General features: G+C 41.5%; 4 protein-coding genes across 17 annotated transcripts; 3 read left to right on the top strand and 1 right to left on the bottom strand.

Annotated features, from left to right (window-relative positions):
• Positions 1-24598: 24598 nt before the first annotated feature.
• On the top strand, positions 24599-31688 carry CCL20 (C-C motif chemokine ligand 20). 2 transcript variants are annotated; one of them, XM_043492688.1, is made up of 5 exons: positions 24599-25338; positions 29442-29503; positions 29783-29897; positions 30766-30843; positions 31191-31688. In XM_043492688.1, the coding sequence occupies exons 2-5, from the start codon at positions 29464-29466 to the stop codon at positions 31216-31218; spliced, it is 261 nt and encodes an 86-aa protein (XP_043348623.1). In that variant the 5' UTR covers positions 24599-25338; positions 29442-29463; the 3' UTR covers positions 31219-31688. The 2 variants fall into 2 exon arrangements, with proteins under 2 accessions (XP_043348623.1, XP_038272739.1); XM_038416811.2 differs by lacking the exon at positions 24599-25338 and having other exon boundaries at positions 28643-29503.
• Positions 31689-35790: 4102 nt separating this feature from the next.
• LOC119861556 (C-C motif chemokine 20-like) lies at positions 35791-38146 on the top strand. Its single transcript, XM_038416810.2, has 4 exons — positions 35791-36046; positions 36582-36696; positions 37249-37326; positions 37776-38146. Exons 1-4 carry the CDS (start codon positions 35971-35973, stop codon positions 37801-37803), a joined length of 297 nt encoding a protein of 98 aa, XP_038272738.1. The 5' UTR covers positions 35791-35970; the 3' UTR covers positions 37804-38146.
• Positions 38147-48939: 10793 nt separating this feature from the next.
• On the top strand, positions 48940-83567 carry DAW1 (dynein assembly factor with WD repeats 1). Of its 5 annotated transcripts, none has more exons than XM_038417621.2 (14): positions 49008-49218; positions 53333-53405; positions 56046-56190; positions 62477-62535; positions 63501-63623; positions 65788-65887; positions 70287-70394; positions 71590-71696; positions 76920-77022; positions 78725-78839; positions 80321-80397; positions 82340-82502; positions 83151-83196; positions 83296-83567. In XM_038417621.2, exons 1-13 carry the CDS (start codon positions 49179-49181, stop codon positions 83183-83185), a joined length of 1248 nt encoding a protein of 415 aa, XP_038273549.1. In that variant the 5' UTR covers positions 49008-49178; the 3' UTR covers positions 83186-83196; positions 83296-83567. The 5 variants fall into 5 exon arrangements, with proteins under 5 accessions (XP_038273548.2, XP_038273549.1, XP_043348416.1 ...); XM_043492480.1 differs by lacking the exon at positions 49008-49218 and adding an exon at positions 51909-52035; XM_038417620.2 differs by having other exon boundaries at positions 48940-49218; positions 83151-83567.
• A 4510-nt stretch (positions 83568-88077) lies between these two features.
• On the bottom strand, positions 88078-192760 carry LOC119861595 (SPHK1 interactor, AKAP domain containing). 9 transcript variants are annotated; one of them, XM_043492403.1, is made up of 13 exons: positions 192627-192732; positions 174846-175017; positions 162870-162972; positions 148735-148845; positions 115395-115454; positions 111747-111881; positions 106891-107146; positions 102795-106596; positions 96921-97100; positions 94708-94794; positions 92613-92665; positions 92334-92533; positions 88078-89847 (listed from the first exon to the last, which is right to left on the bottom strand). In XM_043492403.1, the coding sequence occupies exons 3-13, from the start codon at positions 162951-162953 to the stop codon at positions 89704-89706; spliced, it is 5112 nt and encodes a 1703-aa protein (XP_043348338.1). In that variant the 5' UTR covers positions 162954-162972; positions 174846-175017; positions 192627-192732; the 3' UTR covers positions 88078-89703. The 9 variants fall into 9 exon arrangements, with proteins under 9 accessions (XP_043348338.1, XP_038272824.1, XP_043348336.1 ...); XM_038416896.1 differs by lacking the exon at positions 174846-175017 and having other exon boundaries at positions 92334-92518; positions 192627-192760; XM_043492401.1 differs by lacking the exon at positions 174846-175017 and having other exon boundaries at positions 192627-192746.
• Between the last annotated feature and the right edge of the window lie 54083 nt (positions 192761-246843).

The following is a 246843-nucleotide window of genomic DNA, read 5'->3' as shown; positions in this document are numbered from 1 at the left end:
AGTTAGGGGACAGAATTCCAAAGCCAAAAGCCACTCCTATAAAGAATGCTCAGCCACCAATCCCTCTCACTTAAATAGGGTTGCCCCACACCACTTCCAGAAGCGGCCTACACCATGTCCCTGCGGCTCCTGTGGGGGGCTGGGGTGGGGGGAAGAGGGCTCGGTGCTCTGCCCTCGCCTGCAGGCACCGCCCCCAGCTCCCATTGGCCAGGAATGGGGAACTGCAGCCAATGGGAGCTTCGGGGGAGGTACCCACAGGTGAGGGCAGTGTGCGGAGCCCTCTGCTCCCCCTCCTCCAGGGGCTGCAGGGACGTGCTGCTGGCCACTTTTGGGAGCGGAGCTAGTGCAGGCAGGGAGCCTGCCCTGGTGCGCACCACTGCCACCCTGGAGCCACTCCAGGTAAGAGGTGCCGGGCTGGAGACTGCACCCCACCTGCCCTGAGCCCCCTGCTGCACCTCGCACCCCTCTTGCACCCCAACCCCCTGCCCTGAGCTGTACACCCCTCTTCTGCCCCAACCCCTTGCCCTGAGCCCCCTCATACACCCTGTACTTCCACCCACACCCCAACCCCTTGCCCCAGCCCTACATTCATGGCCCTGCATGCAATTTCCCCACCTAGATGTGGCCTTTGCGCCAAAAAGTTAGCCCACCACTGGCCTAGCAGCTGGAGAACCATGTCACTGCTTCCGGGAGCTGTGCCGAGCCAGGGCAGGCAAACAGCTTGCCTTAGCCCTGCTGTGCGGCTGACCAGACTTTTAAGGGCCCGGTCAGCGGTGCTGACCAGAGCCACCAGGGTCCCTTTTTGACCAGGTGTTCCGGTTGAAAACCGGATGCCTGGGAACCCTACACTTAAACCAAAGGCCCAATAGCTCTAGTGCCTCAGAAGATTGTATGGGCCCCCACAGAGGCAGTCACCAGGCAACTAGGGTTCAAACTACTGGTTATGGGGATTCAACTGCCTCTTCCCTAGGTTTTCTAGACCCAAACAAATTCACATGCTTTTACTCATGGGAAAGCTACTTTTATGTCTCTGGGTGATATGCTTAAATGGCTCATCTCTTTTCTTTTTCTAATCCAGCTCACAACTGCCTGCTATTTTTGCTTTCCACTCCCTGGGCAGATGTACCCTGATAAGGCTGGTTGTACATAGCACCTTAGGCTATATCTACACCTGGAACTCGAGTGTGTGAAAGAGAGAGAGAGATTCCCAGCTCATGCAGACATGCTATTGCTAGTTCTTCGAATGCTTGCTCATATCCATTCCAGTTAGGGGTGTGTGTGTGTGTGCACAGCTGTCGGAAACTTTTCCCCAGCAGCTACCCATCGGGCCAGCTGTGGAGCCCCTTGGAGTGGTGTTGATATGGCACTCTATATACGACCCTGCTGGCCTGACCCCCCCCCCTTCAGTTCCTTCTTACCTCCAGTTACGGTTGTTGGAACAGTGGTCTCTTGTTCGCAAGTGCTCTACTAATCCCTAGCTCTTCTGCTTATCTTTGTATGTAGTTACCCATTGTTAGTTAATTGTTCTCTTCTAGTTGTGAATTGTAGTCTTTAGTGGTTGGGGAGATTTCCCCTACACAGAGTGCCCCGTGAGGCTCAGGGGCATGCCGTCCCAGGGCTTCAAACCCTGTAGCTCCTGCGCCAAGCCCAGGCCCACGCTCACGGGCGACCTCCACGACTCCTGTCTCCGGTGTCTGGGAGAAGCCCATCAGGCGGACAAGTGCAAGATCTGCAACACCTTCAAGCCTTGCACCGGAAAAGAGACATTTGATTTGAAACAACTCCTCATGGCATCTGCCCTCTGTCCACAGCAGGATCCGGCCCCGAGTACCTTGGTGCAGAGCACTCCTTCGGCTGTGCTGTCTGTGGCACTGAAAAAGGACTTGGCACGCCTACCCAGGGGCCGACGGTCTCCCAGGACCCAGAAGCATTCCCCTCTGCACTGCTGTCACTCGCTGGCTGCCCTCAAAGAGGCTAAGGACAAGCCTCTACAACAGCCTGTCATGGACACCGCAACTCCAGCACAGCACATTGGCGGAACATGGGCCTACAGCCGACAGACCCTCCAATTGGACTCAACCTTCGCGGGCCCTAGTCTCCCCAGTAAGTCCTGTGCTCCTGGACTCCCCAAGGCTGCAGATGGAGGTCATGTTACCCTCCATACTGGACACTTTTGAGGCCACTAGAGGGCTTATCAAAATGACGGCACTCAAGTCTCCAGTCTCAAGACCCCCACTACCTCGAGGCCCAGTACCATCCAGAGGCAAACTGGCTATGTTGGGGCCGCCTGCCCCTCGACCAGGATCTCCGCGCCACTCTGAGTCCTGGCCCTGCACTTATGCCCTGCACAGGTCTGACTTGCAGCACTGGTCTCACAGCCCCGACACTCTGAGCCACTCCCTCTCGAGGTGGTCGTCGGCTGATAGGTTGTGGTCCCACTCGAGGTCCAGGTCCTGCTCTGTGACCTCATGGCACCACTCGCATTGACCTCAGACTGCACTTTCCAGTCATCGCTCGATGGACTGGCACCGCTCTACACAGCGGTACCACTCTGTCATGGCACCACACCCCATCTTGGCACCGCTCCCCAACGTGGCACCGGTCCTGTTCATGCCACTGTTCCAGATCCCGCTCCAGGCACCAGTCCCTACTTCGACACCGGCCTCGATCGTGATGCCGCTCTGCATTCCGGCGCCGATCTACATTGTGGTGCCACTCCCCACCAAGGCGAGGCTCCACTTTACGGTGCCAATTGACCTCCTCACAGTGGCACCGCTGGTCACTGTCTGATCCTTGCTATTCCTCATGGCACCCATCCCGTCGAGGAGGAGGTGGCCTCCAAGGTGCAGTCTTGCACCGCTCCCCCTTGGCCATCCCACTCGAGGTCACCCTCCCTCAGGTCGGGCAGGCATTGAAGGCTTCAGAAGCTCCCAGATCAGGGCCAGAAAGTCTTAGATAGGACGCTTCAGTGCCCCACTGGCAGCCCCAGTGGCAATTCTGAACCCCTTGGGCATACCACCAGGTTCACGGTACTCCTCCTGGCATTCCCCCACCATCCCGTTTGGGGTCTCGCCTCCCAGAGGCAACCCTCAGCCGCCTGCCTCACGACCCACCACAGAACCCAGATCCAACCCCACCCTCAGTGGAGGCTACATCCAGTGTTCTGGAGGAACCGGTCCCGGAGGATCAAGAGGCCGTCACGGAACAGTCCTGCCAGTGGCTTCTTACTTGTCATCTCCTGACAAGGCGGTGGCGGGTACCTCCACATCCGGACTGCCACCCATGAATTACAGGGCCCTGCAGGAGCTCCTCCGACGGGTGGCCCTAAATATGAACCTCCAGGTGGAGGAGGCAGTTGAGGACGAGGACTCCGTGGTGGACATTACCCTCTCGGGTGACCTTACCCATGCTAAAGACCATCCAGTCTAACGCAAAGACTATTTGGCAAATGCTTGCCTCCATTCCCCCTAGGGCCAAAGGGGCTGAATGAAAGTACTTTGTCCCCACTACGAATATCCCCACTATGGGATAGGCAGGGTCAACAGGGGCCCGCACCCAAATCAAGAGATGGTAAACGCCTTGATTTGTTTGGGGGAGAGGTTTATTCAACAGGGGGCCTCTTTCTCTGGCTCGCTAATCAGCTCACAGTCCTGAGCAGGTACAGTTACAACTCATGATCTGCAGTCCAGAAGTTCAGAGAGCTTCTCCCATCCGAGTCACGGGCAGAATTAGGAGCCATCACGAAAGAGGGAAGAGTCGTAGTCTGGACTTCCCTCCAGGGCTCTCTGGACGCTGCGGACTCAGCAGCGTGTACTCTGGCGTCTGTTACCTCCATGAGACACAACACCTGGCTCCAATCCTCGGGTCTCCCTCCGGAAGTTCAGCAAATGATTCAGGACCTTCAGTTCGACAGTCAGGGCCCGTTTGCTGAACAGATTAACTCCAGACTGCGTACCCTAAAGGACTCCTGGAACACCATTAAGTCCCTTGGCATCATATTCTGGTGACCCAAAGGAAGCCTTCAAACCGCAGACCACCCTGCAGTGGTCTTTCCCTGCTAGGCCCAGGCAGGACTTCTCCCGCAGGAGGAACAGATATAGTTGGCGTAGGCCATTGCGCCCTCCTCCTGGGCAGGGACAGGGACAGTCCAAGACCCCTCTGGGCCCTGAGCGCCCCTTTTGAAGGTGTGCATGGGGATGGATTACCAGTCCACACCGAGCCAGTTATCCTCCCTTCCTGAACTGTCTATCCAGCTTCTACCATGCATGTTCCCTTATTACGTCGGACCGGTGGGTGTTCCGCACGGTAGAGGTGGGATATTCTATCCACTTCTGATCCTTCCCACCCTCCCATCCCCCTTGCCTATCACTCTTCAGGGACCCGTCTCACGAGCAACTTCTCATCCAGGAGGTTCAGACCCTCCTTGCTCTAGGAGCGGTGGAGGAGGTTCCCCAGGAGCTCAAAGGCAAGGGTTTCTACTCCCATTACTTCCTTGTCCCCAAAGCAAAGGGAGGCCTAAGGCTCGTTTTGGGTCTGAGGGAACTCAACAAGTTCATCGTCAGCTTGAAGTTTTGCATGGTCTCCCTGAGCACAATCATCCCTTCCCTGAATCCGGGAGACTGGTACCCCGCCCTCGATATGAAGGACACCTATTTCCACATATGTCACCCCGTCTCACACACGGTTCCTCTGCTTTGTGGTGAACAAGGTGCATTATCAGTTCACGGCCCTCCCATTTGGGCTGTGCACAGCTCCTCACGTCTTCACCAAATGCATGGTGGTTGTGACAGCCTTTCTTTGCCACCACCACGAGCATGTCTACCCTTACCTGGACGACTGGCTCCTTCGAGGCTGCTCTTGCCAGCAGGTGAATTGTAGGTGCAAATGGCCAGTGACATTTTCAAACGCTTGGGCCTCATTCTCAATGTCAGCAAATCAGTCCTTATTCTGATTCAAAGAATAGAGTTCATTGGGGCAGTGCTCAGTGTGAATCAAGCAACCGCATTCCTCCCAGAGGCATGGCAACTGGCCCTCTCACAGATAATCAGCAGCCTTTGCAGCTTCCCCACCACCACGGCAAGGAAGTGTCTCAGGCTGCTGGGCCACATGGCATCCTGCACTTACGTGGTGCAGCATGCCATGTTATGACTCAGGCCTCTGCAGGCGTACCGCCTGGGCCGCGACAGTGTGGACATGGTGCTCTTGACTCTTGACTCATACCCTTGACTCCCTACGTTGATGGCGGAACCCCTGCATGGGGGCACTGGGGTTCCTTTCCACCCTCCCCAGCCCAATTTGACTCTGGTAATGGACGCATTTGCGCTGGGCTGGGGAGCACATCTTGGGAGCCTGGCAACTCAGGGCTTATGGGAGATAGAGGAACTGGCCTTGCACATCAACATCAAGGAATTCAGGGCGATCTGCCTTGCATGCCAAGTGTTTCTGTCCCGCTGGCAGAGCCACTGCATAGCGGTACTGATGAACAATACTACAGCCATGTTTTATATAAACAGGCAAGGCAGAGCCCAATCGTCTCCTCTCTCTCAGGAAGCCCTCCTACTGTGGTACTTCTGTCTAGCCCACTCCATCCTTCTCCAAGCTTTATACCTGCTGGGGGTTCAGAATGTACTGGCGGACAGCTTGAGCAGATGGTTCCTCACGCATGAGTGGCTGATTCTTCCGGACATCATTCACTCCATCTTCCGTGGCTGGGGGTTTTCCCGAATCGACCTGTTTGTCATGAGGGCCAACAGAAAGCATCCAACTTTCTGCTCCTTCCAGGGGCACAGCCCAGGCTTGATCGCAGATGCATTCATGATTCCATGGTCTGGGCAACTGTTGTATGCCTTCCCGCCATTTCCACTCATCCACAAGGTGCTTCTCAAGGTCTGCAGGGACAAGATGGATGTCATACTGGTGGCCCCAGCTTGGCCTTGCCAATGCTGGTACCCCACCCTCATTGACCTGTCGGTCCAGTCACTGGTACGTCTACCTCTCACTCCAGACCTCATCTCGCAGAAGCACAGTCGTCTCCTTCACCTGGATCTTCAGTCGCTCCATCTCATGGCCTGGAGTATCTGTGGTTGAACCAGGCAGAGCTCGCCTGCTCAGACCCGGTGAGACAGGTGCTTCTGGAAAGCCGCAAGCCATCTACCAGGGCCACTTACAAAGCAAAATGGAAAAGGTTCTCTATCTGGTGTGCCCAAAGGCAGGTGCTCCTGCTCCAGGCTTCAATCCTGTGTATCCTGGATTATCTCCTGCACTTGAAGGACCAGCACCTGGCATTTGGTTCTCTCAAGGTCCATCTTGAGATCATCTCGGCATTCCACCCGGGTGTTTGCGGGCGCTTGGTGTTTGCGCACCCCATCGTGGGATGCTTCCTAAAAGGTTTGGAGAAGATTCATCCTGCGAGGAAGCCCCATGTTCCAGCCTGGGACCTCAACCTAGTCCTTTCTCGCCTCATGAGTCCTCCCTTCAAGCCATTAGCCTTCTGTTCGCTACTCTACCTTTCTTGGAAGGTTGCTTTTTTGGCAGCCATCACCTCGGCCCGATGCATGTCTGAACTGTGGTCCCTCATGTCTGAGCCTCCGTATGCTATTTTTCATAAGGACAAGGTGCAACTTAGACCTCACCCGGCCTTCCATCCCAAAGTTGTGTCCCGCTTCCATGTTAGCCAGGAGATTTTTCTGCCAGTTTTCTACCCAAAACTGCATGCTAGCCCTCGTGAACTGCCGCTGCATTTGCTGGATGTCAGGAGGGTGCTTGCTTTCTATGTAGACCGCACAAAGTCATTCCTCAAGACAACTCGGTTCATAGATTCATAGATACTAAGGTCAGAAGGGACCATTCTGCACAACGCAGGGCACAGAATCTCACCCACCCACTCCTACGAAAAATCTCACCTATGTCTGAGCTATTGAAGTCCTCAAATCGTGGTTTAAAGACTTCAAGGAGCAGAGAATCCTCCCTCATGTGACCCGTGACCCGTGCTACAGAGGAAGGTGAAAAACCTCCAGGGCCTCTCCAATCTAGATAGATAGAGGTGGTTAGGGACTATTTAGAAAAGCTGGACGTGCACAAGTCCATGGGGCCGGACGAATTGCATCCGAGAGTGCTGAAGGAATTGGCGGCTGTGATTGCAGAGCCCTTGGCCATTATCTTTGAAAACTCGTGGCGAACGGGGGAAGTCCCGGATGACTGGAAAAAGGCTAATGTAGTGCCCATCTTTAAAAAAGGGAAGAAGGAGGATCCTGGGAACTACAGGCCGGTCAGCCTCACCTCAGTCCCTGGAAAAATCATGGAGCAGGTCCTCAAAGAATCAATCCTGAAGCACTTAGAGGAGAGGAAAGTGATCAGGAACAGTCAGCATGGATTCACCAAGGGAAGGTCATGCCTGACTAATCTAATCGCCTTTTATGATGAGATTACTGGTTCTGTGGATGAAGGGAAAGCAGTGGATGTATTGTTTCTTGACTTTAGCAAAGCTTTTGACACGGTCTCCCACAGCATTCTTGTCAGCAAGTTAAGGAAGTATGGGCTGGATGAATGCACTATAAGGTGGGTAGAAAGCTGGCTAGATTGTCGGGCTCAACGGGTAGTGATCAATGGCTCCATGTCTAGTTGGCAGCCGGTGTCAAGTGGAGTGCCCCAGGGGTCGGTCCTGGGGCCCGTTTTGTTCAATATCTTCATAAATGATCTGGAGGATGGTGTGGATTGCACTCTCAGCAAATTTGCGGATGATACTAAACTGGGAGGAGTGGTAGATACGCTGGAGGGGAGGGATAGGATACAGAAGGACCTAGACAAATTGGAGGATTGGGCCAAAAGAAATCTAATGAGGTTCAATAAGGATAAATGCAGGGTCCTGCACTTAGGATGGAAGAATCCAATGCACCGCTACAGACTAGGGACCGAATGGCTCGGCAGCAGTTCTGCGGAAAAGGACCTAGGGGTGACAGTGGACGAGAAGCTGGATATGAGTCAGCAGTGTGCCCTTGTTGCCAAGAAGGCCAATGGCATTTTGGGTTGTATAAGTAGGGGCATAGCGAGCAGATCGAGGGACGTGATCGTTCCCCTCTATTCGACACTGGTGAGGCCTCATCTGGAGTACTGTGTCCAGTTTTGGGCCCCACACTACAGGAAGGATGTGGATAAATTGGAAAGAGTACAACGAAGGGCAACGAAAATGATTAGGGGTCTAGAGCACATGACTTATGAGGAGAGGCTGAGGGAGCTGGGATTGTTTAGTCTGCAGAAGAGAAGAATGAGGGGGGATTTGATAGCTGCTTTCAACTACCTGAAAGGGGGTTTCAAAGAGGATGGCTCTAGACTGTTCTCAATGGTAGTAGATGACAGAACGAGGAGTAATGGTCTCAAGTTGCAATGGGGGAGGTTTAGATTGGATATTAGGAAAAACTTTTTCACTAAGAGGGTGGTGAAACACTGGAATGCGTTACCTAGGGAGGTGGTAGAATCTCCTTCCTTAGAGGTTTTTAAGGTCAGGCTTGACAAAGCCCTAGCTGGGATGATTTAACTGGGACTTGGTCCTGCTTTGAGCAGGGGGTTGGACTAGATGACCTTCTGGGGTCCCTTCCAACCCTGATATTCTATGATTCTATGATTCTATGAATCTGCCCTGGAGAAAAATTCCTTCCCGTCCCCAAATATGGCCATCAGCTAAACCCTGAGCATATGGGAAAGATTCACCAGCCAAATACTACAGAAAATTCTTTCCTGGGGAACTCGGATCCCATCCATCTAATATCCCATCTCAGGGGATTAGGCCAATTTACCCTGAATATTTAAAGATCAATTAATTACCAAAATCCCATTATCCCATCATACCATCTCCTCCATAAACTTATCGAGTTTAACCTTAAAGCCAGATAGATCTTTTGCTCCCACTGCTTCCCTTGGAAGGCTATTCCAAAACTTCACTCCTCTGATGGTTAGAAACCTTTGTCTAATTTCAAGTCTAAACTTCCTGGTGGCCAGTTTATACCCATCTGTTCTTATGTCCACATTGGTGCTGAGTTTAAATAATTTCTCTCCCTCTCCTGTATTTATCCCTCTGATATATTTATAGAGAGCAATCATATCTCCCCTCAACCTTCTTTTAGTTAGGTTAAACAAGCCAAGCTCCTTGACTTTCCTTTCATAAGACAAGTTTTCCATTTCTCGGATCATCCTAGTAGCTCTTCTCTGTATCTGCTCCAGTTTGAATTCATCCTTTTTAAACATGGGAGACCAGAACTGCACACGGTATTCCAGGTGAGGTCTCACCAGTGCCTTGTATAATGGTTCTAAATCCTCCTTATCCCTACTGGAAATACCTCTCCTGATGCATCCCAAAACCGCATTAGCTTTTTTCACAGACATATCACATTGGCAGCTCATAGTCATCCTATGATCAACCAATACTCCAAGGTCCTTCTCCTCTTCCGTTACTTCTAATTGATGCGTCCCCAGCTTATAACTAAAATTCTTGTTGTTAATCCCTAAATGCATAACCTTACATTTCTCACTATTAAATTTCATCCCATTACTATTACTCCAGTTTACAAGGTCATCCAGATCCTCCTGCATAATATCCCGATCCTTGTCTGAATTGGCAATACCTCCCAGCTTTGTATCATCTGCAAACTTTATTAGCACACTCCCACTTTTTGTGCCAAGGTCAGTAATAAAAAGATTAAATAAGATTGGTCTCAAAACTGATACCTGAGGAACTCCACTGGTAACCTCCCTCCAGCCTGACAGTTCGCCTTTCAGTAGGACCCGTTGTAGTCTCCCCTTTAACCAATTCCTTATCCACCTTTTGATGTTCATATTGATCCCCATCTTTTCCAATTTAACTAATAATTCCCCATGTGGCACGGTATCAAACGCCTTACTGAAATCTAGGTAAATTAGATCCACTGCGTTTCCTTTATCTAAAAAATCTGTTACTTTCTCAAAGAAGGAGATCAGGTTGGTTTGGCACGATCTACCTTTTGTAAAACCATGTTGTATTTTGTCCCATTTACCATTGACTTCAATGTCCTTGACTAATTTCTCCTTCAAAATTTTTTCCAGGACCTTGCATACTACAGATGTCAAACTAACTGGCCTGTAGTTACCCGGATCACTTTTTTTTCCTTTCTTAAAAATAGGAACTATATTAGCAATTCTCCAATCATTCGGTACAACTCCTGAGTTTACAGATTCATTACAAATTCTTGCTAATGGGCTTGCAATTTCAGGTGCCAATTCCTTTAATGTTCTTGGATGAAGATTATCTGGGCCGCCCGATTTAGTCCCATTAAGCTGTTTGAGTTTCGCTTCTACCTCAGATATGGTAATATCTACTTCCATATCCTCATTCCCATTTGTCATGCTACCATTATCCCTAAGATCCTCTTTAGCCTTATTAAAGACTGAGGCAAAGTATTTGTTTAGATATTGGGCCATGCCTAGATTATCTTTAACCTCCACTCCATCCTCAGTGTTTAGCGGCCCCACTTTTTCTTTCTTAGTTTTCTTCTTCTTCTTTATATGGCTATAGAACCTTTTACTATTGGTTTTAATTCCCTTTGCAAGGTCCAGCTCTGCTCGACTTTTAGCCTGTCTCACTTTATCCCTACATGTTCTGACCTTAATAAGGTAGCTTTCCTTGCTGATCCCTCCCATCTTCCACTCCCTGTATGCTTTCTGCTTCTTCTTAATCACCTCTCTAAGATGCTTGCTCATCCAGCTTGGTCTACAACTCCTGCCTATGAATTTTTTCCCCCTTTCTTGGGATACAGGCTTCCGATAGCTTCTGCAGCTTTGATTTAAAGTAATCCCAGGCCTCCTCTACCTTTAGATCCATAAATTCTTCAGTCCAAACCACTTCCTTAACTAATTTCCTTAATTTTTGAAAGTCAGCCCTTTGGAAATCAAAAACTCTAGTTGCAGATTTTTGTTAATCCTTCCGTTCAATTTGAACTGAATTAGCTCGTGATCACTTGAACCAAGATTATCCCCTACAACCATTTCTTCTATAAGGTCCTTGCTACTCACCACAATTAAATCTAAAATGGCATCCCCTCTTGTTGGTTCAGCAACTACTTGATGAAGGAATCCATCAGCTATCGCATCTAGGAAAATCTGAGCCCTATTATTATTACTAGCACTGGTCCTCCAGTCTATATATGGGAAGTTAGTCTCCCATGATCACACAGTTTCCATTAGTATTTATTTTATTAAAAACATTAAAAAGGGCTCTATCCATATCTAAATTAGATCCCGGAGGTCTATAGCACACCCCAAGCACTATTGTAGGAGAGGCTCTACTAGTTTTCTTGTAATTTTTGCTCAGACGGACTCTGTCTTATCCATTGCATTGCTTCTTATTTCTTTACATTCTACCTCATCATTGATATACAATGCTACTCCACCACCTTTACCTTTATTTCTGTCTTTCCTAAACAGCTCATACCCTTCAATACCTGTAGTCCAGTCATGACTACTATTCCACCATGTTTCTGTTATCCCTATAATATCTGGTTTCACTTCCTGCACCAGTAGCTCTAGTTCCTCCATTTTGTTACCTAGGCTCCTCGCTTTGGTGTACAAACATCTTAATTTTTGCTGTTTGGCCTCGCTCACATTTTGTACCTTATTAGGCACAGTCATTCTACAGCCAGTATAACCTATTAGATTGGTATCCACACTGCCCTCGCTCCTTATATACATTCTCCTACCCACGGCTGTATCCTTTCTTGCTTCATCTTCTTCCTTCTCAATGCTAAGATCTGGCGTGGAGATTACCTGGACATCTCTCAACCATTTCCCCCAAATTCCTAGTTTAAAGCTCTCTTTATCAGTTGTGCCAGCCTCCATCCTAGAAGTCTATTTCCTTCCCTACTCAGATGAAGTCCATCCCGAGAGAACTGTCCTCTGTCCATGAATGCCTCCCAGTGGCCGTACATCCCAAAGCCCTCCTTATAGCACCGCTGCCTAAGCCATCTGTTGACAGTCATAATCTTGTCACACCTTTGTTGCCCTTCTCTAGGAACAGGCAGGATCCCACTAAAGATCACCTGAGCCTCGATTTCCTTAAGCATCTTCCCCAGCCTAGCATAGTCTCCCTTAATACTTTCCAGTGAGAATTTAGCCATATCATTTGTTCCCACATGAAGGATAATTACAGGATTCTTTCCCGCTCCCTTTAGGATCCTTTTCAACCTCAGGTCTACATCCCATATCTTAGCACCTGGAAGACAGCACACCCTTCTGTTCTCTGGATCAGCTCTAGTTACAGGCTTGTCTATTCTTCTCAATAAAGAGTCCCCGATCACATAGACCTGCCTTTTCCTGGTGACAGTGCTATTCTCCAGTCTCTCCCCTGTTCCCTCTGGCTGCAAGTTCTTTCCATTCCTATTTTCCCTTATAATCCTCTTCAACCTACCCTGTATCCTCCTGGGGCTCATATTTGGTGTAGTCTCCCTTGACTCTTCCCTTTTTCCTACAGGACTAGCCTCTCTTCTCTTCTTCCTTGCCCTTCCATCTTCAGCGACTACCTGCTGAGCCCCTTCTTCATTTTCCAACTCTGCAAACCTGTTCCTAAGCTCTATTTCTCCTTCACTAGCTCGTCTTTTCCTCTGCCTGGTTCTTTTAGTCACATGCTTCCACTGACCACTTTCCTCACCCAGTCTCCCCTCAAAATTCCCCAGCCCTGCTTCCATCTGTAAGTCTGAGCTTTTCCCTTCAGATACTTCATGTCTTTGCTCCATCATCTGCTCAAACCCCTTCCTAAACTCAACCAGACTTTCCACCTGCATCTCCAGACCTCGGATCTTTTCCTCCATCAGCTCTATCAGATGGCATTTCATGCAGAAAAAACTCTTACCAGGTCCCCCCTCCAGGATCATGTACATACCACAGCTTCCACATCCAGTCATCCTCAATGTGTCTTCCACTACAGGAGTCACTCCCACAGCTGCCTCCGTATCTGTCATCGCCTTCCCACCTAAATCCTGTTAATCTGGGAAACACAAGCCAGAGCAAAAACAAACCCTAAACAAGCACCACAATACAAACTCCCCTTATAAACACCCACTCAAATGCCCCTGTTTACAGCTCTGTTTGCTAGCTCCTGTGCCGCTGCCTGACTGGCTGGGTACCTTTATAGGACCCCTAGTCAGAAAAGCCCCGCCCCCTAATCAGGGCTCAGCTTCTCTCCCAGCACAAAGCCCCTACAGTTGTTCGTTGCTTTAGCAGAGTGGATGAAAGGTTTGCCAGTCTCTTCTCAGCGGATCTCCTCCTGGATCGTGGCGTGTATTCTCGCTTGCTATGACTTGGTGAAGGTTCCTCCGCCTGCCATCACAGCTCACTCCACAAGGGTGCAGGCCTTGTTGACAGCCTTCCTGGCCCATGTACCGCTCCAGGAGATCTGCATGGCTGCCACGTGGTCTTCAGCGCACACCTTCATGTCGCACTACACCATAGTCCACCAATCTAGGGACGATGCGGCCTTCGGCAGAGCGGTACTTCAGTCTGCAATACCTTGACTCTGACCCCACCTCCGAGATAAGGCTTGGAAGTCACCTAACTGGAATTGATATGAGCAAGCACTCGGAGAAGAAAAAATGGTTACTCACCCTTTTTGTAACTGTTGTTCTTTGAGATGTGTTGTTCATATCTATTCCGTTCCCCCGCACCTTCCCCTCTGTCAGAGTAGCCAGCAAGAAGGAACTGAAGGGGGGTCAGACTGGCAGGGTCGTATATAGAGCGCCATATCGGAGCCACTCCAGAGGGCTCCACAGCCAGCCTGACGGGTTGCTGCTAGGGAAAAGTTTCTGACAGTCGTGCATGCAGTGTGCACACACACCTAACTGGAATAGATATGAGCAACACACCTCGAAGAACAACAGTTATAAAAAGGGTAACCTTTTTTTCTTGTTGAGCTAACACACTGAAAATAGTAGAGTAGCAGCAGTAGCCAGGGGTAGCAGTGAGCGGTGGCACGGAGCACACTCAGAATGGCAACTGTGCTGCTGCGGCTTGTGCTACTGTGGCTGTACTGTTGTTTGTAGCGTGCTGCCTTGGATGAGAGCTGATGTGACTATGTTTGTGCAAGCTGGGACTCACACCCCAGTTCCAGGTGTACACATATCCTTAAATTCACAAGGTGTTTTGCATAAGATACATATAGAGATGTGGAAATAATCATACGTTGCACTTTAAGAACCTCAGATGAAACTTGTGAAAATGCTTTATACAAAGTAGCTAACTGAGCCTCAAAATATCCAGCCAGCCAGTCTAGGCACATTTGTTTTTGAGAGCTAAAATGGGGAATAAATTGAACTGAAATAATTTTCAGATTTAAGTGCAAATGTAGGTTTTAGCATTTTGAGATACATAAGTAGGTGAATGTTTTCCATTAAGGCCAGATATTGCACCTATCATTCAGTTGTTACTCCGAATTCAATGCATGGTATTTTTTAAAAATAACTTCCATTCTTCTTCCTTAACTGATTGAAACACTGAATTAAGCAATTTTGCTATCCCTGTAACTAGTAAGGGGTGTACTGCAGCTTGCACAGCAGAAGGTGTTCTTTCAGATACCTGTATTGTTATAGACAGTGCGCTTTTAGTTATATTTATTATTATGGGTTTTCTTTGGTTTTTCTTCACTTTCTTTTAGACAGTCCCCAGGTAAAGGGAGCTGGAGACTGGCTTGTTTGCTTGAGTAAGGATTGCAGCATCAAGCCAAGAATTTCTGTGGGGACAAAGTACAGCTGCTAAACAATAGTAAGTAGAACAGTAGGACAGGTCTGTAAATCAGTGCCAAACTGTGCAAACCTGACTGGTTTCTAGGATCTGTCACACAACCAAAATTCAGCCACTGTTGGTTCAATATAAACAAGCCAGGGCTGAGTTTTGAGTAAATTTGGGCCAACGTGGATTTGAAATGAAACCATGTAGGTTTTGCAGCATTTTAAAGAAACTCATAGTTTTGATGGAATTTTTGCTTGTATTTGGTGGGTTTGAATCACGGATTCCAGAGAAAAAGTTCACATGACTTCCTCCCTCCCTCCAGCTGAACTTTCACACATCTCTAAGAGTATGTCTACGCTGCAAGTAGACAACCATGGCTGGCCTTGGCCAGGTGACTCATGTAAGCAGGGGAATAGTCCCGCTACTGTGGGGAACTTTCCTGGTTTCTGCACTACCCCGGTGAAGTGGGCTAGCGAAAGGATCTGAGTCCTCGCTCCCACTTCCTTTACCCAGTGACCTCCCTGCCCTTGAGGACTCCCCTTCCACCCTCCTGTCCGGCAGAGCCCTCATAACCCCAACAAGGCTGGGCCCAGAAATCCTGGGGGCTCAACTCCCAACCCTGCTGTGGTCACCTAGGACAGGGGCTAGGGTGCCCCCACTCCAGGGTACTCTCTCTGCACTGGGCACTTCTCTGACCCACTGACCATTACATACAAGTTAAAGCAAATGCAAATTATATAATCAACAATTAATTTTAAAAGGAATAAGGAAAAATGGGAAAGGTTAAAGAAAACACATCAACCCGCTCTGTGGCAGGGAACATCACAAACAGTGTCTCTGGAATGTCAGGGCAGTTCACAGTCTGTTCCTTGTAAGTCCCAGGCCTTCTTCTCAGGCCCTGGCTGTGCTGTAGGGATGCTGTGGGTTGGACATTTGCTCTGGTGGTGGCCACACGCTCTCAGGCTCTAAGTGGTAGGACGCTTCTTCCCAGTGTCGCCCCCGCCCTGTCAGGGTTATGATCCAAGCCTGGCCTGCAGAACCTCTTGGCTGAGGTGTCTCCCTGTGCTGCCCAGGGTCCCCCTCACACTTCCCAGCTGCTCACCGCACCCAGCTCTGGACTGCTCCAGCCCCAGCTCCACCACTCGGTCTCTGCGCTGCTGCTGCTCTGTCTCCAGCTCCTTGGGCTGCTTTTCTGGCCCCTCTGGCTCTGGTTGCTGCAGCTCTGCTCCCAGGACAGGTCTGCTCTGCAGGCTCCTTCTGTGACTCTGCTTCCAGCACCGACCTGCTTCCTGGGCTGCTTTTCTGGCCCCTCTGGCTCTGGTTGCTGCAGCTTTCTTCCCAAGGCAAGACTGCTCTCTCTGGGCTGTGGGGCTGCAGCTCTGCTCCCAGGACAGGGTCTGCTCTCTCTGGATCTGGCCCAGCTCTGCTCCCCAGCTCAGCCTGGGCCCCTGGTTTCTCCTTAGCTTGGCCCCACTCTGTCTGATCCAGGCAATTCCAGCTCACACGTGGATGGGACCTCTCTGGTCTCCTGACTCCCTGATTAACCTGCTCGCCCTGTCATTCAGGCTGACCTGGACCATTGGCCTCTCCCCATTGCTCCTAGGGACTGTCAGTCTCAGGGTCCTGATTCCCCATTGACCCTTCCCCCTTTTTAGTACTGGGGGCTAGCAACTAAAACACCCCCACTGAATGTTAGTAAGGGGTCAACAGTCTCCTTACATTCAAGTTCACGGGGCTTGGGCTAAGGGGCTGTATAGTTGCGGTGTAGACATTTGGATTTGGGCTTGGGCTGCAGCCTGAGCTCTATGACTCTCCCACCTCACAGAGTCCTAGATCCTGGGCTCCAGCCCAAGCTCTAATGTCCATACCACAATAAACAGCCCATTAGCCTGAGCCCTGCAAATACCAGGCACAGTCCAGCTGCAGGTTTTTAACTGCAGTGGAGACATAAGAGGATCAGAGACTTAAGAGGATCAGTCAATTATTTCTGAAGTTTTGGAAACTGCCCTGATGAGGATGGTGATGGTTGTTTTTAAGTTTAGTATGAGAAAAAAGGAGAATAAAATTTTACGCCCTTTGGGTGCATTATAAGACTTGAGTCAGTCATCTATGAGAGACTATTGGCCTTTCCAGGCTCATTTGGGGAACAGTCTTAGGCCAAAAGCACCTTATCTTGATTTCTGGAGAGAAATCTCATCAGCCCATTAAACAGTGCAGAGATGTGTCTACACCACCAGCAATAAAGCTTAGTAGTGCCCCCAGGGGATCTGTATAGACTGGTGTTGCCATTTTAATCTGATCCCTAGCCAGTCCTATGGGCTTATGGGAGAACTATCACCTCTCCCCCACCCCACCTCCAGTGCCAGGCTGGACTGAGGGAAAGCTGCTGTGCTTCTGACTGACTTTGTTGGCCAAAGCAGGTAGACTTTGGTATCTTGGTAACCTAGCTGGGAATATAAGCAGCTAGTTGGCTGGTCTTCTGTTGGGGTATGTTTTCTCTGCAGAGTTAACTCAGGTGATTGGGACCTGGGTCTGAGCAGCTATCTTGTAAAGCTGTACCCATGTTACTGTGTCCTCACTGGTACTGCACTCATCTGTGTGTCGCCAGGACTCCCAGGGACACATCCATGGTACTTTGTGCTGCAATAAGCGGAGGTGCTCTGATCCTTTCCCATTGAATTGTGGGAGAACTTGTCTGTCCAGGGCACGTGGGCACTGGGGCTGGAAGCCTCCCATCATTTGAATGATTTAACCTGAATCCTCACTGCAAAGTGTGAGTGAAAGCAGAATGAGGGCTCTAACCCACTCATGCCCCTGTTGGGTCAGCTAACCTGGGTTAAAAGCACCACTGTATTTGAGTGAGAGGATCCTGTGTATGGATGTGGGGGAGAGTTACAGCAACACCCAAGTAAGAGTCTGAGTTAAAGCTGCAGTGAGTTAACTCTTCAGAAAGACAGGAGAATGGAGGACCTCGGGCTCCTGAAGATTAGCCCACTCAGGGGGAAGCTGAGAATACAGCTAGGTTAGCTTCTTTGTTTTGCTTGTGTTCAGTAGCTGCAAGTGGGATGAGGACTATAGCTATCATATTTGGTGATAGTGGGTCACTTTATATGCTAATGCAAATAATGTATAATTTCTATATAAGGATAAATATGGCTTTCGTGATGCTGGAAAATGTTTTATTCCGAATTACTAGAGAATCCTATGAATAGCAGCTCTAAGGAATCACCACGAATCTCCCTACTTTGGGTAGAAATACCAAACCATTTCTGTCTTCAACTCAGCCTTCCCACAACATCACAACAAAAAATAGGAAAACAAAATATGTGTTTCTTTGGGTAGGGTAGAGAGGGAATGAGGAATTGCTTGTTTGCTTTTAGAATTTGTCAGGTACTTAAGATATCATGTGGATGAGCATGGTACAAAATTTCTAGCGATAGATGATGTGATACAGCATGGCCAGAGGGCAGCAGGATAGTGTTAGGAGGGAGCCTTATTCCCTGTAGAGGGAAGAAAGTTTCCTGTAGATTAATTAGAGCACCTGAAGTCTGTCACCTGATAAAAACCCCCTGTTTCAATAAGACAAGGGAAGGAGTTGAAGCAGAGTGAATTGGTGTTGGAGTAGAGAGCAGTTTGGAGGAGTTGAAGCAGAGTAGATTGGTGTTGGAGCAGAGAGCAGTTTGGGGGGAAGCAGAGGAGAGTTTGGAGAAGTGCTGCGGTGGACTAAGACCACCAAGATCCTAGGTAAAGGGACACCTAGTTTGTGCAGAGAGAGGGAAGGAAGCCCCACAAGCTGAAGGGCAGGAGAGGGAAGTAGCCCAGGGGAAGGAACCACTAGTTCAAGCGGTTTACCGCTATCCCTAGGGCCCCTGGGCTGGTACCCGGAGTAGAGGGCGGGCCCTGGTCCCTCCCTCTCCACTCCCCTCTTCTAGGACGCTAGTGGGGCAGTTAATACCCCAGTTCAGGGGTGAGAAATGGTGCCCTGAACCCTCCCCAAGAAGAGAGAGCGCGAGACCAATCAAAGTAGTGCTGGCAATTTGCCACAATGGATAGTAGAGGTTTGCTAGTGGTTTTCCCACTATAAACTTGCTATCTTCAGAGGAGGGTAGGGGGCCAGCAATAGCTACTTCTCCTGTGCAGTCCTGCTAGCTCTAGAATAGGGTGTGGATTATGATTTGGGTAAAGGAAACAAAATGCTCCTGCTGGAGATCTCTGCTCTATAGCTGAGCCTGGTGGCATGTGCCACCTTATGAGTATCTATTACAGGAATACTATATCTGTTTGCAGACTAGTTTGCTGTCTTGATCTAATTTTAAACAAGGGCAGTGAAAGGAAATAACTAAATTAAAAGAAAATTGTACCTAAGGTAATTTATTGTGATCAGTCACAAATAATGACTTGTTTCAGAGTAGCAGCCGTGTTAGTCTGTATTTGCAAAAAGAAAAGGAGTACTTGTGGCACCCTAGAGACTAACAAATTTATCTGAGCATAAGCTTTCGTGAGCTACAGCTCACTTCATTGGATGCATTCAGTGGAAAATACAGTGGGGAGATTTATATACACAGAGAACATGAAACAATGGATATTATCATACACACTGTAAGGAGAGTGATCACTTAAGATGAGCTATTACCAGCAGGAGGGTGGGGGAGAAAACCTTTAGTAGTGATAATCAAGGTGGGCCACTTCCAGCAGTTGACAAGAACGTCTGAGGAATGGGGGGGAGGGAGGGGAAGAGGAAATTAAGTTAATTGTATCCAGTTTGCAAATTAATTCCAATTCAGCAGTCTCTCCTTGGAGTCTGTTTTTGAAGCTTTTTTGTTGAAGAATAGCCACTCTTAGGTCTAAAATCGAGTGACCAGAGAGATTGAAGTGTTCTCCGACTGGTTTTTGAATGTTATAATTCTTGACGTCTGATTTGTGTCCATTTATTCTTTTACGTAGAGACTGTCCAGTTTGACCAATGTACATGGTAGAGGGGCATTGCTGGCACATGATGACATGTATCACATTGGTAGATGCACAGGTGAACAAGCCTCTGCTAGTGTGGCTGATGTGATTAGGCCCTATGATGGTGTCCCCTGAATAGATATGTGGACACAGTTGGCAACGGGCTTTGTTGCAAGGATAGGTTCCTGGGTTAGTGGTTCTGTTGTGTGGTGTGTGGTTGCTGGTGAGAATTTGCTTCAGGGTGGGGGGCTGTCTGTAAGTAAGAACTGGCCTGTCTCCCAAGATCTGTGAGAGTGATGGGTCGTCCTTCAGGATAGGTTGTAGATCCTTGATGATGCGTTGTGACTTGTGGACTGTTAAGCCTGCATGCTAAATGGGTGAGGTGGTAGGAAAAATGTGATAAAGTTCCTAAGTAAATCTTCTTGCTGATAGATTGTGGGTGTATTCCTTCATCTGTTCATTATACCCACCAACCCTGGCAAAATGTGCTGTTTTTTAATCCAGGGCACTTAGTATTAGGTGGGGAAACTCTCTGGATTCGCAAAACACCTTTGTAGGTGGAATTTGAGGTTAGCACCTCTTCTTGTATGTCTTTTTTGGCCTTAAGGTGAATCTTCAATATTAAACACATGGAGGGAAATAGCTTCTTTGATTCACCAGGAAGTGAAGAAGGCAGCAGGGTGACCGTTCTTTTGGCTGACTCAGTGCACGTAGTGGGCTAGCCACCAGAGCTGTAATGAGGACATATATCTATTGCTATCACACCTTCTTTCCCAGTGTCCCATATTACAAGGGCTACGAAGGGTGAGACATGAGTAGTATTGTACCATACTATATTCCTCTTCAGGTTGGCTGGGATGTTTGTTTAAAAGTCAGTGTGTGCCCCGCAAGACACTCTCAGTTCTTCTGATGCTAATATTATTTGGCTATGTGGAAGGATCTGATTTAATATGCCCTTCACTACTAGGGCCTGGAGACCAGACCCCAAAGCAGCACCACTTTCAAACAGACAGCACTGTGTGAAGTCCTTTTGTGGATGATGGAATTTTCCCAAATGTTCCAAGAAAATTCTTTGGAACTCCTCCATCCTCCCTCAAATATCCCTTCATTCATGCTTCCAATTATATGGTGTGGTACCCCAGAGAAGTGGTTCTCAACCAGGGGCATGTACACCTGGAGGTATGCTGAGGTCTTCCAGAGGGTACATCAACTCATCTAGATATTTGCCTAGTTTTACAACAGGCTATATAAAAAGCACCAGCAAAGTCAGTAAAAACTAAAATTTCATACAGACAATGACTTGTTTATACCGCTCCATATACTATACACTGAAATGTAAGTACAATATTTATATTCAAATTGATTTATTTTATAATTATATGGTAGCAATGAGAAAATAAGCAATTTTTCAGTAACAGGGTGCTGTGCCTGTCTGATTTTGTAAGCAAGGAACTTTTAAGGGAGGTGAAACTTGGGGGTACTCAAGACAAATCAGACTCCTGAAAGGCATACAGTTGTTTGGAAAGGTTGAGAGCCACTGCCCCAGAGTTTTAAATCCGAATATCTAAGGTTAATCTCCTTCTGAAATCTCAGAAGAAATCATCTCAGGTGGTTTGTTTGAAGAATTGCAGTTCAATGTTTCTGTATCACAAAAAGCAGCCCTGATCATAAGCCACACTTAACTATTGGAAAACCACAGTGATCACTTGTTACAATGACCACTTCTTGTCATTACAGGATGGCAGTCTGGCTATTGGATTTGACACCTGTGGAGCTCTTGCTCTTGCTCCTTTTTGGTGAGTAAAGATTCTTAATTTCTCCTAATTGAAGGCTTCAACCTCAAAATGATTGTTTCACTGAATAATGTAATAGATTTTTTTCTGTAAATTGTTAGATTGAAGTTTGTGTAACATAACCCAAAGATCCAAACTTGTTTCTCCCTTTACTAAGCATTTCATAAAGGAAAGTACACTACATTTCAACATTGTACTCAAAGAGGAACATGGAAATTAATAGTGATCCTGGTAAAAGCCTCTGTTAAAGCAGACTTTGCCACGTTGTCTAGGGACGCCATTGGTCTGGTATCTTTGGCAATCTGCCACTTCTGGCCCGCAGATGCCCCTGAAATGATGGCTCCTGGGTGTTTGCTGACAAAATCCTCAAAATGCAGAAAAGCTATAATTCTTGTGAACTCCTTGCCCTTTCTCTCTGTCTATATATGTGCAGGGTGTGATTAGCATTTTATGGTTTTTATCAGCATTATCTTGCTGGGCTTCCTGGATGGAGACTCCAGTATTTTCAAGTATACAGATTCTCATTTATTAAAAATAGATAGTACCAGTAGTTTCACAGATTGTCTAGGTTTCATGCAGAGTAGTATGAACTCTTTGTCTCTAGAGAATCTTTTTTCCAAGACCATCTCTGGGCTTCATGTTTCTTTCATAATTCTCTGTGCTGGGAATACTGCAGAAGTGTGAACTCAGCCACTGGAATGTGGGAACGCCCCCCTTTTGCCTCACAGGTTTAATGGTTCTTGTTGCCTGGTTGAAGTTGATGTGTCTCCAGAAGAAGTCACACCCAACACTCTTTGGCCACAGAGATAGACCTTTAAAGGTGGGATGGAGCAAACAGGAGATAATTCTTGGGTTGTGAGAAAGACTTTTAGGCCTGGAACTCTGCCTTGAGATGCGGGGAAGGAGAGGAGGGAAGTCAGAGAGAGAAATCTGAGATATCAACTGAGGTGCGTTGTGCAGGGCCTGCAACGTAAACAGATTGTTTATACTCTTCTTTTGAAGGTACAAGGTTATTAATAAGAAACCACATCTTTGGTTCTCCTTTTTCTGATGGCAGTTGCACAGGTTTTCCAAGCAGTAAATGGGAGTTATATGAAACTCCATTCAGAATTATGTTTCCTGTCATTCATCATTAATCAGTAGGTGTTCAATCCTGTATACTCTTCCTTAAGCAAATAGTCATTACTTTGTGAGTGGTTTCATTGACTTCAGAGAAGATACGAAAATTAATTAGGATTACTCCAGTGTGTAACAGATTGCATAATCAACCCCTAAAATTCCTTCATTAATTGTAAATGTAAAACCTTTTATTGTGGCCTGAGAACAGTGCGTTCTCATGTGTCCACTCAGCCTCCTCCGAAAGGAAACCTTTTTCTCTGCTGTTGCATCTATACAAAAAAGGCCGTTACTCAGCATAATCCAAAACTCGTTAAAATCTCTTCTGGACTAAAGTGCAACATCTATACTGTTATATTTTGCAGGCCTGGGTGGGTTTTTCACCAGACTCAGACTGTCAGAGATTCTGAAATCCCCCAGCAGGATATTGCATAATCTGGGGCCAAGCTGCCAGAAGTTTCACACTCAGCACTGAAAGTTTGTGTGCCTGATGTGTGCAGATCATTGTCGGGTGGTACTTCCTGAGAGCTCTGGGATATCTGCTCAGTTCTAGGACGTCCCTGATTTCATAACCTTCTCTTTTGACATAGTGTGAATTCCTCCCAACAAACAGAGTTTATCCCGAAATTGCATCAAACCCATGTTGTCTCACAATATTTCTAATGTAAATCCTATTTTAATCCTCTCTGATGTGATAACACTTTATTCTCCTTTCGAAAGCTAAGTTTAATGATTAGGTGCTCAGGTTCTATTGAAAAGGGGCTATGTAAATACCTAGAGCTTAGTACCTATGGTACTAGTTTACTATAATTATTCTATTGCAGCACCAGAACTAAATTATCCAACACCTGACATAAGAGAGTTCTTGAGAAAAGGGCCGGGGAATTTCAGACCTGAAACCTGCTCCAGATTTCATCGTTGTCATGTTTATAATTAACTCACTTTATTTGGCCTTTGTGCAATAAAGCAATCATAAACAGGCCACTTGGAAATTACAGTAGGGAACTCCCCTTTCTGCTTCCCTTCTTCCTGGTCTACTATACAACTTGCAAAAGAGTTTTATTTGCAGCAGCTCAGGGTGTGGAAGTGTGCAATAGAAACAAGCATACTACAGGAGGTCAGGCAAGCTGCTGCAGCCAAATCAGCTTGTCAGCAGGTTTTTAATCTTTATTTAGCATATAGATCAAGTTATCACAACTGTGTATAATCAAGGGAGGTCATTGATAGATACTACAAGTGTATAGTAACTCCAAAGAGCCTTTGTAGAGGTACATAGCTACACACTGTCAAACAAACTGATAGACATCATTAATACTCTCCTCCATCTCTCTCCTAAGAAGCTAACATAATGCATGAAGCCTCAGATCTGGATGATTTTTGTCTTGGGATCCTATAACAAGGCAAAGCAGTCAAGTATACTGCCCATGTTTTCAGAGGGACTTCAAACTGCTCTCTAAAATCACAAGTTCAGGCCTGTGCACTTACATTTTTGCAAGTGCCATTTTTCATGGGCCCAAATGTGGATTTGCCTACAGAAACTGCATTTGTGTGTGAAATAGAGTAGTTACAGGTCTACCTAATTTGCCTATGTGAGCAAAAATTTGTACATGAAAAATTACAGCCACAATTTCAGAAGCTGCTTTGGGAAGTTGGGTATTTAAAAATATAGTTTGTCTTACAGACATTGGAGGAATCAGTGGTTGTATTTCTGATAGATCACTTTTTACCTGTCTTACACAAAAGCAAGCATACATGTGTGAGAGTTAGAAATTTGGGATGTTGGGTTTTCTTTCATCATGTCATTTTCTGTAGTAAAAACTGAATTCTTGCCCATGATTAAAGAGGGGATGTGGATCACGTGGGAATAGTATGCTGGGAATCAAGGAATATTTCCAGCATTGGGGAGACAGGAGGGGATTGTGAATTGTTCTGGGCAAGAGTCCCAAACGCCACAATCATCCTCTATTGTACCCCACTATTTACTTTAAAGTTGTTTACGCAACTGGAACTGACTATTTTTCTCTAATGCATTTTCCCTTTTCTTAGAGTTCAAACTGAGTTGGTATAGGACATTGGCACTTATCGCCTGCATGTATTGGCTCTTCATTTTGACTCTGCATGGTGGAAAGGTGGTGTTGCAGAGAGTCTGGGGATCTGTCCCATTCACCAACCCTCCTATTAGTCACTGGAACAAAAGAGAGAGGAAAGTTCAAGGGGGGAAGAAGACCCTGCTGAGTTGCAGCCTGTTAATCTGGTATACTTTGGGGCAATAGCAAGGAAAATCAGAGTTCGGTAGGATCTGAGTGGGGAAAAAAGAGAAAATGTGGAGTGAGGAAAGGAGAAAGACTATTAGGGAGGGAAAGTGGGGAGAGACAGACGAAGGAATTAAGGAAAGGGGAGAATGAGATGAGGGAGAGGGAAAGAGAAAAGGAGACCAAAAAGGTAAAGAGAAAAAATTATATAGAGAGAAGACAGACTAACAGGGAAAAAAAGATTGCATAAACGAGAGAACAGAAGAAAATTATTAAGAAAGCAAGGGCGGGGGGCAGAATATAAAGAGTACGAGAACACACATAACTTGAAGGATGTAAAATTGTCTTCTATTAATATTTTCTCATGATTCTGCTAGAAAACAGACAAAAGGAGGAAGGGTGGGTTGAGGTGACAGAATCCAGTGTAAGCCTATGACGGAACCATGATGAAGGTGTTGGCGATAAGGGAGAACTTTGGGTTTGAGGTGAGAATGTGTGTGGGAAGGATGAGAGGCTGAAAAGGGGAGAAGAGGGTCTTTTCGTACAAGTATTTCTTCCACAGTTCAACACCACTTCCTCTTTTTGATAAATTTCTGTTTGCATTGTTGAACTTGCAAACCTCAGATAGTGCCAGATCTGTCACAGAAGAGTACCTTGACATGCTATTTACCTTGGCCTGCAGCTTCAATTCCCTTTTGTGTTGTTTCCAACACCCCCAACATTTTGCAAATAAGTCACTGAAGTCATTATAAATACCCTGCACACAAGTGTACACGTTCAAAGGGACATTTATCCTATTTGTGAGTCGCTGTATTTCATTAATCTAAAGTGTTAGGTTAAACAAGTGCCATATTGAAAAAAAAATACATTACCAGGAAAGAAAATATTCCCCAGAGGTAAATCTGGTGGGTTGCTTAGTAGGCTTTGTTAGGAAATGTTTTAATTGTTGTTTACTATGTACTGTTGATTTGCATGGCACTAATAGATGAGTAAGAAGATAAGGTTCCTGATAAAATAAGGTGCTTAGGAAATGCTTAAAATAACCAAAGGCTTCACTTTCCTATAATGAAAACTAGAATGAAATGGAGTTAGGGGATGAGGATTGCTAGTTCAATACCTAATGTTCAAAGTCTTTTCTAATAGTAGTGAACTTCTTAAACAAAGCAAAGATAGAATGGCTTATTCTTTTTAATCTGATATTTATATAATGCCATCAATCCCAAAGTACTTTAAAAATGATCAAACTGATTTTCAGTACGGCTGAAAATCAGCTGTCATATATATATATATATATATATATATATATATATATATATATATATATATATAGCACTATTGAAACCCAGCTCTGGGCTTCCATGCACCACATTTGGAAGAATGGGGAATTTTGGCCAAGGATGCTGGAGCAAACACTACTGTATGTTCTTATGGAAATTGGGCAGGCCCTTCCATATCTAATAGAAATCTTGAGTTCCATTAAGTTAACTATCTCAAAAGGATATGTTGAATCCACCTTACTAGAATATGAACCTGTTATTCCAGGCAATCTAGATATTTTCAGCCTGAGTTTTAGACCACTAAGCCATCCCGCCAGCATAAATAGTTGCATTTAGGATGCAGATTTTGGATTAAAGGTTGAAACATGATTTGTTTCCACACCCAGTTTGCATACGGCTAACACTTGTTTGGTATAGTTATAGGTGCTTTTTTGTGTGGTCAGTCTAGACTACACAAGTTTTGCTTGTGCTAAAGTAGAATGAAGGTGCAAAGTTCATTAAGAAGCACATGGGTGTTAGTGTTCTAAGTCTTTAGGCTGCATGGAATGCTCCAAATAGAATTTCCTTTCCTTTGATTAATTGGCCCTAGAGAGGTGGCTTGGGAGAGATCTGATTAGTGACTAACAGTAAAACAAACAAAAAACAAATAAAAACCCTAGCAGATTTTTACAGGAAAGTGTGTGCAAATTTCATGGAACCTGTGTGACTACCATTAAAAAAAGAGATCTGCAGAATCCTATGAAACCAGGGTGAAAGTAAGTTAGAGGACTTACTGGTACGCCAGAGTCCTGAGCAGGGGGCGTGGCCTCAACCAGAAGAGGCGTGGCCTCATTCGGAAGAGGCAGGGCCTTAAATCCCCAGGCCCTTTAAATCTTGATTTAAAGGGCTCGGGGCTCCAGCTGCGGTAGTGGTGGCTGGGAGCCCCGAGCCCTTTAAATCACACCCGAGCTACCAGCTGCAGAGGTGGCTGGGAGCCCCCGGGCTCGGGGCAATTTTAAAGGGCCCAGGGCTCCAGCTGCTGCTACCGCAGCGGAGCCCCGGGCCCTTTAAATCACTGAGGAGCCCTGGGGTCTCCCGGCTGCCACCGCTATCCCGGGGCTCTGGGCTCTGGCAGAGCTTTAAAGGGCCTGGGGCTCCACTATGGTAGCAGCTGCCCGAGCCCTGCTGCCCGAGCCCTGGGGTAGCAGTGGCTGGGCTCCATTGGGGATTTAAAGGGCTCCGGGGCTCCAGCCGCTGCTACCGCTCCAGCTGCCGCTACTACCCCAGCCCTTTAAATCCCCTCTGGAGCCCCGCCGCTGCTACCCTAGGGCTTTAAATTGCCATCTGGGAAAGCTGGTTCCGGTACAGCCCGCTGGCTCTTGCCAATACATCATACCGGCTTACTTTCACTTCTGTATGAAACCCAGCAAACTTTGTTGCACATACGTGCTTTTTGTCAATACCTGCCATTATCCTAACCTTGAATACAGGACTGTTTGGTAGTTCACAGATAGGTGGCATATTTAGGTCCCTCTGTGGTTATTAGCCAGATGGTCAGGGATGCAACCTCATGCTCTGGGTGTCCCTAGCCTCTGATTGCCATAAGCTGGGAAAGGATGACAGGGTATGGATTACTCGATTGCCTGTTCTGTTCATTCCCTCCACAGCCACTGTTGGAAGACAGGATACTGGGCTAGTTGGACCATTGGTCTGACCTGGTATGGCTGTTCTTATGTTAAACAATCCAATCTGCTTAAAGATTTGGTCAGTGTTACCAGCTGGATTTATATCCTCTCAAGTGCAGTGCCCAAGTTGCAGTTTTAGTAAAACTGCATCACAGTGTTGATTAGTGCTGATTGTCTGTCACTCTGATATAACATCCCATGGAGGGAGCATTTTCAGCAAGAGCAGTAATATTTTTTTATTTTCATCGCACTTGACTGAGCCCCATAAAGCACTTATGTTTCAGAGATCACCATAGCCATGATCCCTTTGCCTGGCATACCGCTGTGCTGACTGCTACACGCGAAGATCTCCACACATGTTGCAAAGCTACCATAATGCAGTCTAAGATCTGCTCCTGCTATGCATGGTAATAGTATGTTATTGGCCTAATGAAAGAGAAAGCATTCACATTAGCAATGAGCAGGCATTTTAAAAAAAGAAAAATGGAAGATTTAAAAAATATTCTGGAGAGGGTACAGCTTTTCAGATTTAAAAAAATAATGTGAATTTAATGCTCATGGAAGGTGGTGGACTGATGGCCTTGGAGAATGAAAGGACTGTATCGAATGAACAGGATAAGCATGCAAGTTTCCTCAAATGTTACTCTGTGCCTGCCAAAATCCCTTACCTTTAACTTGGAGAGAGCATCTCTTCAGGTAACATTGTAGTCTAGTCTGCATGCCAGTACAGTGTTCTCTGCTACTGAACATTTCAGCTGTGGTGGGATACCACTGAGGTGAACACCTAGTGACTGGGAAATGGACGGAGACCACCAAATTAATGTAACATGTCATTTGGCAACGTAATAACTTTCATAATAACTCACCTGTACTGGATTTATTTTGTACTGTTGACCTAGACACTCTGTAGGACACTCTCCAAATGCTTTTCAGGTTTTATTTGCCCCATGTAGATATTCACGAGCCATTGAAATATATAGTGTGACTAGATATGGAAAGGCATAGGATACAATTATTATTTATTGAGCTCCAGACATAAATGAAGACATAATGCACAAGATGCTTTCAATCTAAATCTGATGCAGGTAGAACAGTTTAGACAGACAATAAACTGGCAGAAGATAAAGGCAGTGCTGTAAGGCAAAACAGAACTCTAAACAGAGCCAGACCCTCTTAGACTTTTAAAAAATTAGGTTTATTAAATTAGAACTTGGCAAACAAAGACACAGCTCCTATCTGTAACAGACTTTCTCATTTTCCTCATCTTGCAACCCAGTCTCACCCCCACAAAGTACTCATGTGGTTCACCCACAGAACTATGTATTTCCTTTATTTTTTTTTTGGCCTGAATTTTCTTTCTAACCTAGTTAGAGAAAACCCCCCCAAAGAGGTCTACTGCCTCTGATTACAGCATGGGTCAGGTTAACTTTTAAAAGTGGCTGCCACAATAGAACTGCTGAGGGGAAAACCCCATGATGAAAAATGGAACATACCCAGTGGTGAATTCCCTGAGGTCTCCAGACAACCTGCTTATAATGCCAGCTGAAGCCAAAGTCAGCAGATCAGAGCAGCCAGTTTTCTGATACTTTTGAAGTGTAAACTATAGTAAAACCTTACTGAACTGAAAATGACCAACTTTATCAGCAGAAGCTTGGTGCTGGCTTCTTTGATGGGGCTGCTGCTGTTGTACCTGTCTGGCACTTCTGAAGGTGAGTGATCTTTGATTTTTTTTCATTCTTCTGATTTAATTTCATTGGCTCAGAATATTGCTCTGGAGCATGTCAAGCAAACTGAGGTGTGCCTGTAAGGTGGTAGGAGGTCTCCCAGAGAATTAAACTATATGGTGGGCAGGACTTTCCTTCCAATTCCAGTGGAGTTCAATGTTCAGGGATTTGTCAATGTTGTATCCTGGGCAGGATTAAATTATTGTTCTAATTTTATTTTCCTCATTCTTAAATAAGTATTCCCTTTTCCCCACTCCATTTCAGCACAAAACAACCAAGATTGCTGCCTCTCTTACTCCACAATACGGCTGCCTCGAGGGGTCATAAAAGGCTACACAGAACAGCTATCCAGTGAAGTCTGTGACATCAATGCTATCATGTAAGTTACCAATCAGAAGAAATTCAGTCACACGATCAGTACTTTTACTGCCAGGCAAGAATTAGCCTTTGGACTTTTGTGTGATGAAAACAGAAATGGTTTGATCACCATAAATAAACTGTCTTTATCTTTTTCAAAAGGAAAACTGTCCTATAAAGTTCACTTAATATACAAACACTGTTAGTACATTATAAAACCTAACTATTAGGAAGGGAGCATTAACTCACATTCTTACAGGATGTCTGTACAAAATAAATATAAACCTGCCTGTTTAGGAATCTAAGAAATGCCACATGGGATCAGGCTAGTGGTCCATTTAATCTAGATTGATTTAGCCTCCAACAATGGCTTCAAAAGAATATTTAACACCTTTCCCCTCCATCCCATTCCATAAGGGACACTTAAGCAATACTCTTCTTGTGGGGAAAGTTTCTTCCCAACTCAAAGTAGTTAGTGGATCTCTTACATCCTGAAACATGAGGGTTGAGATCCCTCATATTTTTATACCATCTAGTTTAATTGTAGCTCTTCCCACAATTCTGAGAAATATCTAATTGTTGTTTGTATTCAGCTAAGTTCTTTGCCTCAATATCTGGTACCAATAAGTTCAACATAATTGTGTGCTATGTTTAAAAATATAGAAATCAATTTTCATCAGTTTTAATCATTTCCTTTTAATTTAATTGGATGTCTCCTTGTGCCCATATGAGCGAGGATGAAAAGGAAAATCTAATTGGCTTCCTCTATGAAACCTGCTGCTGCTTTGTATGGAGCAGCCATAGAATATGTTTCTATTCTGCTCACTGTAGCCCTAAGGGATTTAATAGAAGGAAGTTACTATAATTGTTTATCATACCTTTCCTTCCAGTTTTCATACAAAGAATGGAATGAAAGCTTGTGCAAATCCAGAAGACCGCTGGGTGAAGAGGCATCTTCTTTGGCTGAGGTAGGAATAGTTTAAAACCTATTAACCTGGTCAAAAGAGAATGTGTCTGAGTATCCACTGGCAGTAACAGAGCTATATTCTTGGTGGCATTGAGGGGACCAGCTATGCACATGTAGAATACATTTTTTCACTTCCCTCCCTTCTCCTGCTGGACCTGGTTAAAAAAATTTTAAGCTCTCATAGTGGTAGGCATAGGCATAGAAGTTTCATATACTGGCCTCTCCTACCTGAGAGACCCTGTTACTGACGATAGCAAGAGCTGTACCAGGGGAAGAGAAATCCAAAATTCACATCATGACTGAAGTGGTCCCCAGTGCTTATTCATATGTTCTTGTTGTTTTTCATAGTCATAAACTCAAGAAGATGTCATTGTAATGTGGCTTTTGAAATGGAACTAGACATAGAGGCGGCTGCAGAACCTAAATTAGGTTGGAATCATCTCTTTGTACACGATGTGTGCTTACTGACCATTATTCCTGACTTCTTTGGAACCACTGAACTACTGAAGTTGATTCATATTGCATCATTTGTTTGCTTGACTTAAGCATTTTGTTAAAGTTGCTTTTTTTCTTTGCTAATATACAATATTTGATTACCATGTAAAGAAGAAACTGTTTTAAACTATTATAGAAAATATGTGCCCTATTGGATTTAGAGCATTTGGATGTCATTTGTGCTATTTAGCATAAGTAAAATAGATAATTTATTCTATTTATTGTTACATCATAGGCATTTTTTGTGCCAAAAGCTGTTCTCTTTTAATTCTAAATATTGTGATCAAGAACAAATGGATTATATATTTTGGACTATTGTAAAAACATGTGCTTGAGAGAAAGTGGAGTCTGTGGAAACTTTAAAAATTACATTAAAAATCCAAAATGAGACTTGTTTTATTGGCAATTTATTGTATACCATGGATATCAAAAGCCCTCGTGTTCCAGAACATCCAGACCAGACCATTCTTTATCTGTCCTACATCTGTAAATGACAGTGGATGCCTCTTTTGTTTCACTCTACATTTGCATTAGGAAAGTTGTAGACATCACGGTGTATATGAACCCTCTCCCCCTCCCACCAGCAGAAAAAAAGCAGCTCTCTACCCCATATTAGTTCCATGTGACAAGCTGTTCTTGGTCTGATCTTGCCTTTGTCAAACTGAGAGAGTTCCTCAGCCACTCCCTAAATATATTTAGTAGGGGAAAAAAACACCTCAGGGATGGAGGCTACCATTGATCTTTGCTTCTTGATAATGTAATGGGGATGCTGCCACACCCCCGAGGAGGCTTTGAAAACCAAACCAGCCAAACATCAAAAAGCATATGTAACTAGTCACCTTTTTAGTCCAAGCAGCAGCTCTTCAGAGTTGGCTCTCTGGGAGGTACCAGGCTTCAATCCACCAAAGACATAAGCACATGTGTAACTTTATGCACAGGAGCAGTCCTACTGACCTCTCCCTCCTGCCTGGCTTTCTGCTATAGTTTTAAAAAAAGCAGTGCACATATCTTCACAGGACAGTTTCATGGCTTGTTTGCTGGTTAGGGGTGGGTGGCAAGACCTATCCCTCAGTGGATTGACCAGGAAGCAGTCCCTGTAAAGAGCACTTTGCAGATATTTCCTCTCGTTTAGCTCACTCCCACAGGTTTGCCATGCTCAGTGGGTTATCGGGCACTGTGCTATAAACTGCTTACAGGACGAGACCCATGTACCATTCTAGGGCTTGTGCGAGGGCACCAGTTACTAAATGAGTATTCGCAAAAAGAAAAGGAGTACTTGTGGCACCTTAGAGACTAACAAATTTATTTGAGCATAAGCTTTCGTGAGCTACAGCTCACTTCATCAGATGTATTTGGTGGAAAATACAGAGGGGAGATTGATATACACACACACAGAGAACATGAAACAATGGGTTTTATCGTACACACTGTAAGGAGAGTGATCACTTAAGATGAGCCATCTTCGACTAACACGGCTGCTACTCTAAATGAGTATTAAGCCTGTTATATGTTGACACAAGCCATGTTCAATGATTTATTAATTTATGTTGAGATATAATAATTATAAGCACCTTTCTTGGGCACTGAGCACAGTCAGAATAATTAAAATATAGTTGCCATTAGTTAGAGCCCATCATGCCGCTAACTTGTTAAAAGGCTGAGTAAGAATGGTTATGTAGACAAAGCCTATATGACATAACCGTCCTTGATAGGAGCCTCAGTTGAAACTTCGGTGGTGGTGGGATAATTCTTCCCAAGGTGTGGAAACTTTGCTTTAAGGGGCAAATCCTGTTGATATCAGTAGCAAATTCCCATTGAACTCAGTGGGATCACAAGTTACTGGGGCCAGTTGCAGGAATTGCTGGGTGAATTCTTTGGCCTGCTCTATTCAGAGATCTCCTATATTTCAATCTTCTTAGAAACTAGAAAAGATTATCACAATGGTCCCTTCTGGCTATAAATGAGTCTGTGACCATGATCTGGTCCTAACTTACTACTACTAAGAAACCCATCTTCACTGTTGACTTTGAATTTTTGGTTTACTTAAAGATCCTTTGGTTTTTTCTTCATTATATTTCTAGTTCTTATTTTTAATTAAGTCTTATCTGAACTCTCTCTGTCTAGACTTTTCCCTTTTAACAGTTTCCTTTGGTTAATTTAACCATTATTTCATTTCCACATCTCTATGTCCTCTGCGTCCTCCCCTGAATGCTAATCTTATATCTCAACCCTGCCTCATCTGTTCACTCTTGGCCACCAAAATAGCACCACACCCCGTCTCCCTGAATTTCAGTCTTCTGACTAAATATCACCTCAGAGATTCCTTTATTTCAGGGGTTCTCAAACTGAGGGTCGGGACCCTTCAGGGGGTCGTGAGGTTATTACATGGGGAGTCGTGAGCTGTCAATCTCCATCCCCACCCCGCTTTGCCTCCAGCATTTATAATGGTGTTAAATATATAAGAAAATGTTTTTAATTTATAAGGGGGTGTGGGTCACACTCAGAGGCTTGCCATGTGAAAGGGGTCACCAATAAAAAAGTTTGAGAACCATTGCTTTATTTAAACCACCAGAAGCAGCTGGTGGCAGTTTGACACTTCTCCTCCAAGTCTGTTGTTGATCATTGCCCTTTGTTTAAAGCTCTTTACCCAGATTTCAGTTCCCATTACAATGGCTTTATCCAAGCCTATTTGAATGACATTTTCAGCTATAATTTTATGGGGTTCTATGTTCAAAGTTCTACTAAAATCCAAATACGTCACTGTACGTACTTGTTACTGTTTTCTTTTACTCTGTTTTTAAATGGCTCCCAAGTATAGGCTGGATACAGTTTACCCCCCAAAATTCATTGTCTGTGATTCTAAAGGATATGGGATACAAGAAAGGGAACTGAGATCCTTGGTTTTCCCTTCACAGCAAAGTACCAATGACTGAGACAAGGGCTATTACTGCTTTTAGTGATCATCCTCATGATGATTTTATTATTTATTTTAGTCTATAGAGGTTCTTATAGTGTCATCACTAGAGTAGTGCATTAAACATTGTAACTAACATCTGTCATGGGTAGTTTTGTTCTCTCTCTCATCTCCTCCCCAATGGAGAATTGAGAGGCAGAGAGAGGCTGCATTAAATATCATTTTGGAGGCCATCCCAATGTAGGAGTAATGTAATTTTGGTAACTCTGGTTCAGGAATCATGAGGAGTGAGTTATTTTACATTGGTTTCAGGACAGGGACAGTATCTTCCTGTGTGTGTGTACGGCACCTTTTAGTATAATGGGACCTCACTGTTGACCGGGGTTTTTGAATGCTATGGCAGCTGTACAAATAATAAACAACAGAAGCTGTGGGTGCTCAGTACCTCTAAGAAAACAAGCCATTTAATTGCCTACATATGGAGTTAGGTGCATAACTTTAGGCACCTCAGCTGCAGCCAAATGCTGCTTGGTGGCAGTGAGGAAGGAGCCCAATGGGTGGCCATTGTGGTGGTCATCATCCTGGCCCCATCTCTAGAATAAAGTAAAGTTGGTTGCTTTGATTTATGATGGCTGCCTATGGTCCAAATAGCTGGAGATTGGCAGCTCTATGTGGGGGTAATCCTGAAGGAGTTGCTTAAACTGGTTTTAGGGCTTTTTTTTTTCCATGGAGCTAAAAGCTCCCAGTGGGTTAATCCCACCTCCCTCTGTTTCAGGTTGTACCCTAACTAGCCATATTTACGCTCAGAGGTCCGTTAAGATGGACACTCCCTGCAGAGTTTCAACCTTTGCTAATGTGGGGGTAAGACAAAAAGGAGAACATGCCAACAGTGATACTTGAAGCTTTAGAGGAAGACACTGTTTCTGGCCCAAGCAGCTTAGATACAAGGAAGGGACCCAGAACAAAGTGACACAGATGTGTGTGGGGAGGGCTCATGGGCTATATTTTGAAAGTATTTAAATGAAGAGGGGGATAATATTTGATGCTTGAGAACAGAGTTCCAAATATAAGGAGTGACCTGGATGAAGGCACAGAGGCCAGCATGGAGGTGGGGCAATTGGAAAGAAGGCTTGGGAGAAAGGATGGGGAGCCAGAGGGAGAACAGGAGAAATAAGAGGAGCAATGTTGGTGGGGGAGATTTTCACAGGGCCTTGGTGGGGAGAGCAAATGCGTGAGCTTTCTGAGGAAGAGGAGTCCAGGGAAAGGCATTCAGAGCAGTGGTGACATGAGCTGAGTAGAGGTTTGTGGAAAATTTAGCAAACGGAGCACTAGCTCATTTCGGTGTGGGCTCTCTGTCTCGTCTGCTGTCGCTCGCGGTCCCACACCCACAAGTGTTCAGGTGCTTCACCCAAATAACCATGAGCTCACAGGGTTTTTTTATTTCCTTCTCGCTGAATTTGTTTTCCATCCTGATTGGAGGAAAAAGTCCCCAGAGAGTTGATGCCTATGATGTCATGAAGCAGGTTAACCAGCCTAAAGGAACGGTTGAAGGAAATACCCTCTGAAAGGAGAGTGGAACACATGCTTGTAGGAATTTCCTGAGGTCATGAGCAGATATTATAAGCAGGTTGTCCATGGCCAAAGCCATCAGTTCAGAGCAGCTGATTTTCTGATATACCTTAAGTGAAGCTTTAAGTAAACTCAACTATTGAGCTGAAAATGACAGGCTTTAGCAGCACGAGCTTTATCCTGGCTTCTTTGGTGGGGCTGCTGTGCCTCTTCTGCACTTCTGAGGGTGAGTAATGTTGGCTTTTGGAGCCACGTGTCTAGAGGCAGAAATATTGGTAGGGAGTATGATCATTAGGTTGAGTAATTTGAGCTGTGAGGGTAGTACAAGGGCCTTACACTATTGTGCAAGGCTCTCCCCTCCCTCCTTCTTTCTTTAATTTTATTTTGTAATGAAAAGTGCCAGAGAACAGATATAGTATGAAAGGTGGCTGTGAAAGTATGAAAGCCAAACTCAACCTATTCTGTGTATCGCCTCTTAGTACTGTAGCTCAGTCTCTGTGCATAATTAATCTTTGTCACCACTGCACAGAATGCCAGATGAGGTGTCAGTACTGACTACTGGGGGTTTACTTGCTGCTATTTTTACTTCAAAATCTTTTTTTTTTTTTTTTTATAATGATGAGCTTTCCGATCGCTACCGATCTGACTTAGCCTTCACTAAGGAGATTATGACACATCCTTAATTTGAGGTCTTTGTCCCACCTACAGGATGAAAATGAATTCTATTCCACTCATTCGTAACGCATTTTTCCCCATTCCAGCCCAAAGCAACCAAGACTGCTGCCTCTCCTACATGAGAATTGAGCTGCCTCGTCGGGCCATCAATGGCTACACAGAACAGTTATCAAATGAAGTCTGTGACATCGGTGCTATCATGTAAGTTACCAGCTGAAAGAGATTTAGATTAGTTGCAATGGACCACTATCTGTACTTACGCCACAAGACTTGGTCTTTGAACCTAGACTAAAGGGGAAATGGCTATAATCATAAATAAACTTTATTTCCTTATTTGGATCTATGAAATCTAATTCTATAAAATTAATTTAAAGTAGAAAGAACTTTTATACCTATAGGACATAAATTATTAGGAAAGTGCTTGACTCACATTCTCGCACAGGATCTGTATGCTGTACATTTAAGTCCCAAGTGTTTTGAAATGCTAGACAAAGCTACAGACAGTGGCAAAGGTCCTGCATGTTGGCAATATAAGACATACTTCATATTACTGGAAAATCAGTTTCTGTGAAATAGTGATCATTATTCTAAATTGTCCTTTTACAGTTAAACTGAACTCTTCTGCCTCTACTTTTGAGTGGAGCACTCATATCATGCATTTTGTTCTATTGAATTAGTGTTCTGTTGAATGCAGCTCTTTATGGCTCAGTAGCAGAACCTTATTGTCATTATTCCCTCTACCTTTCCTTCCAGTTTCCACACAAAGAGTGGGTTGAAAGCATGTGCAAATCCAGAAGACAACTGGGTGAAGAAGCGTCTTCTTTGGCTGAGGTAGGAATACTTTCAAATCTATTAGCCTGGCCAAAACTGAGTGTGACTAAATATCCACTGACAGTGGCAGATCTAAGCTCTTACAGGGGACAGGGTGTACAAGCATGGCTGGGCACATTTTGAAAACGTGTCTTTCGCTTCTTGCTTTTCTTGTGCAGAGGAGAAGGGGGTGTTGGGAGCACCTTTGTTTTAGGACTGATAGGGTCAGGATGGAGACAGGTGTTCCATTTGCCCCTAACCCCAGATAGGATAATGCCATAGATTGCAAATACTGGAATGGAGAAGAGAAATGCAAATGCAAATCTTTAGCTAAATTAGTTGCTGATGTAAATTCATGCAACACAAGTGAGTGCTGTGGAACTGCATCTGTTTACACCGGCAATGCATTTGGCCCTCTGACTAAATGAGAACCTGAAGCTTATCCATGCTTTTTCTCTATATTTTTACAGCAAAAAGCTCAAGAAGATGTCAATGTAAGACTGTTTCTGAAATGGAACTAGACAGAGAGGAGGGCTGCAGAACCTAACCTATGTTAGAATCATCTCATTGTACACTGTTGTGTGCTTGCTATCTACTTATTGCTGGCTTCTTTGGAACCATTGAACTACTGAAGTTGATTCATATTGCATCACTTGTTTGCTTGACTTAAGCACTGTGTAAAAGTTTCTCTTTCTTTGCTACCATATATATTACATGTTTGATTACTGTGTAAAATAGAATATGATACACATGTATTGGGTACTGTGTGCCCTATTGTGTTTAGTGTACAGTGTATTCATGCACATTAACATAAATAAAACAGGGTATTCTGTTCATTTCATTTTTTTTGTCTAAAAGAGTTTCCCTTAATTTCTAGTGTTGCTGAAAAATAACATAGGCTAAAGTGAATGTTTAATATAAAGACAATGGATAAAACTTAAGTATTTACTCCTGAGGGAATTCTGTGCCACTGCGCATGCACAGAATTTATGTCCCCCGCAGATTTTCTCTGCTTCCCCACAGAAAAATGACTTTCTGACTGGGAAGCAAAGGGAAGCTACAAAAGCAGTCATGCAACCCTCCCCATCAGTATGTTTTGGGTGCCCAGGGCAGCCAGCAGAGAGATAAATCACTGTGGGGCAAGGGCAGGACTAGGGAAGACCTGGTTGGTGGCTCCTACCTGCACCAGGCTCAGCTGCTAGATCTGGCTGGGGTGGGGAAGATGGGATTTCCTCTTTCCCTGCATGGCATATGGGACTGGGTCAGACCCACCCCCCAGGCTGCAGGAAGCTTTGAAAACTCTCCCGCTCCTGCTTTCTGCACCCATCGCTCCTCAGCTGCAGGGGGAGGGATCACTGTACAGGGAGCTGCTCCCCCATCCACCCAACCCCTGTGCATCCAGACCCCCTCGTACCCAGACCCTCTCGCCAAGCCTCACCCCCTGCACTCAGAACCCCCCACGATGAGCCCCACTCCTTCTGGTCTGCACTTGGACCACCGTGATGATTCACCCACACCCAGATCCCCACTCCACTGAACCCCAACCAGCTGCACCTGGTTCCCCCCCAGCATCTGGACCTGCAACTGAGCCCCCCACATCCAGATCCTCCTGCTGAGCTCTATATCCTTCACACCCAAATCCCCCTCGCCTTCACCTTGACCCCAGATTCCCATTACTGTGCACCCAGAACCCCCCAATAAGCCCCTGTGCATCCAGCTCCCCCACTGAGCTGCCCACACCCAGATTGCCCCACACAGAACCCTCTTGACCCACAGCTGGATCCCCCCATACTAAGCCCTCTGTACTTGGATCCTGCCTTGCTGAGCCTGCCTGCCTGCCCACACCTGGTGCACTTGACACGGAGGGGCAGGGCACCGGGGTGTTTCTGGGGCAGGCCAGGTCCTTGTGCTGTGTCAGGGTTGGGTGCAGCCTCACCACTGAGTCTGTGACTCCGGTGGGAGCTGCACAGTGATCTCCCACTTCTGTGCAGCCAGTGGCCTGTACTCCCCACTGTCATGCTGGAGCCTCCACATTTATTTGACAAATAAAATTTACAGAATTTGTAGAATTTTAAAATATTGTGTGCAGAATTTTTAATTTTTTGGTGCAGAATGCCCTCAGGAGTAGTTATTGTATGATTAAAATGCAAAGGTTTGAGAAGGAAAACATGGTGATCGTGAATGTGATGATAAAACTTTGCATTAGCAACCCCTCCCCAAAAGTTGCTGATATGAATTCATACTCCTGAAATAAAACATTTTTTGTTTATGAATATCCAGATCACTGTTCCCATGCTCCTGGAATTATACTGCTCATTGCTGTGCATCCATAACTGTAAATTAAAAACAATTGCTTCTCCTCCTCTTACCCACACTGTTTGCCTCATGAAGGCGGTGGGCATTATGCGGTGGGGAGGGTGGGGAATCTTCCAGAAGAACTGATGTCTACTGTATATTTGTTCCACATAATAAATTGTTCTGGGCACAATTGTGCCTCAGTTAAACAGAGGGAGTTTATCTGTTACCATATTTGGTTTGTGCCATAAAAGTTCAGGAATGGGAAGCACAGCAGATCTTTACATGCACTATCAGCCGAGAGGCTAAGGTGTGACTAGCCATGGAAATAGTTACCTACCCATCACAAGAGGTGATCCCTGAAGGTGGGTGTTGAAGTACAGCTTGTGTTGTACCTGTTCTGTGGATAGAAGACTTCTATTCCTGGGGCTGTTAATCAAGCTAAAGGCTAACTGTCATATAGAGAAGTGCAAGAGGACTTCCTGTGGTGCTGCCACTAGTTCCCCACTAAGCATGTTCATGCTGCCTCTATAATCTAAGTTACGAGTACAGTAAGGAGCCCAACCTATGATTTTTTGGCAATTCTGCAGTTCCAAGGTAATGTCCCTAAAATGAAGCAATTTGCAATGGACACCACTTGTAGTCATAGGGTATGATGACTTGAGCTATCGGATACAGTAGAACCTCAGAGTTATGAATGCAGAGTTACGAACTGACTGGTTAACTACACAGCTCATTTGGAACTGGAAGTACACAATCAGCTAAAAGCAGAGAGGGGGAAAAAAAGAAAAAGCTAATACAGTAGAATTCTGTGTTAAATGTAAACTATGTAACAGACCCAGACCAATCGGGTACAGGAGTCTGGTCGAAGGCAAATATACTGGCCACTGGATGAATAGTTTTCTGTTCCCTGAGTGACCAGAGCAGAGGCTGCGCTAGCACGATCAGGAACCTGCTAGAATCAATTAAGACAGACAAGATAATTAAGACACCTGGAGCCAATTAAGAATATACTAGAATCAATTATGGCAGGCAGACTAATCAGGACACCTGGTTTAAAAAGGACCTTCCATGAGTTAGTGGAGGGCGTGCAAGGAGCGGGGAGTGAGAAGGCGTGCTGCTGGAGGACTGAGGAGTACAAGCATGATCAGGCTTCAGGAGGAAGATCCTGTGATGAGGATAAAGAAGGTGCTGGGGGGGAGGCCATGGGAAGTAGCCCAGGGAATTGTAGCTGTCATGCAGTTGATACAGGAGGCATTGTAGACAGCTGCTATCCACATGGCCCTGGGTGGGAAAACCGGTGTAGAGGACGGGTCCAGGTTCCCCCCAACTCCTGATCGGACAAAGGAGGAGTTGCCCTGATCTGTGAGCAACACCAGAAGGGAAAGTCTAATTTGGAAAGGGATCTGGCTTGTCCCCAACCCACTAGATGGGACAACAGAGTCTGCGGAGATTGTTCTCTGTTTCCCTCATGCTGACCAGTGATGAGGTAAGCTGAGTGAATGGCAGATTTGAGCCTCTAGCAGAAGCAGCCAAACGGAGGGCTGCCGTGAACCTCTGAGGTGAGCAAATCTGCCAAAAAGTGCAGGACCCACCAAGGTGGAGGAAGAACTTTGTCACAACTACCTAAAAAAATAAAGGGAAAGCAGAATTTTTCTTCTGCATAGTAAAGTTACAAAGCTGTATTAAGTCAATGTTCAGTTGTAAACTTTTAAAAGAACAGCCATAACATTTTGTTCAGTTACATGCATTTCAGAGTTATGAACAAACTTCATTCCTGAGGTGCTCATAACTCTGAGGTTCTACTGTAGTCAAAACATTGCAGTAATAATTCATGAGTAGCTTTGCCTATTTTTCCCTTCTCTATGCCTAGTGGAGATGGATCCAATTGCCAACAAATATTAATGTAGAGTTTGCCTCTTGATGTTGTTGTAACCTGTTCAGATACCACAGTAACAGAGATTGATAGATACATAGATATCCTTAATTACAGAACACTGACTCCTGTCCCTTGTAAGAAGGAAGACATTAGTTAATACAGCACGAACACCACTAGAGACTGTTTAGCTGAAGGATGCACTGACCCGAGTGTAACAAACATTAACACATGTGCCCTCAATACTACCTTGGGCCTTTAGGCACTCATGAAATACAAATAATAATCTCTTCCATAGTGGAGTAATGCCTGCCCTAAAGCCATAGGACAAGAAAGTCCTTGGGTGTTGTGCACAATCTGACCTTATTTCAAAGTCTATCTCCTCATTCCCTTTTGGATGGTAGAGGTAAGTAAAAATGTGGCTAATTCCTATGGTTACCAGGTTTCCTCTAAAACGAGTAGCTGTGAACTGTGCTCAAGTCTGCTGGTGGAAACGGTAGATAAATCCTTCATCAAGTATGCATACAATAACCTTTCAAGTGAAAGTAGATATGTGTCAATGTCTAGCCAGAAACGATATCTTTGCAACAAAGTAGGCTTGGTACAAGTCTAATGAAATCACCTATCAAGTGGGGAAATGAGAGCCTGAAAGATATAGAAAGACACAGCCCTGCATCAGGAGAGCAGAAGACATTAGCTTGGTAAACTTCACTACTCACTCAAACATGGCAGTTACTGGTTGCAGAAGGAATCTTTTTGATAGACCAGGATGTCAGAAATAGATATCAAAATGGTCATGCATAGCTCCAGAAATGCCTGCTTTGGCATGGTATGCTTTGGCTGTAACAGATTTAGCCAAAGTATGCATACACTAGAGGTGGTCAGAAAACAATTTCTGTTCTATAGGAAATTCTGACATTGATTTAATTCCCAAACAGAACCAAAAATCATAATTTCTCACAGGACAGAAATTCTGAATAATTTTGATTGAGACATTACAATATTTTGTGTTTAATAATATTTGAATTGTTTTGCTTTGATAGGGTTGGAATGTTTTGTTTTTATAATGTAAAAACTATAAAATTATACAAAAATAGATTAATATAATCTATTACAATTAATATTTTAATATACTATAAAAGTCTCAATGAAATTTATCAAAATGATAGGAAAAAGTAAAAACAAATAGTTTTGACTATTGAAAATTTAATCGCAATTGACCCATTTTGATTTTAATGAAAATGCATTTTCTGACAGAAAACTATTTTGTTGAAACTTTTTTGTCCTTTCATGAATCCGTTAGCTCTGGTGTCTCCCACAAGGGGTCTGCAATTCTCATACTGCCAATGCATATGGAGGCAAAATACCCAGTGTGCGTAACAACCATCTCTTTTCCTTATTTAGAAAGTGCATCAGGATTGCTTATTGATCATCATCTTCCCTGTTGTGGGCCCGAACAGGCTCCAACCATGGAATGGCTGAGCAGACACTCTGGAGCCGGGGCCTCGTGTGCCAGCCTTGCTATCCTGAGTGTGTAGCACAGAGCTCCCCTTCAGCAGGAGCCTCCATTCCTTTCTGATTTGGACCATAGAAGGAACAAGGAAGGAAGCTATGAATTATCATAGGAGGAGGTAAGTTGTGTATCTTATTGATGGCACAAAGCCTTCTCTGCTCCTTGCCCCTCTGCTTAGCAGCCAGGTGGGATTAAAAGAGGGAGGAAGCTTCCCTATACAAAAGCATCTAGAAAGGGAAGCTGCCTGAGAAACCAAGCAAAGAGGGCGGGAACTAGGAATTTGTTGAACTAGTCTGACTGGGTGGAGAAGGGTGAACAACTGTCCAGGGCTGGAGGAAGTGGGAAGCGCAGAAGGGGATAGCATGACATTCTTTTGAGAGGACTAGCTCTAGCGCATGCTAATTGCACCACACATGCATGCGTTTACATGCATAGAAGAAGTTGGTTATGTTAAGAGCAAACATATTTTTTAGACTGACTTATTTTAGATTAGAAGAAACAACAGCACATAAACAACAGAAGTTGAGTGTCCAGAATGGAGCACTGTTTGTCTCCTGTGTAACATGCTATCTATTCTGATGCACATAATGGCAACTACCTATGCAGACAGCAGATGCCTAGAAATTGTAAGGTGCATTATACAGAAATGCAACTGTTAATTATACAGGTTATAGCCATGATTCCATTCAGCCATATAGCTGAAATGTGAACACACTAAGAATAGGTTTCATAGTAGCAGCCGTGTTAGTCTGTACTCGCAAAAAGAAAAGGAGTATTTGTGGCACCTTAGAGACTAACAAATTTATTAGAGCATAAGCTTTCGTGAGCTACAGCTCACTTCATCGGATGCATCCGATGAAGTGAGCTGTAGCTCACGAAAGCTTATGCTCTAATAAATTTGTTAGTCTCTAAGGTGCCACAAATACACTAAGAATACTTCCTGAATCTCTGATGGGGCACAAGGGAAGTGTTTGTGTGTGTGCGTTTAGAGGGCACTAGAAATGGGGAATTCCATTCCCAAACAAACAGCACTATACAATTCCTTGGACAAAACCCCCTCTGGCCATTTTAGTTAACTGGGCAGAAATACGGAAGTGTCATTATGCAATCTTTCTGAATTCATATGGGAGGGGACAACATACAGATAAAGAAGGAAGGGGATGGCCCATCATGTTCTTCCACTGAGGCTACTAGCGCGCCCCCCCCAGCCCCCGAAAAAGCTCATTATGCCCATGACTAACACAGCAGAAATAGGAAGTGGCTTTTTTAAATCTTCCCCTTGCTCAATTTACCCTAGGGATTTCATGATTTAGTTCAGAATACCACAGAGTGACCTACTTGAGAGCAAGTGGGTCACGATACAAGTTTAAATCAGGAAGCCTAAAAACCACCCTTCTCTACAAGCAAGGTTATGTTTGAGTAAGAAACACTTTCTTCTTTCCCCTTAGAGTGATACCCTGGCTTAAGTACAGAGAGATTTTTTTTTTTTTTTTTTTTTTTTTGTAATGTGAACTGAACTGGCAGAGAGTTAAAGAGGCTCTGGGCCTCAGGGGGATATTGCTCACTGTAGTTGTAGTATTTCCCCCTCATACAGTCAAATTCAGTTGGTTCCCAGGGCTCTAGATGTGTTTATTGCAGCCTTTCAAAAGTTTTTAAATACTGACAGGTGACAAGGCTTATCAAGCTTTTTGCCTTTCCTGAAGCACTGCTAACACAGGCTAAAGTGCAAAAGCTATGCACAAGAAGTTAATTTTGCATGCTGATAATGTCAATACTTTTGATCTCTCTGCATAACAGCTGATCACCTCATCCATAGATTAAAACTAGTTCAAGATAGTCTCAGCAGTGCATACTTCCTTCCAGTGTAGGTATTTTAAATTCCGTGCAATGTAGGTGGGTCTTTTGAAACTGGCTTTATATACCAAGAAGGTCTCTGCAGACACTAAAAACCCCATGGCACTGAGTTTGCCAAGTGTTTCTAGCTAAAATTTCTTCTCCTAATATTGTGCATTAGTTAGCTATTGCCCTCCACCCACGGGTGAAAATAAGCTGGTATGGGCCGGTACGGTGTGCCAGTAAAAAGGGAAGTTGACGTACACAGCTGACATTAAAGCACTGCTGCAGCAGCACTTTAAGGACCCTGCTTAAAGTGCTGCCACAGCAGCGCTTTAACATCGCTGCCCCTTTTGTGCCCCTTGTTGGCGGCCCTACTGGGGACGGGGTGGGGGGTCGCAAAAGGGGCAGTGATATTACAGCGCTGCCACGCCAGTGCTTTAAGCAGGGTCCTTAAAGCACTGCCCCGGCAAAGGACCCTGCTTAAAGTGCTTTAACATCGTTGCCCCTTTCTGCCCCCCCCCCGACTGCTGACGGGGGAGGAGGAAGGAGCAGTTGCCCCAGGACCAGCGATTTAAAAGGGCCAAGGGCTCCAGCCACCGCTGCTGCTATAGTGGCAGCCGGAGCCCCAGGTCCTTTAAATTGCCACTGGAGCCCCAGGTGGCACGATCAGGCAGCACAGATGGGTTGGCTGGGGGATGCAGACCCCCAGCCCCACCCCTTCTGCCCGAGGCCCCACCCCTTCTAGGGGCCCAACTCCGGCCCCTGTACCGGTAAGTGTTGAATGTTACTTTCACCCCTGCCTCCACCTCACAGGTGGCTGCATTTTTGTGATGCTATATGCATACAGTACTGTCCCCAACACAAACTTCAGTTAGCTGAACTGTGTGCTGGGTAGATCCAGCCTGTGGAGTAGCAGTGAAGATGTTCCTGGTTAGTTAGGGTTCTTCTAGTTACTAATGTTTGTTTTGTTTGTTTTCTCAGGCCAATCTAGCCCCTGATGCGACAAATCAACTAACCCATCTAGCTAATCTCCCTCAATTCTGACTAAGATTTAAGATTGTAATACCAATGGCACTGAATCCTCTGCTAACGTTTGCATAGATATATGACTCACAGCATCTTGAAACAAGCGTATTTCTCAAGAATAACGCAGTAATGAGGTGACAACAGAATGAGGATGATTCTCAAAAGGCCCGAGATGTTTGCATTATGTGATTTCAATGGAGTTCCAAGTACTCCTGACTTACACCATTGGAACAGAAGAATCAGATCCTCAGTGTTAACAAATACTGTAGGTATCAATAAGGATATATAAGTGGGTGTGTTGGGGAGAGCAGAACAGGAGGAGTTAATCTGGGAGAAAATGTTGCTTATACTTAATATTGAACCAACATTACTATTGAAAGGGTAGCAAAAACATTTAAATGTAAAAATGCAAACTTGGATAGAATGCAACTGGTAAGTAAATAGAAAGGGATGTTGAGAACCTAGAGAGACATAGAGGCTGTTCAAAGAAAGTTCTCTGTATACAGTTATAGGTTTCAGAGTAGCAGCAGTGTTAGTCTGTATTCACAAAAAGAAAAGGAGTACTTGTGGCACCTTAGAGACTAACAAATTTATTAGAGCATAAGCTTTCGTGAGCTACAGCTCACTTCATCGGATGCATTTGGTGGAAAAAACAGAGGGGAGACAATCTCCCCTCTGTTTTTTCCACCAAATGCATCCGATGAAGTGAGCTGTAGCTCACGAAAGCTTATGCTCAAATAAATTTGTTAGTCTCTAAGGTGCCACAAGTACTCCTTTTCTTTTTGTGTATACAGTTATGAGGCAAGAGTTAATTGGAAGGAGACTCTGCTTCCAATAAATCTAAAATTGTTTTTATTTAAATTATCTTATTCACCCCCAATAAATGGCTTTCTAAATACAAATAAGACAATGGAAAATATTAAAAACAAATCCAAACAAAAAGCAAAGACACCCCAGGCACTCATGTAAACCTGGAATTTGCTATTGTACCATATTTCCTGACTTTCATACACCAAAGGACTGTCTTAAAAGAATAAACTGCAGGGAGCTGTAAGGATGTTTTGAAAAATTCATGGGTTATTGAACTCTGACCTATACTATACTTGCGTTGACATATTAGATTGGCCTTTCATGTGCTATGAGATTTTTTTAAAGCAAAACATGTCCACTGCTTCCCCCTGTTGATGCTCTGAGTTATTTCTACATAATACTTTTACCATATTTACCACAAATCATCATCTTTCATGATTCCTTGCTGATTATCTCTGTTCATACTATGTATTTTAAAGTCTTCCTCTTCTGTCTCTGACCAGGGTTTTGACTTTTGAGCTTTACTTGGTTTCTTAAATTACTGGCATTTTCTTTAGGCATTTAGTATCTTCTTGGTTTGCAAGTAGCTTGATTTGCAAGTAGTAAATATTTATTAGATTGGTGCTCCTGCCTCTTTAGAACCCAGAGCAACTGAAAAGTGATAAAAGTATCTAATTCTTCATCATCACGGCCCAATCCAGCAGTCGCTATCAGAACAGTCCAATTGTCTTTAATCAATGCTTGTGTGAGTGAATGAGCTGTGTGGAACTGGGCCCTAGTTCTGGTGTGAGCCTAAGTTCCTATTTCTCTTTCTTTTAAAATTCATTGTTGTCTTTCCATCCGGGTGATGAAATAGTGTATCGCTCACTCTGTACTCATCATGATTAGGGGTATGGAACAGCTGCCATATGAGGGGAGATTAATAAGACTGGGCTTTTTCAGCTTGAATAAGAGACGACTAAAGGGGGATATGACACAGGTTTATATGATCATGAGCGGTGTGGAGAAAGTAATAAGGCAATGTTATTTACTCCTTCTCATAACACAAGAACTAGGGAGTCGCCAAATGAAATTAATAGGCAGCAGATTTAAAACAAACAAAAGGAAGTATTATTTCACACAACAGTGTCAACCTGAGGAACTCCTTGCCAGAGGATGTTGTGAAGGCCAAGACTATAACAGGGTTAAAAAAAGAACTGGGTAAGTTCATGGAGGATAGGTCCATCAATGGCTAGCCAGGATGGACAGGGATGGTGTCCCTAGACTGTTTGTTTGCCAGAAGCTGGGAATGGGCGATGGGATGGATCACTTGATGATTACCTGCTCTGTTAATTCCCTCTGTGGCAGCTGGCATTGACCACAGTCGGAAGACAGGATACTGGGTTAGATGGACCTTTGTTCTGACCTAGTATAGTCAGTATGTTAGTTCTTATCTAATGTATCTGGTTTAAGCAACTGTAATTTTCTCTTTTCTGTGCAGGTTTACTTTGTTACATTGCCAACTACAAAATAAAACTGGGAAATTAATTAATGCAATGTCCTGCATCCTTTTTAAATGATCAGTTCATCTTTCTTTTTTACACTGTTATCCTCTTCTGTCCTTAAATTAGTTTTAAATATGTTTTCACCCTTGAAGAAATGGTATAAGCATCCGGGGCCCAATCTTATCCTTGGTTACCCAAGTGACATCCCTGAAGTCCGTTAGGTGTGTGTGGGTATGAAAGATGACAAAATCTGGCACACTAATTTCTATTATGCTTTCTTTGGGGTTTTTTTTTTACCCCCCCCTCTTTTTTTTTTTTTTTTTTTTTGCGTTAGGGACAAAGAAGGAGCAGGCTCCTCTACAACCAGGCTTCCCCGTAACTTTCGCACCTGGCCAAGGCACCCTGTCTGAGCTTTTAATTTAGCAATTTAATGTATTGTCCTTAGTATTTTTTGTGCCCGAATGGCGTGGTGCAGAAAGCCAGAGACCAAAAGCTGACCAGAAAATGCCCTTAAAGGTCTAACTAAAAGCCCGCTGGATGAAGGCGCCAGGAGCCACGGCGCTGGGGACGGGGCTGCACGTGGGCACCGTTTGTGCCCTACGAGGAAAAGCCGCAGGGCTGCGGGGAGGCCGGGGGCTGAGCGGCTCCTCTCGCTGGAGGACAACGCCGGGCTCGGCCTGGGGGGGTGAGCCGGTGCGATGGGGAGGCAGGGATCAGCTGCCGCCTGAGGGCGCCTGAGGGCTGGATCCCCGCCCCCGACACTGCGGTGGGGCAGAGGGGCGGAGCCCCCCCAGGCCCCGCCCCCTCCCGGATGGGTGCGTGCCCCGCGCGCAGCTCCCCCCGGTCCCGGGCACAACCGCGTTTTAACGTCCCCCGGCGCGGAGCGGGGGCTGGGAGGCGCCGCCCTCGGCCGGTCCCCCACAGCGCTCTCCGCGCCCCCGCCCCCGCCGCGCCTGCGCACTGCGAGCGATTGTGTTTGGCTGGTTTCTGGGGCAACGAAGCCGGCGCTTGGGCTTCGGCGTGTAGGGAGAAGATGAAGCTGAAGCGACTCCTGCTGCGATATTACCCGCCGGGTGCGGAGCGGGGCGGAGGGTGCTATGGGGAGCGGAGCTTCAGGGTGGGGGGAGGGTAGAGAGGGGTGACTGGGGGGAAGGGCCCCGGGATGGGGGCGGAGGGCAGAGAGGGGTGGTTGGGGGGAAGGGCCCCTGGATGGGGGAGGAGGGTAGAGAGGGGTGACTGGGGGGAAGGGCCCCTGGATGGGGGAGGAGGGTAGAGAGGGGTGGTTGGGGGCAAGGGCCCCTGGATGGGGGCGGAGGGTAGAGGGGGTGACTGGGGGGAAGGGCCCCGGGATGGGGCAGGAGGGTAGAGAGGGGTGGTTGGGGGGAAGGGCCCCTGGATGGGGGAGGAGGGTAGAGAGGGGTGGTTGGGGGGAAGGGCCCCTGGATGGGGGGAGGAGGGTAGAGAGGGGTGGTTGGGGGGAAGGGCCCCTGGATGGGGGCGGAGGGTAGAGGGGGTGACTGGGGGGAAGGGCCCCGGGATGGGGCAGGAGGGTAGAGAGGGGTGGTTGGGGGGAAGGGCCCCTGGATGGGGAGGAGGGTAGACAGGGGTGGTTGGGGGGAAGGGCCCCTGGATGGGGGAGGAGGGTAGAGAGGGGTGGTTGGGGGGAAGGGCCCCTGGATGGGGGAGGAGGGTAGAGAGGGGTGGTTGGGGGGAAGGGCCCCTGGATGGGGGCGGAGGGTAGAGGGGGTGACTGGGGGGAAGGGCCCCGGGATGGGGCAGGAGGGTAGAGAGGGGTGGTTGGGGGGAAGGGCCCCTGGATGGGGGAGGAGGGTAGACAGGGGTGGTTGGGGGGAAGGGCCCCTGGATGGGGGAGGAGGGTAGAGAGGGGTGGTTGGGGGGAAGGGCCCCTGGATGGGGGAGGAGGGTAGAGAGGGGTGGTTGGGGGGAAGGGCCCCTGGATGGGGGCGGAGGGTAGAGGGGGTGACTGGGGGGAAGGGCCCCGGGATGGGGCAGGAGGGTAGAGAGGGGTGGTTGGGGGGAAGGGCCCCTGGATGGGGGAGGAGGGTAGACAGGGGTGGTTGGGGGGAAGGGCCCCTGGATGGGGGAGGAGGGTAGAGAGGGGTGGTTGGGGGGAAGGGCCCCTGGATGGGGGCGGAGGGTAGAGAGGGGTGGTTGGGGGGAAGGGCCCCTGGATGGGGGCGGAGGGTAGAGAGGGGTGGTTGGGGGGAAGGGCCCCTGGATGGGGGAGGAGGGTAGAGGGGGTGACTGGGGGGAAGGGCCCCGGGATGGGGCAGGAGGGTAGAGAGGGGTGACTGGGGGGAAGGGCCCCTGGATGGGGGAGGAGGGTAGAGAGGGGTGGTTGGGGGGAAGGGCCCCTGGATGGGGGAGGAGGGTAGAGAGGGGTGGTTGGGGGGAAGGGCCCCTGGATGGGGGAGGAGGGTAGAGGGGGTGACTGGAGGGAAGGGCCCCGGGATGGGGCAGGAGGGTAGAGAGGGGTGACTGGGGGCAAGGGCCCCTGGATGGGGGCGGAGGGTAGAGAGGGGTGGTTGGGGGGAAGGGCCCCTGGATGGGGGCGGAGGGTAGAGAGGGGTGGTTGGGGGGAAGGGCCCCTGGATGGGGGAGGAGGGTAGAGAGGGGTGGTTGGGGGGAAGGGCCCCTGGATGGGGGAGGAGGGTAGAGAGGGGTGGTTGGGGGGAAGGGCCCCTGGATGGGGGAGGAGGGTAGAGAGGGGTGGTTGGGGGGAAGGGCCCCTGGATGGGGGAGGAGGGTAGAGAGGGGTGACTGGGGGCAAGGGCCCCTGGATGGGGGCGGAGGGTAGAGGGGGTGGTTGGGGGGAAGGGCCCCTGGATGGGGGAGGAGGGTAGAGGGGGTGACTGGGGGGAAGGGCCCCGGGATGGGGCAGGAGGGTAGAGAGGGGTGACTGGGGGCAAGGGCCCCTGGATGGGGGCGGAGGGTAGAGAGGGGTGGTTGGGGGGAAGGGCCCCTGGATGGGGGAGGAGGGTAGAGAGGGGTGGTTGGGGGGAAGGGCCCTGGATGGGGGAGGAGGGTAGAGAGGGGTGGTTGGGGGGAAGGGCCCCTGGATGGGGGAGGAGGGTAGAGAGGGGTGGTTGGGGGGAAGGGCCCCGGGATGGGGCAGGAGGGTAGAGAGGGGTGGTTGTGGGGAAGGGCCCCGGGATGGGCCAGGAGGGTAGAGAGGGGTGGTTGGGGGGAAGGGCCCCGGGATGGGGATGCAGAGGCAGAGAGGGGCTGATGGGGGGGGGGGATGGACGCAAAGAGGGGCTGAAGGGGGGAGGGCAGAGAGGGGTGGTTGGGGAGAAGAGCCCCAGGATGGGGGAGGAGGGAAAGAGGGGTGACTGGGGGGAAGGGCCCCTGGATGGGGGGGAGGAGGGTAGAGAGGGGTGACTGGGAGGAAGGGCCCCTGGATGGGGGGGAGGAGGGTAGAGAGGGGTGACTGGGAGGAAGGGCCCCTGGATGGGGGAGGAGGGTAGAGAGGGGTGACTGGGGGGAAGGGCCCCGGGATGGGGATGCAGAGGCAGAGAGGGGCTGATGGGGGGGGGGATGGACGCAAAGAGGGGCTGAAGGGGGGAGGGCAGAGAGGGGTGGTTGGGGAGAAGAGCCCCAGGATGGGGGAGGAGGGAAAGAGGGGTGACTGGGGGGAAGGGCCCCAGGATGGGGAACGGGAGGGTAGAGAGGGGCTGACTGGGTGGGTAGTTGGGAACAGAGGAAGGGCTCAGTGTTGTCGGGATGGGAGGAGGAGGAGGAAGGAGATGCGAAAAGGAGTCGGGAATGAATGGGTAGCAGAGGAGGAGCACAGAGGGCTGTCCCACTCCAGGCTGCCTTCACAGTACTTCTCAGAAACCTTTGTACTTATCATCTCTCCTGCTATGAAGGTGGTTTAGCTATTCCCTCTGCCTTTTATCCGAATCTCCTGAGCAATCATTTCTGTGCCTGTTCATAGAACTGTTATGTATCATTTGTATTGCTGTAGCAGTGGGACCCTTAGTCATGGACTCGAAACCCACTGTACATACGAAACAAAAGATGGTCCCTGCTCCTAAGAGCTTAGCCTATCCTGCGTACCCTGACTCTTAGCAGCTTTGCTGTGACCATCTATTGCAAAATGTCTGAAGGGGAAAATCTTCTCAGTGCTGTTGGTTTTTTGCTTTTGCAATTAAAAATATTTGCGTTTCTGCAAATTTTCATAATGTGTGGTTTTGGATACGTTTTCCCCCTTCCCTAAATATTTTCAGTGATTGCATAACAATCCTGAAGAGATTTATTATCTTAGCTGCAGGAAGTTTTGAGTCATAACGTAACGAAAGGGATGTTGTGGACTAAATACAAACCCCTTTTAATTCTGGTGTAAATATACCAGTATTAACTGGGGGTTATACCACTGAGCCCAATGGAATTACACCTGTGTCAAACTGATGTGAAAGAAGAACCAGGCCCCAGGGAAACAGCTGCAAAGTAAATGTAAACCTATTGTAGGAAATTCAAGAATTACAATTATCAAATGTAGTCATGACAGAAGCATCGAGTTAATATACGGTTTACCGTAGGAAACAATCTTGCCAGGAATTTGACAATAGTATAAAGTTTGGTCTCCGTCTGTTTAGGAACCTTCTTTCCTTTCTTTTTCTGGGATCAGGTTTTTCTGATAAATAGTTAAAAGTGAAAAATTGAAATGAGAGGACGTTCAGAATGTCAGGAAAGGACAAATGCTTCTGCCAAATTAAACATTTGTTCACAAATCTTGCAAAATGCACAAGTAGATAAAAATTCATCTAGAATAGCCCTTCCTGCTGAATGCCAGACAGCAGCAGAATGCTCTAAATATCTTCTTTAAACAGGAAGTAATGTGGCCAAACATCTTAATTGTAAAGTTCAAAATACATCTTTTAAAAGTGCCAGAACTTACCCAGACCTGAGTATGCAATTTTATATGCAGTTCTGCTTGCAGATTTTTGCAAATAGAGGATTTAACATAGCAGATGCACTCTGCCAATCCCAAAGAAAGAAATGCTGTCATCCTGATTCTGATTTTGATGAGAGGTGTAAATCAGGAGTATCTCTATTGAAGTCAATGTGGTTATACCAATGTAAATGTCAGATAGTGTGCACCCCAAAAAAAGCCAGCTGCCATGATGAACTTCTAATTTACAATTGTTTGTTGTTTCTTCAAAGGCATTATTTTGGAATATGTTCAAGGTGGTGAATTGAAGACCAAATCCATAGATTTACTTGATCTCAGTCCTAGGTAAGTATTATATTATTTTAGACAGCAGAAGTATACCTTATTTTACAGGACAACGTAATAGTAGGTTATGTACAACTCTGTTCAGTTGTTGTAAATGTGATTTGAGACAAACTTTTTCTCTTATGGGTTAACTTTTGTTCTCTCAATATTTCTGATAATTTGAGGGCATTAAGAAATCCTACATTCTGCCTGATCATTCTGCCATTACAATTCTTGGTGCAGTGTCAGGAGGTAGAGGTGGGAATTCTTTTGTTTAAAGACCTGTCACATCAAGGCACATCCACAAATTGCGTTTGCTAACCAGCAAAAACGCAGAATTTTCTGGTGGCATAAATTGTAATGTTGTAATTAATAACATTTAGCACTTCTTTACAGTAGCACCTTTTATCTTCAGAATGTTTCCCATCAATGGGCCTGATTCTGCTCTCAGTTACACTGCTTGAAATCAGCTGTACTGAAGACATTTGAATTACACTGTTATAAATGAGTTCAGATTCAGTCTCACTAATTAACTAATCCTCACAACAATACTGTGAGATAGGTAAGTAAAATACTATTAATAATCCCCATTTATCTAGATGGGTAAACTGAGTGCCTGCTCCTGTTGAAGTTAATAGGAGGTTAGCCAGTGGCAGTGGGTCCTATGGAAGAAAGGCATATGGCCTGATTTTTCAGAAGTGCTGAGCACCTGCAACTCCCACAGAGGTCAGTAGGAGCTGTCAGTGCTCAGCACCTCTGAAAATAGGGTCATTGCTATGACTACAAAGGAAGTCTGTTTCCCGGCCAAGTTTAGAATGAAGGCGGGGGGCTCTTGGGTAACACAGGGAACATGGATATCCTTATCAGAGGCCAAATGGAACCTAACTATGGGTAGATAGATCATCAGGAGCCTGCAGCTCTGGTTCTCAAAGGGTGGAAGACGCCAGCCTGAAGATCTGTCTCTTCTGTGAAGAATGTGACACATTCACCACAGTGATCAATTGAAGGAACGTACTAGTCTGGCAAGGTATCAGTCTGCATTAGACTTCACGCTAACTGAGAGAGTTCTACTGGATGCTACTGTGAGGAGGTAGAAAGGTGCTCCACAAACCCATGCGCAAGGGGCTATTCACTGTTCTGGATGGTAGTTTTGCCCTCTGACCTTCAGTTGATTTGTGCAATCTATGGTTGAGTGCTAGCACCTCTGTGTGCCATTGAGTCCTATAGAGGAGATAATCAGCCTTCATGCAGATTTCAGCCATTTCCTCTCCCATCTGTTTCAGTTGCTTCAGGTGTCTCAGATCATTGTTAAATCTGGTGGCTGCCAGGCACAAGAAATAAGGTATTATGAGAGCCAAGGGCCATATTACACTGCTGATGGTAGCTGCCAGTGAACTAATTGAAATCTGCTGACTCTATCTGGAAGTGGTACAGAGACAGAAGTCAGATATGCCCCAGCACCAGTAAGGAGGACGCCAAAATCTACTAGACTCATTAGATTTAGTCCACACAGAAATAAGACAGGTCTAGTGCTGATATTGGTAGAATAGTGTCTCAATTGAGACACATGAATTGATGGGTAGGATGGCTTGCATATTCATAATTTTCACTCCAAACTCAAAGATAAGGCTGAGCATATGACTGAACCTCTGGGAGCTTTTCTCAATACTCTGGATAAAATCCAACAAGTCACATGGCTTACAGGAAGATAGTTGTCTCATCTGAGCCAACATCAGCATACACATTGAAAGGACAGTAGTCTTAGAAGAATCCAGCTGCAAAATCTCCTTAGAACCTGATGGTTTATACACCAACAAAACGTTAAGCCTACCCAGTAACAGAGCAAAGTCGGGGCCCCTTCCTATCTCTTCTGCCTACAGCCCCCCACCCCTCAGATTCCTCTAATGCTTCTGCTGAGGAAATGGGGTTGGGGCGTGGGGGCTTGCCCCGCTCCGCCCACCTGGCGCTCCAATGGGCCGAGGCTCCTGGGCATGGGCCCCATTGGCTCAGTGGCTAATCTGCCACTGCTCGCTCTTACTCTGAATCTCTCAGTTTCTTGTTGCACCCCAGCTAGTCTCTTCCACACCCACCCACGAACACTAAAACAATACCCAGTGGAACCCTCCACCCACATAGTGCTAGATTCTGGGCAGACTCCATGACTTTATTTTAGGTGTAGCCCTTTAGCTGTCTCTTAAATGAAGGTCACATTCATACCCATCAATTTCAAATAGGGATTTAATTCAGCCCATAACAAGGTTTAATGCTGTTCACAACAATATTGTTGCTTTTAGTTGGGCTTTTTATCTATCAAGAGGTTCTAGCTTCGATTTAAGACTAACTTTGTGTTAAAGGTTGAAAGTGTCATTTGGGTATTAGCTGTATTACACCCTCTGTGGAATCCTTTGAAAAGTGAAGGGTCTCTGCAAAACTACAGTTTTAAAAAGTCAAATATAATTTTTTTTCTGAAAGGTAAAAAAGATATTGGAAACCAGTAAAACATATTTAAAAGTATTTCTATTTTGGCTTTGCTTAAACTTATTCAGAATAAAATAGCAGTGTAGCATCTGACTGCTTATTTTCTCACTCTCTGTAAGTAAATAATGTGTTTACCATAACTGTTTGTCAGTGGATGATGCATGTTTTTTCCATGCACTCTAGTACAGATGTAGGCATCTTAGTAGAAGAAATCCGAAAAGCAGAACCTCTCATCACAGCTTCGCGCAAAGAGCAGGTCATACATTTAATACTAAGGTTACAAGAGAAGCTTGGACAACAAGAGGACCACAAGTTCTATCTTTTTAAGGTACGGGGCATGTTGAAAATAATTTCTGGGTCTTTTCGGATCGCAGTTACACTGTCGTAAATCCAGAATAGCTGTGCGTCAGCATTAGTGTGAGACCATGTCTACTCTGCAGCCTCTACAAGAGCATAGTTAATGCACCGTAACTATGCTGCTGTAACCCGGTGGTGTAGGTATAGACTTTAGTAATGGAAGGGGATTTTCTGTCGCTGTAGTGATGGGTGGCAGCTATCTGACAGAAACATTCTTCTGTTGGTCTAGCTGTATTAATGCCTGGGGTTTGACTGGTGTAGCTATGGTACTTAGAGGTGTGGACTAACCTATGTCATCTTAAGCTTTAAATGTAAACCAAGTGTAATTGGATCAACTGAGAACAGAATTTGGCCCTACAGAATTCTCTGCCCTGCTCCATAACTTTTGCGTTGCTCTGGCAGCGCAAACAGGACTGAATCTGGATCTGGCTTCCCTGCTGTAGGTTCTTAGAAATGATCTCAAAATTGTGATTAGCCTGTTAACTTTCCCATTAATAATTAGTTTTAAATAATACCAGTATCTCCCAGCCCTAGCAAAAATGTTATCTGTGCAGAAATCCTAAGGCTAGACAGTAAACAGTTCTTAAGCTGGTCTTTCAGCCCGGTCTATTGTGAGGTATAAGAATTATGGTTGCTAAGGCATAGGTCTGCTGTAGAAATTTAGTTTCTACATCTCTCATTTTCCTCACCTCCACTTGGTCTTTTTTCTGAGTATTTGGAATTAGTAGTTTATTATTTTGATTTTTTTTGTATTGAATAACTTGTCACCTTTCAAATGCAAAAGGTTAGAACAATGCTTTTGTGCTTTTGCTACATACAGCACCTTGCTAAATTTGCTTTAAATAACCCAATGTTTTCCACAAGTCACAAGAAGAGGATTGATTTAGCTGTACTTTGTTGTAAATGAGTCAGTAATAGAATTTACTTCCCAAATGTTACATTTTTTCATTTGCAATAAGCTATTGTTGTGTCTTCGTATCAGCAGATGGCACTGTGCAACTACAAAAAGAGGTAGGTCAATCATGTACTAGAGAGACAATGTTGGGTCCGAAGAAGAGCTACGTGGAGCTTGAAAGCCTGTCTCTTTCAACAATAGAAGTTGGTTCAATAAAAGATATTACCTTACACGCTTTGTCTTTCTAGTATATGACACAAATATCCACAGAAAGAATGAATTTCATCTTTGCTGGGGACAGATAGTGGTTGATTGCTAAATAAGGGAAATACAAGAGCCAGGCAAATCTAATCAGCATTGGCTCATTTCCCATCCCGTCTTCTTTGCTATTTCCTATAATTGTGATCATGACTTTGTGTTAGACAGCCAGCAGAGCAGCATGCTACTGTAGCAACTGGTTAGGCATTTGAGATTGTTTGATGGCTGCACTGTTCTGGAGATTTATCGCATGGACTGCTGCCGCCTAAATTACAGTACTGAAACACACATTCCCTGATATCACTTTAGGGTCTGGCATTTTGCACAGGCAACTCTCATTGACTTCAGATGGATTCTGCAGACGGAGCAGTTATGTCTCTGGGCCTTTTACAAAAAAGGGTGTTGGTACTGGGAAAAATGTTAGGATCTGAACTTGAACATAAATCTATCTATCATCCTCTCTCTGTTGCTAATTATCAGATACATTTATGCTCTCACAAAGAGTTTATTTCTCACTACCAGTGCTGCCTGCATGGGGCCTTAAAAAAGCTTGAGATCAAATCTCCATATATTTCCATAATTATTTATGCGAATGTACATATATTTATATGCTGGCGGGTGTTTGGAAAAAAAAACAAATTATTGTAATTTCCACATCTTCATGGCCCATTTCCACTGCAGCAACTGTAGGGGCAGCTCCCTCTACTGTCCCTGAAGGGCAAAATCTCTCTAACTGGTAAGTAGCCTCTCTCTCCCCCCTTGAGCTGTTCCACAACTATTTCTCCTCCATTTCTGTCAATTCCTCCTCTAAGATCTCTGAGCCCCCTTTATTTTCCACATCCCTCTGTCTTCTCTGTTCTGTGACAATATTCTGCACCATCTTACACTGCTTCCATTTTTGCCCCTCTTTATCTCTGCCTCTCCATTTTCTCTCCTTAGCTGTTTAGCAGTCAATTCTCTGCCCACAATTTCCTAATCTTTTCTATATTGCTTCTCTTGGGGGCTCTCTCTTCTTCAGGTAGCCCATTCATTCCCTACAAGTGTCTATGCCATGTGTAAGCAGGGGAATAGTCCCGCTATTGTGGGGAATTTTCCTGGTTTCTGCACTACCCCGGTGAAGTGGGCTAGCGAAAGGATCTGAGTCCTCGCTCCCACTTCCTTTACCCTGTGGCCTCCCTGCCCTTGAGGACTCCCCTTCCACTCTCCTGTCTGGCAGAGTCCTCGTAACCCCAACAAGGCTGAGCCTAGGATACCTGGGGGGGCTTGACCCCCAACCCTGCTATGGTCACCTAGGACAGGGGCTAGGGTGTCCCCACTCCGGGGTACTCTCTCTGCACTGGGCACTTCTCTGACCCACTGACCATTACATACAAGTTAAAGCAAATGCAAGTTATTTAATCAACAATTAATATTAAAAGGAATAAGGAAAAATGGGAAAGGTTAAAGAAAACACATCAACCCGCTCTGTGGCAGGGAACATCACAAACAGTGTCTCTGGAATGTCAGGGCAGTTCACAGTCTGTTCCTTGTAAGTCCCAGGCCTTCTTCTCAGGCCCTGGCTTTGCTGCAGGGATGCTGTGGTTGAACACTTGCTCTGGTGGTGGCCACACGCTCTCAGCCTCTAAGTGGTAGGACCCTTCTTCCCAGTGTTGCCCCCGCCCTGTCGGGGTTATGATTCAAGCCTGGCCTGCAGAGCCTCTTGGCTGAGGCGTCTCCCTGTGCTAGGCCTGCTGCCCAGGGTCCCCCTTGGTCTCCCCAGCTGCTCACCGCACCCAGCTCTGGACTGCTCCAGCCCCAGCTGCACCACTCTGTCTCTGTGCTGCTGCTGCTCTGCCTCCAGCTCCCTGGGCTGCTTCTTTGGCCCCTCTGGCTCTGGTTGCTGCAGCTCTGCTCCCAGGACAGGTCTGCTCTGCAGGCTGCTTCTGTGACTCTGCTACCAGCACTGACCTGATTCGTGGGCTGCTTTTCTGGCCCCGGTTGCTGCAGCTCTCCTCTTAAGGCAAGTCTGCTCTCTCTGGGCTGTGCCTCTGGCTTTGGGGCTGCAGCTCTGCTCCCAGGATAGGATCTGCTCTCTCTGGGCTGCTTTTCTGGTCCCTCTGGATCTGGCACAGCTCTGCTCCCCAGCTCAGCTTGAGCCCCTGCTTTCTCCTTAGCTCAGCCCCACTCTGTCTGACCCAGGCAAATCCAGCTCACACACAGGATGGAACCTCCTTGGCCTCCTGACTCCCTGATTAGCCTGCTCGCCCTGTCATTCAGGCATACCTGGAGCATTGGCCTCTCCCCATTGTTCCTGGGGGCTATCAGTCTCAGGGTTCTGATTCCCCGTCGACCCTTCCCACTGAGAGCTAGCAACTAAAACACCCCCACTGAATGTTAGTAAGGGAGCAACAGTCCCCTTACATATGGAAGGGGTGAGAGGGAATCTGATAACCAGCAGAGAGAGAGACTAGAGGCAACTGGGAGGAAAAGCTATTAAAAAACAAAGAAACCTATGGCTGGCTGTTGAGATAGACAGATTCATAGGAAGCCAGAGATAAGAGCAGGAAGCTGGAGGCTCTGCCTATATGCCATAGATTAAGTAGCATTGCTCCTTACCCATTTCTCCTCCTTGGTCCTGCAGTGACGTTCTAATTGCTGCATTCGTGACATCCCTTCATTTCAATGTCAACAAATGGTGTGGTTTTCACAAGTACGGTTATGTGTAGGGCGCTACCCATTTCGCGGTCCATTTTGATCAATTTCATGGTTTTAGGATTTTAAAAATAATAAATTTCATTATTTCAGCTATTTAAATCTGAATTTCACGGTGTTGTAATTTTAGCCCATAAAGGAGTTGGGGTTGCAAGGTTATTGTAGGTGGTGGGGGGGGGAGGATTGCGATACTGCTACCCTTAATTCTGGGCAGCTGGAGAGTGGAGAGTCACCAGCATTGCAGAAGTAAGGGTGGCAATACCATACCTTCCACCCTTACTTCTATGCTTCTGCCTGCAGAGCTGCACCCTCAGTCAACAGCTGTCACTTTCTGGTCGCCCAGCTCTGAAGTAGTGCAGAAGTAAGGGTGGATGGTATAGTATTGCCACCCTTACTTCTGTGCTCCTGCTGGCGGGTGACTGCCTTAAGACCTGGGCACCTAGCTAACAGCCACCGCTCTTCAGCCACCCAGATGTGGTGGCAGCACAGAAGTAGGAGTGGTAATACTGCGACCCCCCTTAAAATAACCTTCTGACCCCCCTGCAACTCCCTTTTGGGTCAGGACCGCCAATATGAGAAACGCTGGTCTCCCCTGTGAAATCTGTATAGTAAAAGCACACAGAAGACCTAATATCATGGGGGGAGGCCAGATTTAATAGTCCGTGATACGTTTTTCATGGCCGTGAATTTGCTAGGGCCCTAGTTATGTTGTCATTATATAATAGGATCTAGCAGAAGCTGGCTTGTAAAGGATAAAAGTTTTATTGAAAAGCAAGTCATGTATAAGAATAGCCAGAGAAATACAGAAAGTTGTTGGCAATGTAACTAATTTATTCTTAAATATAGTGGCAGATTGATTTTAATTTGGTATTATTAATAATTAGGGCTCTACTAAATTCATGGCCATGAAAAACGCATCATGGAATGTGAAATCTGGTCTTTTGTGTGCTTTTACCATATACTATACAGATTTCATGGGGGAGACCAGCCTTTCTCAAATTGGGGGTCCTGAACCAAAAGGGAGTTTTACAGGAGTGGGTCACAAGGTTATTTTAGGGGGATTGCGGGATTGCCACTTTTACTTCTGTGCTGCCTTCAGAGCTGGGCAGCCAGAGAGTGATGACTGCTGACTAAAGGCCCAGCTCTGCAGGCAGCAGCGCAAAAGTAAGGGTGGCAATACCATACCCCATGCCATCCTTACTTCTGTGCTGCTGCTGGCGGTGGCTCTGCCTTCAGAGCTGCGCTACCGGCCAGCAGCTGCCTTTCTCCAGCTGCTCAGGTCTGGAGGCAGCACTGCCACCAGAAGCAGTGAAGAAGTAATGGTAGCAGTTCCGCAACCTCCTCTACAATAACCTTGCGATCCCCCCACAGCTCCTTATTCGGTCAGGACCCCTACAATTACTACACTGTGAAATTTCAGAATTAAAGAGCTAAAATCATGAAATATGATTTTTAAAATCCTATGACCGTGAAATTGATCAAAATGGACCATAAATTTGGTAGGGCCATATTAATAATTATTATTTATTTAATAAATCTTTGCATATAGTGCCATAGGTATGTCTGACAGTGTATATAAAGAATAAGACAAATGGTCTCTGACCAAAAGATCTTACATGTGTTTGAAAAGAGTTGGTTCCTGGATCTAAATGATCCAGGCAGTGGCTATATTTGAAATCTCCTCTCTGAATTTAATCTTGATGAGTTTCTCCATTTTTACATCTGCTTTTTAGAGATGTCACCAATTTCATTGCTGTATTTCAAATCAGCAATGATAAGACTTTTATTGTGGTGAACCCTTGGGTGTAGAACTCTGATATCACCTCTCTCTCTCCCCTTTTTTTAAAACAACATCTTATACTTGTTGAAAATATCTCACAATGTAAAAGTTAAAATAATTTCTTGCAAGTTGATGGAGTGGTTTGTAGTATATGGCTTAACAGTAAACACCTAAGAGCAGTTGTTGGAACACCTTCCAAGGAAGCCCTCACTCATGGTCCATAAGGGCCCATTTATTTCCCCCACCCCTCCTGCAACTCTTAGGGTTCCTTCTCTGTTCTCAGAGAAGGCAGCACAGAATGAAATTCAGAGAGAGGACAGCTCATTCAGGCCTTATAAACACAGAGGATCTGCTTCAATCACAGCCATTTGTGGCCAGGCAATCAGTAGCATAGCTGCACCACTGCAATTCCTAGTGAAGACAGAAATTTTCTGCATGAATTCTACAGTGGTAATTGCTCACACATGCTTTCTTCTGGCTGGGGGTTAATGTATTGGTGTCATAACTGCTCAGCTAGCATGACTAAAATGGGAAGAAAATATTGAGAAGAGTAGATATTAGGCTAGTTCAAAAAGTCCTAGTAATTTGATTTTATTTGAAAATGCACCAAATCTTAATTTTCCTGTATTTCAGGTGCTTAGGGCACATATATTGCCACTGACCAATGTAGCATTTAACAAATCTGGTTCCTGGTAAGTTTTCATTTTTAAATTCAAAATGCATAATTACTAATGGAAAAAAGATTTTTAATGTGGAAATTAAATAGTGAATTTCAGTGCTCCTATCTATCCTGCAAAAAAAATCCCTTTGTGTTATGATTGTATCTAAACAGATTTAAGCATTTCCCATACCTGGATTTCAGACTTCTAAGGAAAAACCAATAGGGCTGCAAAAAATGGTGGATGTGATTCAATTGATGGCACTCTCCCCTCTCACATATGTTGATGATAGCTGCTGTATTCCAGCATGATCAGCAGAAAGAAACAGACATTAGAGTAAAAACAACGAGGAGTCCTTATGGCACCTTAGAGACTAACAAATTTATTTGGGCATAAGCTTTTGTGGGCTAAAACCCACTTCATCAGATGCAAGGAGTGGAAAATAAAGTAGGGAGGTATAAATACACAGCTTACGAAAAGATGTGAGTTGCCTTACCAAGTGGGGAGTCAATGCTAACGAGCCAATTCAATTAAGGTGGAAGTGCGCTATTCTCAACAGTGGGTTGAGGCTTCAATGTAAGTGGAGTGCAAGTCCATTGAAATACATTTAAGCACTTTGGGACTTGCACTGTAAGTGAAGTTGAGCTGTAATTGACTTAATTGTTAGTTTATTAGACTGTAACTATTTTTTCTCTGTAATCTCTTCTAAAGGAGAGCCTAGTTTTTTTTTTTTAGTAGGAGAGAATGCATTGAGCACTGGTAATGTTATCTTTTAAAAAATATAATATTTAGTAAAGTTTTGAAAATTGCTTGATTTAGAATCTTTGCTATGATTGATATTCTCATGGATACCATGGAATGTGGGAAAAACATTTAGGGCCTGATGCAAAGGCCACTGAAATCAATGGAAAGACTCCCCTTGACTTCACTAGGTTGTGGATCCAGGCCCTGAGAAAGTTTCTACAGTTCTGTAACTCATTTATCTTTCTTCATTTTAGCTTTATCACTGGTAGCTACGACAGAACATGCAAAATATGGGACACAGCATCAGGAGAGGAGCTACGTACATTGGAGGGACACAGAAATGTGGTCTATGCAATAGCTTTCAATAATCCTTATGGGTAAATAGGTTTTGAGAGTCTTTGAGACACCTTCTAATTGCCAACATTGCTATGTTGCAAATATAGTTATCCTATAAACTTTAAAGTAAAATAGAGTAATGACTGCTTGTGTTGCTTTAGTTAGAATGATCAGCTTTTCCAGCATAACCGCCTTTTTTAAGTGGGTTAATCCATTTAGTACTACACATACATTATTATCAAGGGTCTGACTTAGAAAATGGTCAAAACTGGTGAGTAATTGATAGGAGATCCTGAGGGTGTTGCTACAGTGTCCAATGTGAATCTACATATCTTCTATTTTCTACAGTAGTTGTCTGGGTTATATCAGAGCTAGCAGTGGTAGTGTAGAGAGACTATGATGTCACGTACACAGGTTTACATTAGTCAAGAGCCGCCTTCTTTATGAGAGAGTTTTGTGCTTCAAAAAGTAAACTGTTCTCTTCTCTATTATGCTTTTGTCCACACTCTACAGAAGAAGGTAGAAAGGAATTCTTATTTCCATCATCCAAATATATTTACAGTTAAAAGTACATATTTAAGATGTGTGTGTACAAAACCAGATAATGAAGAAGTGGTGGATGGCAGGTATTTTTTTCATATTATAAGAGAAAATGAACCTGCTGACAACCTTGAGCTAGAGTTGAGCTAGAAATCTATTTCCAAAGAAAAAGAATTAGTTTAACACCACTCATTAGGTTTCTATACTACGTACATTACTATAGCATGTGAGCACCTAATAGGACTCATTACGAGACTATTTTAATTATTATTTGTGGTCAGTCGCTTCAGCTGGGCAAAATGAATGGTTGTATAATTGCAAGAGAAAAAGAAGATTGAACAGACATTTAAAATCTGATCTCATAAGGTATGTCTACATTGCAGTTAAAAACCTGTAGCTGGCCAGTTCTAAGGGGCTCAAGCTAAGGGCTCTTTAACTGTGGTGTAAATACTAGGGCTGGAGCCAGGGCTCTAGGATCCTGTGCAGTGGGAGGGTCCCAGAGCTCAGGCTGCAACCTGAGCCTAAAAATCTACATTGCAGTAAAACAGCCCCTTAGCTTGAGCCCTGCAAGCCTGAGTCAGCTGGCATGGCCAGCTGCAGGTTTTTAATGGCAGTGTAGACATACCCGTAGAGGTCTATGACAATACTCCCTTTGCCTTCATTGGGAGGATAATTAGATACTTAATGTAACTTTGAGTGGTTTATCAAAGAAAAAGACATATATGGGGAGTTCCATGTTATTGACCTTCCACTCTCTTAGGTTTAAATACAAATTGGGTATGGAATGAGTCCCAAGAAAGCCAGAGGGAGATGCTTCAGAATAGCAGCCGTGTTAGTCTGTATTCGCAAAAAGAAAAGGAGTACTTGTGGCACCTTAGAGACTAACAAATTTATTTGAGCATAATCTTTTGTGAGCTACAGTTCACTTCCTCGGATACATGCATCAGGTAGATGCTGTGTACACACATACCTACTATACCAGTAATCTAAGAGATGTTACTGAGGTGCAGTGCTAATGTATATGAAACAACTTTGTAAGGTTGCAGACATTTTGTGACTTTTAATAAGTCTGTTTGGATGTTCCACAGATGGTCTAGTCTGTGGTGTAAATTAGAGTGGCCAGCTTTGACAACTTTGCATTGGTGGACAGGCACAAACCTGCCCCAATGTACTAGGGAATTTGGCCCTGTCTTTTTAATTTGAAATATAAATTAAATAGGCTGCAAAGAAAGTATGGTGCACCAGCAAATTGTTTGTTTTCCCTTAATAACACTTCAGTTTCTAAAAGGTGTGTTGCAAGATCAAATAATCTGGCAGAATGCATCTGCGTGCACTGAGGGAATTTACGCTAACACAGCAACTACATCATGTCCTCCCTCTCACATTGATTTTGGTCTGACACCTGGTGTGGAAATGGGACAGAATGTCTTTGTAGAGTGTTGTACAACTGACCCAAGGAATGCAAATCTCTACAGTGCCAGCCACAATTTAGTCATAAAATAAATATATCGCTAATCTCTAGGCTTGTTCGTGAGATGATTTGAAAATATACTGCTTTGGCATATCAAGGATCATATATTTTTGTGAATTCTTCAGTTTCTCCTTCTACTGCCTTTAACATTATTTATTTTTTTCTAAATAAAAATGATTTTTTTTCCATTTTAGTGACAAGATTGCCACTGGATCTTTTGATAAAACCTGCAAATTATGGAGTGCAGAAACAGGAAAATGTTATCATACCTTCAAGGGACACACCGCAGAAATAGTGAGTTCCTTCCTTACAATATTAAACCTTTGCATCCAATTGTATTTTCATATGCAGTACAACCTTGATTTTCCAGAACTTAATAAGCCAAACTACTACTACTTCATAAGAGGGTCATTTCCTCTGATGTTTGTTAATTACACTGGGAAAAAACCCCTTGATTATCCAAAAGTTCTCGGTGTCATCTAGGACTTTGGTATGATCAAGATGTCTCATAATGGTGTGTCTTTACTAGGGTGAGGTGGGAGAGCGTCTGCTCTTGTATTCAAACTCCCATGATGCTAAAACTCTACTATTTTAAAAACCTGCATCTAGATCTTTGTAATTAACAATGTTAACTCTCTCCCTAATCAACACAGCATGTAAGTAGTCTTTCTCTCTATGCAAGCTGTGGGTGTCTTAAGGCACTGACTGTATGGGAGAACTGGATCCAAAGAGAATCCACTTACGTATGCTGGGGATTTATGGGACAGCTTGCAGCGTACAGAGCTAAAGCAAAGGAGCACCCATCTCTTAGGAACGAAGGAATTACCATACTGGATCAGGTTTATGATTTATCTAGTTCAGTATCCTATCTCCAGCAGTGACCAGTGCCAGATGCTTAAGAGGAAATGCAGGAAACCCAGCGACATGTAGTGGGATAATCTGGATCCCAGGGGAATCTCTTAATCCGTATTATGTACCGGTTGGCTAAAGCCAACCTGAAACTCTTTTTTTAAAATATATGTAGTGCCCCCTCTCTACCCGGTTACCTTCTTTAATGCCAATCTGCTTACAGATTTTGATGGACAGGTCTGGGTTCTTCTGGATCACGCCACCCATTCAGTGTATCTTCTTTACTTTTTCCTATGAATTTATTTGGTGGTGCCTGCACCTCCCTCGCTCCTTCCTGGCAGGGTCACCAGGGCAGCTTGGGAGGAAAACTCTAACAGGGTAATACCCACTTACTTGCCAGATAGTTGGAGACTTCCAAGAAATAACACAAACACATACAATATATTCAACACAATAATTATATTAAACAGGAGACAAATATACATAACAGGGTAAAACACTATTTTTAAGGTCACTGGTGCCCACGCTGATAATACTTGTGACTTTCCCCAGTCACAGGATCTGATGTAGCAAATGTAAGATTAGTGTCCCGTTGGTACGCCTACTTTGTGGTCATAGGTCATCAAGAGCCCCAACAAACTTCTTCTCTGCAGTGGTTTAGCAGTGTGGCTGATTGGGTTCAATACAGCCCAAAGGACTCACAAGTGGGAGAAGGTGGTAAATTCCTCCACAGGTTTAATATGCAGCAGGTTATAAAATCCCCAAACCCTTATTTCCTGGCTTGAGGACACAGTTCAGGGAATCGGGGGGTCCCCAAAACAGATTCCCTGACTGACTGACTAAAAGATAGTGCCCTCACAAACTCCATATATGATCCTCTAGGTTCAGAGATGACTCTGGACTCCTCAGTCACTACAGAGGGGCTGATCTCTGCTGGCAGGAATCAGGCTGCTTCGGTCCCAGGATTTCCCCTCACCACAAAGGGGTGCAGGGCTCAAGGTGCAAATTACATAGCTGTACTAAAATCCAGTCTGTAGCTTCCTAGCCCAGCATTCAGAGACACACACACACACACACAGCAGGCAGCAGCCCTGGACTAGCAGACAGAGCAGCGCTGACCATGTGGTGACTGGTCTCGTCTAGGGAGCTGGAGGGCTAACTCAGCCTGGCTGGGGAAGTTTCCCAGCAAAACTTTACAAACTCGGAATCATCAGTGGAGAAGGAAAAGCCCAGCTGAGGGATCTTGCTTTCAGGTCCCTAAAGGCCAGTTTTCAGGGGGAACCCTGCATGCAGGTCTGGAACCAACCAGCTCCCCACACATCCAGTCCTGCCCTTGCTGGCTCCAGACTCACTCAAAAATGGCTTCTCCCCTTTCCTGAACTCCCTGGGAGGGGCATCTCACTCCCTATTGGTTGCCGGGCAGACTCTGAGTTTGCCTTGGCTCCCCATCCCTACAAGGAAGAAAAGGAGTACTTGTGGCACCTTAGAGACTAACAAATTTATTTGAGCATAAGCTTTCGTGAGCTACAGCTCACTTCATCGGATGCATTTGGTGGGAAACAAAAAAACAAAAAAAACCCACAAAAAAAGCTTTTTTTGTTTCCCACCAAATGCATCCGATGAAGTGAGCTGTAGCTCACGAAAGCTTATGCTCAAATAAATTTGTTAGTCTCTAAGGTGCCACAAGTACTCCTTTTCTTTTTGCGAATACAGACTAACACGGCTACTACTCTGAAACCTCCCTACCAGGGACAGTGTGCCTTTCCCTGAGCTGCCAGCAGACAGAGCCTCAGGAATCTAGGTAATCTCCTTGGGGGTTACATATAGTTACTTCTATAATTTTGGGGGTATTCTCGATATACATGTAAATGGCCCATTGCTTTTTGAATCTTGCTAAATTCTTGGCTTCAACCACCTGTGGCAATGAGTTTCACAGTCTGATTATGAATTGTGTGAAAGTACTTCTTTATATCAGTTTTGAATTGGCTCTTTTCAGTTTCATTGAATGTCCTCCTCTTTATGAGACAGGGAGAACAGAAGTTTCTGATCCACATTCTCTACTCCTTTCATTTTCTGTACAGTACATTTCTTCCATCTTCTCTTGCACTCTGCTGTTGTCTGTTCTGATCCTGTTGCTCTTCACTCCCTCTCTCCCTCGACTCTAGTTTATATCACTATCCTAGTGGACAGACAGATCAGCTTCTGCCTGGCCTAAGAACCTTTCTCTCTTTGTTCTACATGGCCTTTTAACATCATTCCTGCCTGAATGAATGTTTGCCTCTTTTGTCCCATTATTTCAGTGAACTGAAGTATCACATATCATGAATGCACTGATTGATGTCTGTTATGCCTCCCACTGGAGAGCATTTCTTACGCCTTTGAATTCAGTGCAACCTTCAAGTATAGCTGTGTATTCTGGGAGGTCTGTAAAGCCTCCATGAACTAGCAACAATAGAGGCTACTTTTCTCCTGCACTGACCCATATTGATCAAACTATTTGAGCATATACAAAAAGGCATACCATCAAGGAATAGAACAAAACACTTTATATCCAATTAGCAGAGTATAATTAAAATAATTTATTTTCTGTCTCTAATTGGTTACAGTTTTCCTCTTTTGCCAAATGTTAAGAATTATTTTTGACTATTTAAAATTTGATATTTTTACCTGATTGCATGTTAGAAAATTTCAGTTATGATTTCTCCCATAATTTGTTTACATTTTTGAAACAATACCCTTGTTTTTCTGGAGCATGATTTTTCTTTTCGATTCTTACATTTGGCTTGTAAAATTATATGTACTAGAACACCCCACTGAAACACTCAGATTATATTTTTCTATAGAAATTGCCTTTTGATTTGTCATTCAATAGAGTAAAAAAATTATAGAAACTGTGTGTGCATTGTAGGTGCAGCAGTTTAATTTGTAAGTTGCAAAAGTGAAAACTGGGCCTGAGAAGTTGCTGCTTTGCATCAGTGTACAGTAGCATTGGTATGTCTTGTAGTGATTTGTTTGTTCTCTAAGCATTTTGAAATTATTTCTCTTAACATGAACTACCTGATTTTTAAAAGGGTCTCAACTCTGTCTCTACCAGTTTTGTGCCTACAAATCAGGTAATTAGAGGTCTTAAGGGTTGATCAGTTTCCACTGACTTCAGTGGTAGTTGGATCAGGCCCAAAGTGCTATGAATTGTACCTGCAAATAACTGATGGCGTTTCTCAACATCAGGCCTGTAACCTTCAATAATTTCTAAAAGAGTAGATGTTTATTGCAGGTTAACTGCTGCCACATGTCTATGCTATGTAGATTTGTTCAATAATGAAAAATGGAATATCATGATTGAAAATGCAACTAAGTTCCCAGCAAATGTTTTCCTTTTTCCAAAGACATTTGTGTTCCTCATTAGAAGAACAACCTTATCATATAGTTACTGAGGACTGGAAGCTGGCTACATCAGTCAAGTGTGAGGACTGAGTTGGGGACTTTGTTGCATTTTTGCTCAAATATATACTTGTAATAAAAATGAGGCTGTATGTAAAAAACGCTGTTTGATAATAGGGTTAACACATGTTCCAATAAGCCTTTTTTAACACACACAATCATTTTTAAAGCAACTAGTTAGTTCAGTCCAGTAAGCTGTCCTCCAAAGCTTTGTTGCTTCTCTAACAAAATCTCTAGAAGGCACTGCAGCTGTCACATTATTCAAGTGCCATGACTGTATTTGTAGGTCACAAACTGTTAAATTGTACTATTGCTGTGTTTTCAAATACTGACCCTGACCCCAACCCCAGTTAGTTTTCAAAAAATTCATAGGAAGCTTATTGTTTCCCAATGTTTGTTACAGGTTTGTTTATCATTTAATCTTCAAAGCACTCTGATAGCAACTGGAAGCATGGATACGACAGCCAAACTATGGGATATCGAGAATGGAGAGGAAGTGGTCATGTTAACTGTATGTTTGCATTCTTTATTGTTCTGAAGCTGTTTGGTGCTTTTGTAGTTCCTAATTGAGTTAGATGTGGGTATAAGTAGACTTCTTAATCATCCATTTCAGACAAAGAATTTCTATTACTAGCTGAGTCACTTAGTGACGGAAGTTAAATAATTGAGTAAGAAAACATAAAGGGAGTAAGAAAGCTATGCTACTTTATTAAAATCATAAAAACCACTTTAATCAAATGTCAGACTTTCCCAAATCAATGGCACTACTATCCTAGGCCCAAAAATATTGCTGCTCTCATTAACGTGGTTTATCATTATAAGTACTGACCTGTAATTGCTGTGCAACTCTGAGAGCTAATATAAAGTAATTTCAAAAATGTTAATGCCTAGGATTATAGCTATAAATGTTCCTTTTAGCTGCATCATTTATTTTCTGCATGATGTGTGTGTATAGAGAGAATTCAGTCAAGTCACAAAGTGCATCTAAAGTGTGATTTCTGTTCTCTGTATTTGGCTTGCTAGGAGTCCACTGTTTAAATATTTCTGCCTAAATGTTTAAAGTCACATCCTCATCCCTTTCACAAAGACGAAGTAAGGGGCAGCTCACAGGCTGTCTCCTTCGGTGTTCCTAGCCTATGGAGTAGATAAGGGACATTCTCCTCCTCACCCTTCTCTACCTCCGCATGCCTCAGGCTGGGGGAACACAGGGAGGGAGCAGAAGAGACTGCAATTGTCCTTGGCCTGTGAGCAGGAGTCTCTGTATGCCCTTTCTCTCATGCATGCACACAAGAGGCAGTGACAATTTGGCTCTTAGTTTATTGTAATGAAAGCATCCTCCCATTTAATGGTGAATAACTACTGTTCCGCAGAAATTTGATATGAAAAAGACCTATTGGATCACAATTCTAATTCATTCTCCCTGTTGTTGCAGGATAGTTCCCAGTGTTCTATTTGCTAATACTTAAGTGGCATATGATATTAAATGCTCTTGTAATATGGGCAGTGAGATTATACTGTGGAATAGTCAAAGTTATGCAAGACTAGACAAGAAACAAGAAAATTTACTACTTTGTCAGAGAGGTGGACTATATGGCCTAATGGAAACATTCACTTCTGTGATTTTGTATTCCTACTGTACAAATTAGGTATTGGACCTAAATGTATCATTTATATTCTGAAGTACCATTTTGTTAATATTCTCTTAGGGGCACTCAGCAGAAATTATTGCATTGTCATTTAATACCACAGGAGATAGGATCATCACTGGCTCCTTTGACCACACAGTTGCAGTGTGGGATGTTGGCACTGGCAGGTACTAAAGCATTCATAAGGTTGTTTTTGTATTGTGTGTATTAATGACATCTTAAAGGGGCACTGTCAAAGCCTACAAATTCTAGACTTTCCAATTGAGCTTTGGTTTTGGGCACCTCATCTTTACCTCATCTTTACTTTGTTTCTCCTGTAACCTTTGCTCTTCTGAGTAGCCAGGGTACTGAAATGTGCAAAAAAAACCTGGCTCTCCAAATGCTTTAGTGTAAAAGAGGCTTATATTTTTTAAAACTCTACATGCTCACAAGAACTGAGCCATGCAGGCTGAGTAAAAGGGCCCTATATTTGTGGTTAATGAATCATCCAACCAGAAAGATATAATCTGTGTTGAAGCACTTAGTTTGGGGAATTGCTATATTTTTATAGAAGCAAGAGACCGTTTTAAAAAAGGAAAGGTGTTTTTAGGGCATGTTAAATTATGAGCAGTCAATCTTTCCAGTTTCTCCTTCATAAATATAGAGAGTGATTTTCTTCTCACCCTGGTTTTACATCAGTGTAAATCTATTGACTTTCAAGGTCAGTTAAGTGAGAGGAGAATTTGGCCCTCTAACTACAGAGTTCAAGATTTTAAGATTATTATACCAGTAAGAAGGGTCACGTCTTCATTTAATAATGGCTAAAGTATTTGTGTAGTTTAAATGTGAATGGCTGAATACTGGCTTGTTAATATTGTTCTCCCAGGTTCTCTTGTTTTTTGAGCCGAGGACTCAGTATAAATAATATTATGAACCAGTTGTCCAGATTACTGATAAAGGTGGCTTTTTGTTAAGGTAAACATTCCATTCCATTTTCATGGGAGAGGTCTCTCTCCATGAAGTTAGATGGAATATCTATAAAATTAGCATGCTTTGGAATTATTAAAATGAAGGGCGAATTCATACATCACATGGATATGGTTGAAATAACAAACATGATGATGTAACATCAAGACCACAAAGGCCATTTCGTCTCTTCTGCGAGGAAAAAATAATATGCATATACTAGATCATTTAAGGCCTGATCATGGAAAGTCCTGAGCACCCTCTGCTCCCAATAGTAAGAGTTGAGACTCAGTGCCTCAGGCTCAGAGGCACTTAGCATTCACCAGATTGGGCCCTATGACAGGAATGTTATTGCATTCAGTTTGTTGTTGCAGATATTTGTTTTTGAACAGCTTTTTCTTCCAGCTTCTTCTTCTTTGATCCTGCAGTGAAGTCAGAGTCTTAGTTTTTTAATGTTGCATTCTTTTTCTGTGGAAATGATTGAGATGTTACAGATTCAGCATTGTGACTTCACTTCAGGATCAAATAGCAGGAGATGGACTGTGAAGGAGGAAGCTCTTATTTAAACACCAGTAGTTTTGGTAATTAGTGTGGAAAGAATTAAAAAATGTGAAAGTTAAATGGATATTTTAGTCTGATATGCTTGAAAAATTTCCCCAGGATATAAGTCACTTGTGAGATTATTCTCATGTCTCTGAAACACATGCAGTCCCACTGGATGTATCAGAGTAATTATTAACATTAATTATTGATCTCAGTGGAATAACATCAGCAGAAAGCAGCTACAGAAGTGGAGTTGAACCTGCTCAGTAAAACTGTTAAGAAGTGACTGATGTATAATTTGTCATTAGGCTAGTGGTAACTGGCGAAACATTCACCAGTGTATGTAGTAGATTTGACTTATTTCCTATGAATGCTGCAAGCACCAGAGAGTGGCATGATCACATTGGCCTTAGTCTTTTAGAGGTGTTCGCAGTAGCTGGCAGTGTTCACTAGAGCAAATAGTATTATTATGAGCAGCAGTGGTAATCTAGTTTATTTTGTGTGGGCTGCAGTCACTAGAGGGCAATATAGTCATGCCCTCCTGTCTAGGTCTGGTGTCTTATCTGTTAGAGGATAATGATGCATATGTGTGCTATTAAAGGAGGACAGACGCACACATTTGGAGTACTGTTAGAGCTGAGCTAATAATTGAACTATGAATAATGAACTCAACTAATTTTGCCTTTCTTTGTGCTTGAGGAATATTCATAAATAGATCACATTTTCCTCAAGGCTATTTTATTTGAATATGCTCTGAATTTTTTGTGGGGTTTGGTTTTTATTGTAGGGATCATGATGACGATATGCTGTATTTGATACTTCTAAATTTCAGTTGTTCTGGCTAGTTGTGATTGGTCCCAATATTGCATGGTATTGTTTCTGCTATCTGACTAGATGGACATACTTTATTATCCTGAGGAAAATTTGAAAACGGTACTAAATCCGTAAAGGAGACATAGCAGAGAAACAGGATTAGGGAGTTTTAGAAAATGTTAAACCTTTAACTTTGGTCCCCAGAGACCTTTTTCCATGGGCAGATTCCTAGAAAAAAAAATAAAAATTTTAATTTAATTACATTTTTCTCTCATCACACAATGTACTTGTGTGCATTGTCCTATTAGAGCCAGTTGAAAAATGCCAAATATTTTTTGTGGGAAATTTCAAAACTTCGTGTGTGTGTGTGTGTGTGTGTGTGTGTGTGTGTGTGTGTGTGTGTTTTTAAATTTTCCTGTGAATATTTTCAGTTTTCTGACAAATTTTTTTCTGCCATGAATATTTTTACCAAAACTTAAAGATTTTTACTGAAAAAATTTGGTTTTCATTTTTCTGTGGAAAAAATATAAACCCATTTTTCATAGAGTTTCAATGAAAACATTTCCACCAGCTAGCTGTAGCTGAAAATGGTGCAGTTAGAAACTTGTCTGGCTCATTTAACTGCCTATAATTTGAGTTTGGTGAGGGACTATGAAATCATTGTGCAACTGCTATGTTAATAGTCAGTGTCCCTTCATACAAAAGATACCATTTCTGTTCTGAATACTTGAGCATCCAAGCTTAAAATTAACTGTCCATGAGCATTTGTGCCAGTAAATGTGGCTCTAATGTTCACGGAAGGTGAGCAAAAATTTGGCAAAAATGAAATTTGAATGAAAATTTTTTCATGGTATTTCCCCAACTCTATAGATTTTTTTTCCTAATTGAATTGCTGACAAATTACAGTTTATGTGAAATATGTTCAAATATTCTGCTATTTAAGCATCCAGTATATTGATGTATTACATGTCCATCCCATCTGGCTATGTATACAAAAGTTTGAAGCAACGACCATTCTTCCTCTGTGTTTGTAAAGAAAGACCTTGATCTTGATTGGGGATTTTGGGTGCTGCATAACAAAATGACAATAGTACAAATGGCGAAATAATATGTTCACAAAACCAAAGTACTCCCCACCATTTAGTTATTGTAAAGAGGTCAACATCATCACAACAGAACTGGAAACACATAATTAGGAAATAAATAGAGTAATCTGTTAAAAGGACACCAATATAATAGGTTTCTTTTGTTACAGTAAACAAAATTGGATTCAATTACTCAGAAGATTTACTTTTTTGAACCTTTCATTTAGTGTATACAATAATAGAGGCCTCTCTCTTGTCTAATCATTTTTAAAAAAATGAGTATTCTGAATTACTTAGTTTCATTTTGTTGCTTGTCTGGTCATTAACTTGATTGATTGTTAAACCTGTAGTTGTTTTCTATTAACGATAATGTGATATATCCCCTAATTTACAGTCCCTCTAATATATTTATCAATAAATCTCCTCCAGCACTCAGTGTTTTATAGCCCCCCATTAATCTAGAATGGGCATTGATGACTAATTACTCAGCTCAGTTTATCAAAGCTGTCTGAAGAAGTTTAACAGATAACTCGTGTTGCCAATTTTATACATTGGCTTAAATAATGAATGCTGCACTTAACATGTTCTGGATCACTATAATGGTTGTCCTTTTAGTCAAAACAGGGTCTAATACAGTGAGTCCCTACTAGTATTTGGAGTGTGTTATATAGAACCTGATCTTACACTAACAGCACTGGCAAAACTAAGAATGATTTAAACAGGAGTTTTGTTTACAATTGGGAGCATAGTTGTACACATTTTGGTATTAGAATGGCTTTTGGTTTTTGTAAATTTTTGTTTCCTTCTTTGGGAATGTCATCTGCAGAGATTTATATTTATTTTGTTAATTAAAATATATATTAATAAATCAGCTATTTACTATGGTGAATCTATAACATTATTTTAAAAATGATTTTTGGAGATATGAATGTGATGGCGACCATACTAAATGTATTTACATGATTACATTGTGTTCCTTTCACAATACTGTATATTCTGAACATTACAGCTATTTTTATCAAACATTTTTAAACACAAAACCTACCCCTATTTTTTTTGTCAAGGGGATTCTCAAAGAATCCCTTAACTCTTGATGTGACCTTTCTTCTGAAGCACATTTATTGAACCAGAGCATATTAGAGAATGACATAAACAGTGAAACTTAATGACTCAAGACTGGTGATGGGACATGGAGTCCTTTACCATTAGGTCACCAGCTGGAATCCAGCCCTGCTTACAAATGATCAAAAAGTGTAACTATGATGTGTCCATTGTGAAATGAGCCAGTGGGTTACACTTGAATTTATAACAGACATATCCATTTCACTAAATGTTTCCCTTATTCGTAGGCTCAACAGAGCAGCACAAATTTATTCAGAGTTTGAAATCTATCAATTTGGTCCCAATTCATCAAGTATTTAAACACATTCTTAACTTTTATGCACTCCCTTAAGTTCTGTTGACTTCAATGGTACTTAAACAAGTGTTTAAAGTTAAGCATCTGCTTAAGTTCTTTGCTGATTTGGGGTCTTACAGAGCTACTTCGTTCAAGGTCATTGATGGGACATGTTGGCAGAGCATTGAGTAGAAACTTGCTCTGTTTCTCTCTGGGCTCTATTTGCACTGTGAATGAATGGAAGACTTCATTAGTGTTGCCAGTCTGCTACAATTTACTCTAAATTCATGTCAAATATTTTTTTAAAGGAGAAAGTAGTACAAATGGGACTTCTTTCCACAGTACTCCTAGCCACTTTTGGTATAGGAGAACAGAAATGAGTGCTGATGTGCCACTAGAATGATGAACCAGCCTCACTCTGTTTTAGTCAAAGTCAGCCAAACTCTGCTCACCTAACACCAGGAATTTCGATGACTAGTGGATGAGGCAGCAAGGATTTGGCCCATTAACTATACTATCATTCTAGCGTACTTATAAACAAATACCTTTATACCTATCTCAGTTTTGATGGAAATGCACAAATATGAATTTTAATTTTCTTTTGGTAGGAAGATGCATACTTTAATAGGTCATCGGGCAGAGATTAGTAGTGCACAATTCAACTGGGACTGCTCTCTAATTGTTACTGGATCAATGGACAAAACATGCATGGTAAGATCATTGGATCTCTACAAAAACCACCTGTATAGTATGTCCTTCACACAACAAATAATTCACTGTAAGTTTTCGTTTAGGACACAATGAATTCCTTTACTCTTTGTTATGGCTGCAGAAAATCTTTGTAACTTATTTAGAATCCATTTTGTATAATGAACCTTTTAACTGATGGCTGGTTTGTAGCAATCACCCAGTATAGCTAAACTGGAAGGCAGGACTTGATGCTCCATTACAGCTAATTTCTTCTAATTTGTTAGATAAAAAGAGAAAATACTATCTTGTGGTTGAGGCCCTGGACTGTTACTCAGGAGAGCTGTTCTCTGCTTCTGGCTCCAACTTCATTGGTGACCTTGGGCAAGTCACTAAGGGACAGATTTTCTAGTAATGAGTGTCTGTGATTTTTCGGTACCAAATTTTAAAAATCCGTGGCCTGACTTTTGGAGGGGATGAATAGCCACAACTCTGAACATCATGTTGGTCTTAAACTTTCTGTGCCATAGTTCTCCATCTGTAAAATGGGACTAAGGCTGTATCACTTCTTAAGGGTCAGCTGCTACCAGGAGAAGAGGAAGTCATGCTGATAATTAAGAGGGAGGCATAAGAGGTAGGGTGGAAAGATATGGCCTCTTGATAGATCCTCAAAATTCATGTGATCTGGGTGCCAACCCACCTGCTTCTTTTGTGATAGGGAAACATGCACCCTGGCAGAAGTTGAAGGAAACTCCACAAGAAAATCTCCTGGAGTTTTCTTGTCCCATGTGGATTTTTTTGTGTAGGTTCATGGTTTGTCCCATATTGAACACAGAACTAAAATTAACAGGGATTTTAGTACTGGCTGTATTAAAACAGGAATACAAAAAAATAGCTAGGGCAGTATTATCAAAAGCCTGCCATTTTATCTGACTGTTGAGAGCCTTTTTACTTCCTGACTGAGAGGAGCACATGCGCTGGGTGCAGAAGTGAACTAATTTGGTTAGATTCACTTACCAGATCCTGTACATTGTGTTCAGCAGATTGCACATTAGCTACCTTGATAATAAAATTCTCTTGATTAGCTGTAAATAGCCACATATTTTCTGTCTCTCTTTAAGGTTGCATTTGCAAATTATAGCATTTCAGATGAAAATTGGTTCTTTCCTCGCATATGGATATTCTCTCTCATTTTTTTTTCCCACCAGTTTTTGGAATTCAGTGAACTTTCACTGAAGCTTACTCACAGGTCCTTGGTGAAAGAATGCACTTTTTGTAAATGACACATTATTTAATTAGTACATATCATTCAGTAAAGATTTGACTATGGTAGTGACACTTGTATCAATTTGTAAGCAGGAACCTCCCTATTGATTTCAGTAGAGAATTCTGCTTAAGTGATATCACATTAAACTAGTAGAAATGAAGAACAAAATGTATCAGACATGCAACATTTCCTGTGCATTACACTGGCTAAGCAAATACATTTCCTCTCCACTGGTTTAAATCCAGGGTAGTCATGCAATAATACATTTTATTAAGGTATTACATTCTGTTATGCACTAAATCAGTGCATATCTGATTTGTATGTAGTCAGTCACGATACTGATTGACTGACTATATATACTCACACAGCAACTCAAGTCAAAATAAATAGTAAGATTGCTTATGATTGCCTGTAATTACTTGGATAGGGTTTTATTTATTGCTTTTTATCCACATGCAGCTGTGGAGTGCTGTGACCGGGATACGTGTGGCAACTTTAACAGGTCATGATGATGAAGTATTAGATGTGTGTTTTGATTATACTGGCCAGCGTATTGCAACTTCCTCAGCTGATGGTAGGTGAATTGATCGGGGCTAGCACTGTGTTTTCATATACTGGCAGCTGAGTGAATGTTAGAACAGCCCTTAGACCAAGAGCAGAAGAATACAGTGGTAGCATAGACAGTATTTTCCCTTCCCCTCTGCTTCTGTGCTGGGTGCTGCTTGGCCAAACCCAGAAAATCTGGGCTAGAATATCTGGATCAAGATGAATTTAAGGTATCTAGAGAGAGAGGGGTGGGTGTGTGTGTATGTGTGTGTGTGTAAAAGATATCTCCCAAAGTTAAAATTCTCTCATTTTTCAGACTTTCATCATCTTCAAGATGCCTTGTCCAGTTAACCTCAAGCTTTCTGGGGAAATAAATTCTCTTGTGGTTGAAAGTGCATGAGAGACTGCAGGGAGAAAATAGCTTTTGGATGAAGTTAGGTCTGAGTGGCTCAAATTTGGGCTTAAACGGAAAACTAGTTAGAAAAAAATTAAAAATTAAACTATTACTATGGCTTCCTAATATGTAATGAGAATACATAACAATGAGGGGGTGAAATAAACAATTAAGTTTCATGATTGTGTTCAGCAGATTGCACATTAGCTACCTTGATAATAAAATTGTCTCTTGATTAGCTTTAAATAGCCACAGATTTTTCTCTCTCGTTTAGGCTGCATCTGCCGATTATAGCATTTCAGGTGTTCTGCATAGTTCTTAATTCTCATTAGTCAAAATAAATAGTTTTCTATATTTCAGCCCCTTTGTTTTTTGTTTCAGTATCAGCACATATTAATGATGCTATATGTTATTGCATGTTTATTCATTATGTATGTGTTTTACATCTTCCTTTGAAGCGTTTGGTACCAACCACCATCAGGGCAGGATATCAGACACTGGTCTGATCTAGTTTGGGTAGTTCCTATGTTAGGAAGTAAAATAATGTAATTTATGACAAACACTTTGTGACAGTATAGGCCTACAGAAGCCCAGTCACTTAGGACACTTGCTAGATTGGACAAAACAATAGCAAACATGCAATATTTGATTACTCAAAAGTGCAAAGGTTTTATATAAATTGTGAGTGTATATTCAGAGGTTATACAGCGGAATCCATTAAAAAGTCAATATTTTCCTACCATATCACAGATCTTTCCTGACCTACTTTATGTATAAGGGAAACCTTTGGTGATTTCAAATATCACCATGTACTTAAAGTTGGCAAATCATGACGTTTTACAGGCAACCACTGCATGGACCTAATCCTGAAAACATGCGTGTGAGTCTGTGGGTTTCCTTGTGTGAGAAAAGTTGCTCATGTTTGTATTTGAAGAATCAGGCCTTAACTTAGTTATTCCTAATACAGGACTTTTTTCTGCTTCCGCTGAAGTCAGTGGCAAAACTTCCATTGACTTCAGTGGGTCCAGGCTGAGGTCCTTACTACCAATGAATGTGAACACTTTATATATAGACTTAAGCAAAACAGTCACACATGGCTTTTCTTCCTAATACAGGATCAGCAAGAGTTTACAATGCTGAAACGAAAAAATGCATTGCAAAGCTGGAAGGTCATGAAGGTGAAATTTCTAAGGTGAGTTGTGGGGTGGTTTCTGCCTGCTCTAAGTGACATCATGATTACCAGCAATTATTACGTATCATTGGCATAAGTTTCAAAATTAAATGTAAGCATGGATTTTTATAGCCCATTGGTGAGTGCTTACTTAGGATTCTGTATTCTAAGACTTTCCAGCCTCCTGTTGGGATGGGGAGCATGGCTCAGACAAGCTGCTTCCCTGCTTTTACCAAATTAGGGGCCTTTGAACCCCTTCTTACTCTGTTTTATTCCTCTGTGCAGCTGGGGTGGAGGCCATGTCTCTAAAGTGAAACACACTAAGGGTAAAATTTTCCAAGTGCCCAAGTCCAATTTTCAAAAGATTATATTCACATAGGAGGCTATGCCTCTTTGAAAGTCAGGTGCCCAAGTCAATTTTGAAAATTGAACGAAGGCTCCTAGTTGACTTAAGTGCTTTTGAAATTTTACCCTAAAGGCAAATGTTGTTGTTTAATTATTGCAATTCTTCCTGATTGTCATTCAAGTGGATCATTATTTCATGATTTATGTGAGTACCCAAACTAGTGTGCAGGCCCATGATGCTTCAATTGTTTGGTGATTTTCAAGCTTGAAATATTAACTTTTTAGGAGCTAGGCTAGTTCTTGGCAAAAAAAAAAAAAAAAAAAAAAAAAAAAAAAGTGAAGTCTTGCTGTTTGGTGGGTCTGTCCAGCAGCTTGGGGACAAAACAATCGGCCACACCCAATTCTGTTTTTAGCCTTCAGAACAGGTGCTTTTATTCTTCTCTTACACAAAAACAAAAATATGAACAAGTAATAGTCCTGACCTGGACCAATATTGCAGAGTCCTCTACCATCTACTACTTCAAGGTTCCCTGCTCTCCCTTACTCTCAGGGTGACCACAGGGCTTACCTGCCCTGTTGCTAAGGGAAGTGTTTGTATCTCCTGGCCCCCCTCCTCTTACAGACCTAGATCCTTACTTATGTCTTCCATCTGGGAATCAGAGCCAATCATTAGCTGGATCAGTTGGCTGCTGGGCTTCTCCTTAGGCCAGGGTTTTCTTCTCCCTTTCTCTGTAGAACCTTAAAGGGGCAGACTGCTCTGCTACACTGTTTCCCTACATTCATTTGATTATTAAAATTCTGTAGTGAGAGAAAGTTAGATTCAGAAGAGATAGCCTTACCTTACCTACAATGTTCTATGCAATACTTTGTTCTCTCAGGTTTAAAAGAGAAGGGGCCATTGGCAAGGCATTCTCCATCAAGGGCCCTAATTCTGGAACTAGCTTCCCTACCTGGGAGCCAGAATTTGTCTTTTGGACATACTGAATGCTGCTCTGTCTTTACATATATCAGATGGAATGATGTGATAATTTGGGGAGCCTTTTATTTTGCAAGTTCATTTTTTTTCAGAGTGGGGGAGAAGAGGCAGGATGTGTTGGGCTCTGTTACCAGTCAATAATTCACAAATCTGTGTGGATGACATTTTAAATTGTGTAATAAACCCAATATAGTGAGGTTATGCTCCTTAAACTATATATGAGGAGTTAAAAACATATGCAAACCTGGCAATGTAAAGTAAGTGGCCTTTAATGGGAGTTAAACTATTATAGGGAATTACCTCATTTCACATAAAACAATCTCAAATATACATACAGTGAAAGCTACAGTATGTAAATAACATGCATATAATGTCAGAGCTATTGGGGAGTTACTATCCAGGCTCCTGATCCTGTAATTGTCTCAGTATCGATGGACCTTGCAACTCCACACACAGCCCCAGAGGCAAGGGTCTGCCTGTATGGATCCAGTTGCTGGATTGTGCCTTAATTTTACATTAGGAATTGAACTCTGGAGTTGCTGACTCCTGGTTGTAAGTGCTAACCACTGAATCATGCTTTCTCTTCCAATTATATAGGCTGGAATGCTAACTGGTGTCACTTTTCTTGTCATTGTTTTAAAGATCTGCTTCAATCCTCAAGGTAGTCGTATCCTAACAGCCAGCTCTGACAAAACAGCTCGACTTTGGGATCCTCATACAGGACAATGCATTCAAATATTAGAGGGACACACTGATGAGATATTCTCATGTGCTTTCAACTACAAAGGCGATATAATCATTACAGGTAATTTTCTGGGATTTTTTTATACAGTTTTTTATATTTTGAAACTTAAAAAATGTACTTGGACCATCTCACACATGTTGAGAGCACCAGTGACTTCCAATACATAGCCAAGGTAGAAAGAGAAATGCACTTAAGAACTGTGGCTCAATTTCATACTGCTATGATCAAATTTGAATGTAGGCATGGACAAAGCTTTAGGCTAAACCCTACTACCTTTTTTCCATGGGATGTACTATCTACAAAAGAGCTGACCCAGTCCAGTTCACACACTGCATGCACTGTGAGGAGATGGGCAGGATGCAGAGAACCTCTGCAATGGGATTGAACTGTCTCTGCCTCTGGAGCTGTTTTCTGTGCAAGCTCCATCCACTTTAGAACAGAGGGGGTCTAGTGAAAAGATCAAGCACGAACAGTGGATCCACAACTGCTTGGACCCACTTTCTGAACTCCACACATGGGGGGGCAGGAGGGCAGCAGCCATACAGAGTACTGCAGCTGCAGAATGGCTCCAGTATCTCTTTACAGACACAGGCAAGAGAAGTCTATTTACATAGATATGCCTACAGGCTAGTTATTTAAGTATTAATTAACAAGGAATATATATATGGTAGGGGCAAAAATAATGGCCCATAATGTGTTTATTACTAGGAAGCAAGGATAACACCTGTAGGATATGGCGCTGACTGAAGATGAGGTATGGCTCAATTTGCTAGAAGCTTTGATCAACATCATAAGAGTAGTCAAAAATCAGCAGTCTTTCAGAACTTTGTTTTCCTTTTGTCCTCTTTGCCAGTTTTCAGTCTTGCTGAAGTAGAGCAGTTCCCTGGACTTTGACAGGTTTGACTCTTTGGACTACTGAAGTCAGCTAGTTATCTATATCATTAGCACTAATACAATAAGTTAGCTGCATGTTTTGACAGGCATGTTTGTTTTTACATGTAACATTTGTAATAAAAAATAGCATCATGGTATTATTAAATGTGTAAGGGGCATCATTTGCACATCTCCTGTATGTGTTTCTATACTACATGTACTTTTTTGTATGTAATAAAATGTTTCGCTAAAGTGCTAAGTTGTATTAATTGTAGTGCAATATTCTTACTAGCATATTTTTTGGGGAAAACATGTATCAGTCATTGTTTATAAGTTACATTGCTATTACTAAATATGGAGCATGCTGCATTTAAACCCCCCCCGCTTTCCCTCCCCCATTCATCTCTTCACCTGGGGGTGGGGTGGGTGAAGAACCTCTGGTGGTGGCTGCCTCTTTCTTCCCCCAACTGCCCAGAAGAGCTGCTCTTTCTCTGGAGAGACAGCAGAGACTAGGACCTAGCTGGTCAGTTCAGTCACCAGTAACCGAATCTGTGAAGAGGTAAGGAGGGCAGAATCAAAGTCATGAAAGGGGGAAGGGTATTAGTGTCTGTGTGCAAGGGGGACAGAATCAAATGAGGGTATTTGTGTGTGTCTGTGTGCAGTTTGTATTTTCCAAACAATACAACATCTCACTGAGCCCATGTGTTCCCCTCCAATGCAACTGGGCAGTAATTTAAGGAAACAAGATCCAGCAATACAAGGTTTAAAGCAGCTGCAGAGCCAATGCATTTGTTCCCACCCCGTCCAATAGAAGTAAGTAAGTAAGTGTGTGTGTGTGTGTGTGTGTGTGTGTGTGAGAGAGAGAGAGATTCATAGGGCAGCAGCATCACAGTCCTGCTGCCCCATCCAGCTATAGCAGGACTCTGCCTCCCCTGAACCTCCAGAACCCCAAACCAGTCATAGCACTACAGCTGAACAGTATCAGGGCTATCATTGGCTGCCAGCCTCTATGGATGAGCTCTAACCTCTCAGAGCGGGTGGATGGATTATGCAGCAGGAATTAAAGCTTTAACTCTCCTCCACGTTCACTGGGTAAGGTAAGCAGTTTGTGGGGAACAGAGAGGGGAGAGAGGTCGGGTTTATTATTTAGTGAGAGTCCCCTCTTCAACTCCTTGTGCCACTCCTTGGTTATTGTCACTTTAGGGTCACTCAGACCTTTTGTGGAGGGATAGGAGGAACAGCCACTTAACCATATTTTCTCTCTGTGCTGCTTTCCTGTGGCTTTCTCCACTATCTCACTTTCCTCCACAGCTGGTGTATGTGTATTGGGGGTATGTGTGCAGGAGCCTCACAAATAGCAGACACCATCTTCCTATTAATCATTTTTAATTAGCCTGGTAGACCAGATGGCTCATTTAACTATTGGTCCTGCTAAATGCTAACGTCTTTACAGCTGCAATCAAGTTATTTTCTAAGGGCCTATTCCCAATTATGAAATGGCTGCAGGACTAGATATATGAAACATTAAAACCAGTGGCATGATGAGTTCACTGATAGTTGCCAAAGGCTTAGTATAGCCTCAGAGTAGTGGCTCTGCCTTGAATTAAATCTCTTCCTACACTGGCTGCTTTCCTTCTAAGCTAGAGATGATTTTTATTTATTAAATAACCTTCATGGTCTCTGATCATATCCCTGACCAGTCTCCCTGACATTCTGAAAACTAGAATACATGATTCATGGTAACAGTCATTCTCTGGTTTTAGAGTAGCTGCCGTGTTAGTCTGTATCTGCAAAAAGAAAAGGAGGACTTGTGGCACCTTAGAGACTAACATTTATTTGGGCATAAGCTTTTCATGAGCTACAGCTCTCCATCGGATGCAAGTTATACAACCCTGTACTAAGGCCATTCAAGATAAACAGGCTGTATCTGCAGCAAAACCTAGCTCTCCAGAAACACACACATCCTGAATTTAACAGGCTGACTGTAGGCAGATCATAATCATTCATACCTTGAACCACAGTAAAATGTTTTCAGCCTTGTTTAATTTAGCAAAGAGTTGTGAGAAGACAATCTTTGATGTTAGTACAAGGTATTAGGAAGATTAGCATCATTAGTTTCTGATAACCTCTAAACATAAAAAAACAGACCCTACATAGCAGTGAAAATTAAATTCCCATGCAAATGTTAGGACTACCAGTGCTGCAGCAAGATCTGGCATGTAAGAAATTAAGTGCTTAATTCTGCCACCCTTACTTATGTTGAGGAGTTACTACTATACTTACACAGAGAGTACAATAAACTTCATTGAATCTTAGTGCTGGCCAGATTCTGCCTCCTCTTAATGTGGGTGTGCAGTAGACTGAACAGAAGAGCTAGCTCTAAGGAGACTTCCTTGGCATCTGCCCCCTCAAACCTATGTACGGGTAAGGCAGAATTATTAGGCAGAGCCACATGGTGAGGAGCTGTAGTGATCTCAGTCAAAGTGTAGGCTGCTGGCATTATCTGAAACTGCATAAAACATAGTGGTCTCATTTCTGGTGAATTTCATCATTGATCACTACATTTAAAATTCACTGTAATTTTGTAGCACAGTTTTTGATAATGGACTCCCCACACCCATCATTCTGATTTCCCAACCCAGTTAAGCCTGACCTTGGGTTTCCTTTTCTGTTCAGTAGTGGGAAAGGCTTTTTTTTTTTTTTTTTTTTTTTTTTTAAACATCTGACTATTAGGAGTGTGCAGCATTTGTGACAATTAAATAAGCTCTGGCATTTCTGCACTGTTTAACCAATGACAATAAGGAACCTGCTTTAGCTCTTTTCAGAGTAGCAGCCGTGTTAGTCTGTATTCGCAAAAAGAAAAGGAGGACTTGTGGCACCTTAGAGACTAACAAATTTTTTAGAGCATAAGCTTTGTTTCCTCTGTTTTTTCCACCAAATGCATCCGATGAAGTGAGCTGTAGCTCACGACAGCTTATGCTCTAAAAAATTTGTTAGTCTCTAAGGTGCCACAAGTACTCCTTTTCTTTTTGCTTTAGCTCTTGCATCCTTCCTGCACTGAGCAAAAAGGAGAGAGTGTAGCTGTGGTTATTCTGAGTCTAATCCTGAGACCCAATGAGCACTTGCCTCCCATCTATTTCAATGGAGAAGCAGGTGCTCAGTATTTCAGGATAAGTCAGGATATACCATGTCATCTGAATAAAACTTGGAACCTCAGCAAAACCACAGCTCTCTGAATGGAAATGAAAACGAACCCATTCTTAAATGAGAAGTTAAAGGTATAACATGAATATAACATTTTATTGACACTGTTTCTAACATGCTTAGAGACCCGTGTACAAGTTAGTGACAGTTACTTAAGTTCACCCACTGTTAACTATTTAAACCTTAAATTAAAATTTTAATATTGCTAGCTAGTTTGTTGCCAGCCCATTGCTCCAGAGTTGTGTGGAGCTGGAGGAGTGAGGCTAATTATTCACCAAACTGAAATTTCAGGGCAGAATTTAGACACGCTCTTTGGATCTAACCGTTCCTTTTTCAGACTTATGTGACCTTAGTCTAGACAAGGTGGGTGAGGTAATATCTTTACTGGCCCAACAGAGGAGAGCAGAAGATCTCCTCTGTGTGGCTTGAAAGCTTGTCTCTGTCACCAAGAGAAGTTGGTCCAATAAAAGATATTACTCACCCACCTTGTCTCTCTAATATCCTGGAACCGACATGGCTACAACTACCCTGCATATAACCTTAGTATAGACAGGTTAATGTTTTATCAGTAGGACAGTACCTCCAGCAGAACAGCACCGTCTCACACTGGGCAGGGATATTCGTTTATTACTGATTCATTTCCTATTGCATCTGATCCTCTTACAAAATTATACATCAATATAATGCCAAGTCTGACCCTGTTTGGCTTCTGATATCTGTTAAGATCTAATTACCCACTCCATAGTTTTTTTTTTAAAAAAGAGCTGTAAGTAGCGATATGAGTCGTGGCTTGATTTTCAGAGGTACTGAGCAGCTACAAATTCCACTGAAGTCAGTGGGCATTAGAGAAGAGCAGCCCTTTTGAAAATTAGACCATAAATAAATAAAACTAAGGGCATGAGCCTTTCAGGTGATGAGTGACCTCAACTTCCATCACTGCCTTTGGGGTAAGGACCTGTTCTGAGACATTGCATTCAGCAAAAGCAGGTCTGGGAAGGCTAAATGATTGCCATGAATATTGTTTAGTTGGTCAAATAAAATGTATTACACAGTTTCCATTTCCAATATGCAATAAAAACACAACACCTTTTAGAAAGGCAAAGAGGACACATACTGTAACACAAATTTATTTCTGATTAGATTGCAACATAAAGAACTACTGTACAGAAGTAACTTCATCACACTGTTACAAACCAGTCATGATAGTTGTGCTTTGTAGGGTAAGTAAACATTTATTCTAGCACAGCAAAAGTTTGTATACTGACAACTAACTGGATTTGGTCTAAAAATAAATACCTTTTCCCATTTGTTAGAACAAAGTACCTTCAATCCGTAACACTCAATACTTATGTTATTAACAGTCAGCATCTCAGAGATGCTGAGTACCCACAACTTCCACTGGCATCAATAGGAGCTGTGGAGCTTCAGCACTTCTCAGGAACAGGCCCAATAGCTGTACAGTTAAATTTAAGATCAACCTTTATACTCGCAGTAAAGTGATCTTTACTGTTTTGTGTATACTGTAGAGTAAATGTAGAGTTAGCCATGTACCTTTATCACGTAGATATAGATGTTGATTCACGGACAGATTTTTTCCCTAACAAATGAGTGTGAGAGGGTGGAAATGGATTTAATGGTGGTAACACTGATAGTATGGCTCTTTTTCATACTTTATTTAAAACTATTTCAAAATTTCAAAAATATCTAGTGCAAAAGGAATTATTTCAGGAAAAATTACAGAAGCATATACCGATATAAGGAAAATAAATGATCTTTCAAATAACTTTTATCAGGGAAATATAGGTAGAATTTCAATTACATCATTTAGTGTAGGGGAAAACAAAAAATGAATGTTTATGTTTTCAAAGAAGCAAAATCACAGTATATGTGAAATTCAAACAATAGGAGCTTTGCTGAAATAAACTTTTTTCCCCCTTTAAATTAAAAATCAATCTCTTTGGCAGAGTCAAGAGAATTTATAATTATGTATATAATACTAACTGTTCTCAACAGCAGTCTACTGTAGTTATATCAATGTTACTGTAATAACATGAACTATCATTTGTATTCCAAACATATATATTCAAAATGAGCAAGTAAGCATATGCTTATATGTGCTGAGACTCATTTTGTATTCTTGTAAGTAACAAAAACAAAATTAAAGTTTAGGCATATGTAAGACAATACAATCAGTTTTTCAGGTAGGACTATGTTCAGTTGATTTTTCTTTTTAATAATAAATTTAATTAGACTAAAATCATATAATATATGCTCTTTCTTTATCCATAGATCTTAAAGCATAAGATACTTTCATAAGAAAGTAACTGTCATCACCCCCTTCTCACAGATAGGGAAACTGAGGCACAGAGGTGATGTGACTTGCCCAAGGTGACACAGCAGGTCAGAGCTGGGATTGAACCCATATCTTCTGATTATCCACTGGTCCAAACTGCCTCTGATTAAAATGGAAAGGAATCAGAATGTTTTTAAAGAGTAATATTTGAGAGTCTGGATTTCAGTTCCTCCAGAAAAACACAAGAATGGTGAAAGGCTATGGAGAAGAAATAAATGGCCTCATATGAGGAAATTATAATGCATTTTTAGCAGCTTGCTGTATCGTCTACCTGTAAAGGTCTAATAGCTCAAAGTCTTCTACCCCTTTAGATACTGTGAGGATTTTAAAAAATACTTAGATATCTATATTATTTATCTAAAGATGCACATCTCCTCATAAGCATTCATTTGGATCTCCATCTGGAAAACTAGTGTTCTAATAGTTAACCTGTACAAATTTTCATGTTTTAAAAACTGAATGTTGTTAGTGTATAATTTCATTTCAGTTGATTGAAATAATCAAACAATATTAACAGAATATTTGATTATAGAAATATATCCTATTTTCATCCATCCTTCATATTATCCATTCACTTTAAAGGCAAAAAACCCCATCCTTTCCTAATACAGTACATCCAAAAGTACAATATGTCAAAGTTCCTCCACATGATATAACAGTATATGGTGCACCTTAATTTCACTTTGCTCAGTGTACAGTTGTGTGCACTGTCCGCAGAGTTTCTATATCTCTGCTTGTTTTATGCACTGATGTTTGAAAATTAGAGCATTACACAAACCACTGCCACTTAAGCTGGATTAAAATGAAAATGCCAAACATTTAAGAGGTTTCTTATCCCACTTCGAGAAGCCAGTCAAAGAGGCTAGGTGTCTTCTCCCTGCTTTCCTCACGTAGCTTGCAGTATTGTACCACCGCATGAAAGATATCACCCACTTTCCAGGACTTCTGGTGAACTAACCGCATAACATCTAGAAACTAGATAAAATGGCACATTTAGGGTTTCATTCATTGTGTATTCTTAACCAGCTTTTGTTAAATAAGTACATGCAAATAAATCTTCAGAATATGATGACATTACGGAGCCCTGCCAGGGATCAGAACTCCACTGATTCAGGCACTGCATACACACAATAGCAGTGCAATCTGCGGAGGGTTCTGTCTATAAAATATGGATCTCAAACATCTAAAATATGGATTTGGACATCTGGAAACTTTGCATTTCATTTCTGAAAGTCTATAATCTGTGAGAGCCAGACTCTGTTCTTAATGACACCAGTTAAATCAAGAGCAACTCAGCTGTAAACAGGAATAACTTCACTAATTACAGCAATGTGAGATCTTTAACCCTGATAAATAATTACAGCCTTCCATGATATTGACAGCCCATTATCAAAATAATAGGTACTGTATCTTGTAGAACCCCAGGGATCCAACCTGAAGATCTTAGATTTGAAGGAAAAATACTTTTCTCTTTCATTATCATAGTCAGTATTCTTGTTTGGTTACATTTCATTTATAATCTTAAACAGCAGGAAAAAAATCCTACATTGTATCCACTTTTGTGTTTTCCTATTTTAATAATAGACTTCATAATGTCATGCATCTGGCCTATCTTTTTTCAGGCTTGGAAATGAAAATCAAAGCTTTTCATTTCCTTGAATTTCACAATCAATAACTAATTAGGCTCCTTTTTATACATCTTCCAGTTTTAAACCACACAAGAAAATATTGTGTAGCTGTAGCTCGTGTAGCTGTTTGCTATTTACATACTGAGTCCTAAACTTTAATATGTATATTATATGTAATAAGCACGTGATTTCCAAGAGCAGCTTTGTAGGCAGGATGTACTTCATTATTCTCTAGTGCATTTTAGCAATTGAATTAACTGTTTGCAAAAGCACATGAGTAAAGCTGACAGCTGCTTCTTAAATAAGATGCAATTTGGACAGTTGCTGCTGAATGCATTTTAAATTATGTTTATGATTCCCAAATGCATGTACTCAAGAATTACCAAACAATAGCTCTGCTACATAAAATGATCTTCCCATAGATATTATTTTAAAATGCCAAAATATTGACTAATATTTTTTCTTTCATTGATGTATTTAAATACCCTGACATTTCTGTAAACCTGATGGCTGGATGGAACCTTTAAAGCTGACCCTGGGAAACGGACAGTTTTGGCAGTCAAAAACTGTCTGCAATTGTATACTGTGGTTATCATTAAGGGGATTAAGCAAGCCCTTGGAATATGAAATATCCTCCATGTAACTGAGGGCCCATAGTGCTGGAGGCCATTTTGAGCTTGCATGCTTTGATATTTTGGAAAAACACCATAATGAAACTTGAAAGGGTTTAAAATCTGTTCACTTCACCATCTAAAGATAGTTATGCCTTCACACATGTGGCTGGCAAAATTGATGTTTAATTAGTAGCTAAAGCCCCACTCCTGCAGGACTATCAGTTTTAACTGGGGTAGGTACCCTTGTGGAAAGCTGATTTTTGCAATTAAACACTCATATCCAGAGGAGAGGCTGTTATGGATTTTATTAAACAGTCTCAAAAGACTTGGAAAAAACCTAATCATTGTGCAAAATAAACACTAAATCGAAGTTCTAGTCACTAAAGTACACTTCCTTGTATATTTGAAATTTGGGGGTCCAGGTCTTCACCGTGCTGCAGCTTCACTAGCACAAAGGGTCTACAAAGCCAATGGATCTGCCCACAGGGGAAGTTCTGTGAGCGTGGGTGGCTGTGGAAAAGGAGGTAGGCTCAGCACACAGCAGTGCTCCAACTCTTCCTATTTGCAGGAATTGCTCCTTGGGTCTTTGGGCAACTAGTCACGAGCTCAGTCATGTCTGAGGTAGGTCTCGTGTTGGGGCTGAAGCAGGGTGGCCCTGGAATAGGGAAGGTTCAATGTTGGCGTAGAGCCATTATCAGGGGACCAATGCCAAGTAGAGCACTGTTAAACAAGACCCTCTTTCAGTTTTTGGAAGTGAAATTCACCTCAGTGTATGGGATCCATGCAGAATCTTATGCACTACTCTATGTCCCATGTCAAATTCTGCTCCTATTGCCACTTACATCAGTGGGAACAGGATTTTCCTCAACTGGCGTAAGTGGGACCTAAGTGGAAACTAAGACAGTGCATGGCATTTGTTAAACTCCATGTAACCACTTGGCCCTGTCCAAGAACATCCTCATTAAGGATTTTTTTTGTTAACTCTGTCCTGATTTATGTAGCTGTCACTTTCATGCAATAGAATGGCTGACCTGAATAGGTGAAATCTGCTTCACTGGTGTATACTGTACTCTATTTGAGGAGATCTCATTTTAAGTGATTATTCTTTTGAGCTATATACCTCAGCTGTGAAGAATTTTTGTTGTCATTACAAACTTTGGGTTTACAGTTCAGAGGTTTAAGTACATTGATGTTATGCACTACATTGTATACATACTACCTTTTCAATTCTGTTTTCCTGAGTTTTCTGAAAATAGATGGTTGGTATTCCAAGTTCAGAAGCAGCTATCCATTGAAGAGTGGTTCGTAGCTCTGCATCTGGGCACTCTGGCTCCAGGTCAAAGTTTATCACCAGTAGGTCTTTTTGACAATTGGCTGTTTCCTCTGATAGTCCAGAAGTGCTTTCTGAAAAAGTAGTCACTATGCAATTACATGTATTAACCTTAGAAGCCCTACATCAAGTCAAATTTCTATGTCACAACTGATACATTCAACTTACCCTCTATGTTCTCTGGCTGTTCTTCAAGGAAAGCCTTTTCTTCTGCTAATTCACTTAGAAACAAACAACAACAAAGCCTGTTAGTAATATTAGGGACAGTGTAAAGCATTGTTTCATTAGAGTTGAGGTGATGAATTTGTCTTATGTAAAATTTTAATCAATAATGTTGCAAAAAAGATAAACAGTATGGGGAGAGATGTGAATCAGGGTACGTGCTTCACAATGTTATCACCCCAGTATGACATACTGCTTGCAGAGTGCCTTGTACATTACACTTCATGAAAATCAATGTATCATTACTGTTGCCCATCGTGTAATCAGGATAAGAAACTACAAGTCTTGTGACATGGCCACATACTACAATGTTCCACCCATGCTGCATCTTTTTAAATCCTGCCTTCTTTTTATGCCTGTCATAGCTGTATGTAACCATAATGAACAAGTATCTTCAGAAACTGTCATTTTTTAGCATATCAGCTCTATTTTGATAATTGGGTTATTTCAATATCTTCCAAAAATGTCAAGAGGTCCTCATTTCATATGTACCACTGTGATTTCCTGATAGACAGCAGGGGGGAAAATGCCAGACTCACTGTCACAGAACCTCCATGTCCTCTCTTTTGGAGGAGTAGGTCCCCACCTATCTACATATTGCAGAAGGCTGTACATCTGGTAATAAAGTTACAGCCACGTGATATCTGCAGAAGTATAGCATCCACTGTATAGATTTACATAAGATCCCATTCTGTACTTAATCAAGGGAAATTGTGCATGTGTAGCATTTGGCTGGAAGAACTACTATTATCCTCCTCAAAAAGACTGAAGAATCCCAGGCTTAAATGGAAAGTTACATGGAAGCAAGATCATGTACATTTTTTTTTTGGTAGCTGCTGCCATATATGGGGGAAAGTTTAAAATGGCAGCGTTCACTGCATGGTTTATCATGAATGTGAGGCAATTCTTGGCATATGTACACCATTCATGAATCTACAATTAAAAATCTTCTTAGATCTTCTATTTCAATATCAAACTGTTCTCTGTCTGATCCTTGCTTTCTGTAGTTACAGATTGCCTTACTTTTCTCGCCTTTCCTGACCTGTCTTCACAGAATCTCAAGTTTCTTGGCTGGCATCTGGTAAATTCATCAGTAGCTGGCTAGTGATTGAGAACACTTAGTTCTACAGGCACTGCATATGTAAGTGAAGGGTGTCAGCTTGAAGTGTCTGTGAGCAGCAGCCAGCACTCTATGGTGCTGGCAGCAAGGTGTAAATGTTTTATTATGGCTATCATCCTCAGTCCGCAGTTGAAACAGAATATTTACAATTCTACAGAAAGGTGATTGGCCTATGTGTATATCAAAAAAAGGTCAGAACCTTTGGCTAGCAGGAGAAGCTAGATCCTCAGTGATCTAAAAATGGGTTGTGATCCATTAGTGGATTGTGAGGAGTTTCTGGGGCTCACAGTGACTTTGCAAAGCGCCTGTCTTCTCTGCATGATGTACAGTATACTCATTTCTACAATTATACCACTGCATTCTACTATTTATCAGTAGGTTATACCGTGTTTCAGGGTACCAGAATCTTTAGGCAGGTACTTGCACATCTCTTTATAACTTTACTGCTCTTGAGTAAGTTTGGTAGAATCATGCCCAGAGACAGTTGATACGGAGCGTCTTGGGCCAAATTATACATCTTGTAAAGAACGTTATGATTTCTCTTTCCTTGGCTTAAATTAATTGACTCTGCTATACTGATCTTAACTGCTAGTAGGAGAAGCCTTTGAGAAAGTTATTTTTTGAGTGTTCACATTGTGAGAAGTGGATAACTTAGTTAATTCTCTCTTTAAACAGAGTACATGGTGGAAATATATCCTTCAATGTGCCCACCAGAAACAGCCTAACCATAAGCTAGTACTATCACTCTGCATAAGGATACCTGCATATGCATTTATCTAAGACTAATGACAGCCTAAACAGCATCTTAAAAGCACTGATAAGCAGGCGTTTGTTGGCATGTTTGGGATGATATAAATGATTTTCAGCTGAAATTGGAATAGCACTTCTAAATATATAGACTTCATTTTAGTGGCTACTTACTTAATCATAGGAGAAGAGGGCATGTTTTCCTGATAAATTTCCAGGTCCATAATGCCAAGACTGCTAGTGGTACTGCTGTTGCCATTGCTGACAAAGCAAAAGTTTAAATATTAGTGCCAATCTGCACTACTACAGATCCGTACATTTTCTAATTAATGTGCAAAGAAAAGTGAATGGGATGTCCCCCAGTATACAGAGTTACTGCTCTAAACCCAGGTTACACAAAACCAGGGCATATTACTCCAATCCTTCTCAATAAATGATTCCCAGGAAGAAGGATACTGACATGTTTAAAATAATTCTAGATGAGTCATGCATCCAGTGATGCTCTGAACTGAAAAAAAAAATAACTGACTCAATCTTGTTCATGGCTTATGCAGTACTATGTGAATTTTAGTCCAACATCTAACCTTTGACAGAAAAACAAGCTACATGAGTTTTTATACAGCATGACTATCAAATAGTTAGAGATGTCCTGAGTACACCTGCAGAGATTCAAATACATCTGAACATGGTGGGGTAAGGCAAGGGTCTGCCTGCCTGCCCTCACTACTTACCTTCTGGGTAATGCCCTACCCATAACACAGGCAGCTCTTTTGGTGCAGTAAATCATACCATCTGAACATTGCAAGGAATCTGATGGAACTTACTGATATAATGGCAACCTGTCTTGTCTTGCTGGCCAGTATGAAATATAGACTGAGATTTCAACCAGAGCCAGTGTTTTCAGTGGGATCAATAATATTTGGAAGCATTCTCTTTGGTTACATTGCAAGAATGAATCTTTTCATCTCAGGATGTTTGATAAGATAATGCCTGTTCACTGTATGACATCATCATAAATTAGATTATCAGTCTGTCCACATAACTATACAACCAAGATGCTGTGTATTTACTGACCCCAGTGCATATTAACACCAACAATGGAGAATTTTTTATCCTATGTAGTGGGGTGAAATTGAACCAATCTGTTTCAATTAAAACTCCTATAGATTTTTCTCACACCAAAGTAGTGATTACAGTACCTCTTGCCATCAACTTTTACAAAGTCAGAGTGTTAATAATTGGTGCACTCTAGTTTACTGCATTGATTTCTCAGTGGGGAGAGCCATGAGGCACAGTATATTAGCTTTCTCACATTTAAGAATTTGTTAAAGGCTGGGTCCTGTACATAATGAGATGCACATTCACTCAAACTCGTATACATAGCCCAGCTCAACATTCTTTCAACTAACCCAGCAGTGCTATATGACATTCATAGGCTCTCTGCTTTTCCCCAGCCCAATATAGTACTTTCCTCTTTGTCTTCACAATGCGGAGGAGAGTGGTGTGGTTAACAGGCAAAAATGTTAGTTTTATTTAAGAGTTCACGAGAAAAGCTTTTAGTAAATAGTAAATCTTTAAAGGGATGAGGTCAGTCAGACTAACATCATTGTATATAAGCTCTAAGGACCAGATGACTTCTTTGACAAGTCTGGCCTTGAGAGGGATGCAGAATGTGGGGCACTGTAGGGGCAATCCCAAGAAAAATATATGCCAGGTCAGCCACAATTGTACTTGCTAACTCAGAAAATGGCACACTATAACAGAAACTCTGTCATCCTTTAAGAATTTGTTCCCACTGTACTGGTCAGCTGTGTGGGTATAGAGGCGGCCAGGAACTCTAATGCCACCAGTGGTGCTGATCTAGTCCAGACCCTCTACTCCCTGTAGCTACATCAAAGCTGTCCCTACCTAGGGACTCTAGGGAAGGGAGAAACTTCCTGTGCTTCCATACAGGCCCAGTCACAAAATGGCTCTAATTTTTTACTCTGTGTTCATCCCAATCAACAGAGAGCTCTGTACAACATCCTAAAATGTAAATTACCCAAGAAAATGCCCAAATAAGCATGTTTGCAAGCAGCAGTAGATAAAACAATTCATTATTTACAGTAATTAGTTTGTCAGGTGGTGCTTTCATTGTAGGGGCATGATGCAGTTGCTTGGGGTTGGGTAGTTCTTTCTGTGTAGGATGCCAGCTACTAATGTATACAAAGACCTGGCTAAGAACCAGAACATGCACTTCACAACGAAAGACATATTTTGTAGCTAGTTCTGTTTCTGTACATTCTGATTACACCTTGCGTGTCTCACTTTCCTGACAAACAATCATCAAACCTTTAGCTTGGTGATTAGTCCCTATTGTACATCAAACACAAACAGAATGCAGATACCTCATGGATCTCTCACTGAGTTGCAAGTAGCTACTTGTATCATCAGGATTGTCCTCATCATTAACTAGCTGGGACCAGCTGCCTGTGCTTTCATCGCTGCTGTTGAGAGGATTCGGAAAGTCTTCAGTTGTTTTTGTTTCCACCATGATTTCAGCATCTGGTTTGCTTCTAGTAGCAACACTGCAAGAAAAGGCATTATTGATATGGTAAGTGAAAAATGCAGGAGTTTAAACTAAAGTCTCCGACCTTCTGGCAATGGAGAGCTTGATTTCCTAAGAGCCAAATAGCAGCAGGACACTTTAGTCAGTTTCAATTTTGTATTACAATTTCTGGCTGTGCTATAGTGGGGATACTGGTGAGCACTGATTCCTTTCCCATTCAGTGTAAATCTAGGGCAAATCCACTGAAGTAAACAAAGAATGGCCATACTGGGTCAGACCAAAGGTCCATCTAAACTAGTATCCTGTCTTCTGACAGTGGCCAATGCCAGGTGCCCCAGACGGAATGAACAGAACAGGTATTCATCCAGTGATCCATCGCCTCTTGCTCATTCCCAGCTTCTGGCAAACAGGTTAGGGACACCATCCTGGCTAATAGCCATTGATGGACCTATCATCCTCCATGAATTTAATCACTGTTATGTTCAGCAGTAAAAATGGTGCAAGATCAGAATCTAGACCGTTTCTTGTTACCCAAAATCCAGTTAAAATCTGGTCAAAGATTCTCTTTAAAAATGGCTTTTATTATATAAAAACAAAACAAATGAGACTTTCCATTATTTTGTGAATGCCACATCACATAAATGTTAAAACTGCTAAATTATGGGCCTGTATCATGACTTAATTGCAATTGGATATTTAAACCCACACATGGTAAATATATGTCCTTTGGCTGAGTAGGGATTGGGAAAGAGGTATCAGATAAAGTCCACTCCAGGCATCACCTGAGGAAAGGGACACATCTCTTTATATGCCCTTAGAATACCAATAATTCTTATCAATTATATGGGACAGCACTTTATGTTTGTACAGTAGTTTGAAAATATAAACAAATGAATCCTGTTATCAGTAAGTATTTTAAGGATGCGTATTCTTTTTGTATTTCCAGTTGCATAACAGAGGTGTTAAATTTCTTAAAGTGCAACAGTAAAAAATAAATTGTATTGGACATCAAAAAGTATTAAAAAGTAGATACATATCTGAGTCAAATAAAAATCCCTGAAAAGAAGTGTAGTGCACACATGATAAAAAAAAAAAGCACTTAACATATTTAGAAGTGAAACACCAGATTTATGCTCAAATGTGGGTCCCATTTCATCTTAAATGTCTCTGGAGGACCTCTAATTGGAAAAGGCATATGTTCTTATGTGATACATGCATTCTTTCCCTAGTCCATTCTGCCACTGAAAGTACCCGTGCTTTATGCAAAGCATCTCATATGCATTCCAGCTACTGATTGTGCTACTCCCCAAAGTTCTCTTTCATGTTTAATGAAAAAGTGTCTGAATTATTTACAATGCAAACATCCTGCGTAAAAAACTCAAAATGCAGCCAGCAAATTTTCAATAGCTGTTGACCAAAAGTTGGCTATTTCAAAATGACATGCAAAAATCTACCTTTAAGGCAACATTAAATCTATTCATAGGAAATGAAAAGAGGAAATAAAATAAACAATAGCACCTTTCATCATGAAGGATTACAAAGTGCTTCCCTAACTATTTATTCACGCTACCATTGAAATCCAGCTATCTTTTGGTTGGACAGATGGGGTGACAGCACAACAGAAAGTAAGAGGACATTTTTCCCAAGGATGCTGTGTCAGATCCTTATTCTCAAAGTGCATCTGTACTCTGAAACATGTCTTTGAAATGCTGCACTTTACAGAGCTGCTCCATGTGTGTATCCAGTCATATTTCTCCATTCTTTAAACATGCTTTTACTCCTTGTATTCCTGATAGCACTGCAGAGCCAACAGAATGTAGGAAGGGTGAGATGGGTAGTATTCTGGTTTATGCATCAATAGATTAATTATAAGGCAAAGATTTTGCCCTCACTTGCATAAGCATGCCACTGAAGACTATGTGGTTGCACAAGCCACTGTGAATATGTCCACACTGCAACTGGGATCAAGCCTGCCAGTCTGGGTCCACAGACCTGTGCTAGCAGGGCTCATGCTAGTGCACTAAAAATAGCTGTATAGACATTGCAGCTCGGTTGGAGGTTGGGCTCTTAAGCTTGGGTCTGAGGGGGGTGGACTTGAGAGCCCAAGCTCCAGCATCTGCAAAGTTACAGTAGAACCTCAGAGTTATGAACACCTCGGGAATGGAGGTTGTTCGTAACTCTGAATAAAATATTATGGTGGTTCTTTCAAAAGTTTACAACTGAACATTGACTTAATACAGCTTTGAAACTTTACTGTGCAGAAGAAAAATTGCTTTTAACCCTCTTAATTTAAATGAAGCAAGCAGAGAAAGTTTCTTTACCTTGTCAAATAGTTTTTTAAACTTTCCCTTTTTAAAAAAAATAGTTTACATTTAACACAGCACTGTATACTATTTGCTTTTTTTATTGGTTTCAGCTGCTGCTGATTTTGTACGTCCAGTTCCAAATGAGGTGTCTGGTTGACTGGTCAGTTCTTAACTCTGAGGTTCTACTGTAGTTATTTTTAGCGCTCTAGTGCGAGCCCCACTACGGCGAGTCTGTAGGCCCAGGCCAGGAGGCTTGCTCCCAGAGGCAGTGTAGACATACCCTGGAGGACTAATTAGGCATGCAGGCCTTTTATTTTATTTTATTTTATTTTATTTTATTTTATTTTATTTTTTTTTGTGATTGTACATGAACACAGCTTGACTTTCTGAACCCAAATTGAGCTTGGAGCACCGGTGATTAGAAAAAAAATGTTTTTACTTAAAACTCTGCACACTTGATGTGGAGTTCCTAAGGAACAATAATGTGGATCCCCACAATGACATTTTTAGGGACTCACTTTTCTGAGCAGAACTGAACTTCAGGAGAATTGCCCTGGGTACTGTGGTATCTACTCTGCAGGGAGACTCTGTTTTATAAAGACTGTAAAAAAGACCTCAAATGAATGCATGATAAGAAAGAGCTAATGAAATGGCTCTTGAAATGGCTACAAGAACTGAATTACAATTAACTCAAGGTGAAACAGTAGCTTTCTGAGTTTATAAAGTGTTTCATTTTCTTTTAGAGCCATTAAGCAATTAGATACTGCAAGTGCAATTTCCCAGCCTGATCAGTCTTTCCATGTGGTCCTGATCCTCACACACAGAAAGTCCATTAGAATCACTAGGAGTTTTGTGTGTGGATCAGCATTGGGACCAATGTATTCCCTACATAGGAGCTCCCCACCACCCTAGCTTCTCATATGTTACATTTCTCTTCCAACTATTTTCTCTCTCCATTGCTGTATTAACTAACCAAAAGTGAAACAAGATATTGTTAAAGAGTTATATCAAGTACTAAATGTTAGCGAAACAATGACATTCTTTTAGTTGCTTTTAAACAAAATAGAAGTAGACTTGAAAGAGGAATGCTTCAGTAATATAACCTCAGCTTTTCTATCTTTTCCTTTTGCAGAGGGTCATTCAAGGTCTGTATTGTACAGCTTGTATTTCTTGGCAACGGGAACATGCTACTCAGTGTTCTGGTGGGGTATCTGGGCTGAAATGTGTGTATCAATCGGTTACTGAACCACACTGTTTCATCAGTACCACGACAGTATATTTCACATGGCCACATCAAGAATTGTTCACCAAAGGCACAGATGAACCAGGGCATATTTGTCGACTACAGCAGATAAGTCAACACATTATTCAATTCATCTACCTATATGTAAACTTTCTGCACACAAACAGAATTCACCCCCAAGCATATGTAAAGTGTGCAGATGCATACAGCCTTGCTCTGTCATCTTCCTTTCTCCAGCTCCAGTGGTATCTTCTCCCCACCCACTCTACATACCAAGAAAGAATAATATGGGGCCCACCTGCCTGTGTGGTGAGCTCTGCATGACCGACCCCTGCATCTCTATGCTTTGGAAGCTTACTGATCTCCTCTGCCCACAGTGACAAGGAATGAAATCCTGGCCTCATTGAAGTCAATGGGCATTTTTTCATTGACTTCAATGGAGCCAGGATTTCAGCCAAGGTCTCTCATTCCTTTCTCCATTAACAAGTCCTGTTACAACCATAGATGAGCTACATAAGTCACAAAATTCCCACATCTGTCTTCATGGAGAACCTTGCAAAACTCAGGTTTGGTCCTGAGCAAGAGAAAGAGCAAACAGTATCTTTAACAACATCAGAAGCAGGCACACATTTGCTGAGTGGATTGTCCACCAAGATATTCATAATAGTTCAGTGTCTAGTGCTTTAAATCTCTATACTATACAGAAGGAGCAGTTCAGATAGAGTTGGTCAAAATATAGGATTACCTATTGCAGAAAACTGGGTATTAAAACTATATAACAATAAATATGTAATTACATTCAGCTAGAACCTGAATTTACTCCCTCTGAAGTTAATCTCCAAAACTACAGGCTTCTGGGTATTCTGAATTTCCTGAAATCCAGAGCCAATTCAGTGGATGAAAATCCCCTCTATTCAGTAACTCTTGAGCACCCAATTCATCATTCAATTGTTATGTCAAGTTACATCAAGACAGCCTTGCAACATTCTACTGACTCATATGAGTGACTAGTTCTTTCTTTTGTTTCTGGACAGGCAAGAAAATAATTAGGTCTTCCATTGTAAGACTTTATTTAGGGCCAAGTTTGCAAAAACCAGGTTTCAAGTTGTGCTTTTGCAAACTATGCACTGGTAACTGAGTGAGTGCAACCCACATTTGCACACTGTCTCCACTCCTGCCACAGAATCACCTGTTTGTGTGGGCAGTTACTGGTACAAGTATACAGCTGCTTTCTTGCCAGTGGAAATTGGGATCAACACACACTAAAATTAGGCTCTCTATCTTTGGATTGTGCTGCAAGATAGCAGGACTTGTATTTTTCCTAAACCAAGACAGAAACAGATTTAGCATTCTTCAATAGAGAAAAAAACATGCTTTGAACCAAAGAAGCCAAGCTTTTCATTTCACTACAGAAGAGCTGCAGCTCAATGAGGCCTGTTTCCTGCTCAAGGTTTGTCAAGATTACCCATCCCTACAGATGTAATCACAGAGCTGACTATCAAGTTGTAAGAGGTCTAATTCTTCTTTCCAGGCACACAAGTAACTAGTTTGTGAATGAACAGAACAGACAGTTCAAGGCCAAATTCTGCTGTCTTTGTTTTTACAAAAGCAGCATTAGTTTTAGCCTAGGTGTTAGCCAGCTGTGCATGCCCACATGGTTACCTGTGGAGATGATTTTTGCCAAGACAGGATTAATCAGTACAGGAGAGAAGGCAGAGTGGCATCAGGTAAACCAATAAGGTCCACACTAAAACACACGTTCCTAGATCTGGCCTTGTCTGTGACTAAAAACATAGAGGACATGGACAATGTCAACTCTATGGGTCTGGAGGGCAGTGCAAACCAGGCTGAAATAGTTTAAGCCTTTTACTCCCTCCCACCTTCGGTTTTCAGGCGTAAACCATTTCACAGTCAGAATTCAGTTCTATGTATCCTGTGGTGTTAGAAGCGCACCTCAGTATATAATTACTGTCCTTGTACATACAGGTCTTTTTCAGCAAATAATAGTATTTCAATTTGTTTCCTTCATTAGGTGGCTATAATAGGAAATTAACTCCAATGAAAAAGCTAAGTTCCTCCCACCACACCCCTCCCGGAAACCACTGTATACCGTTAAAGTTTAAAAACAAAGCAGTGTTTTGAATTGTCTTTTTCTGTCACTTACTTGGTATTTATCATGGAGCTTGAAACCATGTGCTTCCCAGAATATGCTGCTAGAGGTTTTTCTTTGTTTAGATGCTCCTTTGTTTCCCCAGCAAGGATGATACTAGAAGTTAAGGGCTCTAAGTCTTTATTCAGCTCTTCTCTTTGATCAGTTTCTATCTGAATCAAAGGCACTTCCCTCAGGAAAGCAGAAGAGCCTATATGGCTTCCCTGGAGGGACTCATGGGTTTTGAGTTGTTCTTTTTTCCCATCTAAATTTATTCTGTCCCTTGTGGGTTTAGACTGACTTTGAGTCACACTTGGGAGAGATCTACCTTCTGCTACCCGGTTTGTATAGTCAAAGGAATCTTGATGGACGACAATTAATGTTTTCCCACTTTCAACAATATTTGCAGCCAGTCTGTTTGCATATTGTTCTACATGCAGTGGGGAATCATTGGGGAATTGATCAGCATCTGTAATCTCTGCCTCATCCCCTATAATCTTGTTCTTACGCATTAGAGATTCAATTGAGCTTGCCCATGTCTCATGAATCAGCATATCTGTCACCTGGTCAGTCCTACATCTTTGGTATAGGCATGAGTCTGACTTGCAAAGACCTGAAGAAGATACAGTGCTGACCTGTTGTACACTTAAGGAATCCTGGTGGCTGTTGTGAGCAAAACCATCTAAAGATTTTGCTTTGACTGGTGCATTCACTGTTAGCCTGGAACTTGATAATCTGCTGTCAGGCATAGAGGATTGTCTAAAACAAAACGGTGATCGTGGAGAAGGTGGTAACAAGCTGCCACTCCACTCCTTTGAACTCCTGATGGAAGAAGCGTCATCTTTATTCTCCTTTTCTATTTCCCTTAGCATATACCTATAAAACTCTTCTGTGATGCTTTCTGTGCTAGACTGTTTGGATGGGCAGCTTGGTCTCACGTTGAGGTGGCCGTTTTTCCTAGATACCTGTTGCAAGGCAGAAGTTAGAATGCTGCTTGCATTTTTTCCTGCATAGTAGTCCAGTAATAAATCAAACCCTCTCCCTTCATTTTCCATCTGGTTCACCATAAATCTTGAAAATTCATCTGTAATACTTTCACAACTAGACTGCTTAGAGACAGAACTAGTCTGGCTTCCCGGCTGACTTAAAATATTCATTGGGCCCAAAGTATTTATAGACCTTTTGGAATCTGAATCCTCTTCTGGTATGCTCTCACAGCTGGACCCCTTGGCACGGCCCCATCTTTCACAGTGCAATCTGTTTCTGGGATGGTTTGGACCCTGCCAGACATTATCAACCATGGATAGCTCAGTTAGGCTCATAATTTTAGCAGCCACTTCATTTGCAAAGATACTGACAGACTCTGGAGTATCTTCAAGGTTGATGGATTCATCCACTACTCTGTTCATCAGTCTTTCCTTTAGTTCGGGATGCTCATCTGTTTTCCTTTTGATCTCACTCAATCTAGGTGGCCTGTGCTTCCTAACAACTGAGCCATTGGGCTGCGATTCCTTCTTCCTTTTTATAGTTCTGCATGATAAACTCTGCGTCACCAGATAGTCATTTCCTCTTTTCCATGCACAGAACCAGGGTTGCTTACCATTTGAGTTTTCAAGACAAATGGCAGCTATTTCTGTTGCCATGGAGACCACGGTTTCTGCTAATTCTTCTGCAAAATCTGTTACACAGTATGTATCCCTTGGATGTTTTACCTGAAGCACAGGCTGAGAAGGAAGCAAGATGTGATTACCTAATAAAGACACACTAACTTGGACTTCATTATTTAGCACAGCATCACACTTATGTTTGCTCTGGTTTTCTGTGTTCACAATGGCATCAGACGATAACTGCTCTTGAACACCATGTCTGCATTCATTGACTGTAAGTGTGTTTTCTCTGTCTGAAAAAGACCTGAGGTCTTTCTTGCTTTGATATGGGGACCTGTAGCAATCTCTTGTGGCTCTTTTCAGATATCTTTTCTTGGGGGATGTTTTTGCAACCAGTGAGTTATGCCCACTGACACTACACAGCAGGTCTGAACGCAGTGTGGCACTTTCCATGGTATTTGGCACGCCTTCCTCCTTATCTTTTTTTGTATTTGTCAAATTTACAAGATCTTTGCCAGCATTAGCACTGTAAAAAGTACTAAGTGGTTCACTGGTGTGATCTGGGGCTTGCTGTGATGGTTGAGTACCTGTGGTCTGTGTTGCGTGGCTTTCTGTTTCTGTTACCCTCCATCTGTCTTTGTCCTCAGAGAAGAGAGGTGAACAGTCACCAACCTGTGCAATCTCTCTCATCTTCTTGCAAGTGAAATATATCACATTAAAAAGCAGTTCATTGGCAGTCTCCATAAACATGCCATGTGTACTGAAGTCTGAGTTATTGTCTGAACCAGGATGTAGCTGTCTTTTCTTCCCAACCTCTTCCATAGAATGCCGCAGAATAACATTTGATACATTTTGTGCGAGTTCATCGCAAATTACTTCATCCAAGGGTGAAATCCGGGGCCTTGTTGCTGTTTCAATAATTCTTCCATTTATGGACTCAATAAAGTCCCCTACATTTCTGTATATATTGGGCTTTGTCAAAATCATGGATGCCTCTTTGAGCAATGCCTCTGCAATGCTCTTGTTCAACTTCTCCATGCTGCTTCCTATGGCTATACTACAATGAAGGGTAATAGCTGCAGAAGTCTCAGCTGCAGATAAGAGTCCACTTGAAGTTGCAGGGTATTTATCTTCCTTTGTTTCACCAAGACTACAGACTGCTACAGCACTTGCTACTTGAGTCATACCACACAAAGCAGATGGAAATGAATATTCTGTATCTGCACAGTTATCAAGTACTTGTGAAGATTTTATCTGTTCCTCTTCATTATCAACTGTTTTGCTTTTAGAGTCGGTGGCTTCTTGTTCTCTTTTGAGTCTTTCTGCAGCGTGGGGGCTTGAAATGGTTCCAATAACTGTGGCTGCACAAGCCAAAGCTACTTCCAGTGCATTCTGGGTGTGTCCTTTGGAATTCTCTTCCTGCAGGTAATCTGAAATTTCAGCAGAACTTTCTGATTCAGACCAATGGCATAGATTTGGGAAACCAGACCCAGGCCATTCTAATGTATTTTCACAGCTGTCTGGACTTTGAACTATGACAATTTTTGGAAGTTCATTCCATGATCGGGAAGTTATGTCTTCTGTTGTACAAGTTGCTGAACTTAAGGAGTTTCCTACAGAGATGCTAATAGCAGCCTCCTTGGTAAAAGTGGGTTGAGATTGGGACAATCTAATAAATGCATCTTGCAGAACAGACTCTGCTAAATTTGTAGCATATTGACCTGCCATTGCTTGCTCATTTTGCAAAGGAAGATGAGGTTTCCTTTCACCCGTATGCTCCTCTGTGTCTAGCTTATTGTTTTGTTTTGCTATTGTGTCACACTGAGAAGCTCGTTCTTCCTTAGCCATTCTGGTCAAAGATACACCTTCTGAAGTGCATACTGGATAGGAATTTTCAGTGTTATCTGTAAGGGATCTTTCCAGGCTCTTAGTGTTAGGGGATGACCTAACTCTTCCAGCTAAATCATTCTTCCACTGTAGTTGCTGGATGGACTTATCCACAGTTTGTAAGATGCTGTCTTCAGCTACAATATTCAGTGAGTCTTCTGAATCAGCAGAGTTTTTAGCAGAAGCTAAGTTTTCTTTATTAAAGCAATTGTCATCAAGGGCAAATGGCAACGTGGTCTTCCTATAATGTAGGTGCTCAAGTCCCTTTCCTTTATGCTTTCTGATATCTGATGCAGGTTCTGTGACATGTACATTTTCATGACCTGTACAAATAAAAATGATACATTAGTCTTTAGATAACCAGCTGTCATTTTCTAAAAGATGACTGTATTAAAGTAATGTGTTGTACTGTACAATTAGCATACAAATACCATGTTCCCTATCTCTTGAGCAAAGATTTTTAAAAAAATGATTTTTATCTCTTCAATTATCCCTCTTCTATACTGCAATTAAATGTATGCATGAATTAATGTCAAGTGCAATTTATATGAGCATTACCCTAAGTATTTTGCAGTACTTAACAATAACAAACTTATGGTCAATTACATTGCTTTTACCATTTTTATATTCATCAGCCTCATTCTCATCTTCAAGGTGCTCAGATGCTGTGAGAAAATCTTCTTCTATTGAGGACACTGAACAGTTTGTATCATCCTCAGGCTTTAAGATATTAGTTTCTATCTGCAGCTGTCTCTCCTGCACAAGCTCCAGTCCAATCAGAAACTTGTTTATTTCAAAGATGATGCAGCCTATGCTGTTTTTTCTGTTCCCCCTTGCACATTGAACCAAACATACATCTGCCAGCCAAGGACACTAGAGGGGAAAATAATATCAAACAGTTATTTAATTGAAAATTATTTTTTTCCCTTTTCCCCCTTATAATTATACAGGAACAGTCTGTTGTAAAGAAGCAATAAAATTTGTGAATTAGATGTTTTCAACATACTGTGCAGTTACATTTATGCCAAATATGAGACTGTTCGACATGAAATTTTCAGTTACAAAAGTGTTTTACATAAATCGGGTGTAAGAAAGCACTCTGCTGTAGTACGACTACTTTTTTTTTTAAAGTTACCAAATTGCTTACCCTTAATTCAGTTTCTTGTCCTTTTATTGACATACTGTTCTACTTGCCTTTGGCTATGTCGAAGTTAGCAACCCTCTCCATTATTAACATATACATGTTTCTGAATGTTATTAAGCTATTTAAGGAATGGTTTGCGTAGGTTCTACATTCTTCTTCAAGACCATTTCTACTGTGATGCTTATAACAAATCAGCCTTGTGGATGACTATTTGCAGGGCGGTTAAGGATGGGGTTATTTACTTATTATAATATTAAAATATAATATTTTAAAATTGTATATACTCTATATTTCTTTCCCTTACCCTTAGCCTTGTGCCTGTGCAAAGCACCATTATTAATTATTTATATTACACTAGCACCTACGGACCCCAAATAAGATTTGTTAAGTGCTACATAGTAAGAGACAAAAAGAAAAGGAGTACTTGTGGCACCTTAAGAGACTAACAAATTTATTTGAGCATAAACTTTCATGAGCTACAGCTCACTTCATCGGATGCATTCAGTGGAAAATACAGTGGGGAGATTTATATACACAGAGAACATGAAACAATGGGTGTTATCATACACACTGTAAGGAGAGTGATCACTTAAGATGAGCTATTACCAGCGGGGGGCGGGGGGGGGGGGGAAGGGAAGAAAACCTTTAGTAGTGATAGTCAAGGTGGGCCATTTCCAGAAGTTGACAAGAACGTCTGAGGAACAGTGGGGGGAGGGGAGGGGGGAAATAGTTTTACTTTGTGTAATGACCCATCCACTCCCAGTCTCTATTCAAACCTAAGTTAATTGTATCCAGTTTGCAAATTAATTCCAATTCATCAGTCTCTCGTTGGAGTCTGTTTTTGTTGAAGAAGAGCCACTCTTTGGTCTTGGTAAGAGACAGTGAAGAGTTTTACCATCGAAGCCAAAGACAAGGGATGGGAGAAAGAAAGTACTATTATCCCCATTTTACAGTGGGAAACTAAGGCCCAGAGAGATTAAGGCCCAGATCCTCATAGATATTTAGATGCCTAATGGGAGCTAAGTGCCAAAATAACGTTGAGGCCTGGGTCTAACTAACTTGCTCCAGGTCATATACAGAGTTTATGGCAGAGCTAAAATGTGAAGCCAGCTCTCAAGTCCCCATCCACATGCCTTAATGACAAGACCCTCCATCCTCTCTTTTGACTTCAGTTGGAGTGAATTACTCATGTGAGTGAAGGAGTCAGCCTGTGTAGCTCTGATTGCAGGAGTGGGGCCTTAGACTGAAAGCTCTTCAGAGCTGTATCTGTGTCTTTCTATGGGTTTGTACAGAATATTACAGCCCTGTCCTGACTTGACTTTGGGTGCCACTGTAAGATAAGTATCTAAGTGTAAAAATCTTGGGATTAGTGTTATACTGTAACAGCACATTTAACTGGTCTGTTTTTCCCTTCAAGCTACACAATATGTTTGAGTGGAAAAACTGCATGAATAAATCTGTTAGCACCTGAGAGGGCACAAGATTGACAGGCTTTGAGATTACTTGTCACTAAGAAGCTACCACTGAATTCCGATTTAGTACAAAGAGTACTATGAAAAAATGCAAAATAATAAAGTAATGTGAAACAGTGAATAAGATTAAATTTGTATTACTTCAAAATATAAAAATATGAATTAAAGACAAATGTATTACTTCATTAGGATGCTGTCAGCTTCGATTGAAAATGTAAGTTTTAGATTGAAAATGTAATATGTTTTCCTGAAATTTACACAACAAAAAAAAAAATCAATAAAACCAGGTGTATGTTTAGATATAAACATTCCTCTGCAAATGTCCCAGTACACAATTTGCAGTGTTACATTAGTGTTTAAAGTTTCAGAGTGGTAGCCATGTTAGTCTGTATCAGCAAAAAGAACGAGGAGTACTTGTGGCACCTTAGAGACTAAAATTTTATTTGGGCATAAGCTTTCATGGGCTAAAACACTTCAGCCTCCCTGGACACTCAATTACAGACCTAAAAGTCGCAATTCTTCAACAAAAAAACTTCAGAAATAGACTCCAACGAGAAACTGCAGAACTGGAATTAGTTTGCAAACTGGACACCATTAAATTAGGCTTGAATAAAGACTGGGAGTGGATGAGTCATTACACAAACTAAAAACTATTTCCTCATGCTAATTTTTCTCCGACTGTTACTCACACCTTCTTGTCAACTGTTTGAAATGGGCCATCCTGATTGTCACTACAAAAGTTTTTTTTTCTCCTGCTGATAATAGCCCACCTTAACTGATTAGACTCATTAGAATTGGTATGGCAACCCCCATTTTTTCATGTTCTCTGTGTGTATATATATATCTTCCTACTGTATTTTCCACTGCATGCATCTGATGAAGTGGGTTTTAGCCCACAAAAGCTTATGCCCAAATAAATTTGTTAGTCTCTAAGGTGCCACAAGTACTTCTCGTTCTTTTTATTAGTGTTTAAGGGTCAGGAAATGAAACAGACTAGAATCAAAGTGAAAATGAGGTAGGGTGTGTGTGTGTGTGTGTGTGTGTGTGAATTTAATGCATGTGAAAAGAATGACATCCCTGAAATTCTTTTTCTAGACAAATATGACAAGGACCGAATTAGCACAATGCTTCCTGATGCTAAAGCTATTTCAACTCATTCTGACATGGAGAGAGCACCTCTCAGGTGATAAGTTTATGTCAGTTTAGATTTCTGTTTCAGTCCTGACCTCCCAGCAAGGGAGCTGTGTTTTTTTGTGATATGAACACTTGTTTACTGGGATCCTGAAGAATGGATTGAGATCACCAAACTCACAGGCCATCAAACAGACATCAGATCTCCTGCGCCTTCTGGAGCAACTATGAAGTGGTGTGGCTGTTCATTGCTCCTTACTGGTGCAATGGAGCTCTTGGGTATTTAAAATGCACCATGCCATTATGACATATTATTTATGTTTTTTTAAATGCAGCCATTAGGTATAAATAGCAAGTAAACTCAATAACCAACCAATTTTGTCTTTAAAAAGGAGCATATTAGTAGGACATAAAATGCAATGATCTTCAGATGATGCAGAGATTATAGGGCACTCTCACAAAGATTTATGTGCACAAATTAATTTCACAGGGGTGCACAGGCCCTGCTGCTCATTGCTAGTGAAGATAACCTGTTCTGATTTTAATTTTACTTAGACAGGTTTTACACCTGCTGTGTAGCTCTATGGATTTAAGGAAGTTGCTCCTGATTTACACATGGATAAATGAGATCAGAATCAGGCCCAATAAACGGAGCTATTTTCATCCTTTCCCCTTGGCACAGGTATGAATATAAAGGCACAAAGTCTTATGAGAATAACACAGAGCTACAAAAAATTTGTCACTCTAATAAGTAGCTATACTTTTAAAATCTATGTTTAAAAATTGTTTTCATTTACCATTTAACATTTGCTTCCTATCTATATGTGGTGCTGGAAGTTGAGAATTCTTGGCATGCAACTCATTGCTGCCATTGGAGCATTCCAGAGCTATCAGAGTGAAGGGGTTGGATGCTAATCTTTACTCTTGTATCTTAGTTGGAGAAAGTAACCAATTAGTTTTACTGTTGCAGAGTAAAGCAGGGACAAGCATTGATGGGGTTAATAGCTCTCAGGCTCTTCTGTTCTGCAATTAAATGTATCCACAGGTAAATGAATTCCCGAGAGAATTTAGCCCAAGGGATATTAAAGCACCATCATGAATTCCTTTCAAAGGTGCCTAATGAGGCCATTATGGCTGGGGATGAAGACAGGGAGGATTGCTACAGCAGGCTGGCCAGTGGGAAGAAGGAGCAGGACCTTACTTAAAAGGGAATCTGCAGCAGCTCTGCCCTAACGCCCCGCCCTCTCCCCTGCCCCCATGAATCCAAAGCATTAAATCCTCTCCCCTGCCTGTCTATGCTGCCCTTCTGCCCCGATTGTCTCTGGAAGCAGGATCCTGAATGAGCTATGCCACCATTAGCTGCCTTCTCAGGATGCTGCACAGAAGTAGCTATGAGGGGTCCTGAATGAGAGTTTGAGTTAATACGCTTACGGCAGAATTAACTCTCATCTAGATATCCATAGGATCTGAAGGGGAACAGGCTGATCGCTGGCTCCACCCCTTCCTATCTCAGTTCAGCCCCCCAATTCCCCCTGATTTGGGCTTTTAACTATGTAGCTGCATAAATGGTGTTTAAACAGCTAAGCTTATTCTTTTTATGTGTACATACCTGTGTGGTTCTCAAGCCAGCACTTGGCTCTGTGCTTGCAGCTTCTTTTCTTTCAGATTGTGTACACTGTCCTTGACGGCTGTGATGTGTTCCTAAAGATAAATGTATAGTGCCTACCTGAGAAACTTCAAAATCAGCCTGAAGGTTTCCTGAAGTTAATCCATTCAGCAGGACTATTTCGTTTTCTTTTGGTGGTTGTACATTCATAGAGCTGATAAGTTTTGGGAGATTTGGAGAGACACTCATCAATCTCTGCAATAAGAAAATTATGGTTGAAAACACCACTCTACTTCAGCCTGGTCAGAGTTACACTGTTGCATCCATAAACATTTAAAGGACACTTGGTAGGCATTCCTTTTAAATGCATTTTAAAAATGAACTCAGTTCTCAAAACATACCAGAACTAGAATTGGCAGCACTGAAAATGCAGGTCCTCTGTTTATGTACCAAACAATTACAGCAGTGGCAGTGCAAATGTTCCCACACTGCCCTAGAAATATGACAGCATTAGGGATCAGAGGTCAGTTCAGTCCCTATGCCCATCAAAAGTCTTGGCCTTTATACTATGAATAGCTCCTGAGTGAATGGGAATATTATGGACACAGTGTTAATATGTAAAATACAAAAGGATTACATAATTATTAGTATGGGCCAAATCTTGTAGTTCCTACTCAGGGTTATGATTAACAAGAAATCAAAAGGAGTTTTTCTGGAAAAAGATCTCCTGGATTTTGCCCTATGAAATTAATTCAGTTTTAAATCTATATTGACAATGATGTATTCAATACACTGTTCGAATTAAACATCCATTTCTTAGATTTAATATACTCTGTAGATACTTTGGTTTCATAACTTATCATTTGTGATGTGAAAACAGAGTAACTTTCTATATGGCATGTGTTTTACATATATACACAGTACATTTGAACAAAGATAAACTACTAATGATGATGATGATATGTTGCTCTGTTGTTATAATATTTGTATAGCAGTGGCACCTGGGAGCCCCTGCCATGGATCAGGACCCTGCTGGGCTAGGTGCTGTACAAATGCAGAACAAAATAAGACTCCAAGCCCCAAAGAGCTTACCTAAAGCTCTTAACGTGCTGTATGAACAATAAGTAATTAAACATCACAGTGTCTCTGAAACACGTAACCATTATTATCTCCACTTTATACATGACAAAGTACAGCACATCAGTGGCATAGCCATTAAAAGAATCCAGAACCTTGACACCCAGTCCTGTGCTTTAACTACAATACAATTCAAAGATACTTCATTTCCCCCCTCTTTATCTTCAAAATGATAAGCTTATAGTACTGACATTTCTCCTTACACTGATTTAAATTATACATAATACAAATGGCTGGCTTGGCAAACCTAATTCAGTTACGGGGAACAATCTACTTTTCAATACATTGATCTGCAGATATAACTAAGTATTAATATTTGACATAAAACTTAAATTCAGTGCTTCAATTCATTTTTGACATTTTTAGTCTAGTACAAAAAAAGTACTTGTCTTTTTTTAACTATAATTTTTCTGTTATTGTAGTGTTTTCTCTGTATTTTCTCTTGCTTAAATTACCATATTTATCAGATTACTTAGGCTGGAAAACCATAACATTTGAAATACCTGTTTTTTTCCTGCTTGGAATCAAAGGGAAAGGTCTGGGAAGAAATGTCTTAAATTTGTAACCAAGAACCCTTGTAACATATTCTATAGCACAGTATAAACTCTATTTTATAGGTGACAAAAGGATGATTTGAAATCCTAACAGACAGCACCAATATGTAACATACGGCACTGAACAACTTATATAAACATTTTTGTGCCTCACAGTTATGCCAAGATCTTTTATATACTTCTCTTAAATATTTTCACTGCACTAGCATGTTGTTTAAATCCATAGTGTCAAAAGTAGATTTTGACAGTCATTGTAAATTATACATAGAAATGCATAAAGACCGATCTTCCTTTTAGAGGCTGTTATATAATACGCAAACTTTCATCTTGGTGGCACATATTTTAAAATGTTCATTAACCACAGAGGAAAAAACACTAGTTTCCACTTATACCTAAGAAACATTCAGACTACGTACTGGTAACTCTATTTCTAGAAGGCCAAATCCTGTGACCTGTCGAAAGGCGACATATGTAAGGCCACATATGTAGGGCCTCTGAGGTAACAGACCTGACATTTTTCAGGGCATGGGGTATCCCAGATGTGGAGGGGCCATGCAAGGAGGGAGGGAATGTTGCAAAGTAGGGTTCCACCCTCTCTGTACCACTGTACTGGAGGGGCCTGTGGACAGCTTAGGGACATGGCCAGCGAAGGCACCATTATGTGGATCTATGGGTCAAACCCCATGTTGCTGTGAGGAGTCTCCAATGGTGATTTGTGCTTGTGGGAGAGGATTCTAACTCTAGCCCTTTGCAAAGATGTGCTGCGTAAAACTCATTTACTTGGGTTTTGTGCAGGTGTCAGGCTCTGGCCTTTATCAAGGCTCTCTTACTCATTAATCAATCCCCATGACCTGACATAGCATCAGTTCTTTAAAAAAATACTGAAGTTGTAAATAAATAAAAAAATAATCTAGTACTTCTGTGGATTCAGTGAAGTTAAACTTCTCAATCTGGTATCCACACTTAACCAACTGATTCATCAGAAAAATCCATTTGCCTATGGAAGCTGTATATATTTTTGATGTTTAAGTTTTCACAGCTTGAGGCTACCGACAGCTGCTTGTAGAAAGACTTCCTTCTAGCGAATCGCTGGCAGATGGCAATTAGGAAAATAACGTGGCAGTCCTCAACTGAACTGAGAATGGCCCCAGCAAACAAATCTCAGTATTTCACTGAGGAACACTTTGAGTATGGCCAATAGACCCCCCCCTCCTTCGATGTGTGCACTTGTCATGTATTTCTGATGCCAGCATGGGATGATGGAGGCAGTAAGGGAAGGTTTAAGCTTCCATTCTGTGGCCCTATATAAAAGCTCATTTTGTGCCACACTTTCAAAATGTCCTTTCTTCCCATAACCACATGACTTGAGCATTTCAGGAGGATGCACATTTTCAGTTGTATGTCCAGCTGGTTTTATGAATTACTAAAGAGTGTCCTGGTTTTCTGCTCAGTAAATAAGCAGATATCCAATGAGTCAAATCCTTAGGTCCTTAAACATTTTTTTTAACCAGTCTCTAAAGTCTCCAAAGTCTGGAGTTTGCCCAAATAAGACTGAGCAGCTGAGTAAAATGTAAATAACTAAGTAAAAGGGCCTCAAGATTTGCTTGATGATAGGAGGAAAAGCTGCCATGAGACTATTTTATGTACTGCAGTGTCAAGACAAAATACTACAACTACAACACATGTACAAACACTTCTTTTATAAAACCAAGACTTAGCAGGAACTCCACTTACAAAATAGGCACTGTGAACTTAGACCACAAAATTCTAGTAGCTGGCATCTGAGTTGGGCATAAAGCCACACGTGTAGAACTGGACCCAAATCTGAATTTCAAACACTGTTGTTTGAGTGGTTCAAATCCAGAGTTTTGATTCAGCCCATATTAAAATGAGTGTCCATTTGTAAAATTTAGATCCATGTTTAGGTTTCAAAGTCCTGGCAAAGTTTCAGAGGGGACAAGAGAGAATAATGCCGAGGAATATGGTTTGGGCCTCTCTCTCGTTCTCATCACACCGTCCTGTGAATAACATGAACATATGTATTGTGCACATTATTAGGCCTGTCCTAATTTGATACCTGTTTTAAGTGCTCATCACTGCAATCATCTTTGTTTGCATCTACATTCACAAAGCAAACCTGTGAAAAGAGAGAAAAAAAGAGAGAAAAAAGGTAGTCTAAGGTTTCTTAAGAAATGTAGCAAACAATTTAAAGGTAATTAATATAAATACAGTTCCTACACTTGTAGCTGGATATGGCACCTTTTCATCACACAAGAAGAGCTATCATAAGGTCAAATGGGAGTAATGTACTGGCATTAAAATGGAAGAAGAAAAGGCAAGAGAATTAAGAGCAATCATTGTATCTTTCCAACACAAATTCTCTTTGTCAAATTGCCAAATGTAGCCATTACATTACATTACACTAGAATGTAATGGATATGGGAAAAGAGAGAGGAAATCTGGCAATGGCTAGCGCAATGATGCTCCTCCACATTGCCTGCTGCATGACTCCCACTGCCACAACAAAGGACACCCTGCACTACATAGCAACTACTATTAGGTAAGATATGATTCTTCCTATTACAGCATGTAGCTTCAGTCCATTTACTAGAAAGCTGGAAGGTTGGAAAAGGGAAACTAATGGAAATTAAACATTTGTAATCAACCAGCTGGGAACAGGTTAAGTTTGTGGTGTATGGGTTTAAGATCACATGGCTCAAAAGGATTCTAGCATGTCCAGATGAACCTAATAACTTTATGGAAACTGAATATTTTTATCTTGGGAAGAGGGTTCATAAACCAATGGTACTCAAGAGCCCTCTGTAGCCCTAATCAGGCACTGCAGCTGCCAGAATTAGTCAAACATCTGGTAATTTTAGATGTGGATCTGTGGAAAGTGCCAGTTTCACGCTGAAAAGAGGGGTATTTTTTTCCATTGTCTGACCAGCTCTGATCATCATTTATTTAAGCAACAACAGTGTATTTGACACTGTAGAATAATAGAGATCGGCCAAAACAGGAACCTCAAATCCAACCCTTTTTTAATTTGGGGTCTTTTTGTGGGGGAGAAGAGAGCCAATTCTGAATCCTATGCTTTTAAGCTGCATTCAAGGCAAAAGTCCCAAAACTGGACTTGCTCCTATTTTTGGATGTGACTGAAATCTCAGAAGAACAGTCTGAGATTTAGATGCTGATACATCATGACCTAAACTCCAGTCCAGATTCAGGGTAGAATCCAAATCCTACATTAATTTTTAAGCAGGTTTAGCGCCAAACTTCATTTGCTCAGCCAATTGCTCTGTAATAATCAGAGGAGGAACAAATTCCCTGTCTGACTGTTGCAGTCAATGGGAGTAGCACCCCGCAGGAAGACTGCTCAAACCTCATACAGCACTGGCTTCTTAGACAAAAAAAAATACAGTAACTGGTTGAATATCAGCATCTTTGAATGCTAACATGGCTGGATGTATTACAACAGACAAAACATTTTCTTTTTTCCAACAGAAGTCAAAAGGACTTGATTATCCTAGTTCATGAAGGACTCTTTGGGAAATGCTTTCTCAGCAGCTGCTCATATTATCATTAGGCTTAAACAATATTACCTCACTTCCATCAGCTGTAAAAGTTTTAAAAAAATGAAACTGGTACATTTCACCAATATATTGAAGTTAGACATTCTGCTGCATATTATAGGTCAGTTCCACCCTAACGTAGCACTCATTTCAGCTTATATATGTACATACCATATGTACAGAATCTGACCATCTGTAGTAACAGCAAGCATAGCAGATGGAAAGACTCAGCCCTCCCAGTGTGAACCAAAAGAAGTGCAAAGAAGAATGCTTTTTGCTCTTTAAAATAATTTTATTTTAATAATGTAACTTCTTTATACCAATACAAAAACATATTTTCCACCATTACAATTTAAAGAAAAATATTTCTGTGCTTGAGGATGTCAGCCAGAAGAATGTGTCACTGTCACTAGGGTTTTATGCATGGCTAATTTTTAAGATGTACTTATTAGGAAATGGAAATGTCAAAGCCATAAAGTAATAAAAATACCCTTTAGCAATACAGTACTATAGTTACATAATGTCCTGAGCCCGTTATAGTTAATTGTATAGAGGAACAAAATCTCCCTTTCTTTCAGTTGATTCTTAGGAGTTGTATATTACTGAGGCAGATGGTGTATACAACAAACCATTAGAAAATACTGGTGCCAGATTTTGTTAAGCAAATACAACTTTGAATTTTGCAAGTGTCCACAATGATAATATGTTCCTAACCATATAAATGTGTGTGTGTATGGGTATGTTTATATATATATATATATATATATATATATACACACACACACACACAAATATGTAGGTGAATGGCCATAATGAATTCAGCGTAGATATCAGGAGACATTTTGAAAACCTGGTGAAAATGTATGCCTCCATTTTTTTATCTTATCAAGCATGCTTCAGCTCCTGTTCTGAGAGATAAGATGTGATTTGGGCTTTTAAGTGCCTGCATTTTCAGTGCTTTTGAAAATTTTACTCTAGGACTTAAGGAAAAGGTGCTTTATTTCTTAACTCCATTTTGTCTCTATCCCAAAACTGGATTCAATGGGAGTTTTTGTGTGCCACAAAAAAAAAAAGAAGTCTGGCTCTGCTCTCTATGTATGTATACACATACATACATACAGTGTTACTCAAACACATTATTTTCCAATAATTCCTGTTTTTGTAATTTACTGCATGCCTGAATACTGATGTGGTGCTGCACGTGATTGACCTGAAATATCTATTGTCTCTTGTAACAGTGACATCAGCTGCCAACTTAAAATATGCCTCTACCAAGCATGTGGTGAAATTGTCAGTTCCATTTCATGTGGAGCGGATGGTATATATTTAGCTCTTTTATGCCTCAGTAGAAGAAGGAGAATCATGTGCAGGTATATGCATTATTTAAAGTGTCAGCTTGTTTCCTTCATATTTTTTTAATTTGATAACCAAATGTATTTATTATATATATGCCTAAAGCAGTACTGTATCCTATATATCTGAATACACTGAAAGGTGCAAATTTCATAGAAACTGATTTATTACATTGCCTTATTACTGAAATCTCCTGGAATTCTGCACTTGACTGGACTTTTCAGATGTGAAGCTATAGGCAACTACTGCACAGATAAATATTGTGCCACAGTGGTTACTGAAATGTATTGAAGAATTTGCTTGATTTTTTGCTATTTTAACCCCAAGTACTGCCAGATTCTAGGAGACCCATTAAGAGTATATCTGTCCAGTTTAATAGATACGAAAGGAGAAAACTGAATCTAAAATCACTCATAGTTTTCGGCTTGCCTGATATTAATGAAATATATTAGGTGCATTGACTTGTATTGGTTGATAAGCATATGAGTGTTATCACTAAGAGACCTCTGTCATAATATAGTAAACGGACCCTGAGGTATAATTCATAATTTGAAAAAAGATGTTTTAACTGTACAGATTAGGAAAAGAGATTGAGATTAGGTTGGTGTTAGCTAACCCCAATTTAACCATGAACTTTTCTCTAATGTAGATGCAGGTTAATACCTTTAACTATAATTTAGCTAGACCTTATAGCCTAACTTCATCTTCAGCTCAATGTGGGAGCACCCCAATACTTCTAGATACCAAACTGCTCGTGTGCGCACCTTCCTGACACACCATCCTTATTTCTGCCTCATTGCCAATTATTCCCATAGGCCCTACCTCATGGTACCCTTTTATGATGTTTGTTGGGGCAGGTTCTTCACACTGGCCCCTGTGTGCATCATCAAACAGAATTGGCCCACTAGCATGCTAAACTTGACATTGAAGGATTTTTAGTCTCCATGGGTTGCAGAAGAAATGAGGTAGACTTCATATCCTCTCTAATGCTTATGACTGGAACTGCTTGGGGGAAAGAAAGGGGGGAACTTATGACTGGAACTGCTTGGGGGAAAGAAAGGAAAACACTATAAAGGAAATTTTCAAGGAAAACAGTGTCAAGGAGCCAGAAACTCCTGAATCTAATCCTGGCTCTCATACTGTAGCCCTTTCACAAATGCCTTTATTTCCGCATGCTCTCCCTCCCGCCCGCCATCTGTAAAACAGGAATAACGATATTTAGTAAACTTACATGTTATGACAATAATTTGTTTATGCTTATAAGTTCTTTGAAGAGATAATGCATTATATACATATTTCTATTTATTGTATTTATTAACAGATGGAATGCTAAACTCATGGAATTGCTATAAGCATAACACTTTTTATTTTCACACCTTGGAACATTCAAACAATTTCAGAGTGCTTTATGGTGCTGACACTAGCAAACAGCTTAGTAAATAAGAATCATATTAGTACCTACATTTGCTTCATTGTTCTGTTACAGGGTACATAAACCAAAACTGATGTAGACTGTACTTAATGCCCCCTAAAGAGAAAAGCTTAATGATTGATATTAACAAAGATATTGTACCAGACACTCTTCATCCTTCTACCTTGTACATTAATTCTTTTCTCCCCTTGTTCAAATTATGTAACCTTTTTCTAATTATATACGATAGGGTGACCTAGAAGCCATCCCTATATTTAACTTTCCATTACATTACTTTACTTTACATTATAAGGTATTCTTGTGACCTTTTCTTTGAGAAGCTCCATTGTTTTCAGCAGACCTTTGATATTTGGCAAGAGAAATCCCTTGGGCTAAGGAATTGCCTTTTCTTTGTCCCATGAAATTCTGTTCAGCTTTTGCTGAGATAAAAATTGTTAAAACTCACCATTTCCTTTCTGTTGCTTGTGTTCCTAAGGACAATTCTGGCAGCCTTCCAAAATAATAACCAAACACAATCATTCTAAGCTTAGGCTGACCAACATTGCAGCTGCTCTGGCTGCTGCTGATACCGTTTTGGGAAAACCTGGGAGCTGCCCTAGTAGTTACGGGGGAAAAGGGAAGAGAGAGAGGTTGGGTTCTCCATCCCCATTAAATGGCCTTTTCAAGGTGACACATGGGGCTGGAGCTCTCCCAACCTCTAGTGGAAGAGCAAGAGTTGCACTGAGACAGGCTGAACTCCTCACCCCACCCACCAACCATCTTCAGCACACTGCACCCACCAGCCCAACCATTCTCTGGGATTACAGCCTTCTCTTGCGGCTAGCAAGAGTACTTAGTCCTGTAGCTTAAGTGGTAGCAGGCTGTGCTGCCATCCTGAAAATTCAGGATTCAAAACCTGCTGAAGATTCATAATGGAAATAGTTACAGTTGCACACAAAGAGTATGTTTTGTCTTTTCCTTCTAAAACACTAGAAAAATACATAACTAAAACCTTTAATATAAGAATGTTATTTTGGTTGTAATGACAAGCACCTGAAAATTAGGAAATGCTTGATATACAATTGCTTGTGCAACCTTAAGTCAGCCCCCTTGTGGATATGCATTAAAATATAGTCGTTAATTATATTAACATTTTTTTCCCCCTATGGGATCCCTGACTGTAAGACTTAATAACCTATGATCATATTTTTAAAGCTTGTTAATGCACAAGGGGAGGTGGGACAGAGTTCCAGTTGCTACTGTGAGGTTCTTTTCAGTTATTTGTCACTTTTGGCAAAAAGATGTAGAGCTTCCTCTGAAATAAAAATAATAATTAAAAAAAACCCAGGTTGTATGTACCTTGGACTTTAACTATGTATTACCTTTCCAGCAAAGCTAAAGTCTCTCTCCAGGAGCTGTGTATTTACATTTTCAGTGCCTCTAAGGACACTGTGTACAATGTGTAACTTATTGCAACAGAGCCAGTATAGAAACTTTTAAAACATATGAAATCTGAAATTCACCTGTGTAGAGGATCAGCATGAAACCTGTTAAGTTCCAATTAAGTCCTTAGTTAGGCTTAATTGATGCATTAAACCTGTGGGCCCTCTCTATGCAGGTGATTTTCACCCATAGTACCAACCCACAAAGGGGGCTTTTATAAATAGGCTTGACTGCTAATATGTAAATGCAGTCTCTAACAGAGTAAGCTGGGCCTTTAAGGGGTTCAAGTCCCAGTTCTGGCCTATGCCTGGTTCCCTCCCGCTGTCTTCCAATCACATAACTGAGAGAGCAGGTAATTAAGAGCCAGGCCTTCTGGGACATATAAAGGTCAGCCTTTCATCAGCCTAAGTGAAAATGTGGGGGATAGTACTTGTTTGCTGTCCCAGAAACTGATGTAAGGCTCTCTACCCAGGGAGGTTAGAGAAGCCCCCAGGAGCAGCTGTGGAAAAGGCCTGGGAGCAGACAGAACACAGACCCTGGAAGAAAGAGCTAGTTAAGCTACCCAAGCTGGGTAGGCCCATATTTTTGGCTTAGGGGGGCTGATGGACTATTGAGCCTAGGGAAAGGCTGAAAGTTGTTCTGTGTTTGGAATTCTGGTCACCCTGAAAGGTGAGGTCTCTTAATGTGTTTAGCAAAATAGTTAAACCCAAAATCACTTGACCAGCCTGGAAATGCCCTTGAGAGGGGGAAAAATTAAGCCTTTGACTGCATCTCCATGGTGTGGAGTGGCCAGCTACTACTATGCTGTCCCTTTTACTGGAGTTGTGCTGTTGGTAAGCAACTATTGTGTTCATTTTAAAGGTCTTCCAACTAGTGCTTTACTTGTCTAGAAGTCCAGCATATGGAGTGGGAAAGAAGTCTACATGGGTGACAGGATTAGAGAGGTATGGGTTGGCCATTTCAGCTGTGCCCTAGCCAGGATGATGCAATGATGACACCTTTTAATGTTCAATGAGTACATTGTTTGTACCTTTTCTTGCTCATTGTGCACTATGAAGCATGCACCTTGTGGTATGCATTAATATTATTTGTGGCATCTTAGAGACTAACAAATTTATTTGAGCATAAGCTTTTGTGAGCTTCTGACTTCATCAGATGCATGAAACTCACGAAAGCTTATGCTCAAATAAATTGGTTAGTCTCTAAGGTGCCACAAGTCCTTCTTTTCTTTTTGCAGATACAGACTTACACGGCTGTTACAATATTATTGACAGGTTTCAGAGTAATTGTTCAGGGAAGCACTTCATGCTAAGATTATTAGTATACTGAAGACTACCCATGTGTATTCTCCTCATATTCTTTCATATTGTACTGTAAGGAGAATTGCTGATTCTAGAAAGCTTATTATGATTTCTGATGTGGTGTTAAGTATTCTAGTGCTAACCACTAACGGTTTTGTCTATTTGTAAAAGCAAAACTGTAAAGTTACAGTTGTAGGCAATATGTAATTCCATGATCACTTTAATTACTTGCAAAGTCACTTGTAAAGATTTTTAATGGAGTCAAAAATGTTTTAAAACAATCTCATATAGTGTCTCTCCTCATTCATTTTTTCCCTCAGGAATAATAATCTCATGTGATAGCAATTTTCAGAATATTGAGCCATGTTCTGATCTAGTTTTGTTAGTGCAAATATGGAATAACAATGGAGTTACTCCCAATTTTTAGTGGTGCAAGTGAGATCAGAATCTCCATCTGTCTTTAGGAAAGATGGTTTTAAATCACCATAATTTCCCCATAGCACAATAACCAAATATAACTACTCAAAGCCTTCACTCAGTAGGAAGATATAAATATACAGCTGCATGTCAGTCTCCCTTGGGAGCTGAAGTCAGATAAAGCCTAAAGGAAAAAAAAATTCACTTTGAGACACAGCAAAATGTAACCCGTAGGAAATATTAAAGGAAAAGCAATATGGCAAACTTTCCCCAGAAACTTTGTTTTAAGCTTTGTGTCTTTGAAAATGGTCAACTACATCTACATATTTCTGACTTCTGAGACTAGAATAAAATGCATTTTTCAGCTGATTCTAACAATGCAGCCATCTGGTTTTTCTGTCTCTATGGCAGGATCATTTGTTTTTGATGGTCATCAAAATGATGATTCACAAAGCTTCTAAATAGAAACTTGCATTTCTTTTTACTTGAAAGATTTCTGCCAATTTAAAGTAAAATTTAGATGCCAAACACTCAGGGACCTAATAGGCAGTATATGCCTTCCTGCATGGACCCCTAGGCAGTGCTACTAACTCTTGTGATTTTTAGAGTGATAATTGAATTCGGTGTATTTTCTTAAAACTCCAGCTTCTGGAGACATGTGATTACATGAGAATTTCAGCTTTCATTACAAAACAAAATTCTAGCCTTCATGATTGTCGAGAAGAGCTTTACAATGTAACATGAGTATACTCTTAAGGCTTAAAAGGAGGAAAAAAAGACAAAGAACCCCAAACCTAAAAAGTGTGACTTTTTTTTCCCCTTAAGTTAATCTCCTGATTTTTTTTTTTAAACATTTGGGGCTGGCAATACTGACCATGCCAGGGGTGAGCAAACTACAGTCCGGATCCAGCCCTGCAGGGCTCTGGATCCAGCCAGCAAGACTGCCCCCCATGGTGCCGCAGGCGCTCTCAGAAGCAGCTGGCACCATGTCCCTGGGGAGGGGGGCAGAAGACTCCGTGCATTGCCCTTGCCTCCAGGCACCACTCCCCAAAGCTCCCATTGGCTGGGAATGGGGAACCGCAGCCAATGGGAGCTTTGGGGGAGGTACCTGGAGGCATGGCAAGGGCAGCGCGAGGAGCCCTGTGCCCACCCCTCCCCCAAGGGCTGCGCAGGGACGTGGTGCCGGCCGCTTCCCAGAGCGGCGTGGCATGGGGCCAGGGAAGGCATGCAAGGAGCCTGACCTGGCCCCAGTGTGCGCCGCTGCCACCCCGGAGCCACTTTAGGTAAGTGGCGCTGGGCCGGAGCCCGAACCCTTCCTGCCCTGAGCCCCCTGCTGCACCCCTCCTGTAGCCCAAACCCCTGCCCTGAGCCCCCTGCTGCACCCCTCCTGAACTCCAACCCCCTTCCCTGAGCCCCCCTCATACACCACGCACCCCTCCTCTACCCCAATCCCTTGCCCTGAGCCAGTTCCTGCACACTACCCCCCTCCCACACTCCATCCCACACCCCAACCCCCTGCCCCGGCCCTGCACAACTTTCTCACCCAGATATGGCCCTTGGCCCAAAAAGTTTGCCCACCCCTGGACTATGCCTTTTTGAACAGGCATATGGGCCTACCCATATGGATCTTAATGGGGGATTTGTGGCCTTGCTCAGTTCACCACAACCTCCAACAAAAACAAAGCTTTCAAAATTAATGCCTTAGGTCAACATTACCACATAAATAAATCTAGGAATATGATTGAAACAGTTGCTCAGTATTGCTAAACTCAAGAGGGGAAAAAATGATATTGCCCCTCCCCAAATATTTAAAAAAACCACTAAAAACATGATTTGAATCTTTTGACTTTACAACTCCTCTCTACTGTTGTAGGGGTGTGGTGTGGTGATTTCAGGTTAAAAAGTTAACCTTTAATGCACATAAAAATGCATGAATCTTCCTGTTTGCCCCCAGCCTCTTATCCCTGAAAAGGCAGAACTGTCATTTATTACCTATTACTGTCTTGATCCAACAGCCTCAGCCTTCCATTGGGCCAGGATCCTCTTTGTACTCTAGGGCCATACATGAAGTCAGGGCTGATCTGTGTCCTCATCCCCAAGGCTCTTGTACAGAGCTCTGCCCATGTATTGAAAACCAAGGGACTGGAGGAGTTTCTTCCATTATCATTAGAGCTCCTCCTACAGGTGCCAAAATCCCATGACTCATGATCAATTACTGAGAGATGGCAACATTGCCTTCCCCTGGCTGCTCAGAGGGGACTCTCTGTACCTACCACGACCCCCAGGCTCGGGGAGATGCCATTCTATCTCCTCCATCTCCCACCCCTCAGCCCCCCTCCTGCCCTCTGCATCCCATTCCCTTGCAAATACTAAATCTGCCTCCTGCTCTCCCTCATTCTCCCCATCTACTTTTCACAGCATCTCTGGTGCTCCTCTCAGTCCCTGGGTCCTGACTAGCCCTCCTCCCCATTATAGAGTGGCAGCCATTTTGCCTGTGGGCATGGCTTCAATCTCAGTGAAAACAGTGGGATGTAGCAGCCAACTTTATCAAGGGCAGCCTCACTTCCACATGCAGATAGACAGTAAGGAAATGGTGGCCTTGCTGGCTTCAGCCCCACTGACAGTAATAGGAGATGGTGACAATTTTGAATAAGGCAAACCTGGTGACTTATCAGTCTTTCATCATGTTTTCATGAGACAAGTAAAAAATACTCCAAAAGTCATAATAAAATAATCAGAGTTGGCAGTACTGGTTACTCCTTATTTCTGTGCCCAACAGACCAATCAGGGCTCCACTGTGGGTCAATGGGGCTCTGTGTCTAAGTCCATTCCTGTTCTAGAAGTTGCAGGATTGGAGCCTTAGCAACTTGAGGCTTGACTCAAAGCCCATTGATTTAAATTGGAGTTATTTCAAAGGGAGCCTTTCTAATTCAATGAGCTTTGGATGGATCATACCCATGCCAACTGCAAGAAACTTCTTTTTTTTAAGCACATCTGGCTAGCATTATAGAAGTAAAACTATCTAGGTCAAGCATTGACAATCAAACACTATTTTTATTAAAATAATGCAGTCAGGAATGAAGACAAGAAAATTATTACAGAAAACAATTTAAACCAAATGTACTATTCATTTGATTAGCACCAACTGACCTATCTCCATATGTCCACTCTTTCATGGAATGCATCTGATAAACTTTCAGTATTTAATTTTGTTTCTCCTTTTATTATTTCACTTATTACTGAAACTTGGTTATCATGTTAATATAATTCTTTATAAAAGTTTGTCTATATTACCCATTTCTGCTCAAATGACTCAATTGTGGGCCCTTCTACCTACTGACTTGCTTCTGTAACCATCTAAATGTCAATTGCAGTCTCTGAAGACTAAATAATTTATCTATGATGTTTAACAAAACCAATAAATCTCATTCCTGGGCTGCTTTCAATGTGATGTTGGCTGAACTAAACCAATGCTGGTGCAAAAAAAGATGTGACCACTTAACTTCAACGTTAATTTTATCTCCAAACATCTTCCTCTTCCTAGTTATACAGAGACTTACACTAAGAAAAAGGCCAGACTGTTGCCAGGGGAAAACCCATGTGCTGGAAACTTTTGTCTTCCTCTGATTGTTTCATAATGTGTTTAGATTCATAGATACTAAGGTCAGAAGGGACCGTTCTGATCATCTAGTCCGACATCCTGCACAATGCAGGCCACAGAATCTCACCCACTCACTCCTACAAAAAACCTCACCTATGTCTGAGCTATTGAAGTCCTCAAATTGTGGTTTAAAGACTTCAAGGAGCAGAGAATCCTCCCTCACGTGACCAGTGCCCCATGCTACAGAGGAAGGCGAAAAACCTCCAGGGCCTCTCCAATCTGCCCTGGAGGAAAATTCCTTCCCGACCCCAAATATGGCAATCAGCTAAACCCTGAGCATATGGGCAAGATTCACCAGCCACATACTAAAGAAAATTCTTTCCTGGGTAACTCTGATCCCATCCATCTAATATCATCTCATCTCGGGGATTAGGCCTATTTACCCTGAATATTTAAAGATCAATTAATTACCAAAATCACATTATCCCATCATAACATCTCCTCCATAAACTTATCGAGTAGAATCTTAAAACCAGATAGATCTTTTGCCCCCACTGCTTCCCTTGGAAGGTTATTCCAAAACTTCACTACTCTGATGGTTAAAAACCTTCGTCTGATTTCAAGTCTAAACTTCCTGGTGGCCAGTTTATACCCATTTGTTCTTGTGTCCACATTGGTGCTGAGCTGAAATAATTCCTCTCCCTCTCCTATATTTAGCCCTCTGATATATTTATAGAGAGCAATCATATCTCCCCTCAACCTTCTTTTAGTTAGGCTAAACAAGACAAGCTCCTTAAGTCTCCTTTCATAAGACAAGTTTTCCATTCCTCGGATCATCCTAGTAGCCCTTCTCCGTATCTGTTCCAGTTTGAATTCATCCTTTTTAAACATGGGAGACCAGAACTGCACACAGTATTCTAGGTGAGGTCTCACCAGTGCCTTGTATAATGGTACTAAAACCTCCTTATCCCTACTGGAAATGCCTCTCCTGATGCATCCCAAAACTGCATTAGCTTTTTTCACAGCCATATCACATTGGCAGCTCATAGTCATCCTATGATCAACCAATACTCCAAGGTCCTTCTCCTCTTCCATTACTTCTAATTGATGCGTCCCCAGCTTATAACTAAAATTCTTGTTGTTAATCCCTAAATGGATAACCTTACACTTCTCACTATTAAATTTCATCCTATTACTATTACTCCAGTTTACAAGGGCATCCAGATCCTCCTGTATAATATCCCAATCCTTCTCTGAATTGGCAATACCTCCCAGCTTTGTATCATCTGCAAACTTTATTAGCACACTCCCACTTTTTGTGCCAAGGTCAGTAATAAAAAGATTAAATAAGATTGGTCCCAAAACCGATCCCTGAGGAACTCCACTGGTAACCTCCCTCCAGCCTGACAGTTCGCCTTTCAGTAGGACCCGATGCAGTCTCCCCTTTAACCAATTCTTTATCCACCTTTTGATGTTCATATTGATCCCCATCTTCTCCAATTTAACTAATAATTCCCCATGTGGCACTGTATCAAACGCCTTACTGAAATCTAGGTAAATTAGATCCACTGCATTTCCTTTATCTAAAAAATTTCTTACTTTCTCAAGGAAGATCATCAGGTTGGTTTGGCACGATCTACCTTTTGTAAAACCATGTTGTATTTTGTCCCATTTACCATTGACTTCAATGTCCTTAACTAATTTCTCCTTCAAAATTTTTTCCAGGACCTTGCATACTACAGATGTCAAACTAACTGGCCTGTAGTTACTCTGATCACTTTTTTCCTTTCTTAAAAATTGGAACTATATTAGCAATTCTCCAATCATTTGGTACAACTCCTGAGTTTACAGATTCATTAAAAATTCTTGCTAATGGGCTTGCAATTTCAGGTGCCAATTCCTTTAATGTTCTTGGTTGAAGATTATCTGGGCCCCCCGATTTAGTCCTATTAAGCTGTTTGAGTTTCGCTTCTACCTCCATACCCTCATTCCCATTCGTCATGGTACCATTATCCCTAAGATCCTCTTTAGCCTTATTAAAGACTGAGGCAAAGTATTTGTTTAGATATTGGGCCATGCCTAGATTATCTTTAACCTCCACTCCATCCTCAGTGTTTAGCGGCCCCACTTCTTCCTTCTTAGTTTTCTTCTTCTTTATATGGCTATAGAACCTTTTACTATTGGTTTTAATTCCCTTTGCAAAGTCCAACTCTATTTGACTTTTAGCCTGTCTCACTTTATCCCTACATGTTCAGACCGCAATAAGGTAGCTTTCCTTGCTGATCCCTCCCATCTTCCACTCTCTGTATGAGTTCTTCTACTTCTTAATCACCTCTCTAATATGCTTGCTCATCCAGCTTGGTCTACAACTCCTTTCTATGAATTTTTTCCCCTTTCTTGGGATACAGGCTTCCGATAGCTTGTGCAGCTTTGATTTAAAGTAATCCCAGGCCTCCTCTACCTTTAGATCCATAAATTCTTCAGTCCAATCCACTTCCCTAACTAACTTCCTTAATTTTTGAAAGTCAGTCCTTTTGAAATCAAAAACTCTAGTTGCAGATTTATTTTTGTTAATCCTTCCGTTCAGTTTGAGCTGAATTAGCTCATGATCACTTGAGCCAAGATTATCCCCTACAACCATTTCTTCTATGAGGTCCTCGCTACTCACCAAAATTAAATCTAAAATGGCATCCCCTCTAGCTGGTTCAGCAATTACTTGATGAAGGAATCCATCAGCTATCGCATCTAGGAAAATCTGAGCCCTATTATTATTAGCACTGGTCCTCCAGTCTATATCTGGGAAGTTAAAGTCTCCCATGATCATGCAGTTTCCATTAGTATTTACTTTATTAAAAACATTAAAAAGGGCTCTATCCATATCCAAATTAGATCCCGGAGGTCTATAGTACACCCCAAGCACTATCGTAGGAGAGGCTTTACTAGTTATCTTCCCCAATGTAATTTTTGCCCAGATGGACTCTTATCCATTGCATCGCTTCTTATTTCTTTACATTCTACCTCATCATTGATATACAATGCTACTCCACCCCCTTTACCTTTGTTTCTGTCTTTCCTAAACAGCTCATACCCTTCAATACCTGTAGTCCAGTCATGACTACTATTCCACCATGTTTCTGTTATCCCTATAATATCTGGTTTCACTTCCTGCACCAGTAGCTCTAGTTCCTCCATTTTGTTACCTAGGCTCCTCGCATTGGTGTACAAACATCTTAATTTTTGCTGTTTGGCCTCACTCACATTTTGTACCCTATTAGGCACAGTCATTCTACAGCCGGTATAACCTATTAGACTAATATCCACACTGCCCTCGCCCTTATATACATTCTCCTACCCACGGCTGTATCCTTTCTTACTTTGTCTTCTTCCCTCTCAATGCTAAAATCTGGCGTGGAGATTACCTGGACATCTCCCAACCACCGCCCCCAAATTCCTAGTTTAAAGCTCTCTTTATCAGTTGTGCCAGCCTCCATCCTAGAAGTCTATTTCCTTCCCTACTCAGATGAAGTCCATCCCGAGAGAACTGTCCTCTGTCCATGAATGCCTCCCAGTGGCCATACATCCCAACGCCCTCTGTGTTAGGGTCACAGAGGAGCTGGCTTCTCAACAGAAAGAGCAGGAATGAGTTTAGATCTGAGATCCGTTAAGGGTCCTCTTGGCTCCCCTGATCTCTATGGCACTATGGTTCCTCCTTCATCCTACAACATAAACATCAAAACTCTTGGCAGATCTGATTTACAATACATTAACCATCCAGGGGACTTCATGCAAATGTGTCCAAGGTTTAAAATGCTTCCATTTGGCTGAAAAAACAGAGGAAAGATTTTGTGGAAATTTTTGAAATTTCCCTCTTTGGGTTCAAATAATATGAAAATGTCAGATTCTGACCTGTCATAGATTATGAAGTGCTGCTCTAAACTATTATAAATAAATTAAATTATAATTTACTACAAATAAAAAACATTAGCAACAGTCATGGAGAGGCAAAGGAAGATAATTAAAAGTAAGTATTTAAATCCATCCCCCTTATCTGTGCATATTAAATAGTTTTACAGTGCACTAACAGCATTTTTAGAACTCAAAAGACTGACGGAATAAATGTTAAGCCTAATTTTATGCTAATGATTTCATTAAACAAAGATGTCAAGGGAAAACATTCCACACATTAGCAGGCAGGGATGTTGAATAACCTCAAGCTCCAATTCTTTTGGTTCTCCAGCCTGCATAAGTAAGTGGTAACAAAGCATAAGCACATACTTCAGCTGGATGGAAACATGAGGTGCTGCATTATAATTGTGCCTTTGCATCCGAAGTTAAAGTGTGACTATCTCAGGAAGGTTACAAGAGTCCCATTCTCCCAGTGCACTTCTGCTATATAGTAGTAGTTCCCAACCAGTGGTCATGCAATTACAAGTACACTTTAGACTTACAGAAATGATGCTCCAAGTTGCTTCTCCTTCCTAACATAACACTGACATGCATCTGCTATTCAATTTTGTATCTCACTCACAGTGGAGTTGGGATGGTTGGAAGCCCTGGTCACTGCGCTTAGAAGTAGGGCTGACAAGCGATTTAAAAATAATAATAATAATAATTGCACAATTAAACAATAGAATACCATTTATTTAAATATCCTTGGATGTTTTCTACATTTTCAAATATATTGATTTCAATTACAACACAGAATACAAACTGTACAGCGCTCACTTTATATTTTTGATTACAAATATTTGGACTGTAAAAAACAAGAGTAATTTTCAATTCACCTAATACAAGTACAGTAGTGCAATCTCTTTATCATGAAAGTGCAAGTTACAAATGTAGTTTTGTTACATAACCACCCTCAAAAACAAAATATAAAACTTTAGAGACTATATGTCCACTCAGTCCTACTTCTTGTTCAGCCAATTGTTAAAAGAAACAAGTTTGTTTACATTTGCAGAAGATAAGGATGCCTGCTTCTTGTTTACAAGTCACCTGAAAATGAGAACAGGTGTTTGCATGGCAGTGTTGTAGCTGGTGTCACAAGATATTTATGTGCCAGATGTGCTAAAGATTCATGTCCCTTCATGCTTCAACCACCATGCGAGAGGACATGCATCCATGCTGATGATGGGTTCAGTTTGATAACGATCCAAAGCAGTGAGGACCAACGCATGTTCATTTTCATCATCTGAATCAGATGCCAGCAGCAGAAAGTTGATTTTCTTTTTGGTTGGTTCGGGTTCTGTAGTTTCCGCATCAGTGTTGCTCTTTTAAGACTTCTGAAAGCATGCTTCACACCTCATCACTCTCAGATTTTTGAAAATCTCTCCTCTGTTTTTTCCACCAAATGCATCCGATGAAGTGAGCTGTAGCTCACGAAAGCTTATGCTCTAATAAATTTGTTAGTCTCTAAGGTGCCACCGGTACTCCTTTTTCTTTTTGCGAATACAGACTAACACGGCTGCTACTCTGAAACTTGAAAGGCTCTTCAGATTCTTAAACCTGGGGTCAAGTATTGTAGCTATCTTTAGAAATTTCACATTGGTACCTTCTTTGTGCTTTGTCAAATCTGCAGCATTGAACATGTGCTGAGTCGTCATCTGACTACTATACTACTATAACATGAAATATATGGCAGAATGCTGGTAAAATAGAGCCGCAGACATACAATTTTTCCCCCAAGCAGTTCAATCCCAAATTTAATTAACACTATTTTTTAACTAGCATAATCAGCATGGAAGCATGTCCTCTGGAATGATGGCCGAAGCATGAAGAGACATATAAATCTTTAGCGCATTTGGCATGTAGATATCTTGTGATGCCGGCTACAACAGTACCATGTGAACGCCTGTTCTCACTTTCAGGTGATATAATTACGAAGAGGGCAGCATTATCTCTCGTAAATGTAAACAAACTTGTTTCTTTTAGCAATTGGCTGAACGAGAAGTAGGACTGAGTGGACATATAGGCTCTAAAGTTTTATATTGTTTTTGAGTGCGGTTTTGTAACAAAACTACATTTGTCTCTTGCACTTTCATGAAAAGAGATTGCACTACTATACTTGTATGAGGTGAATTGAAAAATACTATTTCTTTTGTTTATCATTTTTACAGTGCAAATATTTCTAATAAAAAATAGTGAGCTCTGTACTCTTTGTATTCTGTTTTGTAATTGAAATTGATATCCTTGAAAATGTAGAAAAACATCAAAAAATATCTAAATTGCAATTGGTATTCTACTGTTTAACCGTGCGATTAATCGCAATTAATGTTTTTAATCATGATTAATTTATTTGAGTTTATCGCATGAGTTAACTGCAATTAATCAACAGCCCTACTTAGAAGTCTTCATTGTGGGCTACAACATTTAGAAATGAGTGGGAAATGGTAATTGCAGTAGACTACACTGGTACAGTTCCCTAAAGGTTGAGAACCAATATTCTAGAGTATAATGTGGCAGTATGGGGACAACTGATGGCTTCCATGACAGGAATGGTTTATTTGTTATACTTTCTTAATTTTTAGGGTGACACAGATTTGGAATAAGAGAATACAATGTGTAGGTGGCACCACCTGGTTTTCCTCCAGGAAAACCAAACTACAACATTTAGCTTTTCAACTCACTGATACAAGAATACAAATAAATAGATTTATCAGCTGCAGCTTTTCAGGGTCATATGCTGGGATTTCCAGTTAAGAGGGAAGAGCTGAAAAAACAAGGAAGGAGCATCAACACTATTATGGGGCTACTGTGAGGCAAATTATTCTGCTTCCTACTCCAGGGAAAAGGGGCTGTAGGACTGGGTTCTATGCATCCTTTGTTTAGGACAAGTCCTCTTCTTAAGAAAATAAGAAGAGATTGGCTAGAGTGTAAGCCTTGAATGGCAAGTGTATAAAAACAGGCAGGCTCCTTTCTCTGAGAGAATGGAGGCAGAAACCTAAAAAGGAAAAACCCTGGGAAACCTGCAGGTCTGAGGGCTGTCTGCACTCATTGTAAGATAAAATGTTCACTATTATATACAAACAAGAATAAGGGTGCAAAATCAAGCACTCAAAAATTGGGAAAGCAGAATTAAGGTCCCTCGCCCCACCTGTTCCTGGCTCTTCCTCATCCCTGAGCGCTGGGGCCAAGCTGCTTCCTCCTGGGCACAAGAAGGGGGGTATAGGAGAAAATGTCTCCATATATAATTGTCTGGAAAAGTCCTGCTCTGCCCTACGCTTTGGAACCCTGCTGCGCACAGATGGATTCTTTGATAATGTAGTAAAAAACTTCTGCTGAGCATGTGCAAGCAGTGACTATTTCCAGAGGCTTGGCCAGATTTCAGTGGATTTGCAAAGGAATGGCAAAAGGCACCTCTCTGATCCCATACATTTGCTTGAAAATGAAATCGTGAATCACCAGCACTCCAATGCTCGTAGAACTTGTTGTACAGCCGCATTAGAAAGATTCATCAATTTAGTTAATTTGACATCTTAAATATATGCACTCAAAACCCTAAATGCCACTGCATAATTAGGAAGGGAGGCATGGCTGCACTTTGAAATTATTTTTTTCTCTATCTGCGGTTCCCATTACTTAGATTTATTTTTGCACTGCTGTAGCAAAAGCCTGAAATTATTAGGCCATGACCATGGTGTTTACTTGAGTTAATATATAAATTCATATTTCTCTGGAACGAAGCATATTTTCTTAGTAATTCCTTATTAAGGTTTTCAAAACAAAGCACTTTTCAAGCACCTCTCTTGGTAGAGGGTGACAGTTTCTCAATAAGATAAGCACGAGAAGTAGCTGAACTAGAAAATACTGTATACAAATAATACAGCCGTAAAGCAGACGTGTGGAGAGTAGTAGTAATGAATCTCGTGTGTAAAATGACAAAAATAGTACTTTGTATATGCAAGATCTGTAGATGTTTAAAAGCTGGCCAGACCAAACGGGGCAAGATTTTGTATCAAGATATGCATGCCCAGCTTCAAGCAGAAGCTATGTTGCTGACATCTGAAGCCAGGATCCATACTGTAAATGTTTTAGCAGTTGGGGCAGAGGACTGCCCTGCACTAATATAGCAAGAGGGATTAGATTCTCCAGGAAGTACTTTATGATTCTAGCTCCTACAGGTTCAGGAAAGCAGTCTACATCTCTGATTTCCTGGCATTTTTCATTAATTTCCCCCATCTGAAGACTTTACATTTAATGATACCTAGCCTTAAATATTTTTTCATTCACATATTTCAAGATACTTTACAAAGAATGGTACCAATCCCATTTTACAGAGGAGGGAAGTGAAGTACAGAAGTGAAATTACTTGCCTAATGTCCAAAGGTTGTCAATATGAAAGCCAGGAAGAGAATTGGAGTCTACTAACTCCTAAGCCAGTACCCTATTCATTGGACAGAGCCACTATATACTATTCTGTTGTAGACCTCTGTCAAACTAGATTGGGGTAATGAGCCAGCCAAAGCAATGCAAACTGTGATGGCTAGCTGGACACTATCTGGTAGATAGAGGACTGATTATAATTGACAGTATTGAAAGGGCGATGGCAGGAGTGGGCAGCCTACCCTAGTTTTTAGCGAAAGTATTGGGAGAACCAGGAGTTGTCTTCTGTTCCTAACTCTGCCAGTGACTTCTGTAGTGACCTCTGGGCATCACTTCCATGTCTGTAAAATGGGAATGATAATAGCCAGCTTTGTGGAGTATGCCGATTCCTGACTGAAGAGTGCTATATTTGTTCTGAGTACTATTGTAGTATGCACCTCTAGTTTAAAGAGAGAGGAAAAGCCCAGTTTTCTACCACCCTGAAATACTGCATTGGCTTATCTGACACAGTCATGGGGAGAAGTTCTGCTGCTGGCTTTTTCTGCAGAGAGGCTGCTAGGTTTCAATAGTAACATTTTCTTTCCCATGGTCCCACTTATACTATATCTAAACCTCTTATTGGGCATGTATGTGTATATATATGTTTGATTACAGACTGTTACTAGATAGACAGAAGCTTATTTTTGCAGCCAATAGATCACTGAAGTACAGAACCAGAACAGAATAACAGAATTGATGTCTGTGTCATTATGTCCGGCTCCCCCCCCCCGCCACAATTTGATAATAGTTAACACATTGCTCCCCCCCCATTCAATTCTTTCTTTTCAAGGGATGATCTTTTTAACTTTAATTTCTTATGAATGTCTTCATGCTGAGGAGGTGAGGCTTGTGACATTTCAGCAGGCTGGTAGAAAGAAAAAGTACATTTCCTGGTGGTGGTTTGAGACAGACCTTGATTGTACCCAACATAAATTGCCAACTCAAATATATTCAGTGTGAAAGGAAATCTTTTGGGGAGTTTTCACTGATTTTCTTGATTAATAATGTTTGCTTTGCCCATATGTCCATGCAGTTCCATCTCGGCAGTAGCACAGGATAGTATTCAAAGTATGAGGCTTGCATTCAGGAACTCTGGGTTCTGTTCCCTGCTCTACTACTGATTTGCTGAACCATCTTGTGGCGTGTGTAAATCACATAATCTCAATGTGCCTCAGTGTTCCGATCTGTATCTAGAGATAATGCCTTCCTACCTCACATGGTATTATGAGGATTAACACAGTAATCTTTGTAAAGTGCTTAGATTCTTGGAAGAAGGCAACTCAGAAATGGAAAAATTATTTGCATTTAGATGCATCATCTTTTGTCATCATCTTAATTTTGGCAGAATTTAGGCTGATTTTCCGGACATTGATTCTCATCACTCCCATTAATCTCATTAAGAGTTATGACTATCTATTGATGACAGTAGCATTGTAGGGCCCAACTCCACTAAGCACCCCTGCTCACCCCACACATGGCAGAACTTGTTCCTTAATAGTTAATGATTAAAGGAGATGTGAAACTGAGTGTAGCAAGTGAAGTATTTGGAATAGCATGTTATTTACACAGAATAAAAATGACTTTCTTTTGGAAGGTATTTGAACTAATTATCCATACAAATTTAAATGTAGTGCTGCTTGTGTTTAAATTCCATACTTACCAACATGCCTTTGGCAGAGAAACCAGCTGTAAAATGTAGAAATGAGAACTTGGGTGGAAGGTCTTTGATTTTTCTAAAGAAGTGGATGCAGGATGAGAAGTGAAAATATGAAGAAGAATGCTTTTGCCTTATCCATTGGAAGAAGTCACGGGGGAGAGAAGAGAGATGTGTGTCAATAGCCTGGAGGTCAGGGTGTTCACTGGGGATGTGAGACCCAGGTTCATATTCCTACGCTGCCTAATTCAGATCATGGACTTGCTCACATGAGCACCCTAAGCACCGTGCAATTGACTATCCTTTCTCTCCTGGATTTTCACCAATTTTGCAACGGCCTTAGTTTAATTTCAATGTGGAACAAAAAAATGATTCTGAAATCTCAATTTTTCACATAGTGGAATTCTTGCTTTTTGGCCAGCCCTATGTCTAATACATACTTGTGGTGGGTACATCTCTGGCCTTACTTAGCTCTCACTTGTACTAATATAAATCGTGAGCATCTCCTCTGTAGTCAATGGAGTTCACTAGTTTGTATGAAGGCTCCACTATCAACAGCAGAATTCAGCACTGGCCTTAAAATCCAAGCAATATCAGCAAAGATGCAGAGCCCTGTGGGGACACAGCAACTTCTAGGCTAGCATGATCCTTCCCTTTCTCCTCAGCTATTCACGGGACTGGAGAAAGTGACAATTGCCCTCTTCTGGGAGTGAGAGTGGAAGGAAATTAGACACTTGCTTTTCCTCTCCTCTACCTCAATCTTTGTTAGCTTGGGGCCATGTAAATAATCTGTTAGCCCTGTCAGGTTCTCAAATACCCAGGGTCTCATTCTGTTCAGTGTGCATGTATAACTCATTAATGTCAATGGACCTATCTTATTTCTCTGCCTCACTCATCTGATACACAGTCAGGTTCATCTTGAGATGGGCAATTACTACTTGAATAATATCCTTCTGGTTTGGGGCAGGAGTGGAAAGGGGGTTTGGTTTTTTTTTTTTTTTTTTTTTTGGCTGATGTAAAAACAGTACTTAGTGCTGTGTATCTTCAGGGTGAAACACAAACATGAGCTAACTAATCCTCAGTCGCCTGTGAGATAGGTATTATCTCTTTTGTACAAATGGGGAAACAGAGGTTAAGCAGTGGGATTAGAACTAATGATTTCCTGGCATCCTGTGCTGCGCTTACATTCTTGTGACAGAGGGCTGTTGTAAGGACAATAGATACAGGGAGCAAAAGAACAGTAAAGAGCATTCTCTTTTCTTCATTTTGTATTTATCTTTTCACTTCACTTAAAATGTAGCCACTATAGAAAAATAAACATCCCCACAGAGAAGAGAATAGTTCCCTTCTTCAGTCACTTATATGGAGTTTCATCGGAGTGCTGTATGGTACAAACCATTTACCCTTATAGTTCAGTAACTCACTGAGACATGATTCTCTATTGTTAACAACCCCTTTCAAATTAATGCAAAATGTCTGAGTAAGGTTTTCAGTTCAGTGGCTTTTTAAAAATTCTCTGCTCTCCCCCGATTTCCTATAACATGTACAGCTTTTGCAAAAAGAAAATGAGTACTTGTGGCACCTTAGAGACCAACAAATTTATTTGAGCATAAGCTTTCGTGAGTTACAGCTCAAGTGAGCTGTAGCTCACGAAAGCTTATGCTCAAATTTGTTGGTCTCTAAGGTGCCACAAGTACTCATTTTCTTTTTGCGAATACAGACTAACACGGCTGCTATTCTGAAACATGTACAGCTTTTTCACACCTCAGTAGCTTAGATGCTCAATAGTTCAGATCTCCAAAATGAACCACCACTTCTAACAACCCTGTGCAGGTTGTCAGTAGGGACTGAACCTGAAAGCACAAACCTCTACCACTTGAATTCAAAGAGTATCTCATCAGTTAGGAGCAGCTGTTGATGGCCATCCTCTGCACCAGCTACAAGGGAGCTGGGCGTAGGTGGCCAGTATGTTACATAGTTACCACTTTTGTGTTTATGTGTTGACTGAATGGGCCACATAGCCCATGACAATCCACCCACCTGGTAACTGTAAACTCTCAGCCAATCAGAGGCAAGAGGGTTGTCGGTATAAATATTTGCTTTCTGCGATCAATCAGTAGGAATGTGGAATAACCTCTCTCCCTGAAGGGAGATGGGGGAGGGTCTGCATACAGTGTTCAGGAAGCTCATTTACATGAGATCCCCCACCCCATGTAGCTCCACAAGTGTTGCCAATGGAGCAGATGAAGGTTTCAGCTGCTCCCCTTGACTGTAGCTGACTGTCCCCAGGAACAGTCAGCCCAGAGTACAGATCACTTCCATGACCTCCTGGGTCTTCTGATTCTTTTCCGTTCATGTGAACTGGGCCCAGGATATGGCCTTCAATAGCTGTTCTCTTCCCCTCAAACTTAAATCCCTTCAAAACATGTGTTTATGATACTAAGAGGCCTTAGTGCACTTTGGCAAGAGCTGATAAAAATACACCTGAAATTTGGTCCTAATTATATTTGAGAAGATCCATAACTCGGATATCTTGGTGGGTTTATACCAACCATGGGTTGATATGTTAAAGACTGCCCTTATTTTAATGGCATGGCTGCATCTGTGAATCAGCCAGAGTCCTCTCTCCATATTTCACAGCTTCAGCGATAGCTGTGACTGTTTTCTTCTCATTAAGGGTTATTCCTTTTGGTTTGATGTAATTAATTGTCACTTATGATTTATACTTAAAGAAAATATGCCAGTAAATATTTATTTATATGTGTGCCATCTGCTCCCTTTTGCTGTCCTGTATATAAAATATGTTAATAATTAGTTTAACACATTTCTATTCACCTCACGCTGTAATTTGTTATAGTGAGCCCTGTGGTTATGACAGCAGGAAATTATCATAGACCTGAGCAAGAGGTTTGTTTTGGAAGTAACATCAGGGTTCCCATTTCTTAAGGAACTAGATCTTGGTGCTTTATGGAAGTGACATCTTAAGATCATGAGGGGACATTGGCTGCACTACTACACAAACTCCCAGCTGTATGGAGCAGTATTTATAGCATTGCCAGAGATGGACCCAATTCTTCCACTGATAGGTATGCAAGAACTACTATTATTTTTACTGTGGGGTAAGTTAGGTGGGTGGATCACAGGGGATAAGAGAAGATAGCAGCTCCAGGTTGAAGACCAGAGAGTAATCAAACCACATGTTAAAACCCAAAGTTTAGTGTCGGTCTCTTTCCCCACAAAAAAAGATTACCAAAAGAATTCTGGGCTCTGTATAAAAATGAGTGTAGCGCTGGTTAGAAAGTGCTGACAAACCGTTTTAGCAAGTGTACAAAGCCAATATAAAGACAGCAGTTAAATACGATGGTAGTTCCTTCTGAAAGCAAATGCATGCAAGATAAGTACATAAAGGAAGAAGATCTTGATTCACAGACTTTAAAGTCAGAAGAACTATCATGATCATCTAGTCTGACCTCCTGCACATTGCAGGCCACAGAATCTCACTTTGTACCCACTCCTGTATTAGACCCATAACCTCTGACTGAGTTACTGAAGTCCTCAAATCATGATGTGAAGACTTCAAGTTACAGAGAATCTGCCATTTACACTAGTGTATATCTGCAAGCGACCCGTGCCCCATGCTGCAGAGGAAGGGGAAGACCCCCAGGGTCTCTGCCAATCTGACCAGGGGGAAAAGTCATTCCTGACCACAAATATGGTGATCAGTTAGACTCTAAGCATGTGGGCAAGGGCAAGGCCCACCAGCCAGACACCTGGGAAAGAATTCTCTTTAGAAACTCAGAGCCCTCCCCATTTAGTGTCCCATCACCAGCAACTGGAGATATTTGCTGCTAGCAGTCACAGATTGCCTACATGCCATTGTAGGCAGTTTCGTCATACCATCCCCTTCATAAACTTATCAAGCTCAGCCTTGAAGCCAGTTATGTTTTTTGCCCCCACTGCTTCCCTTGGAAGGCTGTTCCAGAACGTCACTCCTCTAATGTTTAGAAACCTTCATCTAATTTCAAGCCTAAACTTGTTGATGGCCAGTACATAGCCATTTGTTCTTGTGTCCACAGTGCTGTTTAACTTAAATAACTCCTTTTCCTCCCTGGTGTTTATCTTTCTACTATTTATAGAGAGCAATCATCTCTCCCCTCAACCTTTTTTTGGTTAAGCTAAACAAGCCAAGCTCTTTTGAGTCTTCGTTCATAAAGTAGGTTTCCCATTCCTCAAATTTTCCTAGTAGCCCTTCTCTGCAAGTGTTCAAGTTTGAATTAATCTTTCTTAAACATGGGAGACCAGAATTGCACACAGTATTTCAGATGAGATCTTTACCAGTGCTTTGTATAATGGTATTAACACTTCCCTTTGTGCTGCAGATGATTTTCCATATATTTTCAGCACAAAGTATGACTGGACCATGCATAAAAAACACCAGAGATTTCAGTGAATCACTTAATTCTCAGAGCAAGTGATTCACTGGAATCTCTGGTGTTTCTTTACACACCCTTAAATTATATACACACATGATGATGTAGTGTGTATATATAAACATTTTTTTCAGCATAACAATCAGAGGGGTATATTTCTTCTGTTCCTAATGGCAAAAACTTGGATGAATTGAAAATTCACTCCCAAAAGAGTACTGCTAAACCATTTAAACTACACTGCCTACACCATCATGTAGTCTGTGTATTCAGTATATGTTGCAGAAAAATTGTTTCAGGAATGGTTACATTTTTAAACATTGTACTGAAACTGTTCCCACAACCCGCTATCTATAAAGCCAGGTATCTGAGTGATCTGTCTGATTGTATAGGTCTCAGAGGGAGCCATAAATACACTTAAAATTACCTTAAAAAGATCAGAGGAATTGGGGAGGAGGAATGATGGGCTGGAATGGGTTTGGTGGTCCTATCTTCCCACACCCATCATGGAGAGGTGAAGCCTCACCTTGCACCCCTTTAAGAGTGGCATGCTCCCTGCACAGTCCAGGAGGCCCTTTGCTTCCCTACTGAGGCAGTGTGACAATGTCGTCCTCCAAGACAGGATTGTGGTTTTATGCCACAACGGAGCCCTCGGCTGTTGATTCCTATTCCTTGTCAAGATATAATTAAGGTGTTTTCAAACTGAACAGTAAGATAGGGCTTAGGACTAAAAATACCCCTGGTAATTATGGCTTAGGTCTGGAAAACAAAGGCTGGATTTCAATTTGTGAAAGATATAATGCTGTTCTGTAAGATGCTCAAATAACCATGGGACTGAAAGGTAAAATAAATATACTCTTCTAATTCCCAGTCTAGATGCCAAATTGTAGGAATAAAGTTGTACAAGTGCATAACATTTAGGGCTGCCTAAACAGAGCTTCTACAAATATATAAAGTGGATTTTTCCCATTTTATCATGATCAAACTGTTAATTTTCATTTAAAAATACCACAACAAAATGGCCTCTTTAGCTATGAACAATATAGATTACACTTATGGATTTTTCTGAATGTTGCTGCTCAAAAGCATCCACAATATCTTTTACCATTCACATGTGTCTATGTACACACCTGAACTTATATACGCACATGATGATGTAGTGTATATATAAACATTTTTTCAGCATCACTATCGGAGGGGTGTATTACTTCGTTCGTAATGGCAAAAACTTGGATGAATTGAAAATGCACTCCTAAAAGAGTACTGCTAAACAGTTTAAACTGCCTACACCATCATGTAGTCTGTGAATTCAGTATATGTTGCAGAAAAACTGTTTCAGGAATGGTTACATTTTTAAAAATTGTACTGAAATTGTTCCCACAACCCGCTACCTATAAAGCCAGGTATCTTAATGTCCTGTCTGACTGTATAGATCTCTGAGGGAGCCATAAATTATACTTAAACTGACCTTAAAAAGAGCTTTTCTATACATTGTCATGATTTTAAAGTTAGAAATGAGTACTGGGGGGGGGGTGGTATAGGGAAGTTGGGAAATGCTTCCAACCCCCTTTCCCAATGGTATACAGCTTCTGTTTCTAGTCTTGCAGGGCCAGAAAATACCTGACCTTAAATATACAGTGTTTTATGTCTAGAAAAGCAGTCCCTGGTCCAGGGCTTAATTTTACCTATGCTGGAATCCTCTCACCCCCCCATTGGAAAAACACATTGGCCTATGTTTGGAAAAAGAAGGGGAATAGTTCTCAGGCAAGACAATTTAATGAATGAATAAATGGTACCTGTAGAAAGCCTCATTACTTCAAGTGGGAAAATCATGTGTGATTTATGCAGCTTATGATAAATGAGCACTGATTAATCCTTTGCACAATAGCATCATATATCTTGTTTTATACCTCCACCTCCCTCTTTTTTAAAAAAATATATTTAGAAATAATGTGGAGAGTTCTTAAAAATACTGTTGAGAGTCTTGTGTGTCCCTTTGGTAGTAAAGCCCTTAGATTCAAGAATCTAACTGTACAGGCTTTGAAGGTAGGAGAAAAATCACAAGTAATGGTTTAGAAACCTCCAAAAAGTTTCCTAAAATGTCTTTCCTCTGCATAATGTTATGATATTAAAGAGCTCTTCTATGTTTCAGGAACTTCCAGGGATAGAGGCAGCTTGCTTCCTTCTTAAAGATATAACAAACCAATCACAGGTTCAGCACTGAAAATTATCCATCCTAGCTCTGCAGTCAGTGTAATTTAAGTGGTGGAGGGAGAGAAGGAAACCCTTCAGGTTTTTGTTTCTAAACAGGGTTTGTTTGGAAACTGTTCCAATGTTGGTAATATTAGATGTAGTCCTGCAGAGGAAGCTGGTAGAGTGGTCAAAGTTTTTTTGACAAATGCCCTTTATCAGATGGCTGTCACCACCCCACAGAGGGAAAGAGGTGTGTCGTTAAACAGAGCTCATTAATCTTTTCAAGTCAGCAACATTATAGACATTCTCATTGAAGTTCAGTATATTTTTATAGTATTGTGAGCTGCTCATTCACAAGATGCACCCAATGAATCCATATATTTTATTGTAGGATGGCTTTTTGATTAGTTCATTCCTTGTCAAAAAAAGGCTTTCTGTAATTAGCTATACTTTCTAATTTACACTGCTAAAATTCAACATTATGGCAAAGCTACATATTTATTTCTAATCCATTTGGAAACCACTACAAAACAAATCACTATTGATCAAGCTCGGTTTAATTTAGTGTCAGTGCTATTGTTCAAATTTTCCTTAAAGATGAAAGATTTTATATCGGGTGGGCAAACTTCCCGCCCAATGGGAGCTGCAGGCAAGGTCAGCACACAGATCCCTCTACCCCATGAGCCACAGGGACGTGATGCCGGCTGCTTCCTGGAGCAGGGCAGGGTCAGGGCAGGCAGGGACTCTGCCTTAGTCCCACTGCACCATGCGGCTGTCAATCCATAGTTCGCCCTCCCCTGTTTTATATGAACTGCCACTACATCCTATTCTACAGGACCACAACAATGGACTTTCGCATGAAGTTATGTGAGGTAATTTATGTCCATTGGTGGTCTACCCGTCAGCTGAAGGAAAAGTCACCATTTAACCAGAGAATGGACAGCAGTGATACACTTCTAGCTGTGATTCCTGTACACACCAGCTATTGTAGATGATCATAGCGAACAGATCCTCCAATGACTATCTACACACCTTGCTTGCTCACAGCTGGTTTGACCCCATTCATACAAGGTTCAAGTTGGCAAGCCTGGATTTAGACAGGCAGCCTGCAGAATGTTGCAGGTTCCATTTATTTTGCAATTGCACAAGCCTCCTACACAAATTTTCAAAGTAAATGATGGCTTGATGGAAACAAGCTTAAATGAGGATACCTGGTACAGGGTACGTTAGGAATCAGCAGACCTCTTAGCGATTACAACACTAGTCCACACAAGAGTTCACAATCTCCCATATATAGTAAGGAAGAAAAACCTTTAGGTGAAAGTCTTTTTTTTTTAAACACATTTTAAAAAAATAATGGGGTCCCACATATATCAGAAATACCAACTCTGTTTAATCATTCTCATTGTCTCTGTGAGCAGGAAACTCTGTCACAGTTTAGTTAAAAAGATTAATATTAATGTACTTGCCAGCATATGTAGGGCAGCTACACATCTATTTTTATTTATACTAACTGTGCTAATCCATAATGGGATGTAATGACAGCAACCAGTATTCATGGAAGACAATTTTGAGATGAGCTGTGGGTATTAACAACCCAACACCATAGACCACATACACCTAAAATGAAAACTCATTCATTCAAAGGAAAGTTGAATACTCAATAGGTAAAAATATTACCATCTGCCGTTGGTAAAAGCAAACAATAACAAGAGTGTATTAAATACAAAAAAACATAGTGGTTTTACAGGCACAAGTTGCATTCAGTGGGACATTGGAAGCTCCCACTAGGGCAAAGGCAGTGTGCTTAAAGCAGACACAGTACCGCTCAGAGCACTGGGAAGAGCAGCTTCTCCTCCCCTCTTTGCAAGAGGGTAGTACGTACTCTCTCCTAAGTAGGATCTACTCCACTGGTTAATGGAGGAGGGCATCCTCATGTCTCTGTCCCACTCCCCAAGTCCTCCACTATTTTTGGAATGTCTACCATGCCCGTGGCACAAAATGAGATTCTTTGCACTCCTTTGGCATGTGCACTGGGATCATGCTCATTCCTTGCACCCAAGTGCTGTTTTGTTGTGTTCCCTTATCACACTGGTGAACCTCTGTAGGACCAAACACAATCTTGCCGAGGTTACTCCGTGGGGAGCGTACCTTAAACAAATACAATTACCAGTAATTTAAATTCTCTGCCCCACTTCAAAGTTTGGAAAATGGGTTGCCTAAAGTTTAGGTACCCATACTTGGGCACCTAAATTAGTTGCTTAACTTTAGGCAACAACATTTGGAACTCTGACCTATGCTTTTTGAGGAGTATGCCAATCAGGTATATAATCAAAACTTCAATTCTGCTTATATCAGCATCATACCTAAAACATTTTCAGTAGCAAGATTTAATGCCACCTTCTAAAACTTAAGCTGACCTAAGATTCAGGGCCATCACAGAAATAAGCTTTTGCTTTCTAGCATTAACTATTGCATTTGAAAGAGCTTCTAAAATTAGGTATATACAATTTATCCCGCATGAGTATAAAGTTGTTTCCATGTCTAATAATTAGAAGAATAGTGAGGATTATTTAAAGGGTATTTTTTTTTTGTTTTTTTTTTTTGTTTTTGGAACAATCAAGCCACAACTCAATGGAATTACTTTTCCCCCCTTCTCCATTTTTCTTGTACAATGAATATCAGCAAGGCACCAAGATTCTACTGTGCAGGCTGCAAAAGCTTCTTCTGTGCAGAGATGGGAGGGAAGGGGACAAGGGTCATGCCTCTATTCTATAGGGGACCTGTCGTGCAGGGTGGGCAAGAGTATGCCATAAGAAGAACAGGGCAGGGCTGAAGGATCCTAATAGCCTCCTCCCAAGAAAGGAGGAGTTGGGGCCTTTCAGAGTTTTGCAGCATCAAGGCTGCAGTAGCAACTTTGGTCAGTTGCATGTTTACACAAGAGTTTGGTGGGGTGTGTCCCCCAGAACAGCAGACTTGCAATGAATTTCTATTACTCAGAGGGGAAAGCTACACAGCAAAAACAAAAGAAAACAAAAAACGCAGGAGACAGTCTCAGAGCCTGGGTCAACTGACTTGGGCATGTGCAGTGAAGGGAAGGCTCTCAGAACCCAGGCTCCAGCCCAAGCAGGAAAGTCTACACTGCTATTTTTAGCCCTCTAGGGGTGATCCCAAGTCAACTTCCCCACACTGAGACTTGCTGCTGCAGGGCTTTTTTTGCAGTGAGGACTTACCCTAAAATGGTATATTTCTTAGGAGCCAGTTCTGAGAGATGCTGAAAGCCCAACTCCCTTTGACTGAAATGGGAGTTGAGGGAACTCAGTACCTTGCAGGATCAGACTCTTAGCGTGGAATGGTCTTCAGTGCAAGTTGTGGGCATTCAGCGCCTGACAGGATTGGGTCTGGGACTGAGAATCATGAATTACTGATCTGTAACTCTGGTTCTGACACAGGACCTCTGAACAAATGTCCCTTAACCTCTCTGCTTCTGCTTTCTCATTTGTAAACTGGGGACAGGAATGCCTACTTCCCTACAGGTGACGGATCAGGCTTAAATAAAATATGATTTTCACTTGCAGATCGAAAGTGCTTTTTTAGGGCACAGCATTATGATGGCATGTGTGTGTCAAGCAACCATATGGTGTATATTTTCCTACATCATATCTCTTAATCTGACTAGGAAAAAGAAAATCTGGCAGTGAAAAGATATAGTATCTATTCCTCTCACTCAGACCTAGCAAAAATAAATATTGGACAACTCTTCTTCCATGGAAATAGTTGAAAAGAAGAAAAATGTCAAAACTAGAAATGTGAAGAACCAAGCATTTAACAGCTTTATTTAAGTAGCAGGAGTGTTCAACAACATTTACTGCTTTGGGACCATAAGTGATATTTTTAGAACACTTCTTGTAATACCAAGTGCCCATGATAAATCAAGAACTCTTTGCATTAAAGGTGAATGCACTGAATGTATCTGACAAAAAAGAGGATGGTTTTGATCTTCCTGCACTTATAGATGATAAATAACATAAGAGGTAAGCGTGTTTAGTGCTCCTTTCAGGCAATGGCACTCTGGCTGCAATCCTAAAATCTAATATGCCTCCAAACACTGTGAGACAAGGCGGGTGAGGTAATATCTTTTATTGAACCAACTTCTGTTGGTGAGAGAGACAAGCTTTCGAGCCACACAGCTCTCCAGTCTTTTTCGAAATCTGTGTCTCAAAAGCTTGTCTCTCCCACCTTTCCTCTTTAATACCTGGGACCGACACAGCTACAATTACACCCCAAATCCTATGACATTCTTGCTTGAGGAAGGGTGTGAAGGACAGGGAATATGGCTGTCTGAATCTGGGAGTTTTGGGAGTCATTAACATTACTTATTAACATCTCCATCTCATTTCTTCTCCAGCTGCATCCAAAGCAGATTCAAAGAGACCAATTCATTGGTACCTTGCACCTAATGCTTTCTGATTTGGTAGTGTTAGGCTGATTTTGCACTGGTATGAATGATAGCTTAAGTTTCAGGGCAACAGTGAACTGGGCCTTGAGTTCTCTGACCTGATCACTATCTTAAATTGCCTTTTGCCAAGCCTAAAAGCACATAGCCCATGGACTCCATCTTAGGCTCTCTTTTTTTCAGGGATTCTCCTCTGCAAGATGCACCCTACAAGTAAGTATAGAGAGCACCCAAAAGGCTGCAGCTAACACTGAGCATAAGAGTGCTAGCTAGAGTGCTGGCATGCCCACACACTCCTCAGATGAATGATCAGGTGCACTGCAGGGGATGGCCAGGCCCTGCTTCCCCCTCTGCACTTGCTGCTGGCGAGAAGTGTCCCTGCAATTTTAAAGTATAATAAGTGCAGCTCCTCAGTATGCTGCGTTTGCTCTGTCAGCAAAAAAGCCTCTAGTCACCACCACTGAGGCATTATGCTTCAGCTCACCCCCTGCCCCCGCACCTTTTGTCTGCATCTGACTTTACAAGCTAGAATGAGATCTTTGCACCCGAGTGTGAATTCCAGTACATTCTCATTACCATCCCTGAACTGGCCTTTGGTTTTTCAGAGGACCAGTAGCCCCATTGTTCTGTTGCAAAACCTTGTTGGCTCATTGGAACTAGCTGACAATGATCAAATTGCATTTTCAGTATGGATAAACAACCCTCCTGGGTACCATTTGATATCAAAAGTAACTATTGCAATTACATAAAAGTATCCACATTTGAGTACATGTTGATAGCATGAAAAGCCAAAAACAACTCTGGTTAACTCGCACACTTTTAATCAAAAGTCACTTGTGACTTGTTAACTGCATCAGCACCTAAAATATTGAGATGGAAATTTCATTTAAAACATGGAAGAATTCTCTGTATGCTTATTTTTTATCCTCGTCTTTCTGCTGAGGACTATAATGATCCTAAGTCTGTAGGCAAACTTCCAAAGTAATCTTTTCAGTGTCTATTGTATACAAATCTATGCCTGTATTCTTGCTTTGCCTGTTTAACTGTCTTAATCCAGATTGAAATTTAGGATTTCCAGTTTTAGGTTAAGTAACTGATTACATATTACATAGTAACTGCTACCATGCAGTGATATTTTTTTTAAATGGCTGATTAATTTGTGTCTTCATTGAGACAACTCCCTTCCCTCACTTCTTCCCACATGGGTGTAACACTTCTGTGTACTTACTGAAGCACATTTGTTTTCTGATTTGTCTTCCACAAAGCCAATTCTGCATGGTGTCCTCTGATTCTGTAGCCAGTAGTCAGTTGACTCTAGTAGACTGTTGCTGCAGAGAACCTGTTAAAATAGATTAATTTACTTAGTTCTAATTTGCTTGAAATAATGGCCTGGTTTTTCACCCTTTTAAATAAATGGGAGTCTTACTAATGAGTTTCATTTGGGACAATATTGAGACTTTTGTTCCTTTTGGAAAAATATACACTTAATCAAAATGAGATTACAGAAATTTACACCTCCCTCAAAGTCCTATCATGTTCACTTCAGAAGTGAAAGGCCTTGAAGATATTTGAAGATATTTTTTTGACTATCAAACACCCACATTTTTATTGGAATACAGATGTGGGGGCTTTAAACTGGTGGGCATGAATAGCAAAAAATGAATTTTGAAAAAAAGGCCTTTACAGGGAAGTAACATACCATTTTAATTCTACTGGCAGTCTCAGGGCTGCCAGTGTATCATGCATATCATTTTCATATCTGAGTGCTCACTGGAGAAGTTGGAAGTAGTTAAGGATCATTTTAGTCGGTACTGAACTCACTCCTGCATTTGTTGAAGTCGGTGAGGGTTTTGCCATTGACTCCAATAAGACTAACGTGGTGTCTCCACCGCAGTGAGTCAACCGCTGCCACTCCACTGTGGACTCTCCCAGCGCCTCTCGTGGTGCTAGAGTACAGGAGTCAATGGGAGAGGGCTCGGGTCCAAAACTAAATGCAATAAATGGGTCCCCGCCAGCCACTCCGGCGGGTAGTAAAGACATACTCAAAGAATTCCCCCAATGAGTTCAACACTGCAACCCTTACTCAGACCAATGGTCCCCATTAGGAGTTTTGGCAAAGTAAAGACCAAGTGACTGTGCCTTCTCTGCCTATCTTTGCCCCGTACTAAAGACCACTTACAATGTTTGGCTTTCAGAGTAGCAGCCGTGTTAGTCTGTATTCGCAAAAAGAAAAGGAGTACTTGTGGCACCTTAGAGACTAACAAATTTATTAGAGCATAAGCTTTCGTGAGCTACCTTGCTTGTCACCATGAAAGGTTTTCCTCCTTTCCCCCCCCCTGCTGCTGGTGATGGCTTATCTTAAGTGATCACTCTCCTTACAGTGTGTATGATAAACTCATTGTTTCATGTTCTCTGTGTGTGTGTGTGTGTGTGTGTGTGTGTGTGTATATAAATCTCTCCTCTGTTTTTTCCACCAAATGCATCCGATGAAGTGAGCTGTAGCTCACGAAAGCTTATGCTCTAATAAATTTGTTAGTCTCTAAGGTGCCACAAGTACTCCTTTCCTTTTTGCGAATGTTTGACTTTGACTCTTTCTAGTCCACAATCTTACAAGGCGGGTGGTGCAGCCTCTAGAATTAATTTAATCCCTTATGTTGCTATTCCTTGACAAATATGGAACACAATGTCCAACAGAGCCAAATAATCTTTTTGATAAAGAAATCTCTGCTAATTATAAATTTATTACTAAAACAGATTTGCAAGCTATTACACTTAGCATAACAAAAAAGGGTATTTTCTTTCTGAATGTGGCATGACAATTTATTGAAATGTCTCAGATTTGTAAGACTGAAATTGTTTTGAAACTGACAGGTTTCAGAGTAGCATCTGATGAAGTGAGCTGTAGCTCACGAAAGCTTATGCTCAAATAAATTTGTTAGTCTCTAAGGTGACACAAGTACTCCTTTTCTTTTTCTTTTGAAACTGTGACTCACATTACACATGCTGATTGTGCCAAAGAATTGTACCAGTATGAGTTTAGCAGTATGTTCTCATTTGCTTCACACTTTTGTGTAGGCCAAAATAGCTATATTTGAAAATAGGTGGACTGATACTGCAGTAAGCTTATTGCCCAGCTGCAGAAAGTATCCTAACATAAACAGGGGGGAGTGGCTGAAAATGTGCAGGATCTCCAGTCACCCTTCCATGGAAAGGGAACAGAACAAACCACACGATACATGCTCCATCTTGGGAGAAACAACGGTCCTGCAGCATGGGTCGTAGCCTGGGATGCAGGAGAACTGAGTCCTATTTCTCACTCTGCCATAGCAAGTCTGTTATCTTGGACAAGTCAATTAGTCGTCCTGTGCCTCAGTTCCCAATCTGTAAAATGTGGATAATAGCACTTTCCTACCTCCCATTCAGATATTTCAGTAATAGCAGACACAGAACTTCCTTGGGAAGACTGATCTCATGCTAGAGATACTACATTCCTTATGCATGAGAACTTATGAGAACTTCCTGGCAACATAATAAAACTCTGTTTAGCAGGAAGGACTGGGATAACTGTTGTGAGCACTTGTTTTACATGGATACTCTGGATTTTATAGGTGAAATATAGGAGAAAATAGACACAAAATTCATTAGCAAGAACACAAAGATATCACATGGACTGGAGAATTATCTCATGACAATTTTTCATATGTTCGTCATCTATGCACAGACTATACCATAAGCTGCCTAGCTCCATTTCTCCCACAGCACACGAGGATGGTGGTGGCTTCTATCTGGGTAAACACTTATTACTATTTAAAATAGGCTAGGATTTCTGAGTATTAATCAATTAGAATTAATCAATTCTTTTGCCCATGCTTTAAATGTGGCCAGCCTGGCAAATAATAATGAGAAAGCAGGAGACTTTTCAATTACCTTTAAAAATGGGGCTGAATTGTTATTCTAGGCTACCACCATATTTCTGTTGTTCTCAGTCCTGGAGGTGCAGCACACAATACACAACCCAGGTAGATACCTTTGCACCTCTGGATTTGGGGCTGGTGCCTGCACTACTAGTGCTGCTCCACAAGATGGTGCTGTCAATCATCCTGGTGATATGACCTATAGGAACTCTCCTTTCATCCCTAGCTACACTCCTACAATGGTGCTTGTGAGGAGCCTGAGTACAGCTGTCTACAGCAGTTTTGTACAGTGCTTGCACCCAGTTCGCTCCAGCTGGCCGAGGTCCTTCCTCATCCTTTATATGCTGCTGCAGCAGAATACAGGGGCATAGTGTGGGAAGAAGCCCTCACATAGAAAATGCCTATATTAGAGCATGCATGCAATTTCCTGCTCCATCAACCTGGTATGCTTCCTCCTCTGCAGATTTTTCCATGGAAAAGGATGATTTGGCCATAATACTTTAACAAGGATTGGACAATTGCAGGAAAAAGAATAGCAAGAACAGTGACACTAGCTATAAATCACCTTGTGTAGTTAATCATCTTCACCCTGTAGGGATATCAGAAAGCATATCTGTGAAATGGATTTATGTTTCATTCTGATTTCTTACAATTCTTGCATAACATGAACTATGCACTAACTTCTCCTCACTCTTGTTTATGAAATAATAAAGTGCCATGTTTTAAAACCATACATTTACTACCATGTTTCAAGTAATCAAAATGCAAGTATCTTACTTTATCACTGTGCTGGGATAAAATTATAAAACAGTGCTTGACTTTCAATCTTATTGTGTATGAACCTTGTGAATTCTGCTCTAATAATACACTTTCAGTGGGAAACAAGAGCTATCTCTGAGCTCTAATAGCTTCTGTCATTATTGTGTAGCCTTTTATATTGATGCCTCACTAAAGACAAAAAGAAGGTCGTAGGCAGGTCCTGTACTACCAGATATGGTAGTATGCTGTATATTTGTTTACAAAAAGTCACCCTGGAGAGAGTCAAAAGCAAGATTCGTCTCTGTGATGCACTGTGCTTATCTGTATTGCAAATACATCAATAATTCAATTACAAAAATGACTTGGTAACAAGCAATTCCAAATGATACTCAACTGACAACATTCACTAAGTGGCAACTAGAGGGTTGTCTCCATGTAGGCTGGGAGGTTTTCAGGACTGTGCTTTGCTTAAGTAAAATGTCCCCTCCATATGTTTTGAATGGTCCCTGGAATGCTTTCCATGTGTCTGCAACAGCCTCACTGAAGTATTCTTGGGTAGTATGACACCACACTACCAGAACTCCTACCTGTGGCCAATATCATGCACTTGTTAGCAAGCAGGCAGCCTGTTGCACCCACATGGAGCCCCAGTGACTTCAGGGGGGCTCTGCATGGGGGCAGCACGGAGGACACATGCTCTTAATTGATATTGGCCTATAGTAGCTGCTGTCCACTGAGGAGGCTCCATTGACTTGTTCGACTCAGGGGCAGATAGAGGGGAGGGATAAATACAGAACTGCCTCTGATAACTAGACTCTGAGAGCCAAATTCAGTTCTTTATGTAAGTCCGGGTAACCCTGCTGAGAGACTGAGTGGTTGTTATTATTCACCTCCATTTTACTGAAGAGAGTATTAGTCTTCCTTGTGCTCAGTGCTGTATACTATGGCTATGATGTGGTCACAATCTCAAGCATGTTACATTTTAAATTAGATGATACAATTAAAACCTTCTGAGCCTGATTCTCCATTGCTTTTCTTGCACTCCGGATAGTCACTTGCATACACATAGCACATGCTTAACAGGTGTAAAATGCTCCCCTTCTGAATTTGGTAACAGTCTGTCTCCTTCACACAGCTGTAAATGATTACATTAAATGTAAGGCACTGGGGTTGGGGGTACGTGCAGGCTTTATGGACTGCTCCTTCAAGGTGCAAGTGCTGATTTTACATCTGAAGACTGGACACTATATTTAGCAATCCATTCAAGTTCTTCAGGAAAAAATATATTTACATAAAAGGTTCCTGGCTACCAAAACACAGGGATATTAACTTCACCCTTTCTATTTGATATTGGTTTATGAAAACAACAGCTAACACTTCCTCATGTTTTTAGTAAAGAGAAGAGCGTAAACTAAGAGCTACCTCTATGGAAAAGAGGCCAAATAGTTGGGAGTCTTTGGTCTGTCCAGGAAAGGGGAATAAAGAAGTAAGTGTGTCCAACCTTCACAACAAATTCTGGCCTTCAAAATACCTATACCTAATATAAGGAACCTTAAATCCATAGAGAAACTTTCCTTGTGCCCTCTAAGGCCACTTTTTCTGGGATAGAGTTACAGAAAGCAGATATCCTTCCCTAATATCAAAAAGTGATTGGTCTGCTTTTCCAAAATACAGATTTCTTCAGAAAAGCAAAGAAAATAAATTGGATAAAAGAATAATGGCCACAAGCAGCAGAATATGGGTGAGATTAGGAAAATACAAGGGGGAGGTCGGGAAGAAAATTGATTGGCATGACAAGACAATAGATAAGAGAGTAAAAAAAGTTTAACTACATTTATGGGCAATTACTAATGGTCCAGTAATTAACTAGGAACACAGGAACTGCCATAATGGATCAGATCTAAGGTTCATTTAGTCCACTACCCTGTCTCTGACAGTGGCCAACACCAGATGATTCAGAGGAAGATGTGAAATAATTTTCTCCCACATTAGGTCTCATCCTGATTTTTAAGAGAGATTGGCTTAAAGCCTCAAGCACAAGGCGTAATGTCCTTCCAAAATGTGATATAATTAATTATGACAACTTTGGATAGTCTTTATCCATATAAATGTCCAATCCTTTTTCTGAATCTTATATTCTTGGCCTCAACAATTCCTCTGGCAATAAGCACCACAGTTCAATTACAAGATATAACTAGAAACAGAATGAGGATGGTGGGACTAAGCGATGCAAAGAACAGGAATATGTTAATCTGCCTAGAGCCCAGAACTGCTATTCAATGGCAGAAGTGAGAATTCACTACATCAAAATATTTACTGAGAAAAGCAAACTGTTTCAGAGCCCAGATCATCTTTCTAGGGGACAACCCATTAGGAGTGGCTAAGGGGAAAACTGTGCAAGGATCCCTTCATAGAACCAAGCTGCCACTGGCTAGTTCCCAATGAAGCTGCAGAGGGAAGTTAGAAGACTACTTATTATTACCCTATAGGGACTGGGGCCGTAACCTTTACTACCATAAGCCAGCAATCATAATACTGAGCTAGGCAGCCGGCTAATATAGCTCCTACCTATATTAGCTCCCACCTAAATCCCCACACAGAAACCATAGTGCCATGAAGGTCATAGTGCCTTCCGCAAGGCCTCTTGTTTACAGACATCTGTGGGAGGGGCATTCATGTCGGGCCAGATAGAGTGGAATGGTACCTTTGAAGTACTGGTCCTTCTCTCTACCACGCAGAAAGGGGGAATATCTAGTTTGTGGAGGGGGCCTTCCACGTGCTAATCTCTAGAAGACTATCCAGACCCTGGAATACGGATCTATGCCAAATACCTTCAAACAAGTGTGTTTAGTGATCACAAATACACCAATGTGACCAAAGACTTTGTATGGAGAATGGCAAAGCCTTGAATTTTAAAACAATCCCTTCCTTGGGGAATGCTGCCTATTCTTGTTTACCAGTTCATTGACTCTGTACTCGATAAATGCCATACCTTCTGCCTCAGTGAAAATAGAGTCCTGCTACCATAATTAACTCAGACTAGATGCATAAACTAAAACATCATGCACGCCATAGAAGCACATCTCCTCTTGCCTTTGCAGTGTTAGTCATTTTTTGATACATTTGTGCTGAAATCTTGAAATAAAGAGCTCTTATTGCTGTTGAAAGAATGTTTCTTCCCCCTGGAACCTCTTTATTTTAAAATGGTCACCACTCTAGATCTCAGACTATTGCCAATACAAAGTAATCCAAAGGAATGCTATGCTCCTGCTCAAAGCTAGATGTAGCTGGGAAAAGGACACCATCTTTATCTATAAATTATTCAGTAAAATCCAAGGCAAAGTCAATCATATTCACCTTTGCAGAGTCATCAGAAATTACAGCAATTAATGAGTATGTGTACACTGCAATTAAACATTCGTGGCTGGCCCATGTCAGCTCGAGCTCCAGATGAGCCCAACTGTCTATACTGCAAATTTACAGCCCCACAGCCTGAGCCCTACAAGCCCAAGTCAGCTGACACAGGCCAGCCACAAGTGTTTAATTGCAGTATACACATTCCTGACTTTCTATTCCTATTTTCTAAGTCTTTCTTCAACATACAAAAAAATTAAAAATAATATATCTTATGTAATAGCTTGTAGAATTCTTCCACTTCCACAACTTCTTGTCTACAGGAACTAAAGCTCTAACTCCTGTCAGAGATATTCTCCTGTGCATCTGAAATTGCCTCTTTGAGCTTAAACATCCCTGCAAGAGGTAAATTGACATACTTTCTTTTTGAATTTCCTTTAAAATCATGGCTAATGCTATTTCAGATTTGATCACTTAGGATCTTTCTTCCCCATAACTTAGCCCCTCTTTCAGAACCTAGGGGACAGTGTGTGAAACTCAGAATTAGAAGGCCTGACCCTGCCCTGCCCCAGACTTGCTAAGTGATCTTGGTCAAGTTATTTCAATTTTCCATAATACAGTAGCACCATCTGTATATACCTAAGCAATATATGGATGAAAAGCACTTGATAAGAGCTATTCTTATTCTTTAACAACAGCCAGTGCATCCCTGACTTGCGTTCTAACAAGGTTCTAATTAGGGCTTCAGAATATACTCCTCCTCTTCCTCCACTTGCCCGCCCCCAATTCCCCAAGGGTGGCTTCCCACCTTTATTGACAAAATAGTTGTGGATTGTGGCAACATTTATGAATTTAGTAACCCAAAAAAGTGAGCTGGGGACCTAAAGCTCCACTCATACCCAACCCTCTGCTAGTGAATCAGCACATGATTCTTCCATCCCCTTTTAGGGAACCCTGTTTTAAGTGAAAGCACATGTTGATCATAGGTAATGCTCCTGAATGAATGCTTGAAAAGGTCACATGTGTTAGGCCTGAGGGCATGGACAGGATGGCTCAGGATGAGTGGATAGTTCAGGTGTCTAATGAACTTGTCTATTCCAGGAGTCTATTCAGGTATATTCAACTTGTTTGTTTTTATAATTCTTTTCATGACTGAATTTGGGGATGAGGCTGTGTAAGGGTGTCCCTCCACACAAGGCAGAGCAGGTAATTAGGTTATTAACATGATAGGCTGCACCTGTGGGAGAGCCAAATGAAGCCCAGCTGGGCAGGGGCAGGCTGAGTTTGTATAAAGCCAGCAAGCTGAGCCCAGAAGAGGGCTATAAGGACAGTAATCTGTAGTTGCTTTTTGGGGGGAAGTGACTTGTAATTGGTTACAGAGCCTGGTAAGAAATCAAAGAAAAGAATAGTCTACAGTTACTCCTTAGGAGGAAAGTGTTTTGGCTTGTAAACCCAGAGAGATGTAGGAAGGAGTTTGAGGAAATAGCTGGAACCTAGAATAGTGGCGTAAGCCCTTAGACCTGGCCTGGGAGTAGAAGACTGGAACAGCATAAAAACAGTTGACCCAGTGGATTTTGGTGCCCCAGAAGGAGAAAACTATAGTGACCTGGCTAGAGGGAACTTCATGACTCCTGGAGAGTGAGGAGGGAGGTATCTGACCTGAATGAAGAGTCCCTAGAAATAGCCACAAGGAGGCACCTGATGGTGAGTGAACTCTATGACCAAGTAGAAAGCAGACACCATCACATGGAAGGCTGGTTTGGAAGCAAGCTCAGGACTCTATCTCCTCAGGCTGGCTATGAGCAAATTGCATCAATGGGATGATCTCACTTAGACAGATTCTCCTCTCTGATATGCATAGCTCCCACTAGAGTTGTATGCATGTATCTGAGGGCAGAATTTAGCCCAGGCTTTGGAAGTGCAGAGAAGGGTACAACATGCAGGTGCTTTTGCCCACTTCTCGAACTAGTCTCAAAGATTAACTCTCCTTCCTGTTGTAGAAGGAGGCCTGAGATCACCGCTGTTAATGAGGCAGTTTGGATTGCATGAGGGAGAGAGGCTGACCAGAATAAAGTTTTGGGTGAAATACTGATAAACTGCTCGAGGTTGCTTCTCACTTGCTGCGGATCATGATGCTAGCTGGCCTCCCTTACAAATGACATTTTTAGCATATGTGCTTCTCATCTAAGACAAAAGAAAGAAGGAAAGAATCGGATGATTTGCTGTTCCCTTTGGTTTCAATGGTTTGCTCTTGTTTTGTTGTATAATGCTTAATGCAATGCCTCCAATTCACAGATACAGCCAAACTGTTTGGTACTGCACCTGGGGAAGGGGACAAAGGTGGCTTTAAGCTACCTTTTTGCTTCCTGGATTCCTGAGTCATCTGATGACTAGTTCAGCCCCCAGTGCAGTTGAGAGCAGCCTCATGGCTGTTCTAAGCTATTCTTGACATTAGTGGTCTCACAGGCCTGTTCTGGCAGCTGAGTACAGCTAAGGTAGAGCAGCATTCTGGCCACACTCTCAACATAGCTACTATGGCTTGGATCCAGCCAGCATACAGACCATTTGTTGTCACCCTGAAGCAGTACAAAGGTCTGTCTATTTTAGGTGTAATCCATGCCTGCTTGCTGTAGCACTCTGTTCCCCTTTAATGGCAGCTAGGACAGCTAGAGATTGTTGAGCCTGATACAGCCTAGCTAAGAGATGTCTTTTTAGCTCCGGCGATAGAGGCTTATGTGTTAAGCTCCAGAAGTCTCAGGTTTGATCCCAACAGATGATGACCGGGGTCTGTCAGCACTGCAATGCATGACCTCTGTGTTGTGATTTTTGTCATTTAATGAATAGGTAGTTGAGAGTGAGTGAGTGTGTGTGGTGGGGGGAATTTACCACTAAAAAGTGAGAATGCTAATCGTTTCTCCATAAGAAATAACCATGTGGTCTGAAGTACCACTAGCTCAGTTTCTCCACTCCAAATCCATGCCTGGATTCCCCCTGTCCTACATGGAAGGGAACTGTGCCATTTTTATGGCATCCCTCGGTCAGTCCAGATATTCTAGAATCTTTTCCAGAGTCAATGCTGAGGAAAGGGGTGGAAACTGGTCAGGCCATGGTAAGGAGTGGGTCCATCGTCCCCTCTGAAACCTGTGGAAATTAGTAGCAAAGAGTTGATGTGGAGGCACAGGGGGCTTCCATGCAGATGCCCTGGGCCTCCCACGGATCTGAGTGGTGTGGGGGTAGGAGAAGAGACCAGTTTGTGGGGGGAGCATGGAAGTTGCTAGAGACTCTCCTTTGGGGTAGGGGCAAACTCTTTGCCACGTATGAACAATATGAGGGAATCTCTGCAACAGAACCCTGGTGGATATTATCTTCTCGCTCAGAACTCCCCTCCTATTATTTTTTCTGTGGAAAGGGATAATCTGGACCAATGTGTGGTATCTAAGGGTAATGTTGACTAAAGGTAACTAGTATATAGCTACATATGCAGTATGCAGAGATAGAAAATACACGAACAGTTGGTCTTCTTGATAACTAGAAGTTAAAGGTTGTCATATGGTATCTGAAAGGCCACTTTCCCTTCATTTGCAAGGAATATTGCAGGTTTGGCTTAGGATGTCAATGTCCAAAGATAATTCTCTATGCTGATAATATACGGTCAAAATACTCTTAGATTTCCTAGAATCTTATTTAATTTTTGAGAGAGAATCTTCTCCCTGCAAACATGTGGCTGTGAGGATAAGGAATCTCAGCCACAAGTGTATAAATTTGCAGGATCAAGTTCTACATGGCACTAGTTAATTTCCCAAATGTAATTTGGACACATCTGCTTCTTAGACTAGTAGCTTCAGCAGTGTATTTGAATGTTTGTGAAGAAGCACCAATTCATTATATCCATTCCAAAGTACATTTAGTTGCAATACAGCAAACGCACACCTGTAATGAGTAATGTGAACATGTACAATGTTACCAGTCATTCAGTACATTCTATACCAGGGTGGGCAAACTATGGCCTGCAAGCCGCACGACGTGGCTCGGCTCTGCCCCGGCCCTAAGGCTGGGGTGCTAGGTTGGGGGCTGCACCAGTGGCTCAGCGGCACTCCAGCCGGGGAGCTGGGTCAGGGGCCGGACCATGCAGCTCGGCCCCGCTCTGGCACTCCAGCTGGGGCGCAGGGTCAGGGCCACACCATGCTTGAGGTAAGCACCGCTCAGAGCACCCGTGAGCCTCTTCCCCAGCCCTGATTCCCCCTCCCACTCTCCAAATCCCTTGATCCCAGCCCAGAGCACCCTCCTACATCCCAAACCTCTCATCCCCAGCCCCACCCCAGAGCCCGCACCCCCAGCTGAAACCAGCACCCCTGCCCCAGTCCTAATCTCCCTCCTACTCCAAACCCTTCGGAGCCAGCTCAGAGCACCGTCCTATACCCCAAACTCCTCATCCCAGCCCGCACACCAACCCCCCTAATTTTGTGAGCATTCATGGCCCACCATACAATTTCTATTCCCTGATGTGGCCCTCAGGCCAAAAATTTTGCCCACCCCTGTTCTATACTGTCCCTTTCAAAATAGGTTCTCCCTTCTCTAAAATCTTGTAGACTTCTTCATACTCAGAATTATTATGTATTGAACCAAATTTTCCTCAAGTTCCTCTGATGTACATCCTTAATATTTTGCTGAGGTCCATGAAGTTACTTCAGACTTACAATTGTGTAACTGTAAACAGAAAAGGAGGACTTGTGGCACCTTAGAGACTAACATTTATTTGAGCATAAGCCTTTGTGAGCTACAGCTCACTTCATTGGATGCATCTGATGAAGTGAGCTGTAGCTCACGAAAGCTTATGCTCAAATAAATTTGTTAGGCTGTAAGGTGCCACAAGTTGTCCTTTTCTTTTAACTGATACAGACTAACAGGGCTGCTACTCTGAAACCTGTAATTGTGTAACTGGAAGCAGAATTTGATTCATACAGCATACTTGTGTAGCAACTGCTTCCACCTCACTGTTGTATATTGGGTACTCAGTGGAAATCATACTTTAAATAATTCAGGATGAATCTGCATCATGCATTAAATGTGAAATCAGCAGTAATTCATGGTTCTAAAAAAAGTTTTTCCACTTGCATCTAGACCTAACTGTCAGCATTACTCAGTGTGGTGAATCAATGAACTAAATCACCCTCTAGCACAATGTGGAGTGGAAAAGTCACTCCTTCCCAGAGGAAAAAACACTGAACTTGTGTGAAGTTAACAGCTTCCTGCTCTGAGACATTAATATACAGTAAATGTATCTACAATAGATACAACACTGAGGCTCTGCTCTACAAACAAGACATCTGCATGTTTATGCCTGATCATCTTGTTTTGGTTAATTACCACTTTTCAAAAAGATATGAAAGAGGTACATGTAGAATAAGATGAGAGATCAAGGGGCATATCTCTTGCATTCATTCAGATTGGTCTGTGAAGTAACAGGCAGCATATGAGATGCTGCCTAACAGTAGCTGTCCATGATAAAAATAGCTCTTCAAACTGACAAGTGAATCAGCTGGAATGCTTAAATCATTCCCTGCCAATGGGAGACCAAGGTGGCGCCAATCCAACAGCAATTATAAATCTTAATTAAACTTATTTTTCATGAATGTAATATAAAGGAGAAGGTGGTGGACTGAGCTGATCTTTCTGTATGGTTTTGTGTGGCTTAAAGCAATGTTAAAGCATCCTGTAACAATTCCTCAAATGTGCCCAAAATGTTTTGTTGTTGGCAAAATGCAGACTCTATTTTGATTGTATAGATGTATTAGAAGTTGATTGTCATACTTGACTATTAAAATCTTAACTGTAAGGGTCCAGGCAGCTGAACAGCTGTGAGTTATTGGTGTGGTGTCCTTTAAAACTTCTTAACGTTAACCTGGTGTTTGTGAAGGTGCAAGGTTGACCCACCCCAAAGGTGAAGTCTTCTGTATTAGGTACAATTGGCTACATGAACTTCCCCTTGCAAATCTGCCAGCCTGCCACAAGCTGATGTGAAGCAACTGCCTGTGGCAGGAGTAAATAAAGAATCATGAGGAACCAATGTCACAGAACATTTTACTCTTAATATTTTCATTGAAATGAGGAGAAACACAGGGAGTGCCTGTCGGGTTCCAGTTGCGTGTCCTTTTTCATTTGTTGGCTTTCTTTTCTTAAAAGCAAAAAAGGTCACTCCTGAATAAACAAAACATTTCAGTTCACTCTTAAGTGTTTCTTTTAGCTACTGCCTCCAGCTGAAGTGAGCTAGAACTGCCCCAGTCAAAGTATTGGCTGGGGGTAGGGGCTAGTTGAGCTTTTTGACCAAAACAGAATTTGCCAAATGAAATTTTTTCAGTAAATTTCAGGTTTTTTTTTTTTAAACAAAAAGTGTTATGGAAAACTGACCTTTTTGAGGTGGGGGTTCATTTAAAAAAAAAGTAATCTGAGATTTTTGCTAAATTTCCCGTGGAAAAATAACTCCTCTTTTTGGACTGGCTCTAATATTGTGCCTCTGCTTAGCACAATTTCTCTTAGAGCTCCCCAAAGCACTCCTGCATGTTGCAAAATGGGAGCAGAGCCGTTATCCTCCCTCTCCCGCACCTCTTCAAAGGCTCTGCTAGTTCTCCCCCTTTTCTGCTCCTACACAAGAGACAGCCACAACCTGGCCCTGTAGTACACGGAATGTATGCTACTAAGGTTAGAAATTCTTTAGTGGTATATTCTCAGTCACAGTAAAAAAAGTGTACATATAAATGTTTATCCTGCCCTGCTCCTAATTATTTATATATATATATATATACACACACACACTGCTTCTAGTCAAAACTTACCCTTAACTTATCTAATTAAACATAAACCTTAGTCTAAGCTTTTCTCTGACCTTAGCTGTTCCTAGGGTTGTCTCCCTTGACCCATTTGCCTCAAAATAACACTCACTTTTATGATTTTGGACTAAAAGTCCAATTAAGTCAGACACCAGAATAGGCAGAAGAGCTCTGGACCTCTGTGCAAGGTCCTAGAACCTGACAACCTATTATAACACAATCATGAGACTGTTCACACACTGTCTACTGCTCTGGTAAGAAGGGAAAAGTGGGAAAACTGCCTATGAAAGTGATCACTGCTACATTTATCACGTGTTGTGTCAAATCATTGGCAAACATAGGCTAATCAAATAAAACTGCAAAATACCCAGACCATTCAGATTTTAATATTGTTTCCAGATCATTAACTTTGTTTTGTGTATCAATTGATTTTTATAATCCCCATTAAGGCATGAGTTAAAGCAGAGCTAGATCTGCCTTGGAAAATAAAATAAGCTTAGAGAGGTTACCTTTTTACATGCTGTGACAGAGCTCCCCAAACTGCTTTCTGAACTGTCTGTGCCGCTGACTTGGTGCTCTGAGACTTCATACATCAGTGGGGATTCAAAGCTGCTGAAGAAAGAGAACAACAAAAATCCTTCCAATGACTCATCTACATAAATACATGAAATGATGCCAAAAATACAGCTCAATTTAAAGAAATGCATCTAAACTCAAATTGCACCAACCTCTCTGCATTTTCCCTGGCTGATGTTACCATTCTGTTGATTACCCCAATTTCCCCATTTTTGGAGGACTATCCTATAATGAACACAAAATAGCAGACTGTTGCCTTTTAAGGACTAGAATATAGCACTTAGCTGGACCAAGTTATGTCTGCCTGTCTTTAATAATATACTAAAATGTGGTGCTAGATTCTTTTCTTAAGCAAGCAGTCTTGAGCAGTAAATGACATCCTCGCTTCGTTGATTGAGCTTGGTAGACACTAGTATAAAAGAAAATTCATACTGTACTTCATCCTCCCTATTGCCTGCCTGGGATCTGAGAAGTGAGTTGAATAGTAGTCATTAAAGCAAAAAGAAAACAGTGGGAGTGTCTGAACTCAAAAGCCCAGGCAGTGTAGTTTTATAATTGCAGACTAAGACAATGAGAATCGCGCACACACACTATATTGCATGTTGTGGGCGTGCTGCTGAATTGTATTTATCCTTCACATCTGCACCTTCCTCTCATGAAGTCATGCAAATCAGACTTCCAATCACAGTATTTATACGCGCAGCTGATACCGATCCTAAAGCATTGCTTTTGGATTAGCATAATTATTTCTTGTAGAACAAAGACTGCTAACTAAATAATTAATAATCAAATTATAGCAAAGTAAATTCAGTTAAATAAGCTTGCATCTCTCTTTATGCATGATTTCAGAGTTCCTAAAGATCATTCAGCACCAAAGGCCCATTCCTGCAAACATTACTCACCATAGTAAACGTTACACCTGTATTAAGTGTTAACCGACTAGACGGGATGCCATTTTAGATTTGGTTTTGGTGACTAGCGAAGACCTCATAGAAGAAATGGTTGTGGGGATAATCTTGGTTCAAGTGATCATGAGCTAATTCAGCTCAAACTGAACGGAAGGATTAACAAAAATAAATCTGCAACTAGAGTTTTTGATTTCAAAAGGGGTGACTTTCAAAAATTAAGGAAATTAGTTAGGGAAGTGGATTGGACTGAAGAATTTATGGATCTAAAGGTAGAGGAGGCCTGGGATTACTTTAAATCAAAGCTGCAGAAGCTATCTGAAGCCTGTATCCCAAGAAAGGGGAAAAAATTCATAGGAAGCAGTTGTAGACCAAGCTGGATGAGCAAGCATCTTAGAGAGGTGATTAAGAAGCAGCAGAAAGCACACAGGGAGTGGAAGATGGGAGGAATCAGCAAGGAAAGCTACCTTATTGAGGTCAGAACATATAGGGATAAAGTGAGACAGGCTAAAAGTCAAGTAGAGTTGGACATTGCAAAGGGAATTAAAACCAATAGTAAAAGGTTCTATAGCCATATAAAGAATAAGAAAACTAAGAAAGAAGAAGTGGGGCCGCTAAACACTGAGGATGGAGTGGAGGTTAAAGATAATCTAGGCATGGCCCAATATCTAAACAAATACTTTGCCTCAGTCTTTAATAAGGCTAAAGAGGATTTTAGGGATAATGGTAGCATGACAAATGGGAATGAGGATATGGAGGTAGATATTACCATATCTGAGGTAGAAGCAAAACTCAAACAGCTTAATGGGACTAAATCGGGGGGCCCAGATAATCTTCATCCAAGAATATTAAAGGAATTGGCACCTGAAATTGCAAGCCCATTAGCAAGAATTTGTAATGAATCTTAAACTCAGGAGTTGTACCGAATGATTGGAGAATTGCTATCTGGATCTATCTGGTTTTAAGATTCTACTCGATAAGTTTATGGAGGAGATGGTATGATGGGATAATGGGAGTTTGGTAAGTAATTGATCTTTAAATATTCAGGGTAAATAGGCCAAATCCCCTGAGATGGGATATTAGATGGATGGGATCTGAGTTACCCAGGAAAGAATTTTCTGTAGTATCTGACTGGTGAATCTTGCCCATATGCTCAGGGTTTAGCTGATTGCCATATTTGGGGCGGGAAGGAATTTTCCTCCAGGGCAGATTGGAGAGGCCCTGGAGGTTTTTCGCCTTCCTCTGTAGCATGGGGCATGGTTGACTTGAGGGAGGCTTCTCTGCTCCTTGAAGTCTTTGAACCATGATTTAAGGACTTCAATAGCTCAGACATGGGTGAGGGTTTTCATAGGAGTGGGTGAGTGAGATTCTGTGGCCTGCGCTGTGCAGGAGGTCGGACTAGATGATCAGAATGATCCCTTCTAAATGCATCCGATGAAGTGAGCTGTAGCTCACGAAAGCTTATGCTCTAATAAATTTGTTAGTCTCTAAGGTGCCACAAGTACTCCTTTTCTTTTTTCTGACCTTAGTATCTATGAATCTATATCTCCCCTCAACCTTCTTTTAGTTAGGCAAAACAAGCCAACCTCCTTGAGTCTCCTTTCATAAGACAAGTTTTCCATTCCTCGGATCATCCTAGTAGCCCTTCTCTGTATCTGCTCCAGTTTGAATTCATCCTTTTTAAACATGGGAGACCAGAACTGCACACAGTATTCCAGGTGAGGTCTCACCAGTGCCTTGTATAATGGTTCTAAATCCTCCTTATCCCTACTGGAAATACCTCTCCTGATGCATCCCAAAACCGCATTAGCTTTTTTCACAGCCATATCACATTGGCAGCTCATAGTCATCCTATGATCAACCAATACTCCAAGGTCCTTCTCCTCTTCCGTTACTTCTAATTGATGCGTCCCCAGCTTATAACTAAAATTCTTATTATTAATCCCTAAATGCATAACCTTACACTTCTCACTATTAAATTTCATCCTATTACTATTACTCCAGTTTACAAGGTCATCCAGATCCTCCTGTATAATATCCCAATCCTTCTCTGAATTGGCAATACCTCCCAGCTTTGTATCATCTGCAAACTTTATTAGCACACTCCCACTTTTTGTGCTGAGATCAGTAATAAAAAGATTGGTCCCAAAACCGATCCTTGAGGAACTGCACTGGTAACCTCCCTCCAGCCTGACAGTTCGCCTTTCAGTAGGACCCGTTGTAGTCTCCCCTTTAACCAATTCCTTATCCACCTTTCGATATTCATATTGAACCTATCTTTTCCAATTTAACTAATAATTCCCCATGTGGCACGGTATCAAATGCCTTACTGAAATCTAGGTAAATTAGATCCACTGCATTTCCTTTATCTAAAAAATCTGTTATTTTCTCAAGGAAGGAGATCAGGTTGGTTTGGCACGATCTACCTTTTGTAAAACCATGTTGTATTTTGTCCCATTTACCATTGACTTCAAAGTCCTTAACTAATTTCTCCTTCAAAATTTTTTCCAGGACCTTGCATACTACAGATGTCAAACTAACTGGCCTGTAGTTACCCGGATCACTTTTTTTTCCTTTCTTAAAAATAGGAACTATATTAGCAATTCTCCAATCATTCAGTACTACTCCTGAGTTTACAGATTCATTAAAAATTCTTGCTAATGGGCTTCCAATTTCAGATATGATTGCTCTCTATAAATATATCAGAGGGATAAATACAGGAGAGGGAGAGGAATTATTTAAGCTCAGCACCAATGTGGACACAAGAACAAATGCGGTATAAACTGGCCACCAGGAAGTTTAGACTTGAAATTAGACGAAGTTTTCTAACCATCAGAGGAGTGAAGTTTTGGAATAGCCTTCCAAGGGAAGCAGTGGGGGCAAAAGATCTATCTGGCTTTAAGATTCTACTCAATAAGTTTATGGAGGAGATGGAATAATGGGATAATGTGATTTTGGTAATTAATTGATCTTTAAATATTCAGGGTAAATAGACCTAATCCCCTGAGATGGAATATTAGATGAATGGGATCTGAGTTACCCAGGAAAGAATTTTCTGTAGTATCTGGCTGGTGAATCTTTCCCATATCCTCAGGGTTTAGCTGATCGCCATATTTGGGGTCAGGAAGGAATTTTCCTCCAGGGCAGATTGGAAGAGGAAGAGATTGTCCCATTCCATCTGGTTTTAAGTGTTTGTTTGCAGAGCTAGGCCCTAAATTATCATTACTTCAGTATTAATTAGATGAAGTTTATAAGTGTCATATGTTTTCAGGTTATTGCCTAGTGAATTCAGCACAGTTCTCAGTACCCTTTCAGAGCTGTGCATCCAATTTCCTTAGAGGCAAGCTGAAAGCTTATCCCATACTAAAATATAGAAAATCTTCAAAATAGAGAACTTGATCCTCCATTCCTTACACATCCAAAACTCTGAACTAAGTCAAGGCACAATCAAATGGTGTGCCACGAACGTAGGATTTGCCCTATCTCATAGGTTCAAGAGTTCATGTTTCCTCAGAATATTTACATGTTTTACTTGATATTGTGTAGGGCCAGATGCTGCTGCTATTCAGTGAGAGTAAGAACAGGAAACTTATTCTGCAAACAGGGACTTGCAGTTAGTAGGACTATTGGTTGAGTGAGGTCCGGACCCATTCAGTTAGTGTAAGGGTATCAGAAGCTGATCCATAATTAATAAAAAAATTGTCTTAATACAGTGAATTTAAAATAGTTAATTAAGAATATTTAAGGCTAAAGTAATTTTTAATAAATGTATTTATTGCATAGAAGTACAGTGCATTAATACAGATGCAGTAAACGCACAAATATCCTTAAATAGTTGGGTTCACCTGACATGCATGATCACTACACCTGTGATGTGGAACACTGACTACTTAAGCATAGTGGGGTGAAGGGGTAAGCCCACCCCTCATCACGTGGCATGACCCTTTAAGATTGTGGGAGGCTTTGATATACACAAACACATAAGAGGTACTTTTGGAGAGGAAGTGGTCCTGGGAATAAGTAGTGTTTGGGAGAAAGTCGGTTACTGTTTCTTTAAGGGACTGGATCAGGAGCCTTCCACAGTAGACAGGACAAGGCTTCCCCTCTCATTGGAGCAATTGTGGATGAGCTGGGAGAAGGGAATTAGTGGGTATGCTGCCTCCTCCCACATAGCAGGGCAGCCACCTGCAGGAGAAGGCTGTCAGCTGAACCCGCTGAGGACTAACTGGGGAGAAGGGACTACCTGAAAGAGAAGCTGGCTGAGGACTTACAGCTGGCATAAATTACAACCTTCGCTCCAAGGAGGAGTGCTGGGGAGGGAGCTGAGGGTTGTAACTTATGTCAGCTGTAAGGCCTCAGCCAGCTTCTCTTTCAGGTAGTCCCACTCCCAGCTGGTGGAGGGAACAGAATGACTGTTTAAAGTAAATCCCAGCTCCTGAGTGGCATCCTGAACAGGGACAAGGAAGTTGATTGACCAGGACTCTTTATATGGACTCAGTGGATGTGAACTAGGGCGACTAATGAAGCGAGTTTCACTTTGTAGCAAGACTTAATAAATGAGACCTCATGAAGTGGATGCACGTTTTGAACCAGTATAGTCTGGGAAATTGAGAAGAACATGAAGAGGTGCTGAGCACAATTCTCCTGCTGGGGTGTGCTGGAATGCCTCTTTCCCTTATGACACCACCATATAATATTCTCCGTGTTCAGCCTTTTCTTCACCTGTCTAATCTATGCAAAGGACAAATAGCCTTAAACATTTGAACATCTGTAGTCAACTTCCTTGGAATTTAGCAAGGAAAAATTGCATTATTATAGGGGATGTCTATGTAACTCAAGACAAAGTATGGGATGGATTCTGATCTTCCACTGTTGTAAAACTTGAGTATCCCCATGAAAGTCAGTGGAGTCTCTCTGGTTTCTCAGTGTTAGTTAAATCAGTGAGATTCTGATCTCCATCTCAGCCCCTCCTCCTCCCCCCCAAAAAAATTAAAGCCACACTTGTACCAGCTACAGTGTTCATTTAGACTTTCCATTTTACATCTCATGTCATATGGATGGCAAACCTAATGCATGTGGATATGACTTTCACCATTTCTTCAAAGGGACAGAAAATGTGCATTTTATGCCGTTTTAATTTCTCTATTCTTAATTTTAACTGTAAACCTTATTCTTTAGTTCTGTAAAGAATTTTGGGGTGAAGTTTGGATGAAAGACTTTACTAAACCAGGTTTTCTCTGCATGTATATATGGGCATATTTGTGCATCTAAATTGGTCTCTACTCGTAAACTGAGGATTAAGATCAGGATTTATCTAGTCTGTTCGCAGCTGTATTGCCCCTTATTATAGGCTATGTGCCATTTTCACAACTTAGAACTAAGGTTCAAGTCAAAGTCTGAATTTCAGGTATGAGTGCAAGAGCATCTATATGCTCCCCTTTTTAACTGAGGAGATAACTGTGGGGCTTATGTACAGTTTAACACTAAAGGGAGCTGATGCACTGATATCATCATCTGTTATAGTATCGTATTGTATAGTAATGCATCCGATGAAGTGAGCTGTAGCTCACGAAAGCTTATGCTCTAATAAATTTGTTAGTCTCTAAGGTGCCACAAGTACTCCTTTTCTTTTTGTTATAGTATGTTCTACAGACACATTGTGGTGGACTCATGTGAGGATTCTAAAAATCAACAAACAATAAAGGTGACCACAAACAAAGGAGCTTATTGGACTTGATGTTCTACTTCTCCATTTGTAAAATGTATATGTGGAAAATCAGTCCTGGAGTTATATTTATGGCACACTAACAAATCGGTTCCCTTTGAATATATGATCAGGTCATAGTCCCATAGTACATAACACCAGTCTTTTCAACCACATAAGGCAAAAGATCTCCAATATTTTCCAGAAGAAAACAGGGTTAAAGTGAAAGGGAAAATATCTTCATGTACAAATATGGAAAGGCTTGCTGGAGCCGTGTTGAGTGAAACAGAATGACACTGTGTGTTATGAATTATATCAGACAGAACAGGCTACACCACAGACTGAAGTTCAATGACTTGGAGCACTTGTTAGTGAGGTCACTGGAGACTGATAAGAGCTAAATTCTAATGTCAGACACTCAGAAATTTATAGCTGTGAATCTTGTAAGACTGGCTAGTTTGTGCACATGGGACAGCATAGCAGTGATTTTAGAAGACATCTGACAGTAAACTTGGGAATATTTGAGAATGAACATGAAGCTGTAAATGTTGAAAAGTCTATCATCTTGGTCTCCAGAGGTATTGGAGCAGAACACTTTAAAATCGAGCTGCATGCCATACCAACATAGGAGTAAGTGTTAGGCATAAGTAAGTAGGGCCCTACCTAATTCACAGTCCATTTTGGTCAACTGCAATTTAAAAAATCTTATGACTCTGAAAATTTCATAATTTCAGCTATTTAAATATGAAATTTCATGATGTTGTAACTAGGAGTCCTGACCCAAAAGGCAGTTGTGGGGGGAGGGGTTGCAAGACTATTGTAGTGGGGGTCCTGGTCTTGCTACCCTTACTTCTGTGCTACTGTTGGCAGTGATGCTGCCTTCAGAGTTGGGTGCCTGGAGAGCATGGTATGGTATTGTCACCCTTACTTCTGCGCTGCTGACTGCAGAGCTGGGTCCTCTCTGGCCCAGCAGCTGCCACTCTCTGGCCACCCAGGTCTAAAAACAGCACAAAAGTAAGTGTGGCAATACCTCGATCCCCTTACAATAACTTTGCTACCCTCCTCCCCACTGTGATCCTTTTGCGTTGGGACTCCCTGTTTGAAAAATGCTGGTGAAATCTGTATAGTGCAGGGTAGAAGTACACAGAAGACCAGATTTCACAGTCCATCACGCATTTTTCATGGTCCTGAATTTGGTAGGGCCCTAGGTTTAAATAACTGTACTGAATCACTCATCTGGATTGGTCAGTTCCTGGAAAGGGGGATTGACTTATTTAAAGGGTGATCAAACATGGCAGCTACAACAAAGAAGGTTTGGCAAAAACTTCAGGATTCTAATGCCTAGTTTTCAGCAAGCTTGTGGATGTGCCTTTTGTATAAGGAAGACAATGACTAACTTTGTCCATGCACTACTGGATACACAGTGCATATCCCCATATTGGCTATAGTGTATTGGTCCCCATTTAGCCATGTGTATACCTTCAGTGCAGTGTGCACGTGAAGCAGGTGCACATTAGCACATGCACATGTGAGGGTTCATTTCCAGTAAGCTGCTTCAAGTAGGTCATCCCATGTCAAAGAAGATCTAGAGCCTAAAAGAGTAATGAAATCAAAGTAAAATTCCAAAGAGGTCAGATTTTGCTGAAACTCAGCCTCTGTTTCCTGAGGTTCACAAATCTTTCTTTCAATATGGGGTCAAGATTGAGGCTATCCCACCTCCTCTGTAAGATCTCCTCATCCCTCAAAATTCTGAGCTTTTTTTTTTTTTGGTTTTCCTTTTAGTCTTATGGGCTCCCTTCTGAGCTTTACATCCCAACACAGGAAGCAGATGGCTGACACCCTCCTCAGGCTCTTCAGTTCTCCCACCTTCATTCTGTGGCAAAGCCAGCTGGACAGTCTTCCAGGAAAAATCTTCTGGGGGCCCTGCATAGCTTGTCTGCCCTTCTCAGCTCTTCAGCAGTGAGAGCCAAAAGGGTTCTAAAAGGTTCTACTGCAGCAGCAGTCACAAGTACTCCAGCTGACCCTTCTATTCCATTCCCACGCTCATACTCTGCTCATCAGTATGGAACTTGAGAGTTTAATTTAAAGGTGCCATCATTTTCAAGGCCTCAGTGACATCCTGTGCAGGATTTAAACCAGGGCCTTTTGCACTCGGTCACAGGATGAGCTGGGTTTTTAAGAGGTTCACATCCTAGCTCTGAACTGTGTGTGGTTTCTCTCCTGCACTGGACTCATATACCCAAGAGGAGGTACCCGAGAGCAAGCCTGCTGGGAAATATGAGGCAACCAGGTCTCAGCATAAGGGATTAGCTGGTAGGAGCAGTACTGTCCTGGGAAGCTTTCTGGGATCAGTGGAAATATCAAAAGTGGTTCCCTGTTAAGAGGAAGCTGGAGAAGGAACCTAGAAAAGTCTGTGTGAAGAATAAGCCAGGAAAGGAGTAAGAGTAGCAGGCATTGTAGGCTATAGAGCACAATGGTTGTGAGTTTAGTGCAGATAGTTGCCCACAATTTAAGATTTCAGTCCGGGGATTTTACACTGAAAGCGGGCATGGGCCATCCTATGGAGCCATTTAGAGAGGTGGTGCCGGAAGGCTGAAGAAAGAATTCTGAGCCCACAAAAGGGCAAAAAGATTAGGTTTGTTTGGACACTTGCAACATCGTCAGTCCCCAAGCATTCAAAAATCATAGGTTTGGCTTAAGTCATGAGATTCTAAAAACAATTTTGGGATTCATTTTATTTGCCTTCTGCTTTGACACAGTTGGGTACACTTGTCACATTTTCCAAGCTTTTTTTCTCTGCAAGCATGAGGGCTAAATTTTTTTTTAATGAAAGCTGAGATTCTCATGGTACTACAAGAATCCAGAAGCTGGAGTTGAGGGGAAAATGCCAATTATCATGAAACTTGTGATTAAAAATCACAAGTTGGCATCAGTGTCTTGTCTCCTCCTTCCAAAAGAATACTCTCTTGCTTTGGCTGGGTGACCATGTTACCAGCAAACTGCAAGTCTGCTAAACAGCCTCGACAAAACTGAGGCATAACCTGTATCTTGATGCCTCCTGGAGTAAGCTGCTGCTACACGTTTGGATTTAGAGCCCTTTTGGTCTACCATGACACACCCCAGACTGTGCAGTGTTAGAATTCCTCTTCCTGCTCACTGCTTACTGCACTGAAGCTGCAGTGCAACCATAAAATCTAATAGGTATCTTGGGTCCTGTTGTGGAAGAATATGGGGGAGGAGAAGGATGTGTCAACCACTTTCCCACTGAAAGAACCTTCCTTTGATTTTGATGCTCGTGAAACTGCCTTCCTTGCAAGCTACCTTTAAAAATGAAGCTAGGGAATTAACCGGAAGACACTAGAGATGAGAAGAGGCAAGTCATACGGTACTTCTCTCTCTGGAAGATACAAGGAGTCTGTCAGGGGGTGCTTGTCTGCCATAAAACCTTGCCCTATTGACTATGAATAATACTGTTCTAAATACTATAATGCTTCCACTGAGAAGGCAAGTCAACTATTCAGAAATTATAGCTACCTCCATGAGAGCACAGGAAGCAATTGCAAGGAATCAAAGTGCTAGCAGTAATAAAGTACATTCTTTTTTAAATAATGGGCCAAAATGTGAAATGATTGCTTCTATTTTGCTGTACTGAATATGTCAAAAATACTGACCTTGATGACTCAAGGCTTAATCAAAAAACACATCTGCTCCTAAAAATAATTGTCTTCCTTGCAGATCTGGCAGATGGTGCTACACATCACACAAGAAGAGGTAATTTAAAGAATTCCCCAGGTTATCGCTAAAGAAAATTAATCTTGTGAAACAGTATCAACAAGCTTCAATTTTCTACCATCTTGAGCTTCCAAAAATTCACTGACGATCAGTAATTGTTCCTATTTAAGGAACATGTTCAATAAATACTAAGTGCCTATTACAGTTCTTAATAGGATTAGTTCAATAAAAGCCTACTGCTTTTCATCTTTTCATTATGATCCTTAATCTCAACACTTTGAACATACAGAAATACTGATCCATGAAAGAAGATAATCTTTGTTAAAGTAAGTGAGCTGAATAAATGCAGTCAAGTTTTTTAGTGCAATTAAATTCCAGCTATGGCATACAACGTTCCTAATGTTCTGTTGATGATGAAACTGAAAACTAGGAAAAATGGATAGTAAAAGAATCTTGAATAAGAATTCCAAGCCAAGTAACTGTACCATACTGGAGGACCAGCAGCCTTAAAGTTCTGAGAAACGCCTATCAAAGTTTAGATAGTGTTTTGCAAGCGCTTTGGAGGACAGGATCAGAATTCAAAATGATCTTGAGAAACTGGAGAAATGGTCTGAAATAGGATGAAATTCAATATGGACAGATGCAAAGTACTATACTTAGGAAGGAATAATCAATTTCACAAATACAAAGTAGGAAATAACTACATAGGAAGAAGTACTGTAAAAAAGGATCTCGGGGTTAGAGTGGATCAGAAACTAGACGAGTCAACAATGTAATACTGTTGCAAAAGAAGTGACCATCATCCAGGGATGTATTAGCAGGAGTGTTGCAAGCAAGACACAAGAAGTAATTCTTCCACTCTACTAAGCACTGATAAGACCTCAAGTGGAGTATTGTGTCCATTTCTGGGCACCATACTTCAGGAAAAAACGTGGACAAATTGGAGAAAGTCAAGAGGAGAGCAACAAAAATGATGAAAGGTCTAGGACCTACAAGAATTTTTTTTTTTAAATTGGGTTTGTTTAGTCTGGAGAAGACTTGAAGACCGTAAAAGATTGTTATAAAAAGAGGAGGGTGATAACTGTTCTCCTGTCCTCAGTGGCTAAGGAGAAGTAGTAATTGGTTCAAATTGCAGCAAGGGAGATTTAAGTTGGATATTAGGAAAAACTTCCTAATTGTAAGGATAGTTAAGTACTGGAATAAATTACCTAGGGAGGCTGTGGAATCTGTCATTGGGGGTTTGAAGAACAGGTTAGACAAACACCTGTCTGAGGTGGTCAAGATAATATTTAGCTCTGCCTTAGTGCAGGGGACTGGACTAGATGTATCGAGGTCCCTCCCAATCCTACATTTCTGATTTCTACACTTAATCCAAAATTGATCAAAACATTGGAAGCTTTTGTCCACTGTTTTACTCATTATCCCACCTCTCCTCCTAACCCAAACTTCCCCTGAACCCTGCCTCCTGATCAGCTCTCTGACTGACTTCATTTCTCACTCTCATACTCGCACATCCACCGTCCAACCACACACAATCCCCTGCCCTCAACCCCAATGACTCCCATTACTCTTTTATGCTTCCTTATCCCTGTCTATTTCCTTCCTGACACCAACATTTGCTGCATATGTTCTGTGGTTTCAACTTTTTTTTCTAGTCCATGTTGGGTAAGTCTTCAAAATCTCACTGCTCTTCCTTGGCAAGGTAGGAGGAACCTCAGCTTGTATGGTCTCCCTTTGAGTCTAGGGTAGAGATGGAGACCACCAGCAACTGAGAAGAGACTTCCAGACCTGATTAAACCCTTTCTTGAATTTGGCAGAGTAGTCAGAGAGAGAGGCATTATTACAAGTCAGAGTGGTATTTCCCTAAATCCAGGCAACAGTTGAGCATAATTTAGTGTTTGACCTAGTTGTCCCCGCCACCCCACCCCCCCCATATCAATGTGTGCCTATTGCTACCTGGAACTCTGTCACTTTGAAAGTAATTAAAAACTTTAAATATCCCAATACAAACAGATTCAAGTTTATTTAACTTAAATCATTACTAAATCTGTTAGTGTTAACATAAGCCCAGGCTCAATTTGTCCCTCTGACTTCATTCTGGGGCTCCAGATGTCAAAGGATCATGATCTTACTTTCACTTTGCACCCAGAAGGATCCCAAAGCACTTTACAAACAGGGATCACTTCATCCACCATCTTCGAGGGTGCAATATAGTAGCTGTTCAGTAATATATAGCAACTCTCACCAACAGTTTTGCACAGGAAGTGAAAGATATTTCTTCTTATCAAAACTTCAGGGAGATCTTAGAGAAGCATAATATAATACAACTTGGACTTTAGCGAAGACACCCATGTTATATAATATACCTACACTTATGGAGAATACCACAGAAACTATAATATGTTTAATATAAGTATAATAAGAACATAAGTAGCCATAAGAACCCAGGCAAGAAGACACATCATGGAGATGAATACTTGCCTGCTCAAATGAGGTGGGCAGGAGGGTTTTGACTTCCTTGCCCAGGGGCTGTTCTGAGAAGAAGGGATGCTGGGACGAGATGGGGACCATCTGACCAAGAAAGGAAAGAACATCTATGCACACCAATGTCCAACCTAGTGAGGAGGGCTTAAACTAGGTTCAAAGGGGGCAGATACCAAAAGCACACAGATAGGTATACAAAAGGTGACCTTAACAGAGGATTAGATGTTGAGATCAAGGATCACAATAGGATCACAAGAACAACAAGAGGGAAATCAGTTGGGTAATCTGCTAACCATTTTCAATATCTATAAACAAAAGTAAAGAGTATGGGGGGATAAAACAGGAAGAGCTGGAAGTATTCATATCTAAGCTAAATTATGACTTAATTGGCATAGAGATGTGGTGGGCTAAGTCTCATGACTGGAATATTGGTATAAAGGAGTATGGCTTGTTCAGGAAGGACAGACAAGGTAAAAAGGGATGAGGCGTTGCATTATGCATCCACAATATATACACTTGTTCTGAGCTCCAGTAGAAGGTGAGCGGCAGACATGTGAGTTTCTGGGTAAAGATAAAAGGCTTGATGTCATGAAGATGATCTACTATAGACCACCAAATCAGGAAAAGGAGGTAGATGAGGCAGTTCCAGAAGAAATAACAAATTTCCAAAACACAAGAGCTTGTACTAATAGGGGACTTTTTAACTAGATGTCTGCTGGAAAAGTAATACAGCAAAACACAAAACTGCCATTACGTTCTTGGAATTTATTGGGTCAACTTTTTGTTCCAGAAAGTGGAGGAAGTAATGGGGGGACAGCCATTTTAGACTTGAGTCTGGCTAACAGGGAGTAATGGATAGTGAATCTGAAGGTGGAAGGCAATTTGGGTGAAAGTGATCATGACATGATAGATTTTAAGATTCTAAGAGAAAGAAAGAGTGAGAGCAGCAGAATAAAGACCAGGGGCTTCTGATATGCAGACTTTACCTACCAGCTCTCTGAGTTTAAGGTCCCATGGGAAGCAAATCTAAGAGAAAATGGAGAGCCAACAGTTTCTCAAGAAGATTACACTAAAGGCACAACTGCAAACTATTCCGGAAAGCTTAGGAGAATAGTAAGAGGACAATATGGCTCCATATAGAGCTCTTCAATGACCTGAACCCTACAAAAAGTGGAAGCATGGACAAATTGCTAGGGAGGAGTACGAAAAAATTAGCCTAAGCATGTAGGAATCAACTCAGAAAGGCTAAGACACAAAATGAGTTACATTAAGGAAGGGATATAAAAGGCAATAAGAAGAGGTTCTTTAAAATATAAGGACTGAGAGAAAGAAGGCCAGTATAGGTCTAAAAAAAAAATCAAGTAACTGATGACTGAAAGCTGAGGAGTTTAAGGCATATTTTGCTTCAGTTTTCACTAAAAGGGTTAATGGTTACAAAATACTCAACACAATAAACATGAACAACAAGGGGGAAGGAACACAAGCCAAAATAGGGAAAAAACTGATTAAAGAATATTTAGATAAGTTAAATATATGCAAGTCAGTAGGGCCTAATGAAATTCACCCTGTGGTACTTAAGGAACTATCTGAAGCAATCTAAGAACCATTAGCAATTATCTTTGAGAACCTCATGGAGGACAAGTGAGATTCCAGAGGAATGGAGAAGGGCAAACATAGTAATTGCCTTTAAAAAGAGGAACAAAAAGGTCCTAGGGCATTCTAGACCAACCAGTCTAACTTTGATACCTCAAAAGATACTGAACAAATTCTTAAACACTATATTTGTAAGCACTTAGAGGATAATAGAATTATAAGGAATAGCCCCCATGGATTTGTCAAGAACAAATCATGCCCAACCAACTTTCCTTTTTGACAGGGTTACTGGCCTAGTAGATTGGGAACTGGAGTGGGGGTGGGGAGGAGTAGATGTAATATATCTTGATTTTAGTAAGGCTTTTGATATAGTCCATAGTCTCATAAGCAAGCTAGGGAAATGTGATATAGATAAAATTACTATAAAGTGTGTGAACAAGTGGTTGAAAGACTGTACTCAGAGTCATCAGTGGCTTGCTATCAACTGGGAGGGTGTATTTAGTAGGATTCCATATGGGTCAATCCCAGGTCAAGTACTAGTCAATATGGAGTAAACAGTTTGTTTACAAAATTTGCATATGATACCAAGCTGAGAGGGGTTGTAAATGCTTTGAAGGACAGGCTTAGACTTCAAAATGATCTTGACTAATTGGAGAATTGGTCTGAATTCAACAAGATGAATTCAATAAAGACAAGTGCAAAGAAGTACTTCACTAAGGAAGAGGAAAAACAAATGCACAACCACAAAATGGGGAGTAACTGGATAGGGGCTAGTACTGCTGAAAATGATCTGGAGGTTATAGTAGATCATAAACTGAATGACTCAACAAAGTGATGCAGCTGTGAAAAAGACTAATATTCTCAGGTGTATTAACAAGTCCGTCATAAGTAATACATGTGAGGTAATTGTCTTGCTTTACTTGGCAATGGTAAGGCTTCAGTTGGAGTACTGTGTCCAATTCTGTACAACACTTTAGGAAAGATGTTGACAAATTGGAGTCCAGAAGAGAGCAGCAAAACAACAAAACATTTAGAAAACCTGACTGTAATGGGGTGTTCACCCCACATCACCCCTGAAAGGGTTAAAGTGGCTCAGAAGGGGATAATTAACCTGGTAGAGTGCACCTGGAGGTAGATTTAGGCTTCACTGTCAAGCCCTAATTGAAGATGGAGCTCATCTGGGCTGGAATAGGTGGGGGCTTGTATAAAGTCAGGAAGTGAGAGAAGAAGGGGCTTGTAGCATAAAAACCTGTAGTTACTTTCTAGGCTTAGAAAAACAATAGGTAAGATCCAGAGGATAGGTAGAAGACCTGGGATCCTAGCCACTGGCATAATAGAGGAGCATAGCTTTAAATTGGGGGACTACCAGAATATCTGGTAAACTAGTTCAGTGATGTGATGTGATTTATACCCCGGAAGGGGAAAACTATAGAGGGCCAAGTACAAAGAAGGAGCATCCTAACTAACAAAGAAGAACTGCAACTCCAGGAGTATAAGAAAGGGGCTACAGAATGAATGGGAGACAGAAGAGGGTGTCAGACAGGGTGGAACTATTTCTCAGATGCAGCCACAAGGAGATACCCCAGGGGTGAGTAGAGAACTCCATTACCTTGACCTAGGAGAAAACTTTTTTAAAAAAAAGAACTGGGCATGTTTAGTCTTGAGGAAAGAAGACTGATGGGTGGACCTGATAAGTCTTCAAATATGTTAAGTGCTGTTATAAAGAGGACAGTTGTTTTCCCATGCCCACGGAAGATAGGATAAAAAGTAATGGCCTAGATTTTAGGAAGAACCTTCTAATGATAAGGATCGTTAGCCTTATTAATAGGCTTCTAAGGGAGGCTGTGGAATTTGCATCATTAGAGGTTTTTTTTAAAAAAACAGGTTGGAGAAACACCTGTCAGGGATGGTCCAAGTTTACTTGGTCCTGCCACAGTGTAAGGGACTAGACTTGTAGGACTGGAAGGGACCTCTAGAAGTCATCATTTCTATGATTCTATCACCTCCGTTTCCTGTCTCAGGTAAAAAATGGCATTTACAGTAGCACAATCCTCCCTAACCCAGAACTGTTTTTATTTATTTACTTTGCCAGCAGTGATTCAGAGGGAAGACTGCCAGCTACTAAACTGTCAACCTGCCTTTGCACCATCTGAGTGTTTCTCAGAGATCTCATGTTCCTGGGTGTAGACAACTGAGGGTTTTAGCCCCTCCCAAAAATTAGTTATTGCATTTAATAAATATAGGAAATTTTGGGAATAAAGGAAACTACTTTGCAGGGTCCTAGAGCTGGGCACTAGCAACAATTAAACAGCCCGTTAGCCCAAATCAGCTGACAGAGGCCAGCCATGGGCTTTTAATTGCAGTGTAGATATATCCAGAGAGACCCAAGTTCCTTTGGCCTCCCGTGATAATACATCACTTCTTAGTTTTTCAGCATCCTTTAGTAGTAATTCTAATTTTATTTTCTTTGGGTCAGACTGTGACTAGACCCTGCACAGGTATCCAAGAGAAGGATTTAAGCCACTTTATACCCCTGGAGCAGGGGCTGACCATAGTCTTTGTCCTTTTATGCTCCTAAGGACAGAGACTGTGTGCTAGTGTTTTTGCAGACACTTTTCACTCCAAAGGAGTTGGATGGACATGCAAATAGATGTATGCTACACATCTGAAGAGATGCAGCAGCGGGTGCATTCCCATGGTATGCCTGGGAGCTCTGGGAGGCAATATTTCCTGTTGCTTCCAGCGGGAGGGTGCAGCTTCACAATGTAGCATCACAACCGAGACTGCTGGCTTTGTGCCAGTGGCTTATTTGCAACTTTAGAATATTCATACTTAAATTACTGGGTTTCATTATAAAAGTGCAATGTACAAGAAGAGAATAGTATCCCATGGGGGCTACTGAGAGAGGAATAAACGAGCTATTGCCATTAGTCAGCCGAAATGTATCATCAAGAGCAATCATTCACCCTTTACTATCCCATTGCTACTGCTACATTCAATATACATAACTGCCTCATCTACGTGTGTGTGTGGTGGTTTTTGTTTTGTTTTTAAATGAACTGAAACACTGGTATCTTGTGCTCAAAGCTTCATTTAAGCTTCATCTCTGTGGCAAAAAGTTGCCAACTATCAAAATTATCTAAAACAGTAAGTATTGAAGTATACAAAGAGGAGTAATTAAATAAATGCCTTTTTTAAAGACTTATTAAGCTTTACAAAAAAGCTAACAAACAGTATTAAAGAATCATTTGTAAAAAGCTTTTAACATCCCTGGGATAGTTAAAAACAGTTACATGGAATTTTCAAGTTCCTGTAGCTGTCTGCTCAATGGAGGGAACATAGTTTAGGGGTAGATAGTCACAGCTGTTCAATCATCCAAGGAAGTAAGGTCCTATTTCACTTAATCTTTTCTGAACCAGAACCTAAGAAACTGACTATTCCTGCGGTCCTTCCAATGCTGCTGGTATCTGCTGAATTTTGTACCCTGTCTTAAAATTTAATTTTGCATGTAAAAGGGTCAATATAGTCATTGTACAGTGACAGCTTTAGATTAGATGCTGTTGAAATTACTATTCTAACACAACTCATTTTGATCAGTCTTGACGTGTGTACTTCAATCAGAGCACAGATGGCTAGTCAAACAGACAATCTATAAATACCTTGAACAAATGTATGGGGTTTTTGTTATGGAGGTGGGACCCATGCATAATGTAATGGGACAATATCTAGGTCTGAACCTGTACAGTGCTAAGGGCCTTTGAAAGCTATGCAGCTCCCTCCACTTCTATTGATTTCACTGGGAATTGAGGGTGCTGACCACCTTCCCCTCAATCTGATCTGGATGCTGATATGATCTATAAAGTAAATGAGTAAAAGATGTAGTGCTAGTTTTACACACTTTTTTGCTTTTTTTTTAAAAAAAAAATAAGTTCACTAAGCACCTGCTTTATTTTCAGATCTCGCATGCCATCACTCTGTTGGGGTGCACATCTTGTTGTTTTGCAGAGAATCTGCATTTCAGAAGGATAAAGCTGCAGAAATGCCAAGCCTTATGCTAGATGTCTTCCTAGATGTCACAGAGAGAAGGCAAACTGAGCTACAGTAATTTTAACTTTTAAAAGGACCTTTCTTTAGTCATTGGGACCTAAATGCAATTATTCTATTTGTCTCAGTCCCACTGACAGGAGATTGGCTTTTCAAGTTCTTCAAATGCAATAATTCTATTCAAAAATCAGGAAGCCTTTATTGTGGGCATTAATAATCAACCTTATTTGTAAACAGGATTTTAAAAAAAAGTTACTGGAGAACACCCCCACTTAACTGAAGTTACACTGAAAAACAAGCTGTATCCTTGGAAATCTCCTATCTTTTATTTGGTGATGATTCCTAAAATAAGGATAACCATGTTTACATACATAGGGCCTGATTCTGATATAAATCAGAAGCAGCTGTCAAGGGCCTAATGGGGTTATACCAGTGTAAAACTTGTTGAAGTGAGACCAGATTCAATAATGACAGGTTTCAGAGTAGCAGCCATGTTAGTCTGTATTCGCAAAAAGAAAAGGAGTACTTGTGGCACCTTAGAGACTAACAAATTTATTTGAGCATAAGCTTTCGTGAACTACAGAAATGCATCCGATGAAGTGAGCTGTAGCTCACGAAAGCTTATGCTCAAATAAATTTGTTAGTCTCTAAGGTGCCACAAGTACTCCTTTTCTTTTTGCAGATTCAATAAGTGCTTGAGCAATCACTACCAGGAAGCGACTTTGTTTTAAGCTTTCCCTGTCTAACCGTGGGCTTCACAAAACACCAGTGCTGTCGCTGAGAGATTTAAAAATAGGGGGCCATGGTGCCAGGGATGGACTATGCAGACTTTTATTATGTAAGACCTGATCCTGCAAACACTTAGTTACATGTTTTCAATTAACTACTCATGTGAGTAAAGTTAATCAGTGGGGTTACCCACACACTTAACATTAAGCACATGCATAAATGTTTGCAGGATCAGGGCCTAAATCCTCCCCTTCATCTAGTAAAACCTCACACACAGCATGGAATTGATATAAAATGAGGATCTGGACTCAATACTAAATAAAATAACCATAGGAAAGCAAATGTGGAAAATGTACAAGAATCAAAGCAAAGAAGAAAAGCAGAAAAAGCAAAAAAGAAGCAAAGGTTGCTTATAGAAATCCTAAATGAAACTCTACTAATACTGCTACTAGAGCTACAAAAAGGCAGATGAAGGAGCAATGCCTGGTAACAATTTGTTGACCTGTCCCTCCCCATTATCCCAGACATCTTAAATACTGATCAAATCTTATGCCCCTGAATGTGTCTGTCTGGCATGGCATACTGTATGGTAAATGGCACATATTGTATCCCCTTTTTTGTTAACACTTTTGAAGTGGTCTATTCTGAGGGGCAACTTAAAACCATAATGCATCTAGCTAATTCCCCATTCTCTTGCCTTTGTAGACTTTAGGCTCTTCAGAGTGCTTCCTTCTTCACACAGTGCCTGGGACAACCTGTTACTGACCTCAGTTGGAGCCTGAAGCTGCTACTGTTACTGCTAATAGTAGCTGACACATCTGGGTCTGCTCCTGGAGTTGCTGAACATCCAAAATCCCTCCCGGCTTGATTTCAACAAATCTGAAGTCAGCAAGATTCCTATTGTATTATGGATGCATAAGGACTTCAGGATCTGGCCCAACCATGTCTTCTCTTCCTCTTCCCCTTCTCCCCCCCCCCCATATCCCTGCAATGTACAATCTAGGCTTATAACCCTACAACAATTTATACTTAGGGTGCCAAGATCTTTTTATCAGCAGGCTTCTCCTGACGTAGATAGGTGCACGCTGCTAAAACAAGTTTGAATGACCAGTTGTTTAGAATTCTAATCAGGTTTTAATTCTGCTGGATTTTAAGCAAGCTTTTTATCCCCTCCTTTCCAGAAATAAGTACTATCCAACACAAAATGCTCAAACTAGTGCTTGGGGCAGGGGCAGCACGCAGAGCTCCCCTGTGCCTAGGAGCCAGACTTGCTGTTGGCTGCTTCTGGGGTGCAGCACAGTGTCAGAACAAGTAGCGACTTGTCTGCCGTAGCCACGCAGCATCAGCGCTGGGATTTTTTACAGCCTGGTCGGTGGTGCTGACCAGAGCCGCTGCAACCCAATGCCTTACATTCAATGTGACCCGCAGTTTGAAAACCACTGTTCTAGAAAATGCTATCTGCTAAATTTATTCTTTGCTTCATCCAGTTCTGGATCTTGGTCCCTTTATTAAAAAACAGAAAATATGTTTTTGACTCTTAAGTTATCAGAAATAGTGCCTGAATTGACTATTGTGTTAAACACACAATTTTACTAGCTTTCAAATTTTAAAAGCTGATTTACACAGTATACTTATAGTGAAGTAGTCTTTGGCACAGAATGACAGTAACATCTGTAGAGAGGTTCACAGTGATTGAAATTGCAAACCACTTTAATTCTACTCCAGTCACTATATCCAATTACACTGGAATCAACTTTAGGGAATGTATATGGTAAGATAATATCCTATACACTAATATTTTTACATCAATTAAGTTACTGATAACATATCCCAATTTCTTTACACAGGGCTTGATCACCTTTCTCTTACAGTGGCATAAAGTCAGCAATAACTTTACTGAAGTAAATGGAATCTCACAAATATAAAACTGGTGAGAGATCCAAATCCTTAACAGAAGATGCTATTGGGGGGAGCGGGGGAGTAAGTCAAGTTACTTATGGTAAATAAAACCACCTATTCTGATCAGGTACAACATTAAAAGTTGATCACATACAGCAACCAACACACACTGAATCTAACTCTGTTACAAATCTAAGGCTGGTGGAAGATTATCTGTAAGATTGTGTTTGTGTTACTTAATTAAACAATAGCCACTAATCTTGATTCCACAAAAAGCTAAATTCCATGGGTTCAATTCCCACTGAACATGTAACAGCACATTTGGCCCTAAGGAAGGACAACCTGACTCTCAAGCAGTAGACGGATGCCTTCCATAGTACTTGATTACGAACTGATGTGAGCTTATATGATTTCTGATCTAAGGGAATGATAAAGTAAAATGGTCTAAACTGAGCATTTGCATCTAATTTACATTCAGAAGTTCCAACTGCTCTAATGAGACTGTTTCTATGACCACATGCAGATCTGCTCCTAAACTATACTAAGCTATTAGCTAAAATTGTAGAAGAACAATCTGATCATTTTGACGCTAAAGACTATATTCTGTCATCACTTGCTCACAGAAAATCTCTCTCAAATTTACATGACTCCTACTTTCAGTTCCTCTGTAGGAATGAAGCTCTATTTCCCTTCTGATATCCCAGGGAAACACGAATTCAGTCATTTTCATTATTGACAATATGAAGTTAACTATTCATTGATCAAAAATCATTGATGCTTTCTAAAGCAAACACGGCTCTAAAATCACTTCTGAAAAACTTTTACTCCTCCCTGTTAGGGCAGCTCAGTACTATTAATCCCTTTGGTAGCATAGTATCATTCAGCCATGTGATCATCTTAGCTTCCTTTACACAAGACCACACACATCCAGAGCAAGAGCCCAGCAATCCTGGCTTTCCTTCTATAATGCTTTGCTTGTATCAGGGCTCTTCTTTTTCTAATGACTGATCCTCTGTTGCTTTGCTGTTTGTTTCATACCAGAGCAAAGTTAGCGTGAAAACACTAGCAGCCTGATTTGATGGTGACTTACATTCATTTTGCACAGATGTACAAGACTACAGAGGGCAGGAGGCAGTGGGGAACTGGGCCAACAAACCATTGGTAAGAGCGATCCTCTGTTTCTCTCCTAAAAACACTGTTCCTAACTGTACAGATCACTAAACCCAACAGTACGTAGTCAGTTCACTGAGATCTTGACTTTCATAATAAAGATTATGGGGAAAATTCAGTGTCCTCCTCAAAGGCCCAGTAGCAGTAGAAACAAGTTGTTTTTGTGGCATAACGAGAGGTGTGCATGGAGCTCTACTTCATGGAACCCAGCGGAAAGTGAACTTTCTGGGTAGTATGTGCAGCATGAATTGGGAGCAGCTCAAGGTGAAGGGTGAGCTAAAGATCCTCACTTTCTCTCCTCATGCCAAAGCATGAGCTTGTTCTGATAACTGCAGAGTTATTCCAGCCACTAGGCTGCGGTATATTTCATGGAGCAGCTGTGAAACTTTTTTGTGCTTGGTTGGTGGGTATTTGCCCTTTTTGTCTCCCCTCCTACCTGAGCCCAGCCTGGCTATTCCTGGGCAAAGGATCTGCTCTCATACCTTAGAGGAATGACTCAGCTACTCAGTGAATTACAAGAACACTATTGTACTCTAAGGGAGAAATCATATATATATATATATATATATATATATATATATATATATATATATATATATATAAAAGATGAATGTCAACCAGAATTCTTAGGTAGTAAGAGGTTATGGGGAAATCAAGTGGGAGTTTTGTCTGCACAAGAATTACAGGGTCAGAACCTAGAGCCCAATTTTTCTTTCTTCCTTCTGTTCTGTGGTACTTACACAAGTAGTCCCATTGCACTCTTGGATTGCCAAGTAATAACGAACTCCTGACTATAATTCACTATTTACCTGTGAAATGCCCTGTTAATATACCAAATAGTATCGCCTGAAACATTTTGACAGCCTTTTTAGGGTTTCTATGCAGTATATGGGAGCCCATGGGAGCAGGCATCCCAGCCTGAGTTGACTGATTTGGGTTAGTGGGACTGGTGCTAGTGCTCTAACATTAGCTGTGTAGCCAGTGCTTTGAAGTTGCAGCCTGGGCTGTGAAGCCTGTGGGTGATGGGGTGGTGGTTCAGAGCCCAAGCTCCAGCCTAAGTCACAACTTCAAAGTTTTGTGTAAATAGCTATTATCAGAGCACGAGCATGAGCCCCCACTAGCAGAAGTCTAACCACCGGCCTGGGAGGCTCACTCTGGCGGGCTCAAAATGCTATGTAGATGTGACCTTAATGACTAACATATTTCTTCCTTTCTTTTTTGAATTTTTAGCCAGATGAAATGGAGCAGGGGGAGGGAGAGAAATGCCTCCGTTAGGAAGGTCCTCCTTGGGGCAAATCCCAATATCCTTATTCACAACCAGTACTACCTTACTCCATGAATAACCCTCACTCCCTGACCCCCCCTCCCCCCAACTTCAGTGGGACTCTAGCTGTGGACCAACTCGGCACTCGGTGGGGGAAGGTATTGGAATCTGGCCTCTGTCATTAGAAGAATGTATTTTTTTAAAGTCTTTTTTTTTTTTAGTGGTCAAACTCTTGTATAGATTACGATTAGTCCCTATGTAAAATATACTGTATTTTAAGCACCCTATCTAAGATGCTCACGTCACGTCTCCTAAGAGTGAAAAACAGCCATTTTATTCAGTTACAAATATAAATATATTTAGACTACATAATATGTTGACTCCATCTCTATTACTTTAAACCAAAACAAGCTGCTGATAGAATGCAAACCCATGCCTTAGTATTGTTTAACATTTAACAACCTATAACACACACTGGATGGCTTGATTAATCTCTGTAACCATGGCTGTACTACTCTAAAATGCTAATCAATTTCACATCAAGTAGATTGAAACTGCACACAAACTGCTGGCATAGTTCAAACATGGTACTTGCTTTTGAAAACAAATGAACAACACTGCATTGAATTTCACTTGATTTAGTGTGTGTGTGTGTGTGTGTGTGTGTGTGTGTGTGTGTGTGTGTAAAAGTTCATAATTACCACAGTATATAATGTGAAGTAAAGATTACATGACCTTTTAATTTAATGCCTTAACAAATACATTGTTGCAACTTTGTAGTTCCTGATAATCTAAGATACCACGTTTTATGGGCTGGGGGAGGGCTGTGTTGTATTTCAGAGTTCTTTTCAGACTGCAAGCTTTCTATACAGATGTTACTAGCAGAGCAGTCTTTTCCTTTAATAAACATTAAAACAATTTATTCTGAAGAGGTAAACAATATCGGTAATACAACTAACTTTCTTACATCAGCACTAAGAGGGTGGCACATCTACAAGACAATAGTAGCATAAAACTGTGGGTGTATGTACAAACTGATTTTTAGGCATGTTAGACCATTTACCCACTAATTTGATGTCTTTCCACTAGGAACGGAAATAGCAAAGACCATGTAAAATTGAAAGAGATTAAGACCATTCTGAATACACGGCAGAACTGTTTAGTCTCTTCTAATATAAAATTTCCCTCTGATCTTCTGTGTAACTACTCTATATGCAACCTATGAAGATTGTTTCATTGTAGTGTAAAAACAAAGAAGCTGGCTTACATTTAAAGTCATAATTATGACTAAAAATGTTCAAAAAGTGCATCTTCAAAGCATGTGCACATTCTGAGTCTACTCAATGCCTGGAACATTCTTTGACTTCAATGGGAGTCCCACGAATGGGGTGAAAGTCATACTTCTGTAGAGGGCCAGCACAGTTACACTTACATTTTCCAGACTTAAGTGGATCACACAGGCCCTGTGCTGACTCTCTGCATGGAGAATTTCACTGATGAAGCAGCTAAAGGATTGAGCTCACTAGCTAACTAATCCCCACAACACCCCTGAGACATAGATGCATGTTATAACCTAAGTGCTTCTGTTCTCCAAGGATATGTGGTCATCCAAGTGCATGCAGTATAAAGTGTGCTCAGTTCAATGATCTCAACTGTCCTGCAAGTTTTTAAATAAATAAAAACTAGTAGAAAATAACTCTAAACAAAAACTGTTCGAATAGTCCCCTACTAGCCAGTGTAAATGCATAAGTGGGCTTGGGCACACCCAAGCTCTACTTAATCCCTGTTTTGAAGACTTGTGGGACAGCTTAAGCATGCACAGGTCTTGTGCTGTCTCTCTGCACGGTAGTGAATTTCACCAGCTGGGAATTTGCTTGCTTAAGGACTACAGCAGCTGGTTCTAAATGACTTTACCACAAGGTGTGTGTGTGGGGTTTTTTTTTTTTTAAAGTATATTTCTTAACTCCTGGAGCCAAACGAAGTTTTATCAAGCATTTAAAAGGATGAATCTTTATTCTTTTTCAGTCATTAGATAGAAACAGGGGGATGAAAGTTAGAATCTCTTTAAGAAGAGTTTATTAGATGACCAAAAAGCCATGATTCCATAATCAAGCAAGAGAACAAATCTGGCTAAAAGCCCATCCAGGTTCAGTAGTGAAATGAAGGCAGTAAAGGGGGGGGGGGGGAGAGGAAGCAACCTGTAACAAGTGAGGTGGGGTGGGGGGAATGAAACTGACAGTAAGCAATCTAAATTAGAAATGAAATGTAGAAAATTGATAAGAGAATCTAAAGATCTTATGGGGTGGGAGGAATTAAGGAATTCCCCCATGTTGGGAACAAAAGAGATTCCATCACAGTATAGGCCCAGTAGTAGATGGAGATGGTAAAACTATTAATGATGCAGAAAAGACATAGCGTTCAACATATTTCTGTTCTGTATTTGGAAAGAAACAAGATGAAAGACTTGTATCACATTAGGATGATGAAGTACCTTCCAGTCCAGTAGTAAACAAGGATGACGTTAAATAATATCTAACAGGGATAAGCATTTTTAAATCAGCAGCCCTGGATAAGGAACATCCAAGAATTCAAAAAGAGTTGGTGTAGGTGATCGTGGGCATAGTGATGTCCATTTTTATTAAATCTTGGAATACTGGGGAAATTCTAGAAAACTGGAAGAGTGCGAGTATTGAGATAGGTAAGGTGAGATGACCCAGATAACCACAGAGTTACTAGCTTGATCTCAACATTGGGTACAATAATGGAATAGCTGTTAGGAGTATAATTTAAATCTCATACCCTTTCACTCTTTAATGTTTGTCAACATGATTTTATTATTATGATTTTGACTTTTTGGTTAATAACAATAACTGCATTCGTGTAATATACTTAAACTTTTGTAAGGTCTTTGACTTAGTACCAAATGATGTTCTGATTAAAAACATTAGAACTGTACAGTATCAAAGCACACATTAAATGGTTTAAGAAGTGGCTAACTGTTTTCAAGTAGTTATTAATGTGGAATCTTCTTTGAATGGGGGTGTTTCTAGTAGGGCTCCAAAGGATCAGTACTAAAGCCAATACTAAACACTTATATCAATTACCTGATAGTAAATATAAAATTTGTGGATGACACAAACTTGGCAAAATAATGACAAGGCAGCCATACAAAGCAATTTTGATCACTTGGTAATATGGGGGGGCCCATTCAAACAATGAGTTTTAATACAACCAAAGGCAAGGTCATACCTCTAGGAACAAGGGGTGCTCACAATGCCTACAGAATGGGGAACTACATCCTGGAAAGCAGTGATTCTCAAAAAAAAAAATATAGCGGTCATAGTAGACAAGCAAATGAACATGAGCTCCCTGTGTCATGTTGGCTGTGGCTAAAAGGTCTAACAATGCATTCCTTGTACATATAAACAGGGCAGTAGTGAGTTGGAGTAGAGTGGTGAAAATCACCTCTGCATATGGGACTGGTGATACTGGAGTTGTATGCAGCATTACAATATCAATGTCAAAATTTTAAAAAGGTTGTTGGAAAAACTGGAGAGGGTGCAGAAAAGAGCCACAACTGATTTCAGGGCTGGAGAAAACCTCTTTAGCATGAGAGACTTAAAGCTCAATCTGCTTCATCAAAAAGATGTCAAGAGGTGACTTGTTTATGGTGTATAAATACCTTCATGGGCAGAATATACTGGGTACTAAAAGGCTCTTTAATCTAGATGAGAAAGGCATAACAAGATCCAATGGTTGGAAGCTGAAGCCAGACAAATTCAAATTGGAAATTAAGCACAACTTTTTTTTTTAAAAATAGTGAGAGTGACTAACCTTTAGAACAACCTACCAAGGGAAGTAAGTGGTAGATTCTACATCTTAGTCTTCAAATCAAAACTGGATTCCTTTCTGGAAGATATGCTTTAGTTAAACATAAGTTAATAGGCTCAATACAGGGGTAACTGGTGAAATGTAATGGCCTCTGATAGGCAAGAGGTCAGAGTAGCTGATCTAATGGTCCCTTCTGGCCATTAGAATGAATCCCTTGCAATTTAAGACAGATATTGGTTATGAGGGTAGACTGTAAAAACAGCTCCATAGTCAATGTTTGAAAACTTAGATTTTTTTTTTAAGTTCACTTGTATACTTTAGGATCTGATCCTATAACTGCATCCTCATGGAGGAGAGGAAGGCACTCTTATCAGCATTAATTTTAGTTCTCTTTAGAGCTCCTTACTAGAGGCAAAAAAAACCCCATTGTATCCACTGCTAAATCATAAGATGCCTTTATCTCTAGTAGTAAATGTCCGTTGTCAAGAATCAAAAGTAAACTGCATTTTGAAGATTACTCTGAGAAGCCTGTTGTAACAACCCTTAATATTTTCCTTTTGTGCATCAATTTTCCTCTTAAAAAGGAAATTCTCTCATTTATGCGATCAGCTGTTCAAAAATGCCTTACCTACAACTAACACAGCTACTACTCTGAAACCTATAGAACTGAGACAGTCAAGAAGTGTTGTACTTGCATTTTGTTCTATTACTATAAAATGAGTGTGGTTGTCACATACAGGCTGTCCGGTGAGAAGGGATGAAAGAACCTCTAGGATATCATTTTTTTTGTATTGCTTTCCTGAAAAACCAATAACCTTATTCTGATTGGTTTTTAATGTTTATTTTCTATTCAGTGTTTAAGCCCCTTAAATGATTTATTTATAATGTTTTAACTTAAATCCAAAACTACATTCACAGCTTTTTTTAAAAGCCCCTTATCCTTCTGATCTCTAGATTTTATTTTTGTGTATACACAAATGTATTCAGAAAAATGTAAAAGTACATTCTGTCACATACTAAGTACAGTGTTAAAATACAATTTAATAACAGTTTTGTGTACAGTGATTTCTACCCATATTCTGCTCTTCCTAAATTATTCATTATCTAGTCTATCTCTTTAAAACCCTAGACACCATTGTTTTACTTCAACAGTTTTCACAATACAGGAAATGATTATTTGTTCAAAAAAGCATACTTCTCTTCTGCAGTGCCTTTCTGACTGATGTGTACTAGTAAAATAAATGCAGACAGCTCCAAATCTGAGAGACTAGCTTAAAAAACAAATCCCCAAATGTAACTATTGCTACTTCGCATAGTTACACTAGCGCATTCATATGCGCAATTAATATTCAGTGCTGTATGCTACACCTTTTATTTACTATTTTTACCCCAACCTGTTGTTTTCTTAAATAATCAGCATAAAAGCCCTGATAAGATCTGCCATTTCATTTTTATAGCACTTAGTTTTACACTACTGCTACAGAAATGATATTGTGCCAAAGCGAAATCAACACTATATTACAAGGGGCTGAAAATCGTGCTCTAAGAGAGAGAATTTGCTGGATGCAGATATTAAAAGTAAACAACTGCTAGTTAAACAACCCTCCATCTCACTGAATACTTAGGATGAAATGTAATTTTCCAATGTCCCACTTTTCATTTATCAGAAATCCCACTTTCTCTCCTCCCCAGCAAGATTTTTCCGTCCTACAAAGCCATCCTCCTACCCTATCCTTGCTTTAGCGCTGTTAATTTTCAAGATCTGTATCGCTATTTTTACAGAGACAGTGTTGCTCTGGCAAAGAGGGGCGAGATTTTAAATCCTCCAAGGATCCCAGTTCCCTCACGGCTTTGCTGTTAATTATGATTAAGGTTCACTAGGACCCTTCACAGCAAAAGTTTCTGGAAGGCGCTGAGCATCCGCCAGCCGTTCTGCTGGGCTCTCTGGAGAAAGTCACCCGACGGAGGGTGGCTCCAGGTTCCTATGGGCAATTACACGCTTAGCCCCCTTGGTGCTAGGGGTCAGGCCAAGGGGGCTGAGCCTCGGGCAGTACTTCCCTGGGCAGCTGGCAGCCCCGAGCTCCCCGCTCCTTCGCCTCGTTCACTGTCTCCCTCGCTTGCCCCGGGCAGCCCGTTTACAGCCGCGCCCCCGGAGCGCTTCGCTCCACAGTCCGCAGGCAGGAGGGGAGCCTGCGCCCCAAATCGCCGGCCCGGGCTCCCCCTCCGCAGCCGGCTCGCCCCAGGGGCGTTGGCAGGTGGCCGGGGAGCAGAGCCAGGGGCCCGCGGTCCCACCCGGGGGCTGGAGCCCTGGGGCCGGGGGCAGGCCGGCTCCTACCTGGGAACGGTCAGCAGAGAATGGCCGGCCATGGCGAGGAGACGGGCGCGGGCGGTGTCCGGGGAAGAGCGAGGGCGCCGCGCGCCGCTGCCATCGCCCAGCTCCCGCCTGGCGACGCGCCGCGCGCCGCCCTCTGCCTCGCTCCGCCCCCCGCCCCCGCCCCCGCCGCCGGGAGAAGGGTGCAGGCCGGAGCCGCCGCCGCCCGCTGAGCTCGGACCCCGGCGGCGCCCCTGAATTCCACCCCGAGTACCCCGGAAACCGGAATCCGGCACCTGCACCCGGCTGCTCCCCGGCCCTGCTGCTGCCCCAACTTTCACGGCAAGGTCAGGGAGTCCACGGAGTTGCTCTCCCTGCCCCCAAAAGATTCCGGACCTCCATGCATCCTGCCATGCCAGGGCCACAAACCCCGGGCTCTGACGCGTGTATCTTGCCCCACGCCCCAAACTGTACAATCTATGTAAAAACAGGAGTAGCTGTTCGTCCTCCTGTGGATAAATCTGCCCCCGATACATCCCGAGCCAGTAGCACTGGAAAAAACACATCTGCCGATTTTTAACTCCAGTTCTCCCCAACTTCTACTAAATAAACAGTAGCTCTTGATGTACCAAAATAGCCAGACTCTGTTGTAAGCTGGCACTGCAAAAAGTGGTATTTGGTATCAGGATCCTCTGCAATCCAGCTAATTTTTCTGAGCACAAACTCAAACGTGGTAAAAGGGAAGTGCAGGTGCTGCAGTTTTAGGACATCAGTGCATCCCTGTTGTAAACACCATAAAAACACTGATCCTTCTGGATCCTACCACCTTTTGGCTCCCTATCTTCTCAAATAGTACAATTAAAATAGACAACAGATGCTGCTACTCCTACATGACCAGAAGAATCCAGGCTTCAACAAGTTCCAGTGCAAGAGCATTTCAATCTTGGCAGCATAAACTTTGCACCAGGGACTCCTGAATTCTACTGTGTAGAGTCCAAATATGGCTGCTCTTAGTCTGTTATAAAAATCTGAACACTCGTGCATCCTGGCACAGAGCACTATCCAAATACAAGTATAAATCCCTTAGATTGCTTTGACGATCTCTGTCATGAGATCATAGAATCAGAAATGTAGGGCTGGAAGGGACCAAATAAACCTTCCTGAAAGGTTTGTCTAACCTGCTCTTAAAAGCCTCCAATGACTGGGATTCCATAATCTCCCTTGAAAACCAGTTCCAGTGCTTAATTGTCCTTATGGTTAAAAAGTTTTCCCAACTATCTAACCTGAATCTCTCTTGCTGCAGATTAAGCTCATTACTTCTTGTCCTATCTTCAATGGACATATAGAGCAATTCATCACTGTCTTCTTTCTAACAGCCCTTTTATTTGAAGACTATCAGATCCTTCCTTTAGTCTTCTTTTCTCAAGACTAAATATGCCCAGTTTTTTTAACCTTTCCTCATAGGTTTAGAAAACCTGACCTTTTATCATTTTTGGTGCTCTCCTCTGGATTATTCCAGTTTGTCCGCCTCTTTCCTAAAGTGTGGTGCCCAGAACTGGATACAGTACTCTGGCTGAGGCCTCACCAGTGCCAAGTGGAACAGAACAATTCCTGTGTCTTATATAAAACATTCCTGTTAATACACCCCAGAATATTAGCCTTTTTTCAACTGTCTCAGATTGTTGAGAGACAAGGTGGATGAGGTAATATCTTTTAGTGGACCGACCTCTGTCGGTGGGAGAAACAAGCTTTCGAGCTATGGAAAGCTCTTCCTCACGTCTGACTTGCCCTGACCTTCATCGGGTCGAACTGATGAAGAGCTCTGTATAGCTTAAAAGCTTCTCTCTCCCACCAACAGAAGTTAGTTCAATAAAAGATATTACCTCACCCTCCTTGTCTCTCTAATATCCTGGGAACGACACAGCTACAGCAACACGGCATATCACATTGTTGACTTCCATTCAATTTGTGATCCACTGTAATCCCCCAATCCCTTTCAATAATATTACTGCCTAGCCAGTTATTCCCCATTTTGTAGTTGTGCATTTGTATTTTTCTTCCTAAGTGCAGAATTTTGTATTTGTCTTTGTTGAATTTCATCTGGTTGATTTCAGACCGATTCTCCAATTGGTCAATGTCATTTTGAATGTTAATTCTGTCTTTCAAAGTGCTAGCAACCACTCTGAGCTTGGTGTCATATACAAAAGTTATAAGCATCCATTCCACTGCATTATCTAAGTCATGAATGAAAATATTGAATAGTACTGGACCAGGGACAGATCCCTGCAGAACCCCACCAGACACGTTCTCTCAGTTTAACAGCAAACCATCAATAACTACTTTTTGAGTACAGTCTTTCCACCAGTTGTGCACCCACCTAATGGTAATATCTAGACCACATTTCCCTAGTTTGCTTATGAGAATGTCATGTGGGGCTTCATCAAAAGCCTTACTAAAATCAAGATATATCACCTCTACTCTTTCACCTCTATCCACTAAGCTAGTAACCCTGTAAAAGAAGGAAATTAAGTTGGTTTGGCATGATTTGTTCTTAACAAATCTGTGCTTGCTATTCCCTAAAACTCTGTTATCCTCTTGGAGCTTACCAATTGTTTAATAATTTGTTCCATTATCTTTCCAGCTATTGAAATTAGGCTGACTGATCTATAATACCCCAGGTCCTCTTTATTCCCTTTATTTATCTTTATTTTAAAGACAGGTACTACATTTGCCCATCTCCAGTCCGCTGGGCTCGCATCCATCCTCCATGAGTTCTCAAAGACAATTACTACTGGTTCTTGGATTGCTTCAGGTAGTTCCTTAAGTACAATAGGGTGAATACCTTTAGGCACTTGCTGACTTGAGTACATCTAACTCATCTAAATATTCTTTAACCTGTTCTTTCTCTATTTTGCCTTGCAGTCCTTCCCCCTGTTAATATTAATTGTGTTTGAATATCTGTTCAAATGTATCTTTTTAGTGAAGGCTGAAGCAAAATAGACATTTAACACCTTAACCTTCTTGATGGCATCTGTTGTTAGCTTTTCTTCCCTGCTAAGCAGAGAACCTACACTTTCCTTTGTCTTTCCCTTGCTCCTAATATATTTATAGACCCTCTTTTGTTTCTTTGATGTTCCTAGCTGGGTGGAACTCATTTTGTGTTTTAGCCTTTCTGATTTTTGTCCCTACATGTCTTTGCTATTCTTTTGGACTCATCCTTAGTAATTTGCCCATGTTTCCACTTTTAGTAGGATTCCTTTTGGATTTTGAGTTAACTGAAGAGTTCCTGATGGAGCCCTGCTGGCCTCTTACTATTCTTTCTATCTTTCCAACTCATCAGGATAGTTTGCTGTTGTGCCTTTAGTATTGCCTCTTTGAGAAACTACCAATTCCCCTGAACTTCTGTTTCCCTTATATTTTCTTTCCATGGAACCTTATTTACCAGTTGTCTGAGTTTCTTAAAGTCTGCTTTTTAAAAAGTCCATTCTCATTAATCACCCCTTCCTTTCCTTGGCCTAATAAAATGTATAATTTCATGATCACTTTCACCCCAATTGGCTTCAGCCTTCAGATTCACAACCAATTCCTGCCTGTTAGTTAGAATCAAGTCTAAAACCATATCCCCCTGGTTACCTCCTCTAATGTCTGAAACAAAAAAGTTGTCCCTGTTCCAAAAATTTATTGGAAATTGAGTTTTGCCATATTATTTTTTCAACAGATGTCTGGGTAGTTAACATCTCCTGTTAATACCATGTCTTGTGTTTTTGATATTTCTGTTATTGTTTCTGTGCTTCATGCACCAATTCCTCCTGATCAGCTAGGAGGATGTGATTATTCACATCTACTAAACCACTTCCCCTGCAAAAGTTCAGTGTTATGATATTAAATTTAGCTGTATTTAAAAAATCAAGACATCAGATCGGAATTACTGTGGATTCCCTGAAACAGTGTATTGGTTGCAGATTTATCTGATGTAAAAGGATCACTAATCAGGGTCCACATTTTTGGTACACTAGGTGCTGCAATACTTGTTCTGTGTTCATGCCATAGAATTCGGAGGTGGAGGCTAAACACTATGTGGATGCAACAGGATCCATGTAGCGTTGCCAGCTCATGATTTTATTGTGACTCACACAATATTTTAGTGTGTCTTCTTGAAGTCCCAACTCCTGGAATTATGTGATTGAAATAAGAATTTTTTTAAAAAGAAGGTTTCTAGTCCGCACAAATAAGGAGATATTTTTGAAAATGTGAACTCTGAAGTCTCAAAATTCAAAACGTTTAAAAAGAACCCAACTTTTTTTTAATCTCATGTTTTTTAAGACAATATTATGGGGTTATTTTTATATAGTGGTTGTTTTTTTATTTGTTTGTTTGTTTGCTTGTTTGTTTGTTTTTTTTCTGAATGCTTGGCTTTGACTAGGGCTTTGGAGCTGTGCTCTGGCTCTGCTCCAGCTCCAGGCAAAAACCTGCAGTTCCACTGCTCTGGAGCTTCTCCGTGCTCCAGCTCTGGGCTCCACTCCAAAGCCCTGGCTTTGACAATACTGAATGTGTTGAATCCAGGGTTTTGTTGCACTCATGCATGAGGGTCCAGAATTTTTTGGTGCAGTAGGAATGCTAGACTTGGTCTGTACTTTGGCATTAAGAAGATAGGAACTTGATCTTTCCAGAAGGATCCAGGTGCAGGAACCATATGTTTGCAGTGCTCACGTTCTGGGGTGCATAGGGTCTTTGATGCAGTGGGTGCAGCTAGTGTTCTCTAGTTAGGTGCTGGAATTTGCAGGGTTGGAATTAAATTTGGCAGGATCCAATAGTTTTTGGCAAGATCCAGCTTTTACTCCCATTGCCTTCAGCACTTCATGTCCTCCTGCCTTTTCCTACAAGCCCTTTCTCACTTCCCCAAGACCATCTCATGGTCTTCTTCTTCTGAGCCCCTTCAGCACTCTCTCACTTCATTCCCCCAAGTCACTTCAAACAAGCCCCTCCCTCATATGTCCCTCCAGATTCTCCACACACATTCCCTGCTTCCAGTGCTGACTCCCAGCCTTAGTGTCTCTCCTTGCCTCAGTATTTTTTCAACTCTCCAACATTCACTCTCACCCCTCAAATCTCCCATAACCCCTGCCTCCAAATCTCATATCTCCCATCAACTGCATCCCTCCCTCTAACTCCTCTAAGTCTCCTATTTTTTGACTTTGCATCACCGATCCTGCTCTGTATTTTGTTTCCCCTAATCCTGTCTTCCCTGCCTCGGTGCTTCTCCTGTCACCAGCTATACTCCTTAACCTTTCCTACACTCTTCTGCACTCAGTATCTCTCCTGTTCCTCTGTCTCTCTAACTTTCTCACTCTTTCCCTTCCTTCTCTCTCTATTCTGGCTTTCCTTCTGTCCCCAAGACCGCCTCTGTAATCCCAAAGTTTGAGTCCTCCACTCTTTGACTCTTCCATATACACTGATATTATCCCCATCTGTCTCTTATTTTCCAAACATCCTCTGCTTACAGTGATCATCTGTAAAACTCCTCCTTAATACTCTCCCGAACTTCCAGTGGCATTAACTTCCTGGTACACTCCCTCAGACACATCTATGACTCTTGTATTCTTCCTTCTATTTGCCCCTCATTCACTTCCTTGACATTCTGTACAATAATCACTTTTAAGCCTCTCTGATTTTGTTAAAATAATGCCTTAAACATTCATTTAGCATCCTGCAAGCCCAGTGAGATATGAATTATATTTTATACACCTTCCCCACCCCCCTTTTACAGATGTGGGGTGGGTGGGAAATAAGACTCAAACTTGCCTAAGGCCATTCTCAATCTGTTTGATTATTTCAGACTGTCTTCCCCTTAAGACCATCCATCATGCTCTCCTTTCCATAAATAAATGTGTATTGCTTTCCTCAGTTCTTGTACTTCTACTGTGCTTGTTTGCCTCTCTCTTGACTCCTTCTTGCATCTCCCTCTGTCATTCCCACTCTTTCAGCTTTTCTACTGTCATTCTTTCACATCTTAGAAGTCATGAATTTTTATCCACAGCATTCTGAGCTTCATGGATCAGCAGGGAGGTTTTTCCTAACCCCGTGGGGGGGAGGGAGACTCAGCTGAGGGACAAATCTTCCTATTGCATCTTTTTTACTGCCAGTCAGGTGGGGCTGCTGTGGCTCCATCTGCTGACCTGAAAGCTGGGGGCACCAGAAGTTCCTCAGCCAGTTTCTCCTGCTTCTTTCATTTCAGAGTCTCTGCCCTGGTGTGTTATCACTGGTGAGCCAGGGAGGAGTGATAGCTCTGGAGCAGCAAAGCTCCCCTAAATCAGAGAGAGGGGGAAGAATTCTTCCTCTGCTGTGCCCAGGCTCCCCTCTATTTTAGCCTCTGTTCCAGAAAATGTTGTCTCAAATGCTGTTTTTCTATCACACAGACTGCCGCTCATCCCTCTCTTACTCCAGTAGATTGCTTTGAGATTACACTATTTGATTTTTATCACATCCTAAGAACCAATTTCAAACCCTCTCCTTCCTAACCAATAATTTGATTTTCTTCTCCTTTTTCTTATTGTATTAGACAGCAGTTTGTCATTCTCTTATTATTTGGCTTTGTTACCCTGTGAAAACACTGCTTCAAGATTCTGAAAAAAGAAAAGGAGTACTTGTGGCACCTTAGAGACTAACAAATTTATTAGAGCATAAGCTTTCGTGAGCTACAGCTCACTTCATCGGATGCATTTGGTGGAAAAAACAGAGGAGAGATTTATATACACACACACAGAGAACATGAAACAATGGGTTTATCATACACACTGTAAGGAGAGTGATCACTTAAGATAAGCCATCACCCACAGCAGGGGGGGGGAAAGGAGGAAAACCTTCCATGGTGACAAGCAGGTAGGCTAATTCCAGCAGTTAACAAGAATATCAGAGGAACAGTGGGGGGTGGGGTGGGGGGGAGAAATACCATGGGGAAATAGTTTTACTTTGTGTAATGACTCATCCATTCCCAGTCTCTATTCAAGCTTAAGTTAATTGTGTCCAGTTTGCAAATTAATTCCAATTCAGCAGTCTCTCGTTGGAGTCTGTTTTTGAAGCTTTTTTGTTGAAGTATAGCCACTCTTAGGTCTGTGATCGAGTGACCAGAGAGATTGAAGTGTTCTCCAACTGGTTTTTGAATGTTATAATTCTTGACGTCTGATTTGTGTCCATTCATTCTTTTACGTAGAGACTGTCCAGTTTGGCCAATGGCAGAGGGGCATTGCTGGCACATGATGGCATATATCACATTGGTAGATGCGCAGGTGAACGAGCCTCTGATAGTGTGGCTGATGTGATTAGGCCCTATGATGGTATCCCCTGAATAGATATGTGGACAGAGTTGGCAACGGGCTTTGTTGCAAGGATAGGTTCCTGGGTTAGTGGTTCTGTTGTGTGGTGTGTGGTTGCTGGTGAGTATTTGCTTCAGATTGGGGGGCTGTCTGTAAGCAAGGACTGGTCTGTCTCCCAAGATCTGAGAGAGCGATGGCTCGTCCTTCAGGATAGGTTGTAGATCCTTGATGATGCGTTGGAGAGGTTTTAGTTGGGGGCTGAAGGTGATGGCTAGTGGCGTTCTGTTGTTTTCTTTGTTGGGCCTGTCCTGTAGTAGGTGACTTCTGGGTACTCTTCTGGCTCTGTCAATCTGTTTCTTCACTTCAGCAGGTGGGTATTGTAGTTGTAGGAATGCATGATAGAGATCTTGTAGGTGTTTGTCTCTGTCTGAGGGGTTGGAGCAAATGCGGTTATATCGTAGCGCTTGGCTGTAGACAATGGATCGAGTGGTATGATCTGGATGAAAGCTAGAGGCATGTAGGTAGGAATAGCGGTCAGTAGGTTTCCGATATAGGGTGGTGTTTATGTGACCATCGCTTATTAGCACCGTAGTGTCCAGGAAGTGGATCTCTTGTGTGGACTGGTCCAGGCTGAGGTTGATGGTGGGATGGAAATTGTTGAAATCATGGTGGAATTCCTCAAGAGCTTCTTTTCCATGGGTCCAGATGATGAAGATGTCATCAATGTAGCGCAAGTAGAGTAGGGGCATTAGGGGACGAGAGCTGAGGAAGCGTTGTTCTAAGTCAGCCATAAAAATGTTGGCATACTGTGGGGCCATGCGGGTACCCATCGCAGTGCCGCTGATTTGAAGGTATACATTGTCACCAAATGTGAAATAGTTATGGGTCAGGACAAAGTCACAAAGTTCTGCCACCAGGTTAGCCGTGACAGTATCGGGGATACTGTTCCTGACGGCTTGTAGTCCATCTTTGTGTGGAATGTTGGTGTAGAGGGCTTCTACATCCATAGTGGCTAGGATGGTGTTTTTAGGAAGATCACCAATGGACTGTAGTTTCCTCAGGAAATCGGTGGTGTCTCGAAGATAGCTGGGAGTGCTGGTAACGAAGGGCCTGAGGAGGGAGTCTACATAGCCAGACAAGATTCTGACTGGCACAATCACTGGTTCCATCTCCCCATCATCCATCCCTGACAGCATCTCTCTCTCTCTCTCTCTCACTCATTCCCTCTGTTAGAGCACCATTTACTTATTCTCTCTCTCTCTCTCTCTCTCTATTATTGACTTTCTCACAATCTACTCTTGACTCATTCTTTTATTGTGCAGGTAGCCAAATCAACTACTCTCTGAACTCTGTATTCTAAAGCAGGTACCAGTGCCTGGCTTGTCCCTTTTGCCTTTTTCTGTCCAGTAGTTTGAGAGTGTTAATAGGCAAGCTAAAATCTCTTCCTTTCCCTGGTCCCCACATGACAGCTCAAAACTGATTACTGTCACTCATTGCCTTTTCATTCAGAGCTGTATGTCATCCATAGCATATTTTCCCCATAGCTTCCAGATCTGAATAGGCAACAGCAAAAACATTGTTATGTCAGGATAGCCAGCTCCATCTGCATTTACCACATCAGTCTAGGACACAATCATCATTAGAAATTCATCAATGGAAATTCATGGACATAGAATGTATGCATATTCTGAGGATTTTGCCAGTTTATACAATATCTAAGCTTTCATTAAAAAAAAATCTAGCCCTTCTGGTTGGAAAGATAGGTTTGACAGAGTAAGCTGCTGCAATGCTGTCAGTTCGAGCTGGCAAAGAAAGACAGAAACAACAGCATCAAAAGACATGTTGACCCTTTCCCAGTAGCTGCCATATCAGAAAATGTGACAATGATTCTTGAAAAGGCAGATGGAGCAAGGCTTACATCAAGAGCTTGACTTGATACCAAAGACTTGCCCACTCTAGGCAAAGAACTATCTTTGAAAGCTGTGCTTAAGCATGACTCCAGTTCAGTCGGACATGTCTTGGCAGGTCTATTTAGATGGGGACTAGTCCATGTTGGTCCCAATACTGGATGGTGTTTTCAAAATGAGGTCCCCTTGCTTGTCTTCTGAGCAGCTGTCAAGGTTTCTTCCCCACTCTGAACTCTAGGGTACAGATGTGGGGACCTGCATGAAAGACCCCCTAAGCTTATTCTTACCAGCTTAGGTTAAAAACTTCCCCAAGGTACAAACTTTCCCTTGTCCTTGAACCGTATGCTGCCAACACCAAGCGTTTTAAACAAAGAACAGGGAAAGAGACCACTTGGAGACGTCTTTCCCCAAAATATCCCCCCAAGCTCTACACCCGCTTTCCTGAGGAAGGCTTAATAAGAATCCTCACCAATTTGTACAGGTGAACACAGACCCAAACCCTTGGATCTTAAGAACAATGAAAAAGCAATCAGGTTCTTAAAAGAAGAATTTTAATTAAAGCAAAAGTAAAAGAATCACCTCTGTAAAATCAGGATGGTAAATACCTTACAGGGTAATCAGATCCAAAACATAGAGAATCCCTCTAGGCAAAACCTTAAGTTACAAAAAGACACAAAAACAGGAATATACATTCCATCCAGCATTTTTGGCTATCACTGTCCTCTGAGCCGCCAAGCTTACAAGTATTTGCTTGCCCTATAAGCAGAGCTGGATTAAGCATTAGTGGGCCCTAGGCAAAATACATGTATGGGCCCCTACTTTCTTATGAATAATGACAAACAGCTGTATAGTACACTCATCATGGCCATGCTATGGATCCTTCTGAACCAGCTCCTCAGCCTGCTGCTGCTCAGGGCACTGCTCATAGTCCTAAAACCTATAATTGCCAGCAGTAACAAGTTACCACAAAGCTCTTTCTAAGCAAACACATTTATTCTTAAGATGAAAGCATTACAGAGAAAACATATTAAAAACAATGAAAAACTACATGCATGATAATAAGTTTACCAAAAATCACCCCCAACTCCAGCAAGGGCTCTGGTAGGAATCATTCCTTCAACTGGTATTTTTCTGTGGTTATAAGTTCATAATTAGCACAACCATGAATAGTTCAGTCTTTCCTTTATGCAGTTTGGGCCTTTGATCTTGAGACTTCAAGAATAGGTAGGCAGTAGAAAAAGGCTGGGGTTTTGCATAACCAGAGGTGGGGAACGTAGAGATTCCCAGGAAAATCACTCAAATGGTTTGTTCTAAAAGTCCATTCATGTCTGGCCCATTGTTCAAAATAGTCCTTTGACATTCACAACACTTCTCAGGGTTCACAGTACTACATAAACTTTGCATTCAATACAATGGACTCCAAAGATAATTAAACTTAATTCAATAAGGTTGTTCAAGAAAATTACATGAACTTGCTATATATCACACCTAGTTTGTCTAGGCCTTAATCTGGTCCTGTTTATGAGCAATGAGAACACATCACACAGGTGCTCTCCAAGCTCCATTTGCCTTCTGTCTGATTCTAGGGATGTCCCTGAGCTAGGTTTGATCTAGCTAGCACAGATGATGATATCATTGAAGCTGTGGCAGCGCAGGATCTGCAAGTCTGCCCAGAACCCTGGTTATGTACTCGAGCAGCTAGCTTATGTTTACTGATGCCCTCAGAGCTTCACTGCATTCTTGTTCAAGCTAGCTAGATAAAATCTAGCTCAGGCATGTCCATATGTGTTACAGTCACATCTCTGATTGCAGTGTAAATGTACCCTAGAACTAGTTCAAGGTGTTGGGCCTTATCAATAAGGGGGTTCTGGTCTGTCTATATTAGGAAAGTTTATCTATAGTCTCCAATCATTTTTGAAAATGGGATTTAGGCACTTGGAATCCTCAGTCTCATTGAAAGACATTGGGACTTTGGCTCTTAAGTTACATAGGAGCACTTGAAAGTTTTATCCTTAGTATCTGTCTGTGATCCTCCAAAATAGTTGCCTTCATCAGGGATGGTAATTTTGACTGTTCTCTGGGGTGAAGATGCTGGAGACAAATTATTCTCTGTAGAAGGACTTCAATTATGGAGCTCGTTAGAAGAAAAGCTCAAATGGAATCCATCCACTAACAAGTTCAGAGCATGCATCAAAATACATCAATTTGTGAACATTAACTGAGTTGAACAACTACCCAGTTGAACTATTACTCATTTCTAGAACTAAGTAGAAAGAAGAGAAGAGAAGGAGGAGAGAAAAAAGTAGATGAGGAAATGTAGGAACAGTGGCTATTTGAAGCACAGAGAGGAGAATCCAGTTTGGACCATTTCTTTGCAGTCCTAAAAACATGTATTCCGAGCCTCCTTAAAATAGTGATTGAGGCATTTGTGATGGGGCAAGGCCATATGGCTGTAGAAAAGTAGTGGGAGACAGATTATTAGCTCCAGGCTAAACAAATCCCTGGTACCAGGATAAGTTAAATGGCAGCTGCTCCAGGTCAATTAAGACACCTGGGGCCAATTAAGAACTTTCCAGAAGACAGGGCGAACGCTAGGTTGATTGGGACACCTGAAGCCAATCAGGGACTGGCTGAAACTAGTTAAAAGCCTCCCGGTTAGTCAAGTGGGTGTAGATGCCAGGAGTTGTGGGAGAGATTGAGCAGTACACACCATAGCAGACACAAGGAAGCGCCCTGAGGTAAGGGTGAAGTGGAGCTTGAGGAAGTGGGGGCTGCTGTGGAGAAGTAGCCCAGGGAATTGTACATGTTATGTTTCTAAAAGGTCAGCTACCATAGCTGATACTATTAGGGTCCCTGGGCTGGAGCCTGGAGTAGAGGGTGGGCCTGGGCTCCCCCTTTGATCCCTCCCCCCCGATTAATCACTGAGACTGGGAGACAACAGAGACTGTGCAAGGGAGGATAGCTTCTCCTCACCTCCCTTGCTGGCTTATGATGAAAATGGCTTAGTTGACTGACCCTTCTCTCTAGAGAGAGAAGGGTTATGTGGAGGGTCACAGTGAGCCTCTGAGGCTAGTGAAATCTTCCAGGAAACACAGGACCCATGGAGACAAGGACAGAGCTTTGTAACACATTATAAATACCTAGATAGAACATACTATTAAAGTTGAAAGGAAATTGCTTTAATTTTTTATAGTATTACAAGCACATATTTAATTTTTTGTTTATTTTCCAGGTATATTATGTGCTGATGAGATGAGATGACCAAGGGGTCGTTAATGAAATCTGTTTGTATGACTGAATATACTGAAAATCAACTCCTGATCTCTAAAAAGATCAGGGGCAGGAGTTACTCACATTTTTAATTCTTTTCTTGAGTGTACAATGCCTTTCAGTGGAAACTACATGCTCTTTGATCTAATTTTGGATTTATCTTACTAAACTGTCAAGGAAACAGTGAAAAGCCAGCAACATGTATGCAAGTCAAAACGGTTTAATTGCATGTGGAAGCAATTACCTTTCTTGTTCTGAGTTCATCAACTCAGTAGCCGTAGGAAGGTCTTCACAACTGTGAAGTTTTGATACATGCTTTTGGTGCTTTCTGCAGGTAAATTACAAATGGAAACCTGTGGAAATGGGGACATAGCTCTGTGTGTGTATGTGTGTGTTTTAAAAAAAAAAGTCGATGGATGACGGTATATACAAAATCCTATGGAGTTTGACAGTTGTTTCAAAACGGCTATGAAATCAGTTTCTGACACCATAATATTTAATGGAATTGTCCTGAAATAATAAAAGCCAGTTTTTAAATTGAAATATGTTTCCACCTAACAGGTAGAGCCCAGTCAGCAGCCATGCAATCTTCCCTACACTGCTATTCTAATGTAGCTGAACTCTATATCTTTGTACTGAACTTTATATCTGCTCAGGATGCCAGTAAGGTTGTCAGTTGTGAAAATCCCTTTTTGTGATGTCCATTGGAGATGGACTTAGTCCAGCAGGGAACAAACTGAGGACAATTCATTTAATAAAACACCCAATAGTCATCAGACAGTAAGCACTTGTGGTGCCTACCAACTCAGGCTTGGATTCAACCAACCATCCCCCTCTTGCAACCGCTTCATATGTGGAAGTCCCATTGACTTTAATGGGATTCCCCAGCATGGAGCTCTTACAAAACTGGGCCCTAAAGATGGAAGACCATGAGACAATATCACAGTGCAAAAGTTCAGATGTTTCCTAAAACTAAACTGAGCAAGGAGTTGGAAATATATTCTCCTCTCACACTTGAAGAGGGTATTCCTTGTACATATTTCATCTGGAAAAATTCTGGGCCTGATAGATGGTGTAAATTGGCATAGGTTCATTGACTTCCATGAGATTGTATCTACTTACTCCATGGTAGGCTCTGGCCCACAGGCCTTCTCAACAAAACAAGGTGTTTTGCTTTTGAGCAACTCCATTTGGTAAAAGCCACAATGAGCTGAATTCAGTGCTTGCTTACACTCTGTGCTACTCCATTAGCTTCAGAGGAATTCATTGGGATTTTGGTGCTGGAATTGGCCAAATGCTTTTCTTTTTAATATATTTTAAAGTATTGTTAGTTATTATGATTATTTATTTAAGCAAGTCTCCAATCCTGTAAACTTATTCCTTTAAGAAGTCCTACTCATGCATGTTGTAGTTTGCAGGATTAAGGACATTAATATTAACATTATTACACATTTTTCACCACCTCTCTCTCTGTTGCATCATAATTGAATATACTAAAACATTCCAGTGAACAATGTGGCTATATTTATCACTAGCGAAAATCATTTTCAAAATCCAGTTTGACATTTTTAAGAGCCATGCCACTCAGAACTACAAACTGCATGGAATCTAGAAATGTGATTATTGTTAATTGACCAAGTGCCTGAAATGCTGCTGTCATTATGAGGAAGCTCTGTGGAGTGAGTTTTCATTCTCACTAGTGTGAGAGGAGAATCGGTTCCAAAGATGCTCATAATGGGCTTCAGTGGATCTAGCAACCAATGTCCATAGTGCGCTTATTCTGTTGTAATATCATCCACAATCTTAAATCAGCAAGCTAGATAAATCACTGATAAATCTATTTCTGTACAAGTTAGATTTTTGTTTAAGCAACTGTATTCATTTTGTAGTTGCTGTGAATTTATGTTCTTGCCCAATCAACATTGTAAAAGATATTTAGTCTAAACACTTAATGAAAGTTTATAATCTGTAAAGCAAATTTAAATCAAAAACAGATTTGTTTTTAATAACATGACACACTTGTGAGGGTGTCAAGGGGCAAAGACAGGATTAGTGTCAAAACAAGAGTAGAGCTGTAAGGCTCTTTTACTGATGTGAAAACAGCTTATGCATAGCACTGGAGGATCATGGAATTGTAGACTTCAGATGGTATCAGTATCGGGGGCGGGGGCTGTTTGTATACATAGAATTTCACAAGAGTGAGACACTGATAACACTAGCTAATTTTCCCCATAAAATGGGATTGCTTTATAACTGTACACTTTTTTTCAGAAATGCCAAGGTAAGAGCTTCTCTTTTTAAAAAAAAAAACAAAACCTCTGCTCTTTTCTATCCCTCCTGAAATTCTAAAGCTTGGCTACTATTTTGAGACGGGACTGCTAGTTGTGTCAAATGGTGATGTAGATCAATAAGGACTAAAGCTGTTGTTAGTAAACTCTTTTCAAGTGGGATCTAAGGTCTGAATTGAACTGAGATCGCCACAGGTGAAAGGCAAGTGCCCTAATCCACTGTCATCTATTCTACCTTTTTACTGTTCTCCTCTTAGAATTTTCACATTGAACAGTAGTCGTTTTGCACCAAAAAAAAGTTTTTGTAGGCTGTCTTTATATTGAGAATGGACAGAATACATCAGGAAATAAGTTCAATGTTAGCTTTTTCATGTGAATAAGAATAGTGTAAAGCATACAGTTATAAAACAAATTAATTCTTCCAAGAAAAATTACAAGAGTGATAGGACATAATTAACCTGCTCTCTAGAACATCACAGGAAAAGAAAGTCACTGTTTCTTAACAGTAAGGTCATGAAGTATAACGGTGCCAGTTTCAAAAGAATTTTATGATTATTGTCACATTATTGTAACTTATAAGCTACAGCACTTGTGGCCACTTTTATTTTCATAGTGTGGTGATCTAGAGATTTAACGACATTGGTACACAACCATGCTATGTTTTTTTTCAATCCCACCTCAGGTGAGTCTGAGCTGAAGCTAGCCTTGCAAGTTTCGATTTGGCAAGGTCTGTGCTCTTGAAGCTAATCCCCAGAGTATCCCCAGTGCTGGCCGTTTTCCCATAGATGGTCAAGAGAAATGTGAACGCCAGAATCTCACTCCTAGAGCAAAATGACAGGAAGGAGGATGGAATGGCCGAACTGTAGAGCACCATTCCTGGAGCACAGATAAAAATAGGAGGCCCTGGACTTTTTCAAGTTTGTATTGGCACTTGGTATGTCACCAGAACCTACTGGGCTTAGATATGTTAAAAATGCAATTTGTCAAACAATTCTAACTAATGAACGATGAAATGATGAGAGCCGAAAAGTATTCTTAATCAGCTGCACCATAATAAGTGGCAGGAGAAGATCAGAAATAAGGATGTTTGAAGCTGAACCCAGCAATTTCCTCTATCACCACTGGTTCAACTTCAGCAGCTTCCTTGGGATGGACATAGAATGGAAGGTCAACAAATTCCAACGTGTGTTTCCCAGGAAAAGCCACGGCCTGGCCAGCAATCACATAGGCTCCAAAAGATTTTGTGGCACAATAAGATGGTTAGAAATGGACAGAGACTGAATATCCAGCCAGATCACCTTAAAGACCTAGCCAGAGACCAAGCCAGGTGGTGCTTGATCTTCAAAAGTCCTTTGGGGATTTGCCATCATCCTTATGATGGTGATTAACTAACACATTCAAAAACTTTGATCAGTTCCTGGGCAACTTGTGAACAGGAAAAAAAGGACAGAATCAGATCTTTTTTATTGGGAAGATTCCTCCCACCTCTGGGCATTCCCAGAAATTTGTAAATATTCTTCCACAATAGTTTGAACAGTCTGATGTCTGTGGCTCTTTCTTTAAAAAAAAAAAAAGCCTTAAAATTTCCCAAAGGCTTTCTTCTTGGGGGTTGATAATGCTCCCATGGGAGTGCTGTGTCCATCACAACTTCCACTGAAATGGAGGACAATGGGATTTTGGGTGCTCAGCACCTTATGGTATCTGGCCCTCAGTGAAGGCTGAAAGTCAAAGAATCTATAAGTAGATCTAGTATGTGTTTGAAATATTAGCATAATGGTTAACTCCAAGAATAGCACATAATAGATTATTAAAAAGTGGTTTCTTCTCTTAGCTAACAGTCTTAAGAGATTCCCCTCACACAGGTGTAAATCATGAGCAATGCCATTGAAGCCAATGGAGTTAAGAGATTGTAAAACTGGTGCAGGGGGAAATCAGCCCTCGGTAGTTAACTGTCATAGGAACTGACTCCATGGGTGCTCTGGGGCTGGAGTATCCGTGAGGGAAAAATGCTGCAGCCTCCCTCAGCTCCCGTCCATCCCCCTGGCTCCTCCCACCCTCCAGCAGCCCTGTGGACAGCGCCTCCCCCTCCCTCCCCATGCTTCCTGCCCACTGTATACAGCTGTTTGGTGGCATTCAGGGGGCCTGGGAGAGAGGGGGCAGGAGCGGGATATGGCACGGTTAGGGGAGGAACTGGGGGGGGGAAGAGGGGGAGCGGGGGGGGAAGAGGTGGGGCAACGGGTGGGGCCTTGCAGGAAGGGGTGGAGTGGGGCAGGGCCTGGGGCAGAGCTGGGGTCAAGCACCCCTGAGTAGTTTCAAAAGTGGGCACCTGTGCTAGCTGTTACTACATTCAAAAATGGGTCCAGCTGTGCAGTGTCATTAAATCAACAGATTCCCTGCCACTAAATCAGTGGTTCTCAAGTTGCGCCAGTGGGCCATCTGCGGCCCGATCAGCACAGAGCTGTGGCCCGTGTGACATCCTCGGGGCCATACAGATAGTATTGGATGCATCTCACATAATACACTGTGGGCCACATATGCAGCCCATAGTGGTAAATAGGTTGAAAACCACTGTACTAAACTATAAAGAGTGGCATGCCGTGAGAGTTCTATTAAGGCACACAACAACTCACTTGCATGCCTTGATCATCCAAAATGACATCCTCCCTGTGGTGTGACCTCACACATAGTGTGTGCAAGGCCACTCACGCTGTGCACAAAATAACATCCTTCCTGGGGGCCGGATGAATCCAGCTTGCAGGCTACCAGCTGAACAACACACAGCCAGTCAGGCATGCAAGGCATGAAACTCATACTTTGCATAAATAGATGGCATGCTACTGACTGTAAAATTATACCAATTATATTACAAGTATTTGAAAATTAAGATTATGACACTCTGATGTAAACCTCTATGATTTAAAGAATAAATTTAGTTTTTTTCTATTGTGAACCATTACTAGCCTTATGGTGAATTACAAAAATATCATCAGCAAGGCTCTGATTAAGAAAAGCAAAACTATTCTACATGCTTAAATGCTTTTCTGAATTATTGCCCAAAGGAATTGCAGATATTTTTCCAGTGTCTCCCCAAAATGTCTAGTTGATATCTTATCATTTTAAATACATTTTTGTAAAATTCAAAACAATTATCTAATTTTTCAAAATAGATTTAAAGATTTATTGGTTCATTACTCAACAACCCACAGAAACAATTTGCATATCGGAGGTTACATGGTAGTGTCACAGGAGGCATTGACTGACACTTTCTCATGAATCCCAGCTATCCGCTGCCCAGAGAAAGAGAACTTTGGTAAATTTGTGAAACTCTTCTAAAGTTTGCATCAGGCTCATCTAGATGGAGAGGTAGTATGTGCCAAGCTGGGGCATAAATCTACAGCTCACTAGCGTTCTGTATGCAGTCAGGCCATATGCACCCTGTTGTACTAAAAATTTCCATTTCAAATGGGAGGAGGTCAAAGCCCACTAAGGAGCTTTCAGTGTGTGGCAGCAGGGTTAGTGCATGGCTCTCTAGTGCACTGTAACTTTATATGTCAGCTTGCCGTCCACTAACTCCCTGTCTAGATAAGCCAATTGTTAAATATGATGGGGTAAATTCTTATGATGGTACCTGATCAGTGGAGTTACTCCAGCTATATAGGGGAGGAGAATTTTAATCTGTCTCTGTCAATTAAATCAATGATGACAAATGGCATCATTACTCTGAGGCAGGCAGGAATGATTTTTGTCTGAAATCAGAAGAGCAAAAGCTTTTCTTTGCCGGAGATGTGCTGACATGGTTACTTCTTTTCAAAAACCTGTCAGGATAAATAAAACATTTGAAAGGAGGTAGTGGTAATGTGTTAATTTTCTAAAGAAGATGTAGGATATAAAATTTTTGCACAAAATCAATATTAATCTCTTATTGGTCAGTAGTAAAACTGCTAATTCTTTGAAGATGGTTGTAATTTATCATTCCCTAGGTCATGACTTCTAATCTGTAAATGAAATTTTTGAGGTTATACTTATATGCTATCAGTTTAAGTGACTAATTTACATGCAAATTCAGAAATCTGCTTTTTATTTTTACTGGTGTAAATTCAAAGTAGCGCCAATGAATTCATCAGCCTCCAAGCAGAAGCTCCAGGAAGTATAGAGATCATGGCCATTGTGCAGTGTTGTAACAGGGAGCTGTCTGCTCCTTTCTTTGCCTGGAGATGAGCTGTCTATGCTGCAATTAAAAACAAGTGGCCAGCCTGTGCCCGCTGAATCGGGCTCGCAGGGTTGGGCTAAGGGGCTGTTTAATTGTGATGTAGACACTTGGGCTCGGGCTGGAGCCCGGGCTCTAGGACACTGCGAGATGGGAGGGTCTCAGAGCTTGGGCTGCAGTCCAAGCCCGAATGTTGACACTGCAATTAAACAGCCCTTAGCTTGAGCCCCACGACCCTGAGTCAGCTGTCATGTGCCAGCCTCAGGTGTCTAATTGCAGTATAGACACATCCTCAATATACCTTATCCTGAAGCAGTCCATGTGTAATCCACATTAGGAAAGTGAATCTGTCTCTTTAAAATATTTGAGTCTGATACTGCTTCTAAGTAGAATACAGGCCCAGGTGCACAAAGGGTTGATTTCAATGGAAGTTTGGAGCCTAAATACCTTTGTGAATCTGGGCCATAGTCTTTTAGCAGCATAGGTGGGCTCATGCTTTTAGCTCTGAAGGTTCTGGGTTCAGATTCCACACTTGGCCCAGGGAGTGCTGATTGTATGTGCACTCCTTGAATGCAAAGATTGACATTGTGTCCAGCCTCTGTGTGGAGGACCACTTGTGCACTAGCATTGTGCGCAACTGGGTTCATCATTTTTGGGGTTTTTTCTTCACATTCCTATTTTGGAAAAATGGATTAGAGAGACAAATATTTCAAGTCTTCAGAATGGAGAAGAAGAAAAGCATTAACCAGTTACTCTGATTTCAATAGCAGGTAGAATCATGCAATGAATAATAAGGAAACCTACAGTTCATAAGGAATAATGGGAAAAGATACTGAGAGAAGACGTCTGGATTCATGAAACAGATCATATAATATAAACGTGGTAGAAGTCTTCTGAAGAAATTTCAGGTTTGAAAGCTAAAGAAAATATAACAAGTGTAATTTGTATTGGACTTGAGTAGGCCAGTGAGTGGTGGATTCCTTGAGAGCACTGTGTGGGACCTAGAAGACTTACAAGCAGTTTGCATGTTTAACATCATTGGCAGAGACTCAAACTGCCATGTTTTCATTTTGGAGGGAGAAGCCTTTCCAACTATATAGCTACTGGTCATCTGTATTTCTTTAGCAGTTAAGTTGTCTTTAAAAGTTAGATGGGTTTGTCAGTAATTGATAGCCCCTGGGGACAACTAATGCCTTTGACTCACTACCAGAGTAACCATGTCATTAAACTTTAATCAGCCCACAATAATTTAGTGACAGTAAAAGAGCACATTGAGGTCAGGAATAAGCTTTCAGTCTGGACAGCTGGAGTCCAGCTCTGCTAGCGGAACTAGAGATAATTCAGAGATTATTTTAAAGAAGTGTCTTGTTACATCCTGGTGTATTAGTTTCTAAAAGTGTGTAGTTTGGACCTGACAAAGTATTGCTTAATTGTATTGACATTAGCTTTTTATACAGATTACATTTCATAGTGGCTATAAGAGGATATTATTTACTTTTACTAAACTCAGTGAGGTTTTGTCTTTTTTTCCCAGAAAGGTGAAACAAACTATTTATTCTTTCTTATTGTGGAATAAGAACAATACCAATAGCTCTGTCATGTTGCTAATAAACTGTGAAGTGTAACTGTTCACCTTTTTTTGTTCTTGAAATGATAATAGTATTGTGCGTGGACAGGACTCTAGTTCAAGAACAGGAATCAAGATTGTAAATATTATTCTATATAAATGTATTAACTCTGTCAATAAAATATATTTATTTTAAAATATCCTAAAGTGGAGAGGTTTTTTGATGCTTCTGTACAAATTAGTTTTAAATGAAAGTTGGCAACTCTTATTCTCTTACAACTGTCACATTAATGATGTGTTTTCTCTGCACTGGCATATTGAAGCTGAGAAGTTATTCTCATAACTTTTGAGAAAATAAGTCTGAAATTTGAGAGCAGTCCAAGCCTGTTTTTTTTTTCCGTTGTCTTTGGACACAGATCCATGAAATAGACATTACTTGCCTTTCCTTTGGCAATTTATTTAATTTATACCTCTGTTTGACAGACATGCTCCAAATGTCCTTTTTCTTACATTTCCAATATATGTTTGCATTTGCACTGGATGGGTAGGCCTTCTGAAGTGGTGTTTTCAAAACCAACCAGCCTGTTGACTTCCACAGGGGCATAATTGAGCCAATGCTGAACAACTTTCTGAAGTTTGCTCTGTCTGTCTTGTGTTTTCCTTGTAACCAACCAGCCACATTTCTGCCCAGAGAATTCAATAAAAGTTTTTTTTATATGTTTAATTTTTCCCCATGGGAATTTTTTTCTTTGATTTCTTGTACCACTTCTTCCACTACTTGCTTACTGAATGACTTGCATTTTTCATTAGCTCAGTCACCATGCCAATTGCAAACTGCCTGTTCCAAAGTGAGCTCAGACAGTAATTGTAACTCTTCTGAAAGGTACTTGTTTAAAATGACAGCTACTGGATGATCCCTTATGTGTTCATTCTTACTGATGGCAAAGTCACAATACGTTGAATGATAATTGGGGATTGCTTAAGAATGCTTTACTAGATGCCCAAAAAGCCATACTTGAGGAAGGAGTCTGTATTGATTAAAATACCAAGCTGGTTTAGAGGGGAAGTGAAGGCAGCCATTACATATATAACAAATGGAATATATAACACCCAGTGTAGACATAGCTAGGTGGATGTAAGAATGCTTCTGTCCACCTAGCTACTGTCACTCAGGTGGAGTTCCTACAGTGATAGAAAAACCCCTTCCATCACAGTGGTATGTGTCTACTCTATGGGGTTACAGTACCATAGCTATGCCACTGTAGCACCCATACTGCAGACATGGCTTCAGTTCTATGTCTACAAAATTAGCACCCGTGCAATCAAATGCTTGTGTTTAAACGGCATTTGAAAGTGACAAAGGAATAGCTGGAAGATGGCCCAATTTACACTCATAAATGTGGGGTTTGACCTTTTAAACAAGACAATAAATTAATTTCTTTGTTAGCAGCAAGACATTCTGTTGCACATTATTGGCAAAATCTGACTTCTCCTCCTAATGAAGTATGGTATAGTAACATATAGACTTTTCTTGTAATGAAAAAGCTGTCACACTAAGTATGTACACAAAAGGATAGCCAAAAAGAGGATAGGTACTTATAAAATTGGTCACCCTTTTTAGCATTCTCAGAGGAGGAGGGCTCTCTAGCAGCCACATCAGAATCTTTAGCCAGGTTCTTTGAATATTAATCTGTTTCTGAATAAGTAATGTATGATGTTGTATATTAAGGCAAAGTTGCAATAAAATGTTTTTTTTAAAATGTGGATTTTGTACATGTAAATTATTCATAAAAAGATAATTATGGAACTTCATTTTGAAATTGTAAATCCCAAGAGACCTTCTGAAGCAAAATGTGATTTACAATCATCAATGGTCTTGCATGGGTTGATATGGGCTGTGTCATATAAAGCCTTCTGCTATTCATCTTTATCCTGGAAAAGTCTATCTGGAATTCTTTCAGAATTATTGACAAAATACTGAAGATTACAATAACTTTCTTAAATCTTGTAGCACCTGCACCTTTGTGGTAATTCTGGGCCAGATTTTCCAAAGTGCTTAGCTCCCAGAATTGAGGCCAGATTTTCAGAAGAATTCAACTCCCTTTCATTCACTTAATTTTTACATCAATGTGACCAATTAATTTAACAGATTTTCATAATTGCTGCTGGTGGGGACCGTTGAAAATCTGCTTGCTTCATTTTAGCTGCCTAGCTGGGAGCTGTTAACAGAAACCTTTCCAGGAATTAAGACCCCAATTCGGTAAGTTACTTAATCATGTGTTTAATTTTAATCATATGCTCGTATCCCACTGACTTCAATGGGACCTAAGCACATGCTTAAGTGTTCAGCTGAGTATGGAAGGATTTAAGCACATACTTAAAATTAAACCGGTAATTCTAAATTATTAAAACAGACATGTGGGCCTGATTCAGAGTTCACTTACCCTTGCAAACTAAAATAACTCCATTGCATGGTAGCAACAGAGTTTGGAGAGGACTGACCAATGACCACATGGCAGAATAGCCAGCTTACCTGAATGATATATAAAAGTGATCTTAGCTGGGCACAAGCCATGGATTAGTGACTTGCACGATTGGGACCTCTAATTCATTTAGAGGGGGAAATAGATTTAGGATTGGCTTCAAGCATTGGGGTGCAGAAGACTAGCAGCAGTGGCTTGCTTCTGCACCCATTGAAGTCAATGGGAGTATTGCTGATGAGTTCAACAAGAGGAGGATCAGGCCCCTTGTCCTTAAGACCAAGTGACGTTTAGGTCAAATCCTGCAACACTCATACAAATAGCAATATTGTTGTTTTTCTTCAGGTTTGTGCATTTTGTGTGTTGATACAATCTCTTAGTGGTAAAACAAACGTTATGTAAGTTCTCATATGAAGCATTGTTTTAGCAGCTCTCTCACCACAATGTTTTCTTCTTCCAACTGTTCAGAAGAAGTCTTACAGGTGAATGGAATCTATTCCATTTAAACTGAAGGATTTCATTCCAGAGCCAAGTGGGATCAAGATCCTACTCCTCTTGATGGTTCTCCTTACTCTGCTAAAATACAAACACTACAGAAGCTAATTTCTGAAGTCACTTCAGCTGACAAGCAGATTAAGCAAAGACTGGCACATCCTTTTAGCTTCTGGCAAGTAATGAGTGGAGGGATGGGACTTTATTACTTTCCAGCATGGACTCCTGTCCTCAACATTTGCAGTGATTTTAGTTGCTTAATCTCATACATATGGTAACCCTTTCACAATTTGTTCAGCTAATTTGATTAGGCCAGGAGAGACAGACAGACTGTGGTCATGGTGATCTCAACTAAACCACGCTGGCATTAAGCAATAAATTTTTTAACTGCAAACAGAGGCTACAACTGAATGGAATTCCAGGGAGCCTGGATTTACATGTCCTGACTCTGGTTTATGTTGACAACATTATTACTCTGCCTTAAATACAGAGCAATTTGAAAATATTTACATCGATTTTTTTTGTTTGTTTTCCTGCAATCCACTCACAGCTGCTTCTACAAGTGATGATATGCTGACTACACCAGTGTCTTACTTTCCCTGAGCAGCGGGATAATTTTAATTCTAGTACTTCCTTTCCAGTACTCAGCAGGTTAACCCAACTACACCTCTGCTTTCTGATCATGGGAGGTTATATTCTTGATTTTACACGTTTCTAGGACTATCTTTAAAGAAAGAAATTTTCATTAAAACAGTTCTCTCAACTTTGCTATTTCCCAGGGTTTTGCAGAACCTATGCTGTTAGCTGCCTTTGTTTCTCAGGCAAACAATTCAGTAATAGGGTCTAGAGTTAAGAGAGAAGTTTCCATTTGGCAATACTGACATATCAGAGTTAAAATGAGCATTTTATTTTATTTTCTATTGGTTAATTTTATGCAGATGGGGCCTGATCTTTGTATAAACTGGCACAGCTCCACTGATTTCAGTGTAGTTACAAATGTACAACAGTTGAGCATCTGATCCATCAGTTCTAAATCCAACAGATTCTCCTTGGGAAATTTTTGTTTTCTTTATCATTGTTTGGGGGTTTTTTTGTTACAGTGATCTTGACAGTAAACTTTAGTTGCAACACAGGAGTTTCTGATTCTCTCTTTCTTTTTAAAGCAAAACAGACCCATTCTTCCAACTAGAACCACAATTTTTAATATTGTTATTTATTATTGGTTAAGTACCAAGAGCATGCTTGCATATGTACAATATGCAAAAACAGAGAATTCTTTCACCAAAGACCATTTCATCTCATTCTGAAATGACTGTCCTGTATGCTGTAGTCTGACACTACAAAATGTAGAAGAAGAAATCTTTTAAAGCAGTTACAGTGGATGAAGGTGGAAGGACTATGTCATGGGTTATAAAAAAAAAAAAAAAAAATCACACACAATTACCTTTCAAAATGGCAAGGTACAATTTTCTTGTAATTATAGAATCATCCACCAGCTCTGCTGTAGTTAAGGAACAGCCAGTGTTTCAAGTCCATTTTTAGTGCTCTATAATTACTCATCTATAATATGTAAATCTGAACTGATCAAAGTTTCAGGAGACTTTCCCCAGTGTGGCTAATTTTGTTTGTAATTAATAATGAGAGAGAAAGATCTCCTAGAGGTTGTATGCCTCTAGAATGCCATTTTAGGCTCTTCTACTTTCCCAAACTGCTTCACATGTACAACATAGTTGTAGTATAGTTGTAAAGGCTACTTGTTCACAAATTTAAAATTACCCCCTCCCGATTTTTTTGGTAATAAAGAGTAAAAAAAAAAAACACAAAAAGATTGGTTTGTTTAGAAAAGCAAGTTATGTACTCATGGCTTTCATTAACCAGTCAAGCAAGCTCAGGACCCAACAGCTCCCAGGTAGGCAGCTAAAATGAAGCAGGCAGGTTTTCAAAGGTCCCCACCAGCAGCAGTTACGAAAATCTGTAACTTTTTTCCATCAATGTCATTTTAGATGAATTTGGTACTTCTCAAAACAAAAATAGATATTCAGAATACTTCACATTTTTAAAGAAAAAGCCAAGATGAAACACCAATTCAGCCATATAAAAACAGCTTGTTAAAACAATCAGCTGTTTAAATGGTCTAATTAAACAAAGTTAAAATGAGATTCAGCTGATACTCTCTCCCCATTTCAGAGCTCCCAGGGATAATTTTATGAAACTAAGGAAGGGGCCAAGTTAGCTGTAATTATGTCTTATTTAGGTTATTTGAATGTCTAAACTTTTAATACTACCACAGCTAATTGAATCATTTTTTTATGTATGAAATATACATTTATACACAAACCTCTATGGAGATACATACACACAGTTCAAATACCTCTTAAAGGAACTCTCTCCCAGCAAACCTACATGCAGTCATTCCTATTATTCCTGTATACTACTGTCTACTAGGTAACATTTTAAGGACAAAACTCTGCTTGTGGATAATTGCAAATCTTGCATGGATTATTTTCCTGTTGTTGAATGTAAGGGCCCAGTTCTGTTCTGATTGAAGTCATAGTTGAACTCCCATTAGCTTCAATGGAAGAAGGACCAAACCCTTTGAAAGAAGACACTACATTCAAGAACTAGTAAGCAACTTCTTTATTAATTGACAAGGACATGCACACCATTTTTACTTCAGAGGCTGCAGGCAAGTACATTGAACCAGGAGGGGGAAATGGTTTGCATAAGAACAAATTTGCATCCGCAACCCAAATTAGAACCAGAAACCAAATATTTTTAATACTGTAGTTATCTTTCACTTTGTGAATTTCAACACTTCTTGAGTCGTAATGAGATTGGAAGCAGAAGTGTCAAATATCTCACAAACAAAAGCATATTTCACATTCTTTCCAGCTCAATTTTGTAGGTTCAAGATGCTCAGCTAAGCAATGAGGCATCTAATTTCTGGGTTCTTAAAAAAAATAAAATAAAGTGTTTCCATCTATGCACAGACATGTGTGAACACACATCCCGCATATATGGAGATAATAGCGCTTTGATTATTTGCAGACTTCTGGTAGGGGAGATATTGGATCTGATTTCGGTCCAGTAATCCATTTAACTGGTACTCATTTTAGCACTTTCAAACAGCTGCTCTTAATTGATTGTTTTTAATCAGCCCCAGAAGTGTTTGCTACTTTCTCCAATATTTTTTAAACTCTAAAACTTTCTGTCAATAGCTTTTATATATCATATGTTGTATACACAATATATGTGTGGCATTTTTTTAAATTTTACATGATTTTGTTCCTCCAGGAATTAAAATGTATTTTACTCCAGGCATCCTATGCTCTTCTATGGCATATGATTCAGAACTAGGTATATTGCTAGGCAAAGAATCATTTCTTAGAATTGTGGGAAACTGAAATGTCCGTTTGAAAGGTGTCTGATACTCTGGGGTGTGTTTTGGTTTTTGAGTTTCACCTCTGAGTTTTGGAGGCTGGGAAAAAGAGAGATTACCAAAAAACCCACAGAAGCTACCAAGTTTCACATGATTTTGAATGACCCCATGTCTTTCTCCCTAGAATCCATGAAGACAGGTCAGGTTCACTCAAAATTCTCTGAACTTATTGTTGAACTTAGACCAATTTTGGGTTGGCAACAAAGCTCAAAGCTAGCTGGGATTTGTAGGGTTTGCACAGCCCTAATCACTTCCCATGTCAGCCAAATTTCTTTAGTATTTCCAAATCCCATCCACCATAAGGAGCTAAAAAGGAAAAATAATAGCAAGGAGCAGAAATGAAGCATGCAACTGCCTTCCTCCAGCTTTTGTCTCTGGAAATATCACATAGCTCATCCCAGACTTTTAAAAAAATTGAACTAGAATTACAGTTTCAATAGAATTCTTAGCATAATTGTCATTTTGTCTGTCACCAGAAGCAAACTCTAAATGTTCAGCTTCTTATGACATCATGAAGGCTGTTATTCTCATTAGAAAACATTTACTAAGAAGCACATTCAACAACAACAAAAAAGTTACATTGTGTGGGCTTATAACATACCAGAAGCATATGTAAATTACACCATTTATCAAACACTCCTTTATACCAGTGAGATTATAACATTTGTTTTACTGAAGCTTGAACTCAAAAATGTTTTTATCTGACTATAATGTTATAATTTGTCTTTGGCTTGCCTTTTTTTTTTTGAGTGGAGATCTCAGAGCCAACTTATCATGTCACATAATCATATCCGCCATATAATAAAAAAATTACTGTATCAAAGTTGCCTAATTATGGAAAAGTTTTATTAGCTATATTAGGTAACCAGTTATTTTAACTACAAGATTAAAATTCAGACTGATATTTTTCAATGTTCCTAATGTACATATATAAATATAGATCCAGATGAGGAGACTTTTAAAAGAATAAATGTTGTGCATGGATCTTAAACCAATTTAGGAATCCATTGAAGCCATTTTCTGATTCAAAATGTATTGACTTCAAGAGAAAAAGAGAGCAGATGAAAGAAACAGGGGCGGAATTTAAACAGAAATATAATAGAGAAAGAAGCAGATGAAGATGTAATGTGTGTGTGTATATATATATATATATATATATACTCAGAAAGATTAGGAGAGTTTATTGTGTATATTTGGGATTCCTTATGCTGTATGCAAGGAATCCAAAATATATGCAGCAAACTCTTCTTAACTTTATCCTTATGAAGTCTACACTGACTTTTTTTTTTAAAATCACCAGTAGTAAGAGAGATGCTGCCCATAAAGATGCTAAGTGCCAGAGCTTCCATTGACTTTGGTGGGAGTTAAGGGTACTCAGTAATATTGGCTTCCTGACTCTGTGTATTCAACAAATCTCTTAGCAAGGCACCATTTAGCTTTGTTAGCTTTCTTGGCAACTTTCCTGGATTTTAATATGAACATTTTCTGTAATTTTCTAATGCTTGAAAAGCCATCAAGATCACAAAGGCTGTGATCCTACACCTCCTTACATTTATGCAGGTAGCTGTTACTTCTACAGGACAAGTAATTTCAGTAGTCTTTTTAAGAGTCCTTAGTACAACTTCAGTAGACCTTTTCTTTAATATACTACTTACATGACAAGTACTGTTTATGTGACGAAAAGTATGCCTATCTTTTTGTGGCCATAGGCTAAATCGGTGTTTAGAATCCTACCAGACCTTTGCATAGTCACCTTCCATAGAGAATATAGGAACAAAAAGTCAATCTGACCCAACATGTCTTTCCTTTTTGGTTTATTTATATGAAATTCAATATTATGTCTTGAGAAAGAAATAGTCTGCTGATTCATTTGAAGTCATTTGTACTCTTTGATTTTCCTTGGTGATTAATTGATAACACAAAAAATTGATAATGACTACATTCATAGAACATCCAAACAGTCCAAAGCACTGTATAAAGTGTGTGTATGCTGAGTGTGGAGAGCGAGCGATCACTTCACCTACCACTGAAAAGCTGTTACCCTTGGGTAAAAGGCATTGGCAGTTTAACAATACAAAGTGGCACTACTCAACAGTTCAAGACTAAGTGAAGAATAGTTTATTCAGTTGCAACTACAGGGGAGATTTAGGTAGGCAGAACGCAGTTATCCTTAATAGCTTTTATTATCAGGTACAAGAAATAATCCAGTTTGTGTTCCCTAAAAACCTTAAGGTAGATTTTGTTGTTTATATTTTGGTTGGAACTATTTTCATTATACTGTATGAGAGTCACGATCTGGTATTTAGATGGTGGAATGTTTCAACTGGAATTGTTTAAATGAAGTTTTATTGATGGATAATGAAAAACATAGACAAGGATTGAGTGATAAACAACTAGATGAATTTTCTTTCTCTCATTGTCCAAGTATACATCAAAGAAAGTGCTTGTGTAGAGTTGCATGAAATGTTTGCATCCACCCTAACACCCAGTCTTGGGTTCATGCTTGTGGTGTTCAAATCTCAGTCCATTCTTGTGACAGTTACGTAACCGTGAGCTGAAATAGTTATAGAACTGAGAATCCAGCAAACTCCACACAGACATGCATCTAAAGTAAGATAAGAAGATGACTATGCTGTGGGTTGCTAGACTGAAGAAAAGCTGGGAGAATATTCCTGTGGAGGTTTGAATTTGTCTAGCTTAAATTTGCAAGTGAACCAGCAAAGAGATGGTTTGATTCCAACCATCACAAATAAAATTGATTCCAACCATCACAAATAGAACATTAACCTCCTCCACAAACAAGCTTTGCAAAGTCCTAGAAATGTGTGCCCTTATTTACAGTCTGCGCTAAGTCCTGCATGTTCTATAAGAGGATAGCATTTTTCATCATAATGAATCAAACTTTCTAATTTCCGCAGTGGAGTGAAACCCTGTTAGCTGGGCAGTGCACAAAACACTGTATGAGAAGCACTCCTCTTCGGTCTGAATATTATTTGTGTAATGACCTTGATACAGGCATGAATGAGACTCTTGGCAAAAGTCTATGTTTCTTACAGCACTGCTGGGTTATGTTGTTTCCCTCAAGTCTCACCTATTTTCCTGAGTTTTCTTATTCCTTGTCCACCAAGTCCCCTATTTGCACCTGTTGAGGTTGTACCTGTATAAAAGGAACAACAATTGCTCATCTTGTACCATGACTTGTAACTCAATTGTTGTCCCTTTATTGTAAGAAGAGATATGGTCAAATGGTGTCATTCCTGGAAAATCTCAAAGCAAGTGCTAATGATTTACTGCGTGGCCTCCAATTTAGGGTAGATCATTTCTCCTGATCCAGACACAGGAGATGTGGGGGGAGGGATTGCTCAGTGGTTGAGCATTGGCCCGCTAAACCCAGGGTTGTGAGTTCAATTCTTGAGGGGGCCATTTAGGGATCTGGGGCAAAAATTGGGGATTGGTCCTGCTTTGAGCAGGGGGTTGGACTAGATGACCTCCTGAGGTCCCTTCCAACCATGATATTCTATGATTCTATGTTCTCTGCACACAGATATCATCCCTCCTGCCTTAAAGTGAGGGGTCAGCTAAGTCCATGGCACAATTGCCCTTTCTTCCCCCAACCTCATGAGAGCTCTCCACAGAGTGGGATCTGTGTGTGGGGAGGGCGACAAGGTGTGGGCAGACCAGTACTGGGTGGCAGAAGGCTTGGAGCAGGAACAAGGGGTTGTACATCAATTCCTTCTCCCAGCCCTAGCTGTTCTCTCAAAGAAATAATACAGATTGGGGCTGTATTATCTTTTCTGTAGGGCTCCCATGCAAGCGCTGAGGCTTGGGGACCTGTCATATAGCTTGTTCTGCAAAGGTCACACCCAGCCCCCACTCCTGACAACATGGACAAAACTCCATCATGGGATGCTTGTGGAGTTTTCCTCTTTTAACCCACTCCAGTAGTTTCAGTGTTGGAAGAAATTATCTATATGAGATTTTTCAGCTGTTTATAACTTAGCCAAATTTGGGTGGATTTTCACAGTAACAGAAAAAGGCACATCCCTGACATGAAGGCCACCCTCATACCTTGCACCCGAGCATGGTGCCAGTAGAATTCCTCAAAGAAAATTCTTAATAGAATACTTTTAATATTGGCAAAATAATGTATTTTCCCCACCTCTCCTTCTCAGAAATGACAGAACTGTTTTGCCTAAAGTTTTTTTTACACACACACACACACACACACCCCTCCCTTATGGAAAATTTCAGTCCAAACAGTTTAAAGTTTGGCAAAGTTATAAGCAACTAAGAACAGAGTCCTGTAATGGGAAGTGTTGGGAAACCTTAATAATAGGTGGAGCTTTTTGCCGTGCCCATACCTTATCATACTTGATTCTCTAATCTTTAAATTCTGAACAGCCATTAAGGAGGAACAATCTGTTGCATTTTTCTTCTAATCAGCTCCTTACCCTTATGTCAAGGTTCCTTCCCCACTCTGAACTCCAGGGTACAGATGTGGGGACCTGCATGAAAAACCCCCTCAGCTTATTTTTACCAGCTTAGGTTAAAACTTCCCCAAGGTACAAACTATTTTACCTTTTTCCCTTGGACTTTATTGCTGCCACCACCAAGCGTCCAACAAATATATAACAGGGAAAGAGCCCGAGTGGAAACGTCTTTCCCCCCAAAAAATCCTCTCAAACCCTATACCCCTTTCCTGGGGAAGGCTTGATAAAAATCCTCACCAATTTGCATAGGTGAACACAGACCCAAACCCTTGGATCTTAAGAACAATGAAAAAGCAATCAGGTTCTTAAAAGAAGAATTTTAATTGAAGAAAAAATAAAAGAATCACCTCTGTAAAATCAGGATGGTAAATATCTTACAGGGTAATCATATTCAAAACATAGAGAATCCCTCTAGGCAAAACCTTAAGTTACAAAAAGACACAAAAGCAGGAATATACATTCCATTCAGCACAACTTATTTTAGCAGCCATTTAAACAAAACAGAATCTAACGCATATCTAACTAGATTGCTTATTAGCTCTTTATAGGAGTTCTAACCTGCATTCCTACTCTGGTCCCAGCAAAAGCAACACACAGACAGAGAGAGCTTTTGTTTCTCCCCCCCCTCCAAATTTGAAAGTATCTTGTCTCCTCATTGGTCATTTTGGTCAGGTGCCAGCAAGGTTATCCTAGCTTCTTAACGAAGCTTTACAGGTGAAAGGGTTTTTCCTCTGGCAGGAGGGATTTAAAGGTGTTTACCCTTCCCTTTATATTTTTTGACACCTTATCACCCTGTTTATTTTTAGAGTACAGGATAAACAGAGGTCAAAATCCTTTCCATACTAGCAAGAGCCATACGTGAGTGTGGGAACCAGATCATCACTGTTGGCTAGGTGTATGGCCCAAGAGGCTTCCTACTGGCTCACAGCCAACAACGGGATGAGACACAGTGCCAGGAGCACCTTACTGCTACCTTGAAAGAGAGCAGCATGCTCTGCAGGTCATGATGTGTGCCACCAAATGCAGTCTTTGTGTGCTAGCAGTCATAGAATCACAGAAGATTAGGGTTGGAAGAGACCTCAGAAGGTCATCTAGTCCAACTCAAAGCAGGACCAATCCCGAACTAAATCATCCCAGACAGGGCTTTATCAAGCCGGGCCTTAAAAACCTCTAAGGATGGAGATTCCACCACCTTCCTAGGTAACCCATTCCAGTGCTTCACCAGCCTCCTAGTGAAATACTGTTTCCTAATATCCAACCTAGATCTCCCAAAATGCAATTGAGACCATTGCTCCTTGTTCTGTCATCTGCAACCACTGAGAACAGCTGAGCTCCATCCTCTTTGGAACCCCCCTTCAGGTAGTTAAAGGCTGCTATCAAATCCCCCCTCACTATTCTCTTCTGCAGACTAAACAAGCCCAGTTCCCTCAGCCTCTCCTCATAAGTCATGTGCCCCAGCCCCCTAATCATTTTCATTGTCCTCTGTTGGACTTTCTCCAATTTGTCCACATCCTTTCTGTAGTGGGGGACCAAAACTGGATGCAGTACTCCAGATGTGGCCTCACCAGTGCCGAATAGAGGGGAATAATCACTTCCCTCAATCTGTTGGCAATGCTCCTATTAATGCAGCCCAATATTCCATTAGCCTTCTTGGCAACAAGAGCACACTGCTGACTCATATCCAGCTTCTCATCCACCGTAATCCCCAGGTCCTTTTCTGCAGAACTGCTGCTTAGCCAGTAGGTCTCCAGCCTGTAGTGGTGCATGGCATTCTTTCATCCTGTGTGCAGGATTCTGCACTTGTTGTTGTTGAACCTCACCAGATTTCTTTTAGCCCAATCCTCCAATTTTTCTAGGTCATTCTGGACCCTATCCCTACCTTCCAGTGTATCTATCTCTCTCCCCAGCTTAGTGTCATCTGCAAACTTGCTGAGGGTGCAATCCATCCCATCATCCAGATCATTAATAAAGATGTTGAACAAAACTGGCCCCAGGACCGAACCCCGGGATACTCCGCTTGATACCGGGTGCCAACTAGACATTGAGTCATTGATCTCTACCCGTTGAGCCCAACAACCTAGCCAGCTTTCTATCCACCTTATAGTCCATTCATCCAATCCATACTTTTCTAACTTGCTGGCAAGAATACTGTGGGAGATCGTATCAAAAGTTTTGCTAAAGTCAAGATATATCATGTCCTGTACTTTCCCCATATCCACAGAGCCAGTTATCTCATCATAGAAGGCAATCAGGTTGGTTAGGCATGACTTGCCCTTGGTGAATCCTTGTTGACTGTTCCTGATCACCTTCCTCTCCTCCAAGTGCTTCAAAATGGTTTTCTTGAGGATCTGCTCAATGATTTTTCCATGGGGCCATGCTTGCATGGTTGTGCCACTCTGCTTCTGGCTTGTTTGGTGGGCAGTGGGGTGGAAAGTTCTCTTCAGCAAATGCATGCCTCACAGGTCAGGATTTGATTTCACACTTGTATTTTAATATTAAATGGTATATCAGACTCGTCTGACTTAATGCAAATTAGAGCTGAACCTGGATTCTTTTGTTGCATTTGAAATTTGCTGCAGTAGGGCCTATCCACACGGAGGGTTCCCATGTAACCTGTGGGGCTCAGGGACCAGCCCATTCTGCATGGGCCACCCCTTGCCCCCATTCTCTAGGGGAATCCTTAGGGAGTTTTCTTCTCTCTTAACCCACTGCAGTAGGTTTCATTTCTGGAGGAGGCAATTCACCTACATGAGCTTACTTTGCTGTAGAAAAGTCCACTGGCCTTAGTTTACATGTGTCCTGTAGAAACAGCTGTAGAGCAGTAAATCCTATTATGGGCTTTTAAAAGCCAGAGCAGGGAACTGTCAAAAAGATGGCTCTGTTCAACTAATTGGCTTTTTATAGCAAGTATTAACATCTCATCCAGCTAAGATGACCTAGAATGATAAGCTGTCTAACAGCGTTCCACAGCAAATGAAAAGATGTGCCTGCAGGAGAATGGAGTTCTTTCAGTGGAACAATGTTCCCATTCGCATCTCAGAATGCAATGATTGTACAACTCATGTACATGGATACACGCACATCTTACTACATATTGTGATTGAAATGTATATGCTTCCCGCACAAGGTTTTGCCCAGAAATCTTCCTGCAGAGGTTGTGTATGAAAAATGACCAATAGAAATATCAGTTGTTGACAGCTGAATATCTGCTGCTTTAACTGTGATAAGTACAGCAAAAGTATTTAGCTGCTATTATGCTCTCTGGGCTGGTTTTAATATAAGATAATAGCTATTGGCACTTTAACCACTGTGTCATCTAGACCTGCTCTTAGCAAGGTGGGGTGACATAGTCGCTGATTCCACAAAGATTTACGCATGCTTAATTTTACACATGATGAGTAATCCCATTGAAGTCACAGTGTGTAAAGTTCATGTGTGCATAAGTCTTTGAAGTATTGGGGCCTTTGTGGTTAAAGAACAGGTGACCTGATTCCCAGTCTCCCACTTTAATATCTGGAGCACACTGCCTACCCAAGTTGCTGCCCTCAAATTAAAACATTGATTTATTGGGTCAGTTGGGCCAAAAATAAAATGAAAACACCAATGCAAACCAAAGAAGGTAAATATGTCCTCTGTCCTTAGGAAAAGAGGAGGAGTAAGGGTTAATGAAAAAAGGCTGTTTCTTAAAAGCAGTAGGTGTTTTGTAGCTGTACCATGCTAGTCATTAGAGAGAGAAATTTCCCAGGGGCTTAAATTGGCCTGCTGCGGGGGGATGATTTACTAGTTCAGAGAAAGCAAGAGGTACTGCTGCTAATGTAAACAGAGAGCTTCCAAAGGAATTCTGAGTGCATAGTGAAGTTGTTGCATATTATTTGTATATTGCCAACAAAATACTCAGTTTTACATCCATGGTCTTTGTCCCATTATCTAAAGCAATTCAAAAACCAGACAAAACCACAAGGCAAAGTTGAATGGTGACAAGCAGTGACCAAGTAAAGCTGAGAATGAATCATGTGAGTCGCACAATTTTTAAAAAAAAGCTTCATGCTGCTTTTTTCTTTGGGGGGTGAGGTGATTACACTTTACTTAGATATTTTTAATTTGTCATGCTTTGTATTTTGGACTTCAAACAGTTGATGCCTCCCACTGCAGTAGGTGGCTGTTTAATAAGTATTTTGGAAGAGGGATGCCTTAAAGGGGGCATGGGTAGAGAGGCATAGGTACACAAGATCAGGTAGGAAATTCCAAAGCCATGTTGGAAAAAGGCATTGGGCTAGATTCACAAAAGGATTTAGGTGTTCACCTTCCAGAGTCAGACCCCACTGGGGTTCACAAAACCCCTGCTCAGCTGCAACCTATAGGTGCCTAAGCTCGCTTGGTGCATAAATGTTTGCAATAAAAATTCCATAGGCGCCTGTGTTTCTGCCTTTGAACATGCATGCTCCGGTGCCCCACATCAGGCATCCGGATTGATGCCAGCCCCAGAGCAATGCACAAACCAGGGGAAGGTAGGCATTCATCCTCCTAACTCACCTGCTGGTAAGCATGCTCAGAACTGAGCAAGTGTGATCTGGTAAGCGTGTTCAGAGGTCTCCCACTGGATCAACCCTCTATAGGTGAGCTTATGCAAAACTGGGGGGGAGGAGGATGCCCCTTATAACTTTTAGCTCAGAGGGTAGGATGCTCATGAAGGATTTGGGAGATCCCTGCTTCAAGACATTCCATGCAACCTCTCCCGCATAAAGGGGAGAAGGGATTTGAACAGGGCTGTGTCTTCTCTCAGGTGAGGGCCATAACCACTGGACTCTAGGATATTCTAATGTGAGGCTCCCTCAGTTTCTGCTGTTGAATTAAAAAAAAAGAAGGAATCGTTGCATCAGAGAGAGTGCACACAAGTATGAGAATGACTCTGTATCTTGGTTGTTAGAGCACGCACCTGGGAGGTGAGAGACTAAGGAAATGAATTCTTAAAATTATTCATCCACAGTGGAACAGCTTCAACAAGAGAAACTGAAGGAGTCTTCGCAAAAAGAAAAGCAGTACTTGTGGCACCTTAGAGACTAACAAATTTATTAGAGCATAAGCTTTCGTGAGCTACAGCTCACTTCATCGGATGCACGAAAGCTTATGCTCTAATAAATTTGTTAGTCTCTAAGGTGCCACAAGTACTGCTTTTCTTTTTGCGAATACAGACTAACACGGCTGCTACTCTGAAACCTGAAGGAGTCTTGTGTCAGAATATTCCATAGGCAAGTGGTTAGGGCTCTCACTTGACAGCTAGGAGATGCCTGTTCAAATCCCTTCTCCCCCTTAGGCAGAGGGGGGACTTCAATTGGGGTTTGTCCCACATCCTGAGTGAGTACCTAATCCCCTAGGCTAAAAGTTATAACCCACCCCATCTTGCCAAAATGTCACAGGCACCCTGATGCTAAGAGAGAATTTTGTAGGTGAGAATTGCAAATAGAGGGAGGCACCTCTCTCCTGCCTAGACTTAGGTACCTATCTCAAAGAGAGGTGGGGATTAGCACACACCCCTGGGCTTGGCATTTCCTATTGGCTAGTTTAGGTGGGGCATGGCTAGTGAGTCCCATTCTGAAGCAGCTATCTCTCCCTATTCATTGTATAGAGATCTTAGGCACTAAACTCAGGCTTTATGAATCCCAGTGATTTTCTAGGCAAAGTTAGGGGTGGCAATGCTCAATGTCACCGCACCTGAGTTCCTTTGTGAATCCAGCCCACTGAGATGAGTGAAGGGCATGAATGGAGTGATTCCAGGTATGGTGCTCTGTAATAGCTGGTTTCTGTGCTGCTTGGACAGGGGACTGAAAGGGGGGCTAAAGCAGAGAAGAAAGGGCAGGGCTTTGTAGATTAGCAAAGAACAAGTTTAGGCACTCCACCAAACCCATTTTAAGATCAATAATTACAGAGCTCTGTGTCTGGGGAAAACCTGCTGAAGGACAGATATTTCTATGGTCAGTAGGAAAAAGTTTCCTTCTGTAGGAGAAGCTTGGTTATAGTTGGAATGGGTAATGTGCTCACTGAAGAGCCTGAATGGCAGCCATATTTGACAAGGTGAATACTAGTAGGAAAACATGAACCTACTGGAAAAAAAAGGAGGGTGCATATAGGTCAAAATGAGATTACAGGCAGAGCAACATATTTTTCCTCTCATCTCATTTCCAGAAATGGCTGAACTGTTTTTGCTTGAATTTGCTAAATGGAAAAAAAAAATCTGCCTGAAACAGTCGCCTAGCATGGAAAATTGCAGCCCAAATGGTTTAAGTGTAACAAAGTTATAAGCAACTGAAGCTGGGTCTCATAATGGGAAGTATCAGGCAACCTTAACTGCAAGTGGCACTAACAGCTCTCCCTATAGAGTGTGTGTGTGTTTTTACTACCAATCTATTTCTGTTACAAGTTTTCCTGAATATTTCTCAAGTAACAAACCCTGTGAATATACACCATTTCATCCTTTACTTGGCAGCATTGTTCCTTATTGACAAGGCTACTTGTACTGGAGTGGAAAGACTAGAGGTCAGCATTTACATACAACATTTGAGATGGGCTGAACACTGCTGGAATATAAATGTAGTGAGGCAGTACTTCATCATGGCTGGGTAAGATCTATTTAAATATATGATCCTATTTAGATACATGCTCATTAGGAACTGTTTGCTTACTGTCAATAGGGATCTCAAGAGACTATTTCTAAGAGGGCTGTTCCTGATTTACGTGTTTAGAATCACAAACTTTGGTAATAGTGAATATTGTCATATTCCATCTTAGATTTCTGTGGACGTAAATTTCTTTGTGTATATTACTATATGGCAGCTTATTTGGTGAAGGGAAAATGAGATTTGTTTAATGTTCCCATGAACATTAGGGTAAAAATAACCAATATGTGACTGTGTGTGGAGTCTTGTTTTGTTTGTCTTTTATGACAAGCTGTTGTTTTTGGCAAGTTAAGGAAATTGCCTCATGAACTCACTTTTGGCGAACTGCTGACGTCTGTCACATCTGCAATAATCAAAGTATTAGAACTTCTGAAACTGAATGAAACTCTGAATCTTCTAAGGCATGGTCATCAGTTATACCAAGCATGTGTAACTGTATTATTTTCAGTTTTGTTCGAACAGGTCTGCATTAGAATTCTTAGGTGCATAGTTCATTATTGTCCCAAACGTTTAAAAAGCCTGATTCAGCCCACAAAACTCATGAGGTTGTCTTAAAAATCATGAGACTTTTAAAATTTGGGGTTCTCTTTATATTTGCCCTCTGGTTTTAGAGTCTTTAAGGTTCACACACTCAAGCTTTTCTCCACTACTATGGGGGCTAGAAACTTCTTTTTTTATTTTATTTTATTTTTAAATGAAGGCTGAGATTCTCAAATAGACATCTGACTTCAGGAGCTGCAGCTTCAGAAAAATGTCTGATATCATAAGACTTGTGATTAAAATCATGAGAGTTGATAACACTTTAATGATGCATGGAAAAGTCTGGAAAATTATGTATTATCCTTTCCTCATTATTTATTACTAGGCACATTTGGATGGAAACAGGATATTTGTTTCTTAAGAGTTCATCTGCTCATAATATTTCTCCCCGAGTCACAAAAATCTTATTTGCCTCAAACAATGCTGCCACAAACACAGTATTACGAAATCAGATGGGGAAGGAACAGCAGAAATAGAGAAACTTTTAAGAAACAAAGATGCTGCTTTCATGCACCGGCTCTCTTTAATAATAAGAATGAGATGACGAGGCATGCATACACACAGGCGGAATTATTATTAAATAGAATGTGGTTTTTCAAGGTTTGAAAATTGGCATCCCTTTAAGACTATATATTATTCAGTAGCTGTACTTGGTATTTTCTCAGCTACTTAATCTTGGTTTTATGGTTAGTCATTCCCACCTACATAGAGATTGTGCAGTGCAAACCTGGGTACTCCTGCTTTTCAGCTGCTTGCAGAGCATTTTCAATCTGTGCGAGTGTTTGTCTTCTAGTTTCATGCTGAATTTGAGCATCCTCCAACTTCATGAAAAATCTTATTTGATGCTCAGTGGAAACCATCAAGTTTCATGTCTGTAACATGAACCCAGAAACGTCATGTGATTTCAACACATGACCATAAATATTTCTAGTTAATCTTTCTAGGATCCTGGTCTGAGTCTTGAGCTTTCAGCTGAGCCTGATCCCACCTAACTTTTCACCTGGTCTTACATTTATTGCAAATATTTCTGAGAACTGTAAGAATTGTACTCATTGTAGCTAATGGCAAAGGTTTCACTGGGCAGCCTCAGTTCTGCAAAATCGGGCCCTAGAAGTGTCCATATTTGCAAGAGCTGTAACTTTCCTGAAAACCACATGGGGCTGAGAATGGGATAAAACAGCCCTTAGATGAATGCAAGAAACTGTCATTTGTCTGTTAACTAAGCAATTCCATTTACCTAGGGCCAAATGTGACTGTCCCAAACCCTCTGGATGGGCAAGACATGAAACCAGCATGGGTCTGCCCTCGGAGGGGCAGGATGTGCTGGGGAAACTTGTATCCTGGTGGCAAGGTGGCTTAATGCTTTAAGAGGCTGCCTGGGTTTCTTCCTCTTTGCCTTCTCCAGGGCCCATTTTAAGGTCTGTGTGATCATAGCCAAATACATGTACCTGGGAAATTGGCGTGGGTTACCGAGAGCTACTAATGCCTGGGAACTGAGAAAGTTTCAGCTGCAACAACTTAACCTAGTCATTCAACAGGCACCTATATAAGGAGGAAAACAGAAGTCTTGGGGATTTAGCCCCTGAGGATTGTCCTAGACCAGGCTATACAGACAGTTATTGACAATGAGGCCTATGTCTTTGTATTGCTTATCTGCTCAGCTGGAGCACTTGTATAACTACATATGAAACAGTCCAGTTGTTTCCCTTTGTACCGTGGTCATACAGTGTGATCAAGATGTGGTCAATGAAGTCTGTGAAATGTATATGGATTATCAGTCCAAAGCTCCACATGTGTGCCAGGACCATAGCTGTAGATGTCTGAAACTCTACCACTGGTCTGGAAGATTCTTCCTTTCCCACTCCACCGCTACAAGCCACACTTTCCCCCTAAATTAGGCCTGTTTACTTGTGCTTTGCAGGGGGGACCAGTCTTTAGGATTAGATAGAAATTAGAAGGGAAAAAGGGGTTGGAAACATTTTACTGCTGCAGCTGTGTGCATCATGCATACTCTTTTTTAAAAAAGAAAAAAAATACAGCTTTGTCCCATTGTCAGTGAGGTGTCTTTGAAGCATTCTGCCCACATAGTGCTCAGCACAGCACTCTGACAGTTCACATGCTTCTTAGCAAGTATGGACTGTGAAATGTATTTTCAAAGAGATTTCAATTAAAATGATCATTTCAGGGCCTACTGCTGGTTGGACCCCTCTGGTGCTGAAGACAAAATAATTACTACAACAATTACCAGATCTGATTCAGGGAACTTATCATATGTTCCTACTTATAGTCTGGACCTGTAAAGAGTAGTACTGTATTACAATATGATAAAGATAATATTTGCTAAAATAAATGAACATAGTGGTTCACTAATGGATAAACCTAATGCTCCCAGCAGTCGTTTTCTGGGTGTTCTACATAAAACATGTTCCTTTTTCCGTACTCTTTCCTCAGAAGTTTCTTAAAGCAGGAACAGGTATTCCCCATCAGCATCCTAAAGCAATGGAGGGAGCTGGTCCTGCTCTCACTGATATCAATGGGGGTTATTAATCACTTATGTCACTGGAAGCAAAACTGGGCCCGAAAGTAGAATTGATGTATTTATTTAAAAATTAGACTTAAAAAGATATTTCAAGAATAAAGTACATGTGGGACATAAATATCCTATTCTTGGATTAAGTGAAGAGATGTAAAAAAATCACACATCTATGTAGACTACTCTTTATCTTTTGCAATACAATCAGATACCGTGCTGATGGACATGGTGCAAAGCCCCAGACTGGCAGCGGACAGCAGGAAACGTTTGAAGTTATACAGTAGTTCCCATGATTCTGTTGTGTTATTGCTGTACATGGCTACCTTCTAATACTTCAGTTCATAAAGTTCTAGTACTCTAGATTTTGTTTTTTTCACAGATACCTGGTGCTTCCTTCACTGAGGAGATCAACAAAATTCAGATAGATCTTGTAGCCTTACATCTGTGGTACTGGCTGGCATGCTCAGATTGTGGGATTTGCAATGATCTTCTGTATAACATTTCCAAAGGTTTAATGACAGGATTTAGCCATAAATTCTATTCCCATTTACAGGTTTCAGAATAGCAGCCATGTTAGTCTGTATTCGCAAAAAGAAAAGGAGTACTTGTGGCACCTTAGAGACTAACAAATTTATTTGAGCATAAGCTTTCGTGAGCTACAGCTCACTTCATTGGATGCATTCAGTGGAAAATACAGTGGGGAGATTTATATACACAGAGAACATGAAACAATGGGTGTTACCATACACACTGTAAGGAGACTGATCACTTAAGATGAGCTATTACCAGCAGGAGAGCGGGGGTGGGGGAGGAAGAAAACCTTTTGTAGTGATAGTCAAGGTGGGCCATTTCCAGCAGTTGACAAGAATGTCTGAGGAACAGTGGGGGATGGGGGGGGGATAAACATGGGGAAATAGTTTTCCTTTGTGTAATGACCCATCCGCTCCCAGTCTCTATTCAAGCATAAGTTAATTGTATCCAGTTTGCAAATTAATTCCAATTCAGCAGTCTCTCATTGGAGTCTGTTTTTGGAGTTTTTTTGTTGAAGAATAGCCACTACAAAAGCTTTTCTTCCTCCCCCACCCCCGCTCTAATGCTGGTAATAGCTCATCTTAAGTGATCACTCTCCTTACAGTGTATATGGTAACACCCATTGTTTCACGTTCTCTGTGTATATAAATCTCCCCACTGTATTTTCCACTGAATGCATCCAATGAAGTGAGCTGTAGCTCACGAAAGCTTATGCTCAAATAAATTTGTTAGTCTCTAACGGGCCACAAGTACTCCTTTTCTCATTCCCATTTACATTGGCTTTACCCAGTGTATCTTTATTGACTTGAAAGGAATTAGCCCAAGGTAGGTGAGAGGAGAATCTAGCCTAATTTTTTTTAAAACTTATACATATCTGGGCATCTCCATAAACTGCATCTGCTCTTGAATTCTAACTTTAACTGAAGAAGACAGATCCAAGCTTCATCATTTAATTAGTGGTGTCACAAAAATGGAGATGCTATTTTTATGACCTCTAGAATTTCATATGTACTGGTAAGATTAAGAAATCTTAAAGGGAGAAATACCAATGCTGTTCTTCCATATAGTCAATGGGATTTAAGTATGCTGATACACAGAATGATATGGTTTATGGGTATGTCTTTGTCTAGTATATCACAGGGTAGGGATACACTGGCATATGGAGCACAGTACCTTACTACAATATTTTTGGAGCAAAATCATGCAATACCTCTAATCATAATCAAATTATTTGGAAAAAAATTGCTGAGGTAATATAGGAAGTATGAATACCAGTAAAAACCAAGTCTTAAACAACTGCAAGAGGTGATTATAATCTAGGCAGAAGCCTCCTATGGAGAATTCACAGTAGAAGGGAAGAAAAATAAATAGTCTTTTCTGTTCATTATGAAGGTAAACAGAGCACGTCAACTGGAGATTTAGAAATGTGTCAAGCAGTGGACTGAGAAATTTGGAACAGAATTAGGCTAAAAATGACAGCATTGACCTGTACCTCTTACAGACTGTCATATGTGTTCTCTTCTTTAACAACCATTAAGGCACTAATGGCAAAAGCAATTTAAAATTTGCGTAGAGAAGATTTGGAGGTTTTGTTTTTACAGTGGCTGAATTGTGTAGTGTTCCCAATTCTCCACCCCAGTTTCATTTTCATTTGCACTTCCCACCCTGACTGTGACCACTTATTTTTCTGGTTGGCCTTACCTCATTGAGGTCTCTAACCTCTATACTGGATTACTGTGGTGTGCTCTGCAGTCAGCTCCCTTAGAGAGTACATGGAAACCTCAGCTGGAGCCTGGCTGCTTGGGGAGATTGGCTGTTGAAACCACATCGCACAGGGGCCCCATAGGCTGTAGTGATGCTCCCATGTGAAACTAAAGGCTGTTTTATTATTCTTTAGAAGCTGGATCTTACTCGTATTGAACTCAATGGGAGTTTTGCCAATGAGCAGCATGGGATCTTGCATATAGCTGATTGAGAGTCAGATGAAGAAAATCTTATTAACAAAAACAAAATAAAATCTTTTTTTCCTACATTTTTTTTGTAAAATGTTGTAGTTTTTTCTCCTTTCTTTTATGTTTGCCCAACCTCCACCCCCCATCCTCCTCCATGGAAAAGGAGGTTCTATTTGAGCCTTGCAACCAGCTAGGATGCAACTACAAATGTTGATTTTGGGTCAGGTCTGAAAATAACCTGACCCTCTTGAGGTTGGGTCATCTCTGATCACCTTCTCCTGCTGTGGTGTTGCTCAGTGGCGGCTGCGTGGCCTGCTCTCATTGGCTGCCGCCATCTCATGACGCTGTGTGTTTAATGAGGAGTGAGTGTGCAAACGAGTCATGGCATTTCATAGTGCACACAGCAGAATGAGGAGGTGGCAGCCAGCAGGAGGGCAGCATGTAGCTGCTGCCATGCCAACCCCACAGGCAGGAGGTGGCTGAAGATGGTTCGCAGGCATGGAGGAATGAGAAGCCCCCACCAAGCTGAGACTCAAGGGTGAGGTGGAGACAGCTGAGTTGTGTGTGGGGGGAGGGAAGGAGAGGAGTCGAGTATTAGGTCCTGTCTGAAAACAAGCTGACTCAGGTCAGGTTCAGGTCAGCTGGGCTGGGGTCAGGCTTGTGTCCCATTGGGCTTTAAGATTAGCCCTCTAGGTGCTATTATCTATGTATTTGTCATTGGTGCAACTGCTACTGGAATACAGTATCTGGAGGGGGAAGGGGTTTGAGGGAAGAGCAAAAAACAGAGAGAACAGGGAGGGAAAACCCCCTGAAATTCAAAACAAATCTTAATTTTATCATGAATGTTTTCAATGACAAAATTATTGAAGTTTCAAATAAAACAAAATTTCACTTTCAAAATTTTCACGTAGATGATGATAATCTTTGACCAGCTATATTCTTGTTTGTATATGCAACTTGAATTGTGCCTATGGGAGCAACTACCTCTCCCACCGGGAGCCACAGAGCATGAGGTCAGCTAGTGACCTCTTCTTAGCAGGGCCTGGTACTGAAATTCTTGGAGCTGATGGCTGGGCATTCTTGGTTGAGGGTTCTTCACTCTGGAGCTCACTTCCTTCACCAGTTCAGCAACAGTGATAGTGTTCATGGTGTGGTGCATAGCCCATCTGCTTAAGCTCGGGTTTGTCTTGAGGATGGAGAAGGGTTTATTTGCATTTCTTTATGGTTTTGTAGGTGATCCTACCATTTAACTTTTATATTGTCCTATGCATCTGCACCCAGGGACTCTGTGGTCATGGGTGCATTTTAAAAATTAATTGATTGTCCTCCTACATGTGGGTCTTACAGTTGCTTTGAGATAGTTCAGGAGACAAAAGTGGATTGGTAGGACAGTGAGCAGTTCTGTACTCTGATTTCACAAAAATGAGATCAGACACTTATAAATACATAACAAAAGGGATATATTTTCTTTATCTTTAAAAAAAATGTATCGTTTATACTCGTCTGGGCTATATTTATAAAGTATCTTACTATTCATAGCTTTTGATTCTGAGAATATCTACCAACTCTTCTTTTATTTCAAGAGTGGCCTTGCTTTGTTTCTTTGAAAACGTCTGTTTGGTTTTAAAGTCACCTGTGAGACTTGCCTACCAATTTCCCTAGAAACTTGGAGTGAAATCTACCCACACTGTACTGGGTCACAAATGTGTTCGGTGCGTAGGTGAAAGCCTTCCTTTACAGAAGAGCTTTTCGAAATAATGATTAGCTCTGTTAATTACAAGGCTAAAAGTCATGCGGGTGTTTTGTAAAGGGTCTTTGCTTATGTGTAACACTGCATTATAAGGAATGGTTTAAATTCTGTAGGGTTTTACCATCTTAAGGAACATAGATGAAAATAAATGCATTAAAATGGATGTCAATAAGCAGATTTTAATATGCTACTCTTCTCTGTTACAATGAACTTGAAAATAGCAGTATAATTAAGTAATAGCAAGAAAACAACTATGATACGTTACTCAGCAGCTGATAATACACAGTAGGACAAATGAAGACATTCATTTAGCAATTAGCTATGGCCCAGCATATCCCGTATCACAGGAATACCTACCTAAGAGTGCCTATGGGAAGGAAATCTCTGCAGATCGGTGTGGAATTTCTCTCAAATCATTGCTAGGAGTTGGGGGCTAGAGCTCCATCTCCCAAAATGAGCCATAGTTGTGCCCTTATAATCACAGGTAGGAAGAGCTGTCCACATTGAATGTTATGCCTTTCAACTGGCTCTAGGGGCCCTTGACTATCCACCCAGCTTTACAGCAGGGCAGCACATGTCCAGAAACACAGGAACAATTGAGTTGGCTGATAAATCAGCCTCAAAGACTAAGGATGTGATTCTGCCAAGGCACTTGCATCCTTAAGTCCCATGGGAATTGCGGGTGCATGGTAGGAAGCACTCCTCACCTTGAAGATTAGGCCCTATGGAGTTGTATTTACAGGTTCAGTGGCCTGCAGAATCAGTAAACTGGTTAGCTACTCATAACGTATGATTATATTTGCAGGTGTGGAATGTTGACTACATTTTGAGCTTAAACACTTTTGTAAATTATTATTACCATTTCTGAAGGTAGGAGAGGCCTATACAAGAGTAACATTAAAGATAAAATTGTTTTCTGTTATTGGAGGCTTTACTGTTACCATGCAGTAGAAGGTGCTGTTATTTAGTAGAGTATAGAAGCAGGATCACTTCCCCTACTGACAAGTAGGAACTCCTAGAGCTTCATTTCCCAGTTTGGTTTCTGCATTCGAGCAAGGGTCACTTGCACCAGCTCCTTGGTTCTGTGTATGCTCCATGCAAGCTGTTCAAGTAAACCTTGGTGCTGATCAGGAGCCTGCTTATCACTGCCACACTTATGTAGCCATTTTATAAACATCAATCTTTCTCAATTCTCACAAAGTAACCATTTTAATAACTTTATCATGGCTTTTCATACTTTTTTTTCTTAAGTCACTTAATTCCTTGGCCTAATGTCTCATTTATTAGTAACCCAGATCTCTTAATCTCTCCTTCCTCCTCTGACAAATTCATACCTAGTTATTTTCTACCCCCATTTGCTCACTATTTAAATCCCTTGAATATTTTAAACCAAATTCTTTATGGGGCAGAAAAACAATGAACAGAGAAGCATTATTCTTTCAGGGTAGTGCACTTGCTCTTTTTTTTTAAAATGCTGAAGGTTTTTTCCTGTCTTTTAAGACTAGAGTTGTAATAATGTCACCTATTGAATGGCCTCTTGAGCACTCAATTAATTGTAGGTGGATTCTCTCTATAGACCTTCCTTACTTTACAGGAGGGGAGTAGCTCATTAAAATGTTACCTTCCCTACAACTCCTTTAAAATAGAAATGTTACAATTTTATTCTGACTGTATTTTATATGTGATTTAAAATAAAATATAAAATTTTCTTCTGATAGTTGTGTTCTGTTTTGCAAACAACTTTTTGGAAATACTGCACTCAGATGCCCATGGACATATTATATTAAATGTCTTAAGGAATTTTATGGGATGTAAAAATTAATGGCTTAGGTTATGATACTCACTGTGAGTAAGGGTAATAACTTACTCTATAAAAAGTAGGTGTATTGGAGACCAGTTGACCAGGACACATCTTAGTCTTATTCTGGGGTATTAGCATAAGGTAGCAGGTTGCATCTGAAATCCCTATTTAGTCTCTGTTATGCTACATAACTCAAATCATGTTGTTCACTACTATTATTCTGTTCAGCTAAAAAGTCCAGTAAGCCCCTCTGACTGCAGAAAGGATCCCTCGTTAGTAGTAACATTCATGACTTACCTTTACTGTAAATTGTAGATCTGTCTCTGTACTATTGCATTCTAGCTAGAATGCTTCCAATCAGTTGCAGAGATGAAAATCTTTCCTCGCCACAGTGTCTATCTGTATTACTGCTGCAGCCCCCACTGAGAATGAAACAAGCCAATTGTATTCCAGAATGCTTAAATGAAATAATCAAACTGCATGTTGGAAGAAGTTGTATTAGGGATATATCTCAGAAAATGTTATTGGACTTGTGTGCGCAGTTCTGGTCACCTTTCTAGAAAATAGAGAGACAGCAGCAACCTAATGCAACCAAAAGAGGGACTGAACATATTTGCAAAGGCTGGCCAAGCCATGGGTCATCTATATTTATTTAGAAAGGAGGTGGCTTAGAGGGACTTTTACTGGCATCCAAAATGCTGAAGTGCTGTTGTGAGGCTCTTTCAGTAAGTGGAGCAACTACTGTGAATGCTTCTTAAAATAAAAGTTTAAGAACAATTGATACGTGAAGGGAAGATGATGAAACTGCTAATTCAGAGGAGGTGGCGGCTAGACTGCAGTAAAAACTAATAATTTTCACTCTTTATGCAATGCATGGTAAGATCATAATGTATTTCCCAGCAATTTCGTTTCTTTATCCTGTATGAATGAACAGACTGAAATATTCAGATTGAAGAATGCACTGTAGAGGTACATTGTTAAATTATCTGTCCCATAAAGAAAACTGAGTAGGGCAAAAGGTTTCAGCATGAACTTTTAGTGGTGTGATCAGGTCTCTGGTTATCCAACAGGAATAATTCATGCGAGAATGGCACCCCATCACCCACTCAAAAATGTCTGTCACCCCCTGAATTTTCGCACGAGTTTGGACTATAAACTCTCTGGCAGCAATGGGAGGACTGCTGGGGAAGTAATTTTCCCAAACACAAAGCAGCTTTTCATGCTAAATCAGCATGATATTTTAAAGAGATTTGACAGGCAGTCTTTTAAGGGGTACACTCAGACTTGCACTCTTTGCTTGGAAAAAACTTGCAAACAGAGGAAACCATGAAGAAGTCCTTGATGCCTCTCACTAGAGGAAGATGCATGTAAACTCCTCAGGTGGAAATCAGGCCATGGTTTAAGGATGAATGACTATTTTTATTAAGCTTATCTCCATCTCTCTTCTCCAATATAGCATGGAGCGTTAAGCTTTCTGTACCTGCTATTTATTTTTCAGAATCAGTTTCTCAAGTGAAGCTGTGAAAATCGTGGATCAGGACTGAACTACTGATTTCACTTCAGTATTATCTGATTTACAGCCTAGAGCTGCTGTTAATTTGAGACATTAAGAAAAGTTTGTTTTCCTTATGATTCATCTGTTTTGTTCTGGTTTTGAAAATAAAAATTAGAATGGGCCAAATTAGGCCCTGTTGTCACTCCACTGGCTTCAGCATAGTTATGCCAGGAAAGAATCTTCCTTAGTTTCTGTGTTTAACAAAAAAAACCCAAATCTTAGCTAATCAGCACACCCAATAATTCTCAGATTATAATACTTTGCTTTCAGTATGAATCATGTTTCTTCTGATTATTACTTGGAAATTAGTCTGTATGTGACTGTGTATCAGCTTTAGATATTTCCTTGTAAAGCAACAAGTCCACAGGGTGTTGAATTTTTGCCAGAGTGCAACAATTAATGTAATGTGTGACACCTTTAATATCAAATCACTACTCTGGCATTTTAATATAAAATTTTACTGAATGGCACAATACAATTTCTAACAAGAATAATTAGCTTGTGTTAGGCCAAAAGGCAACACATATTATATCTACCTCTGTCAGCTGTAGGGGGACTTGGGTACAACTCCATAAGGTCAACTCAAAGATTACATATTCCCACCACTTCAATAAGTCTCTTCCTCAACTGTTTAAAGTCCCTTTTCTATTGAATGTTGAGACCCAAGTTCTCATCTTGTTTAGATACGTCAAACTCCTCCTGACTGAGTTCGAACAACACAGTTTGCTACAAGTTGAAGCTAGATGAATCCAGGCTGGAAAGAAGGTGTACCATTTTCAATAATGGGAGTAATTAACTGTGGAACAATTTACCAATTGTAGCGGATTCTCCATCCCTGACAATTTAAGTCAAGATTGGATGTTTTTCTGAGATACGCTGTAGGAAATATTTGGGGGAAGTTCTGTGGCCTATGTTCTATGGGGGAGGAGGGGGCAGTCAAACTAAATGACCACGGGATGTCCCTTCTGGCCTTAGAATCTGTGAAATACTGTTATTGAATCTCAAATGTGCAGTAGGGAGCAGATATTCCGAAGCTACTCTGTTCATACTTTATCTGTCTCACTTATGTCTCTTGTACTGTTCAAAAAAAAAACCAAACTTGTAGCAAGGCATCAGAAAGATTAAGTCTGCAATTTTAAAAAAAAAGTGTTTAAATGTACGCACCCAAATCTGTATTTAGATTGTTGTTAGAGGCCTTTCCCTTCACCTTCTCCCCTGGTTCTTGTTATGCAGACAGAAAGCAGAAGACCAGAAGTCTGAAATGCAGGCAAAGCAATGTTTATTGGGATTAGTTTCCAGCAAGCATGTGTACCGTAACTAAGATGCTGCAGAGCCTTGTTTCCCAATGTCCCCTCCCCCCACCCCTTCAGGAGGCATAATTGTACCTGCAATGCACACTCACAGTCCCATGCCTTACAACTTATGGTCATGTTCTGTTTTTGGGAGTTGTGGATCTGTGTTTGGGAGTTGTGGATCTTCGTCCCACCTCTTTTGTACCCCATGGGAGGGGTAAGAAGTGAGGTTATGTTATGGTCAGGGGCAGGCATTTCTCTGGCCTTTTAGTGTTTTACCTTTCCTCCCCACCCCAGTCCTCCTTGCTTTTCCTGACTGGTTGCTTGACCTTGCCTTGAAATAGGAGTTCAGGTAGCCTTTCTGTGTATGCTCATATATTACACTCCCGTAATGCTTTAACTGCTTTATTCCTTATCTCTTCCCATTATACTAACAAACCCATCTTGTCAGGCAGAAGCAACAGTGTCTTTGTCCTTTGTTCATACATTAGTACAAAATATAAGAGTATCAAAAAGTCAAACCCAAAATTCTCTCTCAGGCTGACAAACAAGCCTATATACAATTTTAAGCTCTGCAGAGTCATCTTTTATATGTGGAAAACATCTAGCAAGGGATGGGTGATGCTGGAAATAATGACCTGATTTTCCCCCCCCCCCACAGTTGTGGGGGAACCACGCTTTCTACTTGCTTCACTTAGACACCCAGGGGTAGAGTTAGGCACCCAAGCCTGAAACTTTGTTCAAATTCATACCATAAGCCAGTGGAGGAGTCAGTCATAGAACAATGTCCTGGCTCCAGTCCTATTCCTTAACCATTAGGCTAGGTACAGGCCAATGGTTCTGTTTACAGAACATGTAATGGCCTAATTACAGAACATAACAGAGCTTTAGGAGTAACTTGTGTATGCCCCACCTGAGCACAGGGAGGCTGAGAATGTGCTAAATGTCTTGAATGCAGGGACCTACAAGTGGGCAAGGGTAACCTATGGGAGGGGCATACAGGCATGTTTCATAGGAAAGGAGAGGTAGAAGTACTGAACATTGTGTTATATACAGTGGAAACATTTGTACATTTAAAAGCCTGCCAAAAGGACTTTGCATATGCAGATTATTTTTTATTTTATTACATCAAGTAGCATGTGTTACTATAGGGGGAGGACATGTCCACCTTTTCTGTTGGTAACAACTGGTTATCTTACTTTTTTTTAGGCAAGGCCTTTGACCCTCCAACCCCCACCATGAATTCCAAAGCGTTCGCAATTAATTTGTGTTTCTTGGGAACTTGGCTCAGCCCATTTCTGTCCCCACAGCTCCATGCTGGAGAGGCTCAATTTTGTCCATCTCTAGATCAACAATCACCCCTTTCCCTCCAGCTGGGGCAGAAAGCCTTGGAGTTAGTGTATCCCAACCAGCTGGGCAAATTGGGCTCAGGATCTGGTCCTTAATAACTAAATGCTAGGTAATGTTGGTTTGGTTCCCTGAGTCTGATTATTGACTACAGATTTGTTCTGAACTTGCATCTAAATTGCCCTGCTCATTAAATTCCCCATATATTTTTATGTTTGTGAGCTTGTTTCCTTTACACATTGCCAGTGGTACTGTTCCAAAGGTTGGGCATAAAGGGGCACATGCAGCTGTTAACTCAATCAGCAGGAAGTTTTCTATTTGAAATAGAAATTTCATAACCTAGTTTCCATCTCTGCTAATTGAAAGCACCATTATACCAAGAGACACACAAACTGGCCAGAAATATAAGTGGGTACTAGTATCAAATGATAAAAAGGAAAAAAAAAAAAAAAACTTACCAGCTAATTGAACTTTATCAAGTCTTTGAAAACTTCTCACTTTTGCCTTTCATTCTGACACTGTGTGATGTTGCTTAGCCAGATGACTTGAACACAGACTAGTCACGTATATGGGAATCCAGAAAATAGCACCACACTGAAGTTGATGTTGTTAGTCTAAATTAAATCAAGATGTAAAAATAATACCGCATTGCGATACATATTTTGGACCAGAAGTCAGTGGAGTTAGATTTCACATCAGCTAAAGTTCTGGTTCTTTGTTTCTGGTAAACCAGAGGATCTTTGGAAATTGCAAGATCTCAACTATTCTTACAAATGATTGGGTAAGCTATGTCAGGTGTAAAACTTCAGTTTTACATTACTGGGGCAGAGACTCCTGGCTGACTCTTGTTTTAAAAATAACTTTCAGTTGAATAAAGAAGCCACAACAGCGTGTGTTAGTTTCTCAGCTTCTAGTCCTTTAGGATTTTACAGTATGTGCTATACCGCAGTATAACCCTAGTCAAATCACTTAAAATGCTTTGCCCTCATTTCTCCCTTGCTCCACCACTGGAGGAAGTGGGGGAGGGGTGTTTTTACATAAAGTTCAATCTGAGCAGATTTTCTCCTGTTAATTTATTTTAAAAAAACCAAATCACTGAAAGATGACCTGCCTCTGTCACTGAAACAATCTGACTTGCCTGCACTGCAACCTATGACTTCAGTGATGTTTAAAGAAAGGCTGGGGAAAGAAGGAAAATTCTGTTTATTTACATTGGCATAAATCCAGATTTAGTCAAGAGAGAGAATGAATGAAAAGATTTAAATAAAGATCTGATGAAGCACTGGTAGACAAGGTGATAGAGGAATCATGGCCCAATAGGTAGGGCACTAAGTGGGACTTGAGACCTGGGTTCTGTAACTTACTCTGCTGCTGATCTGTGACCTTGGGGATGTCACTTTATCTTTGTGCCCCTGTTTCCCTGCCCTCTTTTCTATTTAGAAGGCAGGCCCTTTAGAAAAGGCCCTGTCTCTCACTATGCATTTCTCTAGTGCCTAGTGCAATGGAGCTCCTCCATTGTTACTGTCCTAAAGAAAAACTGCTAGTGCTAGATCAGGGCTCTGCACTACTTCAATTTTACACTAATTTGGAGCAAGTCTGGGAGTAACACAGTGGTGAATCAGGCCCAATGAACAGCTACTGCAGCTATACCCAAACCCATATTGTTGAGTGCTGATCTCACGTGGGCTATGCTTTGCATCAGAGACAAGAAGGATAAATAGTCCCCTCTTTCTCCCTCCCCTCCTACACAGATCTTGTAGTTTCTTCATTTGGCATTTTTTGGAAGTCTCAGCTGAAAGACTTGTGAATGGTGAAGATTATCCACAGAAAGTTTGCTGGATGGGCAAATAGGATGCTCTCTAGTAGAGCCACATGAACAGCCAATTTTTTTCAGTTCAGTGGCCTAACCAAAAGTCTACAAAATTTCAATTTGAGTCAAACAAAATATCATGTTTAACCCAAAGTGTTGGTTTTTTTGCCTGCTTAAAATTTAATAAAACTGAATTTAAATGACTCACTCAAATTTTACATCAGTCAAAATATTTTGTTTCAACTTCTACAATTTTGGGTGGGGGTGGGCCAAAATGATTAGGCAAATTTGCAATATGTTTTGGTTGAACTGCATCTGCATTTTTCAGCAAACCCTCCTCCCCAACCCAACCCCCCTCCCCAATCTGGGTGTGAAGAATCTTGCCCTGCTCTGTTATCAAGTGTGGTCAGTACAGCAGCTTTCACCAGCATTTGTGAAGTAAGGACTGCATCTGCACAAGACTATTTAAGTTACCTTGGTGCTTTGTCTCTGTAACTAAGCTGAAAAGGCCTTATCTAGTTTAGCTTACATGAAGTGTAACTCTAGATCTGCAGAGCCTTCTAGTTTTTTTTTTAAATTCCATTTGCTCTTTTTAATATTTGTTGCTGATTACTAATTTCTTTGCAGAAAGCCGAAAGAAAGCAGAATCATAACTTCTAAAGACAGGTGCTGAAGGGTAAAGTGTCTGCAGTCCCCATCCCCCTCCCCCCAACTCAGTCCCCATCAAAGGGCCCTGGACAAAAATCTCCTCCTCACTGTGAGGAGGAGTCATCATTCTGATGAGTTAGGCGGAGCTAAAAGATCGAGGAGGAGATGAGTGGGTATGCCACTGTATTCCTTAACTCTTTTCCTAATTAAAATGGCTAATCTGATTCTTATCATTTGCCAGAGAACCTCCCAGTCTGGGCTGAACCCTTATATAAAACTTCCATCCATTCCTGCACAATGGAATTACAATGGAAACTCTGCTGCCTTCCTATAGCACCGCTATAACCTACCGCTG

The sequence above is a fragment of the Dermochelys coriacea genome, chromosome 9 (genome assembly GCF_009764565.3).
Source record: "Dermochelys coriacea isolate rDerCor1 chromosome 9, rDerCor1.pri.v4, whole genome shotgun sequence".
In the NCBI taxonomy this organism is placed as follows: Eukaryota; Metazoa; Chordata; order Testudines; family Dermochelyidae; genus Dermochelys; species Dermochelys coriacea.
The sequence above is the reverse complement of the archived record's forward strand: the minus strand, read 5'-3'. Positions and strand labels throughout refer to the sequence as shown.

What these genes read in the sequence shown, in the direction of transcription:
- CCL20 (XM_038416811.2), top strand. Translation starts at nt 29,422, where the DNA reads ATGACCAACTTTATCAGCAGAAGCTTGGTGCTGGCTTCTTTGATGGGG. An exon ending in CCTGTCTGGCACTTCTGAAG is followed by an intron (nt 29,504 to 29,782) that starts GTGAGTGATCTT and finishes ACTCCATTTCAG; the next exon opens with CACAAAACAACCAAGATTGC. An exon ending in AGGCATCTTCTTTGGCTGAG is followed by an intron (nt 30,844 to 31,190) that starts GTAGGAATAGTT and finishes TGTTTTTCATAG; the next exon opens with TCATAAACTCAAGAAGATGT.
- LOC119861556 (XM_038416810.2), top strand. Translation starts at nt 35,971, where the DNA reads ATGACAGGCTTTAGCAGCACGAGCTTTATCCTGGCTTCTTTGGTGGGG. An exon ending in CCTCTTCTGCACTTCTGAGG is followed by an intron (nt 36,047 to 36,581) that starts GTGAGTAATGTT and finishes TCCCCATTCCAG; the next exon opens with CCCAAAGCAACCAAGACTGC. An exon ending in TGTGACATCGGTGCTATCAT is followed by an intron (nt 36,697 to 37,248) that starts GTAAGTTACCAG and finishes CTTTCCTTCCAG; the next exon opens with TTTCCACACAAAGAGTGGGT.
- DAW1 (XM_038417620.2), top strand. Translation starts at nt 48,957, where the DNA reads ATGGGTGCGTGCCCCGCGCGCAGCTCCCCCCGGTCCCGGGCACAACCG. An exon ending in TTTAACAAATCTGGTTCCTG is followed by an intron (nt 62,536 to 63,500) that starts GTAAGTTTTCAT and finishes TCTTCATTTTAG; the next exon opens with CTTTATCACTGGTAGCTACG. An exon ending in AGGAAGTGGTCATGTTAACT is followed by an intron (nt 70,395 to 71,589) that starts GTATGTTTGCAT and finishes ATATTCTCTTAG; the next exon opens with GGGCACTCAGCAGAAATTAT.
- LOC119861595 (XM_043492401.1), bottom strand. Translation starts at nt 192,658, where the DNA reads ATGGCCGGCCATTCTCTGCTGACCGTTCCCAG. An exon ending in CTGTCACAGCATGTAAAAAG is followed by an intron (nt 148,846 to 162,869) that starts GTAACCTCTCTA and finishes CTATTTTAACAG; the next exon opens with GTTCTCTGCAGCAACAGTCT. An exon ending in CTCAGTGAGAGATCCATGAG is followed by an intron (nt 94,795 to 96,920) that starts GTATCTGCATTC and finishes TTGCTTTGTCAG; the next exon opens with CAATGGCAACAGCAGTACCA.